This window comes from Schistocerca serialis, chromosome 10 (genome assembly GCF_023864345.2).
Source record: "Schistocerca serialis cubense isolate TAMUIC-IGC-003099 chromosome 10, iqSchSeri2.2, whole genome shotgun sequence".
NCBI classification, from domain to species: Eukaryota; Metazoa; Arthropoda; class Insecta; order Orthoptera; family Acrididae; genus Schistocerca; species Schistocerca serialis.
This window is the reverse complement of record NC_064647.1, coordinates 54,626,573-54,914,930: the sequence shown is the minus strand read 5'-3', so window position 1 is coordinate 54,914,930 and position 288,358 is coordinate 54,626,573. Positions and strand designations below refer to the sequence as shown.

The window sequence follows — 288,358 nt, the reverse complement described above, 5'->3', positions numbered from 1 at the left end:
TAATTTGATGTTAGAAATGTGATGAAGCCCACGATATTGTTTTCCCTTGATCGTCTCAATCAGTACAGCATTTTCATGAACAATCCGCCTCACTCTGAATGGTCCACTATACACAGTAAAGAATTTGCTAGTTAGGAATCTAAGTTTACATGAAAATTAAATGTGTGCAGAGAATATACAAGCTGGGAGAAATGGGCAGCCCCAGTGTTAGAAACTTAGGTGCTAGTGGCCTCTTTCCCTAACACCAGATTTCGAACAACCATACACAGCACTTCATTATAACTGTCACCACGACAATGACATCAGATGGCATCTAATTTAAAAACTTCGATCACATTACTGATGTGACCTGTAACAGCAGTCTAAACGTACCCCATGCCATACAGATCACAATGTTTACTTTTTACATTACGTGTTAAGTACCTGCAATAGTCAAATCACACTAATTAAACTGGACTCATCGGCATTATTACATAACATTTTAGCAACTGTTTTGTTTTGAGGAAACAGTCGTTTTACTTTACTGTCCCAAATAAAAATTTGCAAATTTTTGCTCTGAGAGACCAGTCTAACAGATGCCATTTCTGGTGCTTTATTCTCTGATCAGAAGTATGGTATTTGCATTTCTACATATCAGTAGAGTATGTTTGTTACATAGACAATTTTCAGTGCCAGCTGCATGTGTTTTAAGGCAAGATGCTAAGGGTTGATATATTGGATTAGTTTCTCCTATCCTTCAATCCATTATGACAAGAATGAAATGCCAGGATTCCATGCTCTCCTGTCATTCTGATAGTTTCTGCCGTTCCTATCGTCGACACTATCTGACCTATGCGCCGCGCAGGATTAGCCGAGCGGTCTAGGCGCTGCAGTCATGGACTGTGCGGCTGATCCCGGCGAAGGTTCGAGTCCTCCCTCGGGCATGGGTGTGTGTGTTTGTCCTTAGGATAATTTAGGTTAAGTAGTGTGTAAGCTTAGGGACTGACGACCTTAGCAGTTAAGTCCCATAAGATTTCACACACATTTGAACATTCTGACCTATGAGTCGTGTCTCCGTTCACGATATTGCTCTCATTACCCAATTCTTGTAACAAGTGCTGAAATGACGCAGAATCATCTAAGCCTCTGCCTGCTATTACTATATCTCTGCGCAATTTCACTGGCAACTTCGCTCTACAGATCCTAATGAGCTCCCCAGGTTCGTATGTCACATCCAAATACCTATTTCGTCTCAGGATTTCCTGATAGCACGACACTGGATCTCTTGTACCACCTTCGTTACCATTTCGCATCATCAGTATGCTTTGCGTAACCTGCTTACTTTGCGACCAGAATTCATTTACATAGCTACTACAGTCTTTAATGACTCCCTGCATTTTCGCTTTAGCCTCGTCCCTCAAATGGTTACGCACAAACTTCATTTTGAGGAGCGGTCCCCACGATGAAGGTAATGAATCTTGAAATTGAGACAGCCTTGGACTATACCCAGTTGGGTTCGCCACCTGTTTTATCCGACACAACCGTTCTTCTGACTCTGTGAATTCGTCTTCCTCTTTCTGCCTATTTTCGTTTTTTGAATTTATCTCACTCTCCCTCCGCAGTCTACCTGGTGGTGTTTCACCTTCGCTTCTGCACGCTAATTGCAACTGTGCTAGTTCTTCCCTATGTTTCGTATTTGTTTCTAATTGTGCCTCTTTAAACTGTAATAGTGATCGTATCTCCTCCTGGTCGGCATAAACCTCTCGCTGCGTACTGTCAGAGCCTGTTTCGCCTCTTATACTGATCTTTTATACATCTGCACTAATCGTATTCATTCTGACCACTACCTCCGCAACTTCATCCCTGTGTTTATTTAGCGCCACTTCCTGCCGTGTGACTAGAGCTTCCACGCTGTCTAATGCCCCTTGTTTATCTGCAAGTAAGTCCTCCACTATTTCTTTGATTCGCTCATCCGGCAACACGTTCCTACGTTCTGTAATATCGCTCTCTATTCCACTTATTCGTACCTCCAAATTATTGGCTTTTTCTTTCACAGCATCCTGTACTTGCTTCGACGCACCCAGATTCTTCTCCCCCTCATCTAACCGATTATTAACTGCGGGCAGATGCTCATCGATAACTGAATGTAGCTTCCTCATTGCCTCTTTATCTCCCTTATCCAATGCCTCCATACTTTCCTTACTACCTTTATCCATCGCTTCCCATCTTTCCTTAAACTCCCTATGTCTCTCCTTAGCCTCCCTATCTCTCTCCTTAGCCTCCCTATCCATCTTCTGTAAAAACTGCAGTATCACATTGTAATTTGCTACTTTCGACGCACTCACCTCGTTCGCCTGAGAAACCGTAGCCTCGCTAAGGGTAGCTGCACTTTCACTGCATACCTGACCTAGTCCCGGCTCGCCTGCATCGTCGGGAAAAGCCCCCGATTGTGAACAAAGCCCTCCGCATAAAGGATCACCCAGCTGCGGTCCACTGAACAATACAGCCCCTTCCGAGTGTTTGTCTTTCTCGCTCATTAACCCATGGTCAACAGCTACTTCCTGCTGCACTGCTACGTTCACGCCAGAATCGCTATTCTCCATGGTGACTACACTTTTCGACTGCGACCTAGTTACTACGGACATTACGCAAAAAAAATTATACAACGATCTTCCAGCCTCGGACGATATAGCAATTAATTACATAAAAAAAATAAAAGATCCTCACCAATCCAGAAAGAAATTGCAAACAGAATAAATTTTCCTTCTTAGCGCTATCACAATACATTCCATCAAAATAAAAAAAATCTTAACAGCAAACCCTAACAGCAAAATATCCTGGCAAAAAAATATCCTGGCAAAAAATATCCTGACAAAGGAATCCTGGCAGGGTCGAAATTATGAGAGGCACCCACATGCCTTGCTCATACTGTGGCATCAAGCAGTCAGGCCTGCAAGATGAGTGGTCTGCCAAGCGAGTGGATTCATTCTTATTTATCGAGTAACATGAACTCTAGTACTCACACTTAAGTTACAAGTTATCCTCCTATATGATTAATACGCAACGGAAACACGCATCTGCCTATCAGTGATTTACAGAACTCTGACTGTACACTACGCACTGGCAATACCACATTTTCTTTTTGTCTCTTATTTAACGGCTTTTGTCAACACGTGGCCACCGCACTGAGTATGAATGGCGCACACATTATAAATTCGGGACATTATGACAACATACAATTCGAAGGAAAAGTCCGCCAATCTTTTTCTTTTCGCTATCTTATTTATTCCGACAAATTCTCTAACCTAAACACACAAATTCTATAACCTAAAACAATAACACATGAGAAATTCCGCCCAGTGGGCATGGCTTTACGATGGTGAATCTCTATATTATGGTCTCGTAATTACTTTTAACGCTACAGTGCACTTTCTGGATAGGATGGTGGATCTTTTATTATATCTCACGCTTCGACTCTCACAATCATCATCATGAAACTTTCCTCCAGACCGAGCGGTACCGAAGGAACAAGCATAACCCACTAATCTTTTGAAACTACCTTGCTACTCTCCCATGCAAACCACACATACCCAAATTACATGACATACATCACACTGCAATAAGAAATATAAAACACTAAATAGTCACAACACTATCACTTTCAGCTTTCCCACTTCAATTAATATTTATCCCAGTTTCACATGACACTGCCCCACTTTGTAATTCTACTTTCCTACTATGAACTCTGGAGATATTTGCACGTCTTCCTGTGCAATGCAAGCCAAGTGGCGTTGCTGGATAGACGGCCGACTCACCTTGCTTCTCTCTCAGAGTTTGCATCAAGCGTCACACGGAATCATATCACGCAAAGTAATATTAAGAACATCACACACGCGAGTCCTCAAGTGATACCATGGACGAGTACTTCTCTTTATCCTTTGTCTCATACACAGATTGAGACTCACACAGTACTCGCCACGTGGAAGTACTCGTCTCTAATTTCAAGTCTTGCACACGCCATTTCTTAAATATTTCAACTTATGGTACACACGCTATTTCTTAAATATTTCAACTTATTGTACACACGCTAGTAATTCAGCTTAACTTAAGCACACGGAAGTATTTCAACTTATTGCTACACGTGGTTTCATTGTGACCGTTGGTCACTTCCGAAGATTCCTACAATCCCATTAATAGTACCTGCCTGACATTTAATTCTCCCCACAAAAGTTCCTGAAATAGAGACATTAATAGTTCAAACTACTCTTAAATATTCCACATGCATACCATGTCTCCACTCTTTCGTCATTACAGAGCACAACTAAAACAGGTCTTAACAGCACAAGATCCAGCGGCAGAGTGCTGAAATATGGCCGTTCTCGAGGTGCTCTCGCACCTCTGTCGAAGTGGGGGGAGCACCTTTCTACCGCATTGGTCAGCCACATTTCAGGCGCTCAAAGCTCAGGCAAATTTCATCTCTTTGGTCCCACCAAAGGTGGCCAAAGGATCGACTCAAAGATGATCATATATTCACATTCACTATCTGTGGTTAGCAGACGACCATACATTCATTCATTTCACAGATCTCACCAAACTGGATGTAGGGATTTACTTTGTGGGAGTGCACATGTAATCAATTAAATAAATAAATTGTCATTCTTTCCCACACTGGTATCCGGCTTCACTGTATTAATTGAAATTGAGTTATTTTACAAAAAAAAAATGTGTTGTTCTGACAAAAATAATGAAGTATATTGTACCTATTTTCAATGTCGGGCGGTACTGTACCCTTTCATAATAAATTGGTAGATATTTTCACTGCTCATCTTTACCCATTTTTCACCATTTTTTGTGTCCACCAAGGATCTTCCTTAGAGTTACTCTTTCCTTCTTCTCTATCTCATCCATTAGACCTTTGTTCTTGAGGGGGAGTGTTTCTGCTGCATACTGAAATTCTGTTCTCCTCACTGTGTTGTAGTGTAATAAGTTTGCATTTGGTGATAGGCTTTTTTTGTTGTACAGATTCTGTGTAAAAATGTGTGCCCTCCCAAGTTTAGCTAATCGAAGTTTGATAGCTTCTTTTTCTATGCCAGTGTCCATTATTGTTTCTCCCAAATATTTAAAGTGTATGACCCTTTCGATACATGCAATAATCGTGTGCAATTCTTTGATTTCCTAATATTTGTTAGACACGAATTTAGTTTTTTCTTGTGGTATCTGTAAATCAAATTTAGCTGCATGCTTTGCTAAGGTTTCTGTTTGTTTAATTGCATCTGCTATATTTGAGGATAGGAGAGCAATATTACCTGCAAAAGCTAGTGCATCTATCGTAAGGCCTTTAACTGATCGTCCAGAAGAAATTCCTTTTACTGTTCGGTGTTCCTATATTATATTTTTTCTTTAATCCTTTGATTTGAGTTTTTCAGTTTCTTTCATTAGAACAAGAGCAGAAAGTGCAGGCTCCCCAGAATCCGAAATGCCTGCTTGTGACTTGAGGTCGAGAGATTTTACTCCCTGGGGTAATTTGTTTTCTTTTCCACTCATAATCCATAAAATGTGTGAGGTTGGAGTGCTGGAGCTTTCCGAAGATTGCTCGAGATACAACTAGAGTGTTAGCCCAGAGGGCTTGTGTTTGGTCCGCGAGAGCTACTTTATTTCGCTCAAGTACTCTGGCAAGCCAGTGAGGACCCCCCTCCCCCGCTATCCGCCACCTGTGGATGCGCCACAATCGAAGTAGCACCTCTCCGCGTGTTACGACAGCGTAACAGGTTAATGGTATACATATAATTTTCAATCATAATTTAAATCGCCTCGTATGATGAACAGCAGATGAGGAACAGTGATTGAAAATTGAGGCGCCAGTACTGAAAGGTTGAGAAACGCATCAGTACGTATTTATTTGCGTTCAGATGGATGTTATGGTGACGGAATGTTAATTTAAGCAGGGTGTCCAAACGAGTACCCATTTTCATAAATGCACGACTCAGTGCGCCTTCTGGCCTAGTTATGACTCGTCTGGAATGTCTCGCTGATAGTTTCCACGTAAACATGCAAACCGCTTCTGTAATACAAGGCCCACAAAGTCCCGTTTATACACTTCTTTTCCAAAGTCTGTGTCGTCTTTCTTCCGCAACTAATAAATGGTTTCCATTTTTTATTTCAGAAAACCCCAGAAGTCTGAGAAAAATGAAACGTCCAGTTTGAAGAAAACTTCGTCGTCACAAACGGATGTACTGGTAAGTATTACTTACACACCTTCAAATGTTTTATTTGTTGTACATTTCCATTTGGAATGCGCGAAGTAGTCCAAGAATAGCGCGTATGGTAGAATGTTACACAATAGTTTTCATCATTTGTCTTCATTCTGAGAATGATAGTAATCCTGATAATCGGTGTCAGTTGATAACAGTAGTCTCCAGAACACTGTAATATCCTTATTTGGTAATGTTGGTTGGAATACACTCTAAGAAATTATGAAGCTGGCAAGGATCAAATACAGGAGTGAAAGGTTATTTGCAATTTGTACAGAAACGAAACAGCAGGAATAAGAGTCGAAGAACGTGAAAGGGAAGGGACTGAGCGAGGGTTGTTGCCTATCTGTGATGTTATTCAACCTATAAATTTATCCAGCTGTGAAGGAAACCAAGGAGCAATTTCCCGAGCGGAAAAGTAATAGCTTCGAGATTTGATGACACTGTAATTCTGTCAGAGACAGAAAGGGACTTGGGAGGGCAGCTGAACGGAATACATATTGTTTTGAAAAGCGGTTAAAGATGACACTCAACAGTCGTAAAATAAGTATAATGAAAAGTAGTGAAATTACGTCAGGTGAATTAGATTAGGAAATGAGACACTAATTGTAATAGATAAGTTTTGCAACAAAATAACTGAAGATAACCGATGTAGAGAGAGTATAAAATACCGACTGAGAATAGCGACAATAGTATTTCTGAAAAAAGAGAAATTTGTTAACATGGAATATAAATTTGAGTGTTATAAAACCTTTTCTGAAGGTCTCTACATGAAGTGTAGCCTTCTACAGATGTGAAACATGGAATAAAACAGTTCCGGCAGGAAAGGAACTGAAGCTTCTGAAATGTGGTTGTATTGCGGAATGGTGAAGGTTAAATGGGGAGATCGAATAGGTAATGAGGTACTGAACAGAACTGGGGAGACAAGAAATTCGTGCCACAACTTGACAGAAAGAAGGGATCGGTTGATAGGACATGTTTTGACACGTCAGCGGATCACCAGTTTAGTGGTAAAGAAGAATGTGGGCGGCAAAAATCGTAAGACCATGAGACGAATACAGTAAGAAGATTCAGAAGGTTGTAGGCTTATTCGGAGATGAAGAGGCTTGCACGGGATGGAGTTGTATGCAGAGCTGCGTCACACCTGTCTTCGGACTGGGGATCACAACAACATTATCGTAATCCAGTTAACATATCATGTCTGTTTACATTGCTTACGATACTTGAGACACGTTACTGCGCTAATGTAGATTTTATAGTGACCTGAACCAAATTACTATCAACTGAAACCAGTCATCTGGGCTATCATAATATTGATATGAATAATATCAATTAAAATTGTTATTAGTTACGTCTGGGCGTTATTGCACCGCGCGAGGTTGCAACAAAAGGGATTAAAATTTTTTTTACCTTTGTTTGTGGCAATATTATTTTCGTTATCTCAGACTGTGGTCTTTTCCTACCCTCATTGCAGTTGGCTGCTTCTTTCAGATCATCTTACGACGGCGTGCTAAAAAGTAATGCCTCCGAATTTTTTATCTGAAAATTCTTAAAGCTTTTTACACAAAACAAACGTTATTAACATTATACATCTTTACTCCTCATTTCTACGTATTTCCGCCCCTCTGCCTCTAGGAGGATCCGAATTGTAACGTGTAACATGGCGACGTGTAACGTAACTACATCAGTACGTGAGACGCTTTGTGCTGTAATCGAGTTCAGAGTTCGTCCCCACATGGTGCATCCTCTCCTTCGGGAAGAGAGTGCCAGACCACGCACCAGCGCCGCAACGTCTGCGACTATCCGATGCCTTGGGTTCCTGTGATCGATCATCCTCCATACACACAGTTCAAAAAAAGTTTTGCATCACCTCGGTTCCGAGAGTTCCGGACCCTGTACAGAAAAATGGAACAGAGATCAACATAAACATCATTTCCGCCCTTTTTATTGCTCATGAAAACCACACATTGAATGTTGTACCACCATACACCTTCAGAGGTGGTGGTCCAGACTGCTGGACACACCGGTACCTCTAATACCCAGTAGCACGTCCTCTTGCATTGATGTATGTCTGTATTCGTCGTGGCATACTATCCACAAGTTCATCAAGGCACTGTTGGTTCAGATTGTCCCACTCCTCAATGGCGATTCGGCGTAGATCCCTCGGAGTGGTTGGCAGGTCACGTCGTCCATAAACAGCCCTTTTCAATCTATTCCAGGCATGTTCGAGGGGGTTCATGTCTGGAGAACAGCCTGGACACTCTAGTTGAACGATGTCGTTATCCTGAAAGAAGTCATTCGCAAGATCTGCACGATGCGGGCGCGAATTGTCGTCCATGACGACGAATGCCTCGCCAATATGCTGCTGATATGGTTGCACTACCGGTCGTAAGATGGTATTCACGTATCATATAGCCATTACGACGCCTTCCATGACCCCCAGCGGCGTACGTTGGCCTCACATAATGCCATCCGAAAACAGCTGGGAAGCTCCACCTTGCTGCACTCGCTGGACAGTGTGCGTTCAGCCTGACCGGGTTGCTTCCAAACACGTCTCCGACGATTGTCGGGTTCAAGGCATATTCGACGCTGGTGAAGAGAATATGATGCCAATCCCGAGCGGTCATTCGGCACGTTGTTGGGCCAATCTGCACCGCGCTGCGTGGTCTCTTGGTTGCAAAGATGGACCTCGCCTTGGAGTGAGGTTTGAGTCGTAACACGACGACCTGTGGCTGCACGAAAAGCATTATTCAACATGGTGGCGTTGCTGTCAGGGTTCCTCCGAGCCATAATCCGTAGGTAGTGGTCATCCACTGCAGTAGTAGCCCTTGGGCGGCCTGAGCGAGGCATGTCATCGACAGTTCCTGTCTCTCTGTATCTCCTTCATGTCCGGACAACATCGCTTTGGTTCACTCCGATACGCCTGGACATTTCCCTTATTGAGAGCCCTTCTTGGCACAAAGTCACAATGCGGACACGATCGATCCGCAATATTGACCGTGTAGGCATGGTTCAACACCACGAGTCGTGTATCTCCTTCCTGGAGGAATGACTGGAACTGATCGGCTGTCGGACCCCCTCCGTCTAATAGGTGCTCATGCATGGTTGTTTACATCTTTGGGCGGGTTTAGTGACATCTCTCAACAGTCCAAAGTGCTGTGTCTGTGATAGAATATCCACAGTCAACGTCTGTCTTCAGGAGTTCTGGGAACTGGGGTGATGCAAAACTTTTTTTGATGTGTGTAGTACCTGCTTGTCCTATCCGATTTTCCTCTGTTCCCAAAACTTAAAACACCTTTGAGGACTTCTGTTTGATAGTGACGAAACCTTGCAAGCAGAGATGAGGGTATGGCTCCGTCAACAAAGTCAAACACTCTACAGTGACGGTGTCAACAAACAGGTCTCTCGTTGGGAGAAATTTGTTCGTCGCCAGGATGACGTAGACATGGAGAATAAAGATGTAGAATGTTAACAGAATTTGTTTTATTTGAAAACCTTTAGCCCCATAAATATACTCTGGGTTAATGAATATGACGCCGTCCTGAGAGACTGTCTCCACTCTTTTCCAACTTTATAAGTGTAGGCCCGACGTGGTTTCAATTCAGAGAAATAGTATCTGAGGCAATTGAGAGAATTATGCTGAATAAATTAATAAAAGTCGGTACTGATAGCCCATGGTACACAAAACAGCTCAGAATAGTGCTACAGAAGCAACGAAAAAGCGATGCCAAATTGAAAAGAACACAAAATCTCCAAGATTGCCAATGTTTTACTGAAGCCCGAAACAAAGAGCGGACATCAATGCGAGATGCTTTTAATCGCCTCCACAACGAAAGTGTTTCTCGAAATGTGAGAGAAAATCCAAAGAGATTCTGGTCGTGTGTAAAGTAGACGAGCAGCAAGACACAATCGATACCTTCACCGAGTGATGCCAACATTAATATTACCGATGACAGCACCACTAAATCCTAGTTATTAAACAGTTCTCAGATATTCCTTTACCAAAATAACGAAGTAAATATTGTAGAATTCGAATCGAGAGCAACTGCCAACATGAGTAACTTAGAAGTGGTTATCCTCAGTGTATCGAAACAGCTTAAAGCACTCAATAAAGACAAGTCTTCCGTTTCCTTTTAGGGTATGCTGATACAATAGCCACATACATAGCAATCACATACAACAGTTCGCTCGACGAAAGATCCGGATCAAAAGACTGGTAAGTTGCACAGGTCACTCCAGAAAGAAAATAGGAGTAATTGCTGAAACACAGACTCATATCACTAACGTAGATTTGCAGTGGGATTTGGGAAAATATACTCTGTTCGGATATTATTAATGACCTCAAATGTAACGGGCAGCACCGATTCAGTAAATATTGTTCTTGCAAAACACAGCTGGCTCTTTATGCGCGCTAAGCAGTGAGTGTTATCATCAGGAGATCTCAGATTAACTCCATATTTGTAGATCTGCAGAAGGCTTTTGACATCATTCATCACAAGCAACTTTTAATGAAGTTGCGTGGCTTTGGAGTATCCCTACGGTTGAGCGACTGGATTCGAGATTTAATCTCAGAAAGGCCACAGTAAGTAGTAATCCACGGAAAATCATCAAGTAGAACAGAAGTGATATCCGGCGTTCCGCTAGGAAGCCTTATAGCTCTTTTCTGTTCCTAACCCGCTTGAACGATTTGGGAGACAATCTGCGCAACCCTCTCAGTTTGTTCACATATGACGCTGTCATTTACCGTCCACTAGAGCCATCAGAAGGTCAAACCCAGTTGCAAAATGGCTTAGACGCGGTATCTTCATGGTGCGAAATAAGGAAAAAGTAGCAAAGGAATCCTTTAAATTTCGGTTACACGATAAATCAAACAAATTCAAAGGAAGTAAATACGACTAAATATCTAGGAATAATGACGAACAAGTTAAATTTGAACGATCATATAGGTAATTCTGTGCAGAAGACAAACCAAGGACTACGTTTTATTGGCATAACGCTTGGAAGAGGTAACAGTTCTAGTAAAGAGACTGTCTATACAACCTTTGTTCATCTTCTGCTACAGTATTTTTGTCCTGTTTGGGATCCTTACCAGATGAGATTGACTGAGGACATCGAAAAAGTTCAGAGAATTGCAATCGTTTTGTATTATTGCGAAATAGAGGAGAGGGCGTCACGTACATGATACTCGGATTATTTAAAATTTCAAACGAAACAGTTGTCTGCTCTAATAATTCTGTGTTTCATTCCACGACGCGTTTCGGGAGTTTACACTTTCATCTTCAGGTGAAACAATGTTGTTGTTATTGTCGTGATGGTCTTCAGTCCACAGACTGGTTTAATGCAGCTTGTCATGCTACTCTATCTACGAGTAACTACTGCAACATACGTCCTTCTGAATCTACTTACTGCATTCATTACTTGGTCTCACATACGTTTATCCCCCCCCCCTCCCCCAACCACGCTTCCCTCCAGTACTGAATTGGTGGTCCCTTGATGTCTCAGAACGTGTCCTACTAACCGATCCCTTTTTCTGGTCAAGTTCTGCCATAAATTTCTCTTCTCCCCAGTTCTATTCAGTACCTCCCCATTAGTTACGTGATGTACCCACGCAATCTTCAGCATTCTTCTGTAGCACCACATTTGAAAAGCTTCTATTCTCTTCTTGCCTAAACTGTTTATCGGCGAGGTTTCACTTCCATACATGGCTACACTCCATACTAATACTGTCAGGACAGACTTCTTGAAACTTGAATCTATACTCGATGTTAACAAATTTATTTTCTTCAGAAACGCTTTTCTTGTCACTGACAATGTACATTCTGTATTCGCTCAACTTCGGCCATCGTTATTTTTCTGCCCAAATAGCAAAAGTCGTCTACTACTCTTAAGTGTTTCGTTTCCGAATCTAATTCCCTCAGCATCACCTGATTTAATTCGACTGAATTCTATTATGCTCTCCTGTCGAAGTGGCCGTGCGGTTCTAGGCGCTGCAGTCTGGAACCACAAGACCGCTACGGTCGCAGGTTCGAATCCTGCCTCGGTCATGGATGTGTGTGATGTTCTTAGGTTAGTTAGGTTTAACTAGTTCCAAGTTCTAGGGGACTAATGACCTCAGAAGTTGAGCTCCATAGTGTTCAGAGCCATTTGAACCATTTCTATTATGCTCGTTATGCATTTGTTGATGTGTTCATCTTATATCCACCTTTCAGGACGCTGTCCATGCCGTTCAACTGCTCTTGCGACTTCTTTGCTGTCTCTGACAGAATTCCAATATCATCGCAAACCTCAAAGTTATTTGTTCTCCCTGAGCTTCAATTCCTACTCCAAATTTTTCTTTGGTTTCCTCTACTGCTTGTTCAATGTACGGATTGAATAACATCGAGGACAGGCTACAACCATGTCTCACTCCCTTCTCAATCATTGCTCGCTTTTTAAGCCCCTCGACTCATATAAGTGCCATCTGATTTATGTACAAGTTGTAAATAGCCTTTCGCTCCCTGTATTTTACCCCTGCTACCTTCAGAATTTTAAAGGGAGTGTTTCAATCAACATCGTCAAAAGCTTACTCTAAGTCCACAAATGCTGCCTTTAGTTGTCCTATCTTCTGCACTGTCAGTAATGGCTCGCGTGCGCCCACATTTCTTGGTAATCCAAAATGATCAGTTTCGATCTGATGTCAACTATTTATTTAGTATTCTGTTAGATAACATGAGTATCCTCGATTTAAAAGTATCAGACACCCATGTACAAAAGAGTTTGAAACATATGATTTCTTTATAGATGAGTTAAGGGGGGTTAGGACTTCAAACTGGCCTACCTGGAGCAGGAGAGGCACACAGGACATTTTAATTTCCACTGTCTATACTTTTACAAAGATATTGTCAGAATGACCAGGAAGGATTCAGGATTCACCCTCATAGCAGTGGAAGTTCGAAAACATAACAAAATATTTTTTTTGCATGTGAAGTTCCATCGTTTTTTCACTTTCTATTGGCTGCACTTGTTGCTGTAGATACAATTTTCTTCATAAGTAAGAGAGATTTTTCGATGAATTTTGCACAGCTAGAAAACCATACTTACAGGTGTATGACACTCTAGAATTTATTTAATTTATGAAAAAATGAATGATCTGTTACATTTCAAACGTCATGTTTAGAAAAAAACTCAAATTTTATAGTTTCTTATCTCAAGTTTTATCACAGTTTTTAATAGATCTGGAAAATTCTAGAGAGTTTTGCTTTAAAGAGTTTGTGTTTAATAAACATACCAGGTTCGAGAGTAGTAAGATATTTGTTTTGGGTGTTACATGTACCTAAGTACAGATATTTGAATTTTGCGGAAAATGGCCGTTCAAGTTTCTGCTTGTATTTGGCATTCGTTTAGAACTGTCCAGCACCATAAGCTGGTTCTTTTTCATTTTCTAAATCAGTTTTCTTCCTTTTCACATTCCTGTGATGCACTCTTCTTGATTATATCACCACCAAAAGTGGTTTATCTGCTTTCACTTCACGACACAAAGCTTTGATGCAATTCACTGTCGGCTTAATTCTCATTTTCTCTAAAACATATTTCCCACTTTGCTCACCATCATTACAACATGAAACTGCATCATAAACACCAATAGTAAGTCCATTTCTTCCCACAAAAATGGTTTTTGGCAATATTTCCCATACAAATTAGTTAAAACTTTCATTTGGGTTTCGGGCGCCGCCATGAAGTTTTCATTTGCAAGGTCCCTGGCTTCCATGACAGCAGTTGGTAGAGAATTCCTCGTATGACAGAAGAATGATGTCCAGAGGGGTATGGCGCTGCGTCTTGGTACACGTAAGACCAAATAACGTTCTTTTCTAATCTTTCAAATACATATGTTTTATACATCGATCTATTCAGGTAGATGTGCGCTACAAAATAGGCACATTTTTGAAAAATGGATTTTTTAAACATTTTGACGTCCTACCCCCCTTTATGCGTTTAATATTTTACTATAATGATGTAGCACCTTTATGACTGGACGCGCTAAACCTTATTTGTGTTCTTTTTATTAGTATCGAATCATCCCCTGGATGAGTATAGTCTAGGTAATTTGTGCTCCATTTTAAGGAAAGCTAGTTTTTCACACATAACAATGTTTATGATGTATCTCCTGAACTGTGCGTCGTACAGTGATCTTATTTTGCATGTAATTCAGTGGTGTATGTGGATACTACTTGCGAAATTGATTGCGAGTAGAGTTGATAGTAAATAAGTAATAAATTATAACGTCACGTCTTATGTTGAAGTTTTATTAAATGAGCAGCGAAAATTTAGTGAGACAAAAAAGTTTTTAGATTGTACGTAAAGTTCTCTCATTGTCAGATACTGATTTGTGTGATTTCCACACGGCGAGGTGCGCTGCTTCAAGACACAAACACGGCTTCTAACTTCAATACTTGGCGTATTATGTTAACCCTGCAATGCAAGATTATAACTCTTAATCAGTAGGCTAAGTAACGTTTTAAAATTTTGAAGCCGATCAATAATACAAATATGAAATATTGATAAACAAATGTCCGTCAGAAGGGTAGCCTGCAAAAGGGATTGGATGAACGGTTTAGCTGATTGGTAATATGGACAAGTGGCATGTAATAGCGAGAGCACAAGACTTAACACCTTAGTCTACTGTTTCTTATCGATTATCTTGCTTCAATATCTCGATCTGTTTCGTGTTTTCATAACATAACTTCCTTGTAAGTTAGAAGAACACAGATGGCAATTTGTGGGGCACTTAAAATACGCTGGAGTCACACACAAGTTAAAAGTTGGATACAGTATAAAACACACAGAACAAGAGACACTTAAAAAAAGCACTGTAAACAACGGAGCACACATGAACAATAAAAACCGCTGGTAGGGACCTGCTAAGGGATGGGACGCCTGAGAGGAGGGGAGGAAGGTGCAAGGGGGCTGGAGGGGGTTAGAGGAAGAGGAAAAAGGGGTTGGGGGCGCACAAAGCGGCAGGAGATGGGTGGGGTGGGATAGGAAATGCGAAGGCCAGGCAGAAGGGAGCACAGAGACACAGAATGGAGCTTGGGAAAGGGAGGTGGGTGTACGAGGGAGGAAAGACGCTCAGGGTAAAGGAAGGAAGGAGGGACGGAGGCCTGGGGAGTAGGTGGGGGGAAGGTGGGGTTAGAGTTGGTAGGAGGGGTGGAGATGAGGGTGAAGCTCATCATATGGGAGGTATAGGTGCTGGAAATTGCACTGGGAAAGAAAGTGGAGGTGAGGAGATGGAGAGGGGATGGGAAACAACGGTAAAGGCACGTAAACAAGCACAGGGTGTGGAGGAGAGAAGACACCAGGGGCTGTGGGGGATCGAGTCTGTGGACGATGTACAGGGTGCGGATGTGTTCAAGGAAATGAATGAGATGGGGAAGGGGATGAGGTCATAGAAGGGATAGAAAGCGGGTATGCGGAAGGTGAGGTGGGCTGTGTGGCATGCTAGGCTATGGAGGGCTTTGTAGAATCTGGGAGGGAGTGTAAATCCAAGTGACACTGTCGTAAAAAAGGATGGCGAGGATCAAGGATTTGTAGGTGTGGAGGATGGTGGAAGGATGCAGTCCCCATGTCCGCTCAGATAGTAGTTTCAGGAGGCAGAGTCTGTTATGGGCTTTGCATTGGATTGTAAGGAGATGGGGAGTCAAAGTGAGGTTATGGTCGAGGGTGAGGCCAAGGTATTTCAGGATAGGAGTGAGGTGGATAAGATGAACATAAATGGTGAGGTAAAAATCGCAGAGCCGGAAGGAGTGGTTGGTATGACCTATCATGATTGCCTGGCTCTTGGAAGGGTTGATACGAAGGAGCCACTGGTTGCACCAGGTGGTCAACTGGTTGAGGTGGGGGAAGGGTACGATGGGACTGTTGAAGGGTAGGATAAAGGACCAGGAAGGCGGTGTCATCAGCAAATTGGAGGAAGTGAACAGGCGGGGGAGGTTTGGGCATATCGGCAGTGTACAGGAGATAGAGGAGAGGGGAAAGGATGGCGCCTTGGGGCACGCCGGCATTGGGATAGAAGGTATGCAAGTTGGTAGGAGGGATGATGGGAGAGGAAGGAAGCAATGCAACAGATGATGTGGAGGGCATAGGTCTGGAGTTTGAAGAGGAGCCCAGGATGCTAGACATGTTTGTAGGCATTCTGGAGGTCGAGTGAAACAAAGGTATCAGAGCGACAGGAGTTTAGTTGGAAACAAAGATGAGCTGGTGGTCGGCTGAGAAGGAAGACCAGCAGCTGCACTCGGTCTAACCAAACCGCAACTGTGTGGCCTACATCATTTATGGGTCGTTAATTTAGCTCCCAATAATATAGTTACTTTTGGTATATGTTGTATAAACGTTGTGTGTTTCATACAATTTCATACAATTTCGCAAACGTGCCATCGGCCAGAGAGTTTAACCAAAGGGTCACTAGTGTTTAATTTAGGGCGTGTAATGCGACACGTGTGGCTCAACTGCTGAACGAGTTTGAGCCAAGACATTTCGATGAAGAGGAACTGCATGTGAGCCCGAACATCTTTGGGTTGTTAGCTCGCACTCTTCGAACACAGCATCACCATTGGGGAACAAACATTGTACCACGGGATGGACCTGATAGTCAAAATGGTCGCATGATCCTCGACACTAACGCAGCCTTGCAGAGCGTCCATAGTGCCCGTGGAATAGCACGATACGGCTGCCCAGATCTTCACCGAACCCCCGCCATGTTTCACTCTTGGGACGTAAACTGGGCCAGAAGTTGGCAACAGTGTGAAAAAAGACTCATCCTACCAAATTACTTTCATCAGTTGCTCCATAGTCCAGGTTAGATGCCCGCAGCAACACGTTTTCCTGTTAAGCACAATTGCAGCACTTATGGGGGTATTAGAATTCCACCTCGCATTGCAGTTTGGAGCTGTGGAGCTCCGTTCATGTCTCTTTTGCTGCTGACAGAGTTTGCGAGTGACACTCAGCCCTGCAGCGAGTCTTCCTCTTATTTTTCATCACAATCCTCTTGGATGAGCATCCATAACGATTGCCCAAGACATACTTTTATCTGTGTTGTGTCTTAGCAGATGCGTTTCAGCTTTCCACATAGACCGTAAAAATCTTGAATACGGCGACTCTTGGAACACAGAACAAACACTTTGCCTAACTTGGTTACATGAACACCCGCTATACGAGCAACAACAATTTTCCCACTCTCGAATTTACTTATCTCTGACGTAATGCACTGCCAACTACACAGAACACCGTTCTGCCCGTGACTTGGCACTTGTAATGTGTTGAGGACATTACACAGGTTCCATCCGTAGCCAAATACAACAGTGCAAACTCCAGGCTTGGCTAGCACGTGAATTTTGTTCCAGCATACATTTCTCCTGTGTTTCCATATTTTTGTCCACACCCTGTGCAAATTCAAGCAAAGTTTTAACAGCATGCGGTAGCTATAGTCATGTAGTCGTACTACAGGTAACCTGAGAGCAAGAAGTAGCGAAAGTCTGACTTGGTGATTTTTTCCTTGATAATGACTTAGGTGCTATCGATATCGAAGTATTCCTACGTAATTTATAAGGAAACATTCCAAGTAAGAAATGACAAAAAATACTTCTAAATATAACAAGCTGATAGAATTTGATTACGATAGATGTTAATTATAAAAAAAAAACGATCCCAATACTTGTCTTTTCTGCATCAAATCTGCAAATGCGAATTATCCAAAATGCAATTTTATAAAAAAAAATCAAATTTTCGTGACTAGGTTACTTATAACTGCAAGCAAAGTCTTTAAAGCATCATGTTGTCTTAATACAGCTGAGGTGTTAATAACAGAGATGAAAAATGTGACTCGGTAGATCACTTGCACTAAAATGAGAGGAGCACTATGTTGAACTTTATTAGTAAATATGTGACAGAACAGCGTGGTAGCACAGTGCGGTTTTGCGCCCACAGGTGCGTCCCGGAACCAGTGGGGGACAGCCGGTGCCGCGGTCGCGCGTCAAGGAGGCGCTGCTGAGGACTGCCGAGCAGGTGTCCGCGTCTCGTGCCAGTGTGGGCACCCTGAGGACGCTGCTGATGCCCCGCCACCACCAGCGCCAGCACCAGCACCAGCACCAGGCCAGGCCGCAGCACCAGCCACACTGCAAGTGAGTACGGCTCTCGCCACACTGTCCTCTCATTTAACGATTTAAAGTTATCCATCCTTTTCCACGCAGCTTCGCTCTATGCACGTTTGACACATACATTATACACATCTCCTCTGTCCTTTCTCTCTTTCTCCACCTCTTTCTCTCCTCCACCTCTCTCTGCACTTTATACTCCCCCCCCCCCACCCCCACCCTCTCACTTATCCACCTCCTCCCCACCATATCTCTGCTCACTCGTGCCAATCCGCACTTTTAGTCCCTGCAAAAAAGATGGATTAAACAGGGTGATACTGCTCCCACAACATGGCTGTGGTGCACAGCAGCTTTACATATCAGGGGCTTGAAAATAATATTTTCCCTCTAACTTTAGCCTGTCCTTCGTGTCAGGTCAATAAGGCAGGGCAATATTGCACCAACAGAACACACTTGTCGTGTAGGGCTGCCTACATGTTGGGCCCAGGGAAATGGTTTGTTGCACCTGAGATACTGGCTTGCCTGCACAGCAGCACAGCGCAGAGCAGGCTATACAGCACAGGATGAAGAAAACGCGTTTCTGCCCAGATTTATGCTCCTATTGGAAGTACGAGATTATAAACTCGCAGTGCTGATGCCCCTGAACTCTGCCATTTGTGTGTCTGATTTGGCTGAAATTCATTTGAGGGCTTAGGAGGAGATCTGAGACACACATATATACAGTGTTATACATACAGAGTGAAGAAAATTGCCGCTCTTGGAGATCAGCATGCGATTCTTCATCCAGATTCAAGACAAACGTTTATGTACAAGTAGCAAAATCTGATTGATTCCATTTTCGGAACACTTGTGAAAACGGGGAGCTCCCAACATCGTCACATTGCACAGTGCGTCGAATGTATAGAGGAACATTTCTCACCTCACACTACCATTCCAGATGTTGTAGCCCACTGAGTAGACTCCTGGGATGTCAAACTCACGTCCACATTGTGCTACGGTTCAAATCCTCACCAAGTTGCTTTTTCACTTTTTAGACGTCTATTCCATAGTTCTCGTCATTTGTAAACAGGACATCATTTTGTCACATGATAATTGTGTCTCACTTGAGAATGGTATCCATTAACCTGCGTACATGTGTCTACTAAGCATCCACTGCACAACTGTGTCTGGTGCTGTCAGAATCATGTAGGGAGGCTACCTGATGGGGTTCACAAACAATGCATACCTTGATAAGCTTTTAGTGCTCAGTGCATACGATAACCAAGCTGCTGTTCTGCTCATGTGTATGGTGCACTGTACCCCCAACAGTGCCATGCTAATATGATTTTTTTTTTTGTCACCCGGAGCAATCCCTCCGGGAAACTGGTAATCTGCATCCGTAAGTAATGGAAGGAGGTTGTCCAAGAACTAGACACACTCCACAAACAGAGGGCGCAATTCTTGAAACCATTCACCAATCACCTTGGTGAAATTCCCTTGATATCGCTAGGACGTTTCAGATGTCTCAGTCTGGTTGTTCAAGTGTTACACGATGAAGAACTGCATCCACTTCATTACATATTAACTCAACATCAGCAGCCAGAAAAACGCATTGGACGAATAGAGTTACATGCACGACTTTTGGACCAAGTGGAAGATAAAGAACATTTTATAAATAATGTGTTATGGACTGACAACTCTAGCCTCACTCATGAAGGTATTTTCAACCTCAAAACAGCCATCATTGGTCTGAACAACACCCAGGTGTTTACCTGTGAACATGGATTTTCGGTATGCTTTGGCATAAACCTGTGGGCTAGAATCGTGGGAGGAGTGCTTTTGGCCGTTATCTAACGAATCCTCGAACAAGCTCAAGGCAAATAGCCCGCCAACGTGGTGTAAACCAAAGTATGATTATGTGCATCCTGCACGACAACCGCTACTATCTCTATCACCTGCAATGCCATGGAGGCCACTTTCAACGTCTGTTGCGACACGGAAGCGATGCAGCTCTGTACTACGCTACGGGATGATTTGTCGTCGTTGCACGCACACCGTCCATTTCTGGAGACATGTTCGTAGGACCTTTTTTCCCCCATTTTCCGTCAGAAATCCGTCCCTGCAGTTTGTCGGTTTTATTAATGTTAACCCTGTGTATATGACTATCGACTTGCCCTGGCTTCGCAGGGGTAGCACTGTCTACGGCCTAAAGACTCATCTGCAGTATCAGTAATTTTGTTTTTGGACTGCCGTGCCGAGTTGCGATTAAAATTTGGAGAACAATGTTAGGTAACTGAATATCGTCACTTTAGTATAACTTAAACCATTTAAGCAGCACACATCACTTTGCAGTGCTAGTCCAGTGGGTTGACCAGCCTCAGAGTCTGTCCAGAATACAGTGGGCAGTAGAGGCGCAGTTGGCAGGCCGTGTGTGGGGGTTTGGGCAGGCGTTGTAGGGGAAATGCTGTTCTATGCTGAAAAATATTAAGTGGGACGCTTCCATGCCCACACTTTCATGGTGACCATTCTAAAACATCTTTCACCTCTTTCACCTCTGCTTTGGTTAGCATCAAAAATGCAGCGATTTATTTTCATCTGGCTTATTAACCATTTATAACTTTCAGAAAAGTGTCATCATCGATGAATTTTGAGTAAAACCTAACATTTCTCTAGTTGCCATATTAAAACTTGCTCCTTTTGCCAAAACGCAGCGGAGTTTAGACAGTCGCACCTCCCAAACGTATTGTGCAGACACAATTGCGAGAGAATTCTGAAACACTGGTTTATTAAGTTTATCACGTGAGGCACTGAGGGAAAATAAGATCAGTAGCTAATGAAAAAGCACATCCCTGGTACGAAAAAAAAAAAAAAAAACCAAATGATGTCTTCACTTATGTTGTTCCAAAACCAATAGCATTTCTCGTTTCACCGGCTATCGATGGCTCTTAAAAATCACGTTCTCTCGTCGAAGAAGCCTGTGGTCAGTCGAATAACACGGCAGATAATGAAGTTTTGCATAATGGTGATATGGAAAATACTCTCCTCTTTGCGTGGTATCATTCGCCAAAATCTCATTTTGATATCGGAAATATGAGGCATATTTCACTGTGGGTTTACCGCCGGCGCAACGTCATCACAAGTGAGTATGCTGCGTCAGATCAATTTTCTCGTGATTGGTGACAAATAGACCCATCTTCGCAACCGGTCCCTTCTTCTAGTCAAGTTGTGCCACAAACTCCTCTTCTCCCCAGTCCTATTCAGTACCTCCTCATTAGTTACGTGATCTACCCATCTAATCTTCAGCATTCTTCTGTAGCACCACATTTCGAAAGCTTCTGTTCTCTTCTTGTCCAACCTATTTATCGTCCATGTTTCACTTCCATACATGACTACACTCCATACAAATACTTTCAGAAACGACTTCCTGACACTTAAATCTATACTCGAAGTTAACAAATTTCTCTTCTTCAGTAACGCTTTCCTTGCCATTGCCTGTCTATATTTTATATCCTCTCTACTTCGACCATCATCAGTTATTTTGCTCCCCAAATAGCAAAACTCCTTTACTACTTTAAGTGCTTCATTTCCTAATCTAATTCCCTGAGCATCACCCGACTTAATTCGACTACATTCCATTATCCTCGTTTTGCTTTTGTTGATGTTCATTTTATATCCTCCATTCAAGATACTGTCCATTCCATTCATCTGCTCTTCCAGGTCCTTTGCTGTCTCTGACAGAATTACGAACCTCAAAGTTTTTATTTTTTTTCCGTGGATTTTAATACATACTCCGAATTTTTCTTTTGTTTTCTTTACTGCTTGCTGAATATGCCGACTGAATAACATCGGGGAGAGGCTACAAACCTGTCTCACTCACTTCCCACCCACTGGTTCCCTTTCATGTCCCTCGAGTCTTATAACTGCCATTTAGTTTCTGTACAGATTGTAAATAGCCTTTCGCTCCCTGTATTTTACCCCTGCCACCTTCAGAATTTGAAAGAGAGTTGACGTTTACACAAATCTTAAAAAGCAGCGGACCTATTACACTGCCCCCAGGCACACCTGAAGTTACGCTTGTTTCTGTTGAAGTCACCCCGTTCAGGACAACATACTGCTCCCCGCGACCATTAACGAAATGATGGACACATTACTGTGAACCTGACACATCAAGCTATAAGTAAAGCAAAAATGAAATATTTGTGCGTAATACGTCCTGTAAAATCGTTTGAGAGCGATTGCAGGGCGTGCGCCTTCGATTCTGTCATCGCTGACCCGCCGAAAGGTGGCAAAAACTTGTCGTCCTCCCCTTCCGAACAAACGAATGAACTCGCCCAGAACTCCGGACGAAAACTTGTCACTGCGCATCGGCCACCGTACCTGCGCAGACTCTACCAGTGGGAACCAGCCGCCAAAGCGCACCGCCTTCTCCACTCGTTTGTGGAAGGCAGAGATCGGAAATGTCGGAATACTCACCGACGGGTCCCACGACGTCCTCTCCGAACTCGCTGTCTCTGTACGCTCGGAGAGTCGACTCGGCGGGGCCTGCCGCTGCTCGTGTAGCTGAAAACTCGCCACTGGCGTCTGTTGTCGGGTACAAGTGGACTACACCAGCGTAGGCAGGAAAGGGAGTACACGAGTTGGCAAGGTGTCCACTGCGCGCGTAAGCACCCGACCGAACCTCGTACGGTGTTATGCGTTACTTTGTTGCGCGAGAACAAAGCACCCTTTGCTGACAGTGTCGTCCAACTTACATAACTGGAGTCGGCTTTTTGGCTAGTGAGGTTGATGTGTGTCTCGCTGCTTCTCAGTTCGAGGCTGGACTCATCACTGAAGACAGTTCTGCTCCAGTCAGTAAGATTCCAGGCCGAAGACGTCTCTGAAGGCGGCCCGGGCACCGGTGCTAGTTGCTGTTCGTAGCAGATCCCCTTCGTGGCACACTTACGCCGCAGCGGTATGTCGACGATATACTACGCCCCAATCTGTTGCCCTTCGTGGCAAGCCATCCTGGGCTTACGTTTCAGCAAGATATATGTCGAGAGTTGCTACTGCTCGTCTTCGTGCTTGTCAAACCCTACCGTGGTCAGCACGGTCGTCGGATCTTTCTCCAATTCAGAACGTTTGGAGCATTATGGGTGAGGCCCTGCAGCCAGCTCGGGATTTTAACGATCTAACGCTCCAATTGGACAGATTATGGCACAGAATCCATCAGGAGGACGTCCGACGATTCTGTCAATCAATGCCAAGCCAAATAACTGCTTCCGTAAGGGCCAGAGATGGGTAAAAGCGTTATTGACTTGCTCAATTTGTGAAACTCGTTCTCTTGAATAAATCATACAGTATTTTCTGAGACTTTAGTTTACTTGTCTCTAGATGTCCATCACATCTGCCGATCTCCATTCCATTCGGATAATTACTTCCTGATGCGTCGTCATATTTTCTTAGAGTGTAGCGAAATACGAACAAACATCTGGTGCAAATCTCAATAGAACAAAGTCCGGAATATTCATCATTGCCCCTGGAATAGGTCCACAAACTCAAGGACAAGTACGTGAGCTTGCAAGCATGAAATGTTAAGGCATTTGATTTAAAAGCAGTTACAACACACTGTCGCTGCGTTATTACCGGGACCACTTAACATATGCTGATCAGGCAGAACATTTTGACCACTTACCCAATAGCCAGTATGCCCACTTTTGGCACGGATAACAGCGGCGACGTGTCATGCCGTGGAAGCAGTCTGCCCTTAGTAGGTCGCTACAGCAAGTTGGCACCACGTCTGCACACGCAAGTCACCTAAATCGCCTAAATTCTGAGGTAGGATGCGATGAGATCTGACGCCACGTTCAATCACCAGTGTTTGGTCGAGTTTAGATCTGGCGAGCGGGTGAGGGGAGGGGGAGGCACCACACTCGCCACTGTGTTTCTCAAACCACTCCATCACACGCCCGGCCAGGTGCCATGACGCATTATCCTGCTGAAAATTGTCACTGCCGTCGAGAAACGTGATCGTCATGAAGGGGTGTACGTGGTCTGCAACCAGTGTACGATGCTCCTTGCCCGTCATGGCGCCTTGTACGACCTCCAATGGACCCATGGAGCCGGACGGAGTGGCCGTGCGGTTCTAGGCGCTACAGTCTGGAACCGAGCGACCGCTACGGTCGCAGGTTCGAATCCTGCCTCGGGCATGGATGTGTGTGATGTCCTTAGGTTAGTTAGGTTTAATTAGTTCTAAGTTCTAGGCGACTGATAACCTCAGAAGTTAAGTCGCATAGTGCGCAGAGCCATTTGGACCCATGGATGCCCACGTGAATGTTCCCCAGAGCATAATGGAGCCGCCCCCAGTTTGTCTCCATCCCGCATTACAGCTGTCAAGGAGCTATTCCCCGGGAAGACGACGAATTCGCGCTCTCCCACCGGCATGGTGATGAAGGTGTCGGGGTTCATCAGACCCTGCAGCGCTCTGCCACTGCGCCAACGTCCAGTGGCGACGGTCACGTGCCCATTTCAGTCGTAGTTGCCGGTGTGGTGTTAACATTGGCACGTGTGTGCGTCGACGACTGTGGAGGCCCAGCGTTAGCAGTGTTCGGCGCTCTGTGTGTTCAGACGCACTTGTAATGTGCCCAGCATTAAAGCCTCGTGTTATTTCCGCCACAGTTGGCTGCCTGTCCTGTTTCACCAGTCTGCCCAGCCTACGACGTGTGATATCCGTAACGAGGGGTGGCCACCCAGCCCCACGACGCCTTGGCGTCGTTTCACCTCGTGTTGAGGACACTCACCACAGCACTCGTCGAACTGCCGACAAGTCGTGTAGTTTCCGAATTGCTCGTGCCGCGCCTCCGGGCCATCAAAATCTGCCCTTGGTCAAACTCAGACAGATCGCGCGCATTCCCCATTCTACACTCGCAAAGCACACTTGCTGATACGTCCACCGTGCGTATGTCTGACTAGCCATGTGCCGATGCTTTTGCCTGGACGGACTTATTATATCAATAGTAGGTCGGCGGTGATAATCCTCTGGCTGGTGAGTGTACGTATCTGTCTGCAGGATCATTATGTAAGGAAACTGGATGAACTGCAGAGAGTAGCTGTAGCAAATGTATACATCACTTCCAAAGTCAATTATGTAGCACAAGTTCTGCCATTAACCACAACTACGGCTAAAAGTACACGTCCAGGACACTTTGTGAGCCGAGATCACATCGTTAAAGTGAAGTATGACACTTTGATGCTCCCTACGAAATATGGTGGCTTGAAGGAGACAGGGTACTTATAAGTGGTGAAAAACGAATTTTTTATGACTTTATTAAATTCTATAGTCTTTCCTGATTACATTGAGATATACACTATAGGGTTTTAAATGAAAAATTATCTATACAGGGTGAGTCACCTAACATTACCGCTGGATATATTTCGTATACCACAACAAATACTGACGAATCGATTCCACAGACCGAACGTGAGGAGAGGGGCTAGTGTAATTGGTTAATACATACCATAAAAAAATGCACGGAAGTATGTTTTTTAATTCAAACCTACGTTTTTTAAAATGGAACCCCGTTAGTTTTGTTAGCACATCTGAACATATAAACAAATACGTAATCAGTGCCGTTTGTTGCATTGTAAAATGTTAATTACATCCTGAGATATTGTAACCTAAAGTTGACGCTTGAATACCACTCCTCCGCTGTTCGATCGTGTGTATCGGAGAGCACCGAATCACGTAGGGATCCAAAGGGAACGGTGATGGACCTTAGGAACAGAAGAGACTGGAACAGCACATTACGTCCACATGCTAACACCTATTTATTGGTCTTTTTCACTGACGCCAAGTCTAAACTGCACATAATGTGCTTTTCATTGTATATCCAATATATATTATTGGTAACATATTTATCCATTGCAAACTTAATTCACAATAGTGGTACACTAAGAGACTAAAGTAAACGAATAAAATATAGTCATATAAAATAGTCCGCTAGACACTAAAGTTGGAACACTAAACTCGTATGCAGCGTGCACTGAATGAAACTATCCACAATGAATAACTGCGACACCAGGGTGAGCTTTATACAGCCGCGGCATCGTAATGTCTCAGAAATGGCTCTGAACACTGTGGGACTTGACATCTGAGGTCGTCAGTCCCCTAGAACTTAGAACTACCTAAACCTAACGGACCTAAGCACATCACACACATCCATGCCCGAGGCAGGATTCGAACCTGCGACCGTAGCAGTCGCGCGGTTCCGCACCGAAGCGTTTAGAACCGCGTAGTGTCTCGAAGCGTCAAGGTGACGCGAGGCGGAGGGTTCCAGCTGCTTCTGCTGCAGTCCTTTTGATGTCGCCGCAGCCGCAGCGCTGGTTCACGGGCGCCAGACTTTACCCGAAGGTTCCCGCACGGCGACAAATTCCAAGTATGCCCACAGCACCGTAACACTGTCATGGTTCACACCACTCATTTTCAGTTAGCCTGCTTACTACCGTAATAGTTATTTGTTTTAACTCATTACTGAATGTAGGACTGAAGACCACAACAACAACAACGAATGTATTTTAAACGGTAACTATCGTCAAACAAGGAAAATAAAAAAATTCCAACATAATTTTGTGATTTTACAAAGCATAATATAAGTAATAATTTTCTTAAATTATTATGGGGCTCCGTCCCCCCAAACGAATTTTTGGGTGGGCTCGTGCCCCCTCAGGGCCCATGGAGTGGCGCCTGTGACTGTCGCAGTCGACACACTGTCGAATGCACGAAAAACTGTAAAGATAAGTACAAATTTTTTTTTAACCTGGACGATAATGTAAAATATAGAAGAAAAGAGTTTACAGGGTGTCCTCTAAATGGGTTTTCACTGTTTATCTGAGGAGCTATTAATGATAACCTGAGCCAGTTGTGATTATATGGTGCTCACATGGCTGATGCGTGCATCCATTCATTTGTTTGTCTTTTATTTATTTTCAGCTGTCAGCAGCTACACGTAAATAACAAGATTTCTGGAAACTTGCCCTTGCAGCAAAGAAAGTGTATTTTAAGGTGTTATTGGAAATATGGAAGCCTGAAAGAAATGCAGGGCGTTTGATAGACAACCATTCTTGGAAATTACCAAGTGCAGAGGCCATGGCGGACAGACCTTGATACTACACTACCGCCACGTGTAGCAGTAGCGAAATTACGCAACGAATTTGAGAGGGTAAGAAGTATGCGTGATCTGAAGATCAGAGCGTGTGGCAGGAAGCAGTCAGCAGCGGACGAAAGAGGGGTGGACATGTGCTACAATCTTTCACAAGATCCCCATAGGAGTCCATATCACCAGCTACACGTACGGTCGCAGGTTCGAATCCTGCCTCGGGCATGGATGTGTGTGTGATGTCCTTAGGTTAGTTAGGTTTAACTAGTTCTAAGTTCTAGGGGACTAATGACCTCAGCAGTTGAGTCCCATAGTGCTCAGAGCCATTTGAATTTGAACCAGCTACACGTGAATCATGAGTAAACAAATAAAGTGTTCACCGCATTTTAAAGCAAGCCAAATGGAAAGCCTACGGTCCCAAGTTGCCTGATACGATGACTGACGATGCGGATGGGCGTCCCAAATTTTGTGAATGGATTTGCGATAATGAATAGTTGACTGATGTCTTTGTGCGACATTTCAGTTGAATGGGACCATCCGTCGTTCTAACTGTGTGTACCAGGCAAAAGATACCCCCCCCCCCCCCCCCCCACCGAATCCCACTCCGCCACTGATTGTAGTACTATTCTGATGAAACGTTTGTTTCACAAACCATACGAACAAACATACTCTGCTCGACTGCAACAGCAGTAGTGGCCTGCTGGAAGTACCTACAGTTACTTTTGCACAGCGTATTTCAGCCTTTTGAATAATAGGGTCTCTAACAGCTACAAGTAGAAAATTTAAGGAAGATAGGTAATATTTTCGATGAGAGCCGTCGAAACAAAAGTCCTGGCGGCGGCATACAAGTAACCGCGCGTTGCCGCGCACGTAGTCTTTCGTAAATAAAATGCGTTCATAGGTGACACGATGCAACTATGACGTCTCAGATGTTACCAAAAATAAATTTCGTAGTTTTCTTAACCACTTTCTCGTTGGAGGTTCCCGTGCTAGATCCAAACAGATCGCAAATTCTTCAGTGACGGCATGTTTCATTACACGTACGAAACAGTTTCACACCTCTTACGGAATTTTATTTTTTTATCCTGGAATAGTTTCACGTTTTCATCATAAAACATGTATCAAATGCATCTATAAACTGTGAACATGTTCATATATGTTTTTAGTGCAAACGTATTTTTTCGCATGTCGAAGCAAAGAAGAAATACTTTTTTGAAAATTTCATATAACGCTCGTTTTTACTTTTTTTTGTAGCGACGGGCAGGTATTGTCTTTCGGAAAATACTTCTTCATACTCCAGAGTAAAAATAGAAATGTATAATTATTTTTCGGAATTTTTATTAAGATTTGAAATTGTAAGTAACTGAGAAAGAAAAATGATCTTGGTCTTTCTAATTTCTTGACGGCCGCTTTAGTGTCTTCAATTCCAGAGCATCACGGAATTTCATCTCATTATCTGCAACCAACAATATCGAATCGTTGTGATATAAATTCAAGTAATGAACCACACATCATGAGCTACACCGTTGTGAAACAATCTTTTTTTTTTCATTTCAGTAATATTCGTAATGTGTTTACTAAAGTGTACTTCCATGGCTGAAAAGTGGAACATCACTTGAAGAGGTATGAAACTACGGTAAAAAAATGAACGGGATCTCTAGCCGCTTTTATTTCTTATTTTAATGTTTCAAGGAAAAACATTTGAAAGAGGAGACATCACACTCACTTCAAATACCTGATTTTATTTGTTAAGTTAAGATAGGCAAATGTACTTAATAAGTATTTGTAACAAGGCTGTTTTATGTTCAACAACATTTTGCTAAAGATTTTCTACATGCTGTGAATTTAATCTATCCGTCCATCACGACTGGTCTTCTGTTGGTATTTTTCAGAGAAAACATATTGTATTGCTTGTCTCAGTCACCATCAAAAAAAGGGAACGTACAAGGAAAAAAAAAATCTCGTAAGCGGAATAGAATGGCTGTATTTGACAATTCTGGGAACATCTGGTGCTACGTTATTGATGTGTCGACAGAAGTGCCGACACAGTGTTATTTTGAGGGGGCCGATAGGCACGCGTAATCTCACTGAGGCTAGATAGAGGTCTGAAACAGGATACGTAATAAGTGGTAACAAGAAAAGTACGTAGCTGTTTTAATACTTAACTTTTAATCGTCCTTGTTGTATACATCGTTCTTGATGAGACATTTCATACGATAACTATCAACTATGTAAGGCTAATGGCGCCTTGCTAGGTCGTAGCCATGGACTTAGCTGAAGGCTATTCTAACTGTCTCTCGGCAAATGAGAGAAAGGCTTCGTCCGTGTAGTCTCTAGCAACGTCGTCCGTACAAGTGGGGTCGAGTGCTAGTCCGTATCTCGAGACCTGCCTTGTGGTGGCGCTCGGTCTGCGATCACACAGTGGCGACACCCAGGTCCGACATGTACTAAATGGACCGCTGCCGATTTAAGCTACCACCTAGCAAGTGTGGTGTCTGGCGGTGACACCACAGTTATTGACGTTATTTGTGTTCGACTACTGGCGGAGACTTTGTAGATACTAATTCTTTCTTGCAAGTCATCCTTTAATTCAAGATGACATTGAACCGCACGAGGTTAGGTCAGATGTACTGCCATCTGCCTGCGACGCTTAGCAACAGTTCTTGAATTGTAAGATGCATTATCCCTCGCCTTAATTCCGCCATCCATAAGCGACGACAAGCAACAAGGGCATAGTTGAGTAGCTTGCCGTTGGGAGCAGCACACGCTACTATTTGTTGACATTTAATATTTTTTAACTCCTCGGTAAATGTTCGAAATAGCAGCCATCTCCTTAGAAATTTTGAATACTTACTTTTAGTTTGATAAGAGATTTTATTGTGATCATACGCGTTTTCGAAATATATGTGACAGTATGTTCTATACTCAGGAATATTTTTCTGGAGTTTTGTTATACAGGGTGTTACAAAAAGGTACGGCCAAACTTTCAGGAAACATTCCTCACACACAAAGAAAGAAAATATGTTATGTGGACATGTGTCCGGAAACGCTTACTTTCCATGTTAGAGCTTGTTTTATTACTTCTCTTCAAATCACATTAATCATGGAATGGAAACACACAGCAACAGAACGTACCAACGTGACTTCAAACACTTTGTTACAGGAAATGTTCAAAATGTCCTCCGTTAGTGAGGATACATGCATCCACCCTCCGTCGCATGGAATCCCTGATGCGCTGATGCAGCCCTGGAGAATGGCGTATTGTATCACAGCCGTCCACAATACGAGCACGAAGAGTCTCTACATTTGGTACGGAGGTTGCATAGACAAGAGCCCCCATAAATGAAAGTCAAGAGGGTTGACGTCAGGAGAGCGTGGAGGCCATGGAATTGGTCCGCCACTACCAATCCATCGGTCACCGAACCTGTTGTTGAGAAGCGTACGAACACTTCGACTGAAATGTGCAGGAGCTCCATCGTGCATGAACCACATGTTGTGTCGCACTTGTAAAGGCACATGTTCTAGCAGCACAGGTAGAGTATCCCGTATGAAATCATGATAACGTGCTCCATTGAGCGTATGTGGACGAAACTAAAATGAGCTCTAACATCTTTTCTTTATTTGTGTGTGAGGAATGTTTCTTGAAAGTTTGGCCGTACCTTTTTGTAACACCCTGTATATTGTAGGCAATACAAGCTGTGCAATGGTGTACTGATTAGTTCCATTACAAAAATTTTTGGAGGCTCAGATCTCATCCAAATGATTTGAGCCAGATTTGTTGGTATGTAACGGAAAATGTTGGTTACGTCTGGGTGTTTAGGTGCAATTGCTGCTATGTGACAGTGAATACTTCGAGTAAGTCTCTGTGTTTATTTGATTGTTTGCAGTCAATTGCTTAATTATACGTTTGTGTCCAAAATTAAAGCAACAAAGCGCTATTTCCTTGTCCTGTGTCTAATTCACGATATAATCATACAAACTGTCAACCTGACGTCTGTACGATCGCTTTCTGCATGGAAGATGGCATTGCAGTCAGCGGACAACCATACCAAAAATGACGCCAGGACACCTATGAAACGAGGTATGTGGTAGCCCCACATCCACAATCGCTGCGTACGCAGTCACAAACGGTGCAGTACGAAATAGAGAAGATGCCTACAAGACTCTGTGGTGTAAGGCGGGAGAAAGAAAGGAAGCGGGACTGTCGCAAACTGATGTGACTGATGGCTTAGCGTGAATCGATCTGTTGTTTCTCGGACGTGGAGAGAGTGTATAGAGACATAAACTTTATCCTGAAGAGCAGGACAGGGTCGAACAAGTGTGACTTCAGGACAGTTATTTAGCTGTAGGGGCACGTCCACTGGACGTGCTGTATCGAGGCAAACGGTGTGCAGGAGGCATCGGCAGAGTGGCCTTTACTGTTGGAGACTGCTGTATGTCTACCTGTGGCGCGTCTTCACTGACGGTAATGTCTAGAGTGGAGTCATCAACATGCCGCCTGGGCAGTCCAACAGTGGGCCAATGTTGTTCTCACGGATGAGACTCGGTTTGGTCTGGAGAGTGATGTCGGTGGATCCGCACCTGGAAGGAACATGGAACTCAGTTTAGGGGCCCAAACATTGTGGAAAGAGACCAATGTCGAAGAGGGGCCCTAATGGTGTGGTAAAGGATTGTGTTTGCCACTCGAACCCCTCTCCAGGAAATTGTGTGGGTGAATTGGCAAGGTTTAATTGCTGTCAGGTATCGTGATGAGATCTTGGGCCCTCATCTGCGGTTGTTGCGGGGTGCTGTGGGCCCAGACTTCGTACTGATAGACGATAATGCTCGATCTCATAGAGCACGGGCGGTTGATGTTTTCTTGGAAAGAGAAGATATTGCACCTATGATGTGGCCTGCTCGCTCTCGTAGTTGGAATCCCATAGAGCATGTCGGGGATGCATTAGGGAGACGGTTTGCGTCACGTCTTCATCCACCAACCACTCTCAAAGACTGCGAGCAGCTCTGCACGAGGAATGGGCGTTACTGTCTCAATAGGAGACTGATGACATCACTCACGGCATGCCCCGTCGTTGTCAGGCCTGTTTTGCTGCCAGAGGTGGTCACACCCAGTACTGAGCACAATAACCAGTTCTCGAAATGTGTGTGCAAGTCCGTTAAGTTGGAAAAAACGAACAACGTTTTTGTCTACCGTCATGCATAGTGCAGTTTTTTACATTCTGCATTCTTTGCATTGTTTCTACACTACTGGCCATTGAAATTGCTACACCACGAAGAAGACGTACGACAGACGCGAAATGTAACCTACTGGAAGAAGATGCTGTGATACGCAAATGATTAGCTTTTCAGAGGATTCGCACAAGGTGGGCGCCGGTGGCGACACCTACAACGTGCTGACATGAGGAAAGTTTCCAACCGATTTCTCACACACAAACAGCAGTTGACCGGCGTTGCCTGGTGAAACGTTGTTGTGATGCCTCGTGTAAGGAGGAGAAATGCGTACCAACACGTTTCCGACTTTGATAAAGGTCGGATTGTAGCCTATCGCGATTGCGATTTATCGTATCGCGACGTTGCTGCTCGCATTGGTCGAGGTCCAATGACTGTTAGCAGAATATGGAATCGGTGGGTTCAGGAGGGTAATACGGAACGCCGTGCTGGATCCCAACGGCCTCGTATCACTAGCAGTCGAGATGACAGGCATCTTATCCGCCTGGCTGTAACGGATAGTGCAGCCACGTCTCGATCCCTGGGTCAACAGATGGGGACGTTTGCAAGACAACAACCATCTGCAAGAACAGTTCGACGACGTTTGCAGCAGCATGGACTATCAGCTCGGACACCATGGCTGCGGTTACCCTTGACGCTGCATCACAGACGGGAGCGCCTGCGATGGTGTACTCTACGACGAACCTGGGTGCACGAATGGCAAAACCTCAAAACGTCGCATCCGTGTTCGGCGACATCGCGGTAAACGCACATTGTTGTTGTTGTGGTCTTCAGTCCTCAGACTGGTTTGAGGCAGCTCTCCATGCTACTCTATCCTGTGCAAGCTCCTTCATCTCCCAGTACCTACTGCAGTCTACATCCTTCTGAATCTGCTTAGTGTATCCATCTCTTGGTCTCCCTCTACGATTTTTACCCTCCACGCTGCCCTCCAATACTAAATTGGTGATTCCTTGATGCCTCAGAACATGTCCTACCAACCGATCCTTTCTTCTAGTCAAGTTGTGCCACAAACTTCTCTTCTCCCCCCAATCCTATTCAATATTTCCTCATTAGTTACGCGATCTACCCACCTAATCTTCAACATTCTTCTGTAGCACATTTCAAAAGCTTCTATTCTGTTCTTGTCCAAACTATTTATTGTCCATGTTTCACTTCCATACATGGCTACACTCTATACAAATAGTTTCAGAAACGACTTCCTGACACTTAAATCTATATTCGATGTTAACAAATTTCTCTTCTTCAGAAACGCATTCCTTGCCATTGCCAGTCTACATTTTATATCCTCTCTACTTCGACCATCATCAGTTATTTTGCTCCCGAAATAGCAAAACTCCTTTACTACTTTAAGTGTCTCATTTCCTAATCTAATTCCCTCAGCATCACCCGACTTAATTCGACTACATTCCATTATCCTCGTTTTGCTTTTGTTGATGTTCATCTTATATCCTCCTTTCAAGACACTGTCCATTCCGTTCAACTGCTCTTCCAAGTCCTTTGCCGTCTCTGACAGAATTACAATGTCATCGGCGAACCTCAAAGTTTTTATTTCTTCTCCCTGGACTTTAATACCTACACCAAATTTTTCTTTTGTTTCCTTTACTGCTTGCTCAATATACAGATTTAATAACATCGGGGAGAGGCTACAACCTGGTCTCACTCCCTTCCCAACCACTGCTTCCCTTTCATGCCCCTCGACTCTTATAACTGCCATCTGGTTTCTGTACAAATTGTAAATAGCCTTTCGCTCCCTGAATTTTACCCCTGCCACCTTTAAAATTTGAAAGAGAGTATTCCAGTCAACATTGTCAAAAGCTTTCTCTAAGTCTACAAATGCTAGAAATGTAGGTTTGCCTTTCCGTAATCTTTCTTCTAAGATAAGTCGTAGGGTCAGTATTGCCTCACGTGTTCCAACATTTCTACGGAATCTAAACTGATCTTCCCCAAGGTCGGCTTCTACAAGTTTTTCCATTCGTCTGTAAAGAATTCGCGTTAGTATTTTGCAGCTGTGACTTATTAAACTGATATTTCGGTAATTTTCACATCTGTCAACACCTGCTTTCTTTCGGATTGGAATTATTATATTCTTCTTGAAGTCTGAGGGTATTTTGCCTGTCTCATACATCTTGCTCACCAGATGGTAGAGATTTGTCAGGCCTGGCTCTCCCAAGGCCGTCAGTAGTTCCAATGGAATGTTGTCTACTCCCAGGGCCTTGTTTCGACTCAGGTCTTTCAGTGCTCTGTCAAAAACTTCACCCAGTATAGTATCTCCCATTTCATCTTCATCTACATCCTCTTCCATTTCCATAATATTGTCCTCAAGTACATCGCCCTTGTATAAACCCTCTATATACTCCTTCCACCTTTCTGCCCTCCCTTCTTTGCTTAGAACTGGGTTGCCATCTGAGCTCTTGATATTCATACAAGTGGCTCTCTTTTCTCCAAAGGTCTCTTTAATTTTCCTGTAGGCAGTATCTATCTTACCCCTAGTGAGATAAGCCTCTATATCCTTACATTTGTCCTCCAGCCATGCCTGCTTAGCCATTTTGCACTTCCTGTCGATCTCATTTTTGAGACGTTTGTAATCCTTTTTGCCTCCTTCATTTACTGCATTTTTATATTTTCTCCTTTCATCAATTAAATTCAATATCTCTTCTGTTACCCAAGGATTTCTACTAGCCCTCGTCTTTTTACCTACTTGTTCCTCTGCTGCCTTCACTACTTCATCCCTCAGAGCTACCCATTCTTCTTCTACTGTATTTCTTTGTCCCATTCCTGTCAATTGTTCCCTTATGCTCTCCCTGAAACTCTGTACAACCTCTGGTTTAGTCAGTTTATCCAGGTCCCATCTCCTTAAATTCCCACCTTTTTGCGGTTTCTTCAGTTTTAATCTACCGTTCATAACCAGTAGATTGTGGTCAGAGTCCACATCTGCCCCTGGAAACGTCTTACAATTTAAAACCTAGTTCCTAAATCTCTGTCTTACCATTATATAATCTATCTGATACCTTTTAGTATCTCCAGGATTCTTCCATGTATACAACCTTCCTTCATCGGCATACTGGCCTATCACCCGGCGTGATGGTATGAGGTGCCATTGGCTACACGTCTCGATCACCTCTTGTTCGCATTGACGGCTCTTTGAACAGTGGACGTTACATTTCAGATGCGTTACGACCTGTCTCTCTACCCTTCATTCGATCCCTGCTAAAACCTACATTTCAACAGGATAATGCACGACGGCATGTTGCAGGTCCTGTACGGGCCTTTCTGGATAGAGAAAATGTTCGACTGCTGCCCTGGCCAGCACATTCTCCAGATCTCTCACCAATTGAAAACGTCTGGTCAATGGTGGCCGAGCAACTGGCTCGTCACGATACGCCAGTCACTACTCTTGATGAACTGTGGTATCGTGTTGAAGCTGCATGGGCAGCTGTACCTGTTCACTCCATCCGAGTTCTGTTTGACTCAATGCCGAGGCGTATCAAGGCCGTTATTACGGCCAGAGGTGGTTGCTCAGGGTACTGGTTTCTCAGGATCTATGCACCCAAATTGCGTGAAAATGTAATCACATGTCAGTTGTAGTATAATATATTTGTCCAATGAATACCCGTTCATCATCTGCATTTCTACTTGGTGTAGCAATTTTAATGGTCCGTAGTGTACCTCACTAACACTTGTTCATACAGTTTTTGTGGCAAAATAAACGCAACCTTGCAAAATTTCCATTTGTTGCTTTAATGTTGGGCACCATTGTACAATCATTTGTTTTTGTCATGGAGGTATTATGAGGGGAGGTGTCACTACAGACTTAATTCTCGAGCACGCGCGCTTGGGTGTAAAGTACCCCACGTTCACTTTTATGGTAGTGGCAACCCTGCTGTACGTGTTGAATTTCAGGCAAGCAAAAATCAAAAAGTTAGGTCTTCAAATTTTAGATTTAAAAAAGGCGTGGTAAAAAAAAGAAATAAACAAATCTGGGATATTATTATTCACAACGCATGAACTGTGAAAGAAGCCTGAAATAGTAATGGACTACACCGTGACAAAAGGGGGTGATGAGAATGCGGATCAGTTACGTAATGAATACAGTTTCTCGCTCATAACGAGATGAAGACCAGTGCGGTTCTTTTACTCTTTCATGAACGTAGCAGGAATCAAGGCACAGATTTTGTATTTCATAGATCCAAAAAATCCACACTTTGCGAGAAGAATTTGTTTGAAACATTTGGCAATGGCTCTGACGAAGTTGCATCTAACCGAAATATCCAAAATAGTGTGTCTATTTGGCGACATTTCGGTATTCGTCATGCATTATCGAGAACCCTTGAAAAAGAAAGACGTAATTAATCTTACTTGTCAAGGATCAGCAAACAAGAGAGGTTGGAGGTGTGTAACTTATGGCCGAGCAAAAGAGGCATCGATTGCCGTTATATGTAATATAAGCTAATACATTATGAATGAAACACATACATTACTTCTGTAATATTCTACAATATTTATTATTTATACAGGGTGTTTCAAAAATGACCGGTATATTTGAAACGCCAATAAAAACTAAACGAGCAGCGATAGAAATACACCGTTTGTTGCAATATGCTTGGGACAACAGTACATTTTCAGGCAGACAAACTTTCGAAATTACAGTAGTTACAATTTTCAACAACAGATGGCGCTGCAAGTGATGTGAAAGATATAGAAGACAACGCAGTCTGTGGGTGCGCCATTCTGTACGTCGTCTTTCTGCTGTAGGCGTGTGCTGTTCACAACGTGCAAGTGTGCTGTAGACAACATGGTTTATTCCTTAGAACAGAGGATTTTTCTGGTGTTGGAATTCCACCGCCTAGAACACAGTGTTGTTGCAACAAGACGAAGTTTTCAACGGAGGTTTAATGTAACCAAAGGACCGAAAAGCGATACAATAAAGGATCTGTTTGAAAAATTTCAACAGACTGGGAATGTGACGGATGAACGTGCTGTAAAGGTAGGGCGGACGCGTACGGCAACCACAGAGGGCAATGCACAGCTAGTGCAGCAGGTGATCCAACAGTGGCCTCGGGTTTCCGTTCGCCGTGTTGCAGCTGCGGTCCAAATGACGCCAACGTCCACATATCGTCTCATGCGCCAGAGTTTACACCTCTATCCATACAAAATTCAAATGCGGCAACCCCTCAGCGCCGCTACCATTGCTGCACGAGAGACATTCGCTAACGATTTAGTGCACAGGATTGATGACGGCGATATGCATGTGGGCAGCATTTGGTTTACTGACGAAGCTTATTTTTACCTGGACGGCTTCGTCAATAAACAGAACTGGCGCATATGGGGAACCGAAAAGCCCCATGTTGCAGTCCCATCGTCCCTGCATCCTCAAAAAGTACTGGTCTGGGCCGCCATTTCTTCCAAAGGAATCGTTGGCCCATTTTTCAGATCCGAAACGATTACTGCATCACGCTATCTGGACATTCTTCGTGAATTTGTGGCGGTACAAACTGCCTTAGACGACACTGCGAACACCTCGTGGTTTATGCAAGATGGTGCCCGGCCACATCGCACGGCCGACGTCTTTAATTTCCTGAATGAATATTTCGATGATCGTGTGATTGCTTTGGGCTATCCGAAACATACAGGAGGCGGCGTGGATTGGCCTCCCTATTCGCCAGACATGAACCCCTGTGACTTCTTTCTGTGGGGACACTTGAAAGACCAGGTGTACCGCCAGAATCCAGAAACAATTGAACAGCTGAAGCAGTACATCTCATCTGCATGTGAAGCCATTCCGCCAGACACGTTGTCAAAGGTTTCGGGTAATTTCATTCAGAGACTACGCCATATTATTGCTACGCATGGTGGATATGTGGAAAATATCGTACTATAGAGTTTCCCAGACCGCAGCGCCATCTGTTGTTGAAAATTGTAACTACTGTAATTTCGAAAGTTTGTCTGCCTGAAAATGTACTGTTGTCCCAAGCATATTGCAACAAACGGTGTATTTCTATCGCTGCTCGTTTAGTTTTTATTGCCGTTTCAAATATACCGGTCATTTTTGAAACACCCTGTATTACACCAGTGTTGTGTGTGTTTCATTGAAAATGTGCAAAATATTCTTCCAAGAACCGATGGAACAGGCAATCAATGCAAAATGCAAATAGTTTGCTTGTAAGAAACATGTGACAATGGCATACATTTGCAACAGCTGTGAGCAACAACTGTAACGGCTAAGTCCTGTATTCAACCTCTGTTCATACTCGTGACACCTAAGGTGTAGGGAGCGTGTACTAAACTGGAAAATAAAGTAAGTAAACTTTAAGTGAAAGACTTTTATTAACTTTTCATGACATACCGGTATTTAAATTTTACCCTAAATAATGCAAATAATAGATCAGATTCACGAAAAATAAGGAATTAAATGATCATTGATAGTATTCACAAAATAAATACCATTTTTCCAAAGTTTAAAATCGCATTGCGTAAATTATATTCTGGAGTATAAAATAATCCGTGCGCCAGCTCGACTAATGAAATGTGGGGCGTCTGTAATTGCTTCTTGTTCGTAATTTGTTTCGTGTCGACGCAACAGTTGTTTTATTTAAATAGTAACTGTTACAGTTCTTTAGAGAATATGACACCGTCAGGGGGGCAATATCGGACATTTTTCTGGTCTTAATAGGCATATTTGATTAAGTAGTACGACGCATTTGGTCTCGTAAATGTAACTTTCCTTTTGTTACGTGTTCGAATGACCAAGAGGAGAAGTACATGATGTGAAAAGGCTGCTTTCGTAACCCAGCGTCTCCCTTAATAGGACTGACTATACTAATTTACCGTCTACGTCCTCTTGACGAAAATGCTGGCAACATATTTTGCTACACCTGAACGGTTTACAATACTCCTTTCTCACAGTGTTCAATCAGTGCGTTCTTCGAGTTGTACTCATAGGAAATCTAAAGGGAAATTACAAAAATGAATCCACTACAAAAAAAGTAACCAGCGCAATTCAAGTTCATGTATATAAAAGAGAATAGCGCTTGAACTAATCCGCTTACTAACGAAATGTGATTCCTGTACACTTTTGGCTAAGATCAGAACAAGTAGTACACCTGTAAATAATGCAAGCTGACACTTTTTTATCAAAACACTTCCACCAGAGGCTACTGTTGGGGGCTATTAACATGGCGGACGTCTGCTTCAAGCGAGGCCCACTGGAAGACAGACCGCGGCGCCAACTCACATGGAGTAACACTGCTGGTCTCACGAGCTGCACCGACCGTCTCCAAAAGGAAGCGCTTTACTACACACATCAAAAAAAGTTTTGGATCACCCCGGTTACCAGAACTCCTGAACATATACGTTTACTGTGGATACTGTATCACATATACAGTCCATTTGACTGTTCAGAGATGTCCCTAAACCCGCCCAAAGATGTAAACAACCATGCATGAGCAGCGCCTATTAGACGGAGGGGTTCCGACAGCCGATCAGTTCCAGTCATTCCACCAGGACGGAGGTGCACGGCTCGTGTTGTCTGTAGTTCAACCGTGCGTAGACGGTCAATACCACGATTCGATCGCGTCCGCATTGTTACTTTGTGCCAGGAACGGCTCTCAACAAGGCAAATGTCCAGGCGTCTCGGAGTGAACCAAAGCGATGTTGTCCGGACATGGGGAATATACAGAGAGACAGGAACTGTCGATGACATGACTCGCTCAGACCGCCCAGGGGCTACTGCTGCCGTGGATGACCGCTACCTACGGACTATGGCTCGAAGGAACCCTGACAACAATGCCACCATGTTGAATAATGCTTTTCGTGCAGCCACAGGAAGTCGTGTACGAGTCAAACTGTGCGCAGTAGGCTGCATGATATGCAACTTCACTCCCGATGTCCATGGCCAGGTCCATCTTTGCAACAACGACACCATTCAGCGCGGTACAGACGGGCCCAACAGCATGCCGAATGGACCTCTCAGGATTGCCATCACGTTCTCTTCACCGATGAGTGTCGCATTTGCCTTCAACCAGACAATCGTCGGAGACGTGTTTGGAGGCAACCCGGTCAGACTGAACGCCTTAGACACACTGTCCAGCGAGTGCAGCAAGATGGAGGTTCCCTGCTGTTTTGGGGTGCCATTATGTGGGGCCGACGTACGCCGCTGGTAGTCATGGAAGGCGCCGTAACGGCTGTACGATACGTGAATGCCATCCTCTGGCCGGTAGTGCAACCATATCGGCAGCATATTGGAGAGGCATTCGCTATCATGGAGACAATTCGCTCCCCATCGTGCACACCTTGTGAATGACTTCCTTTAGGATAACGACATCAAAATGGCTCTGAGCACTATGGGACTTAACTGCTGTGGTCATCAGTCCACTAGGACTTAGAACTACTTAAACCTAACTAACCTAAGGACATCACACACATCCATGCCCGAGGCAGGATTCGAACCTGCGACCGTAGCAGTCGCGCGGTACCGGACTGGAGCGCCTACAGCTCCTCGGCCACAGCGGCCTTCTTGACTCCCGTAGTGTTCCGATATTGTCTGCTTTCCCGTTGGCTGAAGGCCTTCCCCACTAAAAATACATCATCCTTACGTTCTACAAACATGATTTGACTCATCATGACCATTTCCGGGACTAAACCAATATGTTGCAATAGTATTTAATAAACAAATGTTATAAATCTTTTGTCACACTCAGATCATTCACAATAATTTGTTCAGAATAAATAAGCAAGTATCCTTGCAGAAGTGCGCTCACGTCGTCATTTACGACGACGAAATGTAGTAAAATATTATTTACAGTTATTATGCCTTCTTGACAGAAGCGTCTTTTGGTTCTTTCTTCACTTGTGGCTTCCGCTAACACATATGATTGATCAGTTTTATGTTATCACAGTTTTTAAGAGCCCTTGCAATGAACATTTAAATAATGTTACTGGAAAATAGTAAACTGTTCGATACATAAGTACACAAGTATGACAATATGCGAGGTATTCATACCATGTTCATTAGCTGCGTAAGTGTGGAGAAAACAATGTTCTGACAAACACTTGCGTAACGAAAATGTTTTTTTAAAAATTCCATACGTCAGTTTATAAAATAAATAGAGATAAGTGGCTTTCAGGGCGGTAGCTGTTGTGTAGTGTTGCCATATGAGATATCGCATGTTGAAATCGCATGAAGCGTTTGTTGTCGTTGTCTTCAGTCCAGAGACTGGTTTGATGGAGCTCTCCATGCTACTCTGTCCTGTATAAGCCTCTTCACCTCCGAATAACTACTGCTATCTACATCCTACTGAATCTGCTTAGTGTATTCACCTCTTGGTCTCAGTCTATAATTTTTACCCTTCCCGCTGCCCTCCAATTCTAAACTGGTGATCCCTTGATGCCTCAGAACTTGTCCTATCAAGTGATCCCTTTTTTTAGTCAAGTTGTGCCACAAATTCCTCTTCTCCCCAGTTCTGTTCAGTAAGTCCTCATTAGTTACGTGATCTACCCACGTAATCGTCAGCATTTTTCTGTAGCACCACATTTCGAAAGCTTCCAAACCACACCAAATTTATCTTCTTTTCTTGCCATTGCCAGCCTACATTTTATATCCTCTTTACTTCGACCATCGTCTGTTATTTTGCTCCTCAAATAGCAAAACTCATCTACTACTTTAAGTGTCTGATTTCCTAATCAAACTCCCTCAGCATCACCCTATTTAATTCGACTACATTTCATTATCCTCGTATTGCCTTTGCTGATTTTCATCTTATATCCTCCTTTCAAGACACTATCCATTCCTTTCAACTGCTCTTCCAAGTCCTCTGCTGTCTCTGACAGATTTACGATGTAACCGGCAAACCTCTAAGTTTTTATTTCTTCTCCCTGGGCTTCTATTCCCACTCCAAATTTTTCTTTTGTTTCATTTAGTACTCGTTCAGTATACAGATTGAATAACATCAGGGGTAGGCTACAACTCAGTCTCACTCCCTTCTCAACAACTGCTTCCACTACCCCTCCCCCTATCTTGCCCTTCGACTCTTATAACTGCCATCTGGTTTCCGAACAAATTGTAAATGACCTTTCGCTTCCTGTATTTTACGCCTGCCACCTTTGCAGTTTGCAGGAGAGTATTCCAGTCAACATTGTCAAAAGCTTTCTGTAAGTCCACAAATGCTATAAATTTAGGTTTGCCTTTCCTTGACCTATCTTGTAAGGGAAGTCGTAGGGTCAGTATTGCCTCCCGTGTTCCTACGTTTCTCCGGAATCCAAACCGATCTTCCCCGAGGTTTATTTTTTCGTTAAAAGAATTGCGAATACAGTTCAGGTTTTTCGTGTTATACTGTAGCATTATTAAGTTTTTTATTAGTTAAAAAGGAAACAAAATAAGCTTGATTTAAAAACATAACGCTGTATAAGATATACAGTGTAAAGATGCGGTCCTTGCAATAACTGCAAATGATCTATTAGTACATGACTCGTCCATAACATCTGTTGTTGACAGTCAAAAAGCACTTAATTGAAATATTTTTTTAAGGAACTCAACAGAGAGACGAGCCCCTTAATCTTCATTATTTTGCATAAGTTCTTTTTCCATAGTTTCAAATTGTTGACAGAAACACGGATGTCACATTTATAGCATTGTATTTTCATAGTTAATGTTTCTCTGCTAGTAGTTTCGTCATTAGGTGCTAGTACCTTTACTTGAAAAATCTCATCTACTTCTTTACGGTAACTCTTGTTTTGTTGCCCGAATTTTTCTGTCATTATTAGGCTCATTACTCCCCTAGAAATCAACTCTGCAGGATGTAAGATAGAGAGCTCGTACAGCATCAGGCTTCAACTTGCGTTTCGGCGTGTAACGTTAGTAGTACGCAGATGAGCTATTCGTCCACCTGGGGCTGGCGCTGAGGGCAGCTGAAGCTGCCTGATGGGGTGGGTGTGAGTGGGCGGGACGAGGGCGTCACACGGGCGCAGGTACAGTCGAGGAGCCCGCAGTGCCGGAATTGAAGAAAATCTCAAAGCTGGGTGTTTGGGCGGATGTTAGTCGCACGGCGTCTGTACACGAGTGCTCCAAGACATGGCGGAACGTGAGACAAGCTGAAAGGCGGCTAAGTTACAATTCTTTGAGAGTCTATAGCAATTTACAGTCCAGTATTAATGCAAATCAGAATACATCAGCGAACTCAGAAAAATGGGGTGCATCCAATGACGCAACAATATTTTAATGTATTTCAAACTACAGAAGTTGAGCACTGAAACACTTAAGTCGAAACAAGGCCCCGACAGTAGACAAAATTCCATTAGAAGTACTGATAGCCTGGGGACACAACTTCACCACCTGATGAGCAAAATGTTTGAGACAGTTGAAATACCCTCAGAGTTCAAGAAAAATATAATAATTCCAATCCCAGAGAACGCAGGTGTTGACAGGTGTGAAAATTACCGAACTATCAGTTCAATAAGTCACTGCTGCAAAATACTAACGCGAATTCTTTACAGACGAATGGAAAAACTGGTAGAAGCCGACCTCTGCGAAGATCAGTTTGGATTCCGTAGCAATGTTGGAACACGCGATGCAATACTTACCCTGCGACTTATCTTAGAAGATAGAGTAAGGAAAGGCAAACCTACTTTTCTAGCATTTGTAGACTTAGAGAAAGCTTTTGAATATCTTGACTCAAATACTCTCTTTCAAATTCTGAACGTCACAGGGATAAAAAACAAGGAGCGAGAGGCTATTTACAACTGCTACAGAAACCAGACGGAGGTTGTAAGAGTCGAGGCACATGAAAGGGAAGCAGTGGTTGGGAAGTGAGTGAGTCAGTGTTGTAGCCTATCCCCAGTGTCATTCAATCTGTATACTGAGCAGACAGTAATGGAAACAAAAGAAAAATTCTGAGTAGGAATTAAAAGGCCGGCCGGTGTGGCCGAGCGGTTCTAGGCGCTTCAGTCTGGAACCGCGTGACCGCTACGGTCGCAGGATCGAATCCTGCCTTGGGCATGGATGTGTGTGATGTCCTTAGGTTAGTTAGGTTTAAGTAGTTCTAAGTTCTAGGGGACTAATGACCTGAGAAGTTGAGTCCCATAGTGCTCGGAGCCATTTGAACCATTTTAATTAAAATCCATCCAGAAGAAATAAAAACTTTGAGGTTGCCGATAGATTGTAATTCTGTCAGAGACGGCAAAGGACTTGCAAGAGCAGTTCAGCGCAGTGGACAGTGTCTTGAAAGGAGGATATAAGGTGAACATCAAGAAAAGCAAAACGAGGATAATGGAATATACTCGAATGAAATCGGGCGATGCTGAGTGAATTACATTAGGAAATGAGACACTTAAAGTAGTGAATGAGTTTTGCTATTTGGGGAGCAAAATAACTGATGATGGTCGAAGTAGAGAGGATACAGAATGTAGACTGGCAATGGCAAGAATAGCGTTTCTGGAGAAGAGAAATTTGTTATCATCGAGTGTCGATTTAAGTGTCAGGTAGTCGTTTCTGAAAGTATTTGTATGGAGTGTAGCCATGTATGGAAGTGAAACATGGACGATAAATACACTCCTGGAAATGGAAAAAAGAACACATTGACACCGGTGTGTCAGACCCACCATACTTGCTCCGGACATTGCGAGAGGGTTGTACAAGCAATGATCACACGCACGGCACAGCGGACACACCAGGAACCGCGGTGTTGGCCGTCGAATGGCGCTAGCTGCGCAGCATTTGTGCACCGCCGCCGTCAGTGTCAGCCAGTTTGCCGTGGCATACGGAGCTCCATCGCAGTCTTTAACACTGGTAGCATGCCGCGACAGCGTGGACGTGAACCGTATGTGCAGTTGACGGACTTTGAGCGAGGGCGTATAGTGGGCATGCGGGAGGCCGGGTGGACGTACCGCCGAATTGCTCAACACGTGGGGCGTGAGGTCTCCACAGTACATCGATGTTGTCGCCAGTGGTCGGCGGAAGGTGCACGTGCCCGTCGACCTGGGACCGGACCGCAGCGACACACGGATGCACGCCAAGACCGTAGGATCCTACGCAGTGCCGTAGGGGACCGCACCGTCACTTCCCAGCAAATCAGGGACACTGTTGCTCCTGGGGTATCGGCGAGGACCATTCGCAACCGTCTCCATGAAGCTGGGCTACGGTCCCGCACACCGTTAGGCCGTCTTCCGCTCACGCCCCAACATCGTGCAGCCCGCCTCCAGTGGTGTCGCGACAGGCGTGAATGGAGGGACGAATGGAGACGTGTCGTCTTCAGCGATGAGAGTCGCTTCTGCCTTGGTGCCAATGATGGTCGTATGCGTGTTTGGCGCCGTGCAGGTGAGTGCCACAATCAGGACTGCATATGACCGAGGCACACAGGGCCAACACCCGGCATCATGGTGTGGGGAGCGATCTCCTACACTGGCCGTACACCACTGGTGATCGTCGAGGGGACACTGAATAGTGCACGGTACATCCAAACCGTCATCGAACCCATCGTTCTACCATTCCTAGACCGGCAAGGGAACTTGCTGTTCCAACAGGACAATGCACGTCCGCATGTATCCCGTGCCACCCAACGTGCTCTAGAAGGTGTAAGTCAACTACCCTGGCCAGCAAGATCTCCGGATCTGTCCCCCATTGAGCATGTTTGGGACTGGATGAAGCGTCGTCTCACGCGGTCTGCACGTCCAGAACGAACGCTGGTCCAACTGAGGCGCCAGGTGGAAATGGCATGCAAGCCGTTCCACAGGACTACATCCAGCAACTCTACGATCGTCTCCATGGGAGAATAGCAGCCTGCATTGCTGCGAAAGGTGGATATACACTGTACTAGTGCCAACATTGTGCATGCTCTGTTGCCTGTGTCTATGTGCCTGTGGTTCTGTCAGTGTGATCATGTGATGTATCTGACCCCAGGAATGTGTCAATAAAGTTTCCCCTTCCTGGGACAATGAATTCACGGTGTTCTTATTTCAATTTCCAGGAGTGTAGTTTGGACAAGAACAGAATAGAAGCTTTTGAAATGTGGTGCTACAGAAGAATGTTGAAGATTAGGTGGGTAGATCGCGTAACTAATGAGGAGGTATTGAATAGGATTGGGGGGAGAAGAGGAGTTTGTGGCACAACTTGACTAGAAGAAGGAGGCATCAAGGAATCACCAATTTAGTATTGGAGGGCATCATGGAGGGTAAAAATCGTAGAGGGAGACCAAGAGATGAATACACGAAACAGATTCAGAAGGATGTAGGCTGCAGTAGGTACTGGGGGCTGAAGATGCTTGCACAGGATAGAGTAGCGTGTAGAGCTGCATCAAACCAGTCTCTGGACTTAAGACCACAAAAACAACGCAGATACATTAGTAATACTACACTATAACGCGAAAGATGTTTTAAAAACACATTTGTGCACGTTGTGTGTATTCATCCTACTCGAGGCTGTATTCAACTCGTCTGATGAACAACGATCCTAGAATTCCGCTTCTGCGGGACAGAATCCGGTGGAGTGCATGTGCCTTCTATGAAAAGTCGGAACAATCCTGAAATTGGCTCATCACGGAAGTGGGCCGCCAACCACAGCACAGGCCGACAACACGGTGGCCGGAGCTGCTGCAAGAATAATTTTCTCCGCAACACCCGAGGAGGACTCAGCTCCACATCACCAGAGGTCGGTCGTCCTGCGAGAATAACTTCTCCGCAGCAGCTGGAGGACAAGCATCTCCACGTTACCTGAGGTCAGACCAGCAAGTCAGGTAATTGTAACACGACACCCAGAGGTTCACCAGGAATAACATTTTAGAATTGAACGTGCACACATGCGAAGTGAGCGCTCGACTGATAAGCGACCAACGCAGTGCATTCATTATGGACGCACCAAGCAGGTTTTTAGTGGAATACTCGTATCTTAAGTATCAAATATTGAAGAAAATATTGCCTGCGACAAAGGAATGAAACTGATGTGTATTTGGAAAGGCAGTGTCATGGAGAATTTCACCATCTATGTGAAGAATTGAAATGTCAGCGACTGCTATTCAAGGAGTGTGTCCGAATGGTACCTACAATGCTTGATTATATCGTGTATGTTTCAGGGGTGGGAGCAGGATTCTTTTCCGTTGGAGGGGAGGGGGGAATTGTAGAATTGCTAAAATACGATGGTTGTCCAAAAAGTAAGTTATGATCAGGTTGCGAAATGGATAAAACAGTGAAAACCCGATGAAGCTTTGCACAGATGCGTCTCTAGTATGACCGTCGATCGCATCAAGACACTTCTTTCAGTTGTGAGCGCCCTGTGAGCGAGTAAAGGTGCCTACAACAACGATGTCTCCCGCCAAGTAGGAGGGCCAGCTGACAGGCTTCGCCTTAATGAATGCAGCCCACCTAACACAGCTGCCATGCACTTCCTTCTTCACGGCAATTCTCAGCCGCACTCTGCAGGGGCAGTGAAGACGCTAATGCAGCCTTTTCGATGGGAAGTGTTGGATCACTCACAACACAGCCCTAATTGGCTCGTCCTGAGTATCATCTGTGTTCACATGTAACACTGGATACGAAGACAGCACTTGGGTGCAGGCTACGCACTATAGAGCTGTGTAGAGAATTGTTGGAAAACACAGGCGGCTGCCTTCTATAACGATGGTGTTGGAAATTTTGTGTAACGCTCTGACAAATGTCTAAGTAGGAGCGGCGACTATGTAGACAAGTATCTGGGAAGTGTAGCTAACTCTTGGAAATAAAATGTTTGTGATTTCCACTGTGGTTTCCATTTACTGACCCATCGGAATTTACTTTCTGGACAACTCTCATATAATAATCAGAACTTTAGTAATATATTCACAAACATTATAATGACTTTAATGCACAAACAATGAGGGAATGGCACTTGGAAGAGAAGGCGGCGTGGCTTCTTAGACATTTCATCGTGTACCTCATCAGTTTTTACACTGATGCAAAGAAAATCGCAACACCAATGAAAGTTGGTAGGTGTGGTTCTACATCTGAAACGTGATCTGTATTCAGATTTCGCACCAGTCGTGTAAGAGTGGAAATCCCAATGGGGGAGTAATCCGGAATCTTCTGCCAATGAAAAGATCACAATAACACTCTTCAGAGTTACAGGCCACATCTGCGGATACACATTGTATGTCTTTAACGTAGTGGTTTCCGTGCCTTCTGTATGCTTATACTGTTGATCAGTGTTGATTGCTCCGCCTTTAGGAGCAGCACCAGTAACGCCGCTGTGAGGATGCAAATCAGATTCACTTTAAATACACGCTGTGACGGTCGTGAGCGTTAGTTGCCTTTGAGATTGGGCGTGGTGAGTTGATGTTACTCAAGAATGCCATTAAGGCGACATAGACGCCATTACCTATACTTCAGTGAGTTTCGACGAGGTCGTTTAACAGGGCTACGAGGAGTTGGATGTTCCTTCTGCGATATTGCACCAAGACTTGGCAGGAATGTAGCCACTCTGTACATGACTGCTGGCAGCAGTGGTCGCGACAATGTAAGGTCGCACGAAGACTGGGCTCCAGGTGCCCACGGGGGTCTACCGACGTGGAAGAGCATCGAGTTCGGCGTATGGTTCTTATGCATTGTACTGTATCTGCTGCAGATCTCTGAGCAGCAGAGGGCACCACACTCACACGACGAACTGTTACAAATCGGATGCTTCAAGGAACCCTGTAGCCACTGACTCAAAACCATCGCCGTTTGCGACTTAAGTGGTGTCAAGCAAGAGCTCCTTGAGGTCAGAATTGGAAGTCTGTTTGTTTTCTGATGAAAGCTGCTTCTGCCTCGGTGCATGTTATGGCCGTATGTTGATTATAGGGAGGGCAGTTGAGGGCCTGCAACCAGCCTGTCCGAGTGCTAGGCACACTGGACCTACATCTGGTGATGTATGGGATGAGATTTCGCGTGACAGCAGGAGTACTCTCTTGGTTATCCGACGCACCTGACTGCAAATGTGCTCTTCACTGTGGTGATTCGACTCGTTGCGCTGTCATTCATGAACAGCATTCCAGCGGGTGTTTTCCAGGAGGATAACGCTCATCCACATACCGCTGTTGTGTCCCAACCTCCGTTACAGAGTGCCCCCATGTTGCCTTGGCCTGTTCAGTCACCTGATCTGTCTCCTATCCAGCTCATATGGGACATCGTCGGACAACAACTGTAGCGTCATCCACAAGCGCCACTGGAAATTGGAAATTTGTTGTAAGTAAGTTCCTGTGGGACCAAACTGCTGAGGTCCCTAGGTTTAAACACTACTTAATCTAACTTAAACTAACTTACGCTAAGACAACACACACACCCATGGCCCAGGGAGGACTCGAACCTCCGGCGGGGGTAGCCGCGCGAACCGTGGCATGACGCCACAGCAATGCAAACCAGCATAACCACCCCTATATTGACCGGCTAAGTGCAACAGGCAAGGAACTCAATGCCACAAACTGACATCTGGCACCTGTGCAACACAATGAACACACGTTTCCGTGTTTCCATTCAACATTCTGGCGGTTACATCGGTTATTAATATTCCAGTATTTCACATTTGCAATGGCTCATCTCGCGCTTACACTAATCTGTGATCTTGCAATGTTAGTCACTTGAACATGTTACCTAGACAAATGTTTTCCTAAATTACATTACTCTACATTAACTATTTTTTGGTGTTCCGATCTTTTACTGGTCCGGGTATTTCTATATCTTTGTGAATATACATCAGGCCACTGCATGTAAGCTGTCTTCTGCCATTGTACGTCTTCAAATGCCGCAGCGTTGGAAACGAACGTTCTGGTGCTGCTGTAGTTAACAGCAGTTTATGGAAAATTTCAGCGCCTTATCGAGTGCAGGGAAAAATAATTTCACTACACATATTTAAAGGTATAACAAAATCGATGGGCACTAAGTGAAGATCTTCTGTTTACGGTAATTTCTTGTCCACATCTTCAGTTCATTGAGGAAAGTCTCTGGGGCTTCATCAACATCATTAGGCCACTGATTTGCCATAGCATTAACTTCTCATCTGATGCTCGCAATATGTTTTCTTTAACAAAATCTGTATGTTTTTTAGGATTCCATTATAATTTAAAAACTTGCTCTCGCACTGGCTGATGAAATTGCCTATGAAACGAGGAAATATTGAAGGCCTAAAGTGCTCTTCAGAACTCTCGAAGTCAAGGGCATTGTTCTCGTCTCCCCGTGGGTCAGCCACACTTTGTTTACTGGTTGGAAATGTGATCTAAAATCTTCACTTTCCTTAACTACATTCTCATACAGATCAGCACGTATCTTAAGAGCCACCTGTTTTGGTTATAGTAAACTGGCTAAACTACGTCACAGGCTACAAACCTAGCTGCAGCCATTGACACCGAGACTGTCGATTTCTGCTTTGCTACTAAAAATGCTTGAAGTTTCTGTATTTGGGAATTCTTGTATTTCGGGCAAACATTTAGTGACATTTGGAACAGTTCAACAAACAAGGAAATTGCTTCTAGCGTGTCTCCCCACCAAGTCTCACAGAATTTCATAGCCCTTGTTCTTCTTATTTTGGAATGAACCTGTAATACTTTGCCCTTCTCATTTTTAACTCTTAATGGAAGCTCTGAAGAATATGATCATCTTGTTTATCTTGCCTAAGGATTTCTTGATTGCAGAAACAGTATATGAATGGTTAAGAGCACAGGCGCCGACTCCATGGGCCATGAGGGGGCCCGAGCCCACCCAAAAATTCGTTTGGGGAGGGGGGGGGCATAGCCCTCCCAATAATTTAAGAAAATTGTTAGTTATATTATGCTTTGTAAAATCACAAAATTATGTTGGAATTTATTTTCCTTGTTTTACGATAGTTACCTTTGAAATACATTCAGTAGTGGGTTAAAACCAATAATTAGCAGGTTAACTGAAAACGAGCGGTGTGAATGATGACTTTGTTACGGTGACTTTGTTACGGTGCTGAGGGCACACTCGGAACTTGTCCCGGTGCTCGAACCTTCGGGTGAAGCCTGGGCGCCGGCGGGCCAGCGCTGCGGCCGCGGCGACTTCACAAGGACTGCAGCAGAGGCGCCTGCAACCCTCCGCCTAGCGTCGCCTTGACGCTTCGAGACACTACGACGCCTCGCCTGTACAAAGCCCACCCCGCTGTCGCAGTCATTCAGTGTGGACAGTTTCGTTCAGTGCACGCTGCAGACGTGTTTAGTGTCCCGACTTTAGTGTCTAGCGGACTGTTTTATATGGCTATATTTTATTCCTTTACTTTAGTCTCTTAGTGTATGGAGAATTAAGTTTGCAATGGATAAAATTGTTACCATATCGGCGCGCTTGGAAATTGATGATACTGCCAGTCAACCTCCAACAGTTATTGTGTCGTCAGTTGCTTCGCTGCCTTCAGGCCAGAACCGTTCACATTCGAAACTTGAACAATCCGATAAGGGAAGATCATTTCAGAAGTCTTGGTTGATCAAATATACATGGCTAGAATATGAATACGTTTACACATAAAGGTGTTCTGAAACTAAATTCTATCACTAACCAAAGTGTGGCCTCCCAATTGAATGAACTGTTAGATAGTGGTATGAAAGAAAGACCGTTTAGCTCTTGAGAGCTCTATGAGCTTTAGCCAAGGACTTAATAAACGCCGTAAGGGAATCCAACAAAAGGATGGGACTTTTCAGAAGCATACGCTGTGGGAGCGCCAACAACCAATCTGGTCTACGACCCCTTGCCGAGCTTCTAGTAGCTTGAGAATATTGAAAAACTTTAAAGAACTTCTAGACTTTTTTGAAACATTTTCTGCAATGCCCTCATCTAAGTGTTGCTGATGTGGAAAAAATATACGTGGGCTTGATCTGTATATAGAATGGAAGGTGTGATAGTTTTGAACACTTTTCGGAATTGTGTTTAAAAGAAAAACCTTCACAAGTTGATGATCCTTCACTTCCTCGGAATCAAAGTGTGGTGTCACCGCCAGACACCACACTTGCTAGGTGGTAGCTTTAAATCGGCCGTGGTCCATTAGTACATGTCGGACCCGCGTGTCGCCACTGTGTGATCGCAGACCGAGCGCCACCACAAGGCAGGTCTCGAGATACGGACTAGCACTCGCCCCAGTTGTACGGACGACTTTGCTAGCGACTACACTGACGAAGCCTCGCTCCTTTGCCGAGCAGATAGTTAGAATAGCCTTCAGCTAAGTCAATGGCTACGACCTAGCAAGGCGCCATTAGTAACATTGCATGTATCTAAAGAGTCTCACTTGTATCGCCACAATCTTCAGATGTACCAAAAGGATGGATTAAAGTTAAGTATTCCAGAAGCTATGTACTTTTCTTTATAGCATTCATAACGTATCCTGTTTCAGACCTCACGCACCCTGCTTTAGCTCAGCACGTGCCTTTCGGCTTCCTCTCATTGTGTCTAGGCTGTCTTGTCTAGACACAACACAAAGTACACCAAAGAAGTATGAAAACAATGAAGCCAGCTTGCCACACACTTTCGAAACCCCAAAGGAATGCTACAAAGCTATTTATATTGAAGTTTGTGAATCGGTGCAATCTTGCATTACTGAGCGCTTTGCTTCGACTGGACTCACACAGGTCATTGCAGTTGAACAAGAGTGCTTGCTTTTAGTAAACAGAGGTGAAACAAATTTGGAAAAATCAACTGAGTTTTTCAAAAATGACCTAGACATTGACAGACTGCGCTTACAGTTGAATATGTTTGCCGATATCGGTAATAAAGAAACAACTAGTCTTAAAAAACATGCGTGATGTAAGAAAGTACACTGCACAAGAGCCTGCAGTTGGAGAAATGTTATGTGAGATAGTGAATTGCATTAAGCTTCTCCAAGTAGTTCCAATCACGACATCAACAGCAGAACAGTCATTTAGCGCCCGTAAACGTCTGAAGTCATATCTCCCACAGGGAGACGAGAACAACGCCCTTGACTTCGAGAGTTCTGAAGAGCACTTTAGGCCTTCAATTTTTCCTCGTTTCATAGGCAATTTCATCAGCCAGTGCGAGAGCAAGTTTTTAAATTATAATGGAATCCTAAAAAACATATAGATTTTGTTAAAGAAAACATATTGCGAGCATCAGATGAGAAGTTAATGCTATGGCAAATCAGTGGCCTAATGATGTTGATGAAGCCCCAGAGACTTTCCTCAATGAACTGAAGATGTGGACAAGAAATTACCGTAAACAGAAGATGAGGTTTGCTGATGATATTGTTCTGTTTGCAAACATTATAGAAGAACTTCAAATATTGGTTACTGAATTTGATTTTAATCCACTCTGAAGTTGGTCTAAAAATGAATTGTGATAAAACCAACATGATGAATAAATGGACACTGGAGGGAAATATATCTACAGTAAGTACACAGCTGCAAATGGTCACAGAATGTGTCTATCCGGGTCTGTAAATATGAAATGAGACCTAATAGCAGAAAAAAAAGAAATGATTGTATGGTGTTGTTGGCCGGGGGCCCAGCCAGGGAAGATCGGCTGCCGGGTTGCAAGTCATATTTCAAGTGATGCCACATCGGGCAACTTGCGCATCGACAATGGTGAAATGATGGTGAGGACAACACATACCCAGTCCACGAGCGGAGAAAATTTCCGACCCGGTCGGGAATCGAACCTGGACCCAGCCCATGGTAGGCAAACACATTACCATTCAGCTAAGCAAGTGGACTGAAACTAAAATTATTTTAATGTATTAAATAGGATGGCAAGCTTATGGAAGATAATCTTCAGTTTTGAAGTCTAAGATGTAGGCTGAGCTGAAGAAATCAGTTTTTGACCAATGTATACTGCCAGTATGACTTGTGGCTGTGAGACATGAACATTAAATAAATTCTTTGTTAGAATACTAATAGTAACCCCAAGAGGAATGGAAATATCAATGCTGCACTTAACAAAGAAATACAGAAATAAAACTGTTGATATCAACAAAGGTCAGTGATGTAGTGGAAAGAGTGAAAAACTTGAAATGTCAGTGGGCTGGTCATCTCACTTGAAGAAATAATTGCGGGTGGTCAAAACAAGTACTGGATTGGAGCCCAATTTACCAGAATGGACCAAGGGCCAATAGAAATGGAAGAATCTGCAGGGAATCTATATTGCATGCTGACTCAAAGAGGTCACATTACCAAGTGATTGAAATGGCTGCTGTTGCTGCTATTGCTGAACATATAATATATTAACTGTTAGAAAGTTCTTAATTCATGGCTGTTGCAGAATGTACGGTATTTCAAACCACTATGATAATACCAATCGTTTTCAGAAGAACTGATCTTTTTAACTATTTTTTATGAGCTGAAACTTTATTCATGTCATTGGCATAAACAATTCTTGTGTCTAGGTCTTATGTATGTTGTGTGTTGACCCTCCATGAGAACAACTAATGTAATAAGAAAAGTTGATATATATTACTCCTACATACTTATAGACAAATAAATAAAACTTAGCAAATTTTTAGGTGAAGCTGTCCATCTTTTCTCGAGGGCTGCTGTTATTAATAAACATCCGTGAATGTGGCAAGAAAATAATCTCAGGAATACAGCAACAAAGTGACACAGTAGATGCAGCAACAGTAGCGTATAATTATCTAGTGGTGGAGTGACGAAATGATTGTTGCAATTGTGTATATGTTAACTTTTGAATTTGTCAGGTGAAACCCAGTTCTGTTTGTTGCATCGTATAGTTGGGACAGTAGGAGTTGTCAGTGTGAAAAGGCCGCGTGTGTACAAAAGTGAATTGGGTGAACTGAACAAATATCAGTATAGCCTGGGTGTTTTAGAACTGTCCCTCACACATATTTTAAATGGAAAAATAAGCATTCTCAAGACTCGCTGGCTATAAAATTCCCGAAGGAACTGTGATAAATAATATTCTAAGTCATCGTGATAAAATTCAAGATGATGAGCAAGGTTTTAGTTCTAAAGAACAATGGTCTGTGTTTCTTTGGAGTTTCGTAAAGCATGATCACATTTTTCTGCCCTTAACATTACTTTGTGTGTTACTATGAGATTAGTACTAAAATTTAATGACTATGCCACATTTATTTTTCAGTTATAAGTTTCAGAACAATTAAAAGTCGCCCTAGAATCATAAACATTTCACAATTATCAGAAAACAGTTTTTTTTTAAATTTTATGATCTGTTAGAATGAAAGCTAATAAACAACAAAAATTTCACTATTATAGCTCAGTGTCTGTGATGTGAATGGAAAACCAATGTTTTAATTTTATTGCTTTCAGAAATAGTTAAGTTTAAAGTAAAAAACGAGTGAACTTCACCCCATTTGATGGTATGTGACTGTACTGCCCCGAGCTCACTCCCTCGGGCTGGGTTGGCCGCTTGGTTTGCACCACGTGCAGAATGCCTGCTGTAGGTGTGCCTATACTAGCTGCATCTGACCGCTGGCTAACTGATATGCACTTCCCAGCACCTGTGCTCCATGGGGCAGCTTTGGAACAGCCTAAGTTTAGTGTGTTGTCTTCAGAGTAATTAATATCTGAAGGTGCTCATGTCTAATGAGTGAAACTGATGATGCACTGAGCCATAGTGTTGCGTGATGTACAGTCTGACTCCAGCTTACAGCAGGTGCTCGTTGTCTGGCAGATACTACCAGGGTGAGCCACCGGCGAATGCCGCCATCTTCGACGTGAGGAGCCAGAAGGACGAGGAGCAGGCAGAGTTGCGCCACTCCAGGCTCCAGCTCCAGAGGCTGCCTGCACTCACCATCCGCAGGCAGCTCCAGGTAACTCCAGCAACCTATTGGTTTGTAATATCGTGCTTTCATTTGTATATAGGGCATTCAAATTAAAACGAGTTACATAGATAAAAGTAGGTTAACTGTTTATTGTTTGAAAACTATCACTGTAAGTGTTAATACATTTATTCCACGGTAAACAGGACAGTCACTGCCATCGTGGAAAAAAGTCTGCAGTTGCCTACAGAACTCTGATTGTGCCCAGGCATGATTGTACCTCTTGATCTGAAGCAAATCTTTCTTTAGGGCTACAAAAATATGGAAATCACATAGGGAGAGATTGGGACTGTGTGGAGGATATATAAGGACTTCACAGTGAAACATCTGCTGCGTGGCACCGCCCAAATGTTGTGAAGATTGTTTCAAATGTGCTGCAGAAGTTTTGCTGGGAAGCTCGTACACATCCTCCGTGCAGTCCAAATCTCTCCCCGTGTGATTCCACATTTTTGGAGCCCACTTGGAAGAACTTCCACAGCTGTCAATTTTCTTCTGGTGAAGAGCTACACACCCGGGTTCAGTATGGTTCCATTGGCAACTGCAAACATTTTTCCACAAAGTCAGTGACCATCTTGTCTCACGGTGGGGTAAATGTGTCAACAATTGTGATGATTACTTTTGAAATAGTAAACAGTTGCTTGTTTTCTTTCCATCTGTCTCATTTTCATTTAACTGACAATTATATCATGTGTTCAAAAAGTGTGCTGTGCAAGGGTCGTCATAAAATTTTAATTTTCTTCTTCTTAATGTGTCAATGACAACCATTTGGATGGAGTTTAGGTGAATTGTAGCACTTCAGGTAGGTGCTCTGTGTTGGGCTTGCTGATGCAAGGTCCTCTTGTGTCACAATGCCTGAGAAGGTGGTATAAATGGAACAGTGAAGGAAATGACTCATTATCTGCTTGGCACCAGATACACAGTACACATCTCAGTTATCATGCGTTCCCCTTTTTGACATGCCAGTTTTACTTTGACAAATGTCCCCAGGGAGGCAGTTAAGTGACCCTCCCCTCATGTCATCTGAGGCATGCTGTTTCTGTGAGTATCTCCTCTTTTGGCGGCATCCAATCACATTTAGCTCTGTCCTGACAGCGTTGGAGTCCCTCTTCAGTCTCTGACTTCATTAGGGGAGTGTTACGTGGGAGAAAGCTTTTCCTGCAGGCTGTCCATCTAGGGTAAACCTGTGAAGTGGGTGTCTATCATCAGTGTTGACTTTGTTCCTTTTTTATTTGGCTGTTGCTATATGTATGGTGTTGGGTGATGCTATTCTGGCCAGATCTTGAATCTTCTTGCTTGGAGTTGATACCAAGCATCCTGTCATCTGCCAATAAATCTGGTGAGAGGCAATGTCAACCTGTTTCAAGTGACAAGATGGGCACCACACAGGGCAAGCATATTCCCTGCCAAGAAACACAGTGCTGACCCTGGTGACTGAAGCATATGCGGGCTTGCTCCCCAACTTGCACCCTTGAGTGACGTATTGTTTTACGTTGTGACTTTTATTCTGACACTGTCCCATTACTCCTTGAATGCCTGACTCCTATTAAGGATAACTTCAAGGTTTTTAGGGGTAGAGCTGCAATTGAGAGGAGTTCTCAGCCATCACACTTTTAACTTGTAGCTGATATGTTTGTAGTGGAGGTGAAAAGCACTGACTGCTATCTTGCTAGGATTTTGCTTCAGGGTGCTGACTTCATAGTAGACTCCTGGATCCTCAAGAGCAGATGATTCCTTCAAATGTCTTTTGGCTGGTGAAGAGGACCAAATCACTTAATTAATGGACTGGAAGCCTTTTTACTTGGTTGGTCAGTGTTGTACAAGTTAAATGCCACGGGAGCAAGAACGCTACCTTGGGGAGGATTGGTTTTTGTCTTTTGCCACCGACTTTTGGTGTTTTGAAAGCTAATTAGACTCTTCTGTTGCTGAGCAGCTCTGTAGTGATCTTCATAAAGCCATAATCTTTTGCAGTGTTGTACATCTTTGGGAGAAATCTCCTGATGTTTATTGCAGTGTAGGCGACTATCTTCGAGAACATTTTCATTATCACCTCAAAAAAATGAAGCTGTGACCATGAAATTCAGTGTATTGTGTTAATTCTGCTCCACATATTCACCCTTCAATGCGACACATTTTGCTCTGCAGTGGATACCTTGCTGGAGATCTTGGTTGTAGAAGCCTACATTTTGTATGCTTATATTACATTCCACTTTGAATATCCTGGAAGTCATCAACCTGGAAATGCCTGCCACACAACAGCTTCTTCATCTGAGGTACAAGGAGAAAGTCACTGGGTGCCATGTCAAGAAAATATGTGGTGTGACCTAAACTATGGCAGCCCAAAAGAGCAGCATATGTGACTGCATCCTATGCAGAATGAGCTGTGATGCTGTCGTGGAGCAGAAACACCTCTGGACAGTTTCCTGTGATGTTTTGTTTTGACAGGCTTCATCTGGTGATTTTGGTAGTATGGTATGCTCCTGTGGTGGTTTGCTCTTTATGAGCACAATCTGTTTCTAACACACAATGGCAGTCCCACAAAATGGTCAGCATCATGTTCGCTGATGATAGTCGGGTCACTGCCTTTTCAGTGGTATGCTCCTGTGGTGGTTTGCCCTTTATGCGCATAATCTGTTACCAACACAAAATGGTAATCCCACAAAATGGTCACCATCATCTTCCCTGATGATGGTTGGATCACTGCCTTTTCAGGGATGGTGAATCTGCATGTCCACACTGATTGCTGCGTTCCTTTGTCTCACAGTCCTAGTGATATATGAAGATGGTTTGATAAGTCTGGTAAATTTCTATGCAAGAATGGAACATTTTTGTTGTGTCTTCATTGTTGGTGAGGTTGATTATTCCAAGGATTGTAAAATACCATACACACTTCATTGTTGACAGCCATCTGAATTGGTCAGTGTGTCAACTGCGATTGGAAGTGGAGGAAACTGAGTCTCGTGCTCTTATTAAAAATTTTCATTTGAAGGGTTGAACTGCTGCACAAATCAAAACAGAATTGGGTTAAGCTGATGTGGACACTGCACCATCATTGAAGACCATTTACTTTCGGATTAATGAATTTAAACATGCTTGGACGAGCATCAAGGACAAAATGTGCTTCAGCTCTCCAATTGAGGTCATCACAAAGGCAGAATCCATGGTGTGGTAATGCAAGATCACCAAATAAAAATTCATGACACTGCTGAGGCTGTAGGCATATCAACTGAGTGAGTGCATAAAATCGTGCATGGAGAATTGGCTGTGAAGAAGCTGTGTGCAAGGTGGGTGCCATGATTGCTCACAGTTGACCAAAAGTGCATCAGGCACAGCATTTCAACACTTTTCTGGCGATGTTTATTCACAATTTGCAATACTTTTTTCACTGATTTGTGACTTATGACGAAACTAGAGTCAAAAAATATTTACCATGACCTAGCTTATCCAGAAATCAAAACTACCAGAAAATTGCTTGTTGATAAAATAGTCTGGCCTGATTTGCAGCATTGTTGTCACAAAAGGGCAAAATGCTGTTGAAGCTTGGCAAGCAACAAAAATATCCTGCCACGTACCTGTTCTTTTTTCCTCTTTCTCTGCCCCTTCAGGACATTTTGCCCATATCCAGTTGGATACTGTAGGACCTCTCGCTGCTTCTCAGGATTTCTGTTACATCATAATGATTATCAACAGGTTTTCACGGTGGCCTGAAGCTATCCTGGTCATGGAACATTTCTGATTGTTCTATTGCTTGGGCTTTGATCATGCAGCATCCCTCACACTATTACTGCAGACGGGAACAAATAATCTGAAAGCCAAGTATCTGCAGATATATTGTGTTTGTGCAGGTATGGCCATATCTGTATTAGAAGCTACCATCCTGCAACTAACGGATTGGTAGCGCACCTACACCGCACTTTAAAGGCGGCCCTGGCTCTTCACTCTGAATAATGATCTGAGGCCCTCCCCATGGTTTTGCTTGGCCCGTGTGCAATGTTAAAGGAAAATATCAGCTGTTACCCCACCCAACTTGTTTGTGGTGAAACTCTGAAAGTTCTGGGTGATTTCTTTTGTCCTTCCCCCTACCTGGTATGCAACTTGGGGACTTTGCATTTTTCTTACACAAATTGCAGTCATATAGGAACACATTTGTGCCTCTGGACCCTGTGTGTTAAGATTCAAAACCTGTCTTTTGTTCATTGTGTTCCTGCTCTTTTGTCTGGGTTACTGATTTTAAAAAAGCCTATGTTTCTGTGAGTAGAGATAACACTATTCAATGACCAAGAAGGGTTTGGAACTGACAATCATTAAGCAAACTTACTTATGCAGCTTCCATAGTAAAATTTTTTATGAGCTATCAAAACCTTTTGAAACCATCAGGCAAGAGACAGGGGGATAGAGTGTCTCCATTGCTATGCAATTGCATTTTGAAGGAAGTAGTATGAGAATGGAGAAAGAGAATAGAAGAAGGGGGCATGAATAAAGTGAAACATGTAAGAAAAAGAGAGAACCTCGAAATTGATTGCTTAGCTGTTGCTAATGATTTAGAAATCTTAGCAGAGAGCCTACAAGATGAAAAGAAATGGATAAACATTCTCCAAGAGGCAGCAGTAAAAACTGGATTGCAAATTTTGTTTTAAAATACCATTTATATGACCAATACTAAAGGTGCATCAAAACATATGGAATCAGAATATGGAAAATAAACAAAGTTGCAAAATTTAAATACTTGGGAGAAATAATCTAGCTAAATTCTCAGAAGAAAACAGTTAATGTAAATGGTGCCAGAGGAACGGAAACTGCATTCCACCTAACAAAGAAGACATACAGCAAAAAATCCTAACCAATTAATACCAAACTGAGGCATAACAATGTAGTCATTGAAAACAGGCACCTTTATGCCTCAGAGTGCCTCAACATAAACATAGTGAAACAGTTAGATAATTTGGGGAAGAAAGAAAGTTGAGTTTGGAAGTTCAGAAGCAATAAGGAGTTGTTTGGAAAAACTGAATATAATGACAATACGAGGTTCTATCCAAAATTTTTGGGACTGGTGATGCCATATGTTGAAAACCTTACTTTTGGACTAATGGTCACCATCACCCTCGAAGTAGTTCCCATCCACAAGTACACACTGGTCCCAGAAGTTCTGCCACTGGTCAAACGTTTTCTGGAAGTCCTGCTCTTTGAGGGTGTTTACCACCACCACCACCACCAGAGATACTTGTTGAATCCTCTCTAGAGTGTTGAACCGACGGCCTTTCAACTTGAGTTTCTGTTTTGGGAATAGTGTAAAGTCGCAAGATGCCAAATCTGGCGAGTATGATTGATGGGGTACAACCGCCATGTTGTGTTTTGCCAAAAAGGTCCTAGTGAGCAAGGATGTGTGGCAGTGTGCATTGTCGTGATGCAGCAGCCAGTTCCTTTGACACCAAAGTTCGGGCCGTCTTCGCCACATGTTTTCATGGAGCCATTGCAAAACATCACAGCAGTATGCGGAATTCACTGTTTGGTTGTGTGGGATGAATTCTTTGCATAGTTCCCTTGGTATCAAAGAAAATGATGATCGTGCTCTTCACTTTGTTCTTCAGCTGTCTCGCTTTTTTGGGTCTTGGAGAGCCACTTAAACACACACATATGGCTCATGCTCTGTCCCCCAAACACTTGTCGAATCATTGCATGGGTCTCTGTAGCACTTTTCCTGAGGTTCACACAGAATTTGATACACATGCGCTGTTCTGTTTGTGGATCCATCATAAAATTGCCACACACCAAAAAATAGAGTATTACGGAAATCACTGTGAACACGCAACACTTCCTCCCAGCTGAATGCCACTCCGCACACTGATTCATCAGATATGCAGCTCTTGACACCTAGTGGTGCAAAGATCTACTACTCCTACTTTCCAGATGGCAGTACCAGTCCTGAAAATTTTGGATTCCACCTCGTATTATGAATCCAGAGGAGATGTCGAGTCACAGACAGGCACAGCTAAACATGTTAGCTTTTGGCCAAATGCCTTCTTCTAAACTAGACAACATTAACACAAGCACAGCTCGCACACACATGACCACTGTCCCTGGCCACTGAGGCCATTCTCTCTGATATCAAATCCTCATTCATTGTGAACACTGACTCATTTTTTCAGACAAGCAGATGTGAAGTTTTAGTAGATAAAATGATAAGCAAACATCATCACTATTGGTCTGCTTTCAGCTGACAGTTTGGATAGTGACTGATAGTGAGAAATGAATCAACAGTGTAGCACTAGCTTTTTGCATTTATTAAATAACTTCTTTGCAAAACACTATTGTATATTAGGAATACGACATTAAAGGTGGCACTATTTTAAACAGATTGATCCTGTATTTGGATGGACGTAGACTTAGATCTTCATGTAGCCATCCTGATTCAAATTTTTCATCCTTTTCTTGAATTACTTGAAGCAGATATTATTCCTATTATAGGGCTATGGCTGACTGCACGCCCCATCCTTATCAAACTACACATGTAAACAAGGGCACCCATGTGATAGTTTGTAGGGGGTGGGGGAGGAGCAGGGCCTAGACCTAAGGGTCTTGTGACAGCCAGAGCGAGAGCACCAGCAGCAGCGAGTACTGTTTGTATAAAGCGTTTATTTTGCATTTTGTTTACGACCTTCCACTAAGGAAGGGATTCTATTTGTGTTTATCTGCTCTGCATAGTAACTAACAGTTCTTGATAAAACTTTACGTAGTTTTCGTGTTAGATTTCTTAGTGTTTTCTTGATCGTTTAGAACAGAAAGCGCCCTAAAACCGTCTTTTGTTTGTTTCGTGGCCGTTAGCCACTAGTCACTTGAATCAGCAGTTGTCTTGTGACAGCCAGAGCGAGAGCACCAGCAGCAGCGAGTACTGTTTGTATAAAGCGTTTATTTTGCATTTTGTTTACGACCTTCCACTAAGGAAGGGATTCTATTTGTGTTTATCTGCTCTGCATAGTAACTAACAGTTCTTGATAAAACTTTACGTAGTTTTCGTGTTAGATTTCTTAGTGTTTTCTTGATCGTTTAGAACAGAAAGCGCCCTAAAACCGTCTTTTGTTTGTTTTGCGGCCGTTAGCCACTAGTCACTTGAATCAGCAGTTGTCTTGTGACAGCCAGAGCGAGAGCACCAGCAGCAGCGAGTACTGTTTGTATAAAGCGTTTTTGTACTTATTTGCTGCGCTTAGCTTTTAAATAGTTTTTCTGGGAAAACCTAGCGTAGTTTTCGCGTCTCGTATTTCAGTGAGTGTTTCTTGATTATCATAGTAGCTCATCAGAAGATTATCTTGGGAATTTGTCACCGTATAGAGTAGGGTAAACATAGTCATGTGTAGGGACTGTGGTTGTTGTGAGCGGACGCAAGGAGAATTGGCCACTCTTCGGGGGCAGGTGGAGGCTTTGTCTGTTAGGCTCATCGAGCTCGAGGCGCAGGCATCGGCTCGTAGTGGCGTTGGGGCAACTGTGGTGAGACCTATGCCTACTTCGGTGGCCTTGGAATCACATGGAACCCCTGATGTCGCTGCGTCTTCCGGCAGTGAGCATCTTACCGGTCAGCCATCACTCCAGGGTGAATGGCGGACAGTGGTGGGCTCGCGCGTGCCTGGCCGAAAGGCGAAGGTGGGATCTGGCCGCGTGGCAGCTGCCTTACCCCTTTCCAACAGGTACGGGGTGCTTCCTAGTGGTGATGACATCGTTTCCGAGCCACCACAGGATGCCTCGCCTGTTGGGCCAGTGGCCGATTCTCCGGCAAGGTCCCGACAGTCACAGAGGGCGGGCCTATTAGTTATAGGGAGCTCCAACGTTAGGCGGGTTATGGAGCCCCTCAGGAAAATAGCGGGTAGGTCGGGGAAGAATGCCAGTGTGCACTCGGTGTGCTTGCCGGGGGGTCTCGTCCGTAATGTGGAGGAGGCCCTTCCAGCAGCTATTGAACGCACTGGGTGTGACCGGCTGCAGATAGTAGCACATGTCGGAACGAATGATGCCTGCCGCTTGGGTTCTGAGGCCATCCTTGGTTCCTTCCAGCGGCTGGCTGATTTGGTGAAGACAACCAGCATCGCACGCGGAGTGCAAGCTGAGCTTAATATCTGCAGCATAGTGCCCAGAGTCGATCGCGGTCCTCTGGTTTGGAGCCGTGTGGAGGGTCTAAACCAGAGGCTCAGACGACTCTGCGACTATAATGGTTGCAAATTCATCGACCTCCGTTATTGGGTGGAGAACTGTAGGGTCCCCCTAGACAGGTCAGGCGTGCACTACACACCGGAAGCAGCTACTAGGGTAGCAGAGTACGTGTGGCGTGCACACGGGGGATTTTTAGGTTAGAGGGACCCCCCCTTGGGCGAAACGATAAAATACCTGACGGCTTACCAGAGAGGACATTATCATCGTTGATAAAGAACGTCCGTCCTCAGAGACCAAAAACAGGAAAAGTTAACGTAATATTGGTAAACTGCAGGAGTATCCAGGGCAAGGTTCCTGAATTAGTATCTCTTATTGAAGGAAATAGTGCGCATATAGTATTAGGAATGGAAAGTTGGTTAAAACCGGAAGTGAACAGTAACGAAATCCTAGACACAGAATGGAATATATACCGCAAGGATAGGATAAACGCCAATGGTGGAGGAGTATTTATAGCAGTAAAGAATTCAATAATATCCAGTGAAGTTATTAGCGAATGCGAATGTGAAATAATCTGGGTTAAGTTAAGTATCAAAGGTGGGTCAGATATGATAGTCGGATGCTTCTATAGACCACCTGCATCAGCAACCGTAGTAGTTGAGCGCCTCAGAGAGAACCTGCAGAACGTCGTGAAGAAGTTTCCTGATCATACTATTGTAATAGGGGGAGACTTCAATCTACCAGGTATAGAATGGGATAGTCACACAATCAGAACTGGAGCCAGGGACAGAGACTCTTGTGACATTATCCTGACTGCCTTGTCCGAGAATTACTTCGAGCAGATAGTTAGAGAACCAACTCGTGAAGCTAACGTTTTAGACCTCATAGCAACAAATAGACCGGAACTTTTCGACTCCGTGAATGTAGAAGAGGGTATCAGTGATCATAAGTCAGTGGTTGCATCAATGACTACAAGTGTAATAAGAAATGCCAAGAAAGGAAGGAAAATATATTTTCTTAACAAGAGTGATAGGGCACAAATCGCAGAATATCTGAGTGACCGCCATCAAACGTTCATTTCTGAGGAAGAGGATGTGGAACAAAAATGGAAAAAATTCAGAAACATCGTCCAGTACGCCTTAGATAAGTTCGTACCGACTAAGGTCCAAAGCGAGGGGAAAGATACACCGTGGTATAACAATCATGTACGAAAGGTACTACGGAAACAAAGAAAGCTTCATCATAGGTTTAAGAGTAGTCGAATCATAGCTGATAAGGAAAAGCTGAACGAAGCGAAAAAGAGCGTAAAGAGAGCAATGAGAGAAGCATTCAACGAATTCGAACATAAAACATTGGCAAACAATCTAAACAAGAACCCTAAAAAGTTTTGGTCATATGTAAAATCGGTAAGCGGATCTAAATCCCCTATTCAGTCACTCGTTGACCACGATGGCACCGAAACAGAGGACGTCCAAAGAAAGGCAGAAATACTGAATTCAGTGTTCCGAAACTGTTTCACTGCGGAAAATCGTAACACGGTCCCTGACTTCAGCCGTCACACGGACGCCAAAATGGAAAATATTGAAATAAACGATATCGGAATTGAAAAACAACTGCTATCACTTAGTAGCGGAAAAGCATCTGGACCAGACGAGATACCCTTAAGATTCTACAGTGATTATGCTAAAGAACTTGCCCCCTTTCTATCAGCAATTTATCGTAGATCGCTGGAAGAACGTAAAGTACCTAGCGACTGGAAGAAAGCGCAGGTCGTTCCCATTTTCAAGAAGGGTCATAAATCAGATGCGAATAATTATAGGCCTATTTCGCTTACGTCAATCTGTTGTAGAATAATGGAACATGTTTTGTGTTCTCGTATTATGACGTTCTTAGATAATACAAATCTCCTTCATCATAACCAACATGGATTCCGCAAACAGAGATCATGTGAAACTCAGCTCGCCCTATTTGCCCAAGAAATTCACAGTGCCGTAGACACTGGCGAGCAGATTGATGCCGTATTCCTGGACTTCAGGAAGGCATTTGATACGGTTCCGCACTTACGTTTAGTGAAAAAAATACGAGCTTACGGAATATCGGACCAGGTTTGTGATTGGATTCAGGATTTCTTAGAAGAAAGAACACAACATGTCATTATTAACGGTTCAAAATCTGCAGATGTAGAGGTAATTTCGGGAGTACCGCAGGGAAGCGTGATAGGGCCTTTATTGTTTACAATATACATAAATGACTTAGTTGACAACATCGGTAGCTCCGTGAGGCTATTTGCAGATGACACGGTTGTCTACAAGAAAGTAGCAACATCAGAAGACTCGTACGTACTCCAGGAGGACCTGCAGAGGATTAATGCATGGTGCGACAGCTGGCAGCTTTCCCTAAACGTAGATAAATGTAATATAATGCGCATACAGAGGGGCAGAAATCCATTCCAGTACGATTATGCCATAGGTGGTAAATCATTGGAAGCGGTAACGACCGTAAAATACTTAGGAGTTACTATCCGGAGTGATCTGAAGTGGAATGATCACATAAAACAAATAGTGGGAAAAGCAGGCGCCAGGTTGAGATTCATAGGAAGAATTCTAAGAAAATGTGACTCATCGACGAAAGAAGTAGCTTACAAAACGCTTGTTCGTCCGATTCTTGAGTATTGCTCATCAGTATGGGACCCTTACCAGGTTGGATTAATAAAAGAGATAGACATGATCCAGCGAAAAGCAGCGCGATTCGTCATGGGGACGTTTAGTCAGCGCGAGAGCGTTACGGAGATGCTGAACAAGCTCCAGTGGCGGACACTTCAAGAAAGGCGTTACGCAATACGGAGAGGTTTATTATCGAAATTACGAGAGAGCACATTCCAGGAAGAGATGGGCAACATATTACTACCGCCCACATATATCTCGCGTAATGATCACAACGAAAAGATCCGAGAAATTAGAGCAAATACGGAGACTTACAAGCAGTCGTTCTTCCCACGCACAATTCGTGAATGGAACAGGGAAGGGGGGATCAGATAGTGGTACAATAAGTACCCTCCGCCACACACCGTAAGGTGGCTCGCGGAGTATAGATGTAGATGTAGATGTAGATGGGTATGAAGTATTTTTAATAGTTTGGAAGATGGATGGCGTCTTATAAGTAGCCATAAAAAAGTTCCAGTTGTGACCCTGAAGAAACCTACATAATACTGACTTTTAAATCATTTCCTTGAAATAAAAGCAGCTGGGCCGTGCAGCCCCACTTGCCCCTAGGCATGGCCACCCTTGCCTGTAAATACATAAATTTTTGTATATATGAGTAATCTACTTCATTCTCAATTTGGACTGCCATGACATGGCCAATGCCTGTACAGAAGTGGACTGAAAGTGAATGTAACTACAACTATGTAAATTGAAAGTAGAGGGGGAGAAAGGAGAGGAAAGGGGAGGGAAAGAATTATTGATATGAGCTGCATCAGGACTTTATGTGGAATCAGTGGCAATAAGTAAATATCTGTGTTGGACGAGGACTCGAACCCAGAGTCTTCTGCTTACTAGGCAGTCATGTTAACTACTGCACTGTGGTGGCCTGGTGTAATGTTAAGCTTTCTCTGTATAGCTTCAGTGTTTTCGTGGACTCACTTGTTGAAGAATGCTGGTTCTGCTTTCTTGCAGCGCTGATGTCTTCTGCTAGCACCGGACGCTTCTCCGAAGATTTCACTGCTAGGAAGGGGAAATTTTCACTCTCTCGCTCTCTCTCTTCTTATTTAAGAAATACGCTACTCGTGGAATACCAGTCAATGCACCAGAACATATTTATTTCCACTTTGTACAAAAAACAACTAAACTTTATGACTTAAGCCCACACATTACCGGGCACCCAACATCAGTTAATTACACTTTTTTGAACACAATTAATACATAATCTTTTATCGTGGCTGACTATCCACGTCCAGTCCATGTACTCTCAACAGCAGTTCAACATCTAATAAACAGTCACTATCTCGAGTCACTCCATTTGTTTTTCAACAATACAAAGCTACATTACTCTTTGCAGCCGGCCACGGAGCTTCTGGGCCATTTGTTTATTCTTGGCAGGTCGCACTGAACACTTGCCAGTGCCGACGAATTATCTCCCTTCCAGTTTCGCCTGCACAAACAATAAATGGGTGCAGTATCCCATGCTCATTCTTATGCCCTGCTTTAAAATAACGCGTGTTCAAAATGGCTGGAACACAAGTGTCTCCAGACTTTCGTAAAATTCTGGGGGCACTACAGCACCTCCCAGATGCAGTGTTTATAGCAAATGTGCAGACTGTCTCAGCATGCTCCATGGCTGACCCAGGCCCCCATCTACTGCTACCCATTCACTGTCCCCTTTGATGCCACTTATGCTTGCTAATTTTAGATTTCCATTGGAGGTCAAACGTAAATGTGCATCTGCACTGGAGATTGTGGATTCATTACCCTTAGAAGTGAATCATTTGTATGAATGCATGGTATCCTTTCAGAAATGCCTGAAACAACAGGCATAATGCATTCGTACAAAACTATTACTGTTCTATTACTACTACTACTACTACTACTACTACTGCTACTGCTACTGCTACTGCTGCTGCTGTTGCTGCTGCTACTACTACTGTAATACATCCCACATCAGAAAAAGTGTTTCCCCTGTGGTGTTTCGGCTGCCCTGGGTTTGCCACTGTCAGGGTGGATTGTGCTGCAGGTGCAGTGGGGCCCCACAGTGTCACTGCCACAGCCAGGAGAGTCTCCGCCACCGGGCCCGCCCCCTGGACACAACGTGCGCCTCTTCGAGGTGCGACACGGTGACGCGCGGGCCGCCGCCGCTGCGTCTGCCCGCACTGCAGCCACTGCCCCCACCCTCGGGCCGACCTCTGCAGTGCAGAAGCAGGCAGAGGCTCGCAGCTCCCAACAGCTGCCATCTCCGACAGTGAGTACTGGCCGCTGCGAAAGGTCCTTTGTCGCTCCGTTTAAAGTACTGAAGTTGTGTCAGAGATTTCTGTGCTAACTGGATGGAGAGCTCTGGTGTTGGAACATAGATCTTCTCATCTGTGCAGGTTTCCCTCACCTTTGTGTAGCCGAGCGTGAAGTTCCGGTAGGTCTGTTTGTGGATTGTTTACTTTGTTTCCACATACAGTGATGACCCAAACATTGTGACCACCTTTTTAATAGCATGCAGGTCCACCTATGGAATGCAGTACAATATCAGTTTTGTGTAGCACAGATTCAAAACGTCCTTGATAGTTATCTGGAAGTATGTGGAACCAGATATCTGTCACTGGCTGCGACATCTGTCCTGCTTCACACAGCAAGCGAGCCTCCTGTCTCCTCAAGGAAGGAAAATTTGGGTTTAACATCCCATTGAAAATTAGTCATTAGTCATTAGAAATAGAGGACATTAGAAATAGAGGACAAGCTCAGTGGTTATTGAGGATGGTGAGGTCACTCGGACATGCTCTTTCACGGGAAGCTTCCTTGCATATGCCTGGAATAATTTAGGGACACAACAGAAAACCTCCATGGTCAGACGTAGATTTCAGCCATCATCCTATTGAACTGGAGTCCAGTGTGTTAACCTCCATGTCACCTTGCTCGGTTACCTACTTCCTCGTTCTGTGATGAGATGTTGACTTCCAACACCTTGTCACCTTGTTGCATGGTCCTCCAACTGCTTTCCGTATATGCTCAGAACAATAACATGTTAACAGCCGACCAGCTTCACTGTATTCGAGATGCTTATAAGGGGGAACACAAAAAAAAAAATTCAAATTGTTTGCAAAACAGCCTTATCCTCTTCAAAATACTCTGCATTACAACTAATACATTTGTCCCACCAGTGATTCCACCATTTGAAATATTTTTGTAGTCATCTTTAGAAATGTCTGACAGCTCCTCTCTCGTTTTTTTCTTGACTTTTTCAAAGTTGTCAAATCAGTGTACTTTCATGTCCCTTTTCATGCATGGAAATAAGAAAAAGTTCCATGGAGCCAGGTCAGGCAAGTAAGGTGTGCAGGGCAGTGGAACCATGCCATTTTTAGCGGAAACTGTCTAACAGATATGGCTGTGTGTGCAGGTGCATTCACGTGGTGGAAGAACCAGTCTTCTGTCTGTCACAAACTGGATCTTGACGATAACCCACCAATTAAATTAGATTAGATTAGTACTTGTTTCATAGATCATGAATAAGACACTTTGTAATGATGTGGAACATATCAGCTTAATTAAAGGTGTCTATACAAGATATTACATTACACAAAATATTGCAGGACTTTTTTTTGTGGGGGTTGGGGAAATTACCCACTTACAATATCCAAAAATTCATCTAATGAGTAGAAGGAGTTGCCATTAATTTCCTTTTAAATGCTATATGGCTATCTCTCAGACTCTTAATGCTATTAGGTAAGTGACCAAAGACATTTGTGGCAGCATAATTTATCCCTTTTTTAGCCAAAGTTAGATTTAACCTTGAGCAGTGAAGATCATCCTTTCTCCTAGTGTTGTAGCCATGTACACTGCTATTACTTTTGAATTCATTTGGATTGTTAATAACAAATTTCATAAGTGAGTATATATATTGTGAGGCTACAGTGAAGATCTCTAGCTCTTGATCTTGGATGAGCTCCAGCAATTATTCTGATTACACACTTTTGTGCAATGAACACTCTTTTACTCAATGATGAGTTACCTCAGAATATGATGCCATACGAAAGCAGAGAATGAAAATAGGTGTGGTAAGCTAATTTACTAAGATGTATATTGCCAAAATTTGCTATGACCCTAATCTCTGACAGTTGATGAATTTCCTGTCAATGGCCTGTGAGCACAAGCTCTCGAATGTTTTCAATATTTTCATCAATTTGTGCAGTCGATAGACATCCAGAATGAGGTTTGTCGTCAATCGACATGTCACCATTTTTAAATCGAGCAGACCACTCGTACACTTGAGTTTTTCTGGCAGTGCCATCTTGGTAAACTGTTCTCACCACTAAAACAATTTCAGTAACATTTTTACGAGTAGAAAACAAAAATTTCACAGCTGCACTTTGTTCACTTAAATTTACCATCATAAAAAACAAAACAAGAACAAACCAGTGCTAATGAAAACAGAACAAGCGGCACCCAACTGGTAATGAGTTGCACTGTACACACCTAGCGGCAGAAGTGCCTACTGCACAAGCTCCACCCACAGCAATGTTATTCTGGTCTTTTTTGGGTACCCCCTCATATTCCTAGGAGATAAACCATAACAATCTGCCTTTTGTCAAAGTTTCTAATATCAGTAGATTTCCCCATTAGTGGCCTGTGTCACAGGTAGAATGATTTCCCATTCGTCTTGGCTCCACTTTTATACATTCTTTACTGTGTCATATGCTTGCAATGCCACCAGAGAGCATTCAGTGTTGTGGTGAGCAGTGGTCATAATGTTTTTGGCTCATCAGTGTATAAACCTTATGTCTGAAGTAGGGAACTATTATATGAGCACAAGATTTTGATACTTCATCAATAGACATTCACATATCCAGAATAATTTCTTCCTTCATACAGCCTATAATATTTTAAACACTCTTATGGGTCTATTCCTGGAAATGATAACAGTAAATTTAGTGTTCCAGAAATGTTTTATATGCTTTGTGTCTTTTACTGCATATATTCTGCAGGAAATGGATAACCATTTGCAGTACTATTCTCGATATCTATTATCTCGCACCTTGTATTTGTTTCTCTGCTGGGAAAATACACCACATACAGGATGGTCAGAAATAGTCTGAAAATCTTGTAAGGCTGTTGCAGGGTAGGTTGTGATGAGAAATAACTGTTAGATAAATCGTGCCATTTCCTAGTTAATTAGCATTGAAGGTAATTCTGTGGTGCATCATTTTCACTTCCGTGGTCAGCTTTTAATGGTCACTTCTCTTGCATTGAAACTTCCTGGCAGATTAAAACTGAATGATGGACTGAGACTCGAGCTCTGGACCATTGTCTTTCACGAGCAAGTGCTCTACTGACTGAGCTACCCTAACACAACTTGCGACCTATCCTCACACTCTTACTTCTGCCAGTACATTGTCTCCTACCTTCCAAACTTTATAGAAATTCTCTTGTGAAACTTGCAAGACTAGCGCTCCTGAAAGAAAGGATATTGTGGAGACATGCCTTAGCCATAGCCTGGGGGGTGTTCTCAGAATGAATCAGGCACATGTCGTAAAAATATCATCAAAGGTACCTCAGAATTTGCAAGAAAACATAATAATTTAGGGGGAAAGAAAAACATAACAGCTGGAAAGGATACACCTGCTTTGTTACAGCCTGACTAGCTGGTACCAGTTCTATGCTGTGTACCATACTACAAAATGACTAGTGTGCCCTTGATTGATATTTTATCCAGTGAGCTCATTATTGATACACCCTATACTTAAGTGCAGTTCACTATATACAATTTCACATCTGACAGTTGATATGCATGAGCTGCTGAAGTATGTCCAGTATGAAGATCATAAGGTGCAAGTAGTTGATCAGTATTCTGTGTGTTGCAGCCGCCACTCAAGCCAGTGGACGTGTCACCCCTGCGAAAACTGCCCCCAGAGCAGTCCCCAGTACAAGTGTCACCTCGCCCTCCAGTGCCACACCCACCACCCCTACAATCGCCGTCCCCATCGCGGAGGGGCAGCCCACCCCGGCAGCGGACATCTGCCGCAAAGCCGACCTCCCGGGGCAGACCTGGCCGGCACGCTGCTTCCAAGACGCCGAGAGGTCACCCGCTGGCCATAACACGTAAGCTGTTAACAGCTGTGCACTTTGCATGCTGCCTTGTACCTGTACCTACTTGGAAAAGTAGCTCACAGTTGGAATGGAATGGAGGAGTGGTTTCATTAACTGCACTGATGGAAGTGGAAAGTATTATGCTGAGCAGCACAGTTTCATATTGGTCAAATATTGTGTAGAAGCTCATCACATAGTGGGAATTAAATGATAAAACTTTCGTTCCATTCAAACTTACGTCTGTCATCAAGACCATGGACACACTCTTTTTATTCAAATAAAAATGAAAAAGTCACAATCTAAATCACATTTATTTTTGCATTGTTGGAGGTAACCAGTTTTGGATATATAATAAACATAATTTGAGCAAGATTACAGACTGCAGTAGCACCGTAAGTTCCAGCTGAGTTGGTGATTGGCATCTTATGATATTACCTGTCAGTTCCAGGCAAGGGCTCCTCATGCTGTCTGAAATATTGTCTGATGATTATTTGTTTGTAATTTCTGCTACCTGCCACTTTTATTTTTATTTGTTTTATGTTTAATCTAACATAATACAATGAGTTTCGAACATGTTCTGTTCATCATCAAGCATTTGTACATACATACATACATACATACATACAGAGAAATGTTACTTAAAAATAAATTTTCTTAAACCAAATTAACCCAGAACATTTTGTCCACTGTCTGTTACTGTATTGGCTGGTGTGATATTTGGGAGGGAGGGTGGTCAATGGATGGCCTGAAATCAATGTCAGTCATATCTTCTGCTGGTTTTTCTTGTTGTTGGTTATGTGATGTCACACCAGCCACTACAGTAACAAAAAGTTCTAGGTTAATTTAGTTTAAGACATTCATTTTTAAGTAACATTTCTCAATATATATGTATGTATAAATGCCTGACGATGAACAGAATGTGTTCAAAATGCATTGTATTATGTTAGATTAAACATAGAACAAATAAAAATAAAAGTGAATGGTAGCAGAAATTACAAATAAGTAATTATCCCACACAGTCACAGTTCACAAACATACCCACTATGGTCAAAAATAATTGTCAGATGGTAGTTATTATAGCTTCAACTGGTTACCTTCAGTACAACAAAAATAAATCGCAATTTGCACTGTTACTGTTTTTTTAACCCTTTTGTGGTTAAAATTTCTTTTATTTACATTTGAAGAATAAAAGGTCAGAATATTTCTTCTATTATAGTCAACTTCATAATGTTACATTAGAAATAGTACTGTGATTGAAAATAAAGTCCAATATTTTGATTTTTGAACCATGTTACAAACTTCAGTTAAACAGTAGCAGAACATTATACAGCGTATACTTACCTCTTGATTATTAAGCATACAATGGGGAGGCAATAACCATTTCAGTGCAAATACAAAGCCTAAAAGGTCTTGCATCTAGGATTTCCTCCATGCATTCCACCAAATTATGTGATTTTTCATTTCAGTCTACAATATTTCTTATTACATAAATCCATTACTAAAAAATTTTAAGCTGACTGATTTTGAAAATGATTGAGGTGGATCACAGGTGTCTCAAAAACTTAATTAAGGTCCATATTTTCATTTGAACCTAGGATTTTCAAAGTTAAATTATTTGTAGAGTAGTCTATCAGGGTGGAAAATGTAGGAAAAAAAGTATGAAAAGTCAGTACAAAAACACATTTATTCTCATGGCTATTGAATACATGAAATGTCGCACACAAATTTTTGACATAACATTTCAAGATGGCTTTGACATATCATATACCACTGCTTTCTACATTCTAAGAAGTTTGTTGGAGTCTATATGTATCACTAAATACAAATTGTGTACAAACCAGTAGAGTTATTGAAAATTTTAGAAATTTTTGAAAATAATGACTATGATGGATAAGAAAATGCAATAATAGTGTTATTATACCAATAATGGAAATTTATGGATTGTAAAATATGTAAAATAAAGGAAAGGCAACCACTCACTTATAGAGGATTAGTGTGTGGTGCATCATCTTCACTTCCATGGTCAGCTTTTAATGGACAGAAACAGTTAACACTAGGTTTAAATACTAACAAAGAGATAGAGGGGCTGGCCAGTACTTACCTCAGCTCAGTAGAGCCGATAGATTCACAAAACAGAACAGAAAATTTACATTCCTAGCTTTCGGAACTTTGTTCCTTCATCAGAGAGGAGAGAGGGGAAAAAAGGGAAGAAGGGAAAGTGGATTCAGTTACTTACAACCCAGGTTATGAAGCAACAGGGAAAGGTAAACAGGGAGGGTAGCAAGGATGGAGGCATGGTTGTCAGAGGGAAGCCAAAGATATTCTACTGTTAAGTACTGTGCCAGCTTCAAACCAAAGAGAATGCATACAGAAGTAAAGAGGTATATAGTATAAAGATAAACACAACTATGTAGGATGAAAAGATGCATGAATGGCTAAAGAGGAGAGGGAAAAAGGAGAAGACTGAAGAGTAAATGGGAGTGAGGTTGGTTAACATAGGTTCAGTCCAGGGGGATGGCGGGGTGAAAGGATGTGTTGGAGTGCAAGTTCTCATCTCCGAAGTTCCGAGGGACTGGTGTTGGGTGGGAGAAGCCAAATGGCACGTACATTGTAGCAGGTTCCTAGGTCCCTAGAATTATGCTGGAGGGCATGCTCCGCTACTGGGTATCGGGCATCTCCTAGGCGGACAGTTCGTCTGTGTCCGTTCATGCGCTCAGCCAGTTTAGTTGTCGTCATACCAATGTAAAAGGCTGTGCAGTGCAGGCATGTCAGCTGATAAATGACATGTGTTGTTTCACATGTGGCCCTGCCTTGAATTGTGTACATTTTACCAGTAGCGGGACTGGAGTAGGTGGTTGTGGAGGGATGCAAGGGTCAGGTTTTGCAGCGGGGCCGGCTACAGGGTTAGGAACCGCTGGGTAGAGAAGGTGGTCTGGGAATACTGTAGGGTTTAACAAGGATGTTAGGGAGGTTAGGGGGGCGATGAAAGGCAACTCTGGGTGGTGTGGGGAGAATTTTGTCAAGGGATGATCTCATTTCAGGGGTTGACTTGAGAAAGTCATATCCCTGGCGGAGTAATTTGTTGATGTATTTGAGGGCAGGATAATATTGGGTGACAAGGGGGATGCTTCTGTGTGGTCTGGGGGTAGGAACATTGTTGTTGGACGGGGAGGAATGTATTGCTCAGGAGATCTGTTTGTGGACAAGGTCTGCAGGATAGTTGAGGGAGAGGAAAGCACTGGTCAGGTTATTGGTGTAATTGTTGAGGGATTCGTCACTGGAGCAGATATGTTTGCCACGAATATCTAGGCTGTAGGAAAGGGAGAGTTTGATGGGGAATGGATGGCAGCTATCAAAGTGAAGGTACTGTTGTTTGTTTGTGGGTTTGATGTGGACAGAGGTGTGGATGTGAGCTTCAACAAGATGAAGGTCAACATCCAGAAAGGTGGCTTGGGTTTTGGAGAAGGACCATGTGAAATTCAGATTCGAAAAGGAGTTGAAGTTATGGAGGAAATTAAGGAGTGTTTCTTCACCATGAGTCCAGACCACAAAGATGTCATCTATAAACCTATACCATGCCAGGGGAAACAGCTGTTGGGTCTTCAGGAAAACCTCCTCCATGCGGCCCATGAAGAGGTTGGCATAGGATGGAGCCATCCTGGTTCCCATGGCCGTTCCCCTGATTTGTTTGTAGGTCTGGCCTTCAAAAGTCAAGTAATTATGGGTGAGGATGAAGTTGGCAAGTGTGATAAGGAACGAGGTTTTTGGAACACTACCTCTCCCAACGCCCACCCGAAGATCTTGTGAGTAACTGAATCCACTTTCCCTTCTTCCCTTTTTTCCCCTCTCTCCACCCTGATGAAGGAACAAAGTTCTGAAAGCTAGGAATGTAAATTTTCTGTTCTGTTTGGTGAATCTATCGGCTGTACTGAGCTGAGGTAACTACTGGCCAGCCCCTCTATCTCTTTCTTAGTATTTGTTTCACATATTAATATGAGATTTTCCATTAATCATTTAACACTAGGTTTCAAGCTCTTGTTCTTTTTTCTTTTGCTCCTCATAATGTAAAAAGAGCAAGAGCTCAAAAGTTAGTGTCAGCTGTTTTCTTACATATTTCTGTGCACCATGCACCAGTCCTCTGTAAAAAACACAATCAGTTACTTCAGACATTCTTAGAATAGAGAAGATAGTGTTTTGATCTGATTTTCATGAAGAAGATTCACTGTGCCAAGTGCAAACATGTGCTACCCCATCTGATTGTTCATATATCCACCCCATGATCTGTAGTATTTTTCTACAATTTCTGAAATCTTCTTTCTAGATGGGAGCATTGGACAAATATGGGATATAGACTTTCCAATGCTCAAAACCGCATATTACTTCAGTGGGAAAAATGTGTCCTTCAACCACAAAAGGGTTAATATGAAATATGATTGTTGAAGTTCCAACAGAATGCCAAAAAAATGTACTCTGTTATTCATGTGACTTGGAAATAAACTGCCTCTGAATGTCATCTTGAGGAATTTCTTGCTGTATCTGAGACACTTGCTGTGTTAGTTCATGAAAGTTGCTGGGTGGAGTGTGGTACAGAAGTATGTTACCTCCTATTGCATCACAGGTATTCTCTCTGGGTGACAAACCAGAGGACCAGGCAGGCCAGTCAAGAATCTGTACACTCATAAAGGCATCTGTGGTGTGAACTGCAGCATAAGGTCTTACATTATCCTGCTGAAGTATGAAGTAAGCTATTTGATACTGTAGCAGACAGAAATGCACTACAGTGCAGTGCAAGTTTTGTGGTTTTAGCATGTAATTTTGTAACACTGGCAAAGTGTTTCCACGCCAGCTGCCGAAGATGCTGTATTCTATGAAAAACTGTTTTATATCCTGGGCATCTGCATCTGTTGAAAGGTATGGCGTTACGAAGAGTTCTGTTAACAACTGGTAAAATTGTTGTTTATTGGAACAGAGTTGGTGCCATGGCCTAAAGCTGCATCATCTGGTGCAACCTACATGGTAAACAGCAATGTACAGTGTCACCACTATGTTAATATTAAAATTAATAAAGGAATGTCTAAAATATACACACAACATTAAGAGGTTGTAGGCGTAACCATTGCTCCTAGTCAAAATGTACTGTTCACTGAATATTGTCAATACTATGGTGAATGAAGGGTAATGAAGACATATTCCATTCAGTAATGACGATTTGCTGATAGGTGAAACTTGCAAAAATTTGCCTGCATCTAATTAAAAAAAATATATATTTTGTAGTGATAGGACACTAAAAATACTTTTTAAAAAGGCCTAGACTGACTATCGAAATTGTCACTGCTAACATAATTAGTCATGGCACTATGCAAATTATTGAGTGGAACATATCAGATGGCTGTGTCTTATCGGTGCAACAGCAGGGCAACCTAGTGTTGGACAAAGTAAAAATGGCCCACATGAACGACTGAGAGAGATTAGCTCGCTGGCTAATGGATGCTATCAAAGTGGACAGTGTTACATTGTATACTCATGACTAGGAGCGCTGGGTTGCTACCTTTACAAGGGAGACTAATACAGAATTTTATTATGTACTAATACCTAATTGTATAAAGAATCAAAATTAGCCAGAATGCAGTGCTTTAATTCTAATTGGTTATTCAATGTGAATTTTCTTTCTTTATATCTAAAAATTTCTGCCTCCACTAATACCTTCAAAATATGACTTTTTTCTTTTCTTTAAAACATTTTAAAGGGCTTGTCATGCTATGTTCCTCTTCTATATGTAAGTGTGCTGTTAATGCAGACTGGGGATAATTTCAGTTAAGGTGTTTGTGAAATCTTATTTGAAATGATGTACCAGTTTGCACCATATATTTCGTAGGGCAATCATTTCATGTAATGCTGTATACATATGCTTTATTTATTTATCACTGCTTTTTCTGTGTGCCAGAGTTTTCTAGCGAGATCCAAAAAAAGTAAACTACTCTGGAATAATGTTTTCTGGTCTCATATATCTACCTATTTTTTCAGATGTTGCATCCAGGTATGATATTCTACAAAAAATAGTGTCCTTTTGTCTGCTTAGCTGGTCTAAGCATTATAAAATCTCCCTCTGATCCACTTTGGGAAAGATTTTTCTTTTTTAATATGCTTCTATTAACTGCATTAATAAATTCTGGATTGTAACCGTTTTGATAGGTTATATACTTTATGACCAGATATTCAGCCATTTGAGCTTCCCTAGTAAGGGACACTTTGTATATACAATTTAATACGGTTCACAATGCAGTGGATTTATATTTCATTGGGTGACATAACTGACTGTGTATAACAAGATCTGTCATGATTGGCTTTTAGTAAATATCCAAGACAATATTTTCATTTTTTACAATCACAATTCAAGGCAATATTTTCATTTTTACCAAAAATGGTAAAGTGACATTCTCAGCACACTGCATAGTACATTGTATCTTTTGGTTCAAACTATTTAGATCCACAGAAACTGTTGACTTCCACTGTTATTACCATCATATAATATGAGAACCTAATCAGCATATTTATTGTTACTGTTGGGGTCTTCAGTCCAGAGTCTGGTTTGATGCAGCTCTCCATACTACTCGATCCTGTGCAAGCTTCTTTGTCTCTGAGTAACTACCACCACCTACATCCTTCTGAATCTGCTTAGTGTATTCATCTCTTGGTCTCCCTCTGCAATTTTTACCCTCCAAGCTTCCCTCCAATACTAAACTGGCAATCCCTTGATGCCTCAGAATGTGTCCTACCAACAGATCCCTTCTTCTAGTCAAGCTGTGCCACAAATTCCTCTTCTCCCCAATTCTACTCAGTACCTCCTCATTAGAAACATGATATACCCATCTAATCTTCAGCAGTCTTCTGTAGCACCACATTTCGAAAGCTTCTGTTCTCTTCTTGTCTAAACTGTTTGTCGTCTATGTTTCACTTCCATTCACAGCTACATGCCATACAAATACTTTCAGAAACGACTTCCTGACACTTAAATCTATACTCAATGTCAACAAATTTCTCTTCTTCAGAAACGCTTTCCTTGCCAATGCCAGTCTCCATTTTATATCCTCTCTACTTCGACCATCATTGGTTATTTTGCTCCCCAAATAGAAAAACTCATTTACTGCTTTCAGTCTGTCATTTCCTAATCTAATAGCCTCAGAATCATCTGATTTAATTTGACTACATTCCATTATCCTCATTTTGCTCTTGTTGATGTTCACCTTTCAAGACACTCTCCAATCCATTCAACTGCTATTCCAGATCCTTTGCTGTCTCTAATAGAATTACAGTTTCTTTGGCAAACCTCAAAGTTTTTATTTCTTCTCCAGCATATCTATTCCATAAAATTAATCTTGTAGCATGTTGTGGGTCTTTTGGTCATAGATTCTTGCTCAAAGTTCATCAGAAAAATATTTGCCATGCAATAGGTAAGTGGCGGGCCCTAGGCTAAGCCCACTTGCTGTGAGTAGAAATCACCCCTTAATTTAAAATAATTACAAGATAAGGCCGTCATTTCCTTCACCTCCATAGAGGGTCTCTCCGAAAAGGTATACAGATTCTCTGCGGTAATACTTTGCAGTTTTGTACATTTCAATGTTTCATTGAAACAGGAGCAGCAACCTTGTTAGTGTTTCATGAAGAAGTTATTAACAATCTGTCACAGTTGTGGTACATATGTTTGGTGACTAGTTTCGAATCAGCTTGTTCATTCTGAAGCCTGGCCTACTGTGGCTGCTCTGAAAGCCCTGACTCATGAAAAACTCAGTGGGTGACACTGAAAAACTCTCAAACAGCGAACTTACAATGCAGATGTGTCCCCATATGTCTACCATATGTTTGGTCTGTTAGTGTTTCATGAAGAAGTTATTAACAATCTGTCACAGTTGTGGTACATATGTTTGGTGACTAGTTTCGAATCAGCTTGTTCATTCTGAAGCCTGGCCTACTGTGGCTGCTCTGAAAGCCCTGACTCATGAAAAACTCAGTGGGTGACACTGAAAAACTCTCAAACAGCGAACTTACAATGCAGATGTGTCCCCATATGTCTACCATATGTTTGGTCTGCTGAAGGAGGCGTTAGGAGGGGGATGTTTGGATGATCACACTGTGGTTGAACACTACATGTGCAATTGATAACTGAGACAGCCAATTTTTTACTTCCGTCAAGGGATCAGAAAGCTTCCTGTGTGATGGAGAAAACATATTTCTGTTGATGTTTGGAAAAATAAGGCACTTGATTTGTGTAGGTTTTATGATATTCTTATTTATATTTCAATAACTTGTGTTGGTTACTGTAGCAAAGCAAAGATGAAGAGATTTAGATAAAGTAGCATGAAAGACTGTGTGAAACCAGTTATATGACTAAAGGCCACGGTAACAACATGTCTGAAACAGTCCAACATTGGAATTGTGGTTAATGCAGTTTCTTCAGTGCGGCATCCACCCCTCGGCGGTTCCCGAGGGGCAGCCAGGTCGGTGGTTGCAGCCACATCTGACACCAGTGGTCGAATTCGGATCACCAGTCGATCTCCGAGAGGCCGTCTGACCGCACGCCGTGGATCTCCGACTCGCAAATCGCCACCCAGAGGGGGTGTCGGCGCCCCCACAGCTCGCAGATCTGTTCCCGGCACGTCTGCACCACCCCCGGGTCACGATGCTATTCCAGTTGCCTCTGCAGCAACACGCCGAGCTCCTGCCAGGGTAGACGTTACGGTGACGTCACTGCCTTCCTCGGTGCCAGGGGGTCTGACCCACAGTAACCCACCCGATGTGCTGTTCCGAGAACTGTCAGCTGCAGCGGAAGCACGTCGTGTCACCAGTATACCTGCTACAGGTGCAGTATCGGATAAAACAGTCTCTCTTACTTTCACCAAACTACAATAATGCAATTAATAATGGTTAGAAAACCTTATCAACTGCTACTATGATCTGGTTTGCATTCATTTTTCTCAATGTTTTGGGAAGGAATAAGTGGAACTTTTTGTAATTTAAATTTGAATATTCATAATGAGTGAAATGTAAGGAATAACTGTTTTTATGTTACCAAGATAAACATGTATGAGCAAAATCACAGTTTACTCCTTGTTTACTTAAACCATGATAAAATAAACTTACATTATATGAAATAAATCATTCTTTAATTAAACAGTAATAAAATATTCTTTTCATTGTATCGCTATGTTGCCGCATAAAAGCACTACTCCACCGTAATGACTCATTTGAAGGACTAAACAGTGCAGCTGCAACATACTCCTGCTTTTCTTCTAACTTTCCACAATTATATTTGCTAATTTCATCCAACAACTGACAGGAGGTGCATAACACCACCACATTACATGACTATGTTCAACTACCCGCTACAGCTCATGCCCAAAATTTACATCAAAGATATTGCAAAACAAAGTTAGCCAATTAGTTTCAGTGTTAGCATTTGGAGAGAACAGAAATTTGCTCATATCATATGTCCTATTTGCCATTTCCAAATGTTTCAATAATCAATACTAATTATAATAAAAATTGCAAATGCAATTTGAACATAAAAATTTAAAAAAATATTATAAAATATGTACAGTAATTTTGAAGTAATATGATTTGGGTGTAAACACTATCTATATATGCATTTTATACTAATACATATGTGAATGTGATATAAATGTCATTTAAGTTTTAATAAGTCTGTGTAGGGGTCATGTTGTTTACTAGTGTGGTGTGTTGTGTTCTTCAGTGTGAAATGAGAGTGTTGCATTAACCTTTGCCATTAGAATCTCAATGCATATATCTCTGCTAGCTCTGTTTGTTTGTTTATCTATCTATCTATGTATCTGTGTATCTATCTATTTTATCTATTTATGTGATGGAGCGAGTGAAGGCTACACATTCCTGGACTAATTCAGTGTGCAGTTTACAGAATGCTCATTAGAAAATTAATAAACAAAAGAATTAAATAATTAATAAAACCTGAAAGTAGAGTGGTATGCATGTTCCAGTCAACTACATGGAATCTGTGCAGTAAAGTGGATCAGTATGGAGGATCGATGTGTCTATGAGGAATGGTACAACACAGCTTACAGGGCCAGAAATGAGTGTCATGCCTTCTTGACAATAATCAGTTTCAAATCTGAGGGGAATTGTTGCTATTGGTGAACAAAGACTGATGTGTCAGTTTCGAAGCAAACACTGTGGAATGAACTGCACTTAATGGAAGTTTGAAGCAGGGTATCTCCCAATTCCTGATAGTACCACCTAAAGCTGCACATTTTCAATGGACCAGAAAACATGGAAACTAGATGGTAGCTGACTGGAGTCTTCTAGTGCAGTCTGCTGAATCACAGTTTAGCCTCTTTTCATATGAGGATAAGTCAATTATTATCTGCAATTTAGTTATATTTTTGTTTATTTTGGTAGTACTGTCATTTTATGTTGATGACGCATGCTTTGTTTATTTGTTGTTATATCTTTGCAATAAAATCTGCTAGGTTAATTTTGTTATCACTGTCAGGCTGTTAATCATGGCTGCTCCACTGTTTGTATGCACCAAAGGAGAGCAACATTCAGTGATTCGTTTTCTGTGGTTGGAAGGAGTGTCAGAGGCCGAAATTCATTGAAGACTTTCGGTACAGTACGGGAACAGTGTTTTGCCACAATGGAATGGCTACGAATGGATTGAAAAATTCCGAGATGGTCACACAAGTGTTGTGCTGGGTGGAAGAGCTGGATGACCATTTACTGCCACAAATGAAGAAACCATTGAGCGTTCACGTGAAATGATTCTCTTGGACAGACAACTAACTGTTGATGAAATGGCACACCATCTGCAAATTAGTCATCGTTCTGCCTACATTTGGATTGCTATGGTAACAAAGGGGATCATTGCTGGTGACAAAACATGGATCCACAGGTAGACTTTGTCCCACAGTCCAGCCACAGAGGACCATTCTCCTTGTAACTCAGTACCATCTGGGACTGGAGCAACTGAATTACAGGGTTTAGATTACCTCTCGCAGTGCCCTGAACTGAGAAATGTCCTGCCCACTATCCTTCCCACCCCTCCTACAGTGATATTCAACTGTCCACCAAACCTATACAGTGTACTCATCCATCCATACACAACCCCTTCCTTTACCTCATGGCTCATACCCCTGTAATAGACCTAGATGCAAGACCTGTCCCATACATCCTCCTACCACCACCTACTCCACTCCGGTCACTAACATCACCTATCCCATCAAAGGCAGGGCCACCTGCGAAACCAGTCATGTGATTTACAAGCTAAGCTGCAACCACTGTGCTGCATTCTATGTAGTCAAGACAACCAACAAGCTGTCTGTCCGCATGAATGGCCACCGACAAACTGTGGTGAACTGTGGCGAAAAAACAACTGGACCACCCTGTTGCTGAACACACTGCCAAACATGATACCCCTCATCTCAGTGACTCCTTCACAGCATGTGCCATATGGATCCTTCCTACCAACACCAACTTTTCTGAATTGTACAGGTGGGAACTTTCCCTGAAATACATCCAAACATGATATCCCTCATCTCAATGACTCCTTCACAGCCTGTGCCATATGGATCCTTCCTACCAACACCAACTTTTCTGAATTGCACAGGTGGTAGCTTTCCCTGCAATACATCCTACATTCCCGTAACCCTCCTGGCCTCAACATTCGTTAGTCACTGTCCTCACCCATCCAGCCTCCTCCCTGTTCCCATTCCAGCACTACACAGCCGTCATTTCACCGCCACACCCTGTCTTTTAATTTCCTTTATTTTTATTTCTCTCCTTTCTGCTACTTACCCCCTCCCCTCTCTGCACCCTCTGTCCTGCCCTCCGTCTAAACAGCAGCGCTTCACTTTCCGCCACTCCCACCATACTATCCCTCCCCCTCCCCGCCCCAGCCTCCTTCTTACCCTCACCCAGTCGTCACTCGCATCATGCACTGGTGCAGCTGCTCGCAGTGTAGTTTCAGCTCTCTGAGACTGCAGATGTGTGTGTGTGTATGTGTGTGTCTATTGCTGACAAAGGCCTTAACGGCCAAAAGCTATAATTGTGTGAATCTTTTTGTTGTGCCTATCGTGTCTCAGCATCTCCGCTATATGGAATTTGAATGGCATCGTAAACTTCACTTATTGATGAAAGGGTTCCATTAGACCTCGTTCTATTGTAACACGTATAATCTGAAGTATACTAATGAAATTGATTAAGATAGATTCCTACGGACTGCACAGAGGAGGCACATTTAAGAGTCGACTGTTGGATGTCTGTTAACGTTTCACAAATTCCTTCTCCAGATAAAGAAATGTACACACATATTATACACACACAATCCAATACATGTGGTTACTGTATCTCAGGGCACTATGGCCACATCGGTGCGAGCATTGATTTTGGCTGTGATGGGTAGTGGGGGGGGGGGGGGGGTAGGATGAGGAGGGATAGCAGGGTGAGGGGGGGGGGATGCTATAGTGCTGCCTCTGGGAGAGTGTGGGTTCAGGATAGAGGGCTGCCAGATGGCTAGGTTCTGAGGGGAACAGGGGTGGGAGATAGGAGAGAAGCAGACAAAATGGGAAAGGACTATGCAGGTGCACTGGGGGGGATAGAAGGCATGTGTGAGCCTGAAGGGTGGGTAGGAAAAAGAATGGAGGCAGTTTGAAGCAAGGGACTAGAGCAGGTTGAGGCAAGGACGTTATGGGAATGAGAGATCCAAGGGAAGATCAGAAAGAAATGCACAATAATTTAATTACCAACAAGTTTAATAGCTAGCAAAAAAAAAATCTCAACTGAACATACATCTCTTACCTGCTTTTCTACATAGTTACCAACATTTTTAAAGCATTTCTCCCATCACGGTACCAGTTTCAGTATGCCCTGTTTGTAGAAGTCTGGTTGGAGCATAGCCATCTGTGAACTGCTGATTTGACTTCTGCATCTGTTGCAAAGTGTTGGGCAGCCAGGAATATCTTCATGGAACCAAACAAATGAAAATACAATGGTGCGAGGTCTGGACTCAATGATAGATGTTGGAGTGTGCTTGCTGGTAATAGCTCCCTTGAAAGCAGAAATAATTTTGATTTAAACAATATTCCACTGTACTGGAATGTTGTCAGCAATCAGATGGTCTGGCAATGGGGTCACCTTTATCCCCCTTACTAGCAGAAATGTTCATGGACAGGTAGGAGACTAATTTTCTGAAGAGAGAACCACTCGCAAAACATGTTGGGTATTGGTACAGATGCGTAGATGACATTCTTTGTATGTGGAAAGGTTCCAACGTACAACTCCATAAATTTGTGGAAAATATGAAGCAGTGGCACACTAACATAAAGATCAGCATGAAGTTGGGGGGAGGGGGGGGGGGGGCAGCATAAATTGCCTGGACATTAGCATAAAGATAGAAGACAGAAACCATAAATTTAAAATTTACCAAAAATATTTCTTGACTGATACTTTCCTCACGGCTTCCTCCCAGCATCCTACAACCTACAAACATGCAGCATTCCATCACATGATCCACAGTCTCCTTTCTATCCCTATGTCCCAAGAGGACTTTGACTGGGAACTTAACACAATAAAAACAGTAATCATAAATAATGAATTTGACCCCAACACCATTGATAAAATTTTAGGTAAAATTGAAGAAGCAAGCCAGGTCGCTACTGTCCCCGATGAAAAACACAAACAGGAAAAGATTACCTTTTGTAGGTAAAACATCAAATAGAATAAGTAACATCTTGAAGGCAAAGGGTTTCTCTTTGTTTTTCTATGTCCCTCCAACAATAGGTAGTTTTGTGTTCAATGCAAAAGACAAACAACCAAGTACCACAAAAAGTGGGGTTTATAAAATCACATGCTGTGTGTGTCAGTCTTGTTACATTGGACAGACGGGGAGGTCAATCTGTACCAGGCTTAAAGAACACCACAGAAGCTGGAGACTGAAGAAGTCTTATTAAGCCTTTTCAAAACATTGCCTGAACAATAACCACAAATGTACAATAGATGTACAAGTCCTACTCACAGAGGAAAAGAGGGCCAAACTCAACCAATTAGAAATTTTAGAAATAAAAAAAAAAACTGATGTGTATATCCCCACGCCTGCTATTAAACAAACAAACTCAATTCAGTTATTCACCTCTTTTAGATGAGATCACAACTGCAGGATAGAAGCAAAACTTTGGGCCCCAGTCTATCGTAGTTAAAAAGCTCTTGGCTAATACATAACTTTAGTCCAGTCATTGTAGTGTAATTGGTGAATGTGTAGTAATGTATGTAATTTGTTAAAAAATGGTCATCAAGGTATTGATCAATACCTTAAGAAGTTGAGATGATTACCTTTGCCTTGTCATCATGTTTATCTGTGCATTATCATCTTTTGGACTCAATAATGTACTTGAACCCCCCCATGAACCATGGACCTTGCCGTTGGTGGGTAGGCTTGCGTGCCTCAGCGATACAGATAGCCGTACCGTAGGTGCAACCACAACGGAGGGGTATCTGTTGAGAGGCCAGACAAACGTGTGGTTCCTGAAGAGGGGCAGCAGCCTTTTCAGTAGTTGCAAGGGCAACAGTCTGGATGAGTGACTGATCTGGCCTTGTAACAATAACCAAAACGGCCTTGCTGTGCTGGTACTGCGAACGGCTGAAAGCAAGGGGAAACTACAGCCGTAATTTTTCCTGAGGGCATGCAGCTTTACTGTATGATTACATGATGATGGCGTCCTCTTGGGTAAAATATTCCGGAGGTAAAATAGTCCCCCATTCGGATCTCCGGGCGGGGACTACTCAAGAGGATGTCGTTATCAGGAGAAAGAAAACTGGCGTTCTACGGATCGGAGCGTGGAATGTCAGATCCCTTAATCGGGCAGGTAGGTTAGAAAATTTAAAAAGGGAAATGGATAGGTTGAAGTTAGATATAGTGGGAATTAGTGAAGTTCGGTGGCAGGAGGAACAAGACTTCTGGTCAGGTGACTACAGGGTTATAAACACAAAATCAAATAGGGGTAATGCAGGAGTAGGTTTAATAATGAATAGGAAAATAGGAATGCAGGTAAGCTACTACAAACAGCATAGTGAACGCATTATTGTGGCCAAGATAGATACGAAGCCCACACCTACTACAGTAGTACAAGTTTATATGCCAACTAGCTCTGCAGATGACGAAGAAATTGAAGAAATGTATGATGAAATAAAAGAAATTATCCAGATTGTGAAGGGAGACGAAAATTTAATAGTCATGGGTGACTGGAATTCGAGTGTAGGAAAAGGGAGAGAAGGAAACATAGTAGGTGAATATGGATTGGGGGACAGAAATGAAAGAGGAAGCCGCCTGGTAGAATTTTGCACAGAGCACAACATAATCATAACTAACACTTGGTTTAAGAATCATGAAAGAAGGTTGTATACCTGGAAGAACCCTGGAGATACTAAAAGGTATCAGATAGATTATATAATGGTAAGACAGAGATTTAGGAACCAGGTTTTAAATTGTAAGACATTTCCAGGGGCAGATGTGGACTCTGACCACAATCTATTGGTTATGACCTGTAGATTAAAACTGAAGAAACTGCAAAAAGGTGGGAATTTAAGGAGATGGGACCTGGATAAACTAAAAGAACCAGAGGTTGTACAGAGATTCAGGGAGAGCGTAAGGGAGCAATTGACAGGAATGGGGGAAATAAATACAGTAGAAGAAGAATGGGTAGCTTTGAGGGATGAAGTAGTGAAGGCAGCAGAGGATCAAGTAGGTAAAAAGACGAGGGCTAGTAGAAATCCTTGGGTAACAGAAGAAATATTGAATTTAATTGATGAAAGGAGAAAATATAAAAATGCAGTAAGTGAAACAGGCAAAAAGGAATACAAACGTCTCAAAAATGAGATCGACAGGAAGTGCAAAATGGCTAAGCAGGGATGGCTAGAGGACAAATGTAAGGATGTAGAGGCCTATCTCACTAGGGGTAAGATAGATACCGCCTACAGGAAAATTAAAGAGACCTTTGGAGATAAGAGAACGACTTGTATGAATATCAAGAGCTCAGATGGAAACCCAGTTCTAAGCAAAGAAGGGAAAGCAGAAAGGTGGAAGGGGTATATAGAGGGTCTATACAAGGGCGATGTACTTGAGGACAATATTATGGAAATGGAAGAGGATGTAGATGAAGATGAAATGGGAGATACGATACTGCGTGAAGAGTTTGACAGAGCACTGAAAGACCTGAGTCGAAACAAGGCCCCCGGAGTAGACAATATTCCATTGGAACTACTGACGGCCGTGGGAGAGCCAGTCCTGACAAAACTCTACCATCTTGTGAGCAAGATGTATGAAACAGGCGAAATACCCTCAGACTTCAAGAAGAATATAATAATTCCAATCCCAAAGAAAGCAGGTGTTGACAGATGTGAAAATTACCGAACTATCAGCTTAATAAGTCACAGCTGCAAAATACTAACACGAATTCTTTACAGACGGATGGAAAAACTAGTAGAAGCCAACCTCGGGGAAGATCAGTTTGGATTCCGTAGAAACACTGGAACACGTGAGGCAATACTGACCTTACGACTTATCTTAGAAGAAAGATTAAGGAAAGGCAAACCTACGTTTCTAGCATTTGTAGACTTAGAGAAAGCTTTTGACAATGTTGACTGGAATACTCTCTTTCAAACTCTAAAGGTGGCAGGGGTAAAATACAGGGAGCGAAAGGCTATTTACAATTTGTACAGAAACCAGATGGCAGTTATAAGAGTCGAGGGACATGAAAGGGAAGCAGTGGTTGGGAAGGGAGTAAGACAGGGTTGTAGCCTCTCCCCGATGTTGTTCAATCTGTATATTGAGCAAGCAGTAAAGGAAACAAAAGAAAAATTCGGAGTAGGTATTAAAATTCATGGAGAAGAAATAAAAACTTTGAGGTTCGCCGATGACATTGTAATTCTGTCAGAGACAGCAAAGGACTTGGAAGAGCAGTTGAATGGAATGGACAGTGTCTTGAAAGGAGGATATAAGATGAACATCAACAAAAGCAAAACAAGGATAATGGAATGTAGTCTAATTAAGTCGGGTGATGCTGAGGGAATTAGATTAGGAAATGAGGCACTTAAAGTAGTAAAGGAGTTTTGCTATTTGGGGAGCAAATTAACTGATGATGGTCGAAGTAGAGAGGATATAAAATGTAGGCTGGCAATGGCAAGGAAAGCGTTTCTGAAGAAGAGAAATTTGTTAACATCCAGTATTGATTTAAGTGTCAGGAAGTCATTTCTGAAAGTATTCGTATGGAGTGTAGCCATGTATGGAAGTGAAACATGGACGATAAATAGTTTGGACAAGAAGAGAATAGAAGCTTTCGAAATGTGGTGCTACAGAAGAATGCTGAAGATTAGATGGGTAGACCACATAACTAATGAGGAAGTATTGAATAGGATTGGGGAGAAGAGAAGTTTGTGGCACAACTTGACCAGAAGGAGGGATCGGTTGGTAGGACATGTTCTGAGGCATCAAGGGATCACCAATTTAGTATTGGAGGGCAGCGTGGAGGGTAAAAATCGTAGAGGGAGACCAAGAGATGAATACACTAAGCAGATTCAGAAGGATGTAGGTTGCAGTAGGTACTGGGAGATGAAGAAGCTTGCACAGGATAGAGTAGCATGGAGAGCTGCATCAAACCAGTCTCAGGACTGAAGACCACAACAACAACAACAAATGTACTTGAAAATGGGCTTATAACCTGCAACCTAAGTTGTGCAATAACACTAATAATAAATTGTGAAACAAGGCTAAAAACAGTGTTTGTTTAGTTAATTTACAATGTTTCGCCAATAACCCACAGCTGATTCAATTAAAATTATTATTGTTATTTCTTTCTTTTCTCAGACGTTATGTCTGGTCAAAAATGGAAAGTAACACGGACCTTGATCAAGCATGACTTCCTTTTAACTGTACGGTATATGTTATATTGCATTTAGGAACTTTCGGGTAATTGAACATGTACCAATAATTACGGATTTCTGTAGTTGTATATATAAGTTTGGATGTAGCTGTATTGCATTCATGTACTGGTGGATATTGTGTGGAATGACTCCTGTAGTTGATAGTATATTTGGTATAATGTCAACTTTATCCTGATGCCACATGTCCTTGACTTTCTCAGCCAGTTGGATGTATTTTTCAATTTTTTCTCCTGATTTCTTTTGTATATTTGTTGTATTGGGTATGGATATTTTGATTAGTTGTGTTAATTTCTTCTTTTTATTGGTGAGTATGATATCAGGTTTGTTATGTGGTGTTGTTTTATCTGTTATAATGGTTCTGTTCCAGTATAATTTGTATTCATCGTTCTCCAGTACATTTTGTGGTGCATACTTATATGTGGGAGCGTGTTGTTTTATAAGTTTATGTTGTAAGGCAAGCTGTTGATGTATTATTTTTGCTACATTGTCATGTCTTCTGGGGTATTCTGTATTTGCTAGTATTGTACATCCACTTGTGATGTGATCTACTGTTTCTATTTGTTGTTTGCAAAGTCTGCATTTATCTGTTGTGGTATTGGGATCTTTATTAATATGCTTGCTGTAATATCTGGTGTTTATTGTTTGATCCTGTATTGCAATCATGAATCCTTCCATCTCACTGTATATATTGCCTTTTCTTAGCCATGTGTTGGATGCGTCTTGATCGATGTGTGGCTGTGTTAGATGATACGGGTGCTTGCCATGTAGTGTTTTCTTTTTCCAATTTCCTTTCTTCATATCTGCTGATGTTATGTGATCTAAAGGGTTGTAGAACTGGTTATGAAATTGCAGTGGTGTAGCCGATGTATTTATATGAGTGATTGCTTTGTGTATTTTGCTAGTTTCTGCTCGTTCTAGAAAGAATTTTCTTAAATTGTCTACCTGTCCATAATGTAGTTTTTTTATGTCGATAAATCCCCTTCCTTCTTCCTTTCTGCTTAATGTAAATCTTTCAGTTGCTGAATGTATGTGATGTATTCTATATTTGTGGCATTGTGATCGTGTAAGTGTATTGAGTGCTTCTAGGTCTGTGTTACTCCATTTCACTACTCCAAATGAGTAGGTCAATATTGGTATAGCATAATTATTTATAGCTTTTGTCTTGTTTCTTGCTGTCAATTCTGTTTTCAGTATTTTTGTTAGTCTTTGTCTATATTTTTCTTTTAGTTCTTCTTTAATATTTGTATTATCTATTCCTATTTTTTGTCTGTATCCTAGATATTTATAGGCATCTGTTTTTTCCATCGCTTCTATGCAGTTGCTGTGGTTATCCAATATGTAATCTTCTTGTTTAGTGTGTTTTCCCTTGACTATGCTATTTTTCTTACATTTGTCTGTTCCAAAAGCCATATTTATATCATTGCTGAATGCTTCTGTTATCTTTAGTAATTGGTTGAGTTGTTGATTTGTTGCTGCCAGTAGTTTTAGATCATCCATGTATAGCAGATGTGTGATTTTGTGTGGGTATGTTCCAGTAATATTGTATCCATAATTTGTATTATTTAGCATGTTGGATAGTGGGTTCAGAGCAAGGCAGAACCAGAAAGGACTTAATGAGTCTCCTTGGTATATTCCACGCTTAATCTGTATTGGCTGTGATGTGATATTATTTGAATTTGTTTGGATATTAAGTGTGGTTTTCCAATTTTTCATTACTATGTTTAGGAACTGTATCAATTTAGGATCTGCTTTGTATATTTCCAATATTTGTAGTAACCATGAGTGGGGTACACTATCAAAAGCTTTTTGGTAATCCATGTATGCATAGTGTAGTGACCTTTGTTTAGTTTTAGCTTGATATGTCACCTCTGCATCTATTATCAGTTGCTCTTTACATCCTTGTGCTCCTTTGCAACAGCATTTATAATTTTGTTCTGTGTTGTATGTGTCATTAATTTCTGTGTAATGACTGAAGTTAATATTTTGTATATTGTTGGTAGGCATGTTATGGGGCGATATTTAGCTGGGTTTTCTGTGTCTGCTTGATCTTTAGGTTTCAGATAAGTTATTCCATGTGTAAGTGTATCAGGGAATGTGTATGGGTCTGCAATGTAATTGTTAAATAATTTAATATAATAGAAGGAAACATTCCACGTGGGAAAAATTATATATAAAAACAAAGATGAGGTGACTTACCGAACGAAAGCGCTGGCAGGTCGATAGACACACAAACAAACACAAACATACACACAAAATTCAAGCTTTCGCAACAAACTGTTGCCTCATCAGGAAAGAGGGAAGGAGAGGGGAAGACGAAAGGAAGTGGGTTTTAAGGGAGAGGGTAAGGAGTCATTCCAATCCCGGGAGCGGAAAGACTTACCTTAGGGGGAAAAAAGGACAGGTAAACACTCGCACACACGCACATATCCATCCACACATACAGACACAAGCAGACATATTTAAAGACAAAGAGTTTGGGCAGAGATGTCAGTCGAGGCAGAAGTGTAGAGGCAAAGAAGTTGTTGAAAGACAGGTGAGGTATGAGTGGCGGAGATTGAGGCCTGGCGGATGACGAGAAGAGAGGATATACTGAAGGGCAAGTTCCCATCTCCGGAGTTCGGATAGGTTGGTGTTGGTGCGAAGTATCCAATAACCCGGACGGTGTAACACTGTGCCAAGATGTGCTGGCTGTGCACCAAGGCATGTTTAGCCACAGGGTGATCCTCATTACCAACAAACACTGTCTGCCTGTGTCCATTCATGTGAATGGACAGTTTGTTGCTGGTCATTCCCACATAGAATGCATCACAGTGTAGGCAGGTCAGTTGGTAAATCATGTGGGTGCTTTCACACGTGGCTCTGCCTTTGATTGTGTACACCTTCCGGGTTACAGGACTGGAGTAGGTGGTGGTGGGAGGGTGCATGGGACAGGTTTTGCATCGGGGGTGGTTACAAAGATAGGAGCCAGAGGGTAGGGAAGGTGGTTTGGGGATTTCATAGGGATGAACTAACAGGTTACGAAGGTTAGGTGGACGGCAGAAAGACACTCTTGGCGGAGTGGGGAGGATTTCATGAAGGATGGATCTCATTTCAGGGCAGGATTTGAGGAAGTCGTATCCCTGCTGGAGAGCCACACTCAGAGTCTGGTCCAGTCCCGGAAAGTATCCTGTCACAAGTGGGGCACTTTTGTGGTTCTTCTGTGGGGGATTCTGGGTTTGAGGGGACGAGGAAGTGGCTCTGGTTATTTGCTTCTGTACCAGGTCGGGAGGGTAGTTGCGGGATGCAAAAGCTGTTTTCAGGTTGTTGGTGTAATGATTCAGGGATTCCGGACTGGAGCAGATTCGTTTGCCACGAAGACCTAGGCTGTAGGGAAGGGACCGTTTGATGTGGAATGGGTGGCAGCTGTCATAATGGAGGTACTGTTGCTTGTTGGTGGGTTTGATGTGGACGGACGTGTGAAGTTGGCCATTGGACAGGTGGAGGTCAACGTCAAGGAAAGTGGCATGGGATTTGGAGTAGGACCAGGTGAATCTGATGGAACCAAAGGAGTTGAGGTTGGAGAGGAAATTCTGGAGTTCTTCTTCACTGTGAGTCCAGATCATGAAGATGTCATCAATAAATCTGCACCAAACTTTGGGTTGGCAGACTTGGGTAACCAAGAAGGCTTCCTCTAAGCGACCCGGCGTACGAGGGGGCCATCCTGGTACCCATGGCTGTTCCCTTTAATTGTTGGTATGTCTGGCCTTCAAAAGTGAAGAAGTTGTGGGTCAGGATGAAGCTGGCTAAAAATATATGGGGAGAGATAAAGGTGAACCGGAAAGTAACTTCTGGAATGAAAAAAGACGAAAAGGTGTTGGTTACAGCTGGGCTATGTTGGACTTGGGTTGGTAGACAACGATGTGCATAAAGGTTAGGTGGTTGTGTTGCCGCCAATATATTTTATATATATTTTTATTTTTGTTTTCATTTTCATTTCACCTCATGTTACACTTTCCACCTTCTAATACCATGTCACCCTCACAACACCCCCACAACGACCCCATTAAGTTTTATTTACATTCCCTCCGCAAACGTGCCTTCGCCCTAGCCAGGTTACGCTCCCATATTCTATTTTCTCAGGCTTGTCTGACATTTGGCATCACCCCCAAAGGCCTCACACTTAAAGTTCCCATCTCTGGCTGCAACCCTTCCTTCCATCAGTCCCTATACCAGTTCCAAACTGAACAATCCATTGCCCTCACCCACCTAATCCTTCACCTACACATCAACTCAGCCAATGAACACACCCGTCAACTCCTATCCTTAATAAAAGTCCTTAATCTTTCCTCTCCCACATCCACACCGGCTGTTCAGAGCATCCTCCTACAGGCCAACCATAAATTAGAACAGCATGCCACCCTCCACCTCAAAAAACTATCCAATCTCCTGGTTTCCCACCTCCGGAAAGGCAACTCACTCACCCTTCACAACCTTTCCAGCAAACCTCAACCTCCTCTCATTGCACACAAACCCAGTCTCTCCCATCTACTCAATCTCCCACTTCCAGCTCCACTCCCTCCAAAACATCAAAATTCCGATCAACACAATCTGGAACCACAACACCCTAATTCAGTAGTTAACCTTTCCTCCAAACCTCTCTCCCAATCCGAAACCTCTGTCCTATCCAAAGGCCTCACCTTCAGCCCCACTCCCAGATTCAACCAAACAGCCTTCGTCAAAGATTTACTGTCCTACACTCGTACTCTCTGCTGGAAGTATCACTTTGCCATGAAGAAAAATGATCCTAATCCTACTCCTAATGATCCAACTCCTCAAGACACCATCCAAATTGAACCCTGCCTGGAACAGTTCCGTCCTCCGTCACAGCGGGACCCACCTCCTCTTCCTCAAAATCACCCTCTCCAAACCTTCCAGGAATTTCTGACTTCCAGCCTTGCATCTCAATCCTTCTTAAAAAACCTTAATCCTACACCCAACATCACCACTGCTGAAGCCCAGGCTATCCGTGATCTGGAGGCTGACCGATCCATCGTCATTCTTCCGGCGGACAAGGGTTCCACGACCGTGGTACTTGATCGTTGGGAGTATGTGGCTGAGGGACTGCGTCAGCTTTCAGACAACACCACATACAAAGTTTGCCAAGGTAACCCCATTCCCGATGTCCAGGCGGAGCTTCAAGGAATCCTCAGAACCTTAGGCCCCCTGCAAAACCTTTCACCTGACTCCATCAACCTCCTGACCCCACCGACACCCCGCACCCCTACCTTCTACCTTCTTCCTAAAATCCACAAACCCAATCATCCCAGCCGCCCCATTGTAGCTGGTTACCAAGCCCCCACAGAACGTATCTCTGCCTACGTAGATCAACACCTTCAACCCATTACATACCGTCTCCCATCCTTCATCAAAGACACCAACCACTTCCTTGAACGACTGGAATCCTTACCCAATCTGTTACCCCCGGAAACCATCCTTGTAACCATTGATGCCACGTCCTTATACACAAATATTCCGCATGTCCAGGGCCTCGCTGCGATGGAGCATTTCCTTTCACGCCGATCACCTGCCACCCTACCTAAAACCTCTTTCCTCATTACCTTAGCCAGCTTCATCCTGACCCACAACTTCTTCACTTTTGAAGGCCAGACATACCAACAATTAAAGGGAACAGCCATGGGTACCAGGATGGCCCCCTCGTACGCCGGGTCGCTTAGAGGAAGCCTTCTTGGTTACCCAAGTCTGCCAACCCAAAGTTTGGTGCAGATTTATTGATGACATCTTCATGATCTGGACTCACAGTGAAGAAGAACTCCAGAATTTCCTCTCCAACCTCAACTCCTTTGGTTCCATCAGATTCACCTGGTCCTACTCCAAATCCCATGCCACTTTCCTTGACGTTGACCTCCACCTGTCCAATGGCCAACTTCACACGTCCGTCCACATCAAACCCACCAACAAGCAACAGTACCTCCATTATGACAGCTGCCACCCATTCCACATCAAACGGTCCCTTCCCTACAGCCTAGGTCTTCGTGGCAAACGAATCTGCTCCAGTCCGGAATCCCTGAATCATTACACCAACAACCTGAAAACAGCTTTCGCATCCCGCAACTACCCTCCCGACCTGGTACAGAAGCAAATAACCAGAGCCACTTCCTCGTCCCCACAAACCCAGAATCCCCCACAGAAGAACCACAAAAGTGCCCCACTTGTGACAGGATACTTTCCGGGACTGGACCAGACTCTGAGTGTGGCTCTCCAGCAGGGATACGACTTCCTCAAATCCTGCCCTGAAATGAGATCCATCCTTCATGAAATCCTCCCCACTCCGCCAAGAGTGTCTTTCTGCCGTCCACCTAACCTTCGTAACCTGTTAGTTCATCCCTATGAAATCCCCAAACCACCTTCCCTACCCTCTGGCTCCTATCCTTGTAACTGCCCCCGATGCAAAACCTGTCCCATGCACCCTCCCACAACCACCTACTCGAGTCCTGTAACCCGGAAGGTGTACACGATCAAAGGCAGAGCCACGTGTGAAAGCACCCACATGATTTACCAACTGACCTGCCTACACTGTGATGCATTCTATGTGGGAATGACCAGCAACAAACTGTCCATTCGCATGAATGGACACAGGCAGACAGTGTTTGTTGGTAATGAGGATCACCCTGTGGCTAAACATGCCTTGGTGCACAGCCAGCACATCTTGGCACAGTGTTACACCGTCCGGGTTATCTGGATACTTCCCACCAACACCAACCTATCCGAACTCCGGAGATGGGAACTTGCCCTTCAGTATATCCTCTCTTCTCGTCATCCGCCAGGCCTCAATCTCCGCTAATTTCAAGTTGCCGCCACTCATACCTCACCTGTCTTTCAACAACTTCTTTGCCTCTACACTTCTGCCTCGACTGACATCTCTGCCCAAACTCTTTGTCTTTAAATATGTCTGCTTGTGTCTGTATGTGTGGATGGATATGTGCGTGTGTGCGAGTGTATACCTGTCCTTTTTTCCCCCTAAGGTAAGTCTTTCCGCTCCCGGGATTGGAATGACTCCTTACCCTCTCCCTTAAAACCCACTTCCTTTCGTCTTCCCCTCTCCTTCCCTCTTTCCTGATGAAGCAACAGTTTGTTGCGAAAGCTTGAATTTTGTGTGTATGTTTGTGTTTGTTTGTGTGTCTATCGACCTGCCAGCGCTTTCGTTCGGTAAGTCACCTCATCTTTGTTTTTATATGTTAAATAATTTAGGTAGATGTGAATGTGTTGAGGTGAATTTCTTTAGCCAGAAATTTGCTATTTTATCTTTTCCAGGGGCTTTCCAATTGTGAGTAGAATTAAGTGCTTGGGTGACTTCATGTTGCAAAATTATCACTTCAGGCATTTGTGGTATCATCTTGTATGAGTCTGTTTCTGCTTGTACGCACTGTGCATGCCCGTTATGTTGTACCGGGTTTGACCATATGTTGCTCCAGAAGTGTTCCGTGTCTGTTATGTTTGGTGAATTGTCTATTTTAATGTGTGTGTTAGCTATTGTCTGGTAAAATTTCTTTTGGTTTGTGTTGATTGTTTGGTTTTGTTTCCTTCTATTTTCACTTTTGGCCAATGCTTGTAATTTCTGCTTCTTTTTATCTAATTGCTCTATCACTTCTTGTTGTGAGATTTTACCTAACCTTTTTCTTTTTTTTCTTACATTTCATTTCTTATAAATTGTGTTAGCTGTCCGATGTCTTTTCTCAGTTTTTCTATTCTGATCTGTAGCCTGTGTTGCCATGCTGGTTTTGTGGGTTTCTTCTGTGTGTTGGTTGGTTCTGATCTCTGCCTAATGTGTATATTTAGTGTAGTGAGTGCTCCTATATAAACCAGTAGTTGTAACTCTTCCATAGTTGTGTTTTCATTTATTTTGTTGTGTATGATTGTGTTGATAGTTTTTATTGTTGTTTCGACTTGTGGGTTATTTGGCGGTCTATGCAAGAATGGTCTAATATCTGTATTTGTGTCTTTGTATTCTATATATGTCAGCTGAAATTTTTCTTCTATATCTAACATGTGTGTCACTTCATGTTCTATTTGTGCTTGTTCTGGTTGCTGTCTTAAGATTTCGTTTTCCTCTGACTGTTTAATTGATGCGTTTTGTTCTTTGTTTGTTTGCTCTGGGATGTTTGAGTCCATTACTGTATTTTCTTCTTCTTCTGATTGCACATTGTTTTGTTCCAGTATTTGTTGTACTTGTTGTTTGATGTTTTCTAATTCTGACTGGGGTATCCTGTTATTTTTTATTATTACACGGATCTGATCAGCTAGTCGTTGTTCTGTTAAAAATTTTAATTCTGTGTATCTGGTAATAAATGTTGTGTATACTTGGGATCTGTATCCAGTTTTGTTGGTTCCTAAGTTTGTTGCTTGGTAATAACAAAACATGAGGTGTCGGTTAACTTCATCTGACCATCTCATCCTCTGTCTTTGTTTTCGTTCTAGAGTGGTTGCAGGAAGCATATCCTGCAAAACACCTCTATTTGGATTTAAATCATTTTCCAGTTGGCTAGCAGTGTTGTTACCATTGTGGACGGGCATAGGGTTGAAGCGTCGTCCCCAACCATGACGGCGCTTGTCCGAGGCTTCTTTAGTTCTGTCCTGAACCAACTAATCACACTAAAAGGGGGGTTAGCCCTATTAGTGGTTTGTTCTTTTCGTCGCCTTTTACGACTGGCAGAACATACCAGAGGCCTATTCTTTTCCCGGGCCTCCACGGGAATTATTATTATTATTATTATTATTATTACTATCATTATTACTGTTATTACAATTATCACTATTAATGGCAGCAGCTCGAGTAGTTAAAGTACACCCAGTATTAACTTATTTAGTTCATAGTCAGTATAGTTTCCTTACACTGCCACTTCAGACACTTAAATTGTTTTAATATTAATTATTGTAGTAAAATTGTTATGTCATAGGTAACTATGATGTAATAGATACTGTGTATGTGAAACCTGGGTTGATGTAAGAGGGGTCTGATAGCCATAATCAGTTCAGGTAAAATAAATTAAGAAAATAAAAATATGTCATGATATTTGTAACTACTTGCACACAATATTCAGAGACTTTTGGATACCACATTAGAAGTAGATTTGAAAGATTTCTGTGGAACATGTATTGTTTGTTTATAAAATAAGTTTTATTGTTATATTTGATATTCCCTCAATAAGAGAAGTGCTGTTTTCAATTTTGTTTATAACAAGGCGTGCAGCAGAATTTTCTACGTGCTCAGTCCATCTATGGTAACACATATGTCCTGTTACAAATTATATGTCATCCTCATTAATGTGCCCAGAAGAAATTACTGCTAATGGACTGACTCTTTAGAATAGAAAAGTCTGTGGTAGAAAGGATATGAGGAAAGTTTTGCGGGGGGGTCTTGATGGAGATAACACAGTCTGTGAGCTCTCACATTTTCTCAGCACGATTAATTAATGATGCAGTTTCAGGTGTACAGTCGAGCTGTTGACTCCATTTTATGCACAGTATTTTGAATATTGACCTAGGTGTCTTCTTATGTCTGGTTGCATTGCAGGGAGTCACTGTGGATAACAACACAGCTTGTAGAACCTCAGAGAGATGACTAGGTTGGTCATTGAAATATTGTGCATGAAAAGTTCAGGGGTTTCCAACCCATATCCCATGATCTGCATGCAGCCCAAAGCAAGTATCAATGCTGCCCGACAAGTGAGCATCTATCACATGGTTGGTAAAATAGAATTCGGACAATGTAAAGTTAAGAAGAATTGAGACATAATCCTAAAGACAGGATGTGATGCAAGCATTCAAAAATCAAATTGAGAATTAAGATTAAAAGAAAATAAAAAAAGAAAACTCTGTATCTCTGTTGGACTTTTAAAATTCTACCTGTCCAAAGACAAATATCCCTTGCTGCACAGTCATGTGTTATACATATCATTTTTGTTTGGAAGAAAGTATGTTTGTGAACAACTGTTTTCATCAGTAAAGCACACACACAAAGAGTAAAAATAGAACCAATATCTCAGATCAACAGCTTGAGAACATTATGAGAATTGCAACCACTTTAATCAAACCTGATATTAATACATTAGTCTCCCAAATTGAAAGTCAAACATCACTTTAAGTCTATTATTTGTAATTAGTTATATATAAATTATTAATGAACTCTCATATATAAAATGTAAAAGCAATTCCATCTTGATTTTTTAGAATAAAGAATCACAAATTAATAAATTCTAAACCTCTGACTACTATTTTATGTGTGACACAAAAATACTCATCTTCTTCCAATGGGGCCCAGATACTCTAAAAGGTTGGACACCCCTGACTTAGCTGTTCATCCACAATGAAAGCATGCCATTTGCTCACAGTCTGCTTATTTTCACTTTTAGGTCTCATAAGAAATGAATAAATATTTTTGTGCCAGTGCATTATGTGATAACAACAGAGCTCCTCTTTCACACTTCACAGGGGCTGACAATTCTGCAGACGAACCACTGGGTGCAGAGCACGAAGCGAGCCCCTTTGCAGATGCATCCGTGACAGACAGGGAGAGACTGGGTCTTATGGACAAACTGGACTCAGAAGTACATGCCGACACAGAGGCAGACTTGTGGGCCGTCGCTCAGCGGATCCGCAGGCAGCAGGAGGTGACCGACATAGAGCACAGGGTGCTGGACCTGTGAGTACACTGAACACTCCTCCAGAGATGAGTACATGAGATGTATTACTTCATTTGTACAACAATATTGTGAGGAGGATAGATTGCTATTCACTATAAAGATGACATGCTGAGTTGCAGACAGGCACAATAGGAAGACTGTTATACTCTGAGCTTTCAGCCAATGCCTCCTCCAGAAAACAAAACACCACACATGCCCACACATCCCTCACACACACCCACACATGACGGCTGTCTCCAACTGTTACAGCCAGCATGCAACTGCCGTGTTGAGTGTTGAGTGAAAGCAGCAATCTGAAGTGGGGCAATGATGAGGGATAGCAGGATGTGGGTGGGGGTGCTGGGCAGGGGGGGAGAAAAACACTGTCCGGTGGAGTGTGCAGGGACTAGACAGCGGCAGGACAAGGCTGCCAGGAGCAGCATTGGGAGGCTGTGGGTGTTGGAAAGGGGGTGGGGGGGATTGGCAATCCTCCCACCATCCCAACAGTCAGCTACAAATTATCATCCCTTCATCACTCAATACCTTACGGGATTGGAACAACTGAACCGAGCCACGTTCTTCCTCGGAGCTTTGGTTACCTATCATCATGCCCTCAAATAAGGGATATCCTACCCAAGATACCTACCATCCCTCCTAAAACGGTGTTTCATTACCCATCAACCTCACAACATCCTAATCCATCCCTATGCAATCCAGTCCCAAGCCATTGCCACAGGGATGATATAGGTGTGGAAGATCCAGGTGTAAGATCTGCCAAATCCACCCACCCAGCAGTTCCTATTCCAACCTGGTCGCAGGTTTATCCTACCCCATCAGAGATCAGGCCACCTGTGAAACCAGCCATGCCATGTACCAACTCTGCTGCAATAATTTCATAGCTTTTTATATTGTTGACTACCAGACATCATCTGTCCACCAGGATGAATGCCCCCCCCTCCCCCCAAACTGTGGTGAAGAGCAAAATAGAGCACCCTGTGGCACTACATGCAGCTCCCCATAATGTGCTTCATTTAATGGTTGCACTAGAACTCGAGTCATGTGGATCCTCCCCCCACCATTAGCTTTTCTGAACTATGCAGACTGCAGTTATCCTTGCAACACATCCTACACTCCTGAAATTATCCCAACCTCAACTTATGCTAACGTACAACTCCCACACTCTGCACCCATCAGTTTCTGCCCCCTCTGTCCAATCAACTCCTCCTAATACATGTTCCTTAACGCTCATTGTACACCACTCTTAGCCATCACACCTATCAGTCTTCTTCTCTGCTCTTCTCCTTTTCTGCTCTCTGTTCCCTCCCTCCCTCCTCCATAGTCTCCCAATGGCACTGCTGGCACGCCATTGCCGTGTCGTGTCATTGTATAGTCCCTGCATGCTCTGCCAGACAGTGCTGGCTTCTCTCCTCTGACCCATACCCTGTTATCCTTCCCACTTCCCAGCCCCACTCTGGATTGCAACTTTTGTTCAACACGACCATTGCATTCTGGCCATATTGGCTGGAGAGTGGTCATGTGTGAGTACGTTGTGCTTGCTTATGTGAATTTACTGAAGGTGGCCTTGACCAAAAGCTGTAATGTGGAACAGTCTTTTCATTGTGCCTGTCTGCAACTCAACATGTCACTTTTATGGTAAGTAGCAATCTATCCTTTTCATTATACTGTTGGTATTCCAGTCTGTTCTTTCCATTTGTGTCATTTGTTCTCTAAGTGAAAAGCTAGAAAACCAACTACGAGAAAGTAATGGTAAAATTATGCCCATCGGTGCTCGTCTTGAGTCCAATTGGTTATTGTTTAGTGGTTTTTCTGATGTGTTACAAGCACAAGTTGCTAGCATTGTTAAAGATTCAACTCCCAATGTTGGGGGGAAAGGATGAATCTTTGACAGTACTAGCTATTCATACTTGTGAAATGCTGAACAACTTCTAAATGATCATTGCCCAAGTTCCCAAGATGAAAACCAACAAGAAGAGGTCATGAAAGCCTCAAAAATTTTATGTTGGAGATAACTTACTAATCTGAGAATTTTTGTAGATAATAAATATGTCAAATTATTAGAAGTGTGCTCAAAATGTGTGAAAAAGCCACTCGGAATCACTGATTTACTTTTCATAAGTCAGTTCTGTACAGAAGCACCACTAAAAACATTACATGCTAAAAATTATAAAAATAATAGTTGCTATTCTTGCTGCTCACCATATAGCAGAGATTCTGAGTCACAGATAGGCACAACAAGCTGCATTTGCTTGAGTGTCTGTGTGTATGTTTCCGACAAAGGCCTAGCTGGGTGAAAGTTCACTTTCTGATAGTCTTTTTGTTGTGTCTATTTGTGACTCAACATTTCCATTATATGATAAGTAGCAACTGTCCCTTTCATAATATTATTACACTCCATCCTGAGTTTTCCATTGTTTAAAATTGCAATAAAAGTGAGTACTGTTTATTAATGTAAGGGGCAATGAAAAAGAAATGAGCTGAAGGCATAATTACAGAAACCAGTGTCTGTATGTTAGAAGTATTGACCCTGGCTGTTGAGACACTTGTCCCACTGTGACACAAGATGGTGAAAGGTTGTTTGTCTCATAAAATTCCCGGGGCTGCAATTTTAACCAGTTCCTCATGTACAGCTGGACGTCATCCAAGGTGAATCGTTTGCCCCTCAGAGTGTTTTCAAGGTGACAAAAAATGGCCCCCTTTTGATTCATTTCCTGCAGCATGGGACAACAGTGTATGCCGAGCGTTACTTCCAAATGATGACTACCCTTCACCAAGCGATCAAATCAAAAGACTAGGCAATCTCACCCGTGGGGTCATTCTGCTCCACGACAATGCAAAGCCTCATGCAGCCAACACAGTCACGACACTCCTACAGAAATTCAAATGGGAGGTTCTCGGCCACCCTCCATACAGTCTGGACCTCTCTCCCTTTGGTTACGCCATTTTTGGTCCCCTTAAAAAGGCTCTGAGGGGCAAACGATTAACCTCGGACGACAACGTCCAGCTGTACATGCAGAACTGGTTAACACTGCAGCCCCGGGAATTTTATGAGACAGCCATTTACCATCTTGTGTCATGGTGGGACAAGTGACTCAACAGCCAGGGTCAATACTTCTAATATACAAGTACTGGTTTCTGTAATTGTGCCTCTGGCTCATTTCTTTTTGAATGCCCCTTTTACAAACACCACTGACACGTGTTTTATGATTATGTGTGATATGATTATAAAAGAACCAGATTACACTGTATTGTTGACCACCACTGGAAGGTTGGCATACAAGAGCAGCAGTTGCTAATCTGCAATAATCATTCAGTCTTGTCTTGTTCACTTCTTTATTTCCAGAGGTATGGTCTATGTATTCTACAACATGGGTAGGTCATCTAAAACTGCAACTGTTCTTTGTTATTCATAGTTTTTTTTTGCTGAAGTCTTTCTGGGTGTGTAATATCTTTTTTTTCCTTCTGCAATTTAGTATTGGTGCCAGGGTGGTAGCAGGACTCTTAAACAAGGACAGAAAGCTGGAGACAGAGAAATGGAGAAAACATTGTGGGCAACAGGTGTGTATTAAATGTAGTAGCTGATCTGGCATGTGTCATATGACTAATGTAATTCCTTAAGCACCAAATGATTTAATTTCCGCTAACCTAGTTTTACTTTTATTGCTGTCGATCTTGTAACATTTTTTAAAGACACTGGTCAGCTGCTCTTCGATCTCCTTTGCTTTCTCCGATAGAATTACAGTGTTACTGGCAAACCACAAAGCTTTAATTTTCTTCCCCTTGAATCTTAATTCTCTTTCCAGCTTTCTCCTTAGTTTCCATTACTGCTTGCTCAATATACATTCATGTACTCATTTATTTATTCCTCCATCTTTAAGCATTGCATGCAGTTGATGTCATCATGAGTAGTGTACCTGAGATTTTATAAAATATGATTGAAATGTTAAGAAACGTGCTTACATACACTATGGTACTACGCATAATAAAAGAACATACATGATGAAACACCATAATGTGATACATAAAGAGTTGTCCACATGGTTAATTGTTAAATGTGGACCTAAACATTATGAAGTTATTTCCTAAGTTTTACGTCATGAAAGAATAGAAGGCATACACAGAAATTTCCCAATGTGGTTAATAATAAAATATGAGGTGAACTTATTTAGTTACTTGCTTATTCATTATGCACATAAGGCAAAATACCAGAGGGGACAGACAAGCGGAGAAAGAAGGTACAAACAAACACTGCTATAATTATTTAGTAAATCAGGTCTACTTTTGAAGAGTTTTCAGCTTTCCCTTTCAGCCAGTTATGGGTCTTATTTTTAAAGATATTAAGAGAGGCAGATGTGGCTGCCCAGTTAATGTGTTGAAAAGCTTTATACCTACATGCCTTGTGCTTTTTTTTTTTTTTTTTTAATGTTGAGTTGTAGATATGTCTCACTTTAGTGCTTGACAAGTATTATGGTTATGAACAGAATGCCCAAGGGTGTAACTTTGTGTACAAAAAGGCACCTGTATATAAAAACAGATGAGACAGTCATTATTTGGAATTCTTTGAAATAAGGCCTATGTGACATGTCACTTTTGGTAAACCTGGAGATGCTCCTGATGGCTTCTGGTTCCAAATAAAAATTTTCTTGGTACCTGGAGAATTACCTGACAAAAGACTGCCACACTGTAGATGGCAATGAAAGGAGCATAGTAAGAGCTAATCAGCAGTTTTTCAGAAAAGTGTGTTGTGTTCTTCACTGAAATGTGTGTGACATTGGTGGGCCAGACTTTTATACTAAAACAGTACATCAATTTGTATACTAAAATGAGGGTGACACAGTGACTAGTTTCACAACAAGTGGGAGACAGGGGCTATCTGAGGCAGATGCCACGAGCAGAGCTTAGTGATGATTCCAGTCAATTGCATTTTAGAGCAGTTACACTCAATAACACAGCAAAGTGGTGCACTTTTATAACAGCTGATCTCATTTTACAGTCTTCCCTGCCAAATGAGGTGGATGAAGTTGGCGAGCACAGGGTGCTCGGTGAAGGCATAAGCATGGAAGAGACAGAAATTCGGACACCCATCAACTATGATGACTACTTGGATCAGGTAAACTCTGTTACTTATGTTCTGCTCCAGCAGTACAAATAAGCCACTACCACATAGTACTTGAAATTGGAACTAACCATGTTGTTACAGCAGTTTAGTGAGCAGCATCTGATCCTAGCCATCAGGTTTATCTTTGTGAACATTTCCACTGTAATGTTACAGCATGTTCACAATTGTGTGATGACTAACCTGAATGAGCATCATTTCAGACGTGAACTGTAGGGGTATTGTGTGACAGTTGTTGATCTTGCAGAAGCCTTTTTAAGAATCTTAGAATTCTTGCACTAACTTCCCTTTGCACTTACCCCTTAATGGGTTTTGTTGCTGGTGATTTAGAGACACAATATGAGACACACAAATAAATTTCATGTAGTCTTTGCCTACTTGCCAGGGATTGAGAAGGGAATTTCATACCCTGGTGTGGAGGTATTCAACAAGCTCTCATCTGGTATAGGCAAAAGATTAGGAATCCCTACTAGCTCAAATGAAAATTAAAAACTTATCTCATTAGCCACTTTTTTGACAAATTATCTGAAGATCTAAATTCAGAAATTGAAAAGTTAACTGCATGGCAAGTAGCAGTGTTCAGTATAAAGCTGTATGAGAAATAATACATTATACCCCACAAGCTACCTAATGGTGCGTGGCGGAGGGTGCTTCTGGTACCACTAACTGATCCTCCCTTCCCTGCTCCACTTGCACATTGCACGTAGGAAGAACGGTTGTCGGCAAGCCTCCGTATTAGCTCTGATTTCTCAGATTTTATCGGTATGGTCATTTTGCGAGACGTATCCGGGAGGAAGTAATATGTTGTCTGCCTCTTCCCAGAAAGTACTCTCTCGAAATTTCAATGCTAAGCCTCTCTGTGATGCGCAGTGCCTCTCTCGTAATGCCCACCACTGGCGTTTGTTGAACTTCTCTGTAACACTCTCAGACCAGCTAAATGATGCCTTGATGAAACATGCCACTTTCCGTTGGATCTTCTCTCTCTCTCTTCTATCAGTCCATTCTGGTAAGGATCCCAGGTTGACGAGTAATACTCAAGAATGATTACCATTGGTTGGACAAGTTCCTTGTAAGTTACTTCTTTTGTGGATAGCTACATTTCCTTAAGATTCTTCCCATGAAATTCAGTCTGAGATCTGCTTTTCCTGCTAGTAGTTTTATGCGGTCATTCCACTTTAGGTTGCTCTATATAGTTACTCCTAGATATTTTATGGTAGATACGGTTTCCAGCAGTTTGTCATCAATAGTGTTGTCATACAGTAGAGCATTTTTTCCCTATGTACACACAGTGTGTTACATTTATTTACATTCAGGGCCAACTGCCAGAGCCTGCACCACTCGTCAATCCCCTCCAGGTCATTTTGCAAACTGGCACTGTCTTCTGGGATTGCTATTTTTTATGGACAAACTCATCATCTATGAACAATCTTAAAGAGCATCCAACACTTTCTACTAGATCATTTATACAAACTGTAAACAGTAACGGTCCTGCCACCCTTCCTGAGGGTGTTCCATGAATTACCTTTCATCTGTTGATTTTGTACCGTTAAGAGTAGATTAGATTAGATTAGATTAATACTTGTTCCATAGATCATGAATATGACACTTCGTAATGATGTGGAATGTGTCAGGTTAATAAAAGATATCTGTACAAGATATTACATTACACAAAATATTGCATGACACTCATGTTTAAGTTGTTTTTTTTTCCCCTTAATTTATATCTAAAAATTCAGCCAATGAGTAGAAGGAGTTGTCATCTAGAAATTCTTTTAATTTATTTTTAAATGTTAGTTGGCTATCTGTCAGGCTTTTGATACTGTTTGGTAGGTGACCAAAGACTTTTGTGGCAGCATAATTTACCCCTTTCTGTGCCAAAGTCAGATTTAACCCTGCATAGTGAAGATCATCCTTTCTCTTGGTGTTATAGCTATGCACACTGCTATTACTTTTGAACTGGGTTGGATTATTAACAACAAATTTCATAAGTGAATATATATTCTGTGAGGTTACTGTGAGGATCCCTAGATCCTTAAATAGATGTCTGCAGGATGACCGTGGGTGGGCTCCAGCAATTATTCTGATTACACGTTTTTGAGCAATGAATACTTTGCTACTCAACGATGAATTACCCCAGAATATGATGCCATATGAAAGCAGTGAATGAAAGTAGGCATAGTAAGCTAATTTACTGAGATTCTTATCACCAAAATTTGCAATAACTCTAATAGCATACGTAGCTGAACTCAGACATTTCAGCAGACCATCAATGTGTTGCTTCCAGTTTAACCTCTCATCGATGGACACACCTAAAATTTTTGAAAATTCTACCTTAGCTACAGACTTCTGTTCAAAGTCTATATTTATTAATGGAGCTGTGCCATTTACTGTAGGGAACTGTATTTACTGTGTTTTATCAAAATTTAAAGAGAGACCGTTTGCTGTGAACCACTTAATAATTTTGTAAAAAACATCATTTACAATTACATCACTTAGTTCTTGGTTTTTGAATGTTGTTACTATACTTGTATCATCAGCAAAAAGAACTAACTTTGCATCTTCATCAATGTGGAATGGTAAGTCATTGTTGAGTTCTGTTTGCAAGGAAGTCTTGAATCCTACCACAAATCTTCTCCAATACTTGATAAGCTCATATTTTTTTCACTAGCCGACAGTGCCGGATGGTTCCGACGCCTTCCTGAAGTCAAGGAACATGGCATCAACCCGAACGCCATTGTCTTACAGTGCTATGGATCTCATGGAGGAACAGAGCAAGCTGAGCTTTGCAAGCATGCAGAATCCATGTTGATTTTTATAGATGAAATTTTGATACTCCAAAAATGTCATAATACATGAGGGTAAAACATGTTCCATAGTTCTAGAACAGGTTCATATCAACGATATGTCTATAATTATGTGCATCTGTCCTACAAACTTTCTTGAAACTGGGAATGACTTGCACTTTTTTCCAATCATGAGGTACCTGTAATTGCTCCAGAAATCTACAATGAACAGCTGTTAGAAGGGAAGCAAGTTCTTTCACATGCTCTCTGTAGAATTCCATAGGTGTCTCATCTGGTCCTGACACCTTTCCTCTACTGAGTGAGTGATCAGTTACCTCAATATCTGCTGCTGAAACATTAACATGGTGATTGAAAGGAGTGACTGTGTTCTTATCTCCCACAGTGAAACAATTTTGGAAGACCAACTTTAGTTTTTTGGCCTTCTTTCTGTTGTCTTCCATTTTGGTGCCAGTATGGTCACTGAGTAACTGAACAGATGATTTTAAACTGCTTACAGCAGTATTCACACGATGATTGAAAGTAAGTACCATGTTATGATCTTCCATGGTGAAACAATTTCGGAAGACCAACCTCAGTATTTTGGCCTTCTCTCTGTTATCTTCCATTTTGGCGCCAGTATGGTCACTGAGTAACTGAACAGATGATTTCAAACTGGTTACTGATTTCACTTAAGGCCAAAACCTCTTAGGATTTTTACTCAGGTCAGCTGACAAAATTTTACTTTTGAAGTCACTGAATGCTTCTCTTATTGCTCTCCTTATGCTCATTTTCACTTTTTTCAGCTTTAATTTGTGAGCTAGGTTTTGACTTGTCTTAAATATGTGCTGAAGCTCTCTTTGTTTACATAGCAGTTTTCTAAGATGGCTATTAAACCATGGTGGGCTTATAGAAGCTACACATAGGAATCGGTATTTACAGATCGAAGAGATATATTTTCTTTGAAAACTACCATTGTAATCAAGTAAATGTGTAGCCACTAATAGCTGATGAACAGCAGCTTTTTAATAGAACTGAGGATGCAGCAGCTTTTCCCAAAGCAGAGGATTACTCAATGACACGGCACTAAGCAGTATAGTATACAGATTAAGTTCCTGTGGTGTCTGTAGGTTTTCCTTCTTGATGGGATCTGTGGAACTTGATAAATAATGAATTGTGTTTTATGATTAAGGGTAGTGCTGCAGAGGCACAAAGAATATCAAAGCAGTTTTTTTTTGTGACAATGCTTAAGTCCAGACAGAAAGTTATGATAAAGATAAGCATTTCAAAAATAGATGTAGGCTGACTGATGATCATTAGGGCATTAACTGACTTCCAAGTGTAGAAGCCTGCCTGTACAATGTGATTCAGAGTTGTCACTATACACTTATAGTTGTTGTAGAGGGAACTCAGATTTGGTAATAAACCCATGTCCAGAAGAATGTCATTTGGAAGATATATGACTTTGAAAGAGTGTCAAAAGATATGCTGTACATGCATCAACAAATACATACCAGTATGAGGTACAACATGTGCTTGAAGTGGTGACCACAGGTTTTGCTGTACAAAGTGTGCCTGTGAACAATGTTCACATACACACAGTCCAAAAGTCCTGAAGTTCCCTGAATGGCCTCTGCTGCAGGCAAGAAGATCGTCCTGTGACTCCACAGGAGTCTTTTAAATAATAGTCTTCTTGTAGCCCTTCAGGTAAAACTCCAGAGGTGTTGAACAGGGCAATCATGATTACCAACAAATTGGACCATCGTGATGTATCGACATTTCTCCGAAAGTTTGGTGAAGGTGCTGATGGGCATTGCATGAAAAGTGGACTGGTACACCATTGTGCTGGAATACCATCTGATATCATCTGATGGATATGCAATGCCACACCAGCATGTCTTGCATGGAGACCAAGTAGCTGTGACCCATTAAATAGGGTTGCTGAATACGTGGGCCAGTCATACAAACATGGATAATCCCAGCCCACACATCAGTACCAAAACTATGTTGAAATCTATGGGCATGTGCAGCATGAAGGTTTTCCTCATGCCAAATGTGGTTGTTATGACAGTTAAGCAGACCTTCAGTTGTGAAATTTGTTTCATCTGTGAAAAGAATGATTTAAGAAAAGTAGAGAATGTCACAACAATGTAGGAACTGTGCACAGTAATCTGCACAAGGCGGCGTCTGAATGGTGTCATAATCCATGGAAATGGCCAGTAGGAATAGTGTTCGGCTACGACAGCTTTGTCTCACTGTAGAAGGTAGGTGTGTGCCTTTAGCACAAGGGTGCCAGTACAATAGTTTGTTTGCAAGGAGGGGGGGGGGGGGGGGGGCGTGGCGAGACTGGAGGTGTGGAGTATTTGTATATTTGTAATATTTTGGAAGATGACCGGCAACTTGTAAGTAGCCATAAAAAAAATTATGACCGAGCTAAAAACCTAAGTAATGCTGTTTTTTAAGTCATTTTCTTGAAAAGAAACACACCTGATTACACTACATCTTTTCCTTTGCCTGAGAGATTGGGGGAGAGAGGGCACAGCTTGCCATCATCCACAGGCTTGGGTACCCTTGCATTGGCATTTGATACATCTACATCTCTACCCTACTAATGACTGTGAGGCACATGGCAGAGGTAAAAGGTTACATCGTGACAGTTATTAGAGGTTCTTCCCATTCCATTTGGGTATGGAGTGCAAGAAAAATGATTACTTAAACACCTCTGTGCACACTGTGATTAGTATAATATCACCTTTGTGATCCCTATGGGAGCAACATGCAGTGTGAGCCAAAAATGACTTTAAAAATGTGGAATGATATAGAAATCCATTGAGATAACTTACAGAATTGGTAGATGCATCATTTTGTAACAAACAACCTAAAGTTCTTTTTTATGTAGTGCATCAGTACCCCCTCCTGCCACCAGGAGCGCCAGCACAGTCAAAATGGGTGCTTTCGCTGACATGGAGTGTGCTTGCTGTGTGTTTTGGTTTCATGAAACCATCTCTGCAGCAACTGTTCGGCATAAATTCCACACCAGAACCTCCAAGCATGTCTACAATGTACTCTTGGTAAAAAACTTTGTTGAGACAGGTTGTTCATTGCAGCATGATAAATCACCAGGTCACCCAGATTTTGAGATTATGTCGAACAGGTTAGGGAGAACTTTGTCTGCAATCCACAAAAATCAAGCATTTCACAAAAGACTGTTTGGTGAAAACTGAGTAGATGCTTACACAAAAACCATATGGAGTCACAATGGCAAAATACATTAGTGATGCAGGTAAGGTTGCTCATGGGGAATTCTATGCAGAAATTTTACATCGCATAGAGGATGACGAGACATGAACACAATAATCTTCAGTGATGAGTCAACATTTCATGTTAGTGGCACTGTGAAAACCCATGACTGCAGAATATGAGTCAACAAAAATCCACATGCTGACATGGAAAATATTCATGACAGCCCCAACATTAATGTGTTTTGTTTTGTTTGCAAATTGAAGGTGTGTTCCCTTTTTTCTTCACAGAGAAAATTGTCACTGGTATTGTATACCTGGATATGCTTGAAAACTTTTGAATTCCAAAGATTGATAGGTCAATGAAGGGGACTGAGATGGGATGGTTTACTACCAACAAGATGGTGCACCACCTCATTCCCTCACAGAAGTTAAAAGTTTCCTTGATAATCACTTCCCAAGTGATGGATTGGGCATGGAGAGCCAATTGCATGGCCACCTCACTCTTCAGATTTGACACCATTGGATTTCTTTCTTTGGGGTTTTATTAGAGATCATCTGTAAGTTTTCCACTGCTAAACAACATAGCCAACCTGAAAAATTGAATGTACACTACCATTGCACAAGTTATTCCCACTTTTCTGTAACAAGTGTGGGAAGAAATTGATTACTGGTGGGGTGTTTGCCACATTACAAATGGTAGTCACATCAAACCAGAATACCACTTGACACCTTTATGCAAAACTTCAGATTGTTTGCTATAAAACGACACATCTACCAATTCTGTAAGTCATCTCAGTAAATTTCTGTATCATTCTGAAACTGTAAAGTCATTTTTGACTCACCCTGTATAGGGAGTTCAAATAAAGTCCTAGATTCATCACTTAATTTTGGTAGTTGACACTTGTGAGTAGACTTTTATTGAGTAGTTCATGTCTGTTTTCTAGTGTGTGTGAGTTCATATTGTTCAGCATCTCCATGATGCTGAAGTTCACTCATGGATCAAGCAAACATGTGACAATTTCTGCTACCCTTCTTTGCTATGTTCAGTATCCCCCATTATTCTGACTGCACTTCCCTAGCATACTATCAATGAAGTGAAGTCAGACACCTTCGTTACCTTTTGACTGAGCCTGTAGTTTAATTTCATATCCTTACAAACTGTTACACCCAGGCCGATTTCAGCTGTGACTCATTGGTATTGTAGTCATACAATACTACTTTTTTTCATTTTATGATTTGCATATTTTTTCATTTTTGAACATTTAAAGTAAGTTGTCAGTCTTTGCACTCCTTTGAAATTTTATCAAGATCTGACTAAATATTTCTGCTGCTTTTTTCAGACAGTATGCCATTTTAGATAAATGCATCATCTGCATAAGGTCTGAGAATGTTATTAATATCTTTTGCCAGGTCATTAATATACAACATAAATATGTCTCATCCTCCCTACCAATAAATCCCCAACACAGTCACAAATTTTACTTTATACCCTGTACAATCATACTTTTGATAACAATTATAGATGTGATAATGAGTCAGAAGATTTTTACAAGCATCTACCTGAGTGCCTTGATCCATTGTTTTCAGAATGTCATGTGAGAGGTGTGAGTTGGTTTTCACTGGTCAATGTTTTCAGAACCCATGCTGGTTGGTATAGAGGAGGCCAAGCTCTTTGCAACACCTCACTGTGTTAGAGCTCAGAATATGTTCTAAGATTCTACAACAAATGGATGTTAAGGATATTGGATGGTAATTTTGTGGATTACTTCTGCTACCATTCTTATTGATGGATGTGTCCTGGGCTTTCTTCCAACTACTGGTCATAGTTTTTTGTTCAAGGGATTTAACATTTATTGTAGTTAAAAGAGGTGCTGACTCAGACAGTCTCATACTCATACATTATATCTGATTTTCTCCATATAAGTGTAGATTTTTCTAGATTCCTGGATGTCATTGAAGTAGATCACAGTACTGAGACAATTTGCCATCTTGGCCAACAGATGAAAGGCCACCTTAACCTTGTATGGATTCTGGCATTTAATGTTTCCCACACAGAAGACTAGCTATAGACTTCTCAGTACTTCTTTCATTTTGTGTCGCTAGTCTGATGTTCTTGGCTCAGAGAGTTTCCGTAATATGATCTACCAGATGTGACCAAAATGTTGTATACTCATTAGCTGCTTTTATGTCATCTCATTGTCTTTGTAGAGCTGTACCATGGAAAGCAAGGAGAGGATGTTGGTTGGTGGCTGGTAACCTTGTTCTATAACACAAACTGCACGCCATTAATAACTGGGTTCCTTATTCATAAACAAAGAGCTACTGAACTTAAGTTTCCATGTGCTGTGGTACAATCTCTCTTCTGTATAGTCCATGTAGTCTCAATGCTGTTGAAGCAGAAGTCCACTATGTTCACTATGAGGTTGCTATGTGCTGCTTGTCTCTGTACTAGAGGCTAAGTCTGCGATTAAGTCTTGGTGACTCGCTGGAAGTCTATGGCATATGGACTTGAACTAACTGACATAACAGGCGAACTAACTGACTGAGCTGGCCCTCCGATCTGTGGTGGCAATCCTAAATACTAGCGGCTGAAAGGGCACTGGCGGTGTGTTTCCAGTGAGGCTTTTCATTGGCCTCTATCAATACTCTTGTAACCTCTACGCCACAAGGCGTGGTGGTGCCAGCATAGGCCAGCACAAAAAGGTAAGGGAATTTTTTAATTTTGTGGGCTTTATACATCCAATTTTCAAAAACATTTTTTATCTTGTTGATAAACATGGTCCTGATGTATTTTTGCATTTTCAACTGTTTTGAATATTTAATTTAGTGTTGTCTGTAAAAAAAATTGTACGTGTTTTTGAGTACTCAGTGAATTTCTGCTTTCAAAAGCATGGATCAAAGAATTTGCATTAAATTTTGCTCGAAAAGTGGAATAGTACAGCCCCCATTTATAATGTTGACTGCAGCTTTTGGTGAATCTACTGTGAGTAAACCAAGAGTTTATGGGTGGTAGAAACATTTCAAAGGTGGTCGAAAAATGTTGAAGACGATGACCACCCTGGATGCCCAATTACTGGTGACACTGTGAAGAAGTAAAGAAAATCATTCAGGAAAATTGCCAGATCACCATTAGAAAGGTCGTTGATTCTGTTGGCATAGCCTATGGCTTATGCCAAGCAATTTTTTCAGATGTTTGATGTACCAGCAAATTTTTTTGTAAAATTGTTGGATTTCAACCAAAAACTATGTCGCATAGAAATTGCTCAGAAATTGCTGAGTGAAGTTTGCAATGATCCAGAACTTCTAAAGAAGGTTGTAAGAGGTGATGAAACATCAGTTTATGAGTATGACATTGAAACAGGGGCCCAGTTGTCCCAGTGGAAACTGCCTGAAGACCTAAGACTGAAAAAACTTCAACAAGCTCAATCACATGTGGAGGTTCTTCTTACTGTTTTCTTAGATTACAATGAGATATTGCATCATGAGTTCCTGCCTTATGGGCTTATGGTCAATAAGGGATACTACCTAGGAGTAACGTGCTGTTTGTGTGAAGCAATCCAAAGAAAATGACCGGAATTGTGGTAGAGCACTTGTGGAAATTGCATCATGATAATGTTCTTGATCACACCTCAATGCTTGTGATGTTTTGGGAAAAATTTGACAGACATGACCCCTTGAAACTTCTCTCCATTCCCAAGGCTGACGAGAACCAGGAAAGGATATTATTTTGCCACCACTGATGAGATAAAAGCAGAATCACTGTAGGAGCTGACACCATAATGGAAAGTGAGTTCCAGAAGTACTTACAAGATTGGAAAAAATGCTTGCACAAGTGTATTATATCTGAAGGGGATTCCTTTAAAGGGGACAAAGGTGATGTTGATGAATAAATAAAGATTCCTTAAGAAAAACAAAAATTCTCATTACTTTTTGATCACACCTCACGAGAATTTGTTTATCCTGAATATAATCTCATGGCGTACCAGCTGATTTTAGAGACAGTCAGCATCAGACTCTACACAGGACCTGTGAAGCAAAGCAGAGCAAAGCAAGCAAGAGAATGGTGCACCTGGATGCCTGCAAACGATAAATCTGTCTGGGTGGCCTTATGGTACACAGCATGTGCTGGAGACCTGTCTTTCTTCTATCAAGGTAGTATGTCCAAAAACATTTCACATATACACTCCTGGAAATGGAAAAAAGAACCCATTGACACCGGTGTGTCAGACCCACCATACTTGCTCCGGACACTGCGAGAGGGCTGTACAAGCAATGATCACACGCACGGCACAGCGGACACATCAGGAACTGCGGTGTTGGCCGTCGAATGGCGCTAGCTGCGCAGCATTTGTGCACCGCCGCCGTCAGTGTCAGCCAGTTTGCCGTGGCATACGGAGCTCCATCACAGTCTTTAACACTGGTAGCATACCGCGACAGCGTGGACGTGAACCGTATGTGCAGTTGACGGACTTTGAGCGAGGGCATATAGTGGGCATGCGGGAGGCCGGGTGGACGTACCGCCGAATTGCTCAACACGTGGGGCGTGAGGTCTCCACAGTACATCGATGTTGTCGCCAGTGGTCAGCGGAAGGTGCACGTGCCCGTCGACCTGGGACCGGACCGCAGCAACGCACGGATGCACGCCAAGACCGTAGGATCCTACGCAGTGCCGTAGGGGACCGCACCGCCACTTCCCAGCAAATTAGGGACACTGTTGCTCCTGGGGTATCGGCGAGGACCATTCGCAACCGTCTCCATGAAGCTGGGCTACGGTCCCGCACACCGTTAGGCCGTCTTCCGCTCACGCCCCAACATTGTGCAGCCCGCCTTCAGTGGTGTCGCGACAGGCGTGAATGGAGGGGCGAATGGAGACGTGTCGTCTTCAGCGATGAGAGTCGCTTCTGCCTTGGTGCCAATGATGGTCGTATGCGTGTTTGGCGCCGTGCAGGTGAGCGCCACAGTCAGGACTGCATACGACCAAGGCACACAGGGCCAACACCCGGCATCATGGTGTGGGGAGCGATCTCCTACACTGGCCGTACACCACTGGTGATCATCGAGGGGACACTGAATAGTGCACGGTACATCCAAACCGTCATCGAACCCATCGTTCTACCATTCCTAGACCGGCAAGGGAACTTGCTGTTCCAACAGGACAATGCACGTCCGCATGTATCCCGTGCCACCCAACATGCTCTAGAAGGTGTAAATCAACTACCCTGGCCAGCAAGATCTCCGGATCTGTCCCCCATTGAGCATGTCTGGGACTGGATGAAGCGTCGTCTCACGCGGTCTGCACGTCCAGCACGAACGCTGGTCCAACTGAGGCGCCAGGTGGAAATGGCATGGCAAGCCGTTCCACAGGACTACATCCAGCATCTCTACGATCGTCTCCATGGGAGAATAGCAGCCTGCATTGCTGCGAAAGGTGGATATACACTGTACTAGTGCCGACATTGTGCATGCTCTGTTGCCTGTGTCTATGTGCCTGTGGTTCTGTCAGTGTGATCATGTGATGTATCTGACCCCAGGAATGTGTCAATAAAGTTTCCCCTTCCTGGGACAATGAATTCACGGTGTTCTTATTTCAATTTCCAGGAGTGTATTCCCATAAATGGATTTGAGATGAGCCAATAACTCCATCAGTTTTCTTCAACATGGAAACACAATATTAATGGATCATCATTGTATCTTCAGAACTCTGTCACTTCTAAAACTGCAGCATTAAGCATTTCCTCTACAAAATCTTTCACAAAGGAATCTCCCATAGGGTATGAAAATGTACTATTCTTGACAGCACTGCCAATCTGTTGAAAAGACAGGCAATCAAATACAATCTAAGTGCAGATAGAACACGCTAAACTTGCTGGAGTCCAGTGACAAAGAATCAACTACAGGTACTTTTGTAAACAATCAAATGGAATCAAAGCTAACAAATATATAAGAACTTACAACACTCTAATGGAATCTGCTGTTTTATGCATGATGTTCAGATTTTTCCAAAAAAGTGCTCAACAATTTTGCTAAATATTTGGCCACCCAGTAAATAGGTGTAGATGTGTTGGTCTGAAAGGCAAAGCTTTTAGAACCAGCTGCCAACAAACTTCTGATTTTCCTATTCATGTGGGTGGAACTGTTGTACCTTTCTTCATGACAATTTTGTTCACTTAATTTGGCTTTCAAATCCTTTATCTCTTATATTTGTTTCTTCCCATTTGCCTCAATCCAACAAGGCTATTGCATGATATTGTGCATCGTTGGAAGGCTGTATAATCTGAGAGGCACAGAGGCAGCTTTGCTTTGATTATGGGTCATGGAACCTTTGTTGATCTTCCATGAATCATCAAGCTGTTTCTTACGTGGTGACCATCATGAATTGGATGTTTTCAAATAGGTGTTATGCACCACTTGAATAGTTAGGGTGGAGGAGCTGTCACCTTGCTACATAATGCCATTTCAGTAGAGATGAAGCAGTGAATGCTAAAGCACTGTTTCTTTGCAAGTGACACAAGTGTTCTTATTGGTATATCTGTTTGGTATGTCTGTCATGGCAGATCAGTGGCTTCTTCATGTCATTTCAGCCTTGAGTGCCAACATACTGACATCAGCATCTGTAAAATTGTCAGTTGGAGAACAACAGGAATTATAGTAAAGAGGAAGCCATGTGGTCCAACTGAGACCATAACAAAATCCATATTCTGTTCAACCAAATTAAAAAAATTTACTATACCCATGTGTAATGTCAACAATCTGTAAAATGCATATATTTGCCAGACAATTTTTGCCTCACATTTTGTAAAAACTCATTTTGTATAACTTAATTCATAATTGTTAATTCCTGCAGCCATATCATCTGGTATGAAATACCTCATGATTGGTGGCAAACATGTTAATAATTTTGAACACCCATGATTATCTGTACCTTCTCCTGGTTCCCATCTGTTACCGTAGTGAAGGATTTTTTTAAATCATTGAACAACTAGAAATTCCTAGTAAACAGAAAAAAGCATCCCACTCTTAATGGAGAGAAATCTTCAGACATAAAAGAACTTTGGGAATACCCAAAGGAGTGATACAGAACCATTATTTTTCATTATATAAACCACAAAAAGGGCAATGTCTGAACTTCTGTGAGATTTTTTTTAGATAGGGTTCCTCTTTTGTAGAGAAGTGGCAGCACTAGAAAACTGTAGTGAAATGCATGAAGGCCTCTTGAGGATTGACAGTTGACCCTCTACATAAAAAAATGACATACTGCACGTAAGTAGATGGAGAGATCTATTATTGTGTGATTACAGGTTTGTAGACAAATTATTGGAAGCATTTACTGCTGTTAAATACCAGAGGGTAAGCAAATGGACTGATTTAAGGTGGAACGACCACATAAAACTACTTGCAGGTAAGGCAGATGCCAGACTGAGATTCATTGAAAGAATCCTTATAAAGTGTAGTCCATCCATGGAGGAGGTAGGTTACAGACCCATGATTCGACCAATACTTAAATAATGCTCATCAGTCTGCAACACTTACCATACAGGATTGATAACCGAATTAGAAAAATGTCCAAAGAAGACCATCTTGTTTCATCACAGATTCATTTAGCAACTGCAAACATCAGGAAGATGCTCGGCCAACTCCAGTGGCACACACTGCAAGAGAGTTGTTGCAAATGATGGTGTGGTTTACTGTTAAAATTCCTTTAGTGTACAGCCCTAGATGAGTCAGCCATTATGTGGTTTGTATAAAAAGTATCAGAAAAGTTTCAGAAAAATTAATTTCTTTGAGATATTGCTGCAATGCCTCAAAATTCTTCAGAGCCCTCGAGTGTTGACACCCATTCGGCAGTAACTTTCCCACGAATCAAAGGCTTCCTGTTTGGCAGATATTGGTAGGTCCTTAAGAGAACATGTGTGAGCTTCTTTGATGGCACTGAGGGTCCCATGGTGGATTTCACTTTTGGGAATAAGAAATAGTCTGCTCGAGCTAAGCTGGGACTGTAATGGGGTTGGGGAATCTTCCTGATGCCATTTATCATCAGGTAGTTGGTGACCGTGGAGCAGGTGTAGCTGGGTGCGTTGTAGTGATGCGATTTACAGTTTCCTTCAGTGGCTTGCCTGGTGGCTGGCTGGTGTACACTGTCATCTTATCAAAGCAATTGTATCTGTGACGTGCGCGCACTTAACAGACAGTCTGAACTCAGCACTTGACGCACACATTTTATGTTGTTGTCAGTTCTTGACATCAACAGCCATCAAATAGGGGGCTCATCTTTCACACTGTCTTGGCCATCTTTGAATAGCTTGTGTCATTTAAAGACTGGCGTTTGTGACATGCTTTCATCCTCGAATCATGTCCAATGTCTTTGTACTAGATTTCTCCAGTCTGACAAAAAAATTTGATTGCATAACACTGTTCAGTCGTTTCCTGCATTTTATGCTGGCACTGAGTTACTCAACAGGGTTCCACTACAAAGACAATCTTGCCTGAACGAATGCTTGCAGATGTCTTGCACTTGGTGCACATTGGAGGTAACATTCCCCACCATCAAGCATGTGTGGTGCGAGTGTGCTGTGACATATGAGTGCATCAGGAAAAAATTGTTGTCAATGCTTTTTACTCAGACTCTGTGTATCTCACAAAAAAGACCAAGAAGGTAAGATTAGAGAGATTCAGTTTCACTCGGAGGCTTACCAGCAATCATTCTTTCCGCAGAACATTCGGGAGTGGAACAGGAAATAGGAAAGTGACAGTGATACAAAAAGTACTCTCCACCATACACCACAAAATGGCCAGCATGTGTGCGTGCATGCGCACGCGCGCGCGCGCACACACACACACACACACACACACACACACACACACACACACACACACACACACACACACATACACGTTAGTCTTGCTGCAGGTTTTCTACTTTCAGCAGTTGTTAAATTTATGGTCCAGTTGTGCCACTAAAGTTATTAGTATGTATTTTTATTTGAAATTTGAGTAAAAACAGTGTTCATTGTAATATAAAGTCATTCCATACAAGTCAGAGAGAGAGCACAGAGTAGCACCATTTCTAGTGATACACAGAGTAGTATTTCTAATCTCTTGTGCAGAAACCAGCAGATAGTGAGGTGATGAACAATGGAAGTGAGGATGGAGGCAGTGTCGATGGTGGCTCACTTGACTATGAAGATGACTTTGAAGATGAGGAGGGAGAAGCAAATCACCAAGAAACTCCTCCTGTGCTTGGTGATGCAGCAGAAAAGGAACCAGAAGAGCAGAAATCCACTTCTATCCCAGAGATCCAGGTGGATGGCAAGCTGCTGAAGGATGACAAGCTGAGACAAGGAACTCCTGAGGTGGTGAGTTTTGAATTTTACAGTTTTCAGAACATACTAGCATCATACAGTGTTTAGTACAGATCACAAATTCATCTCCATGTCCAAGAGCGTTATCAGCTTGATTTGAAATAATGTGCAAAACTGTGACATTAGCACTATACGAGATATAAAAGAGGTTTGTCTTTACCTTCAAGTTAAAAATGAAACAAATAGATCAAGGCTAAAAGCAAAGAAAACAACAAGAGGAAAAGAAACTACAATTTTTGACACAGATGCAGTTTATTTAAATTCTGCTACTGTAATTTTGATCTTAAAGCCATGTTTAAGTGGTTAGACGGGAAGGTGCACCAGCATATGGACAAGTTTACCAGAAAACTGTACTGAGTCTGGTTTGCACATAGAAACCTCTCTCATTGTGTTGACATGCAGACAGTTCTGTTTTATGGAAATAACATTCTGGGGCAAGATAGCTAAGGTATAAGAAAGTGTTTATTCTACAGAGTTGTGCAATGAAAATATCATGTAAAGCCAATAACTGAATTTTTTGTAGGAGATTCTTTAGAATACTTTGGATTCTTACAGTTATGAGCTAGTACAAATTTTTCTACTGGTACAGTAAGAGCAAATTAGGTTTCACTAATTGAAATACTAGAACTGAAAGAAATTGCCCTGTAGACTTTTGTCTGACTTTGTGGGACTCAGAATGGAGTTTTATATTTTGATGCAAAAGTTTTCAACAGGTTTCCTGCAAACACCAGCTGGTAAATTGGAAATACATAACTATTTAAAACCAAAGCAAAATTGTACCTAATTAGCCACTTTGTACCTAATTTATTAAAATGATTAGGCTCAGTGATATTATGATTAACACTAACATTCATTTTAAATAGATTTTTAACTTTTGAGCAATACAGGCAGTTGGTAGTGTACTGTGACATCAGTTACGTTAGAGAAATCTACGAATCAGTAAGTAGAAAGAACGGTTAAGCAGTGTAGGAGGAAGAGAAGTTGCTGTTTTTAAAATAAATAATTTTCCACTAATATATGCAGTACCCTTGTGTTGAACAAATTTTGAAAGAAGTATCTAGAATTAATTCCCACAGCATCATTATGAACTGGTTTGCACTAGTCACAATTAGCTATCTCTGACTGTTGGTGTATAAGTACATCCAGTGCACTCCCTCGGAGGCTTTCCTTTGTGACAGCTTCAATGTGTAAATGAATGAATGAGCAGCAACTATATGAGAAAGCTTATTGTACCATGGAAGAATTCACAGATCTCTGCGTACACATATTTGCTTGTCATAAACATTCTAGGTCCACAAAATGTCACATCACTCTACAGGTTCTAATTTTGTAGAATAATCATTGTATGAATCCCATGAAGTGCTCTGGAATTTTTGGATGGGCAGTGTCTATGGAAATTATGTTTGCTGTTTGCACTGTGGTTGTTAACTCTAAAGTTCTTCCTTAATTTATTTTTCTATCCTTAGGCAGTAAATGTACTGATTGGTAAGTTTAAAAATACAAAGTTCATTCAGGAGCCTGAACAAGATGTTCAGACATCAACTTTATATAATATTTTTACTGCACACTTCTGTAGAATAAATACCTTTTTGACCACAGCTGCATTGCTACAGAAATTAAGCCATAGGGCAGTATCCAAAGTCTGCTAACAGTCCCACTGTGGCTCATGATGCTGAGAGAGATTTCTGTGTGTAAAGCAGGCACAAATGAACTTTTTGGTGAACTTATCCACTTGCTGGTGCTGCCTGAGTTTATTACTGACCTGGATGCCAAGGTATTTCACACATGGAGTCCCACCCAGTGTGTGCCCATTGTTCTGTACCTCTGAAACCGTGTGGTTATAATTAAGTGCAGCTAGTCACAGAGGTCCAGTGGTGGCTGTAATTATGATATGGTAGCACTACTTGATAGATATGCAAATGTGTTAATGTAGAGCTGATTTATGCTGGAAAAGAATTAGTTTGAATTGTGGCCACCAGTTGTAAATCTAGTGCTTACTCAGTTTGTTTGACATTATGACATCCACGCTGTCATTTGACAAGCCATAGCATAAGTGAACAGTATGGCTATCGGGAAGAGAGACTGCGCGCTGTTAGTGAAACTGTTTTACGTGTTCAGTAGGAATTACAGTGCTGCACTGAGAGTGTGTTGCTGATTGAAAGGTCAGAGGAGAGGCCTGATGTCACTAAATGGTTTAAAGACGATGATAATGAAATTAGAAAACACATGTGAGCTTGGTGTGGCACCTGGAAGAGGAAGGTGTCCTATCCCAGTGGAAGTTATTGATGAATTTGCTGTTGTTGTAACTGACCATGCAGCACATGTGTTGGGTAATGCTAGCGGTTGTGCAGTATCACTAGAATTGTCTATCCCATGGTCAACACCGTGGAAACTTTTGTGGGTTATTTTACACTGGTACTCATATGAGATCCAGATTGTGCTGCAACTGAGATCTTGAGACCCGTAGCAGCATTCTGGATGTGCTCTATAGTTTCTGGGATGGATCAAAGTTGATAACATGTGGCAAGGCAGTACTCTATAGAGTGATGCATACTTTACTCTAAAGAGAGTAGTGAATACACAGTAGTAGAGAGTAGTGAATACAAAGAAGTGCCAAATTTTATAGTTAATTACCTCAATTTTTACCACAGTTTTTAATAGATTTGGAAAATTCTAGAGTTTCATACACCTTTAAGTATGGTTTGTATGCTATGCAAAATTCATCAAAGAATCTCTCTTACTTATGAAGAAAAGTGTACCTATAGCAACAAATGCTGCCATTATTAAGAGAAAAAAATGATGAAATTTCAGATGTGAAAAAAATTACTTTGTTATGTTTTGGAACTTCCACTGCTATGAGTGTGAATTCTGAATCCTTCCTGGTCATGCTGACATAGTTTTATGAATTTATTTGTAAAAGTATACACAGTGAAAATTGAAATGTCCTGTGGTGCCTCTCCTGCTCAAAGTCAGCCTGTTTGATGTCCTACCCCCCTTAAAAAACAAAATCACTATTATGATATTAGTCAGCATGTAAGTGTCAATAAATCAGGTTAAAAGAAATTTGTAAAAGAGATGATGGGGAAATAAAAGAAACATGTGTTGACATTCAATCCAAAATTAGAATTAACTGTAAGATTTGAGAAAGGGGAAACTGCTGTAAAACTAAGTGCCGATTACATAGGGAGAGATAAATTCCTACTTACCATACAGAAGATATGTTAACTTGGAGACAGGCACAATTAAAAGACACTTACATAAAGCTTTTGGACACAGCAGAGAAAAACATACCGTTCATACACACAAGCAGCACATGTGACGCATACATGACCGCCAACTCCGGCAGCTCGGGCCAGATTGCAACTGTCGTGTGGGATACTAGCAGCAATTAGGAGGATAAAGAGAAGGGGAAGGGATAGTAGTGTATGGATGGGCAGAGAGAGGAATGCTGTCAGGCAGAGTGTGCAGGGACTAGAAAGCCAATAGGCACAGAGTCAGAAGGTTGTGGGGAAGGGAGGTGGGGTCACTTATGCTGCTTTCTATTGTAGAGCAAAGGTGTAGAAACTTCAAGTAGAAATCGTCACTGTGATCTGATAATGCACCGAGGCCCATCACTACTTAAAGAAAAAGTAAAAGGAATTATTGTTTCAAAAACAGTGTGGCCGGAAGCAATTTTCTTTCTCAATGAAATTTCGGATATGTGTCGTCAAGTGTGTCCTTACAATATAAGCTGCTGGTGACATTCAGGAATCGACCAGCCACCACACGCCACCTAGCCCGGAGCCTGCCACTCGCCCGCCCTCGCGTGTACTGCCGTCACCCACGCGTACGCCACTCTCGCCCGAGCGGTTCGGCACAGTCAGGATCCGCAGCAGGCGCACGGGCGGAGTGACCACTGTCCACCTCCCTCTCCACCTCCCAATCCCTACTCCTGTGTCATCTCCAGAGCGCAGCCAGCCCAGGCCTGACCACCGTGTCGTCACGCCAGAGAGGTCCCCGTCGCCTCGGAGCGTTGGGTACGGCGCTGGCGAGAGAGTTGCCACACCGCCGCCCAGTCCGGAGCATGTGAGGGAGCGTGTCACAATGTACAAGTGGCGATGTGAGTATGTCTCTTTCTATTTCTGAACCGTAGCCTTAAGAGGCCATTCTGCTCTAGTAATATTAAATATTTTCGCTGGTATAAATGTAATGTAGGTAAACTTAAGAATGCCCAGTTTCTGTAATCACAAAGGAAATGAATAACTTAAATCTATGATAAGTCATTAAATAAAAGTGCTAATACAGAATATGTTATAAGTCAAAGCATTGTTACATAACTAAATTTGTCTCACATCCTTGGCGAATGGTGAAGCCTTCGGTCAGAAGACTGGTTTAATGCAGCTCTCCATGCTGTCCTTGACGTCTCAAGATGTGTCCCATCAACTAGTCCCTCTTTTTTGTCAAATGGTGCCATAAACCTCTTTTCTGTCCAACTCAATTCAATACCTTTTCTTTAGTTACACAATCTAGCCATCTAATCATCATCAACATTCTTCTGTAGCATCACAGTTAAAAAGTTTCTATTCCCTTTTTGTTTGTGTTGTTTTTCATATGTGTTTCGCCTTCATCAGGCATGGCTCATGGTTTCTATACTGGGGAAGGCTGTAACATTTATCAGTTGGAACCAATATGGGCCTCAGGCTACACTACACATTGGTCTGTCACCACAACATAGATTTCGAGGGGGGGAATATCACACTATAGCCAAAATTTTACATATTGTATCTTCTTTTTGTTTTACTGCGTGACACTAAAAGTTAACACCAAGATAAAATCTATAGGTAGCTTATTTATCTGCTGACTTGACATTTCTGAACACTTTACCACAACAAATCGTACTAGAAGACATGTTTTTAAGTGATATTTAAAGCTGCATATGTTAGCTGCACTGTATGCTTAATGTTTTTGGTATTTTGAATTCTAGACCTGAGATTTTTAATGTTTTGTGCCTGTTCAGTGTGCAGCTTTTGTGAGTTCATGTGACAAGACAGTGACATGTCCACACATTATGGACTTTGTGCTATGGTTGTGGTTTTTGGCTGAATAAATAAACACTGAATTGGGATCAAATCAAGCTGTGAGATAGAAAACAATCTTTGTCGGCCCTTATTTTGTAGCATGTTCACACAATGGAATGAACTCTTTCCTGAGAAAGAGAGCTTTTATTCATACATAACATCTAATATTACAGAACATACTTTGATTAAATTAATGAGAAAGTCCCAATATAGCTTACTTTTCATGTAAGGTTACACTCTAGAGATATATTTTCAGTAAAGGCTTTTTAAGATGTTAATTTGTATTAGATGTGAACATATCTTTTTTTCAGAAATTGTTTGTTGGTATTTCCAGTCCTCAGTGTATGTTCTCTTTACTTCTGGTGTTTGCACTGACTCTTTTGCTCAAATAATGAAACTCATATACTGATTTTTGAGTGTCATTTCCTAATCTGTTTCCCTTTGCATCAACTGACTTATATCAACTACATGTCCATTACCCTAATTTTGCATTTATTGATATTCATTTTGTATGCGCTCTACTCTCTCTGTGAGAAATGCAATGTGATCAGCAAACCTTAATTTCTTTTAATTCATAATCTTGTACTGTTTTCAAAGATATGGGGGATAGGCTACAACCCAGTCTCACTCCTGTCTCAATTACTACTTCCTTTTCAAGTCCTTCAAATCATGTAATCCCAGTACCTGTGAAGACAGTCTTTAATGGAGTAGAAAGATTTCAGCTACTTAAAAGCCATTAATTCACTCTTAAAATCAACTATATTAACCACAAGACATTTAACTGCCCAGAAGAGATGTTGAATACATGTGTAGCTGCATATGTGGGCCTTTTCTAAAAATAATTAAATGCTTGAAATTCTTGTAGATACATTTTGTACTTTTAAACATTGGAAAATCCAGGATGTAATGTGACAATATTATGAAAAGGGAAGCTGCTACTCACCATACAGTGGCGATGCAGAGTCCCAGATAGGCACAACAAAAAGACTGTCCCAGTATAAGCTTTTGTCCAAAAAGGCCTTTGTCGAAAATAGATGACAGACACACACACTTATATTGTGATAGTCTTTTTGTTGTGCCTATTTATGACTCAGCATCTCTGCTATATGGTGAGTAGCAGCTTTCCCTTTAATTTTGTCCTTTTTGAGAAAAGAGAAATACTGGTAATTATGGAAAGCATTCATGACTATACATTGTGAAACAGGAATTTTTTGTGGGCTATCGAAGGCCTACAATAGTGTGAACCACTGTTAGCTGCTCTGTAAACTGGGAAAATATGAGATTAAGGACCCTGAATTAGAATGGTTTATGTCAGGGATAGCCAACCTATTCAGTGAGTGGGCCAAATTTTTGAGGGGGAATTTCCCCACTGGCTGCATGACTAATTTTTGTTTTGTGAACCAAAATGAGCAACAAATATTAATTCATTTATTAAAGAAAATAAAACAAATCTGAGGTAAGAATATTTATTATCCGATTTAATTAAATACAATATTAGTGGGGTATCTGGCTTTGTTTGACTGAACTGAGTGAGTCAATATTGATGTCAACTGAAATTGTTGCTTCATGCAGAGTTTCCCAAATGAACAACAGTATTTTGTGTTCTCATTTGTGATTTTATGTAATTCATCCAACTAAAAAGCTGTTCACACTTTTAAGTGTTTCCAAATACTGAATTTTTTTAAACCTTATTTTGTAAAGTGCTGGATATTTCTTCCTATTAGCCATTGGCCAAAAGCTTTAAGTGCGAAAATCTTTTGTTGTGCCTATCTGCATCTCAGCATCTCCACTATATGGTGAGTAGCAACTTTCCTTATCATAATATTGTTACTTCCATCATGGATTTTCCATTGTTTGATTAAATTTCCCTTTTAACTGTGCATCATATTGCATTTCGCAGCATTCCATTTGTAAATGTCTCGGTAGTGAACTCATGTCCATGGAGAATAGCATAGCAAATACAGAAAAAAGCAGATGATGTTTCTCAAAATCTTGAAATTGGTTTTCGAATTCATATTTCAAATCAGATATCGAGCATTTAATTGCTGCTGCCAATGTGACAATCAATTACTTTGACAAAGTAGGAAAAGTGTGAAATTTTTTGTTTGTAGCTGTTGTTCCCATTTGGAATGCATAAATAAGTTCAAGCATGACATTAATTAGCTAATCTTTCCCTTGTAGTTGAGTATTAACATCATTTAGGTGGCTAGTTATATTGACCAAGAATGCAAAGTAGGAAAGCCATTATTTATCCTCAAACTCCATGAGTCTCTTTGACTTGCTTTCAAAGAGTGATTGTATTTCTTGCTTCAAATCAAACATTCTTTTCAACATTTGGTCACAGGTTAGCCATCTTACTTCTGTATATATTGTTATGCTCTGACTTCAAAGACTTCATAAATTCTTGGAACTGATGGTGATTCAGTCCTTTTGACGTAATGAAGTTCACTCTTTTGACAACTACCTATATGACATGGTACATTTTGAGGGAGACTTGGCACATAAATTCTCTCGATGGATAATGCAGTGAAAGTTTAGTATTGATGTATGACAATTTTGCATGCCTCATTTTTATTTATCTAAATCTCCATGCTTTCCAGCCATTTCTAGAGCACCATCCATTGTTAGCCCTGATATGTTGTTAAGTTCTAACAAAAAGCAACTTAATGTCAATATAACTGCTTTCAACAAATCTTGTGACTTTGTGGTAGCCTTAAGTGGATACAATGCCGCTAATTCTTCTGGTTTGTTAAAATGGGCATCAAAAACCTCTGACATAAATTGCCACTTGTGTGGTATCCACCATATCTGTGCATTCAGCCGAAGCTAGAGAATAAAATGTTAACTCAGATGCATGATTTTTTGTTTTCAATTTCTCTGCCAATGCCATCTACATGTCTAGTAATAGTTTGATGACACAGGCTTAGTTTTGAAAAATCCTTTTTTTTTCTGGACACACAATTTCAGTGACGGTCTCTAAGCATACCTTAATCATTTTGCCATGTTAAAATAGCTTTGATTCTACATTTCAAGTAGATAACATTATTAGTTGCTGTAAATAAGAGAGAAAGACTAGGAGAGGACATTGAAAGGGTGCAAAAAAGGGCAGCTCGTTTTGTATTTTCACATAGTAGGGGAGAGAGTGTGGCAGATATGATACGCGAATTGGGATGGAAGTCATTACAGCAAAGACGTTTTTCGTCACGGCGAGATCTATTTACGAAATTTCAGTCACCAACTTTCTCTTCCAAATGCGAAAATATTTTGTTGAGCCCAACCTACATAGGTAGGAATGATCATCAAAATAAAATAAGAGAAATCAGAGCTCGAACAGAAAGGTCTAGGTGTTCGTTTTTCCCGCGCGCTGTTCGGGAGTGGAATGGTAGAGAGATAGTATGATTGTGGTTCGACGAACCCTCTGCCAAGCACTTAAATGTGAATTGCAGAGTAGTCATGTAGATGTAGATGTAGATAGTCCCTTTACTACCTTTGACAATTGCTGATGTCAATTGGTGTCCCTACCAAATTGAATACATGAAATACAGACATCAAAAAAGTTTTGCATCACCCTGGTTCCGAGAACTCCTGAAGACATTGACTGTGGATATTGTATCACAGACACAGTCCCTTTGACTGTTGAGAGATGTCACTAAAACTGCCAAAAGATGTAAACAACCATGCATGAGCTCCGCCTATTAGACGGAGGGGGTCCGACAACCGATCAGTTCCAGTCATTCCACCAGGGAGGAGGTACACGGCTCAGGTTGTCTGTAGTTCAACCATGCCTAGACAGTCAGTACCGCAGGTTGATCATGTCTGCATTTTTACTTTGTGCCAGGAAGGGATCTGAACAAGGGAAGTGTCTAGGCATCTTGGAATCAACCAAAATGATGCTGTTTGGACATGGAGGAGATACAGAGAGACAGGAACTGTTGATGACACGCCTTGCTCAGGCCACCCAAGGGCTACTACTGCAGTGGATGACGGCTACCCATGGACTATGGCTAAGAGGAACCCTGACAGCAACACCACCATGTTGAATCATGCTTTTCATGCAGCTGCAGGATGTCATATTATGACTCAAACTATGTGCAATAGGCTGCGTGTTGTGCAACTTCACTCCCAACATCCACGGCAAGGTCCATCTTCGCAACCATGACACCATGCAGTGCAGTACAGATGCACCCAACAACATGCCTAATGGACTGCTCAGAATTGGCATCAACCAGACAATCGTCAGAGATGTGTTTGGTGGCAGCCCAGTCAGGCTGAACGTCTTAGCCACGAGTGAAGCAAGTGAAGCAAGGTGGAGGTTCTCTACTGTTTTGGAGTGGCATTATGTGGAACTGACGTACAGGAAGGAGCTGTAATGACTGAACGATATGTGAATGCCATCCTCTGACCAACAGTACAACCATACTGGCAGCATATTGGCGAGGCATTCATCTTCTTGGAAGACAATTTGTGCCCCCATCATGCTCATCTTCTGAACCACTTCCTTCAGGATAATGACATCGCTCGACTTGAGTGACCAGCAAGTTCTCTATACATGAACCCTATCGAACATGTCTGGGATAGATTGAAAAGGGCTGTTTATGGATGACGTGACCCATCAACCACTCTGAGGGATCTACACTGAATCGCCGTTGAGGAGTGGAACATTCTGGACTAACAGTTTCTTGATGAACTTGAGGATAGTATGCTACAATGAATCAGTGCAAGAAGACGTGCTACTGGGTATTAGAGGTAGAGGTGTAGACAGAAATTTGGATCACCAGCACTGAAGGTCTCATGATGGTACAACATGCAATGTGTGGTTTTCATGAGCAATAGAAAAGGCGGAAATGATGTTTATGTAGACCTGTATTCCAATTTTCTGTACAGGTTCCCGAACTCACGGAACCGAAGTGATGCAAAACTTTTTTTGATGTGTGTAAATGCCAGCCTACTGAAATTAAAGACAGGCACCACAGCTTAATTGTAAAAAAGATATAAGCTGGCTCATCTGATGTGATGATAGGTCAGTTGCAATCGAATGTGCACTTCGTATGCATGTGAAGGGCTGTAACTTTACATCCAATAGTGTTGTGAGTTTGTCGCAAAATTAAATATGGAATTATCGGCTATGCCTGGCACTTGCACATCACAAGAAATGTATCTGCTTGCTCAGTCCATACTACAGCTAATTGTTGCCTGGTCAAGGCAAACTGTATTTTCTTCAAGATGGAGTGGCAACTTTTCAAAATAAATCCAACACAGTTATTTTTTTCCAGCAGGAATATAGATGAAAATCTAACAATATTTGAATCAATGATCTACCTATTGTAATTGGATATGATGTGAAATATGGTTGATGGAATGCTGTTTTGGGGGTTTTAACTGCAATAAAAGTTAAATTTTTCATTTGTGTGAAACAGCTCCACGGGCCAAAAATTGGTGCCCCAGGGGCCACATGTGGCCTGCGGGCTGAGGGTTTGCCACCCCTGGTTTAGATACTATCAAACCAATAATGGTTATTATATCAGAGAGGAATTTATGTTTCAGAATGGAAAACCATTCCCCAAGTTTCAGTCTTAGGTCCTATACTGTTTTTGTTTTTCCTAAATGACATACAGCTTAATATTGAGTGCCACTGAGTTTTGTTTTCAGATGACACATTTTTAATCACTGAAATTAACAGTACTGGTCCAGTTCCTCAAACTATCATAAATACTTTAGAGAAATTAGGTATGTCGTTTAACTTAAGTGGGTTAAAATTAAAAATGGAAAAAACTCCATTAATGCAGTTTAAACAAAACAAGAAGAGTTAAATGATGTTCAAAACAATCACAACAACCAGGATTTGCAGGAAGCCAGCTGCCTGAAATTCCTAGGAATGCATGAGGACAAAGTATTTCATGATGGCACTGTTGTATAAAACATTCTTAGATTTCTTGCCTTGTCAGTTCAGGGTAAAACCTTGAGCTTTCAACAATTTCCTCCATCATCTTCATCAGGAGCAACTGATCCTGATAAAAATTCATCATGGGTCTCACATATAGGATACTTAGCAAATAAATTAAATAGCTCAGTATTTGTGATGGTTATATTATACTCTGAAGCACCAAAGAAACTGGTATAGGCATACACATTCAAATACAGAGATATGTGAACAGGCAGAATATGGTGCTGTGATAAGACAAGACAGCAAGTGTGTAGTGCAGTTGTTACATCAGTTACTGCAGGTTATGAAGACTTACGTGAGTTTCAACATGGAGTTATAATCGGCACATGAGCAGTGGGACACAGCATCTCCGAGATAGGTGTGAAGTGGGGATTTCCCCATATAACCATTTCAAGAGTGTGCCATGAATATCAGGAATCTGGTAAAACATCAAATCTCTGACATCAATGCGGTTGGAAAAAGATCCTGCAAGAATGGGACCAGTGATGACTGAAGAGGATGATTCAGTATGACAGAAGTGCAACCCTTCTGCAGATTGCTGTAGATTTCAATGCTGGGCCATCAGAAAGTGTCATTGTGCGAATTATTCAATGTAACATCATCGATGCGGACTTTCACAGCCAAAGGCCCACTTGTGTACCCTTGATGATACCTGTACCTGTCAACACCAATATTGGACTGTCAATGACTGGAAACATGTTGCCTGGGTGGATGAATCTCATTTCAAAGTGTATCGAGCAGATGGACGTGTACAGGTATGGAGACAACCGCATAAATTCATGAACTCTGCATGTCAGAGGAGACTGTTCAAGCTGGCAGAGGCACTTTAATGGTGTGAGCTGTGTGCAGTTGATGTGATATGGGACGCCTGATATGTCTAGATATGACTCTGAAAGATGACACATACGTAAGCATCATGTCTGATCACCTACACCCATTCATGTCCATTGTGAATTCCAACAAACTTGGGTAATTCCAGCAGGACAATGTGACACACCACACATCTGGAATTGCTACAGAGTGGTTCCAGGAACACTCTTATGAGTTTAAACACTTCCACTGGCCACCAAACCCCCCAGACATGAACATTATTGAGGATATCTGGGATGCCATGCAATGTGCTGTTCAGAAGAGATCTCCACCCCCTTGTATTCTTATGGATTTATGGACAGTCCTTCAGGATTCATTGTGTCAGTTCCCTCCAACACTACCTCAGACATTAGTCGAGTCCATGCCATGTCATTTGGTGGCACTTCTGTGTGCTTGCTGGCTCTAGTTGATATTAGCAGGTGTACCAGTTTCTTTGGCTCTTCGGTGTCTTATGCTACCAGCATGGAATAAGGCAAGGATTGTTTCACAGCTACTTCAAATCAGTAATAAGGTACAGAATTGGGGTAACTCAAATTAAATGTCTTGAATGTCAAAACCAAAGAAAAGCATGTCACCCACTCCTAAAAAAAATCTGAGTATATTAAATGTTCCTTCACTCTGCATATATGCACTGATTATATTTGTACACAGTAACTTTGATTTATTTGTAGTGAATCAATTTAAGATGATTACAACAGCAGGAATAAAATAATTATATGCTGTCCACCCAACATGAAAACTTTATGCTAAAACTCCGCAGAATGTGGGTGTGAAAATTTACAACAAAGTAAAAGGAAAATAATTGCTCAATATTAACTTAGAAACATTATAAAAAATCTTATATGACTAATTGGTGCAGAAATGTTTGTGTTCCATTGAAGAGTTCATGAAGGACAATCTGAAAATTTGGTCAGGAGAGAACACATACTTAGGATGTTATAGTTTGTTGTTAAAAAAAGGTCAATTTGTATCAATTATGTAGTTGATGTAGTATATCATGTTAACGATATTTTAAGAAAAACTGTAAAAATATTTGTGTTTTGTTGAGTCTCATGTACATTAATTCAGTGACTTAAAATTGTATGTTATGAGACAATAAAGCTATGTTTTATTCTCTTCTGTTCTACATTGGGGGTAAGAAATGAATTGGGTCTGGTAGAATTTTGCACAGAGCATAAATTAATCATAGCTAACACTTGGTTCAAGAATCATGAAAGGAGGTTGTATACATGGAAGAACCCTGGAGATACTAAAAGCTATCAGATAGATTATATAATGGTAAGACAGAGATTTAGGAACTAGGTTTTAAATTGTATGACATTTCCAGGGGCAGATGTGGACTCTGACCACAATCTATTGGTTATGAACTGTAGATTAAAAATGAAGAAACTGCAAAAAGGTGGGAATTTAAGGAGATGGGACCTGGATAAACTGACTAAACCAGAGGTTGTAGAGAGTTTCCTGGGTAGCTCTGAGGGATGAAGTAGTGAAGGCAGCAGAGGATCAAGTAGGTAAAAAGACGAGGACTAGTAGAAATTCTTGGGTAACAGAAGAAATATTGAATTTAATTGATGAAAGGGGAAAATATAAAAATGCAGTAAATGAAGCAGGCAAAAAGGAATACAAACGTCTCAAAAATGAGATCGACAGGAAGTGCAAAACTGCATAGTGGGGATGGCTAGAGGACAAATGTAAGGATTTAGAGGCTTATCTCACTAGGGTTAAGATAGATTCTGCCTACAGGAAAATTAAAGAGACCTTTGGAGAAAAGAGAACCACTTGTATGAATATCAAGATCTCAGATGGAAACCCAGTTCTAAGCAAAGAGGGGAAAGCAGAAAGGTGGAAGGAGTATATTGAGGGTCTATACAAGGGCGATCTACTTGAGGACAATATTATGGAAATGGAAGATGATGTAGATGAAGAAGAAATGGGAGATAGGATACTGCGTGAAGAGTTTGACAGAGCGCTGAAAGACCTGAGTTGAAACAAGGCCCCGGGAGTAGACAACATTACATTAGAGCTACTGATGGCCTTGGGAGAGCCAGTCATGACAAAACTCTACCATCTGGTGAGCAAGATGTATGAGACAGGTGAAATACCCTCAGACTTCAAGAAGAATATAATAATTCCAATGCCAAAGAAAGCAGGTGTTGACAGATGTGAAAATTACTGAACTATCAGTTTAATAAGTCACAGCTGCAAAATACTAACGTGAATTCTTTATAGACAAATGGAAAAACTGGTAGAAGTCAACGTCGGGGAAGATCAGTTTGGATTCTGTATAAATGTTGGAACACGGGAGGCAATACTGACCTTACGCCTTATATTAGAAGAAAGATTAAGGAAAGGCAAATGCACGTTTATAGCATTTGTAGACTTAGAGAAAGCTTTTGACAATGTTGACTGGAATACTCTCTTTCAAATTCTGAAGGTGGCAGGGGTAAAATACAGGGAGCGAAAGGCTACCAATTTGTGCAGAAAGCAGATGGCAGTTGTAAGAGTCGAGGGACATGAAAGGGAAGCAGTGGTTTGGAAGGGAGTGAGACAGGGTTGTAGCCTATCCCTGATGCTATTCAATCTGTATATTGAGCAAGCAGTAAAGGAAACAAAAGAAAAATTTGGAGTAGGTATTAAAATCCATGGAGGTGAAATAAAAACTTTGAGGTTCGCCGATGACATTGTAATTCTGTCAGAGACAGCAAAGGACTTGGAAGAGCAGTTGAACAGAATGGACAGTGTCTTGAAAGGAGGATATAAGATGAACATCAACAAAAGCAAAACGAGGATCATGGAATGTAGTCAAATTAAGACGGGTGATGCTGAGGGAATTAGATTAGGAAATGAGACACTTAAAGTAGTAAATGAGTTATGCTATTTGGGGAGCAAAATAACTGATAATGGTCGAAGTAGAGAGGATATGAAATGTAGACTGGCAATGGCAAGGATAGCGTTTCTGAAGAAAAGAAATTTGTTAACATTGAGTATAGATTTAAGTGTCAGGAAGTTGTTTCTAAAAGTATTTGTATGGAGTGTAGCCATGTATGGAAGTGAAATATGCACGATTGATAGTTTGGAGAAGAAAGAATAGAAGCTTTCAAAATGTGGTGCTACAGAAGAATGCTGAAGATTAGATGGGTAGATCACGTAACTAATGAGGATAGGGGAGAAGAGGAGTTTGTGGCACAACTTGACAAGAAGAAGGGACTGGTTGGTAGGGCATGTTCTGAGGCATCAAGGGATCACAAATTTAGCATTGGAGGGCAGTGTGGAGGGTAAAAATTGTATAGGGAGACCAAGAGATGAATACATTAAGCAGATTCAGAAGGATGTAGGTTGCAGTAAGTACTGGGAGATGAAGAAGCTTTCACAGGATAGAGTAGCATGGAGAGCTGCATCAAACCAGTCTCAGGACTGAAGACCACAACAACAACAACAACAACAACAACAACAACTGTTCTACATTTGTAAAGTAGCAAATGGTTTGAAGAACTGCTGTGATGTTATTCTAGCACTAGCACCCTGTGTAATTCATTGTGCTCTGAAAATTATATCCCTATAAGTTAAATTTCATACCTTGTTAATGAATGAAAAAGTACAAACTAAACTACTGTAGTTTTTAACTAAGTAGTTGTAATTAACAATACTACAACTGTAAGTGAACTAAATTGCTAAATTAAGTCTGGGGAATTCATTTTCATAAATGAGATTGCTATGTAAATGTAATGTCAAAAGCTGAGTGCTATCTATTTCCTAAATTTGTTTGTTTTATGGGTTACATGCCTGTGTAAAATGGAAGGTGGATGCTTTAAAATCATGAAGGGGTAGTTCAGCCATCTATCTGGAAAGGATTTCCACTACACACTGTGGCATGTTTTCTTTGTGAGGTGTGACAGTTGTGTCTTAGGGTGACTGGCTCAAGTAGGTGACTTTGGTGGGTCGGAGTATAGTGTATGACACAATCTGTGTTGTTATAATAGAGGGAAACATTCCACGTAGGAAAAATATATCTAAAAACAAAGATGATGTGACTTACCAAATGAAAGTGCTGGCAGGTCGACAGACACACAAACAAACACAAACATACACACAAAATCCAAGCTCTCGCAACAAACTGTTGCCTCATCAGGAAAGAGGGAAGGAGAGGGAAAGACGAAAGGATGTGGGTTTTAAGGGAGAGGGTAAGGAGTCATTCCAATCCCGGGAGCGGAAAGACTAACCTTAGGCGGAAAAAAGGACGGGTATACACTCGCACACACACACATATCCATCCACACATATACAGACACAAGCAGACATATTTAAAGACCAAACCCACATCCTTTCGTCTTTCCCTCTCCTTCCCTCTTTCCTGATGAGGCAACAGTTTGTTGCGAAAGCTTGAATTTTGTGTGTATGTTTGTGTTTGTTTGTGTGTCTGTCGACCTGCCAGCACTTTCATTTGGTAAGTCACATCATCTTTGTTTTTAGATATACAATATGTGTTGTGATTGACAATGCAAGAGATGGGAGATGATGAAACCTCACATTGTCACACAGACTACTCCTCTTGAATATCACCAAAGCGATCATCATCTGTAATGTCTGCATCTGATAGACAGATGACACTCCATGCACGGTACAGTTTGGAGCAATTCAGAAATTAGTATGGGACATTGGGACGAATTCTGTTGATAGGAAATGCTCACAATCATCTTGCCTACCCTTAGCAGCCAAATACTAATGGTGAAAATTTTTTTGCAACCTGGATTTGAACGGGCTCTCTTCTAGTCAAGTACAGCCTCAGGCATGATTGAAAGTATTTATTGTACAGAAGCATGTAATAAGGATAATATGTGATGCCAGTCCAGAACCTGTTGTAGAAAGCATACTAACAATTCATTTACTCCCTTATGAAAATTGTTGTCAGTTCAAAAGCAACAGTAACATTCATAAATACCAGAAGGAGAAATGACATACACCATCCATCACCCAGCCTTAGTTTGGCACAGAAAGGAGTGAGGTATTCAGCTACAAAAATCGTTGACCATATACCCAGTGATGCAAGGAATTTAATAGATAATAAGATTAACTTCAAATAAAAACTGAAATTTGCACCAGAAACTGCCATCCATCTGTTTCAGCACGGATTGAGGCACCGCCAGCACCAGCGCTCACACCCCCGGAGTCCCCACCCCCTGAGCCACGCAGCGCTTTCAGCTTCACTCCGGAGGGCCCCTCCCCACGCTCCAGCCCTCCCCTGCCGAATTCTGCCAGTGCCAGAGAGGCTGCGACTGAGACTCGTACTGAACCGCTCCGTGTGGATGCCGGGCAGCAGACTTCGGAAGAGGCACGTGCCGCGGTGGAGGCTCGGATCGTGCAGGGCCGCCTCAGCTGTGCAGTGGAGTCGTACCTCACCTCTTCGAGCAGCCTGACCTACAGCTCCTCCCTCAGTTCCAATCTGGTGAGCTGGCACACTTCTATCGGAAACTTGTGGATATTGGTTGGGTCACTCACTGACCATTAAGATTGAGAGAGCTGAGGAGCTCACATGATGGCCTAAACTATTTATTATGAGTAAAAGTTTGCAATATTCCAACATGTTAAGAAATGTAAATTTCCTGGATTGGATGGTCTTCTTATAAAATTATTTCAGTGTATGTATGAAAAGTGCATGGCAGAAATGACAGCTTTGTGGAGCATCATGTGAGAAAGTGGTACGTGGTCAAAAAGTTTTGTCGAAACACTGCTGATTCCAAACCCCAGAAAATCGAGTACCAAAGAATATACAGAATAGAGAACACTAAGTATAATCTGCTGTACAACCAAAAATACGTTGAGAGTATTGAATCTTAGGTTGGTACATATAATGGAAAAGAATACAGGGAAGGGACAATCTGGTTTCAGGAAAGGCAGAGATACGAGACATGCTATTGGACTAATAAGAGTAATTGGTGGAAGTTGTATAGAAAGAGGACAAGAAATGAGTTTGTGTTTCACAGTTCTAGAAATGGCCTCTTACTGAGTGAAGTGGGATAATATGATGGCAATCATATAACAGAAGAAGGTGAACTGGAAGGAAAGGAGACTAATTAACACATTGGAGACCAGGCCAAAGGATAGCTTGGGCTGCAACTTTGCATTAAAATGACCACACCCGAGTACTGTTCAGGTAGTGATTTTCATATGAAAACAATGTTCATACATCTTATGACTTCCCCCTTGACTGGTGCTGCCTTCTATAGTCAGTTTATAGGATTATTTTGAAAGAAACACAAGCAAATGTAACAGCTGCTGTTGTGAATGGCTGAGCCAGTGAGACTGCATTGACATAATTTCACGTGTGTACTCATTAGCTTTCACAGTTAGCTGTAATTCTGCAAAAATATGTCTCATTTGTTGAGTGAGCAAAGATTTTGCAAACTCTAGAGGAAGAAATTTGCTCAATAACTCACCTTGCACATTTTTCTTTGAAGGATAATTGTACTATCTGTCATCATTACTTGAAATTTAGTAATCAATCAAAGAAGTGAAGTAAATATGAGAAATAAATCTTGAACCTTTGCCCTTTTTAGTATGTGTTACTCTTGAAGACATATCAATTACATATTGGCCAGTAATGCTTTAAATAATGAGATAAATGCCTAGTTTCCTAGGCCCAATATCTAATAGAGTTATACACATTGCAGAGAGCAACCATGAAGCAAAGAAATGGTAAGACAGACTGGTTTGAAACCAGAGGAGGCATAAGAGTGGGTTATTGCCTTTAACAAACTCTGTTTACATCATATATTGGAAGCTTGAAAATGAAGACACTAGAAGTAGAATACAAAGGGGTAAGCATAGCAGCCGGGAAGATCAGCTCAGTTGGATTTGCTAATGTCATGGTCCTGCTTGCAGATTAAACACTATCTCTTCAGAGAACACTATCCTGACTTGAAGAAGTACTGCAGGAGTACAGAATAAAATCCATATAAGTGCAAGTAGGACTCATGCACCAAGTGTTCCATACAAACTTAATTAACCATACAGATAGTTCATCCATCCTGAGAACTGAGAACTTTGACAACTTTTGCCTGTTATTGATATTAACACTAGCAAGATATGAAAATATGTGACATAAATGACCATATCTTTTGAATGCATTGATGTAGAAGCTAAAATTTCTTACATCACCAAGGGACCATAGACTTCTGTACATAACATAAATTTCAAGTTGATACAGACACTCATACCTGAGAAAAATGATTCTTAGCATGTGGAGAGGCAGACAGTTGGATAATGCAACAAAAAAATATTTTTTTCGTGTGATACTAACATTTTTTGGATTTTTTTTTCTTTGGCTGTACCATGAAACCTTGCTTCATGCCAAACATCATCATTCTAGGTCAACAGGTTAGCATTTTGATGAATGAGTTTGCGAGTATCAAAGTGTGTGACATAAATGCCTGTATCTTTTGATTGTATTGATGGAGAAACTTAAATTTTTTACAATGCCATGGGACTGCAGTAAGTAGACCTTAGTATGTGACATAAATTCTAACATGATACATCTACCTGTTTCTGAGAAAAGGGGTTCTTATAGAGTCATGCAGACATATAGACAATCGGACAACAATAACTGAATCTAATGTAATGAGAGTACATTACAAATTGCAGCAAATTAGGGTTGGAGCTAATTAAAAAAGTTGATTAATTTTTTTCTGTACAACTGTGAAGGTGGACATTGGACAAGAGAGGAAGAGACAGAAGTGAAGCATTAGAGGTCTAAGTTTGGAGGAAAATGGAGAAAATAAACTGGGTGGATAAAGCAAAGAACAGTGAAGCACTTCTGAATACGTCATTAATTTACAACAAAATTACAATAAGATGTTTACTGATTTCTATTCACATAGTTTCACAAAGCATTTGTTGTTCTTCACATAAGTATGGTACTCTTCTAATGTGTAGAAAGGATGTTTTACTAAAAATTTCTTAAGCTGATGTTTCAGTTTAATTGTAGGAAGAGCCATGACTGCACTAGGCAGTGCATTAGCTAATTTTATACCTGTGTGCTGAGGCCCCTTTTCGTAAAGTGCTGTTCTGTGAATGCCAATGTAAAATATTTCTTTATTTCTAGTATTGTACAGGTGGAAATCTGAATAAGTGTTTGGGTGCAGTCTTTTCGCAAGCAATATGGCTTCGAGAATGTATGTGTTTATAACAATTAACACCTCTGTATTTGGAAACAAGTTGCGACAAGATTCCCTATATTTTGCTCCACAGATTATTCTCACACCCCTTTTTTGAAAAATGAGTAGCTTATCTAGATTAGCTTTGGTTGTTTCCCCCCCAAATTTCAATACTGTAGTTCAAGTGAGAGGAGAAAAGAGCATGGTATGCATTCTTTAGGACTACAGTATATTTACAGAACTTGCTAGTAGTACTGATTGCAAATATATTTTTCGACAACTTAGTTGCTAGGGAGTCAATATGTGCGTCCCATTTCAGGTTGCTTTGGATTGTTATGGCAAGGAATTTTACACTAGACTCTTTCTTTACCAATTCGTTACCAATGTATAATTTAATTTCATTATTCAAACTACTTTTGTTGAACTCCATCAAACATGTTTTACTGGTGCTTACATTTAAGTGGCTTTCATTAAAAAACTGAACAATTTCTTTTGGCACATTATTACACTCGGCCTCTAGTTCATTACACGATTACTTTTTACGCACAATGGACGTGTCATCGGCATACAGAACAATTTTGTAATTTATAGTACAGTATTTAATATTATTTACATAGATCCAGAACAGAAGGGGGCCCAACACCGAGCCCTGGGGCACGCCATATTTTATGCAAGTGATCTCTGATTTGTAGACACCATTTTCCATTTTAAGCAGAACAAACTGTTTTCTATTGCTCATATAACACTTTATTAGGTCATAAGCAGCGCCTCTAATGCCCATGTTTCATAGCTTGTCTAATAGGATGTCAACATTCACACAATCAAAGGCTTTTTCCAGGTCTAGGTATACATCTGGCACACGTTCCTTGTTTTCGATACCCCGTAACACCTCTTCAATTAGCTCAGCAGCTGCAATGCTAGTTGATTTACCTTTTAGGAATCCATATTGATTTTCAAACATCAGGTTGTGTTTGTTAAGAAAGTTTATAATCCTGTTGTATATAATTTTCTCAACTGTTTTGGAAAAGACAGGAAGGATTGAGACTGGTCTGAAGTTTTCTATTTTCTGTGTATAGACTGAAGCATGAAAATTTGTGCTGAGGTCAGGGACTGGACCCAGGTCTTCTGCTTACTAGGCAGGGGTGCTAGCCACTGAGCCACCTCGGCACAGCGGTGCACACAACTGCACAGATTACCCTGGAACGCCTCCCTCCACGATCCAAATTCTCACTGCCACCCCAGTCTACCTTAAATTCCCCCTTACAAACAAACAGGATTGCCGAGTCTCTCCACGTTCTGGAATGGCACCTCAGCGACAATTGTAAATGGGGATCCAACCCAAAATCCAGGTGCAGGTGCCCCCACAAATGAAATGACACAATTTTAGAGACTTTTCTGATACCTTAAAAATCATATTTGTATGAGACTAGTAAAGTCTCTGAAATTGTATCATTTCATTTGTATAAGTACCTGCTCCTCGGTTTCAGGCTGGATCCACAATTACTTTTGGCACCAGAGTGCTACTTCAGGACGTGGAGTGTCTCAGAAATTGTGTTCGTGTGCGAGGGGGAACTTAAGGCAGACTGGGATGGCATTGAGAATTTGGATTGAGGGGGAGGTGTTTTGATGACCAATATGGGTAGATTATTCTATAATGCCTCAACACTCTGTCAGAGTTCATCAGTTGTAGTGGCTGGTCAGAGGTGGCATGCCAACCTCTTGCCAATCTATAACAGATGGTCTCAGTGGGTGAGAGAGCTGAAGAACGTACCATTGAGAGCTTGTCAAACATCCTCTGTACTGAGGCAGGTGAGAACAGCACATGCAACATAAAGCCTCACTTTACTTTGTTGAAAAATTATGTCACAGAGAGCTCAAAATTAAAGCACAACCATTGGCCTAAACACAGCACGAATGTGTAGTGTTCAAATTATTGGCTATGAGAACTCCAGGTGATTCTGTTGTTCCATGGATCAAACAAACCTGTGATCAATCGTGCTTCCCTACCCTGTATAAGTTCAATATCCCCTGTTAGTCCTATTTGGTATGGGTCCCACACACTTCAGCAAATTTCCAAAATGGGTCACACTAGTGATTTGTAAGCAATATCTGTTGTATACTGATTGCACTTCCCCAGTATTCTGCCAAACAACTGAAGTCTGCCACCTTTTTACTTGTAACTGAACCTATGCGATCATTCCTTTTCATATCCTTACGAAGTGTTACACAGTTCTTCAGCGTCGAACACTCGTTCGTAAGTTGATCGTATTTTCTCTTGCCGTTTCATTAGCAGTTCTATTAATTATTGTGACTTCAACTGCGATGAAACAAATTTACAGTACTACCGACCTTGGCCTGTTTGCAATCATATAGATCATGTTGTTTCATATGTGAACACGTTCAACTCATTGTGCTTCCAAACACCAATCAAGTCCAAAAATTAGGTATTATATAAGCTTTCATTGCAGCACTAACAGTTTCATGTTTTACATGCTGTTAGTTTTTTTGTGCAGATTCCTGACAACAAATGATTTTTAATGTATTATGTAAAGGTAAGTATACTTGTTTTGACTCAGGTGGCTCTAGAGGAAACATTTTTTGTGAAAATTTGTTGTTAATTATACAAATTTTAATTACTTTGTTTAATAGTCCAGAAACCAGTTATAATATACTCTAATGTGTATAAAAAGTTGTAATGTTATTGTACATTATTTTGTTAAATAAGTTGTATTAAAGTATCAAACAATGGAAAATCCAGGATGGAATGTAACAATACGAGAGAAGGAAAGTTGCTACTCACCATATAGCGGAGATGCTGAGCCGCGATAGGCACAACAAAAAGATTCACACAATTATAGCTTTCAGCCATTAAGGCCTTTGTCAACAGTAGACACGCACACACACACACACACACACACACACACACACACACACACTCAATCAAGCGCAACTTGCACACACATCTGCAGTCTCAGAGAGCTGAAACTACACCGCAAGCAGCAGCACCAGTGCATGACGGGGTAAGGAGGAGGCTGTGGCAGGGAGGGGGAGGGATAGTATGGTGGGAGTGGCGGACAATGAAGTGTTGCAGTTTAGAAGGTAGGAGAAAAGGTGTGGAGGGGGAGGGGGTAAGTAGCAGAAAGGAGAGAAATAACAATAAAAATAAAAGAAATTAAAAGACAGGGTGTGGCGGTGAAATGACAGCTGTGTAGTGCTGGAATGGGAACAGGGAGGAGGCTGGATGGGTGAGGACAGGGACTAACGAATGTTGAGGCCAGGAGGGTTACGGGAACGTAGGATATATTGCAGGGAAAGTTCCCAGCTGCGCAGTTCAGAAAAGCTGGTGTTGGTGGGAAGGATCCATGTGGCATAGGCTGTGAAGCAGTAATTGAGATGAGGGATACCACGTTTGGCAGCGTGTTCAGCTACAGGGTGGTGCACGTGTTTTTTGGCCACAGTTTGTCGGTGGCCGTTCATGCGGACAGACAGCTTGTTGGTTATCTTGACTACATAGAATGCAGCACAGCGGTTGCAGCTTAGCTTGTAGATCACATGACTGGTTTCACAGGTAGCCCTGCCTTTGATGGGATAGGTGATGTTAGTGACCAGACTGGAGTAGGTGGTGGTAGGAAGATGTATGGGACAGGTCTTGCATCTAGATCTATTACAGGGGTATCAGCTATGAGGTAAGGGGTTGGGAACAGGGGTTGTGTATGGATGGATGAGTGTATTGTGTAGGCTCGATGGACACACAATACCACCGTGGGAGGGGTGGGAAGGATGGTGGGTAGGACATTTATCATTTCAGGGCACAATGAGAGGTGATTGAGAGGTACTCGAAAGCCAATTTCTGCAGTGCTATGACAATTGTGAGTGGCAAAATCATCAAAATATATTAGTTCAGTTTCAAATTTTGAATTATTACTTATCTTCCATGTTCTTGGAATAATTTTCCACTGGGCTATGTAACTATCAAAAATTTTTAAATGAGCATGTACAGGTACACTTTTAGTGTGGAAGCATCAATTAATGCTAAAAAATTATGCAGATGTTTTATAAACCTCATAAATTCATTGCTGAAAAATATCCTCATTGGTGAATTTCAACACCACCTACTGTGCAGTCCTTGTGGTGTTTTTGAAGTTCCATGCCAATCTTGTTGTGATGTAAAGGCAGTTGCTGGCGAACTGCAACTCTAGCTGCCTCAAACAAATAATAATACAACACAAAACAAATATTTGTACTATCACATAATATATATGTATGAAAATAAGCACTGGTCTATTATTTAAAAGACATAATTTTTAACATAAAATTAACTACCAACATCTTTACTCACTTGTTGATGAGGGTACAGAAAACTTTGCAACTCTGACTCTTAAGGACAAAAAAAATCTCTAATTTAATTCCGCAAAAATTCTGTACCCTCATCATACTCAGAAACAAAAGACACATAAGTCACCCCTGAGTAGGATATTTTATGTTCATCATTAAAGTGGTAGCTTGTGTTCTACATTGGTGCAACTGTTATACGATGCCCAGTTTCATCACATTAAAAATGTAAATGTCATGTGACTAGGGTCTCCCACTGGGTAGACCATTTGCCTGGTTCAAGTCTTTCGATTTGACGCCACTTTGGCGACTTGCTTGTTGAGGGGGATTAAATAATTATGATTAGGACAACACAACACCCAGTCTCTGAATGGAGAAAATCTCCGACCCAGCTGGGAATTGAACATTTTTTTTTTTTTTAAACGTATATACACTTTTATTTACAAAATAACAAATTTCATTTTACAAATACAGTTTGCATTTTACTTGTAAAGACGAGACAATCCATTCTTTACTTTTATTTTTCTGTTACTGTCCAGGTAATTATATCATTTGGTGCTTTTTTTTAAAAATATTTTTCAAAAGTCTGTCAGTCTGAGTTCGTTAGTGGTTTCTTGTACTGTTTATTGTTGCAGTTCAGCTTTTTCTGAGACTTTGTACACTACATTTGTACATGTGGCAGAAGGAATGTGGAATAGACATTGATTGTATGATCTAGTTATTTACACAGAATAATTAATAAATAAAAGTTATTTTATGGAAATTTTGCTTATTACTAGTTGTTTTATTATTATTATTGTTATTATTTTTATACATATTTTGAGTTGTGGATGTGCTCTATTCATTTTAAGATAATGTTGAATTATTACTATCTTCTTATTAATTCTTGTGTTAGAAAACAAAGGGGAGGCATTTTACGTTAGGTCTTGAAAACGAAACCTTAATGGGATATGCACTATACTTGAAATCAGTTTGACGGAAATATTAACAAGTGTATCAATTGTCAGCTGTTGTTTGATGAGTAAATTGGTATCCACAGGGGAAACACTCATGAAAAACTATCTTAACATATTAAACAATCCATGACAAAAGAAAGGGACATTACCATTTTAGCGAATTATTAAACCTATTTTTTTTTTCAGATTGAGCAAAGAGCAATACACTAGGAAGCATTATACAATGCGATTGTAGAGCTAGTTTAATACAGGTAGTGCGGGAGAGTAAGACTAAAAGGAGGAAACTATTCGTGGTGGAAGAGAGACATATATAAGCATGTGAATCACTAGTTTGTTGTACTGATAGAACTGTAATAGTTTTGTGGTACTCACAGTTGCGTGCACCTAACGATTGCACATGATGGAGGGGGGGGGGGGGGGGGGCGGAGGGGGAACAACACTCGGAGCTATGGTTATGTTGACACGATATTGGAAACTTTTACGTGTTAAATCACTTTTCACTGTCACATTTTTTTTTTTAAAAAACACTTTAGCACTTTAACACACATATCACTGTTGGTGCTTTTGGGGTGTGGGAGAGCATCTGCGACTGCGACAAGCGCATGGGGGGGGGGGGGGGAGGGGGTTGTGTGGCAGTGGGCAGCGGTGGCGGTGGCAGCGACGGTGGCGGCGGCGACGGCAATGGTGGTGGCGGACACGTCACGTGATGGCAGACAGGGCGTCCCTGAAGGCGGTGGTCAGTGGGATCTCCAGGAAGTTGTGGGAGGTCTCGCAGTATTTGGCATGTTGTTTTGCCTTCTTGTGCTCTTCCCACAAGTCCGTGAGGAACTGCATGCTGTCTGACTGCTTTTTGGTAATGACTGCGTGTGCAGTCATGGCGAGTATCCACATCGTGGCCGTTCGTTTTGGCCTAGGGAACGGTTTCATATCAGGGACGGTGAGAGCTGTGACTTGGATGTTTCTTGCGTCACTTCTGTTTATGTGGGCTAGTATTTTCTTGCTTGTCTCCCATATGTTGCTGGTTGCCCTGTATAGGAATCGGTGTTCTACAGTGTCCTTTTCGTTGCAGGTTTCACAGGTGGGTGATTCTTTCATATGGATTAGTGCCAGCCGGGTTTCACGGGTGGGTGATTTTTTCATATGGATTAGTGCCAGCCACTCGTTGGTCGGTACGGTGTCGTGCACTACTTTGAACCACGTGGACCTGGTGTGCTCCAGTATTGCTTGTTCTGAGATGTTTTTCCAGACGACTGGCGAGTCATGCTCTGGAGATTTTATCTCGATTTTTGTTCTGTGTGTTTGCCCTCTTAGTGCGCCGTAGATGTTTTTCGCCGTCCTTAGTTGCGGGTTTGTTATGATGGGCAGTGCGCAGCTCTTATTGAGGATCAGTTGCCTGATGTGTTGCATCTTAAATGGTATGTGACTGGTGTCTACTGGTGCTTCTTCCGACCGTGGCCTGTAGATGTTTATTAGGCAGGCCGTGATGCTGTCTTTGTTTTTGCCCTCCATTTGGATTGCTCTGTGGAGCAGCAGCACAGCACACTTTGTCCTGACGTCCACCAGCCCCAGCCCTCCTTCCTCCTTCTTCAGTGAGCACATCACCAGCGATACTTTGAATATTTCCCGCCTCCACAGCAGGTAGTAGACGGCTCCTTGTATCGCTCGAGCGATTTCTGTTGGTGCACTCAATATCTGTGCCACGTACCAGGCTTTCGACAGGATCGTTGTGTTGATCAATTCTGCTTTTTGTCCTAATGTTAGATGTCTACTCGAGTGAGTCCTGGTGAGCCCTCGTATTGTATGTAGGGTCGTTCGCCAGTTTTGTGTCTCCATCTTTAGTGGGCATTATTGAATCTGTATCCCTAGTGTTTTGTGGGTCTCAGTTTCTCGATACCACTCCCTGTTGTTGGTCAGACTTCTGTTGCCAATGGGGAGCAGCACAGTTTTTCTGGGACTGACCCTTGCTCCCGATGCGTTTTGAAATGTTTTGATTATCGGTTCTATTTAGTCTATCTCCTGCTCGTTGTTGACAAAGATTCCCACATCGTCGGCATAGGCCATGCATGTGACCTTCTGTTGCCCAATTTGGTAACCGTGCAGGCTTGCAGCCAGTTTACGTAGCAGTGGATCAAGCGCTGCCGCGAAGAGGGCCATGGGCAACGGGCAGCCTTGTCCTACTGACTTCCCTAGTTGTATTCTTTTTGCTGTCCATCCAGTTGCAGTTGTTATCGATGTGGCGTTCGTTAGAATGTTTCTTATAATTTTGGTGAATTTTTGTCCAAGACTGAGTTTTGTTAACGCTTGCAGGAGATATCGGTGGCTGATCCTGTCGAAAGCCTTGTGGAAGTCAACAGAAATTATTGCTGCGGTCATTCTGCTGGAGGCGGCATGCACAATCACGTCTGTGTATGCGGAGGCGGCGTTGAATATGCTCCTGCCGAGCACTGCACACGTTTGCCATGGGCTGATCGCCTTCATTAACGCAGTCTTGATGTTATTTGCGAGGCATTTTGCAGCAATCTTGTGATCTGCATTCAGCAAGGTTATGGGCCTGAACTCCTTGATGTGTTTCGCTGCCTGTGTTTTTGGGAGACCGGTACTGTTGTCCCATTTAGGATTTCGTTCACCATTTCTGTCAGATGTCTTCCTACTAGGTCCCAGAGCTGGCTGTAGAATTCCTTGGGGATGCCATCGGCTCCTGGTGTTCTGCTGTTTGCGCTGTATTTGAGGATGGCTCTCACCTCATCCTCCGTCACGTTTTTGGTCAGTAGCGCCCGATCTTGATCGGTCAAGAGCCGACGTGTCTCCAGCAGGAAGTCTGCCGTTTCGGCATCGTCCATCTCTTCGCTTCTGAAGAGCTTTTCGAAGTGGTTTTCCACATGGTCCACAATTTCCCGCTTTGAGGACAGCTTGTTTTCGTCCTTATCGAGGAGTTCGGAGATAACCTTGCTGTTTGCCCTTTGCCTTTCCCTGACTAAGTGGTGCAGTGTGGCGGGCTCATCCTCGATGACGCCATGCGTTTGACTGTGAGCGATGACACCTTCCATTCGCTGCCGTTTCATGTTGAGCAGACGTGCTTTTAATCTTCTCACGCGCGTCAGGAACTGTAGGTCGTCAGCAGGGGCGTTAAGTGCGTCCATAAGACAGAGTGCATAGAAGTCTGCTGTGCTTTTCTTCCAGTATGCTTTTTCCACACTGTATCTGATCAGTGCTCTTCTGATCGCTGGCTTGGCAAGTTCTGTCCACCACTCTATAGTGGAGTTGTATGTGTGACGTCTTTCTGAGCATTTCCCTACTGTCTCGGAGATTTCTGACCGTAGTTTCTCATCTTTGAGGTGTTTTATGTTTAGTTTCCATCTCGCCTTTTGTCCAGCGGTCTTTCTTCTCAGCAGGTGGATTTTGGTTTCATATGCGCAGCGATCAGAGAAAATCGCTGGGTAGACCTCTACGTGTGATACAGAGGCAGCCAACTCTCTGCTCACGTACACCCTGTCTATTCTGCTTTTCCCCCTGTTGTAGTGAAAAGTGAACTCTGTATTCTCTTTGTTGAGCAGACGCCACGAGTCGTCAAGTTTTAGACGCCTTATGAGCTCTTGCAGCTCCATGCATAGATTTGGTACCGGGATCTGATCTTCTGGTGCAGCTATGCAGTTAAAATCTCCTCCTAGCACAATGTTGGTGTCATTCTGCGGGAGGAGTTCGCAAATGCGTTCGTTGAAATATTGTCCTCTTGCCCTATTCTTTTCTGAGCCCGACGGTGCGTATATGTTTATGAACACCTTTCCTGATATTTCTAATGCGATCCCGCTTCCATCTACCATCAGTTTTGGCTCCCCTGTCTCTATTTCTTCTCTTATCATAATCGCTGTCCCTCGTCGGGTTTCGGGGTCTATGTTACTGATAACTTTGTATCCGGGTACCTCTTCTATTTGTGTCGTTACCACCTCCTGCAGGAGAACTACGTCTGCGGTTCTATGCTGCAAGAATTCTGATAGGGCGTCTAATTTAACTGAAGAGCTCATTCTATTGACATTGCATGAGATGATCGTGTGCGTTGTTTTACTGTGCATTTATAACGAGGGTCGTCGGGCGCTTTGCTGGGGCGGGTCGGGTGTGTGCTGTGGCCGGTCAGGCCGTAGGACGACGTCCTCGGGTTTGCTGGTGTGCGTTACGGTTTTTGCGGGTGGTGCGTCTGATGATTCTCCATCAGATGTCTCCATCCGTTCTGCGTTATTGTGGCTCCTCCTGGTGCCTTTCCTTTTCGGTTTTGTCGGCTTTTGCCACTCTGTGTTGGTGTCCTTCCTCTCTTCGTCTGACTCTTTGAGTATGCGTGAGCTGACATTTCTCTCCAGTGCTATCTGCGCTGGCCACGGCCGGGGCCGGGATGGCGGCAGGGGGTGGGGCAGCTGGTGGGCCCTCCGTGGCGGCGGCTCCCTGTGCCCTCCAATCATCACGAAAGATGGCTCGTGTTTCTTTAACACCAGCGTCACAGCCCTGACGCTTGAATCGACCTTGTATCTGTGTCCCGCTCCCCAAAATTCGCGGTTCACCGACAGAACTTCTCCATACAGTCTGATACATTGTGCAACTTCCTCATCTGGCACTTCGAAAGGCAGATTGTAGACCTTCAAGTGCCTCACACCGTAACCAGCGTACGAGATTTTTATGTCACTCACACCATTGTCCCTGTGCGTGAATTTCCATATGCCACTGTGGGTGGTGACCAAGGTTTCACATCATACGAGCGTTTTTAACTTAATGAAAAGACTGTTTACTGTGAAGTCCAGCATCAGTCCTTCAAGTTCATCGTCCTTTATCCTCAGTTCACTAAACATCCATTTCTCAATTTCAAAGGACGTTGGCCTAACGAATTCTCGGTCAAATTGCAATTGCAGCGTCGTATTAGATCGGTTGTAAGTAGTCAGTTTGACTCACCAAATCGTTGAAACTCATGTGCCCTTAGAATTGACATTCTGTCATGCTGACCACTCAGCTGCTAGGGGTGGACTTTATCACATTGCCTGCGATAGCATATTCATACCTGTGATGAAACAACGTGCATTACTTTGGACTGGAGTTTGACTAGTTTGCCTGTACCTAGTCTAATATAATCATACTGCATCACAGCATTACCAAAAATTAAATATTTTTATAAAATTAATTCAGCAGATGGTTTAATTGCCAAATACCCAAAAAATATTCCCACATGCTGAGAATAAAGTGGACCTCGCTAGATCAGTAATAAAAACTTCTTATATTAAACTTAGATGCAAAATTAATTAGTGCTGGGTTTTTATTTCATAATAAACAAACACACACCTCTTACAATATTTCATTTATATTTGGCAGATGCAAGGCATAGTTGCAAATATCTTCACAGCCACCAACTTTGACTCAAATATCAATTTGGACAAACACATACTGAGCTGAAGACAAACCAATCTGAACTGAACTGGCCTACACAGTCACAGCTGTGTTAACTTTGATAACTTTTGAGGGTGAATTTAAGCTTCCTTCTGTGTTATTATTTATGATATAATTAAATTTGTGTAATGCAAGTAATTTCACAACTGATTTATTATTCTGTATCACTTGTTATTTTTAACTAAGATAATCACAATCATAATATTCATTAACATTTCATTTTACTGTGGAAACTACAGACAGATCTACATCCATCTTTCATTTCTTGTAATTCAGCAATGTTTTACTTACTAAAGGATTTAACATTTGCACACACTTTTATTATTATATTTATTTTTTACAATGAACAAAATTTTTGTGAAACTATCATCTTTTTAAGACAATTTTAAGATTTAGATGATGTGAACAATGCATTGCTCCATACATGCATATTGCTGATTGACATTATTATTTTACAAAATTACTATATAGAAGCTGTAAATGAAAGAAATAGAATTGAAAATTAATCAAAATTGGGAAATATCTATGCAAAACCAAATGACAATGCAAAGACTAAAGAGATAAGTTATGAATATGAAATACCTGTATATATCAGGTTGTACAGTAGTTTTGTGTGCCATGTTCTCAAATACAGTACAATAAGAGCCTCAATTTTAATGGTGATTGATTGATGATGATGATGAAGTCCCGTACTCCATAACAGAGCGTAGGGGACGATGCAGGAGACCCGCACTGCCATACTAGGCAAGGTCCTAGTGCAGGTGTTTTGCCATTGCCTTCCTCCGACCACAATGGGGATGAATGATGATGATGAAGATGTCGCAATAACACCCAGTCATCTCGAGGCAGGTGAAAATCCCTGACCCCTCCGGGAATCAAACCCGGACCCCGTGCTCAGGAAGCAAAAACACTACCGTGAGACCACGAGCTGTGCACGGTGATCGATTATGTAGAAAAAATGGCTTTAGAGCATACCTTTAAAATATACATAATAAAATTTGGGTTTTCCATATTGTTAATGTTATATTTCAAATTTTCTGTTACCTTCTGGACAGCCCTCATACTACTTGACACTCACAGTTTACAGTTGCACAGCTAAGTTAGTTCCCACTGTGGCCAAATATAGTATTTGATTATGCTTTCACCAAGACTAAGAAAAGTATGGTGGAATGTGCATTAACAACCTTTGTGATACTCTCACTTCCCTTCCCAGTCAGAGTAGTGACTGTAGGTCTGTACGTTCCTTACTCCTGTAGCACCTACAGCTCATGTGGTTTCCTCTCCAGCAGGTGCAGAGCCAGGACTCACTGTCGTGGGGAGAAGTGCGGCCGCAACGTGATGCCTCGTCCTCTGCTGACACGGTGAGTCTGGCAGCCGCTGCTTTCTCTCCATCTGAGGATAGACTCTCTTTCAGGGAACTTTCACTCTCACCTTGGATGAGCAAAACTATTGTAGATATAGTGAGCTCGTGAAACAAGTCTTGTACAGCTAACCGAACTATGAAGCAGCCCAAGTGAAGGTTGGATTGGAAAAACGCACCCATCTACAGGAAGAGTATCGGAAGTGATAAAATGTTGTACGAGTGTGGAGAGGAGCATGTTTGGAAGAGATTGATCCAGTTACATGTAAACTACTGTAAGTGCAAAATAGTGTTATAGATCAGGACAATCATAAAAAAGTCAGCAGGCTACCACATTGTTGATGAGAAAGAATACTACACTACTGGCCATTAAAATTGCTACACCACAGAGATGATGTGCTACAGACACAAAATTTAACCGACAGGAAGAATATTCTGTGATATACATATGATTAGCTTTTCAGAGCATTCACACAAGGTCGGCACCGGTGGCGACACCTACAATGTGCTGATATGAGGAAAGATCCCAAACGATTTATGATACACAAACAGCAGTTGACCAGCGTTGCCTGGTGAAACGTTGTCGTGATGCCTCATGTAAGGAGGAGAAATGCATACCATCACATTTCCGACTTTGACAAAGGTCGGATTGTAGCCTATCGCGATTGCGGTTTATCGTATGCGACATTGCTGCTCACGTTGGTCAAGATCCAATGAATATGGAATCGGTGGGTTCAGGAAGGTAATACGGAACACCGTGCTGGATCCCAATGGCCTCGTATCAGTAGCAGTCGAGATGACAGGCATCTTATCTGCATGGCTGTAACGGATCGTGCAGCCACGTCTCGATCCCTGACTCCACAGATGGGGACGTTTGCAAGACAACAACCATCTGCACGAACAGTTAGACGATGTTTGCAGCAGCATGGACTATCAGCTCGGAGACCATGGCTGTGGTTACCCTTGAGGCTGCATCACAGACATGAGCACCTGCGATGGTGTACTCAACGATGAACCTGGGTGCACGAATGGCAAAACGTCATTTTTTCGGATGAATCCAGGTTCTATTTACAGCATCATGATGGTCGCACCCGTGTTTGGCGGCAGAGCAACTGGCTCGTCACAATAAGCCAGTCACTACTCTTCATGAACTGTGGTATCGTGTTGAAGCTGCATGGGCAGCTGTACCTGTACACGCCATCCAAGCTCTGTTTGACTCAATGCCCAGGCGTATCAAGGCCATTATTATGGCCAGAAGTGCTTGTTCTGGGTACCGATTTCTCAGGATCTGCGCACCCAAATTGCATGAAAATGTAATCACATGTCAGTTCTAGTATAATATATTTGTCCAATGAATACCCTTTTATTATCTGCATTTCCTCTTGGTGTAGCAATTTTAATGGCCAGTAGTGTATAATTGTAAAACTTGTACCATGTCATAGTGAGAGGTAGTAATTATGATAGCAGAACCATTCAGATTTTTACACTAAAATAGGATGAATCAGTGGCTTGTTTCATTTGGGTATCAGTACAGATTTTGTGGAAACTGTATCAAACAGTTCCTCAAAATCTGTAAATCCCAGAAAAACTGTTAATTCATATTCGCTGTTCTGTTCCATAACTTGGACATTTTTAATGACTTGCAAATTTTCCCTTTTGCTGTTTCACTTAATTTTTAATTTGCTGTGAGTTCCATTAATCCCAGTAACATAAGAGTTGCTAGGATATGGGAAATGACTTAGTATTCTTATACTACTTACAAGCAAGAATTTTTCGTAAAATTTTCTATAATGGATACAGTAGCGTTGCAGTGTTTCCCTTTCTTTGTGTGTGTGTGTGTGTGTATGTGTGTGTGTGTGTGTGTGTGTGTGTCAACTTGACTGTAACACCATGAGTAGGTAAAACAGCGTGTCAGATCTGTCAGAGTGACATGGTCTAAGTTAGCTTTGACTATTCTTCTTCCAATACAGCCATGTTTCTGTTTTGTTATATTGGTGTGGCTAATCTGTACCACAGCTGGGCACGATCTTATTCCTCTTGACTTTGTCTCCAGGTAGGATGATGCTGTAAGAGTGCATCTCACTACTTCCAGCTACTGAATGCTTAACACATGTTAAAAACTAATCTTCTGTATTGTTTCAACTATGTATGTGAGTTGTGTAGACAGATCAAAATATCAGTAACTCATAAATTCAAATACATCAATCAATATATCTGACCACATTGCACTTGGGTTAAGATCTAAGACTTAAAATCTTCATTTGTCTTGAATGTGTACATTGTAGAATATCCGATTTCTCTGAAGTGTTCTTGACACCTTCAAGGGGCGTCACCAAGCCATAAATGTCCACATTCAGCAAGTGCTACCACACTCACCATACTTTGCCTTGCCCCTGCAATGTTACATCACTGCATATGCACCGTGTGGACAGATCACAGATCAGGGCAAACACAGTGTATTTTTCCCACTACATAAAATGTTTATAAGAGACATAATCATCTTTTGGCAACATGAGTATTCTCAGTGGAACATTACTCATTCTCACAAATAATGCATGTTACACTACAGTTTACAATGTGGTAGGTAGGTTCATGGTATTACTCAAATCAATTAATGTCAGATTAGGTTCTGGTTGTGGCCTTTCGTCACAAGTTTGGTTTGATGCAACTCTCCATGCTACTCTGTCCTGTGAAAGCCTCTTCATCTCTGCATAACTAATGCAACATACATCAATGCGAAGTTCTTTATTACAGTCAAGCCTTTGTATGTCTTTATAAATTTTTACTTCCCTCTCCCATTGCCAAAAAAATTTATGATTCCTTGATTCTCAGGATGTAATCTATCATTCAATCCCTTCTTTTAGTCAAATTGTGCCATAAATTTCTTGTCACTCCGGTTTAAAGTTGTGCCATAAATTTCTTGTCTTCCTGGTTTGATTCAGTATCTCCTCATTTGTTATGTGATCTTCAGCATTCTTCTGTAGCACCAAATTTCAAAAGCTTCTGTCCTCTTCTCGTCTCAATTGCCTATCATACATGTTTCTCTTTGTTACAAAGTTATGCTCTAAATACCTTCAGAAAAAACTGCTAACACTTAAATTTTGTATTATATGTAAACAGATTTTGCATTTTCAGAAATGCTGTTCTTGTTACTACCAATCTGCAATTTATGTCTTTCCTACTTTGGGCATCATCAGTTTCTTTCCTGCCCAAAGAAGCAAAACTCATCTTCCACTTTTAGTGTCTCATTTCCTGATATAATTCCCTCCACACTGCCTGATTTAATTTGACTACACTCCATTAGCTATGTTTTACTGTTATGATTTTCATCTTTCAACCTCTTTTCAAGACACTACCCATTGCATTCAACTGCACCTCCAAGTCCTTAGACACCTCTGACGAAATTACGATTTCATTGGCAACCTTGGAGTTTTTATTTATTGAGTTTTTATTTCTTCTCCCTCAACTTTAATTATCTCCTAGCTTTCTCTCACAGCTTGTTCAATTCACAGATTGAATAACTTAAGAACAGGCTACAACCCTGTCTCATTCCCTTCTCAACTATGGCTTATCTTTCATGTGCTTTGACTCTTATAACTGCAGTCTGATTTCTGTACAAGTTGTAAGTAACCTTTTTGTCCCATTATTTTATCTCCATTACATCTCTCAAAGCTACCCATTCATCACCTGTGGCATTCCTTTCCCCTGTTTCAGCCCAGTGTTGCTGAAAGCTCCCTTTAAAACTTTGTACAACTTCTGTTTCCCTCGATTTATCCATGCCCTATCTCCTTAACTTCCTACCTTTTTGCAGCTTCTTCAGTTCTGGTCTGCAATTCATAACCAATAAATTATGGTCAGAGTCCAAATCTTCCCCTAGAAATGCCTCACAGTTTAAAATCTCATTTCAGAATTTCTTCCATACCATTATATAATATGTCTGAAACCTATCAGTATGCCCAGGTCGTTTCCATTGTTACAAAATTCTTTTGTGATTCTTAACCCTTTGTACTCTGTAATGCAGACACATGGCATCTCCATGCACTCTTATTTAAATCACTGTCACCCGGGCAGTCAGCACGCCACAGAGAACTGCACAAATCTCTTGGTGGAAACAATGAGGCCACTGACCAATGGTTAAGGTATATATTAAAATAGAAAATATGCCTTTGTCCAAACATATGTACTTAACCATTACAATACAAATCTTTTCACTGTGTGATATTTTGTGAAACTCTTCAGGGTGGACTGCTCCCATCACCATTTCTCTCGAATTGTTTACAAATGAATCACTGCCATCATCATCTCTTCCTCAGAAAGGACTGTGTGTGAAGAACTAGACATTTCATGCCCACTATCTTGAATGTAACAGTTGCAGCCTTTTTATCAACACACCTGCTACAGTTCATGTTTGCAGCTTATGGATGCTCAGTGCTGGGATTATCAGCAGTCACATCTGCTACAGTTTGATAATGAGTTAACAAAGTCTTTCCTAGATGGCAGTACTATGAAGCATTCATGCCTAGTATAGTCTGATTCGAGAGTGGAGTATGTGAGAGCTACAAAAAGTTGTGTCGAATAAGGCTCAACATTGGAGTGAAAACCAAAATTTGCAATGTCAAGTGCCATTCACTGTTGGGAGAGGAGAGGGTTAAACCTAGTGTTATCAATCATTACGTTGCACTCTATGCAAAATTCTAGCAGGTGGCTTCCTCTCTCATTCCTCCCCCACTGCGTGCTCTCCTACTATTAATCCGTTTTCTCTTTTTCCTACGTTCAATTCCACTCTCACAACACAAATGAATTTTAATTTCCTTTAACTGTCTAAATAATTTCCTTTATCTCATCATACATTTTTTTAAAATTCTTAATCTGCAGAGCTAATTGACATATAAACTTGTACTATTGTAGGGGGGGGGGGACTCATGTCTGTCTTGGCTACGATAATCCATTTACAATGCTGTTCATAGTAGCTTATCCAGATTGTTATTTTCTTGTGCATTATTAGGCCTACTCCTGCATTATCCGTCCTTGAGTTTGTGTTGATAATCCTATACTAACATAACCAGAAGTCCTGTTCATCCTGCCACAATGTTTCACTAATTCCCATAGTATCTAACTTCAGTTCCATTTCCCTTTTTAGATTCTGTCATCTACCTACCAGATTAAAGAATTTAACATTCCTCAATCTAACCTTTAGAATGCCAGTCTTGTTTTTTCTGATGACATCATCCTTCTGAGTAGTTCTTACCTGGAGATCCAAATGGGGAACCGTTTTACCTCCATGATATTTTACACAAGAGGATGCCATCATCACTATGCCACACAGCAGAGCTACATGCCCTCAGGGTGAAAAAAGTAATGACTGTAGTTTCCCCTTGCTTCCAGCCATTTGCAGTACCAGCACAGGCAAGCCCATGTTGGCTAATGTTACAAGGCAAAATCAACCAATCATCCAGACTGTTGCTTCTGCAACTACTGAAAAGGCTGTTTCCTCTCTTTAGGAAGCACACATTAGTCTGATCTCTCCACAGATACACCTTTGTTGTGGTTGCACCTGCTGCATGGCTGTCTGATTCATGGAGGCACATATGCCACCCCACTTCAGCAAGGCCCATGGTTCATGGTGGGGCAACATCATAACACATAAAAATAAATAAAGTACTTAAATATGACAAGTTCCTGTGTAAGTGTAGAGTTTGTGTTATTATTACGTAAGTTCAGGTGTGACCTCATGTTGTGGCTATGATATCCACATCTAGTTTTGAAAAGAGAGTACTTTTTATTAATGACACATATGAGGGAGAAGATATAGTAAGATGTCATTGTAAAAACCTGTAATTTCCAACAGGTTACTGGAATAGTGTCTCGTACTGAATGCATATAACTCTTGTCTGAGTGCCAAATATTTTTTTGCCATGGATTGATTATGACCAAAAGGTGATGCTGTTAGACAACAGTGCATGGAAATATCCCATTTAAGCAGCTCTGGTGGCATTCTTATGTGTAGATGATGCAATTATGCACAAGAAATATTCTGCAGAATGAAATCTTTTTGCCAGATCTAGGATATGGTAGGACCAATGCAATTTGTTATCAGTTTGGATGCCTAAGGACTTAGCACAGTCCACTTGCTGTATTCCCTTTTTTTTTTTTTTTTTTTTTTTTTGTCCATTAAATTTTATATTTATGTCCTCATGTTTTTTCCGTGTCACACCAAAATGATACATAATGAGTGCTTTATTTTTGACATTCCAGGAGAACCCATTACAGCTAAATCATTTGAGGATGTTATTAAATATGCTGTTTGTTGATGTTTCCTAGCTGCTTCACCACTAGGAAAGATGTATCACCTGCAGAGGGGATGAACTTGCTCACTAGAGTGGGAGGTCATTTATAATACAAGAAACAGGAAGGGCTCCAGCACTGAATGCTGTAACCTTGTGGCACTCCAGTGTTGACTGTGTTCCTCTTAAAACTCTCTTTGATCCAGAATAATTTCTCAGCTGATACAGACAAAAGCCTCAGAAACTTCACATAGGATTCTGATTGATGCCAGTCTACTGTTACAGTATTGGTGAAGGTGCAACGAGTATTGTCTGTTTATAGCCCGTGCCAGAAACGAAACTGACATTGACTGAGAATGCCATGGCTGTTCAAGTGATAAATGGTTCATCTGAAAAGCTCCTTGAAAAGTGGTTTCACACAAGCATATTTTAATCTCAGTGGGACAGTATGTTGTGCAGGGATTCACTTAATACATAAGATGGGGCTGCACTAGTACACCCATAGTAAAAAAAAAAAAAAAAAAAAAAAAGGACACCTTGATGTCCAGAGATATATTTGTATTCACTGGACATGGACATTAATATGTTCAGCAGAAATGATTAACATTTGAACCCTGTCAGCCCTTGGGTTCAAGGTCAACATCGATATTGCAGTGCAACACCACCAACAGTAAAATGTGGCTGTGGCTCTTATTGTCACTACAAACTGAAGGTAATGGATCAGTGTGACTTGAGCAAATATGCAGGATGCCTCAGAGATGTATGCTTTAGATCAGTGAGTTCGAAAGATGGTGCATTATTGGCATGAGAGAATGTGATGCATCCATCCGGGAAAATGCTGCTTTTGTGGACAAAGTGTTTCAGCAGTGCAACGGGTATGTACAGAATGGTTCACTAAAGGCTGTAGATCCTGATAACATGGATCAGGATACACCACCCAGGCCACCCCCCAGAAAGTCTGACGCCTCATCCGAATGGCATTGTAGGACAGATCTGTGTCCTCCTCAGCTCTGATGCAAAAGTGTAACACATTGTACACTATCGGGGGTGACAGTCTGTCACTATTTATCGTGGCACGGGTTACGTATGTGTCATCCACTTCTCCACCTACCTTTGACAAATGTGCAGAAACATGCTAGATGGCAATGGTGTAAGGAACGATGCATCACTGGGGAGAAGAATGGCAGCAGATAGTGTTTTCAGACGAATCCAGGTTCTGTTTTTTTAATGATGGCTGTCTTTCATTTCAACACAGACAGGGGAAACAGCATTTGCACAAGGCACAAGGCATACAGTGCCAACTCAAGATCTTAAGGTGTGCCAACTCAAGATCTTATGGTGTGGGGTGCTATTGGGTACAGCGACAAATCACAGTTGGTGAATGTCTAGGGTGTTGTGACCAGTGTGATGTAAGTGAATGACATCCTGCAATCCATAGCCATATCATTTTTGCACAATATTCCAGGTGCCATTTTTCAGAAAGACAGTGTATGACCACATGTTGCTGCATGAACACATGCCTTCTTGGTGTCACAGAAGGCCAGTCTTTTGTCCTGGCCACCAAATCACTGGACTTGTTGCCCATGAAAAAGGTGTGGAGTATGGTGAAACAACAGGTGCAGTGGTGTGACCCAGTGACAACCACCACAGATGAACTTTGGAACAAGGTGAATGCAGTGTGGATTGCTATACCACAGGACACCATTTGCACCTTATACACATTGTGCATGGAACAAGTTGTCAGTGTCTGTGGTGGACCCTGTGCCTACTGGGCAACAGGACACATGCTGGACTGTGGTGACTGAAATGTTAATCATTTCTGCAGATCATACTTATGTACATGTTCTGTGAATATGATAGGCCTGTCTCCAGTAATTCAAGGTGTTCTTTTTTCTGAACAATTTTCATCTCTTTGACTGTCTTCTTGATCTCACTAAAAGTGATGGGAGTTACGTGCATCTGATGGACTTTGGTGCTGCTAGATTTGTGCAAAGGGCTACTGCAGCACTCACTGAGCCTTTCTGGCCAGTTTCCTCAGTAACTGTTGGGTGATCAAAAAGTCAGTATAAATTTGAAAACTGAATAAATCATGGAATAATGTAGATAGAGAGGTACAAATTTACACACATGCTTGGAATGACATGGGGTTTTATTAGAACCAAAAAAAGTACAAACGTTCAAAAAATGTTCGACAGATGGCACTTCATCTAATCAAAGCAAAGCAAAGATGATGTTCTTTACAGGAAATGCTCAATATGTCCACCATCATTCCTCAACAATAGCTGTAGTCGACAAGTAATGTTGTGAACAGCACTGTGAAGCATGTCCAGAGTTACGGTGAGGCATTGGTGTCGGATTTTGTCTTTCAGCATTCCTAGAGATGTTGGTTGATCACGATGCACTTGCGACTTCAGGTGACTCCAAAACCAATAATCGCATGGACTGAGGTCTGGGCACCTGGGAGGCCAAGCATGATGAAAGTGGTGGCTGAGCACGCGATCATCACCAAACGACGCACGCAAGAGATCTTTCACGCGTCTGGCAGTACTTTTTTTTTTTTGGTTCTAATAAAACCCCATGTCATTCCAAGCATGTGTGTCAATTGTTACCTCTCTATCTACATTATTCCGTGGTTTATTAAGTTTTCAAATTTATACTGACTTTTTGATCACCCGGTATATTGAAGATATTAGCAACTTCCTCCTTGTTTTTTATTATATTTTCACCCTGATTTATTTCTGAATCAGACATGCACTCTACTTTTTTCCCAGACTCCCTTTTTATAACTTGACATTTTTTTCTCTTTGTTGCTGGAGTCATCAGTTTCAGATGTGATACACATAATTTTTAATTTTTAATGGGATAATCATATATCCTTAGTAATTCCCATAAACTTATCTTTGTTCTATAGGAAATTCTGATCCTCTCGGTAATCCAGTGTTTCCTTTTAGTAGTGTGAGGACTGTTTCTTATTTTTTCTTTTCTTTAGACATGCAGCTTCAAACACTGACTCAAACTCATTAGAGAACAGGTTAAATTTGTCATAAGCATCCCTTGTCATGTATATAGGACTGCAGATGATCTACTACAAGTCAACATGGAAGGTTTCTGGGGTGTCATTGTTCACTGACATGGAAGATTTAAATGAATCTTTAGCTGTATCAGACAGCTGATGCATTTTCTGTAAGCAGCTGGCTGTCACGAACTCACAGTTCATTGAGGATTTGGCTTGCAATCATACAGCTTCTCCAGCCTCTGTCAATGAATATATATTGGCAATTGGGCTCTCCAGCTACTTTTTACATTAGTAGGAAAGTTAACTACTGTAGTTAGGTTAAGTGATTCCATCACATGATCTAGCTCTAGCTAATATTTTCAGTCAATAAATTTATATTAAAATCACCTGTGATAGTTAAATCCTTTGTTTTAAAAAATATTTGGTTCAAATGTTGTTGCATCTGGTTAAGAACACGCAGTTTTCCCTTCAGGAGTCTATAAACTGACAGCAGTATGACTGACACATTATTTGCAGCAATTTAAGTTCCACAGAATGCAAAGAGTTTTAACATAAATTCTGCAGTAACTTGCTGCTTATGTGTGTCTATCAATTTGATACATTTCAGTTCCAGTCATTACTTGGAGTTCTGTGAGATATAATACTTAGGTTGTGTGACATCTGGGTCAAGGTTAAAAGCTCCACTTTGCTTCTGTTGATAGAACACATACAGATTTTGTTATTGGCATTTCTTGTTGCATGTACTTTGCTAGCTAATCCCTAAGTAACCTGAACTGTTTTTAACGCCTTTAGTAGGTACACTGCTGCAGCAACTGTTTAACAGGTTATTACTTCTTACATTTGCTCCACTTAAACACTGACCAAAGCCTGTACTTCACTATTTTTGGGATAATACCATAAGAAATCATCACTCAGAATAGTTGCTCTTCTTATCATAGAGTACTTAGTTCAAGACATTTCCAAAGGCTGGGTAGTCTTTGTAAAAGGCAGGCTATCACACTTTGTACCAGGTACACTATCCACCCTTGTTATTTGGATTCTCATCTGTGAACTCTCTGTGACTGGTAATCTCAGGGTAAGCATCACTGTCCCTAGATTGTGGTGTACTGAGTTCTGATTCCCAGTCAGGGCCGAGATTTTCTTCACTCGGGAGCTGGGTTGTTCTATCATCCAAATCATTTCATTTAATCTTCATCACAAGCATGCACAAGTCACCAAGTTGGATCAAATAGAAAGACTTGCACCAAATGGCTGAGCAATCCCACCCACCTAATAATGCCATACAATAATTTTTCCCCCTTCAGTGAAATGGTTACATTGGAGGTGTTCCATTGCTCTAACAAAATCTCACATTTAGCATGGAGCTGTGTAGCTTCACTGATATTAGATTTTACTCTTGATTCTCCAGGTAACACGTACTTCTTGTCCATAAGAGGTATGATGTACATAGCATCACACTGCTCATTTGAGATCTTATTTATTACTTATCTTTGTTATTGTAATGTTTTCTCCTAGTGGGTTTAGGTGAAAACTGCATAGTGTGGAATTTTTTTTTGAAATTGATTACTGTATTTTCAACCAGTAACTGCACTTCATATTTCTTTTTTCATACGGGACCATTCTTTCAAGTCATGACAATGTGGTGCAGAAGAGATGAAGCCATTTGTTCTTTTCAGTTCATTCTTCTTCTAAGTAAGATTACAAGATCCCACCCCAAAATCCTTTCATTACACCAGGAAGGGAAAGGTATTTGTTATGTAATGCTGAGATCTTATCTCAACTGACTGATGTAGCTGTATTGAATTTTGTGCCTGACTTTATTATGCAAGTGTAAATGGTTTTACTCTGAAATTCGATGACCATACTTTCCCCTTGGCTGTATGCATACAGTTCAGCTTTACTTTTACTAACTGTATAGCCACCTTGTTCTTTGGCTCATTGAATTCTAATTTTTCTTATGCTGTTTGTGTTAACATTAATGATTCTGCTTTACAGAGAGAACTGTGACAGGTTTATAGGTTAGTATGTCTTGTCTCTCTCCTTTCTTGTGAAGAAAAATAACTTTGGTGTTTCAGTTTTTGGTACTTGTCTTGCTCAAGAGCGAGCAGCACTTTTGGTGGGGGCAGTGGCCTTTCCCGGAAGAACCCTGCCACCGGCCTACAGGGGCACCCAAAATCAATTACCCCTTACCTGTCTAGCGGCGTAGATCAGCGTGCTCCCAGTGTCAGTCAGTTAACTTTGTATACTCACTGATATACTTCGGTATCCAGAAGTGATGGATAATCGCCCAGCATTGCAAGAAAATATGCAGAATACGAAGAAGAGGAGGTATTTGCGGAGTAACGAGTGTTCGATTCTCTCTAATATTATTACAACGTGTGTTAAAGAGGTACCCAAAAAGAACTGTTGGCTAATATTACCAGTCCAAATCAAACAGCTGCAACTTTATGCAACAGTCAGCCTCACCACAATAGGACACATAAGGAAGGAATGCGAAAATAAGCTGTGTCATTTGCTGGAATGCCACGAAAGAGAACTAATAATTTTGGGAGGAAAGCCATCGTAATAGACAGTTTCACAATCACGTAAAACCTTTGATGCTTGTGGAACAGCAGCATTTGAATGTATTCTGTCACTAAATCTGTATTTCGGTTACTACTCACCTGATTCTATGACATATTGCTTAAAACATGTGCGCATTAGCTGCTCTAAACACTGCTGAGATTTCCTTTGAAATATGTACATCGATTCTGGAATCTAAGTAAGAGGTTTGACATACGAGGTGCGTTCACACATTAACTTTTATTTTTTGGTAAGAACTTTGTTTGTTAATCTACAGCAATGTTGTCCTCTTCAAAATATTCCCCGTTACATACTATACACTTATGCAAGTGCTTTTTCCAATTCCCGAAACACTTTAGGAACTGTTTCCTCGGGATATCATGTTCATTATAATTATCCGGGCTGTTATGCCGTGGTCGGTTGATGAATTCTGTGTCGATTCCCAACGTTTCATCTCCGACTGCGGGAGACATCTTCAAGGGGGTCCGTAGCTCAATGGAAGGTCCAACACACCCACTGGCTCGCTACTGACCGAAGATGTCTCCTGCAGTCGGAGACGAAATGTTGGGAATCGACACAGAATTCATCAACCGACCACGGCATAGCAGCCCGGATAATTACAATGGACATGATATTTCCGGCCATGAAAGTCTACATTTTCCTCGGGATAGTTTATAGGTCTCTTAACTGTACATTTTTAATGTCATCCATGCTTGTATAATCGCTGTCCTTTAAGGCCTACTTTGAAATGTTTATACCACTTGTATGCCCTTGGTTTATTCATAACAGACTCACCAAAAAAATTTCTAAAATTTTCACACACTTTATTCCATTCTTATAAAGAAATTTAATACCGATTCTCTAATCTATATATATATATATATATTTTTTTTTTTTACCGAACAATTAATCGTTGATGCTACCAAAACACATGTAACAGCTGCCAAAAAATAAATACCCAATATGCATAACAGTGTACACATACTTTTCAGACATGTTCATAAAGATAGTGACAAAAAGTAGTGCAAATCGGGCTAATACAACAAACAAAATTATAAATTCCTGGTACTTTTTAAATAATCTTCATGTTGTAAGAAGTGTTAAGTTTCAATGCAGCCCTTCAAAGGAAACTTCTACCTTTTAGTAGAAACACAAAGAACAATCCTTGAATTCTACAGACTGCTTGCATTATATGGGGTTCTTTTTACAAATAGCAATAGCAATTCACATGAACAGGCATTCGGTTGTATGTTTGTAGTAGAGTCCTGACTTCTGTTCTTATGTTAATATTATTTACTCTATAATGTTGTGTTTTGGAAGAAGCTATCGTCTTTTGTTCTCCTTATGTTCTTAATGCATTTGTCTAAAAATAAATGCAACCGGGACATATCTGTACACGGCGTCACCACAGATTTAAAGCACGTGCTGCGGCATGGCCGGTACTACGCTGTGAAACAGCCTGTAGAAGCGCCTTGTGACGTAGCTGGGCTGACAGAGTGGGGACTTGCTCGCTCGCTCTTCAGTTTACCGACAGACTATTTTTATGAGAACTTGACTAAGTTTTAAGTGGAGAAACTCTGACATCTAATTGATTATTAGGAAGCCTTTTGTTCCAATCAAATGTACTTTTCTAACACAGACAACTGATTTGATTCAAGCACTAGAGCAACCAGTCATTTACATGTGCATTATTCATTTGTTTTGAAATTCCACCATGTGCAGATGCATTTCCTTTCTCAGTGGCATTGTGGATTTCATCTCACATTACTTACACAATGTCTTATTCTTCATCTCCTGGGATTCATAAATATGGAACTTGTTTTTAGTTGTTGTGGTCTTTGCCTAAAGACTGGTTTGATGATGATCTCCATGCTGATCTATTCAGTGAAAATCTCTACATCTCAGTGTAAGTACCACAAACTTGTCACATTATTAGACCTACCTGTCATGGTGTAAAACTTTGGTATGTGTGCAGTTTCACTTAATCTCAATCTGAAATTGCTGTTGTAAGATCTATTCTTAAAGTGAATTGCTAGAAACTTGTTTTAAAATTTCAAAATTGGAAGTTCAATTAGTGAAGTTCACCTTTCTTTAATAATGTCCTTGAGATCCTATTGGTGATGACCAAGTCTGTATGTAGTATGTATGTAGTTAGTGGTAATGATCAGAAGTTGCTTCACAGAGTCAACTAAGGAACTCATAGAAGTGTTACTGTAGCAATAAAAATTTTTCACCTGAACCATAATACACACATTTTTAATATACATTTCTTATAACTATAAAATATATTTCTCAGTCTGAATTGACAAACAGATCAGAAGTTGCTTCACAAGCAGTTAAGTAAAGAAGTCACAGAAATGTTACTAGTCACAAAAATGATTCAACTGAACTGAAACACACACATTTTAATGTATCAAACAACAGAAAACCCAGGATGGTATATGTCAGTATTATGAAAAGGATAGTTGCAGCTCACTATATAACGGAGATAGGCCAGCCCTGACCTCAGCAGCCAGAGACTGTGGCTCTGTGTGTGTGTGTGTGTGTGTGTGTGTGTGTGTGTGTGTGTGTGTGTGTGTGTGTATTTCCGATGAGAGCCTTGTTGGCCAAAAGCTTACTTTCCGTCAGTTTCTTTGTTGTGCCCATCTGCAACTCAGCATATCTGCTGTATGGCGAGTGACAACTGCCCTTTTAATAATACTGTCATTTTTATATATATTGCTCATAATTATAAAATATGTTCTCTCAGCCTAATGAAATGAATGGAGAGCTAGTGCAAATGGGTCCAGAGGCTAGACTAAAATGCGAACTAGCTGGACTGAAGCAATACTAAACAAGGGCTAAGAGCAGGCAGACTGAAATAGCATGAGTGCTCCACAATATTTTGCAATTTTGGTTCAATAATAGTATTTTATAAATTCTCTGGTTTAGAATTTTTGTCATTTGCTGGTAATCAAGACTAATATCAAGTTTTGTTTCGTATGAGCAGCAGCTAATGAAGTATGCAGTAATAATTTATACCTATTCAGTTGGAACCCCAGGTTTATGATGATGGGATCCATCTTGTATGATGAAATTCAGTTATTGAAAATTTAATATATCTTAATTAGAGACCCTTGCTGACCAATATGGGTGTCACTAGATTCATAAAAATCAAGTGATCCAAAGCCTATCAACATATCCCAAAAATTTGTAGTAGTCTGGCTATAAGTCGCACTGAAAGTTTGGACTATGTGAAATCTTTAATTAACAGTATCTTCTGAACTAATTAAGTTTCAGGTTAATATAAACACACACAGCTCAAAAAAAATTTAGAGCACCTGTAAATATGTTGATTTTGATCCGATGACAGCATATAGTACCTGAGGGAAGTATTAATAGTATACTGATAATGGTTTCAAGGTTGTCTGCCAGCAGATAGCATAGTGGCATAGCTAGCAGAGCACCGTCAGTGTCTACCATTTAAGAGGGAATACTTACTGCCGGAATGCTCAGTGTCATGCAAACTTGTGAAGCAAGCAGGTAACCGTGCCATGGAGATACACTCGTACGAGTCGAGTCGAGGCCACGAAAGGGAAGCAGTGGTTGAGAAGGGAGTGAGACAGGGTTGTAACCTATCCCCAATGTTATTCAATCTGTATAATGAGTGAGCAGTAAAGGAAACAAAAGAAACATTTGTAGTAGGAATTAAAGGGATCAAGACAGACAATTATAATGACTAGTGACAATGATCACAAACTTGTACACTGGTTTATGCCATTTTCAGACTAATCCAAATTGTTTATGTCTACACTGCACTCCAGTACTATGCTATACTGCCGACAAATACTGTCATAAAATACTGCCTAACACTCAACTTTATATTTAGTGTTAGCAAATTTCTCTTTGGCAGTAATACAAATTCTTGCTATTATCATTCTGCATTTTATATGCTCTTTATTTCAGCTCAAAATTATATACTGTAATATGATTTTACCACAGTTATCCTCAGAATCACATTTAAAATCTTAACATACTGTTACTTGTTGGATCTCATGTACTGCATGCTCAGTGTACACACTGAATAACATAGGAGATATGCTAAATCCTGTTTCACTCCCTTCACATCCACTGGTCCCCTTCCAAGCCGCTCTTTTTATTTATTTAGTTATTTCATGTTCATGGATCCAGATACCAAGTAAATCACAAGGACATGGGATGTGTCAAATTGTACATATTTCAGATGGTGCTGCTGTGGTCTTCAGTCCAAAGAGTAGTTTGATGCAACTCTCCATGGTACTCTATCCTGTGCAAGCCTCTTCATCTAATAATAACAATAGTAGTGGTAGTAGTAGTAATTGACAAGATATAGTGTAGCAAGGCTTTAAATGTGTTTCAGAGAATGGCTGTGGCCAAAATGCCTTAAGGTGTACAATTAAAAAAAATAGCAATCAAGATGGACAACTACATTGAATTCACATAAGAAGAGAACAGAAGTTTTTGAAATGTTGTGCTACACAAGAGTGCTGAAAATTAGACGAGTAGATAAATTAAATGATGAAGTTGTAGTGAACTGAACTGAGGAAAAAAGAAGTTTATGGCACATCATGAGGCTTTAAGGAATTGTCAATTTTGTAATGGAGGGGTGTGTGGAGCTAAAAATTGTAGAGGGAGATCTAGTCTCGAGTACAGTAAGTAATTTGAAGTCGATGTAGGTTACTGTAGGATGAAAACACTTGCACAGGATAGATTAGCATGCACAGCTGTGTCAAAACAGTCTTAACAAACAACAACAGCAGCAAGAAGAACAATGGTGCCTGTTGCTAATTTGCTTACTTCTGCTCTGCCAACAGCAGCTGAGTCAGGGGGAGGTGCTGCCAGGAGCCGTGCAGGAGCCGGCGTGGTTGTGCAGCAGCCTCAGTGAGGGAGAGGTGCCTGGCCAGCACTGCTGTAGCAGGGTCCCCTCCAGCAGCCAACAGGTAATTCTGAAGGAGTTGTAACTCTGTGCAGTGTATAATCCACTTGTGTTTATGGCAATATTATGAAAAGGATGAGTCACAGATAGGCATGACAAAAAGACTGTCAAACAAGTAAACTTTCAGGCAAAAAAGACTTCATCAGATTTAGACAACACACATACACACATACAGTCTCACAAATGCAGATTGCATAAATGTGACTGCAGTCTCTGGCTGCCAAAGCCAGATTGCGAGCAGCAGTGCACGATGGGAGAAGCGATCAGGGTGGTGGGGGTAAGGAGGAGGGAGGGGAAGGGGGGGCAAGGTAGGAGTGGGGGATAATGAAGTGCCACTTGTGGGAGCATACAGGGATGAGGTGGAGAGAGGGTAGGGCAGCTAGGTGCTCTCAAGAGATTAGACAGCGGGTGGGGGGCAGCGGAAGAGGAGAGAAGTAAAAAGACTGTCGGTGTGTTGGCGGAATAGAGAGCTGTGTAGTGCTTGAGTGGGAACAGATAAAGGGATATGTGGGTATGGAAAATGACCAACAAATGTCACGGCCAGAATTATTACAAGACTGCAGGATATACTGCAGGCAGAGTTTCCACCTGTGGATTTCACAAAGGCCGGTGTCGGTAGGATGGATCCAGATGTCATAGGTTGTGAAGCAGTCACTGAAATGAAGAATGTCATGTTGGGCAGCATGCTCGGGAACTGGGTGGACTGATTGTTTCTTGGCCCCAGTTTGTCAGTGACCATTCATGTGGACAGACAGTTTGTTGGTTGTCTTGCACACATAGAATGCAGCACAGTGTTTGCAGCTTAGCTTGTAGATTGTATGACTGGTTTCATAGGTAGCCCTTCCTCTGATGGGATAGGTGATGCTATTGACTGGACTGGAGTAGGTGGTGGTCGGAGGATGTATGGGACAGGTCTTCCATCTAGGTCTCTTACACAGATATGAGCCATGAGCAGGGATTCGACAGCGATGGACGAGGAGGATATTGTGTAGGTTCAGTTGGAGGATATTGTGCAGGTTCAGTTGGTGGTGGAATACGTCTGTGAGAGGGGTGGGGAAGATAGTGGTATGACATTCCTCTTCAGGCATGACGAGAGGTAGTCAAAACCCTGGTGAAGAATGTGATTCACCTTTATTTGAAAACCTAAATCTAACATGCATTTCAAGCGTGAGATTCTCATCTTCACAAGAAGAAACCCACAACATTTTGAGGGCAACTGCTTCTTGCATCAGTAGAACACTAGACATAGGGCAAGTTATTTGTTACCTACCCACAGATTAAAACTATACAAAAAAACTCCGCTCCGTATTGACGCGAAATTTTTAAATAAAATATGGAATGGGAAGTGTGATCCATATCTAAAAAATACTGATGGAGACCTTGAAAAATACTTGAAAAGTAAATGCTGTTATTGTGTTGAAGATTTCTTGAATAATAACCATGTAATATAGTATCTATCTAAAAATGTAACACCATATGTATTATAACAATAGATTATTTTTTTTTAGTGATAACATTGTAAAGTAATATCTATCTGAAGAAGCAACAACAAATACATTGTAACTCTTCAGGCTTTCCCGGCGATCTAATGACATCTTGGGTTGTCGGGTGTTCTGCCGGATATCAGCGTCGTACTTGCACGATATTTCGGTCACGTAGCTCGAGACCTTCATCAGGTGCGACCTGAGACTGCTCCTCGAGTGGACCTGGTCCAGTATTTATGCCTATGGCCTTCCCCCTCCACCAACGGCTGCAGGCGCTTCCTCTGTGGTCCGCGCCCATTCCCTGTGACCTGCTGGAGCGTTGCTGCTCCGTTTTCCGTCCGCTGCGGTTCTAGGTGTTCCCTCTGTGGTCCGCGCTCACCAAACCCGCTCCTGGGGGTTTCATCTACGGTCTGGGGTACCAGGCGTTTCCCCTGCAGTCCGCGCCCGCTCACCACGACCTGTTGGAGCGTTGCCGCTCCGTTTTTCGTCCGCTGCGGCTCTGGATGTTCCCTCTGCGGTCCGCGCCCACCAGTCCCAGTTCTGGGTGTTCCATCTTCGGTCTGATGATCCTGGCAGTCCGTCAGGGGCTCGTTTACCATCTCCATGTCTCTGGTTCTTCTGTTTGTGTAGTGTTGCAGCTGGCCCCGTTGCTCCTTTAACAATTCCAGAGCCAGTTTTCTCCAAGAATGGATACACGGACAGACAAATTGAGAGGGCACTCCGACCAGCCACTATACCACAGGTTCCTGAAGAAGACCAAGATGAAGCAAAGAAGGTGGCATATCTGCCCTATGCTGGCTCTATTTCTGCCAGAATCAGTAGGATCCTGCGTAAACACAATATCAAGTGTGTTTTCTGTCCATCCAACAAGATCGGGGGACTGCTGGGGAGTGTCAAAGACGACCTGGGGTTACGAAAACCAGGGATTTACAATATACCTTGTCAATGTGGCATGTCCTACATTGGCCAGACGACAAGAACTGTGGAGATCAGGTGCAAAGAACATCAGAGGCACACTAGATTAAGACAGGTGACTAAGTCAGCCATTGCTGAACACTGTCTGGAACTAGGTCATACCATGAAGTATTAGGATACCAAGATTCTAGCACAAACACCCAGATTTTGGGACAGTGTTATAAGAGAATCGATTGAGATTAAAATGGCTGATGATCTTGTGAATCGTGACACAGGGTACCAGCTAAGCAGAGCCTGGGATCCGGCTCTGGAATTGTTAAAGGAGCAACGGGGCCAGCTGCAACACTACACAAACAGAAGAACCAGAGACATGGAGATGGTAAACGAGCCCCTGACGGACTGCCAGGAGCACCAGACCGAAGATGGAACACCCAGAACTGGGACTGGTGGGCGCGGACTGCAGAGGGAACATCCAGAGCCGCAGCGGACGAAAAACGGAGCGGCAACGCTCCAACAGGTCGTGGTGAGCGGGCGCGGACCGCAGGGGGAACGCCTGGTACCCCAGACCGTAGATGAAACCCCCAGGAGCGGGTTTGGTGGGCGCGGACCGCAGAGGGAACACCTAGAACCGCAGCGGACGGAAAACGGAGCAGCAACGCTCCAGCAGGTCACAGGGAATGGGCGCGGACCACAGAGGAAGCGCCTGCAGCCGTTGGTGGAGGGGGAAGGCCATAGGCATAAATACTGGACCAGGTCCACTCGAGGAGCAGTCTCTGGTCGCACCTGATGAAGGTCTCGATCTACGTGACCGAAATATCATGCAAGTACGACGCTGATATCCGGCAGAACACCCGACAACCCAAGATGTCAACAAATACATTGTAACCTTAGATTGAGTTTACTAGTCCGTATGTAGTTTTAGAATTTACGAATCACCTATCTCACAATCTTTGATTGTAGGAGGCATGCTATGTGATAACAAAAATTTTGATTTTGGTTTTGAACACTGTAGATACATTCATTAATCGATGCCTCACAAAGTATGCTGAAAAAGATAATAGTTCCCCTTAAGCCACCAGAATGCGGAATGTTTCCTGTTTTTACATCAGTATGTTGATTTCATTTGTGAAGTGGCAGTTAGTATAAAGGGGTAAGAAGGTTGAAGTTTTCTGTATGAAACACAACAGCTATTGACGAGTAAGACCTTGCACTGCTGGTAAATCATTTTTCAGAACAGCAGTAATAGCAGTGCTACAATGTGAGGATATTCCCGACAGAAACAGCTGTGAAGAAGTCTCATGTCAAAAAATGGACTGAACAAGATGATCAAGAAATGTGAAGAAACAAGTGCATTAGATGGTGCATTGAGGAGAGGGAGGTGGCCCATTCCCATGGCTACAGCCATGGCTGAAGTTGCTACTGCTATAGCTGACCATGCAGTACATGCCTCAAATTCTGCAGCCAGTGCTCAAGCCGTGTCACAGGCATTATCTCTCCTTTGGTCAACAGTTCAAAAAATTTTGCAGCTCATTTTACAGTGGTATCTGTACAAGATTCAGAATGTGTTCCAAATGAAGCCCCAAGATAGGCTAAACCTCCATGACTTTGCCCTTCATTTTTTACAAACATAGAAATGATTGACACATGGCCAGGAAATATTCTTTGGATGGCTGTGGCACATTTTACTCTGCACAGTGCCGTGAACATGCAGAACTGTTGCATATGGGGTTCAACTCTGCCACATATTTTGCAGGAACATCAACTGCAGTCAACTTACGTGACTGTGTGGTACGGGTTCACAAGCTCCTTCATTCTCAATGCAGTTTTCTTTCAGGAGATGACACCTTATGGACCTCGTCACGTAGCAAGCGGGAATAATTTTACTTTCCCTCTTGTTTTGCTATCTGCCTCCTTAAAATTAATTTTTTCATTTTTGAACTAATTAACATTAACATACTTGAGTATAATCTGTATTTTCATAAAAGAGAAAGGTTGGCCCTCAGTTTTAAAGAATATAACACCAGATATAATTTTGTGCTTAGTTTTGTGTATGTAATTGATTTTCTAATTTATTTTGACTCTAGGTGAACTCAGTAATTGTTTCATAACTTAAAATTCTATTGTTGACGTATAAACAAATATAAATTTTGTACTAATTATGAACATTTGGGGAAACAACTAATAGTAATCTTTAAGTAGTTATTTGGTTCTATTCATAAACATGTTAGCAAAGTCAGCCCTTAATTAATTCCAAAGTAATTAACAGTTTTGTCAAAAGTATTGCTTGTGTAACGATATTTGTTAATTTCATGATTTAAACAAATAATTCGACTTGACCCTCGTAGTAGAAGAAACTGTTAAACAGACAGAATTTTTTGATGTATTCAGTTAGCTTAAGGAGTTAAGTTTTAATTGTAATCTCTTCAAATTTTAACTTTGAACAATGTGTAGTTTCAGTACCTATTATTGAGATGTATAAGGGACCAATTTTTGGTCACGAGACAGTCGGTCTGCGGCCGAGTTTCAGACAAGAAACCTGTGTTGGTTAGAACAGCAACAATGCTTCAACTTAACAGTGAAATAAGTTTTACACCAATAGGCTGTGTGTTAAAGCAATGACAGTGTCTGTACCATACACACCTGATTATTCTGAAAGAACTGAGAATTATGTGGTTATGCTTTTACTGCTCATTGATGTTCAACAGGAAACTATTGTAGCAATGTCTGGATGTTCACCTGATAACTATTAATGAGGCTTATGGGAAGTTATAGCAATAGTGCACTGGCCAAATAATTGTGTATTATTGGTGTGTGTGAAAAGTGATAGTAAAGGACTGTAAAACGTGACTCTGCATCTGTTGGCTACATCATTTAAAGTAGACACTAGTTGCACTTCCACAACCCATTTTTCAGCCAGTGTAGCAGTGCAGCATGTCGACACTGAGTACAATCAATGAAGAAACAAAAGAAGGCAAACTACTACAGCCTGTTAGGTATACAGTGACACCTTCACATTATAAGGACCTCCTTGTGCTACACATGATTCCTGCTTTGCAAGAACACAACCATGTCCACACCACTATTTCTATGCAAGATGGGGCAACACCAGATGTTGCTCGTCAGGTGAAAGATTTGCTTCGAGAACCCTTTGGTAATGACTGCATCATCTCTAGGAAATTTTAAGATGTTTTCCTTCATTCTTCCAGATCCCCCAACATAGTAAATACTTGTGACTTCTGGTTGTGGGGTATCTGAAAGATTGCGTCTATCAGGGATGCACTCTTACACTTCTCTATCTGAAGGACAGTATACAACAACAATGCTCTGACAATGCCGGGTATGCTGTGAGCATCTTTCGACCATACCGTGTTATGGATGCAAGTTGTTGCTGAGCCAGGAGATTATATTGAAGACATTTTGTGACTTGTGACCATATTCTAATAAACATGCCAGAACCACCATTATCATGTGTATGATCATTCCTCTCCTTTTTGTGGACCAACTTCCCATTCTGACTGTTTAATGCACCATATTTTCACCTACTGGCAGAATGTGGAATTATTACATACTCTGTGAGCAAACCAGTTAATCAACATACCTACAATGTTTCAGCATCCTGTGATGTATACGGTCGACACTCCAACACTCAGAAAACTGTCAGTTTAATTATAACTCTGTCATTTTAATTATAACCACCTGATACAACCATATCCTACCTGCTCCTTTCTTATTGCTGTTGGAAATGTTCTTGCCTTACCAAACAGAATACATTACTTACCTCCTTTATTGTAGTCTATATTTTACTTCTGTATTACTCAATCCACTTGCAACAGTATATGCCCCTAGATATATAAACATGTCTACCTGATGTGACTTCTGAAGATGTCTACCTGACTCAAAACAGCTCCTTCATTGATGTGCACTTCATATCTAGGGTCGCTATTCATTAGCAGATATTTGGTTTTGTTACACCAATTTGTAGTCCACATGTGTCGTATTCCTGATATACATGTTGTGACGTAAACTCAGGATCATATTCATCTTCTGGCCTGATCATTAGCAAGACTTAATGAAAACACCTGTACATTGTTAACAACGATTTCCATTTCTGCACAGCTGCTCGTCCATCTTTGGAAAGCAGTATCAACTGAAACTTGGTCTCAGTGCTTTCATTACACTAATAGATTCTGCAGTGTTACCATTTTTTCTATCTCTAGTGAATGCCCTGTACGCTGAACTCTCATTTTCTGACAGTCTTTTTGTTGTGCCCATGTGCGACTCAGTATCTCTGCTATATGGTGAGTAGCAACTATCCGTTTATTAACACTGTTAGATTCCATCCTGGAATTTTCACTGTAATAGATTTGACCCTTTTTTAATCTGTACCTTATACCTCTATAAATTTCAGTAATAATCTTCAGAAGATGGTCATTCATACCTATCTCTTTCAGAGCTTTGCACAGTTTTGTTCTAGGAACTTTGTTGTAAGCTCTTGCTTAATCTATGAAGGCAATGTGTAACTCTTTCCTTACTACTGTAAATTTCTCCATTAGCTGTGTCCAGGGGTGTTGATACACACAGTCATATGATATCTGAGTTGATCTGCAATGTAATGTTTATTGGAGCCGTAGCCAACATACATTGTAGAGATTGAGTCAAATCTGTATCACAAGCATGGAAAAGTATGTCTGTCTAATAACTAATGTTTAGCAAATTATAATTCTGAAAAGCAATATTCTGGGATTATACAATATTAAATTACAAATTTGCTTACATCATCTATGCTGTATATATAGTTTTAGAATTTATTTCTCTCACTTTCAGGGACATATTTTGTGGTTTGTGTAAGCTACATCCCATTTTGTATGCAGCCTTACATTGCAGTTAGTGATACTTTGTAGTGCACATAAAATCATTTGTGCTACAGAAACAGTTTTCTATCAAAAATGTTTTGAGGATTTTTTTTTGAAAATCTTTCTCAAATTTGAAGTAAATTTTTCTTCAGTTTTCGGTCCTGTATAGAATGACCTTGATATGAATTGTATGGTGCTGTGTCTGGTCCATGGAACAAGCTCTGTTTTGTTGTGTCATGTCTCAATACCTTGAGTACTGGGAACATATTTGAATGTAGTGTTGTGTAGGAATTTATGTAGATATAAGCTTCATACCGTTAATTCTTAAGTGCTTCGAATACTGGCCTACATGATTCTTCCATTTAAATTTGGCTAGCATACTTATTTACTCATTTATGCACTTTAAATGCTCTATTAATATGTGTTTTGGATGAACTTTTCCACAAAAGTACGCCACAACTTAATGTAGAATTAATTTTTGCACTAAGCTACTTTCATAGCATTTGTCTCTTTTTACATAGCTGAGTTTCTTCAGCACATACAGGTTTGAGCTGTTTTTTTTTCCACTTATGTGTGTTACATGCTTATCTCAGTTTACATTTTAATCAAGCATTATGCAAGGCAGTTTCTGTATGTGGAGTTTCTCCAACTCATTCGTCTATGCAAATGTTGCTATCTTTACTTTGTTGATGTTTGATCCAGTATTCAAGAAATGGTTTAGGACTGTTTGCTATGAAAATTTATTTCTGCAAACCTTTGAATAGAAATATTTACTTTCAAGTTGGCTTTCATTCCCAAATTTTTCTATATTCTTATCTTTGAATAGTAGAGTTGCATCACATGCATAAGTACTTATATTGCTATAATTAACAGTGTTTGGGTTGTGATATCTGTCAAACATATAGGTCTTAACAACAAACAGAAACTTTATGCACTGTTTGTTTATTATTATTATTTTTAACCTCCAGTGACAAACTAAGGACATGTTACCTGCTGCACTTCAATATGGCCAGCATCAGGATTGCCACCACACTATTTCTTATACACTCCTGGAAATGGAAAAAAGAACACATTGACACCGGTGTGTCAGACCCACCATACTTGCTCCGGACACTGCGAGAGGGCTGTACAAGCAATGATCACACGCACGGCACAGCGGACACACCAGGAACCGCGGTGTTGGCCGTCGAATGGCGCTAGCTGCGCAGCATTTGTGCACCGCCGCCGTCAGTGTCAGCCAGTTTGCCGTGGCATACGGAGCTCCATCGCAGTCTTTAACACTGGTAGCATGCCGCGACAGCGTGGACGTGAACCGTATGTGCAGTTGACGGACTTTGAGCGAGGGCGTATAGTGGGCATGCGGGAGGCCGGGTGGACGTATCGCCGAATTGCTCAACACGTGGGGCGTGAGGTCTCCACAGTACATCGATGTTGTCGCCAGTGGTCGGCGGAAGGTGCACGTGCCCGTCGACCTGGGACCGGACCGCAGCGACGCACGGATGCACGCCAAGACCGTAGGATCCTACGCAGTGCCGTAGGGGACCGCACCGCCACTTCCCAGCAAATTAAGGACACTGTTGCTCCTGGGGTATCGGCGAGGACCATTCGCAACCGTCTCCATGAAGCTGGGCTACGGTCCCGCACACCGTTAGGCTGTCTTCCGCTCACGCCCCAACATCGTGCAGCCCGCCTCCAGTGGTGTCGCGACAGGCGTGAATGGAGGGACGAATGGAGACGTGTCGTCTTCAGCGATGAGAGTCGCTTCTGCCTTGGTGCCAATGATGGTCGTATGCGTGTTTGGCGCCGTGCAGGTGAGCGCCACAATCAGGACTGCATACGACCGAGGCACACAGGGCCAACACCCGGCATCATGGTGTGGGGAGCGATCTCCTACACTGGCCGTACACCACTGGTGATCGTCGAGGGGACACTGAATAGTGCGCGGTACATCCAAACCGTCATCGAACCCATCGTTCTACCATTCCTAGACCGGCAAGGGAACTTGCTGTTCCAACAGGACAATGCACGTCCGCATGTATCCCGTGCCACCCAACGTGCTCTAGAAGGTGTAAGTCAACTACTCTGGCCAGCAAGATCTCCGGATCTGTCCCCCATTGAGCATGTTTGGGACTGGATGAAGCGTCGCCTCACGTGGTCTGCATGTCCCGCACGAACGCTGGTCCAACTGAGGCGCCAGGTGGAAATGGCATGGCAAGCCGTTCCACAGGACTACATCCAGCATCTCTACGATCGTCTCCATGGGAGAATAGCAGCCTGCATTGCTGCGAAAGGTGGATATACACTGTACTAGTGCCGACATTGTGCATGCTCTGTTGCCTGTGTCTATGTGCCTGTGGTCTGTCAGTGTGATCATGTGATGTATCTGACCCCAGGAATGTGTCAATAAAGTTTCCCCTTCCTGGGACAATGAATTCACAGTGTTCTTATTTCAATTTCCAGGAGTGTAAATGAAAATATCCAGTGTCATCTGAAGTTAGCAGACCCCACCACTGCGTGTTGCTTCCACCCCTGTGCTAGCAACCACCATAACTGGCACAATCTACAGCTGAGACAGCTTGTTTTCATATGACTTGTGCTGTCATTTGTATGGAGACAACTGAGTCTATGTAATTAAAAAGTATGTTTTGAACCAAATTATCACTTACACAATTTCAAATGACAATGGAGGTGAATTTAAAGCAAGTTTTAGTCTATATAAACAGAATTTGAGAAGTCCCACAGATTTCCAGTTCTGTTCATGTACAAATCATGTTTATTGTGTGAACTGGATTGTCATGGGGATGGAAGTGTTGAAATCATACTAAAACAAGAGTCACTATAAAATTTCAAAATAAAAATTACACAGAATATGAACCATGGACCTTGCCGCTGGTGGAGAGGCTTGCGTGCCTCAACGATACAGATAACCATACCGTAGGTGCAACCACAATGGAGGCCAGACAAACGTGTGGTTCCTGAAGAGGGGCAGCAGCCTTTTCAGTAGTTGCAGGGGCAACAGTCTAGATGACTGACTGATCTGGCCTTGTAACAGTAACCAAAACGGCCTTGCTGTTGTGGTACTGTGAATGGCTGAAAGCAAGGGGAAACTACAGCCATAATTTTTCCCGAGGGCATGCAGCTTTACTGTATGGTTAAATGATGATGGCATCCTCATGGGTAAAATATTCCGGAATTAAAATAGTCCCCCATTCAGATCTCCGGGCAGGGACTACTCAGGAGGACGTCGTTATCAGGAGAAAGAAAACTGGCATTCTACGGATCGGAGCGTGGAATGTCAGATCCCTTAATCGGGCAGGTAGGTTAGAAAATTTAAAAATTGAAATGGATAGGTTAAAGTTAGATGTAGTGGGAATTAGTGAAGTTTGGTGGCAGGAGGAACAAGACTTCTGGTCAGGTGAATACAGGATTATAAATACAAAATCAAATAGGGGTAATGCAGGCGTAGGTTTAATAATGAATAAAAAAAATAGGAGTGCGGGCAAGCTACTACAAACAGCATAGTGAACGTATTATAGTGGCCAAGATAAACACGAAGCCCATGCCTACTACAGTAGTAAAAGTTTATATGCCAACTAGCGCTGCAGATGACGAAGAAATTGATGAAATGTATGATGAGATAAAATAAATTATTCAGGTAGTGAAGGGAGACGAAAATTTAATAGTCATGGGTGACTGGAATTCGACAGTAGGAAAAGAGAGAGAAGGAAATATAGTAGGTGAATATGGATTGGGGGACAGAAATGAAAGAGGAAGCTGTCTGGTAGAATTTTGCACAGAGCATAACTTAATCATTGCTAACACTTGGTTCAAGAATCATAAAAGAAGGTTGTATACATGGAAGAATCTTGGTGATACTAAAAGGTATCAGATAGATTATATAATGGTAAGACAGAGATTTAGGAACCAGGTTTTAAATTGTAGGTCATTTCCAGTGGCAGATGTGCACTCTGACCACAATCTATTGGTTATGAACTGTAGATTAAAACTGAAGAAATTGCAAAAAAGTGGGAATTTAAGGAGATGGGACCTGGATAAACTGACTAAAACAGAGGTTGTACAGAGTGTCAGGGAGAGCATAAGGGAGCAATTGACAGGAATGGGGGAAAGAAATACAGTAGAAGAAGAATGGGTAGCTCTGAGGGATGAAGTAGTGAAGGCAGCAGAGGATCAAGTAGGTAAAAATACCAGGGCTAGTAAAAATCCTTGGGTAACAGAAGAAATATTGAATTTAATTGATGAAAGGAGAAAATATAAAAATGCAGTAAATGAAGCAGGCAAAAAGGAATATAAACGTTTCAAAAATGAGATCGACAGGAAGTGCAAAATGGCTAAGCAGGCATGGCTAGAGGACAAATGTAAGGATGTAGAGGCTTATCTCACTAGGGGTAAGATAGATACAGCCTACAGGAAAATTAAAGAGACCTTTGGAGAAAAGAGAGTCACTTGTATGAATGTCAAGAGCTCAGACGGAAACTCAGTTCTAAGCAAATAGAGGACAGCAGAAAGGTGGAAGGAGTATATAGAGGGTCTATACAAGGGTGATGTACTTGAGGACAATATTATGGAAATGGAAGACGATGTAGATGAAGATGAAATGGGAGATACGATACTGCGTGAAGAGTTTGACAGAGCACTGAAAGACCTGAGTCGAAACAAGGCCCCGGGAGTAGACAACATTCCATTAGAACTACTGACGGCCTTGGGAGAGCTAGTCCTGACAAAACTCAACCATCTGGTGAGCAAGATGTACGAGACAGGCGAAATACCCTCAGACTTCAAGAACAATATAAGAATTCCAATCCCAAAGAAAGCAGGTGTTGACAGATGTGAAAATTACTGAACTGTCAGTTTAATAAGTCACAGCCGCAAAATACTAACATGAATTATTTACAGACGAATGGAAAAACTGGTAGAATCCGACCTCGGGGAAGATCAGTTTGGATTCCGTAGAAATGTTGGAACACGTGAGACAATACTGACCATACGATTTACCTTAGAAGGAAGATTAAGGAAAGGAAAACCTATGTTTCTAGCATTTGTAGACTTAGAGAAAGCTTTTGACAATATTGACTGGAATACTCTCTTTCAAATTCTGAAGGTGGCAGGGGTAAAATACAGGGAGCGAAAGGCTATTTACAATTTGTACAGAAACCAGATGGCAGTTATAAGAGTCGAGGGGAGTGAGACCGGGTTGTAGCATCTCCCCGATGTTATTCAATCTGTATATTGAGCAAGCAGTAAAGGAAACAAAAGAAAAATTTGGAGTAGGTATTAAATTCCAGGGAGGAGAAATAAAAACTTTGAGGTTCGCTGATGACATTGTAATTCTTTCAGAGACAGCAAAGGACTTGGAAGAGCAGTTGAATGGAATGGACAGTGTTTGAAAGGAGTATATGAGATGAACATGAACAAAAGCAAAACGAGGATAATGGAATGTAGTTGAATTAAGTGGGATGATGCTGAGGGAATTAGATTAGGAAATGAGACACTTAAAGTAGTAAAGGAGTTTTGCTATTTGGGGAGCAAAATAACTGATGATGGTCGAAGTAGAGAGGATATATAATGTAGACTGGCAATGGCAAGGAAAGCATGTCTGAAGAAGAGAAATTTGTTAACATCGAGTATAGATTTAAGTGTCAGGAAGTAGTTTCTGAATGTATTTGTATGGAGTGTAGCCATGTATGGAAGTGAAACATGGATGATAAATAGTTTGGACCAGAAGAGAATAGAAGCTTTCGAAATGTGGTGCTACAGAAGAATGTTGAAGATTAGGTGGGTAGTAACCAATGAGGAGGTGTTGAATAGGATTGGGGAGAAGAGAAGTTTGTGGCACAACTTGACTAGAAGAAGGGATCGGTTGGTAGGACATGTCCTGAGGCATCAAGGGATCACAAATTTAGCATTGGAGGGCAGTGTGGAGGGTAAAAGTCGTAGAGGGAGACCAAGAGATTAATACACTAATCAGATTCAGAAGGATGTAGGTTGTAGTTGGTACTGGGAGATGAAGAAGCTTGCACAGGATAGATTAGCATGGAAAGCTGCATCAAACCAGTCTCAGGACTGAAGACCACAACAACAACAACAATGGTTGATATGCACATCAAATGATTCCATTTATTTAATAGGGCATAAGTCTGGAATCTGATATTTTGGAGGAAAAGTATCTTGAAAGTAATAGATGCATTTTATTGGTGTTTTGATTATTATAGTGCTAATTGAAACATTACATTTAGGTGAAATAAGTTACCTGTAATCAGATTTTTGATCTCATACTTCAACTGAGACACCCAGTTCATGAAATCCATCCTCCATGAAACCTACTATGTCACTGTCAATGAGAGCTGTTTCCTTACTTTCAGTAGGTGGCAGTAATCTTCTAAAAAGGAAATGAAAAGTGAAAACCTGCATTATATGATTACAACTAACAAAGTAAGTGTAAGTAATCAGACTGAAACAAAGAAGATGGACAATTTCAAGCAACTTGGTATTCTGTTCAGAAGTATCTGTTATGTTACAACAGAAGTATCTTTTACCACATGAAACTTTAGGTTATTATGAACAAATAGGCTTCTTTCTGAACCTCTCAGTTAGTATACAGTGCTTGTTTGAAATGATCAGAGTGAGTGGAGAATTCAACAGAATTATATTACATATATATGGTAGTATTTACATCTGACCTAGAATAACATGAAGAGGCAATGATCCCACATGAATCGAGTTTTATCCGCGTATTATACAAGTCCTGCCGTTGGCTTGTCACTGGATCCAGTTTACTGGTGAGTTAAATATTCTCCACAAGAACAATATCTAACTGACACTATTGTCTGCAGTCTGTGACTCTCTTTCTTACCCACACGCAAACTATTTACCACTCAATCCCAAACAGCATTTTGAACAGCACTGTGTTGTGAAATGTTGTCACAGAAAACGAGCTGCTGTGTATTGCAACAGTGACAGTTGGTCAGTGTTTGTCAACTAATATTCACAAGAAAAAAGATGGGAGTTGAATTTTGTTAAATTTTTGTTATACTTCTCCTGGAAACTGTAGGCTATGTTGCAGAATACGTTAAATTTTTAAACACCACCAAGTGTTACAAATGATCAGCCATTTGACTGCACTACCAAAGCTTGGAGTAGTGACTGCAGAAAAATTCTGTTCCAGTATTGGGAATCGCACTTCAGCCTCCTGGGTGAAAGCCAGGTTTCCTAACCACTTTCTGCTAAATTTTTTTATACTATCAATAGCAGTCCACTGAAGAATCTATCTATAATAAGTAAAACATGCTTTCTGTTTTATCCCGTATAATATTATTTTATACCTTTCTGCTGCATTATACTTTATTCAAATTATGGAATCAATATTTTTGTTCCAGTCTCAGTTCCATACCCTGCATTCAGAAACAGTAAAAACTATGCATATTTACATTTTAATTGGTATGGAAGGGAAGCAATCCAGAAAGGTTCTCTCCAGTCTGTATTCTACAAAAAGTCTTAAAGTCTTCAGTTCTGTCCTCATTTATTACTGTTATATGTTCACTACAGGTGGATACTCTGTGGGTTTCCAATCTCAGTGTGGCTATAAAAATGTTATAAATAGCGGTGATTGCTGGTTTCCGCAACTCTTGTACAAATTATATTTGAGAGAGATTGAGCATATGAAATAGAAATGGATTTAAGTATAGTGCTCATAGGATTATGCTTTTGAAAATATTAATTTAGAAATTGCGTTTTAAGTCACTACCCCGCATACTGAATTCATTGAATTTCAATTTCTATGGTGCAAGTTTCAAAATGCTTATTACTGCAAAACATGAGAACAACAGTGCTTTTGTATTTGATGCTTATCTACAGTATTTTCATAGACGGTGATGGGGAGATGAAGCAGCAGTCATTTGACAAAAGATAATATGCAGTGACATGCCTTAGACGTACTTTAAATGCAACAAAGAGAAGTGCGTACTTGTGGTATGTGTACCCTGTTACTATTATTAATAATATTGTTTCATTTGATTCTTTAAAGAGCTCTAGAACCAATATGTAGCTTTAGTCTTTCTGTTTTTATTATCTTCTCATAACTTCTTTGTTCTGTGACTATGGGTCTATTGACATTCTATTATCAAAGCATTTTTTAGTTTCAGATTTCTGTCCATTGTTGACATGAACTTGTTTGAGTCAGTCTTCTGCCAGAATTGTGTCCTTGTAGTTTCCAGAGAGTCAACAGCTATTTCTTTGAGATACTTCTGGATGTTGAGTAGCCTTAATGGTTTATGCAGAATGTTTTCTTGGTTAATTGACAGTTTTGATATATGTTCAAGAGTTTTCAAGCATATTTGCCATACAGTGAAAGAAGCCTTTGGTCATGGAATACAGTTGTCTCAAACGTTTGCACATTCAATTACCATCTTCGCTCTGAATATTTTCCTCTGTACCTGTTATTCCATTTTCTCACTGACAATAGCATTTATGGTTAACAATGATGTCTCAGTTGCATAAAGTGCCTGTGGGAAAATTAATGTTTTCTGGTGACGTAGTTTGGCTTTGGTGGAAAAGGAGGGTGGAGGGGGGGGGGGGGGGGGAGGGAGGGAGGTGATTTGTCGGAAGGGATCAAACAATGAGATCATCAGTCTCATTGGATTAGGAAAGGATTGGGAAGGAAGTTGGCCATGCCCTTTCAAAGGAACCATCGTTCCATTTTACTGAAGCGATTCAGGGAAATCACAGAAAACCTAAATCAGGATGATCTTCTTGTGGTGCAGTTCTTCTTGTTATGCCTGTGCTTGCTATGAAAATGGAATGAGATTCCACCTTATGCAAGACACTTTTTTTCCTGTTTTGTTTCACCCATACATGTTTCAGCACTTCTATGCTATCTTCAGTAGGTTTTTCAAAAAAAGTTAAAAATAGAAATTAAACCGTCTGAACAAGGCACAAAAGTGCTGAAACACATATTGGTGAAACAAAATAGGAAAAAAGGTGTCTTGGGTGAAACAAAATAGGAAAAAAGGTGTCTTGCATAAGGCGGAATCTCATCCCACTACATCAGGATTGCCGGACAGGGGATTGAACCGTCATCCTCCCGAATGCGCCACCATGCTCGGTAGGTGGAAAAGGATTTCCTATTATAAATATTCATTACAACTGTGTAGGCTTTGTGCACTTTTTGTATATGAGTTTTCATTGCTCACCTTGTCATTGCCAATGTTCCTGACAGTTTCACCTTAATGCTTGAAGTGTCAAACATCAGAGCCATTACCACAATGAGGCTACATGTTTGGAGTCCATGTACTGTTTTGTATCACAAGAGATTTGCGGGTCAGCTCTGTCAGCAATCTCATGAAACTTCTCAAGTATCACCTTGACTTTTGTCTGTTTTTATTGGAAAAGATTTGCTGATTTTTGCCCACGATTTTGTACATTTGCAGAACATTCTTTATTAATAATCTTATGTATGTAAAGATGTCATATGAAACAATGTGTCTACATTTGTGAATTTGATTTTGTCCTCTGTCTTATGCAGCCAAAGGCTGTGCCAGGCAGATTCGTAGCAACTTCAACTGCTGCTGTTGATGGGAAAGAAAATGGAGGTGAGTCATTTTTTCAGTACTAAGAAATGTGGCAATATAGCTTGTTTGCTATTAGATTAAACTATATTGGACCAACACTAAACATTTATACATGTTGTGTGGGTGGCATGTATATCTACATCTACATCTACATCTACATCTACATGATTACTCTGCAATTCACATTTAAGTGCTTGGCAGAGGGTTCATCGAACCACAATCATACTATCTCTCTACCATTCCACTCCCGAACAGCGCGCGGGAAAAACAAACACCTAAACCTTTCTGTTTGAGCTCTGATTTCTCTTATTTTATTTTGATGATCATTCCTACCTATGTAGGTTGGGCTCAATAAAATATTTTCGCATTCGGAAGAGAAAATTGGTGACTGAAATTTCGTAAATAGATCTCGCCAGAACGAAAAATGTCTTTGCTTTAATGACTTCCATCCCAACTAGAGTATCATATCTGCCACACTCTCTCCCCTATTACGTGATAATACAAAATGAGCTGCCCTTTTTTGCACCCTTTCGATGCCCTCCGTCAATCCCACCTGGTAAGGATACCACACCGCGCAGCAATATTCTAACAGAGGATGAACGAGTGTAGTGTAAGCTGTCTCTTTAGTGGACTTGTTGCATCTTCTAAGTGTCCTGTCAATGAAATGCAACCTTTGGCTCACCTTCCCCACAATATTATCTATGTGGTCTTTCCAACTGAAGTTGTTCGTAATTTTAACACCCAAGCACTTAGTTGAATTGACAGCCTTGAGAATTGTACTATTTATCGAGTAATCGAATTCCAACGGATTTCTTTTGGAACTGATGTGGATCACCTCACACTTTTCGTTATTTACCATCAGCTGCCACCTGCCACACCATACAGCAATCTTTTCTAAATCGCTTTGCAACTGATACTGGTCTTCGGATGACCTTACTAGGCGGTAAATTATAGCATCATCTGCGAACAACCTAAGAGAACTGCTCAGATTGTCACCCAGGTCATTTATATGTATCAGGAACAGCAGAGGTCCCAGGACGCTTCCCTGGGGAACACCTGATATCACTTCAGTTTTACTCGATGATTTGCCGTCTATTACTACGAACTGCGACCTTCCTGACAGGAAATCACGAATCCAGTTGCACAACTAAGACGATACCCCATAGGCCTGCAGCTTGATTAGTAGTCACTTGTGAGGAACGGTGTCAAAAGCTTTCCGGAAATCTAGAAATACGGAATCAACTTGAGATCCCCTGTCTATAGCGGCCATTACTTCGTGCGAAAAAAGAGCTAGCTGCGTTGCACAAGAACGATGTTTTCTGAAACCATGCTGATTACGTATCAATAGATCGTTCCCTTCGAGGTGATTCATAATGTTTGAATACAGTATATGCTCCAAAACCGTACTGCAAACCAACGTCAATGATATAGGTCTGTAGTTCAATGGATTACTCCTACTACCCTTCTTAAACACTGGTGTGACCTGCGCAATTTTCCAATCTGTAGGTACAGATCTATCGGTGAGCGAGCGGTTGTATATGATTGCTATGTAGGGAGCTACTGCATCAGTGTAATCTGAAAGGAACATGATCGGTATACAATCTGGAACTGAAGACTTGCCCGTATCAAGCGATTTGAGTTGCTTCGCAACCCTTGAGGTATCTACTTCTAAGAAACTCATGCTAGCAGCTGTTCATGTTTCAAATTCTGGAATATTCCATTCGTCTTCCCTGGTGAAGGAATTTCGGAAAACTGCATTCAATAACTCCGCTTTAGTGGCACAGTTGTCGGTAACAGTACCATCGGCACTGCGCAGCGAAGGTATTGACTGCGTCTTGCCGCTTGTGTACTTTACATACCACCAGAATTTCTTCAGATTTTCTACCAAATTTTGAGACAATGTTTCATTGTGGAACCTATTAAAGGCATCTCGCATTGAAGTCCGTGCCAAATTTCGCGCGTCTGTAAATTTTAGCCAATCTTCGGGATTTCGCGTTCTTCTGAACTTTGCATGCTTTTTCCGTTGCCTCTGCAACAGCGTTCGGACCTGTTTTGTGTACCATGGGGGATCAGTTCCATCTCTTACCAATTTACGAGGTATGAATCTCTCAATTGCTGTTGCTACTATATCCTTGAATTTGAGCCACATCTCGTATACATTTGCATAGTCAGTTCGGAAGGTATGGAGATTGTCTCTTAGGAAGGCTTCTAGTGACACTTTATCCACTTTTTTAAATAAAATTATTTTGCATTTGTTTCTGGTGGATTTGGAAGAAACGGTATTGAGCATAGCTACAACGACCTTGTGATCAGTCATGATGCTCTCTATTAGCTCTGGATTGTTTGTGGCTAAGAGGTCAAGTGTGTTTTCGCAACCATTTACAATTCGCGTGGGTTCATGGACTAACTGCTCGAAATAATTTTCAGAGAAAGCATTTAGGACAATCTCGGAAGATGTTTTCTGCCTACCACCAGTTTTGAACAAGTATTTTTGCCAACATATCGAGGGATGTTTGAAGTCCCCACCAACTATAACAGTATGAGTAGGGTATTTATTTGTTACGAGACTCAAATTTTCCCTGAACTGTTCAGCAACTATATCATCAGAGTCTGGGGGTCAGTAGAAGGAGCCAATTATTAACTTAGTTTGGCTGTTAAGTATAACCTCCACCCATACCAATTCGCACGGTGTATCTACTTTGACTTCACTACAAGTTAAACCACTACTGACAGACACAAACACTCCACCACCAATTCTGCCTAATCTATCTTTCCTGAACACCAGACTTTGTAAAAATTTCTGCAGAACTTATTTCAGGCTTTAGCCAGCTTTTTGTACCTATAACGATTTCAGCTTCTGTGCTTTCTATTAGCGCTTGAAGCTCAGGGACTTTCCCAGCACAACTACAACAATTTACAACTACAATTCCGACTGGTCCTTGATCCAAGCACGTCCTGTATTTGCCATGTACCCTTTGAGATTGCAGCCCACCCCGTACTTTCCTGAGGCCTTCCAACCTAAAAAACCGCCCAGTCCGCACCACACAGCCTCCGCTACCCGTGTAGCTGCCAGCTGAGTGTAGTGAACTCCTGACCTATTCAGTGGAACCCGAAACCCCACCACCCTATGGCGCAAGTCAAGGAATCTGCTCCCAACTACTAATAAGCCCACCCTCTGCGATTGCCCAGACCTTGAAGGCTGAGAATCATCCTCTGAAACAGGGCAGGCAACTGCATCTGGCTCAGGCAGAGACAGTACCTGAAACCTGTTTGTCAGACGCACCGGGGAGGCTTTCTGATCAGCCTCGGGGGACGTCTTTTCTGCCTGCCATGCCTTGCAATGACCTCCCAATCAACCACAGGTGAGGGCTCAGCCCCACTGCGGGCAGCAACCGGGGCAACCACAGCGGCAGACCGATCTGGGGACAGACGGGACGAGGTTGACATCCCCGTGATACCCATGTCGGCTCCCCATAGTGGTGCCCATTAGCAACAGCCTCAAGCTGCGCGACCGAAGTCAGCACTGCCTGCAGCTGTGAGCGAAGGGATGCCAACTCAGCCCTCATCCGAACACAGCAATCACAGTCCCTGTCCATCCTAATCGATGTTGAACAACAGTTACTGAAACACGAGTCCATGCCTAGATAACGCGAGGGAAACACGCAAAGAATGTAGGAACCAACCTGTACAAATGCCTAATGACTGCGCTACAATCTGCCTGAATTTACGATCACAGTAACTAAAACTCGAAATTACACCTCCTATACGAAACTCACACGCAACTTAAGTAAGAATATATGAAGTAAACACAGAAAAGAAGCTATATATGTATACATGTAATTGTAGCATAGACAGCACAGGATTTGGAAGATCAATTGAATGAAAAGGACGATGACTTGAAAATAGTTTATAAGATGAACATAAATAATAGTGAAACTAGGATGGTGAAAATAATCAAATTAAGTGAAATGACACTGAATGAATTATTTTTGGAAATGCGGCACTAAAAGTAGTGGATGAGTTTTGTTACTTGGGCAACAGAATAACTGGTAACAGCAGAACTAAACAGGATATAAAAGGTAAATGACCAATACCAAGGAAACTTTCACGAAAAAGGAAAATTTGTTAATGCTGAATATAAACTCAGGTGTTAGGAAGTCTTTCCAGAAAGTATTTGAAGAGGTACTGAATTGAATGAGGGAGAAAAGATTTTTATAGTACAACTTAATCAAAGGATGGCCTTTGTTATAAAAAAAAAAAAAAAAAAAAAAAAAAAAAAAACACTAAGCCATCAAAGATTAGTCAGTTTGGTAAAGGAGGGAAGTATAGTATGCAGAAATTATAGAGGGAGACCAAAGCTTGAATACAGTAATCAGTTTCAAATGAATATAGTTTGCAATAGTTATGCAGAGATGAAGAAGCTAGCAATGGATAGATTAGCATGGAGAGCTGGTTCAAGCCAGGTTTTGGACTCTCTTAACTACAACAACACACCAGATGAGAGGTAGGTTTCTAAGGAATTATTATTATACATGAAGAAAAATATTTTCATTCACTTTAAAAACGCAACTAACACTAGGTCCAGATTTAGTGCCCTAAAGCACTCCAATTTCTCAGTGAGGTTGAATATGACAGCCAAATGTAGTTATTTTGCGCAAAATGTCGTATGTAAGACTTTTTATTATTCTCTGAGATAAGCGGTATAGGATTTTTGTTCCTGTATAGAATGGAATACTGGTTATGAGGCTGTGAGAGGCTGCCCCCCCCCTCCCCCCTCCCCCCCCCCCCCCCCCATCCTCCTCCCTTCCGCTCCAATCAATGAGTTCTTGTTCCAAAACATGAATACATAGTTCACAGATAAAAAATTCTGCTGGAATGAACAGATTGTTGTAGGGACACAGTTGTATTTTGAATGTTCAGGAATGTAATAAAGTAACTGGAAGCAGTCTTGTACACATCAGAAACCTGTACTTTGAGAATCTGCAACACATAGGTGCATTTTTAACTCCAGGCAATACACGTTATACTTAATCTTCATTATTTTAATATATGTTGACTTACAATTTCATAATCTCCAGGTCTTTCACATATTTCATGACTTCCATTCAAGAGTCCACTAAAATGTTCCCGTATTATTCATTTGCATCATTTTCCTCAATATTTGTGGCATGTACGTAAATAATGAATCAAGTACCAAAGAATGATTATTTGAGTTATTGGTGAAATTCTGCTGTAAACGCCAAGGCCAATTACGCATATTTGATACAAGCACCAGAACAGCAGGGAAAGTATTTTATAGCTGTTGTAAGATGACACTCATGCCTAACACTGATGTTGATGTTCAAATAATGAGTCGTGCACCAATTCTCTGTTCTCTGTGAGAGTCTTGATGTTCAAATAATGAGTCATGAACCAATTCTCTGTTCTCTGTGAGAGTCTTGGCATGCACTTGTGTGAACTGCTTACAATTGAAGTAGCTCTGTGGTTCATTTGCAACAATAGGATGTTGCTGAAGTAATTATTACAAATATATAATATACAACATTGTAAAATGGAAAGGAAAACTGAACCAAAATGGAGAGATGAAGGTAGTGCTGAAAATCAAGGAAAGACATTACTCAATGAAGGAAAGGAAATTCTTGAAAAGCCAATATTGTGCTTCCAGTGAAGTAGGCTCCCAAGTACCAGTAGGGCTTGACTGTGTGCATGGGATGTGCTTGGTTGTGTGTATGAATGGTGTATGTTTTAATTTTTCTGATGAAGTCTGTGGTTGAAAGCTTTGTCTAAGTGTTTTTAATTGTGCCTGTGTGCGTCTTAATGTGTCATCTTTACAGTAAGTAGCAATCTATCTTTTCGTACATTGTTGACAGTCTTTAAAGACAAATTCTCTAAACTAAAATTTCATCATTTGTTCAAGTTACACATATTCTACAGGCATTCTTCTTAAAGCCAAACTGAGGTGTGATCCCAGTAATAAAGACAATAAACTCCAGCTAGAATTCCATCACCAAAAAGCAAAGAGAGCTATGGATTCTGTGAAATCTGATGCAATTAGGAGTCAGGGGCCTAACTCAGAAGTGTGTAGAGCTGCAAGAGATTTACAAAAAGCGATTTCACTTCCTTCATTAAGGCACAGTGAAAAGTTTTATTTACTGCAGCTCTCAGATCACAACTTTCACATTCATGTTGGTGATAATCAAATCTGTCACATTTCTCTGGCATGAGGTCATATGTGGCAGGTGTGAAAATGAAATTGCAGCCTACATGCACAAAGCCTTTACAACATGACTTTCTTGTGAAAAGAAATTGATGATGTGGACTGACAACTTCTGTGGACAGAAAAAAAATGATGTTTCTTTGGGTTTACCTAACAGCAAAGTGTTATTTTATGGAAACAGAACACATGCTTTGGTGAAAGGACACACTTTTATATCTTCCAGTCACAGTATTGCTCACATTGAGAAATGAAAGAGGCTAACTGTATGTGAAGTTCCAAAAGATTTAGTTTATATCACTGCAGCACAACACCATTCATAGTGACTGTTAAGCAAGAAACAGATTTTTATGACAACGTCAGCTGCTGAAAAACATATGAATTTCACCACTGCGCATATTTCAAAATCATAGTGGATCAGACTGGCTGCTGAATGGATAGGGGGTACTGCAGGTTCAATCAGCTCTTAATGCAATTGAACAGTTAGAGGCACATGAACTCTTTCGATCTCCAATAGGTGCAGCTGGAAACATGACACTGTGAATCTAGGTTGTCTGAAGATAAGAGAAGGAACTTAGCTAAAATGACTCCATACGTGAAAGAGAGAATAAGTGGTTTTACAAGAACCTTGTGAAATGAGATAAAATGAGCACCGTGGTAGTTTTACCATTATTTATGTTAAACCATTGCATACAGAACGTTTAATTTTTTTCAAATTTTGTACCATTTTGTTCTTAAATGTACTAATGTAAAATAAAAACACATATACAACAAGAAACCTATATCATTTTTGTGTAGCAATCCTCAACTTTTATACTGCTTTTGTGTAAGTGCTATACACATTTTGTGGAATACCACTCAATCAGTTTTTTGGAATTTGTCCCTTTTTTATTTGTATGCTACACTGATTGTCCAATCAGACTCATTTATTCATTGCTGTACCACAAATTATTCACTCATCATCCTCTGCAGCTTTCTACACATTACTCCACAACAATACTTCTTAATAATAGCGTTTGGAACCCTACCAATATACATCTTTTTAATAACATTATGTATGATAACAACTTGGCATCATTATAGTTAAGTAAATTGCAGTTCAGGTCACATGCATACATGTATGAAAGCACGGTGTCTGTTCTTGCAGACATGTCTGAAAGAACAGACACTGTGTGGAATCTGCAGCTGTGAAACATATTATGTAAATTGAAGGAGGGGAGAGGGCGGAAAAGAATGTAATTGATTTGCCTCGATGGACAATGGATCCACCACATTCAGTGTGGATGCACATTTAAGTCTGATCTCCTATGGAAATCTCAAAGTAGCGAATCATGGAGTACACGGACAGGGACTACGAATAGCTGATGCTAGGTGGGAATGTGAGTCGGCTGACAGGCTGGTTACAGGAATTGAGGATAGGTCACCAGGAGAGTTCCCACCTGTCCAGTTCAGAAAAGCTGGTGGTAGTGGGATGAATCCAGGCTGTGAAGCAGTCACTCAAGACAAGGACACCATGTTGTGCAGTATGCTCGGCAACTGGGCGGATCAACTGTCTCTCAGCCACAGTTTGGCGGTGGAAATTAATGCAGACAGATAGCTTGTTTGTGGTCATGTTCATGTAGAATACTGCATAGTAGCTGCATAGACCACATGGTTGCTTTTGCAAGGTGGTCCTGTGTCTTATGGGATAGGAAATGCATGTGACTTGACTAAACTAGGTGTTAGTGCAAGTATATAGGGTTACAGGTCTTGCATTTAGGTCCAGTTTAAGATATGAGCCATGGGACAAGGGGTTGGGAGTATGAGGGGAATCGGGATGGACAAGGATATTGCATAGGTTGGGTGGCTGATTTGGGTGGAGGGGTGGGGGTGGGGGGGCCACTCCTTTGTAGGGCACATCATGTGACTGGGGAGAGACACACAGGAAATCTGCTTCTGGACAGGGCACGGAGGGTAATTTTGGTCTGCTGCAGCCTCAGTGAGCCCCTCGGCATATTTGGAGACTGATGCTGCAACCGTGGGTAGCTATGCTGTATGGGTATACTGACATGAACAATGATAAATGTAAACTACAAATACTCATGACAAGGTTCTAGGTTTTCCTTTCCATAAGACACTGGTAATCTCTCTATATTGTACTCATTTATTGTTAGTTCAGCTTCAGATTACGGAACTGCACCTAACACACAGAGATAGATAGATAGATAGGTAGATAGATAGATAGATAGAGAGAGAGAGAGAGAGAGAGAGAGAGAGAGAGAGAGTTCTGTTTTTCAACATTCAACATTTGAGAACATTTTAAGTAACATTTTCATACGAAAACAACTATTTTAGTATTTTCACTTTTATAGTTTTTTTTAAATGAACTATAAAAATTACTAATTTTTATTTTTACAATTCATACTCCGACTAAGGTCCCCACCATGATGTATCCCTTACAATTAAAAGTGTCTTGAAATATTAATCAAATATGAAAACTGACAACTGATGTTACAAGTCATAGCCTAGCACTACAGTTTGTTCAGAAAAACGTTAAAAAACAGTATTTTTCACAAAAGATGTCATTTATATACTGAATGTCAAAACAGTTTTCCGAGTACGACATTTTTATGTATTATTTGCAGTCATCTATGACTGCTAAAATAGTTAAAATATTTTTTAGTTTTAATTTTCTGACATGGTCACAATTATCTGTTGAACTTCTTAAATGAACATTTTCAGAGAGTCGAAACTAGTTAACTGTAAAGATAATTCCGATTTTGTTGAAAATAAAAAAAGTTTCAACTGAAATCATTTTTTGTGTATACCATAGGCTGTCAGGAACTTTTTATATAGGTGAACTTTATTCAGTTACAGACCACACTTTCAATATAAAACATAAATGAACTAATACAAAACCAATTTTATAATCAAGCTTTCTATTCATTAACAATACACAGTTTTGATTCCATAAATTAATTAATGCATTTTTCATATAATCATATAACATGTGATTTGTGTAATTATAATGTGAATTTAGAAGCTAATTTTTATCAACAACATAAATTGACTTTATATAATTAACAGTTTGACTACAACAAGGGCTTCGCAATTGATGAATGCATGTTGTTGTTCACCCAGTCTTTGTTGTCTTGTCTTATGGTTGCTGAAAGGTAAATGAAGCTCTTACAAGAAGTGTTCAACCTTTTGTTCCAGGGACTCTGAAGGACCTGAGTGAAGGGGAAGTTAGCGAGGGCCTGGTTCCTGCAGTCCTCCCGCACAGTATGCCTGATGACACGGACAGCACAAGTGTGAGCGACACGTCATGACAGAGGCCGCTTCTGTTTCCCTTCACATTCTCAGTGATTTACTCCAATGTCATTGCCTGTACCATAGCACCTGTTGTTCCTAATTCAGTACTGAAAATGGCGACAGATGAAAATATATACAATACAGTGGTACAGAGCTTACTGTTTTGTTACAGTCGAGGAAAACTAGAGGTTTTTATTTTATTTTATTATTTTTTTCTTACATAATGTAATGATGACCAAACTGAGAAATGGAGGAAGCACATTATTTTCAAGAGTGTCTGTTAGTAAGATGACATATAAAACTGAATATGCTACGTAAGTTGAATACATAGTTGTCATGGTGAAAGAAATTGTAACCTAATTGAGTCCTCTTTGGTGCAACAGTGACTGTGGTAATACAATACATCAAAATAATGTTGACATCATATCAGGGTTTTAACATAGTTCAGATAACATATGTGAGAACACAATAACAGTCAGAGATAAGGACCCAGCAACTGAAAGAATAAACATCATTAATTACTGCTAGTTAAGGAGATCACTACCAAATGAAAGAAGGAAAATGAATGAGTAATGACTCAAACTCCTTACATACTACTATCAGTTTTGTTGTTTCATCAACACCTTTCTATTCCCTTCAACAAATTTGTGAAATAAGAACTTACACCTAACCTGTAGTTAAGTACTCAAATTTTTGTAGTTTCATTTTATTTTTGAACTGTTTCCTAAGATTATGGTGAACTGATTGTTTGGCCTTAGAATTTAATTTAACTTAGTATGATAAGAATACTAAAATCTTAGAAAATATTAGAAGGAACTTTCATAAATACCAATGATGAAATGTCAACATTCCTTTTTTTATTAATTGTAACAAATAATTTATTGCAGTGAATTTTTTTGTCCCAATTTTTGTAAATCAATAAGAAACATAAGGCAAAGTACAATAAAATGAGTTACCTGTGATGGGATAACTATGGCATCAAAGTCATTTTGTTTTTATTATATGGTGACCGTACTTATTTTGAAGCTGTGCATTTTCAATTCTGTTGAGATAACCAACTGTAAAATTGCACTTACCGTGTCTGTGTTGCATGTGTTGTTATGAATAGCAGGACTGAGCACAATGAATCATGAGTCAGATGTGAGTAGTCAATCACATTGCTTGTTCATAGTTTCCTATGCTTCCTAATTCAAGTTATCTTTTCCCCTTACCCAGCCTCATATCGTTGTTGTTGTTGTTGTTGTCCTCAGTCCTGAGACTGGTTTGATGCAGCTCTCCATGCTACTCTATCCTGTGCAAGCTTCTTCATCTCCAAGTACTTACTGCAACCTACATCCTTCTGAATCTGCTTAGTGTATTCATCTCTTGGTCTCCCTCTACGATTTTTACCCTTCACGCTGCTTTCCAGTGCTAAATTTGTGATGCCTTGATGCCTCACAACATGTCCTACCAACTGGTCCCTTCTTCTTGTCAAGTTGTGCCACAAACTCCTCTTCTCCCCAATTCTATTCAATACCTCCTCATTAGTTATGTGATCTACCCATCTAATCTTCAGCATTCTTCTGTAGCACCACATTTCAAAAGCTTCTATTCTCTTCTTGTCCAAACTATTTATCGTCCATGTTTCACTTCCATACATGGCTACACTCCATACAAATACTTTCAGAAACGACTTCCTGACACTTAAATCTCTACTCGATGTTAACAAATTTCTCTTCTTCAGAAACGCTTTCCTTGCCATTGCTAGTCTACATTTTATATCCTCTCTACTTTGACCATCATCAGTTATTTTGCGCCCCAAATAGCAAAACTCCTTTACTACTTTAAGTGTCTCATTTCCTAATCTAATTCCCACAGCATCACCCAACTTAATTCAACTACATTCCATTATCCTCGTTTTGCTTTTGTTGATGTTTATCTTATATCCTCCTTTCAAGACACTGTCCATTCCGTTCAACTGCTCTTCCAAGTCCTTTGCTGTCTCTGACAGAATTACAATGTCATCGGCGAACCTCAAAGTTTTTATTTCTTCTCCATGGACTTCAATACCTACTCCAAATTTTTCTTTTGTTTCCTTTACTGCTTGCTCAATATACAGATTGAATAACATCGGGGAAAGGCTACAACCCTGTCTCACTCCCTTCCCAACCACTGCTTCCCTTTCATGCCCCTCGACTCTTATAACTACCATCTGTTTTCTGTACAAATTGTAAATAGCCTTTCGCTCCCTGTATTTTACCCCTGCCACCCTTAGAATATGAAAGAGAGTATTCCAGTCAACATTGTCAAAAGCTTTCTCTAAGTCTACAAAAGCTAGAAACATAGGTTTGCCTTTCCTTAATCTTTCTTCTAAGATAAGTCGCAAGGTCAGTATTGCCTCACGTGTTCCAGTGTTTCTACGGAATCCAAACTGATCTTCCCCGAGGTTGGCTTCTACTAGTTTTTCCATTCGTTTGTAAAGAATTCGTGTTAGTATTTTGCAGCTGTGACTTATTAAACTGATATTTCGGTAATTTTCACATCTGTCAACACCTGCTTTCTTTGGGATTGGAATTATTATATTCTTCTTGAAGTCTGAGGGTGTTTCGCCTGTCTCATACAACTTGCTCACCAGATGGTAGAGTTTTGTCAGGACTGGCTCTTCCAAGGCCGTCAGTAGTTCCAATGGAATGTTGTCTACTCCTGGGGCCCTGTTTTGACTCAGGTCTTTCAGTGCTCTGTCAAACTCTTCATGCAGTATCGTATCTCCCATTTCATCTTCATCTAATCCTTTTCCATTTCCATAATATTGTCCTCAAGTACATCACCCTTGTATAGACCCTCTATATACTCCTTCCACCTTTCTGCTTTCCCTTCTTTGCTTAGAACTGGGTTCCCATCTGAGTTCTTGATATTCATACAAGTGGCTCTCTTTTCTCGAAAGGTCTCTTTAATTTTCCTGTAGGCAGTATCTATCTTACCCCTAGTGACATAAGCCTCTACATCTTTACATTTGTCCTCTAGCCATTCCTGCTTAGCCATTTTGCACTTCCTGTCGATCTCATTTTTGAGACGTTTGTATTCACTTTTGCCTGCTTCATTTACTGCATTTTTAAAATTTCTGCTTTCATCAATTAAATTCAATATTTCTTCTGTTACCCAAGGATTTCTACTAGCCCTCGTCTTTTTATCTAGTTGATCCTGTGCTGCCTTCACTACTTCATCCCTCAAAGCTACCCATTCTTCTTCTACTGTATTTCTTTGCCCCATTCTTGTCAATTGTTCCCTTATGCTCTTCCTGAAACTCTGTACAACCTCTGGTTTAGTCAGTTTATCCAGGTCCCATCTCCTTAAATTCCCACCTTTTTGCAGTTTCTTCAGTTTTAATCTACAGGTCATAACCAATAGATTGTGGTCAGAGTCTACATCTGCCCCTGGAAATGTCTTACAATTTAAAACCTCGTTCCTAAATCTCTGTCTTACCATTATATAATCTATCTGATACCTTCTAGTATCTCCAGGATTCTTCCATGTATACAACCTTCTTTTATGATTCTTGAACCAAGTGTTAGCAATAATTAAGTTATGCTCTGTGCAAAATTCTACCAGACGGTTTCCTCTTTCATTTCTTAGCCCGAGTCTATATTCACCTACTATGTTTCCTTCTCTCCCTTTTCCTATTCTCGAATTCCAGTCACCCATGACTATTAAATTTTCATCTCCCTTCACTACCTGAATAATTTATTTTATCTCATCATACATTTCATCAATTTCTTCATCATCTGCAGAGCTAGTTGGCATATAAACTCCTACTACTGTAGCAGGCATGGTTTTCGTGTCTATCTTGGCCATAATAATGCATTCACTATGCTGTTGGTAGTAGCTTACCCACACTCCTATTTTTTTATTCATTATTAAACCTACTCCTGCATTACCCCTATTTGATTTTGCATTTATAACCCTGTATTCACCTGACCAGAAGTCTTGTTCCTCCTGCCACCAAAATTCACTAATTCCCACTATATCTAACTTTAACCTATCCATTTCTCTTTTTAAATTTTCTAACCTACCTGCCCGATTAAGGGATCTGACATTCCACGCTCCGATCCGTAGAATGCCAGTTTTCTTTCTCCTGATATCGACGTCCTCCTGAGTAGTCCCCGCTCGGAGATCCGAATGGGGGACTATTTTACCTCTGGAATATATTACCCAAGAGGACGTCATCATCATTTAACCATACAGTCAAGCTGCATGCCCTGTGGAAAAATTACGGCTGTAGTTTCCCCTTGCTTTCAGCCTTTCGCAGTACCAGCACAGCAAGGCCGTTTTGGTTAGTGCTACAAGGCCAGATCAGTCAATCATCCAGACTGTTGCCCTTGCAACTACTGAAAAGGCTGCTGCCCCTCTTCAGGAACCACACGTTTGTCTGGCCTCTCAACAGATACCCCTCCGTTGTGGTTGCACCTACGGTACGGCCATCCGTATCGCTGAGGCACGAAAGCCTCCCCACCAACAGCAAGGTTCATTGTTCATGGGGGTAGGCCTCATATCACCCACAGCAATTTAAGCTGTTCTGTTCGGTCCCAACCTAACCGTAACCTCAGAAATTGTTACATCTTAAAAAATAAACAGCCAAATATTTGTAACAACCACAGTTAGGAGACTAAGAGGTTATCACTGTCTGCTGTATACTGTTATCATCCAGCTGAGTACTAACAATGATAACGAATCTCCCGCAGCACCAGCACGCATGCTGCAGAAACTGTAAGTGCATTCAGCCAGTCTAGCTAGTTGTTGTTGTTGTGGTCTTCAGTCCTGAGACTGGTTTGATGCAGCTCTCCATGCTACTCTATCCTGTGCAAGCTTTTTCATCTCCCAGTACCTACTGCAACCTACATCCTTCTGAATCTGCTTAGTGTATTCATCTCTTGGTCTCCCTCTACGATTTTTACCCACCACGCTGCCCTCCAATACTAAATTGGTGATCCCTTGATGCCTCAGAACATGTCCTACCAACCGATCCCTTCTTCTGGTCAAGCTGTGCCACAAACTTCTCTTCTCCCCAATCCTATTCAATACTTCCTCATTAGTTATGTGATCTACCCATCTAATCTTCAGCATTCTTCTGTAGCACCACATTTTGAAAGCTTCTATTCTCTTCTTGTCCAAACTATTTATCGTCCATGTTTCACTTCCATACATGGCTACACTCCATACGAATACTTTCAGAAATGACTTCCTGACACTTAAATCAATACTGGATGTTAACAAATTTCTCTTTTTCAGAAACGCTTTCCTTGCCATTGCCAACCTACATTTTATATCCTCTCTACTTCGACCATCATCAGTTATTTTGCTCCCCAAATAGCAAAACTCCTTTACTACTTTAAGTGCCTCATTTCCTAATCTAATTCCCTCAGCATCACCCGACTTAATTAGACTACATTCCATTATCCTTGTTTTGCTTTTGTTGATGTTCATCTTATATCCTCCTTTCAAGACACTGTCCATTCCATTCAACTGCTCTTCCAAGTCCTTTGCTGTCTCTGACAGAATTACAATGTCATCGGCGAACCTCAAAGTTTTTATTTCTTCTCCATGAATTTTAATACCTACTCCGAATTTTTCTTTTGTTTCCTTTACTGCTTGCTCAATATACAGATTGAACAACGTCGGGGAGAGGCTACAACCCTGTCTTACTCCCTTCCCAACCACTGCTTCCCTTTCATGTCCCTCGACTCCTATAACTGCCATCTGGTTTCTGTACAAATTGTAAATAGCCTTTCGCTCCCTGTATTTTACCCCTGCCACCTTTAGAATTTGAAAGAGAGTATTCCAGTCAACATTGTCAAAAGCTTTCTCTAAGTCTACAAATGCTAGAAACGTAGGTTTGCCTTTCCTTAATCTTTCTTCTAAGATAAGTCGTAAGGTCAGTATTGCCTCACGTGTTCCAGTGTTTTTACGGAATCCAAACTGATCTTCCCCGAGGTTGGCTTCTACTAGTTTTTCCATTCATCTGTAAAGAATTCGTGTTAGTATTTTGCAGCTGTGACTTATTAAGCTGATAGTTCGGTAATTTTCACATCTGTCAACACCCGCTTTCTTTGGGATTGGAATTATTATATTCTTCTTGAAGTCTGAGGGTATTTCGCCTGTTTCATACATCTTGCTCACCAGATGGTAGAGTTTTGTCAGGACTGACTCTCCCAGGGCCGTCAGTAGTTCCAATGGAATATTGTCTACTCCTGGGGCCTTGTTTCGACTCAGGTCTTTCAGTGCTCTGTCAAACTCTTCACGCAGTATCATATCTCCCATTTCATCTTCATCTACATTCTCTTCCATTTCCATAATATTGTCCTCAAGTACATCGCCCTTGTATAGACCCTCTATATACTCCTTCCACCTTTCTGCTTTCCCTTCTTTGCTTAGAACTGGGTTTCCATCTGAGCTCTTGATATTCATACAAGTCGTTCTCTTATCTCCAAAGGTCTCTTTAATTTTCCTGTAGGCGGTATCTATCTTACCCCTTGTGAGATAGGCCTCTACACCCTTACATTTGTCCTCTAGCCATCCCTGCTTAGCCATTTTGCACTTCCTGTCGATCTCATTTTTGAGACGTTTGTATTCCTTTTTGCCTGTTTCACTTACTGCATTTTTATATTTTCTCCTTTCATCAATTAAATTCAATATTTCTTCTGTTACCCAAGGATTTCTACTAGCCCTCGTCTTTTTACCTACTTGATCCTCTGCTGCCTTCACTATTTCATCCCTCAGAGCTACCCATTCTTCTTCTACTGTATTTATTTCCCCCATTCCTGTCAATTGCTCCCTTATGCTCTCCCTGAATCTCTGTACAACCTCTGGTTCTTTTAGTTTATCCAGGTCCCATCTCCTTAAATTCCCACCTTTTTGCAGTTTCTTCAGTTTTAATCTACAGGTCATAACCAATAGATTGTGGTCAGAGTCCACATCTGCCCCTGGAAATGTCTTACAATTTAAAACCTGGTTCCTAAATCTCTGTCTTACCATTATATAATCTATCTGATACCTTTTAGTATCTCCAGGGTTCTTCCATGTATACAACCTTCTTTCATGATTCTTAAACCAAGTGTTAGTTATGATTATGTTGTGCTCTGTGCAAAATTCGACCAGGCGGCTTCCTCTTTCATTTCTGTCCCCCAATCCATATTCACCTACTATGTTTCCTTCTCTCCCTTTTCCTACACTCGAATTCCAGTCGCCCATGACTATTAAATTTTTGTCTCCCTTCACAATCTGAATAATTTCTTTTATTTCATCATACATTTCTTCAATTTCATCATCATCTGCAGAGCTAGTTGGCATATAAACTTGTACTACTGTAGTAGGCGTGGGCTTCGTATCTATCTTGGCCACAATAATGCGTTCACTCTGCTGTTTGTAGTAGCTTACCCGCATTCCTATTTTCCTATTCATTATTAAACCTACTCCTGCATTACCCCTATTTGATTTTGTGTTTATAACCCTGTAGTCACCTGACCAGAAGTCTTGTTCCTCCTGCCACCGAACTTCACTAATTCCCACTATATCTAACTTCAACCTATCCATTTCCCTTTTTAAATTTTCTAACCTACCTGCCCGATTAAGGGATCTGACATTCCACGCTCCGATCCGTAGAACGCCAGTTTTCTTTCTCCTGATAACGACATCCTCTTGAGTAGTCCCTGCCCGGAGATCCGAATGGGGGACTATTTTACCTCCGGAATATTTTACCCAAGAGGACGCCATCATCATGTAATCATACAGTAAAGCTGCATGCCCTCGGGAGAAATTACGGCTGTAGTTTCCCCTTGCTTTCAGTCTAGCTAATGAAGGGAATATCCTACCTGGGAAGATATGCAAGCTACACTAACTTCTGTATTTTCTTGTAGTTCAACTTTGGCATGCTAGAGAACATAATTCCACACTTAAATTGGATCCCCTTCCACTGCAACCACTTTTACAATTTTTAAAAGATATCTTAGCCATTTATTTGTAAAATTTGTAATTTGCAATTTAGAAATATGTCTAGACTAAACCCTATTAAAACCAAAGAGTTGTATAGCAGAAATTATAAATAAAATACCCTTGCAGGGTGTATACATGGACAAGGAAAAAAAATTCCCGGATTTTTCCCAGATTTCCTGGTTAAAAATACACTTTCTCCTGGATGAAAACACACTTTTTCCGTGTTATTAAGTGACAGTATATTTTCCCTCGGAACTGTAAAACTTATAAATCCTTTGAATGGTTATGTTTTTATACACGGACGTAGAATTTCCTGGCACTTTATAAAACGAAATTCAGGGAAGAAAACTACTTTTGGAAAGATTTTTGATGTGCAGCAACATAAACGCTGCATATTTTCATGTTACGAAAGTATAGATTCGAATTCCACCAAACACCACATGTTACTTTCCGAACCATTGTAATCAAAATTGCGATGCACTTTTGCAAGCCAGTCATAGCTCCTGTCACGTGATCCCGCCAGGCGATGATAGCAGATATTCAGACCACAGGACACGTGATGTAGTCAGCTAATAGCAACATCACTATTATGCAGTGCAGATACACAAACAGGAAAAGTCACTGTTTTGAATTAATATCCATAGTTTTGCTGCAAGAAAAGCAAAGTTTTCACATATAATATTGGTCTCTAAGGTTAATAAGCTGCAAGAGAAGCTAAGCTTTCACATATAATGTTGATATTTTTTGTGCGTGTTCCACTTTAATATGTATCACACAGATGTGCCAGTAAAATTTTTTTGCCAAGTCCAGTGACTTGTCCTCAAAGTTTTCCACAATAAATTAGCTACCACAGAGGAGAGAGAACTTCCCGTAGCACTACATCAATTTGCTCATAATAACGACATGAATTTCTGATCTTCTGGGCTCGAAATACTTATAAAATGAGTCGTCATCAAACGTTCTGTGATTTAAGAAATTCATTGTACATTCTTGCACATAGTTCAACTTGCGTAAAAGGAAATATACTTTGAAAGTAACGCTTTTCAAACCACCAGTCGCAATATTTTCCCGCGACCTGTTAGAAATAGTTTCGTTTCAGTAGTCGTCAGAGAGCGCCAGATAACAGGCGCTACCACGCTTTGGCAGCTGCTATGATGCAGGAAGCCAGTATGTTCCTACGTGTAAAACATTAAAAGATCTTATATTATGTCATAAAAGAAACAAGACATCAGAGGATACTCCAAGAGCATCAAAATGTTGTGAACCATACTAAAATGGCAAATTTAAAGTGCATAATTAAAGAGCACATTCGTATGTCCAGATTCCCAATGAAGTAGGCCTCGACCCGATTTTAAGCTTTTCAGTGTGGGTTTTGGGATGTAAATTTTCCTGGAGTACCAGTACTGTATTAACTCATTTTTCTTTATTATGGTATAATGCTATATGTGCTAGAACATGAAAACATGCACTTGAAATGCAGTGAGCAGTTGAAATTTGCCAATAGTGTGGAACTAAACACTTCGTTTCAAACACATTGGCTGCCTCAGGGTAAAAGATTAATAAAAACCAAATTTCTTTAGCAAACCGACAAAAATAACTTCATTGTTCTACAAGGCGATTAATGTATGGCGGACAGAAAAGTGGAAATAAAATAAAATCTGAAACTAATAACATATATTAGCCTTCCGTAATGATGTGAACGTATTTTAATTCACTTTATAGCTCCCGGCCACAGAAATCTGTTTTATTTTCATTTGATGTAAGAACAGTAAACGAAGAGAAAACAGCAAAACCAGTAAATATAAACACGGGTCACGTGGAGACTACACACTTCCCCACTATAACTCAGACGGCTCTGCACATCAGCCTCCCTGAGATCTACGATATTTCCGAACCAGGGCAATACTAAGGTAGTGAAGGTAGTTGCGTCACCTCCCCCCCCCCCCCCCCTTCCTCCTCCATCCAGCGTTTGAGATAAGACATCAAAAATTTTAAAAAATTGAATATTTGAATTTTTGAAAATATGTTCATTTTGTGGCACACATCTTTCTGAAGAATCTGATACATAAAACATATATGTTTGGGGAAATTTAAGACATGTTATTTGGTCTTAAGTGTGTCAGAGTGCAGTGCCACCCCTCTTCACACAACATTCTTCTATCGAACATCACAGTATTTTGCTCTGTGGAATTGAAACGCATATATTTTGTGCTGGATGCCATCAAACTGCATTCATGACAGTGGAAATTAAAATGTCCTGTGGTGTCTCTCCTGCTCCCAGTCACCTGGTTTGACAACCTGCCCCTCTTTTTTTTTTTTTTTTTTTTTTTTTAAAAAAACCGCGCTATTAACACTGGATGGGATTATTTGTAATCAGGAGAACAAGAACTCTTCAGAAAATTTGCACTCTTTATTGCCTGTTAGCTATTAACTTTCTGTTTTGGGTGACATAAAATTAAATATAGAATACATAAAACCAGTAAAGACAAGAGACAAGCAATACAGTACACATTTCTTCAATCCTTAGCTCCTAGCATTGTTTTCTCTGTAATCTTGCTACACCTTTACATGGCGTGCTTTCCTTTCTGTGACAGAATCGATTACCTCATCAAAGTTCACCAAATATTTTGCTACATGAAAAATAGAAATATCGTTGTCTAATACTGTGTAAGCTGTTAATACAAATAGTACCCAAGACTGGTGTGGTATCTCAATCTGATTATGTCTATTTTGTCACTGTCTGCTAGATAAAACAAAATAGGCCTTTCTAACACTGCAGAAATTGTAACACACACCAAATAAATGTGACTGTTTTGGCAAAAATGATCATTTTTATAACATGACAGAATATAATTCACGAAGACCAACATAAAATGCCTATTAGGCCTACTACAAGCAAAAAGGTTTATGTTAGAAAAAAGTTTCACATTTCATTCATATGCTCCAGTTTCTCGAGCATGAGATCGGAAAGTAGTAGTAGTAGTAGTAATAGATTTTTATAAAAATTTGGAATCGTCATATTCTTCCCTAATTTGTGTGATGTCCCCGTTTCTTCTCCTTCCTCATTCTAACAAACAATTTTGTCATGTCTAATACTGGAACTATTGCTGCCTTTGTCAAAACTTATTCGCTGGTTAACCCCACTAACCCTGCCAGAAACACGGATTTAAATTTATCCCTGATTATTCTCCGGTTAGGTGTTGTTATGTTCGTACAAACCATTTTCCGCACTACTTCCAGAATAGAACTTAAGCGCCTGCTAGATGGGGACTGTACAACTGGCCCTTACTAGTGTTGCAATCTGGTCAAAATTTTTCTGACAGAATTTCATTTTCCTGGATACACCGAGAAATAATATGTGCCCAGAAAATATTAGATACAGGCTCCCAGGTAGATGCCATTTTCCTTGACTTCCGGAAGGTGTTCGATACAGTTCCGCACTGTCGCCTGATAAACAAATTAAGAGCCTACGGAATATCAGACCAGCTGTGTGGCTGGATTGAAGAATTTTTAGCAAACAGAACACAGCATGTTGTTCTCAATGGAGAGACGTCTACAGACCTTAAAGTAACCTCTGGTGTGCCACAGGGGAGTGTTATGGGACCATTGCTTTTCACAATATACATAAATGACCTAGTATATAGTGTTGGAAGTTCCATGTAGCTTTTCGTGGATGATGCTGTAGTATACAGAGAAGTTGCAGTATTAGAAAATTGCAGCGAAGTACAGGAAGACCTGCAGCGGATAGGCACTTGGTGCAGGGAGTGGCAACTGACCCTTAACCTAGACAAATGTAATGTATTGCAAATACATAGAAAGAAGGATCCTTTATTGTATGATTATATGATAGCAGAACAAACACTGGTAGCAGTTACTTCTGAAAAATATCTGGGAGTATGCGTGTGGAACGATTTGAAGTGGAATGATCATATAAAATTAATTGTTGGTAAGGCGGGTGCCAGGTTGAGATTCATTGGGAGAGTCCTTAGAAAATGTAGTCCATCAACAAAGGAGGTGGCTTACAAAACACTCATTCCACCTATACTTGAGTATTGCTCATCAGTGTGGGATCCGTACCAGGTCGGGTTGACAGAGGAGAAAGAGAAGATCCAAAGAAGAGCGGCACGTTTTGTCACAGGGTTATTTGGTAAGTGTGATAGCGTTATGGAAATGTTTAGCAAACTCAAGTGGCAGACTCTGCAAGAGAGGCGCTCTGCATTGCGGTGTAGCTTGTTGCCCAGGTTTCGAGAGGGTGCGTTTCTCGATGAGGTATCGAATATATTGCTTCCCCCTACTTATACCTCCTGAGGAGATCACGAATGTAAAATTAGAGAGATTCGAGCACGCACGGAGGCTATCCGGCAGTTGTTCTTCCTGTGAACCATACTTGACTGGAACAGGAAAGGGAGGTAATGGCAATGGCATATATAGTGCCCTCCGCCACACACCGCTGGTTGGCCTGCGGAGTATAAATGTAGAACGTAGAATCTTACCTGTTACTCCTGTTAGTCGTTTACTTCCACTCTGTAGTCTGAATCTATGTATTTCCCTAGTATTTATAACGCTGATCATTTGCAAACCAAAACAACAACATAATAAGAAGCAATTGGCATTCACTCGTTCGGCTTTACTCTGCTCACTTTTTCCTGCAGGAAAGTCTGTTTCTAGATACTACGAGCATTCCCCTGACAGAGACATTACGTACTCTATGCACGCATTCAAAAATCAACTTATGATTCTTTTTTTTCCAAACTACTTAATCTAACTTATGCTACGGACATAGGCGCTTTGTGTTTGTGAACAATGTTTTTCTCCTCAAGAATATGAATTTATCCCCCCTCCCCAATAGATCCGGACCTGCTGCGCATGCGAGAATCTGGCAGCTTGGGCGCGGCAGTAAAATTTTTCCCCGTTGCATCTAGCTGCTTACTGCCAACAGCCAACAGCCACATTTCTGTAGCCAGAAACGGGATAAGGTACTACTCATATGCCACTCAACTGCGCATGTGCATGAGCCCGCTCGTAACTGCTAAAACAAATCTAATGTAAACAGCCTTGACGTCACACTCATCGGAGGCAATTTGTTGTTATGAAGCATTGCATGGTCTTCCTAAAGCCTTTGACACATTTTGTTGTTGGCAAACACTTGTATGAGCACCATGTTTTGTTGTTGTATATGGCACATTTCCTTTGCAATTTATGTTTTATTTTTGTTTTTTTTCTCGTTCATGTTTTATTGTTGCAGTATTATTCTCCAGTAGCAGGTTACAGTAATATTCTTTGTTAGGATATTGATTCTTACCAGTCAAAATTACAAAAATTTAACTGAAAACTAAAATAATGAAAAATTCCTTGATTTCTGAAAAATTCCCAGTGTTTTTCCCGATTTTCTCCCGGATGAAAAAATTCCGGTGTTTTTCCCAGATCTCCTGGTTGTCCCGGGTCGTATACACCCTGCTCTGGCTGCAAGGTCAGTTTTATAACTTTTTTTATTCCATGATCTATATTGAGACTCCAAATCTCATCTTCAGATGAGCTGGTTAAGTTGCCTGTGGGCCACTGATCTTACCTACATCTATATGTCAATGATTATTATGCAATTTGGTACGACGTGCATGGCACCGGATTCATCAAATCACCTCTACGCTATTTCTCTACTGTTAAAACTTCCTGAGCTCCTCATAGGGCGGCTAATGATTTGGTATTCCAAGAGGTATTTCCATTTGTCAGGTTGACACAAAGATTCGCTTTTTACAACTATATATTTATTGCTTCGAGTAGCACAGGTTTCACATACAAAATCTGTTACAAAACCAGCCTTCTCACAGCTGATTCACTACTTCTTATATATCATCTCAGTAATTAAAGGTGACATCATCTATTATTACAGACTGAAAATTTGAGGATTACTATGAAAAACATGTTGACATCCACAGACTGATATCAGAATATCAAGCACAAATTTTCTCCTAGCATGCTGGAACAGTAATTTTGCTTGGTTCTTAGTTTTGTAGGGCAAAAATTTGCAAAATATGTTCAAACGTAATGTGTTTCATAAGATCACTGATCGTGAAAGTTATCAGTTGTTTTAAGCAAGAGCAGAGCAGAGATGTTTTTGCACTTGATGAAACTGAAATGAAATTAATGACAAAATATAGTTTCCTGCCATTATTGAGAATTTGTACCACTCATAGCTTCTTCAACTGTTGTAGGTGCATCATTAAATGTTGGGCTGCATATATTTCATAGCCAGAGTATTTTTTAGGTTTAGGTACATGAAAATATTTGGTCTTCATCCTCTAAATCATCATCTTCATAGAATGTATCTCTGCATTCATTGTCATCTTCCTCTTCTTCATTTTCTGCTTCTTTTCAAAATTAGTAGTTCTTAATTTGATGGCATTAATGAAGAGAATATACTCACTTGACGATCCCCTTTTATGTCATTTTTATTATTCTCAAGAAATAAATCTCTACTAATCTGTATCTTCTTATTCATAGGATTCATTAGTTGATAACCCTTTGCATCTTCACAATAGCTTACAAAAATCAATTTCTTAGACTTTGGGTCCTCTTTTCCTCTCAGTTGTTACAGGAGCTGTACCATAGCCTCACACCCAAAAACTTTTAAGTTGCTTCTTCCCTCTTCACATTTTGTAGGGAACTATATTTGATGATGATGATGATGATGATTTGGGTTGAGGGGGTGCTTGACATCACGGTCATCAGTGCCTGGATGAAAAGTCGGCATGCAAATCTCATGGGTGGGGATGAAGGCTGTCCCCACATGCAGAGCAGTTTACAAAGCCTGCTGCCCTTCCCATCCAATATAGGGATGAGGCCTGACAGTTCACAAAATTTTACCACCTGTGTAACACTGGTATCGGTACCTGCAAGGATAGTGGGCAGACCTCCAGCAAGACTGAGGGCTGCCCTAATAGCAGTATACAGGACACACATAGCCACAATATGCTGAACTGAAAGCAGCACACCACAAACTTCACAGAGCGGTGGATCCTCCTGCCAGAGTAGGAAGCTGTGTGTTAAAGAGCTATGCCTGATGCACAGCCGGGTAAGCAGAATCTCCTTCCGGTGGCGAGGCTGACACGAAGTCTGCCAAGCCTTTGTGCTCGATATGAGTGACCACAGTTTGTTGTCTGTCACCTGCAACCATTCAGTCTCCCACTGACGCATGATGCATCTTTCAGAAAATGAGATGATGGCGTGCAACGAGATGGGACACTGATGAATAGCACTATCCCAACATGCTTCCTCGGTGGCTTTCTCGGCCATGTCATTGCCCTGTATCCCAATGTGGCCAGGTATCCAGCAAAAGATCATTTCCTTGCCATGGTGTTGGAGCCACTGTAAGGAGTCATGGACGAGTTGAATGAGCGGGTCTACTGGATACAAGTGGTGAAGTGCTTGCAGTACACAGAGTCGGAACAGACAAGATACCTTGTACGGTGATGTCTATGAATCCTCTCCAGTGCCATCATAATGCCATATAACTCTGCATCATAATTTGTAAATTGTTCTGGAAGACACACTTTAAAAACCTTGTCAGGGAAAACAGCAGAACAACCGAGAGAATTCTCCTGCTGGATTCCATCTGTATAAAGAATAATAAAACTGTGGTACATACTTAAAACAGATGAAAACAAAGTTGTAAAAACAAAACCTGGAGTCCAAGTTTTCTTGTACTGTGTCAAGCTTAAAATCACTTTGGCCCTCTGAAGATGCCAAGACGGCAATGCATTCCATCCGTGTCTGTGTATTTTGATGCCTGAGAGATCCAGATCCTTGAGACAGCCTTTAGCACACATACCAAATTGCAGGGTTGCATGGGGCCGATTCTTGATCAGCCGTTCAAAGGTGGGTTGGACCACTGAACTAAATGTCAAGCTTTTTTTTTTATACCTCTTTGATAAGTGATCGATTGATCAAATATGCAGCTGTCGACACTGCCTGTGGCCAAAAACACATTTAAATAACCCAATATGAGTTAAAATCAAACAATGGTAAATCCAGGATGGAATGTGACAATATTATGGAAAGGATAGTTGCTACTCACCATATAGTGGAGATTCTGAGTCACAGGCAGGCACAAGAAAAAGACTAAAAGACTGTCAGAAAGTGTGTGATGTCTATTTGCAATGAAGGCCAACAGCCGACTTTATGACAGTATTTTTGTTGTGGCTGCGTGTGAATCAGCATCTCTGCTATATGGTGAGTACCAATATACATCTTGGGTTTTCAATAATAGTCCTGTTTGCTTTACCTGCAACTTCATTCTGGGACAGACTGCATCTGATGGTGGTTTGGTGTATAATTCCTGCTTCCTTCAAACATTTCTTTAAGTTTGGATCAGTTATCTTCTGTCCCATTATCAGATCTAATAATTTTAATCTTCTTTGTAGTTTCTCTTTCTATCATATTGCAAAACTAATTAATAAACATGGTTAGATCTTGAATAGTCATCTATAAAGATAAGAAAATCATCGTTTCCTCCTACACACTCACACTCCATCGGCTCATAAACATTAACTGCAAGACATCTGTGCTTCTGCATTTACTAGGCTTAAAGAGTTATCTAGTCTTTCCCTTGCATACATATTTACAGATATCCTTGCTTTTACTGAAATCTGCCATCCCTTTCACCATATCCTTTAATAATAACATGCCTCTTCTTTTTAGGTGCCCAAGCTTTTTACATCATAAGAAAGCTTTTGGAGAATACTTAGAATGGTTTACATCTTCATCTACATTTTAAGAAGTATCTAACATGAAAATTTGCATTTCATTTGTTGCCATAGCTATAATTTCCCCATATTGGTTAACTAATTTTACTCAACTTATATCTAAGGTTACTCTGTTGCACTTCTTGACTATCTTACTTACAGATAACAGGTTAGTTGCAACATCTTTTACTTTCTTGTTCCCCGTTTACAGTTATCTTAAGATAAACTTTCCTAGCAAGCTCACACTGTAACTTGGAACCATCCACTGTGGATATACCTATATGTATTTTATTACCATCACCATAAAGAGCTGTTTTGTCTCCAATAATATGCATCAATGCTCCAGAATCTTATTTCTGGTTCTCTGTTACTCATTTCTCCAAGAGAGTAACAAATGGAGAGTGACACATCTTGATTGTCTGGTCTGCTCTCTGGACTATTTGCATCATACCTTTTTTTCCTTCTTCTTTTTTGGTAGCATTGGGGTGTAATGTGACCCGTCTTCTGACAGTTTTAGCACTTGACTGGTTTCTTCTTAGAATAAAGTGCTGTAGCCACTTCCTTCTCGAGAGTAAGGCACACTGTCATACTTTTGACATCCTACAGGATCTTAACTTTTACACTGTTTCCCATAATTGGTATGCCTGAGCTTCCTAACCCCATTATGATGGGTGCACATCTTTCTGGCAGTTCTGATAGCAATAATGTGCCTACCCATTCATTGACAATCTCGGACCCAATGTTTTTAAGTCTTCAGTGTGGATTTATCTCATTTACATACTCATCCATGTTCTTGCAGTTATCCAGTCGAGTGGTTGTAAGTTCACAGATTAAACAGACTTTTCTTGTAAGGCAACCATCTTCAAATGTCCTCCGTAATGGGTCCCAAAATTCTGCCATCACCCTTTCTCTGTGTGTATACAGTTTAACAGATCAATCAATAATGTCAACTTTGAGATTTCTCTCCACTCTTTTTAGCAGATCAATCAATAATGTCAACTTTGAGCTTGCTCTAGAGTTCTTATATGCATTATTTTGCTTAGTGAACATAAGTGTACCAGTCGCTATGTCTCATGTATTGCCCAAATGTAAGTATGCTTTCACAGCAGATTTCCACGTAACATAGTTCTCGCAACCTACAAGCCGATCTATTTCTGGTATTTGTGCTGCACTCATTTTCACTGTTATTTTTACTGGTAGTAAAGGCAGTATTAAATTACAACCAGCTGGTCTTGATAGCTTTCACTAAATACAGATACTTTCGGGATTATTCCGACGATTCTTTCCTTCTATATTTCAGAGAATGCACTCGCTTCATGCTGGGCCCATATCCTGTTGGAACTAGTGCAAAAAAATAAGTACAAGTACATCTGCATCCACACAGATGCTCCACGAGCCAGCGTACAGTGTGGGCGGAGGATATCCTGTACCGGTACTAGTCACTTCCTTTCCTTTTCCACTGGCAAGTGAAGTTGGGAAAAAGGACTGCCTATATGCCTTCGTACGTGCCCTGGTGCCTCGTGTCTTGTCTCCGTGGTCCTTACGAGAAGTGTATGTTGGTGGCAGTGAGAGTTGTTTGGCTGTCAGCTTCAGACGCCAGTTCTCTAAATTTTCTCAATAGTAGTTCTCAAATAGAATGTGACCTTCCCTCCAGGGATTCCCATCCGAGTTCCTGAAGCTTCTTTGAAATGCTTGCATTTTGTTCAAACCTACTGGTAACAACTCTAGCATCCCGTATCTGAAATGCTTTGATGTCTTCCTTCAACCCAACCTGGTATGATCCCAAACTCTTGAGCAGTACTCAAGAATAGCTCACACCAGCATCCTATATGCGGTCTACTTTACAGGTAAACCACCCCTTCCTAAAATTCTCCCGACAAACCGAAGTCAACCATTCACCCTCCTTACCAAAGTTCTCACGTGCTTGTTCCATTTCATATCAATTTGGAACATTATGCCCAGATATTTAAATGAGTCAACTGTTTCAAGCAGGACACTAGCAATACTGTATCTGAGCACTGCAGGTTTGTTCTTCCTGCTCATCTGCATTAACTTACATTTTGCCACATTTAGAGCTTGCTGTCATTCATCAAGTCAACTGGAAATTTTGACATTCATCAAGTCAACTGGGAATTTTGTCTAAGTCATCTTGCATCTTCCTACAGTCACTCAGCTTTGACACCTTACCATACACCACAGCATCATCAGCAAACAACCACAGATTGCTGCCCTCCTTGTCCACCAAATCGTGTGTGTGTAGAGAACAAGACAGGTCCTATCACACTTCCCTGGGGCACCTGTGGTGATAATCTTGTCTCCGATAACACTCACTGTTGAGGACAACATGTTGGGTTATATCACTTAAGAAGTCTCTGAGCCACTCATTTATCTGTGAACTTATTCCATATGCTCGTATCTTTGTTAACAGCTGGCAATGGGGCACCGTGTCAAACACTTTCCAGATTCTGACTATCAAAATGTAGAATAAGGCGAGCTATATTTTGACATCCATAATTACACAGAATGTCGAATTACAGTATGTTGTCAAGGTGATGTCACAGAATATACAAAACACATCGTGGAGATCTATTGCACTTCATGAAGTACACTTTGCTGCACACACATGTGCAAATAAAATATGTTTACATATCCCCAACAAATATCTTGTTATTCTTCTGATCTCAACATCTCTCATCACTACTGATCCAGTTTTTCATATTGACTGAGGATCACAGCTAAAAATGCACGAGCATGGAATCTGCTTTACGAACAGCCTGGAGTTGTTCCAAGAGGCACAGGCTTCTTCACAGTCCTGGAGTCTCCAACGGCTGTCCATAGTGTGTATGGTGACGAACGGAACTGTGTTTTATAGTATGTGTAACCAGAAACAAGTTGTTTGTAAATCAGAAAACATTGTATAACAGGGACGAGCCAAATGGAGCAGTGCAGCTGTTAATAAACTGACCTCATATTGGGGGCCACCGTGATTTTGGTTTTCCTACATCACTAGCACAAATTCTGAGATCATTCATTAATCAAGACTACAGTCCTCACAGGAGCCAGTCCTATATAAAGCATATTATGTATGCTGTGCATTGCATATTTTGAACTACTGATTTGTAGTATACTACCCTGACAATTCCTATATCATTTTCAGATGATCCGTGGAAGAATAAAGATAACAACAACACCAAGTTTCAGAACCACTAAAGGCCGAATCCAGTACTGACCTCAACAGTGATGGGTACAGTTTTTCAGTCATTAATTCTAGGAATTTTCTACACATAATATGTACTGAACAAAATGGCATTTTGTACAGAAACCAGCATGGATCCTAAAAGCACCAGCCACGTGAAACAAAGCCTGTGGTCTTCACACACAGTATTTCAAGCATAATGAATTGATATAATTTGACTGGTCCAGTGCTACTCAACTTCTGAAAAGCATTTTATTTGCTATCACACTGACATGTGCTAAAGAAAATGTGTGGGGAATGGGATGCCTAAAGAGGCATACAGTTGATTTGAAAAATTTTTTGTAAGCAAAATGCAGTACGTTATCGTAGAAGGATAGTCACCAACCCAGACACTGAGGTAACCTTTTTTTGTGTGCCCCAGCGATGTGTAATATGACCATTACTGTTTTACTAATTTTATACACCAATAAGTTAGTAGATTCTAGTTGTCACAATCTCAGACTTTGTGCAACTGATGCAATTCTCTATGAAACAGTTTTACCCATTTATGCATGAGCAGTGCACAAATAGAAGATGGGATGTGAAAGTGCTTTAGAACAGAGAGTGGTGTGCACAGAGCAGTTCTCTTTCCCCATTACTTTTCATCACACTCCTTTCCATAAAAATGTAAAATATCAAGGAAGGAAAAGCAGATGACATCACCTTTTAGGGTGAAACCCAACACGAAGGTCTTATTACATCATCCCACCTATAGCAAAATAATAACTGAACAGTGCTGTTAATTAAAGAAAATATTTCAGCATATCACATAAAAACAGATAAACTACATAGAATTTTTAAATATTTACTTCACATTGATTGGCTTCATGTCACATGAGTTAATTTCCCCCTTGCTGACTGGGGACTAGAAGAGGTCCACACTGACCTTGAAGGTCCACACTGACCTTGAAGGTCAACTAAACACTCAACTGAAACAGTGTTACAACTCAAATTGTTTTCTTTGACAGCAAACAGTTTCTGATATTTTCTAAACAGTGAAGTATCAAACAGAGTTGATCAGTTTTATATCTCATCTGACTGAATAGGGTGAACTCTGACAATGCCCCGCATGTCAACATTGCTAGTAACCACATAACTTGATCTGTAATTTACTATATGACCCTGCACTTTGTGCAAGCGCATAAATTTCCAACAGTGGAACTACACACGTGCATTTTTGCATGCGTAATTTCCTGGAAATGGAAGCTGTGCGTAAGGCCCATTGCTACCTGCCTCCGGTGGGAATCTTTACGAAAAAAGCAGATGACAGGCAGCTGGGGACCATGTGTGTTTGATTATGTAGTGTGCTGAAGTTATGCTATGAAGTGATTTATGTGCAATAATGTCTCTTGACTCCTAAGGAAGCATGCTTAAGTTTATAGATGATTACAGACAGAGAAAAAACTTGCCTGGAATACTGCTTCTAAAAAAAAAAAAAAAAAAAAAAAAAAAAAAAAAAAAATTTCAAGATCTGTTGCCCAGAGCCTCATATATTATATAAAAAGCCCTCAATTATATTTGCGTAGAGAATAAGATAGTGTAAGTTTTGAAGTAGGAAATCAGAGAAGCATAAGCTAGAAATTTATGAAAAGTTTATATGAAAACTGTGGATGAATATTCATGCTATGGCGAAGCAAAAACACAACAACTGAGCAGCCCAACATCTAAACAGAAGAAGTGATGAGGTATGTGTAACTCCCCAACAAACTACAAAAAATAGAAATGAAGCACAATGATAATGCAAAAAGTATGAAACTGAAAAACACAACCTTTGTTCCAGTGGATTCTGCTGTCTATGAAACTACCTTGTAGAATTTGGGGATGTTAATCTACATATCATGTTTTGTTATTAAATACAAATGATGAATTGAAATTTAATTAACTTTCACATAATGACTAAGAACTTCCCTTAAGTATTTCTCAGTTTCAGAAATAATAACTTTTATTTTTATTTATATATTTATTCATCTTCCGTTGGCCCAGTATATAAGGGAACTGCATGGCTATGGAATGTGTCATAATTGTACATGAGAACAGTACTTTTAGATGCTAACAGGTAAAATTTTAATATCCATATAGGAACAAAATATGCTCATAATTACAAGCTTAGGCATTTCCTACAGAGGACAGGAATATAAAACAATCAAATAATTAATTACAATTATTCTACATTACAAGTTACAAATTTGATAGGATTGAAATGCTTTATTTTGAAATGAAGAATAAGTAATTTAAACAATTACATATAGATCGCCAGTTACTAGCTAACAAAATTTTATTGCCAGCCTTATCATTGCAATTTCCCAAGTAGGAAATCTAAAATCTCATCATGTCTTCCTCCCGAAATTTGTGGACCATATGGTATCATCACAATAAATGCAACACAACCATCCTAGTAAAGAAGGTGATTCATAACAGACTGCTTGCACAATGAGGCAATGTGTGGACACAGTATTGCCCATGCATTCGTTCTACAAATTTTTGTGCATACCCTTTTATTCTGATGTACCTGGAACTGCGCATGACAAAAGAGGCATCATGTGGAAACCTTAGTAGGCACCATGTTGTTTCTGGTATTTGTTGTATCTTTCCTATGTTACTGGTCAAAGCTGAGGACTGCATCAAACAGTCCTGAATTAAACAATGGAAAATCCAGAATGGAATATAACAATATTACGAAAAGGAAAGTTGCCACTCACCATATAGTGGAGATAGGCGATGTTTGTGATTGGACTGGGGTAGGTGGTGGTGGGAGGATGTACGGGATAGGTGTTGCATCCAGGTCTAGACCCATACCTATCCCATCAAAGGCAGGGCTACCTGCGAAACAAGTCACGTGATCTACAAACTCAGCTGCAACCACTGTGTTTTGAATTTTATGTGCGCATGACAACCAACAAGCTGTCTGTTCCCATGAATGGCCACTGACAAACTGGTCAAGAAACAAATGAACCACCCTGCCCAACATGAATCCTTCATTTCAATGACTGCTTCACAGCCTGTGCCATCTGATCCTTCCCACCAACACCAGCTTTTCTGAATTTTGCAGGTGGGACTTTCCCTGCGATGTATTGTATGTTCCTGTAGCCCTCCTGGCCTCAACCTTCATTAGTCTCTGTTATCACCCATCCAGCCCCTTCCCGGTTCCCATTCCAGCACCACGCAGACTTCATTGCACTATTGCCCCAGTCGTTTTACTTCTCCCTTTTCCACTACATATAACCACTTTAAATTTCAGAATCATGGAAATCTTAAAGTTTCATTTGACCATTTGTGGGGATTTGATGCAGAGACTTTCTCTAAATCTTTTATGTGGTCTAAACAATGAAACATTTTCAGCTTCCTCTCCATGCCAACTGTCTTGTCTGTCTTCCCTTTAACCTGTGAAGAGATAAGAATGCTTTATATGCCATCTAGCACTATGTAAATGATGCTGTATCTACTAGGACACAGATTGGAGTTGTGCATCTTATGAAGAATGAAAGTTGATATTCATATAAATCCTTACTTCTGGGGCATTCCATTATCAAGGACAGGACAGTTGCACTATGTTTTTCAACAGTCAAAAGCTGATATAACAAAAAGTATGCATAGAAATAAACTAAAGATTGATAGGGTGTCACACAAATAGTTGTTTTACTTCTCCTTTAAATCTGAATATCAGAAGTTTACAAACTGAGCTGTTAATCATCTTTAAAACTTTGTCTTGGGTGGGACAGCAAATGGACATAGGGCTGAATACCCACCAACATTTTACATGAAATCTGTTAATTATGCACTTATTTTCCTTTGAAAATATTGAATTCACACATTTGCCTACATGACATAATATCAATAAATATATTATTAATACTTACTTGTAATAATTGCACTCGAATACAGTCATGGGTGGGACTTGCGTGAGGTAGAACCTGTTTTTTAATTTTAAATTAATTTTATTACATCAATCATCTTTGAATCAGCAGGTAACATCTATTTAGATGGAATTTGCTGTTTTAATAACCTTGTAGAAAAGTTTTGTTGCCTATAAATAACATAAATTTCAGTATGGTATTACTTTAAAGCCCTGAGTACTTAATTATTTCACTTGAAAAATGTGCCGCATACAAAAATATGCTGTTGACTTCTCGCCCACCTCCAAAAACGTCTAAATTGCCTGAAAACTCATAATATGTGTCCCTGGCATGTTTGACACCTGGATTCAGGAGAATAGCAAGAAGTTGTTGAAACTTTATGCAGGATACATCGTTCTTATCAACTCTGAATACCTTTGCTGAATCCCCTACAGATTCCATACACAGAATCCCCTACAGATTCCATACACATAATCTGTATTTCTCCACTATCTTTAATACTTCTCTGTGCAATTGGAGTGTACGTGTATTTAGTGGATTTCTTTCTTTTAGTTTGGAGCTCCACTAAAATAAATGTTCCCGGCATGATTTTTTCCACAGTTGGTTCTGAATCTGTAACTTCTTGGGGATAGTGTGTTAATATCTTGTCCCCATCCTCATAACTCATCTCAGAATGTGTGTAGATGAGAGGATAGATGTAAGGTGAAAGTTGAAAAACTTGCACTTTTTATAGATCAGATTTTAGAAAACTTCTAGCACATATTAGGTAACAGGTGTTGCAGCCATTGATGTGAATATCTTTTATCTTTTTAACAGATTTCCAGCATCCATACAGGTCTCTGTTTTCATCAATATGATCTCTTGTCAGAAGAAGAAAGGTTATTCCATAAACAACTGATCTGGCACAGTCTAAAAGCTCCTGTGCATTGCTGATGATGACTTTTCTTTGCTTTATTCCAAACAGTCCTTTTCATCACAGCTCCGATGCCATCCACTGCACCTTTCGCACATGATGTTGCAAAGAAAAACCACTGTCCAGTTACCCCAAAGCCTTGCATCATGTAGCAGAGGTTAGAAATGGTGAATTTGTTCTTAAATTGACCTGTGCAACCACCAGAAAAAATTCTAATTGATGTCTGGTTTGGAAGTTCTTGTTTCAGTTTAGTTATTACCATCTACAAACAAGCATAAAACTGAGTACTGGTCATGGCACAGTTAATTGCTCGCAACTGTTTTCAACCACGCACAAACAGTGACAACTGTAATCTGTGTATGATCTCAGTGGGCACTTTGTATTTCATCTGGTGTCACTGCTAGACAGTTTTCTGCAAAATCTATTTGTAGTATTGCTTCATTATCACTAACTGATGCCTCCACAGCCTTGAAAGATCCAGACTGCATCCTTTTAGCAAAGAAGTGCTCTTTGAATTTTTGTCAGTTGAGACTGGAGTTCAGAGATGGCTTCATCAAGACTTCCACTAGCAGTAATCTGCTCATGTTTGGTCTATTGTCTTCAAGATGTTCTTTTGCATAAATCAAACTTTCCCTCAATTAATGTGTGCAAATTATGATCCACTTCTTGCATTCACTTGTAATGCATACTTTACTTTCTGCGTCACAACCAACCAGATTCATAAGGTCAGTGTGAGCACCAGGGAAACTGCCTATTTTTCAGAGAAAGACCTCAATGACAAAGTTGAAGTCAGCATGACATTTGCACACAGATACTCAATTTAAGTGTAGCAAATCAAAGGCATGTCTACTATATAAGAACCTGAACTTTTCTGTTGTTGCCACAAAATAGATTAGGTAAAACTAATAAATTGTCTAAGAATGCGTCAATCAAGCCTGACAAATTATTTAAAGAAAATGCACTTAACTTCTTGTTAACTAATCCATTCTATTCATTAGAAGAATTTTTAGAAATGCCCAATATCCACTTAAATATGTAAAAATTTACTTTGTAAAATTAATAATGCTGAATGACCAATAAAGAATCTGAATCTGAATCTGTGAGGCATTTCAGAAGTTAGAGGAAAATTTTTAAGCCACAAGTCTTTTCTCTCTCTTTTTTTCTTCTTTTCTTTTAAACTGCACTTATACTGTACAGAAAAATACTATATTGTACATGTAATTGCTTCACCAGATTAATTATCTCACACTACTTGAAATGTAACATGGTTTCCATGTGCCACTCCTACAGTTTTGTAAACCTTTTGCTATTTTTTCTTTATTGTTATTTGAATACCTTTACAATAAAGGTAGGCTGGCAGCGGTCTATCTATGCTGCTCTTTGGCCACTGTTAACACATATAGGAAACAGAAAGACAGAAAAACAAACAAACATCGTGGAAAAAAATGGGAGACACACATATTAAAAATAAATGAAGCCGTTCACAAGTGCACTTATTGGATAAAAATGTACACCACTGCACACAACAGGAAAGAACGAGTTTACACTCGTGAACGGAGGAGCACAAATGAAGAGACACGGATTCACTGACACGAAGAAGATGGTGCAAGAAGATGCACTGTTCACGCACAAAGCCGGGGACCTGCCAAAGGGAAGAGGTGCAGGTAGGAGGGAGAGGGGGAGGGTGTTGATGCCAGTGGGAGAGGAGAAGGAAGGGGGAGGGGAGAGGGTAGAGGGGGTTGTGGAAGCCTGGGGGGGGGGGAGGGGAAGGAGGGAGGAAGAGAGGAGGGAGAGAAGGGAAAGAGGCTGCCCTGGAGGAAAAACACAGGGAGAGGAAGGGGAGGATCAAAGTTGGTAGGAGGGGTAGATGGAGGGGATGAGGGCATCATCATCAGGGTGGGGGAGTTGGCAAAAGCCACCTTGGGCGAGGGTATGGAGAGTGGAGAGATAGAGTGTGGGTGGGATGTGGGAGTACAGGTGCGGCAGTGGAGGAGGGTGGGAAAGGATGGGAGAGACAAGCAGGTGAGGGGGATGAAGTTTGTGGGAGGTGTAAAGGATCCGGATACGTTCTAGGAAAAGGAGGAGATGTGGCACTGGAATTAAGTCATACAGGATCCACATGGGGGAGGGGAGGCGAATGCGATAGGCAAGTTGGAGCGCATGGCGTTCCAGGATTTGAAGGGATTTGTAGAAGGTAGGAGGGGCAGCGATCCAGGCAGTATGGGCATAACAGAGGATAGGGCGGATGAGGGATTTATAGGTGTGGAGGACGGTGGAGGTGTCCAGACCCCATGTCCGGCCAGAAACGAGCTCAAGGAGGCGGAGTCAGGAGCATGCCTTGGCTTGGATCATCCAGAGATGGGGGGCCCAGGAGAGGTGACAGTCAAGGGTGATGCCTAGGTACTTGAGGGTGGGGCTCATGATGATAGGACGGCCATAGATAGTGACATAAAAATCAAGGAGGTGGAAGGAAGGGGTGGTTTTGCCTACAATAATCGCCTGGGTATTGGAAGGATTGACCTTGAGCAGCCACTGGTTACACCGAGTGGTGAATTGGTCAAGATGGGATTGGCGAAGGTGCTGGGAGTGTTGCAGGGTGGGGGCGACGGCAAGGAAGGTGGTGTCATCGGTGTACTGGAGAAGGTGGACGGGGGGTGAAGGCGGCGACATGTCTGCCATGTGAAGGAGGTAGAGAAGAGGGGAGAGGATGGAACCTTGGGGCACACCGGCAGAAGGGTAGAAGGTGTAGGAATCCGTGTTATGGATGGTGACATAGGAAGGATGGTGGGAAAGAAAGGAGGTAATCAGATGGACTTAGTTAATAGGAAGGGCAAAGGTTTGGAGCTTGAAGAGGAGACCAGAATGCCATACATGGTCGTAGGCACGTTCAAGGTCGAGGGAGAGGAAGATGGTGGAGTGACGGGAGTTGAGTTGTTCGGAGAGGAGATGAGTGAGGTGAAGGAGAAGGTCATCGGCAGAGGAGGATGGCTGAAAGCCACGTTGGCTACCGGGAAGGAGGCAGTGCTGGTGGAGATGCTGGTGGATGTGTCGGGTGAGGATGGATTCCAGGACCTTGCTGAAGACTGAGGTAAGGCTGATGGGAAGATAGGAGGAGACAGCAGATGGCAATTTGTCGGGTTTGAGGAACATCAGGATCCAGGAGGTTATCCACAGATCGGGGTAGAAGCCGGTGGACAAGACCACATTATATAGTCTGGCCCAGGTGGAGAGGAAGGAGGCGGGCACTTCTTGGAGGTGACGATAGGTAACACGGTCATGACCGGGAGCGGTGTTGTGTTTCGTGCGGAGTGTAGATATGATATCTTGAGTAGTGATCAGGGCATTGAGTTTGGTGTGTGTAATGTTGTCCAGGTACCGGAAGCCAGGAGCGAGTGGAGGGGCAGAAGTGTCAGTTCAGTCATGGACATCAGGGAAGAGGGAGTAATCGAACTGGGGATCATCAAGGATGGTAAAGATATCAGAGAGGTAAGAAGCAAAATGTTGGCCTTACTAAGGTTATCAGGAAAGGGGTGGCCATCAAGAAGGAGAGGGTAGTGGGGGGGGGGGGGGGGGGGGTTAGACCCGGTAAGGCGGCAGAAGACTGACCAGTACACCTTTTGCTCTGCGATTGTTTTCTGGACGAAATATGAATAACCTGATCTCTTTCTGCTGAGTTGCCGCTACAACTCGGTGCAGCTTAGCACCCCTTTGAAATATTTACTCTCACTAACGAAAATGATGTGCAAACGAACACTGCGAGTTGCAGTTCAAATTGACTCCCCTCCCATAGTACCAAAGTGCTTGTGCATGGTCTAACCCTGCTGACGCATCAAGCTGCCATCAGCTGGCGATGCCCAACAACAGACTTATAGGTATACGGCCCGTCGTGTGGGAGAAAAAGGGGTTGATTTTATTTCATAATTAGAAAAGTGATAGGAAAATGCAGGAAGTAACAATCCTCATCCTTTGGTGATTCAATTAGTTTGTTGACAAAACACGCGTGTCTCTAAACTACAGTAAAATATTATTTCATACCCATCATTGTATGAAGTAATGTATGCTATGATATTTGCTAACATACGATGTGTTATGATCGGAAATTTATTCGTACATAGGAATTTTTGAAGGGCAATATCACTTTAAAGTGAATGGACTCACTTGGCATTGTAAAAACCTACCTCATCCAAAAATTATGCATGCGAGCAATTTGTGTGGTGGTCGGGGGGGAGATGGATGGAAACAATAGCAGTGGGAGGTATAAGAGAGAGTAGATACTGATTGTCAGTGAGAGACTGCTGCAGTAAATGAGAAAGAAAGAGATGGATGGAAATAGAAGCAGTGGGAATAAAAGAGAGGTGACAGCGCTTTTTGGACTGAAATTTTAAACAAGTGGATATAGGGGGATAAAGAAGTTGACCCTGCCAGAATTCTTGAGTTATAGTAGAGAAGTACCAGTGGGAAAGAAAAAGAAGATAGTGTAAGTGAGAGAGGAGACAGAAGCAGTTGGATATACCGTAAATCAGTGTGAGAGAAAGTTGACAGTGGGAGTGAGAGGAAGATGCTGAGTGTGAATGCTTCACTGGAGAAACTGAAGAAGAGGATTAAAGCTGTTCTGTGCTAAACACTTGTGAATATTTTCATATGACAAAATTTTTGGTGAGGGAGGCATAATCAGGACTGAGGCAACTGGCTCCCCACTTTTCTGTCAGCATATTTTAAAGAGGGACATATTTGCCTTTGTGGTGCTCCAACGGGAGCATTTTTCTGCTGGTGATATTTTCCACTATATTTGTCCCATACATTGCTTGTGTGACGTAGAAAAATTGTGTTTTTTTCATATTTCACTTGGAATGTGACAGTGCTGTGCCTTTCGTTGTAATTTTTGAGCTGAGTGTGGATGGAAACTTGATAGGCTTCTTTCTGAATTAAGAGTTGCAGCAGGAAGAAGAATGTGGGTGATGAAAGTCAGCAGAGCAATCTTGCAGCCATCAAGAGAAGCTCGGTTGTTTGCAATAAGTACAATTTTCACCCATTTAAGGTAATTTAGAAGATCTAAGGTTCACAAAAATGTACAGGATGACAATTATTGAACTATATCGAAAAAAACGTAAATCAGTTACAAACTACAGCATGTACACTCTTTATTCAGCATATAAACATCACTACAGATATTCAGAACTAGGTTATGACATGTTCGATATGCCTGCCATCATTGGGGATAATGTGGCGCCGACGAATTGCGAAATGCAAAAATCGAGGTCCATGCCAGTGGCCTCTGGGTAACCCAGAGCCAGAATATGGTCCCCAAAGTGCTCCTGCAGAATATCTTCTGCTTCAATGGGGTTGAGCTCTGTCCTACATGAACCACATCTGGCTGAAATCAGAGTCACTTTGGATACTGGGGACGAAATCATCTTCCAAGACCTTCACCAACTGTTTGGTAGTTACCATGCCATCAAGGAATATTGCACCAATTATTCTGGACATTGTACACCACACAGCCACACCTTGAGGGTAAAGAGACTTCTTGATCACGAAACACGGATTCTCAGTTCCAAAAAGCTGCCAATTTTGCTTATTGATGAACCCATCCAATTGAAAGTGGGATCATTGGTAAACCAAACCATACAGTGCATACTAATTCCCAACATGCCCCATGACCAACTGTACAGTTTGAATGTCCTTAAACAAACTGTTCAGAAGTTAAGATGATTTTATTTCATATAGTTCAATAATTGTCACCTTGCTTATGTACTAGAAGTGGTAGTTTTATTTATCTGTAGACCTCTTTTCACAGGAATATTGGACATGTATTGGTAATACAATTTAAGAACAACAAAAATAAAATAATTCACATATACCAACTATTACAGGTTTGCAGGTTTAGAATGACAAGGTTGGGACTGGCAGTCGGCTCTGGCCTTATTGTGGGAACTGACTTGTCATTTCCTTGAAATAATTTAGAGAAAGCACAGGAAATCTGAATCAGGATGGCTGGATGAAAATTAGAGACTCGACCTTCCCAGATACGAGGCAACTCTGTTTAAAATAGTGCTGCCTCATTTGGTGTATCGCTACGTACTGTAATTATTTGGTATAAATGATGGTATAACGGCGTGACTGACCTCAGAAAGTAAGACATATGTTACAAAAATCATTATAATGGATTCCTGAGTCAATTTTGGAATCCATGCATTTCGTTAAAGGTGTGTAAAATTTTGGGTATTTTCTTACCAAGCTCTTGTACAGTGATTTTACTTTTGCACATAGGGGAAATTCTTCTGGCATCTTTTATAGCCACGGTGTTGTATCTCTTCTATATTGAACATGTTGCTTATAGTTTCAAAGTTATGAACTTTTTTTCTGAGTGTTGCCTAATGAAAAGGATCAAACTTTACTTTCTTTCATTTGCAGCTGTAACCCTCTATACGTACAGCTGCGATACATTACAGTCGTCTTTATCATTTCTGTGATGCAATATCTTTTGTTTATCATTCAGAAATGACGTCTGGGGTAGCAACTTCACTATTGCTCAAGAAAGTAGCTCACATACTGTAGTATAGAGTTCATAAGACTTAAACTAATAACATGTCTTTAATTAACGGTCTCAATACAAATTATTGTCTCTCAGTAATTATTCTTAGACATGAAAAGGTTATGCTCAAGATATTGCAAATTTTATATTTGGTAAAAGTAAAAGCTAAAATATTTTTATTCATTTTTGTTTTTCATTTGGGGTCTTTTAGCATTTGTTACAACAAATTTTGTAATTTTAAAAATCAGCCTATAGCAGGTGTCATACACTTAAATGATACATTATACTTGGTGTACAATACTCTTTTACAGTTCTACACCTACACTCTGCAAACCACCATGAGGGGTACATGGTGGATTGTATGTCACATTTTACCATTTATTAGGGTTTCTTCCTGTTCCATTCATATACAGAGTGCAGGAAGAATGCATGTTTGAATGCCTCTGTCTGTAATTACTTTGATCTTATGTTCACAACCCTTATGTGAGCAATATGTAGGGGGTTGTAGTATATTAAAGCTGGTTCTTGAAATGTTGTCCATAGACTTTCTCAGGATAGTTAACAGCTATTTTCAAGAGTCTTCCAGTTCAGTTCCTTCAGTATCTCTGTGACACTGTCACATGGTTTAAACAGACCCATGACCATTCATTTTTCTCCAGAGTTATTCAGTAACGATAAAAGACTAATGCTGCACTGCTCATTAATTTCAGACTCCCAGTTATTAACGCACTATCAGCTGATGTCAGCACCATAACTTCCCATTTGCTAACCTGAAAAACTGAATCACCATTCCGCTATAACAACTGAGATGCTGAGTTCAGAATGATAAAGTGTAATAAGTATTATACATTGCATAGCTTTGGGATTAAGTTGTTCCACAAAAGGAAAAAAAAAAGAAGGAAAAAATATAGTTTGAAAGTGTCATATGACACATTGTAGTTATATTTTTTTCATAATTTGTTTCACTGTAAGAGAAAGAGAGGCACAAACAAAAACGAAGAGGAACAGATAGCTGTAAAAATAAATGAGACTTTGATAACTAGTGCACGTAATGTTACAAACCTCTTAAACAAGTACTTCATTTCTGTTACTGACAGCTTGGGGTTATCAGGTTCAGTGAACAGTGCAATGGAGTATCTGGGACCAGTCTTTAACGATAATTTCAGTAAAATGGAAGTGACACTCACGTCTTCCAAAGAAGTAGCATCCATCATAAAATCTTTGCAATCTAAGTATTCTAGTGGGTATGATAACATATCAACGAAGTTAATCAAAGAGTGCTCATGTGAGTTGAGTTCTATCTTATTTGTGTACTCAGTCTCTTATCACTGGAACATTTCCTGACTGACTAAAATATGCTGAAGTTAGGCCTCTTTACAAGTAGGGGATAAAGAGACACCATCAATCCCCTTAAGCATCTGACTGCATATATTGCCCAAGTCACAGTTTGGGTTTCTTAAGGGTTCTGATAGAGAGAAAGCTATTTACTCACACGATAAGAATGTATGTAATTCATTACATAACAAATTAGAGGCTAATGGCATTTTCTGTGACCTGTCAAAAGCCTTTGACTGTGTGAACCGTAGCAACTATAAGTAAATTAGAATATTATGATGTCAGTGGCAATGATGCGAATCTTATCTAACTAACAGGAAACAAAGTGTGTCGCTAGTACCTATGCAGTAAGCAGTCAGTCTTCATTTGACTGAGAATTAATTACCTGTTGTGTTCCTCTAGGTTCCATCTTAGGTTTGTTGCTTTTTCTTGTATACAGTAATGACCTCTCATTTGTTACATTTCCAGAAGCTAAATTTCTTTTGTTTGCAGATAATACAAACATCGCAATAAGTGGCAAGTAAAGTACAGATTTAGAAATGTCTGCTAATCAAATTTTCACTGACATTAATAAATGGTTTAAAGCTAATTCACTGACTTTAAACTTTGAAAAGATCCACTTCTGGTATGTGTATAACATATCAAGATATGCAGATTGAAGATATTGACAGTGTTAAATTTTGGGGATCACAACTTGATAGTAAATTTAGTTGGGGAGTGCATACCACAGAATTCTTTAAGCACCTAAACAAATCTGCATTTCTTGTGAGAATGATGTCGAATGGAGGAAGTATAAATACAAAAAAATTTGCATAATTTACTTACTTTCATTCTATTATGTCATATGGTGTCATATACTGAGGTAACTCATCAAACTGAGCAAAATTTCTTAGTGTGCAAAAGCGTAAGAATCATTTGTGTTGAAAATTCAAGAACATCATGTACAAACGTGTTGAAGGAACATTTTTATTCTAGCCATTGCTTCTCAGTATATTTATTCCTTAATGAAATTTGTTGCAAGCAATATACAAAGTATCTCTGTCTCCAATCAATAGCTCAATACATAGTATAAATACTAGGAATAAGAACAATTTACATAAAGACCTAAAATCACTTGCCTTGGTCCAGTAAGGGGTCCAATATTCAGGAAGACACATTTTCAATAAATTGCCAGCAACCATTAAAAACTTGGTTTCAGATGAAACATAGTTTAAGCAGAATTTTTTGTAGTCAATTCCTTCTAGTTTAGAGATGAGTATCTTAACGGGGACTGTTAGACCTGCTCAAGTGTTTTGACAGCACTTCGCCATAACAGTCCAGATTAGGAATTTTGTGTATGCTAAATTTATTAAAAGTGCATAACTATGTTTCATTCTGACAGTGGATTAATTCTGTAAATATTACCAGTTTCAGGCTAATGAGTATTATTTCCAAACGTTTTATGCTTTTTATGTTATACTTTCTGACATGTTCCACACCCACGAGAGTGATCTAATTGTTGGGTCTATGGAACAGAAACTGAATCTAATCTAATTTAATCTAACGGGGCCATCGGGATTTGATCATCGATCAATGGAAACGTGTTTTCGGATGAATCACATTTTGCCTGTATTAGGTCGATAGTCATCTCCACAACCTCTGTCATCGAGATGAACAGCGGCTCGGAATATGTACCGCGCGACGTCATCTTTCAGCAGTATAATTGCCAAAACCGTGCTACAGTGATCTGAGGAGCATTATAGCGAACTCACGTTGATGTCTCGGAGACCAGATTCGCCTGAAATAAATCCTATGGAACCTGTCGGTGTCACTATCGGGCACCTTCACCACGTACGTAAATCAGAGGACCGTTGTTTACGTGAATTACATGACCTGTGCTTAGACATCTAAGGCCACGTATCTCCTCCAACCGAACAACAAACCGTCGCATCCCTGGTACGCAGAAACAGTGATGTATTTCGTTCCAAAGACGGACAAACAGGCTATTAAGCAGGTGGTCGTAATGTTTCGGCTCATCAGTGTAGAGACGGGCATTAGGGATCATGATGTTATCGTAGCGACGATGGTTCCTAAAGTTAACGAAAATGTCGAGAACGCTAGGAGAGAATATTCTGTAGAAAAAGCGGATAAGCCGTTCTTAGCACCTCACATTTAGCTCCAATATGACTGGCGTAGAGCAATTATGGGCAAACTTTAAACAGATTGTAAATCGCGCTCCAGAGACGTGTATACGGATGAACTGGATTAAGAATGAAAGGGACCCTCTGTAGCTTCATAATCAAAATCGGAAAAAGCTGAGGAAAGAGATATTGTTGCATTTCCGGTGAAAAAAAAAACAAAAAAAAAAACACTCAAATGATGACAGGCAAAAATTAGTGGGAATTCGTGCGTCATCGCTCCTCGCGAGCACGCAGAAGTACCGAAACACGACGTGGCATGGTCTCGACTAATGTTTGAAATAGTGCTGGAGGGAATTGACACCATGAATCCTGCAGGGCTGTCCATAAATCCGTAGGAGTACGAGGGGGTGGAGATCTCTTCTGAACGGCACATTGCAAGGCATACCAAATATGCTATCTAATGTTTATGTCTGGGGAGTCTGGTGGCCAGCGGAAGTATTTAAACTCAGAAGAGTGTTTCTGGAGCCACTCTGTAGAAATTCTGGACGTATGGGGTGTGGTATTGTCGTGATATAATTACCCAAGTCCATCGGAATGCACAATGGATATGAATGGATGCAGGTGATCAGACAGGCTGCTCGCGTACGTGTCACCTGCTACAGTCGTGTATCTAGACGAATCGTGGGTCCTATATCACTCCAACTGCAAACGCCCCACACTATTACGGAGCCTGCACCAGCTTCAACAGTCCCCTGTGACATGTAGGGTTCATGTCTCAATACCTGGACACGCCCATTCGCTCGATACAATTTGAAACCAGACTCGTCCGACCAACCAACTAGTTTCCAGTCATCAACAGGCCAATTTCGATGTTGACGGGCCTAGGCGAGAAGTAAAGCTTTGTGTCGTGCAGTTATTGGGGTACACGAGTGGGCCTTCGGCTCCGAAAGCGCATATTTATGATGTACCATTGAATGGTTCGCACGCTGACACTTTTTGATGGCCCAGCATTGAAATCTGCAGCAGTTTGCGGAAGGGTTGCACTTCTGTCACGTTGAAGGATTCTCCTCTGTCGTCGTTGGTCACGTTCTAGCAGGATATTATTCCGGCCTCAGGGATGTCGGAGATTTTATGTTTTACCTAATTCCCGATATTCACGCTACACTCGCGAAATAGTCGTGAGGGAAAATCCCCACTTCATCGCTACCTCGGAAATGCTGTGGCCCATCGGTCGTGCGCCGACCATAGCACCACGTTCAAACTCCTTTAAATCTTGATAACCTGCCATTGTAGCAGCAGTAAGTGATCTAACAACTGTGCCAGACACTTGTCTTATATAGGCGTCGTAGAAAGCAGCGCCGTATTCTACCTGTTTATTTACCTCTGTATTTGAATATGCATGCGTATAACAGTTTCTTTGGCGCTTCAGTGCATATAGCGACTCTCTGGTCCAGCGTGCGGACCTCGTGATCTAGTAGCTAGCGTTGCTGCCCCTGGATCACGCGGTCCCGGGTTCGATTCCTGGCTAGGAGGTTTTTTTTCTGCCCTGGGACTGGGTGTTTGAGTTGTCCTCATCATTTCATCATCATCATCATTCGTGACAGTGGCTACATTTGACTGTGTAGAAAACTGGAGTGTCAAAAACAATTGGGTCTTTGTACGGGCGCTGATGATCGCGCAGTTGAGCACTCTACAAACAAAACATCATCATCATCTCGCCGAGCGTAAAGTCTCAAGCGACTGGGAATAAGCGCAGTTGACTTCTATGTTTGAGAAAAGCAAAAGATGGGCCATCTTTATTACAGACCAATATCCTTAAAATCGGTCCCCTGCAGAAATGTCGAACACATCCTGCGTTGGGATGTAGTAAATTTACTTGAGGCAGTAAAGCTTCTAATTTAAATCCTTCATTTGTATAGACGTATTGTCTGCAGTTGCTTTAGAATTATTGTGGGTATTTTCGTACTGTCGTTGCAACAACAAAAATACGTATTTTTTTTCAGCAGACGCGTTTCGCCTTATTGAGGTAAAGCATCACGAGTGGTCTGTAATTAAGTTATTTACATTTTGATTTGGTTTTGCTTAGAGCAGGGAAGGCGAATGCTCGACTTCGTTTTATTACGAGAATCTTAGGAAGATGTGGTTCGTCCATAAAGTAGACGGTGTTTAGAATGCTAGTGCGGCCCATTATTGAGTACTGCTTAAGTTTTTGGGATCCCTACGACCTCGGATAATGGAGCAGATCAGTGGCGGGCTCTCAGATTTGTTACCGTTAGGTTCGAGTGGCATGCAAGCATTATGGAGATGCTTCGTGAACTCAAACGGGAATCCCTGGAGGGAAGATGACGCTCTTTTCGTAAGGCACTGTTTCCGAGATTTAGAAAACCGGCATTTGAAGCCGACTGCAGAACCTGTCTGCTGCCGCCACTCTACAATTTGCGAAAGGACCAAGAAGAAATTATGGCAGGTACAGAGGCTTCTAGACAGTCGTTTTCTCCTTGCTCTACTTGCGAGTGAACAGGAAAGGAAATTTCCAGAATGAGATTTTCACTCTGCAGCGGAGTGTGCGCTGATATGAAACTTCCTGGCAGATTAAAACTGTGTGCAGGACCAAGACTCGAACTCAGGACCTTTGCCTTTCACGGGCAAGTGCTCTACCAACTGAGCTACCCAAACACGACTCACGCCCCGTCCTCACAGCTTTACTTCTGCCAGTACCTCGTCCCCTACCTTCCAAACTTTACAGAGGCCCTCCTGGAAACATCCCCTAGGCTGTGGCTAAGCCTTGTCTCCGCAATATCTTTTCCTTCAGGAGTGCTAGTTCTGCTAGGTTTGCAGGAGAGCTTCTGTAAAGTTTGGAAGGTAGGAGACGAGATAGTGACAGAAGTAAAGCTGTGAGAACGGGGCGTGAGTCGTGCTTGGGTAGCTCAGTTGGTAGAGCACTTGCCCGCGAAAGGCAAAGGTCGTGAGTTCGAGTCTTGGTCCGCCACACAGTTTTAATCTTCCAGGAAGTTTCAGGAAAGGAAATGCCTAGTGGTGTTCATAGTGCCCTCCGCCGTACGCCGTTTGTTTGACTGATGGATATGCTGAACGACGTGGAGTGGAAGATACTTGAAGGCAGCCGCCACCTATCAGGTGAGCCTGCTTGCAAATTTTCAGCAACAGCATTTACATCTGCGTCCCAGGAAGAATGGTCAGTATTCAGGGATGTGACAGCAACGCTTATTCAAAACGAAAAAGTATTATTCAGTAGATTGTCGGGTTTACCCACGTACAACAGTTAGTAAACATTACACCGTGTGTTCTAAAAATTATCAAATGAAAAATACGAAATTTTCGCCATACGCGTGTTGGTGGGAGATTGATAGGTGCAGAAAGTCGCCGTGTGCTGGTACCGGGACTAAGCTGCAACATTTTAACAATGTGTTCCTGTTCCTGTGCAGGCTGTTCAAGAACACATTTAGAGAAAAAATGGAACTTGGAATAATATCTGTTGGAATAATATCTGGTAAAATCTTTACGACCAGTTGTTCGACACGTTGCCGACAGTGTTCTTAGACAGCCACAGCAACACTACCTCCGCAGAAGCTGTAAACTTTCTTAACATCCGCATATTCTACATTAGTGGACATGTACGGCATTTTATCCAGAACGTGTACAAACACAGTAAACCAATATAATCGTAGGCTTGCGCGGCCATTGTCTCAATCAATAATATTTTTCTGGGTTTGTGACCGCAGTGTCAATATGTAAAGGGGCGTTTACACTGAGTTCGCAACATTGTTCACAACATTGTTGGCAACATTGTTCGTGGCTAGTAATGGACTACCGATGTTGGCAACATGTTGGTAACACAAAATCAGTGTTCCGCGGCTGTGTCGGTAGAGATCAAAGGAACATTGTTCGTGGCCTGCTACCACTAAATTCGGCTACGCAGCGTTACTGTTCGTTTGCTCTGAGTGAGTGTTTTGGTATTTGGTTTGCTGGAGTGTAGTGGTGCGTTTATTTTATGTCCCTTCAGTTTTATTTGAAATATAGTGGTCACGAGACAAAATTTGCCAGCTGATGTCGCTCTATGAGGCAGAAGAGCGCCTGTGGAGTGTACGTTGCGCAGGTTACAAAAATACTAAAATCAAACATGATTCGTTACAAAAAGTTGCTGCGGCGCTTTGCACCAGCAGCAGTGACGTGGACAAAAAAAGTGAATCTCTCTTGTCTCAGTACCGACGAGAGAAACGAAAAATACAGGAAAGTAAAAAATGTGGATGTGGTACTGACACACTTTACGAAACGAAGTGGTTTGGATTTAAATATTGACGTTTCCGGGATGATATGGAAGTATTTGAGATACGGCTGGTTTTGATAGGTGTCTCCTGATGCCAGAAAACGAAGAGTAACAGCAAGTCTTTAGTTCACAGGGATTGCCTTTCTGAAATTTGTGACTTTCTTTGAAACAAATGGTCCTATAATATTCAACAAAATTTCAAAATCTGACGGCAACATCCTAGTGAAGTTGCGAAAGCCAGAACCGTCTTCCAAATTCAGCTCACAAAGCACGTCTGTCCCGCCACGTCTTCTACAGTATGTTTTGGTCCACCGACGACGATTACATCGTTTCCTTCGTCTGTTTATTTCGCTAAGTATTATTAATGCAGCACCAAATGTGATTAACTCTTCCTCTTCACTTGACATAGCGTATGTTTTGATGTGAATACACAAAGTAACCTATCAGTTCACGGCAGCAGACCATGCGAATACGTAGAAATGTTGCTCGCTAGCGTAAACGGGAATGCGAACAACGAACAATGTTGCCAACATGTTGAGGGAACAAGTTGCACATAATTTTACGAACATAAAGATGTTCTGAGCTCAATGTAAACGTGCCTCAACACTACCGACGTTTCAGTCACTGTTGCAACTGACCTCCTTCAGGTTGTTTTGATTCTGGTGAAGCTCCCCTACTGGCGAAAGAGCCTCTTACTTTCAGGAGGATGATTAGAAAAGCAATAGAAACTGCCAAGAGACCCGCCAACGTAAACAGAGAAGACGTGTGTCGACCTCTGACGGCTGGGCTGGCAGCAATAACAGCGTTACGGTAGGACAGCTCACGTGAAGCAGTACACAGAGGCGCGGGGCAGACCGCAGCGGCCGCAGTTACATAGAATACTGGCGCGCCTCAGCCGGCGCTGGAAGGCAGGGAAACGACGACACGTCACAACTGCCGCCTGGCTTTCCATTCGCCGATTTACACCAATCACAAGCGGTAGTGCAAACACCAATCAAAACGTCAGGTTTCCACCAATGAAAAGAAATCAGTACATGGTAACAGTTATATATACACTCCTGGAAATGGAAAAAAGAACACATTGACACCGGTGTGTCAGACCCACCATACTTGCTCCGGACACTGCGAGAGGGCTGTACAAGCAATGATCACACGCACGGCACAGCGGACACACCAGGAACCGCGGTGTTGGCCGTCGAATGGCGCTAGCTGCGCAGCATTTGTGCACCGCCGCCGTCAGTGTCAGCCAGTTTGCCGTGGCATACGGAGCTCCATCGCAGTCTTTAACACTGGTAGCATGCCGCGACAGCGTGGACGTGAACCGTATGTGCAGTTGACGGACTTTGAGCGAGGGCGTATAGTGGGCATGCGGGAGGCCGGGTGGACGTACCGCCGAATTGCTCAACACGTGGGGCGTGAGGTCTCCACAGTACATCGATGTTGTCGCCAGTGGTCGGCGGAAGGTGCACGTGCCCGTCGACCTGGGACCGGACCGAAGCGACGCACGGATGCACGCCAAGACCGTAGGATCCTACACAGTGCCGTAGGGGACCGCACCGCCACTTCCCAGCAAATTAGGGACACTGTTGCTCCTGGGGTATCGGCGAGGACCATTCGCAACCGTCTCCATGAAGCTGGGCTACGGTCCCGCACACCGTTAGGCCGTCTTTCGCTCACGCCCCAACATCGTGCAGCCCGCGTCCAGTGGTGTCGCGACAGGCGTGAATGGAGGGACGAATGGAGACGTGTCGTCTTCAGCGATGAGAGTCGCTTCTGCCTTGGTGCCAATGATGGTCGTATGCGTGTTTGGCGCCGTGCAGGTGAGCGCCACAATCAGGACTGCATACGACCGAGGCACACAGGGCCAACACCCGGCATCATGGTGTGGGGAGCGATCTCCTACACTGGCCGTACACCACTGGTGATCGTCGAGGGGACACTGAATAGTGTACGGTACATCCAAACCGTCATCGAACCCATCGTTCTACCATTCCTAGACCGGCAAGGGAACTTGCTGTTCCAACAGGACAATGCACGTCCGCATGTATCCCGTGCCACCCAACGTGCTCTAGAAGGTGTAAGTCAACTACCCTGGCCAGCAAGATCTCCGGATCTGTCCCCCATTGAGCATGTTTGGGACTGGATGAAGCGTCGTCTCACGCGGTCTGCACGTCCAGCACGAACGCTGGTCCAACTGAGGCGCCAGGTGGAAATGGCATGGCAAGCCGTTCCACAGGACTACATCCAGCATCTCTACGATCGTCTCCATGGGAGAATAGCAGCCTGCATTGCTGCGAAAGGTGGATATACACTGTACTAGTGCCGACATTGTGCATGTTCTGTTGCCTGTGTCTATGTGCCTGTGGTTCTGTCAGTGTGATCATGTGATGTATCTGACCCCAGGAATGTGTCAATAAAGTTTCCCCTTCCTGGGACAATGAATTCACGGTGTTCTTATTTCAATTTCCAGGAGTGTATGTGGTAACGCAGAGGACGGAATTAATGAAAACACCAATAAAGAACTTCTAACATCCTTCTCCTTCATCCTTAACGGATTATCAGAATTAGTTAACAGCGACGTCTGCAGGTATATAAGAAACAAAATTTTCCCACTCAGCAGTAAACAAAAACACGCTGAAGAAGGTCACTTCCAATAGTGACCGAAACGTCAGTAGTTTTACATATTGACAATGCATTCACAAACCCAGAAAGATTTTATTGAAAGTAAAGCAATGTTTCTCTCTGAAACACTCGCAGTCTCTCGCACTTTTTCGGCCGCAAGACACCACGAACAACTGTGCGTTCAGCAAGCTAGTTTACTGACAGAAAGACGTCGCGAGCAAAGAGGTTGAAAGCAACTGTGGTGTCACCGCCAGACTCCACACTTGCTAGGTGGTAGCCTTCAAATCGGCCGCGGTCCGTTAGTATACGTCGGACCCGCGTGTCGCCACTATCAGTGATTGCAGACCGAGCGCCGCCACACGGCAGGTCTAGAGAGACTTCCTAGCACTCGCCCCAGTTGTACAGCCGACTTTGCTAGCGATGGTTCACTGACAAAATACGCTCTCATTTGCCGAGACGATAGTTGGCATAGCCTTCAGCTACGTCATTTGCTACAACCTAGCAAGGTGCCATTAACAGTTACTATTGATGCTGTAAAACATGTACCGTCAAGAGCGATGTTCACTATTTATGGATTAAAGTTAAGTATTCCTCAGCTACGTCCTTTTTAGCTAGTCTCATTTCCTTGACCTGTTCCAGACCTCACGCCAGCCTGCGTGACCTAAAACGCGTGCCTTTCGGCTTCCTCTCATAGTGGGTTGGCTCTCTTGCCAATCCACAACAACAACGATGCAGGTTCAGCTAGAATAAAACATCAGAGAGGTTGTGTGGGTAAGACATACTAGTCCAAAAACAAACGTATAAGGAGTGTTCAAATGAAAAGGTAAGAAACGTCGTAATAACGAAACCAGTTGAAATTTGCTCATCTTGTTTGGGATAAGTTAGTGAGAATTTCGGTCCCGTGGTCTAGGGGTAGCGTCTTAGATCCATAATCAAAACGTCTTCGGTCCCGGGTTCGATCCCCGCCACTGCCTAAATTTTGATAAATAATCAGCATTGGCGGCCGAAGACTTCCGGCATAAGAAGTCAGCCTCATTCTGCCAACGGCCTTGTCAAAGAGGGCGGAGGAGCGGATAGAGGTTCAGGGCACTCTCTTGTCCTAGGGGTGGGAAATTGCCCCTAAAGGCGGAAGAATCAGCAATGATCAACGACATGAGAATGCAGAAGGCAAGGGAAACCACTGCATTAAAGACACGTAACGTGTATCCACAGGACATGTGGCCTGTATTTGAAGAAGTGTCATGATGATCTCTCCATTGGCAAAAGATTCCGGAATAGTCCCCCATTCGAATCTCCGGGAGGGGACTGCCAAGGGGGAGGTTACCATGAGAAAAAGATTGAATAATCAACGAAAGGATAACGTTCTACGAGTCGGGGCGTGGAATGTCAGAAGCTTGAACGTGGTAGGGAAACTAGAAAATCTGAAAAGGTAAATGCAAAGGCTCAATCTAGATATAGTAGGGGTCAGTGAAGTGAAGTGGAAGGAAGACAAGGATTTCTGGTCAGATGAGTATCAGGTAATATCAACAGCAGCAGAAAATGGTATAACAGGTGTAGGATTCGTTATGAATAGGAAGGTAGGGCAGAGGGTGTGTTACTGTGAACAGTTCAGTGACCGGGTTGTTCTAATCAGAATCGACAGCAGACCAACACAGACAACGATAGTTCAGGTATACATGCCGACGTCGCAAGCTGAAGATGAACAGATAGAGAAAGTGTATGAGGATATTCAAAGGGTAATGCAGTATGTAAAGGAGGACGAAAATCTAATAGTCATGGGCGACTGGAATGCAGTTGTAGGGGAAGGAGTAGAAGAAAAGGTTACAAGAGAATATGGGCTTGGGACAGGGAATGAAAGAGGAGAAAGACTAATTGAGTTCTGTAACAAGTTTCAGCTAGTTCAAGAATCACAAGAGGAGGAGGTATACTTGGAAAAGGCCGGGAGATACGGGAAGATTTCAATTAGATTACATCATGGTCAGACAGAGATTCCGAAATCAGATACTGGATTGTAAGGCGTACCCAGGAGCAGATATAGACTCAGATCACAATATAGTAGTGATGAAGAGTAGGCTGAAGTTCAAGACATTAGTCAGGAAGAATCAATACTCAAAGAAGTGGGATACGGAAGTAGTAAGGAATGACGAGATACGTTTGAAGTTCTCTAACGCTATAGATACAGCAATAAGGAATAGCGCAGTAGGTAGTACAGTTGAAGAGGAATGGACATCTCTAAAAAGGGCCATCACAGAAGTTGGGAAGGAAAACTTAGGTACAAAGAAGGTAGCTGCGAAGAAACCATGGGTAACAGAAGAAATACTTCAGTTGATTGATGAAAGGAGGAAGTACAAACATGTTCTGGGAAAATCAGGAATACAGAAATACAAGTCGCTGAGGAATGAAATAAATAGGAAGTGCAGGGAAGCTAAGACGAAATGGCTGCAGGAAAAAGTGAAGACATCGAAAAAGATATGATTGTCGGAAGGACAGACTCAGCATACAGGAAAGTCAAAACAACCTTTGGTGACATTAAAAGCGACGGTGGTAACATTAAGAGTGCAACGCGAATTCCAGTGTTAAATGCAGAGGAGAGAGCAGATAGGTGGAAAGAATACATTGAAAGCCTCTATGAGGGTGAAGATTTTTCTGATGTGATAGAAGAAGAAACAGGAGTCGATTTAGAAGAGATAGGGGATCCAGTATTAGGATCGGAATTTAAAAGAGCTTTGGAGGACTTACGGTCAAATAAGGCAGAAGGGATAGATAACATTCCATCAGAATTTCTAAAATCATTGGGGGAAGTGGCAACAAAACGACTATTCACGTTGGTGTGTAGAATATATGAGTCTGGCGATATACCATCTGACTTTCGTAAAAGCATCATCCACACAATTCCGAAGACGGCAAGAGCTGACAAGTGCGAGAATTATCGCACAATCAGCTTAACAGCTCATGCATCGAAGCTGCTTACAAAAATAATATACAGAAGAATGGAAAAAGAAAATTGAGCATGCGCTAGGTGACGATCAGTTTGGCTTTAGGAAAAGTAAAGGGACGAGAGAGGCAATTCTGACGTTACGGCTAATAATGGAAGCAAGGCTAAAGAAAAATCAAGACACTTTCATAGGATTTGTCGACCTGGAAAAAGCGTTCGACAATATAAAATGGTGCAAGCTGTTCGAGATTCTGAAAAAAGTGGGGGTAAGCTATAGGGAGAGACGGGTCATATACAATATGTACAACAACCAAGAGGGAATAATAAGAGCGGACGATCAAGAACGAAGTGCTCGTATTAAGAAGGGTGTAAGACAAGGCTGCAGCCTTTCGCCCCTACTCTTCAATCTGTACATCGAGGAAGCAATGTTGGAAATAAAAGAAAGATTCAGGAGTGGAATTAAAATACAAGGTGAAAGGATATCAATGATACGATTCGCTGATGACATTGCTATCCTGAGTGAAAGTGAAGAAGAATTAAATGATCTGCTGAACGGAATGAACAGTCTATGAGTACACAGTATCGGAGAAAGACGAAGGTAATGAGAAGTAGTGGAAATGAGAACAGCGAGAAACTTAACATCAGGATTGATGTTCACGAAGTCAATGAAGTTAAGGAATTCTGCTACCTAGGCAGTAAAATAACCAATGACGGACGGAGCAAGGAGGACATCAAAAGCAGACTCGCTATGACAAAAAAGGCATTTCTGGCCAAGAGAAGTCTACTAATATCAAATACCGGCCTTAATTTGAGGAAGAAATTTCTGAGGATGTACGTCTGGAGTACAGCATTGTATGGTAGTGAAACGTGGACTGTGGGAAAACCGGAACAGAAGAGAATCGAAGCACTTGAGATGTGGTGCTATAGACGAATGTTGAAAATTAGGTGGACTGATAAGGTAGGGAATGAGGAGGTTCTACGCAGAATCGGAGAGGAAAGGAATATGTGGAAAACACTGATAAGGAGAAGGGACAGGATGATAGGACATCTGCAAAGACATGAGGGAATGGCTTCCATGGCACTAGAGGGCAAAAACTATAGAGGAAGACAGATATTGGAATACGTCAAGCAAATAATTGAGGACGTAGGTTGCAAGTGCTACTCTGAGATGAAGAGATTAGCACAGGAAAGGAATTCGTGGCGGGCCGCATCAAACCAGTCAGTAGACTGAAGACCAAAAAAAAAAGTGAGACATCTAGGGATGTGAATGTAGTGCCGTCACCTCCCCTCCGCCCTCAGCAGGCAAGGTGACGCTAACCCTCCGATGTTCAATCCTCATCGAATTCCTCGAGTCCGGAAAAACCATTAACAGTGGCGTGTACTGTGAGACATTCGGTTGCCTACGTAAGTCCATCGAGAGCAAACGGCCTCGGCTTTTCACGGTGGGAATGACTCTGCTCCAAGATAACGCGCGTCTGTAGGTCTCCAAAGTCACAAGTGCGATGGCCAGGTTGAAGTGACGCTAGCTTGAGCAGCTTCCCTACAGCCTGAACGTGTCGCCCTGAGACTTCCAAGTCTTTGGTACGTGAAAACAAACATCTCAGAGGGAAGTGCCTCAACTCGGACCACGTTCTGAAGTGCACAGTGCAGGACTGGCTCCAACTACAGCCACAGGAATACTGGGAACACCGAATCCTTCGGCTCTTGTAACAGTGAGCAAGTACTGCTTATTAATTAATAACTTGAGGAACAATAATTACGACGGATGTTTGCTGTCGCCGCACAAGAGGGGCAACAATAGTGAGTTCGCTCTGGAGCGTGTGTTTCGGCTAATTTAAGGACACCAAGCACATTCCAGACAGTTAGGCCAATGATTTTTCGTATACACAAAAAAATCTGTAACATAAAATGTTCAATTATTAGATGGTATTTTCTTCTAGCCTTGAAGTTCTTCACTTCCTCATTCTTTTCTGTTTTCCGTCTTACTAAAGAAACAGGGATTACACATAGTTTACAGAACAAGAAACATATTCCAGTCACATTTACAGACAACAGTCAAACCTGATAAATACCAAGGAGCACGTATACACACCAACTACAAACTACAGTGCCAAGAATGTAAATCAGTATATCTGGGGATGACAAGCAGAAACTTCAAAATAGTTATAAAGAACATATAAGAAGTTGGAAATATGAAAATAGTGATACTACCTTCGCTGAACACCTGATAAAACATGCACATGAACTATCCAACATGGAATGTGACACGACAGTTATCAGAGTGAATAATCAAAACAAAAAGCTCCTTACATTGCAAGAAAACTTTCATATACAAAGAGCCATTGCAGTGGAAAAGAAGGTACTCAACGACTAAATCCATCTAAGCAATAACTCTGTGATCATGCTAGCCACAAAACAATAACAAACCGAACCCACCCTCCCCTCCGCGCACACACACACACACACACACACACACACACACACACACACACACGCACACGCACACACATATTTATTTAAATGTATTGAAAAAATTACAAACAGCAAAATACACACACACACACACAAATATCCATAAAAAAAGAAACTCTCCCTCTCTGGAAAGAATTACACAATTACACACAGGAAATACACACACACATACACACAACAAATGAAAAATATCAAACCATACTACAAACAGAAGACAGACAAAAACACAACAGTTGGCAACACTACACACGAAATACAGACGTGTCGATCACGAAATGGAAAGCGCAAGTGATATATGCGATGTGAGAAATGTGAAAGAACGTCAGAAATCGACTAGTTGCAGTATGGAAACTAACGAATACATCTCTAGGACCACACACAAGAGTTAACATCGCTAGAAATCGTAAATAATACGGAACGATAAGTTCACATGACGAACTGTGCTACAAAAGTTGATTTTAACCTAAAAAACAAGAGAAAGGCACGACAAAATGTAACATAGCATATTATATGTACCACATAATATGTCTATCGTATGTATAAAAGGAAACATGTATTACAGGCTTCCCAAATAAATGGAGCGAAACGCATATGGCAATAAACAGTGCCTTCAATTAGTTGCACAGACGGTACCTACCTCCACGTCTTTACCTCCTCTTCTTTGAAGACGGCGTTACGGCTTGCGCCGCTGCAATTTCTTTCTTCTCTGAAGTATTACAGGTACTGGTGGCACAGATAGATAGATCAGGTGAAATAAAGAACTAATAAGCGACTTCGGCTTATCACTATATGAGTTAATGTATTTCACATTATTAGCGAACTAAGGAGAGATTTACGTCCTCTCTCTACCACGGACGCGAAAAAGACAGACAGTACAAGATGTATGACATATTCGACAGGAGTTTTTATAAAACGTAAGGAAATTAATGGTCTCCATTTTTTCCCGCTGTGTCCACAGGCTTGATTGCTATGAGCATACCGCATTTTAATCTTTGCCGTAAACTACTAAGGCGAATTAATGAATAAAAAATAACAGAGAAAAGTTAAACTTACACCCGTGTACGTAAACCAGCATAGGCCGCAATACAAAGTTGTGCTCTCTGGTGATAACTTTCAATAAAGATTTCAGTTGTACCGACAGTGTTGTTTCGTACCTTTTCTGTTGAACACCCCTCATACATTAAGCGCGATTTATCAGAGGAACCATTCCGAATAGGCCACTTGACGATATGAAGCGTTTAGTTTCAAATGCACATTCCTGTCATATCCCTGAATACTGACCATACCACGCGGGACGCCCTGTATACGCCGCGTAACATTGCACACTGCAGTGGTTCCCAGTCCGTGGACCACAGCTCGCTTGTGGCTTGCTGACACTGTGGTACTGGGCCTTGGGTGCTGGTCGAGAGTCGCAAGACAAGATAAAAATTATCGGGAGATTCAAGGGTTTCACTCGCCAGGCGTCAGAGTCAGAGAGCACAGAATCAAATAAGAGCTGAAACGCCCTGTCACTACCCTATTACACTCACAAGGGAATGGTCCATCCTGTCATGTCGAAGCCTACCCTACACAAAGAACGAATACACCAATAGAAGCTACTAAGATGTGCTGGCAGTTTTGTTCTTACGTTTAAAATTACCGACATCATGTGCCCGTAGGCGGCTGGAAGTGTGCATCCCTACCGACTGCATTACAGGGTTGGCATATGGCATTGACTGGCTGCACATGGCGTAAACACACGGCATGTCGCAATCCGATCGTAATTTGTCTTGTTGGTAGTTTCTCTTACGAATATCTTTCATTCTATGTTCTTTGGCTGCTGCTGTCGCCACGGCAGTGGCCACGTGACCCGCACTGGCGCTAGGGCAGGTACTGCTGCTGTCTTGCCACTGGGGACAGCCTGGGGAACCGTCGCATCATCCGTGTGTTCTTCTTTCATTCATTAATACTGTTTTACTGAAGCGCAACGGGCGTCAAAAAGGCACCACTTACCGAGCTGCCACTATCCCGTGTGCTGGGGTGGTGGGTCGGCCAATGGCCTGGCTACAGTGGTAACACCAGTTCGCATCATATCACCGAAAATAAGGGCTGTCAGGCTTGGCCCGCAGTTGGACGGCTGACCATGCGATCTGCCGAGCGCTACTGGCAAGTGGGGTGCACTTAGCCCTCGTGAGGCCAATGGAGGAGCTACTTGACGGAGAAGTAGTGGCTTCGGTATCGTAAACTAGCTGTGGCCGGGAGACTGCTGTGCTGACAACGTGCCCCTCCATATCTGTACCCGATGAAGCCTGTGGGTTGAAGATGACATGGCGGTCGGTCGGTAACGTTGGGTCTTTATTGCCTGTTCGGGTGGAGCTTAGTTTTGGGATGGTGATTCATAGCGTCATGACCTCGACCTGCCCTTAACTGCTACCCAATGTAATGTGGGACATACACAGTAATTTCCCCACCACTCTGTACACGAATAGAACAGTAAACGCAATCGCTAATGCTGGTGCAGTGTACCCTCTATCATGCAGAATACTAGCTGTTCGCAATCTTTTTAGCACCTATTTTGTAAGAAATGCTTTGAGGCGCAGTAACTAAATACACAAGTAAAAGATATAAACGCACACACACACACACACACACACACACACACCACACATACGTATGCGTGTGTTCCAGGAAAGACTTAATTAGGAAAACATACTGTACAAGAAGAAAATTTTTATATTTTCTTATAAAGTAAACATTTTCATTATGTTAAATTAGATGTCAGAACAAGATGGAAACTCAAAATCGAATTGGCAGTGTTAAAAAGAAGTAAATTGGATTTCTGACTATGTCACTGGCGAGAAAATGAATGTCTGGATTAAAACTCGTTAATTTTAGACTCAAATTATTATCTTCATTTAATCTATCCACAGAACATCGTTGGCGTAAAGAGTTTCTTGAAAAGCTCGCCAAGCGTCTCAGTGAACATTAATTCAACAGTATTACCACGTGGATGAGCGAAGTGTTGTAGTGGCGACCGCCTCGCATTCCAGAGGTCCAAGTTAAGTTCCCCGGGCCGGCTATCTGTTTTCTGCAGTCGCCCGGAGATACGCCAGGACGGTTCTGTGAAAGAGTCACGGCCGCTCCCTTTCCCTCCAGTAGTAATAAATCCGATCAAAGCTCGATCATAATCTAAGCCGCGGATGGGACGTGAAGCACCAACTGTCCCTCCTTCCTTCTTGCGTCTGGATATTAAACGAGCAAAACTCAAGAGAATCGTTCTTGTGAACAACTGTGTCCGAGAAACTACCAACACGAGAAATTACGATCGGATTGTGACATGTTGTGTGTTTATGCTACGTGCAGTCAGCCAACGCCGCGCGCCGACCCTGTAACGCAGTCAGTAGTGCTTCTTACAATGGAAAAAATGTCTTATTATGAATTACTACCAGGTCCGGGTAAAGACAACAGATGAACAATACAGGCACGTTCCCGGGTAAAAAAAACACTTACTTCGGAAACGGGGACTTTTGGTATAATTTCTCGGAACTCTGACAAGAGCTGCCTCGTTAGTAAGACTGAGTAGCAATTGTTTCTGCTGCGTCTCAGTTGTGACAGGTTATGTCACTAGTTCGACTGACGTGTGTTCCTAACTTCACGCGTTTCGGTTAGAATTTTAAAGTGTTCTTAGGAAAGTACATCGTAGTAGGAAAGACAGAGTTAACGAAATACGGGAACAGCGTTCACCACCTCAAATGATTTTCGGTGGTGGAAGTTGGTAAGCATGGAACGGCTGACTTCTCAGGCGTCTTCGTACACACTAAATGCAAGGGCTACTTCCGTCTCTCGTGCAACTGTCCTACCTATTGCTCCCCCCCTCAATCCCACAGACACACTGCCTGGAGACATACCGATAGCCAGCGAACAGCGAACATTATGAAGTCCCTCACAGAGGGCATTTCCTTACTGACGTTGCTCCGCAACATGTATTACTTCGTTTGCAAAATTACGTGTACAACGCACATATGCATTTGATGCATATATACAACACTAGACTAGGGTGTCTATTTCATTTTCATTGAAAAATGGGACATTTAAAATAAATTAGAGAAAAACTTGGGACGATGAAGAAAAAAAAAACGGGACATAAATATTGTATTGACTAAACTTAATACACAAACAAGTTTACCATTACAATGTGCACTCACAAGGGGAGGCCGCCAATTGTGAAATTCAGATTCGATTCATACTGCGCATAATAAAAGCTCATGGCCAGAGGTGTAATGTGGCAAAGCACCAAGATGCACTTCTCAGCCGTTGTCGAGAAAATCGACAGTTAAAAGAAACCGTTGCCGTGAAATACTCTCTACGATTAACAATTTTCTACAGCGTTGTGGTGCAGCGGTAAGCGCTCGGGTTCGTAATCCGGTGGTCGCCGGATCGAATCTCGCGCCATGCAACCTTTTTTTTAAGTATTTGTTTTTTGTAATTCAAATATATATATATTTGAATTACAAAAAACTAATAATAAAAAAAATTGCATGTCACGAGATTCGATCCGGCGATCTTCGGATTACAAACCCGGGCGCTTACCGCTGCGCCACGACGCTGTAGAAAATTATTAATCGTAGATAGTATTCCACCGCAACGATTTCTTTTAACTGTCGATTTTCTCGACAGCGGCTGAGAAGTGCATCTTGGTGCTTTGCCACATTACACCTCTGGCCATGAGCTTTTATTATGCGCAGTATGAATCGAATCTGAATTTCACAATTGGCGGCCTCCCCTTGTCAGATGATCCCAAATCACTTTTTACAGTTATTCTGCCACACTATAACCGTAATTTTTACTTTTATGTACTTTATCAAGAAGTGCATTTTCTGTAAGCGTAGGCTTCCGCGGCCGTTGTCTTCTTCAATAAAATTCTTCAGGATATCAGACCGCATCGTCATAATTTTAAATTGCGCCAACGTTTCGGCCAGCGTTGCAGCTAGCCTTCATCAGGGCCTTACGTTAACTGCTAAATGAACACACTTGGATTCCTTAAATAGCTGCACGAGAAAACCGTGTCGTTACTTGATTGGCTGTACTAGGAGGAGGAGGAGGGGTGAAAGGTATGCTTTATTGGTGTTTCCTTTATTATCTGTTATTGGCTGGAATAGCTGTTTTCTATTGGTCTTTATATTAATCCACCCGTAGAGGACGGGTACAAGCTTCCGAGGTCTTGGCTGCCTGCAATAGCAGGGCTACGGAGCGGCGGCAGTGCCGTGGCGGCCCATGCGGACACGCGGAGAGCCACAGTAGTGGTCGCGAGCACGCAAAGCAATGGCACGCCGCAGCTGGCTTCTGGACAGCATGGAAACAGTGTGACGTCACAGCCATCACCTGTTCGCTATTCGTCCGTCTCCTCCAATGGGGTGGATTAATATAAAGACCAATAGAAAACAGCTATTCCAGCCAATAACAGATAATAAAGGAAACACCAATAAAGCATACCTTTCACCCCTCCTCCTCCTCCTAGTACAGCCAATCAAGTAACGACACGGTTTTCTCGTGCAGCTATTTAAGGAATCCAAGTGTGTTCATTTAGCAGTTAACGTAAGGCCCTGATGAAGGCTAGCTGCAACGCTGGCCGAAACGTTGGCGCAATTTAAAATTATGACGATGCGGTCTGATATCCTGAAGAATTTTATTGAAGAAGTGCATTTTCGTTTGAAATTGTATCATAAAAGTCAGTACGCGATACACCATTAAAATGTGTTTTGACAATGAGCAAAGCCCTCACTGTTTCAACTTTCATTCTGGTGTTTTCATCTGACCACAAAGAGTTCACTAACGGAAACACACGTTCCACAGCAGCATTTGACCCAAGAATTGCCAGACAAAACTCTACCAGATGAATCATGTTTCTCATGTTAATGTTTTTACTTTTGAAATAAGCAAATATTTTACACCACGTTGCACTAACACTTTCTTTGTCTCCTTCTTCGCTTTTTATGAAGTTCTGTGCACATGAAAATTCATGGAACAGTTCGTCTTCATCAACAGGAAAATTTGGTACAATACTTTTAACAAAAACACAACAGTCCTGAATATCCTTCCACTTTAGCTGCTCCTTTTCAGTACTAACCCAGTCAAATGCTTTAAAAGTTGTGAGAAATGGTAAACACCATTCTTCAATATACTCAACGCAAGAGTCATAGAAGATGTCAGCATAAATATGAAACTGTTCTACAGTAATTTCACCCTCATCTTCCAACTTTCTTAGAGTCTCATGTACAAAGGATGAGAGAAATCTTTCAGATTTTCTACATTGTAATTTGCCCAATGATTTGTTTATTTCTTGATAAGCTTTCACTATTGTGATTTCTTGTTTCTCAATACATTTAATTGTTGTGGAGAAAGGTTTTAGCTGGCTGACAAGAAAATGTAGAAGAACAATAGACACAGGGTTATCAAAGGATTGTTTAAGGATGACAGGACACTTATCAATGGAAATGAAATATGATTTCAAAGCAGGAAATATGTCTACAATTCTTTCCAATGCTGGTAGCAGAGATAGCCACCTTGTCTTGCTGTGCCCAAGTACAGTTTTGTATTCAGTTTCAGTAAACTTACAGAATGACTTCAGAGATTCAACCCTTACTGTATATATGTGGAAATGCTGGTAGATTTTGTTTACAATTAATTGTCAGTCGATGGGTAGGCAATCTGAGCCAGTTTGTAAGGAATTGTGCACCACATGTGCTGGACAGCCAACACCTACTATATTATTCACTGTGTTCTGTTGCAGTTTATAGAACAAATTGTTTTTTTCCTTTCCTCTGCTTACCACCAAAATTGGTGTTAGTGTTGTCTGCAGAAACTGCAATCACCTTTCCCTCAAGATCTTATTTCTTTAAAACCTCCAGCACATAATTCTGAAGTAAATCTGAACTTTCTCCAGCTAAATTAACCAATTCGAGCACTTTCACCGTGACGCCATTTTCAGGGTGAAAATACCTGATAAGGAGAGAAACCAATTCAGATGATTCGATGTATCGGTCATTACAGAAATGAATCGAGCACTTTTCAGTCCATTTAAAACTTGCTGAGCTGCATACGGTGCAATAACATTTGAAATGATTGCATTACATTTTGTGTGTCCACATGTGAATTTAGGATTGAAAAGTTTTTTAAAAACTGCTGTAGTACAGTCCATTGACTTAAAGCTATGGTTATGCATTGCACTGTGGTATGCAAACGTAGCTTCTTGTGCTGCCAACTGCCTATGCAATTCTGTTACTGATTTTAAGTTTACATAGTAGTCACTCGCGCATTTATTTGCTCTTTTCGTTTGATAACTCATGTGATGTTTCTCCGTCTTAATGTGATTCACAACGTCAGACCTTCCACCATCACCAATAGCAAATTTTGATCTGCACAACGCACATTCTACAGTTTCTCCACTACCAGCGATAAAAGGAAACTCGCTTTTTATATTGCTGTTAAAATTACACTTTCGTTTTGACATAATGAAACAGTCATTGCACAGTGCAAAACATTAACAGTGTGGAGACGAAAGCCAGAGAGCAAGTATCAGTGGTGTAGAGTGTCTCTGGACCGAAAGGACGGATTCAGTGGGTCGATTGTTATTCGTTGTTATTCGTAACATTTAGTGCGTTTAAAATTACTTGCGATTTTTGACAGTTCGGTACATGTTTGGGGTATGCTGAAAGTCATCAGACGCTTCCTAGCGTAAATAATTGCGCAGTTAATAGCAAGTCAAACAACCAGTAGCGTATAATATTCTAGCCAAGCGGAATCATAAAAAAATGGGACATTTGAGCGTCCCCCCAAAAAAAACTTTCGGGACAGCGGGACATTTTGGTAAAAAACGGGACTGTCCCGGGCAAAACGGGACGAATGGACACCCAACACTAGACACCTGTCAAATTTTACGGAATACGACACTTTCTTTATGTAATAAAATCCAGGTTACTGCTATAGTCAGTGGCGGATTTAAAAATTTTGCGCCCCTAGGCACACGATATTATATGCGCCGCCCCCAGAAAAACATGTTTTAAACAATAACTACTACCCGATCGTTTCACAAGTGCTGTTTTGGGTGGGACCGCTGTGAGCTGTTTGCGTACTCGGCTAGTCGTTGTTCTGCAGGACGCGTCAGCGGTCTAGTCGCGCTCAATCAAAATCGTAATATGGTTCCTGAACTATATTTGGTGTACAGTAGCGGATAAAACAAATTTAAACCTGCATTGTTTTAACACATTCTTCTGTTGAAAGACAATAGAAGCGAACACAAGCAAAATAACTTTTCTTTTATGGCCTAAAAATCCAGCACAGAATTTAGGAGACAACCGATTTTCGTTATACACTAATTCACTTTTAATATGTTCTTTTACACTAAACCGTTGAAAATGAAAACAAAAAAGCTGTGTTACGATCTAAAAATTGAAGCCAACGTGTCATACATTAGAAGTTAATAGTACTTTTACAGAGATGCGTTCAAAACTAAAATTAAACTGTCGTTTTACATTCTAATAACTTGAATGTGTAGCAGATAAAAAAAAACCATGTTCGGTATTAATATGTGAATCTATAGTAAAGCGTAAGAACAGAAAATGAAATAGACATTTCGGTGCTCGAACTAATAACTAAATACAGACGAACGAAGACAAAGCTCGATTTGCTATTACATAATTTTACAGACTAGTGTGGAAAAATCAAATTTGTTTAATAATCAAACAGTTAAAGCGTAAAGCATTAGGGTCTGTGCAGCTAGGTGCTTAATAATAGGTGTACCTTTAATTTATGCAAGGGCTGAACAGTTTTGTACAGCAGCTACTGCTCTCACCATAGCTCTTTCTTACGATATTAGCAAAGCTTTTACATATGTATCGACAGAACTGAACTAACTTATTTATTAACACTTTTTCACCTGAGCGTACTCTCGGATACCGTATATTTCCGCGATAACTATACACATCAGTTGTAATATGCTACACTATCAGTAAGGCTTGACTGTACAGCACCGAGCGGCCTGGGCCATTCCGGTGTTGTTTAGTATTGTCGGGCGCCCTCGGTCACGTCTGCACGTAAACGATGTTTAGTTCCGCGTTCTGTCATCGGCAATTGTAAAATAAACAAGTAATACGTAGTTGATAAATCCAATGAGTGCGCTCCAAGTTATAATAAAAATCACATTATAATCTTAAATTTTTGAAACTAATATGAATAAATAAACAAACTCACCAGTCAGCAAAGTTTGCATCTGGCTTTGACGGCAAAAAACTCGCTGATCATATCTTCATAGTTCAGACGGTTGTCAGTTAGGAGATCGGCTTTGATGTGAAGAATGGACAAGGTGTTCAATCTCTCCTCGGCAACGCAGAACGTACAGTAGATACGATTTCAGTCTTTTAAGAGCCGAAAACGTGCGTTCTGATGAACAATTTGTAAGTGCCATACATATAAATATTCTAAGAACAGCGTCAACATTCGGAAACATGGACTGTAATCTCTCTTTTCGTAAAAATTTGCTCATTTCGCCTGGTATATCACTAATCTCAGAAGGTTTCAAAAGTTCCGCGAAGTGTATACATTCACTAGGGAACGAAGGCTCTAAATCTGTGTCATATGAAACTTGGAGTTTTGCTGCATGTCCAGCAATATCGTCAGGTGAACTGTTCTTAAGTTTACTGAAAACTGTGAAGGAGTTCAAGAGTCTTCTATAGCTTTCCTTTCCTCCACAGTAATTCGGTGTACAAGTTGTCGAGTACTGGGAGATATGTTTCGACTCTAAATTTTTCCCTTCCAGTCAGAAAAACTTCTTGTGAGTCCGCTTCTTCATCATCGTGAAGTTTGCGTTTTAGTGATCTTTTATAGGTGCATTCGTAGTCTATATAAGTCACAATCTCCGTGGATTTATTTTCACAATAGTCGAACATGCCACGAATAAATGCAATAAATCCTACAAGTGTTTCATATAATTCATGCACTACTTTTTTTGTTTCAATATTTACGCTTTGCAATTTTAGATTTACACTATTAAATCTCTGAAGTATGTCCTTCCAAACTGTCATAGTGAATACTGTTTCTAGTCTGCTGAGCTGATTCAATGAAGTTGAAGCCTCATTTCGCACAAGTAATTTTTCAAACGTATTATTATCAATATGTGTGAGGGTATTGTAACACCCAATTTTCATACAGAATTACATATGCTTCCTCTCTTTCTCACCAACGTGTCTTTGTTAAACTTTTTACCACCTTGCTTCCTGGCTTCATGAAAGAAAGAAGTTTATCCCAGCGCTGTGTAGAAGCAGAGAGAAATTTATAAAGGTTTTGCACTACACTGAAAAATGAACATGCTTCCCGACAACTGCTTGGAGCACTATTGCTCACTAAATTCAAAGAAAGTTCTGCACAAGGCACATACTTCGCTTTCGGATTTCGCTCTTTAAGGCGTGCCTGCAAATCAGTGTAGGCTCCTGACATGTTGCTTGCGTTGTCGTATGACTGGCCTCTACAGTCAGTAATATCAGTGGAATTTATAGACAGGACTTTTAGTACGGTCTCAGCTAAGTTGCCCTGGGTTTCGTAAAAACAGAAGGAAATGTTCAACAGGTTCACCATTCTCGTTCACATACCTTAATATGAAAGAATATGTGAAATGTCTGGAGTAGAATCTACTATTATAGATACATATTTGGCCTGTTTGATTTCACTTATGATAATTCTTTTTATTCGTTCAGAAAGAAGCCCGATTATTTCATCACAGCTTGCTCTATATCTGTTTAACATACATCGATTCACAGACAGTAACGCACTGTTTTATGTTTATCCTGAAACTGTAGGGAAGAAAGGTTCAAATGAAGTAGTTTCTTTCCTGCATCATTATGTTACTTCGTTTCTGGATCCTGAGGTTAAAAATTTGTAAATCTTCTGCGACTCATGTGGTGGTCAAAAAACAACATCCTTTTCATGTTCGTCCATTATCTTGTCCATCATGCAAAGCGATTTGAATCAATTCGTGTAATATTCCCGGTAAGAGGACATTCGTAACTGGAAAGTGACAAAGAGATGAGCCTCATCAACCGTAAAACAAAAGCTGAGCTCCCAAAGGACTGGACAGACATAAACATTTGAACTTCCGTGCAAGTACTGATTTTTTCCCTTCTTATTCAGCTGTTGTGTGTGTTATATGGAATTCAGTATCAGTTATTGTTACAGCATTCATCCCTCAGATACTGGACGAGCTTGAACAATAAACTAAAGTTCAACAACATATAATCAACGTATGTTGTATTCTAATATGGTGCTACTTTCGGTGTATTGAGTAAGACGTCCGGCAGTTACAAATCCTTTTTCATGTTTGCGGGTGAAGGTATCTGTACATCGATGTGTCACCACATGAGGACATCTTAAACAGTAAATACTCAATCCAGGGTCAGTAGGTTGGGCTGGTGTGATGGAACCAACACATAAACAGACTCCTCAAAAATTTTGAAAGATGAAGCTGATTCACAGCTAACTGCTGTACGCTTCCAGGACGATGGGGAATAATATGTCTATACATTTACATGTTTTATTTGTGTGTGTGTATTTGCTTGTGACTCCAGTAATGATGATGATGACGACGATGATGATGATGATGATGATGATGCACCAAACTCACAACTGACCTGCACCTCTGATATGCATGTCTAGGTAAGGATGTGCCTGATGATCTCAAGGTAATGATATCAGGATGGCATAATACATACATTGATGTTGCTTTAGGTAAGATCAAAACAATTCAGTATTTACACATGTAATATAAATATCCAGTATTAAAAATATCCAGTAGTGACGTTTCTCGTTATTTTTTTCTACAGAGAAGCATTTGAACCATCGGCTGGAGGACGTAGGATGCAATCACCACGGTGTGCTCCGACATCACTGTTAACACCTGCATGACCGCCACTACCCGGTCTGGTCCAGCTTGTCTCCCACAGCCTGCAAAGTCCACTGCACGGTCGCCACAACATCTGTCATCATGACAGCACGTGGACCCTATCCGCTGGCGTCCTGGTCCATTCCTTGCTGTACAGACTTCAACCTCCACTGCCGATAGTTGTTGTGATATTCCGGCTAGCTGCAAACCTCTGTCACATTCTACTAATAATGCAGGAATACACCAGGTTAGTAGCTTGCCATCTTTTAATTACACAGTCATGGCAGTTGCATTTGAATACTTGATATCATTTGCCCATATAAATAGTTGTACTGCTGGGTACAGAGATACTATACATATTCTAAACTCTCGTCTATTCATTCAGGAAAGTGAGTTTTCCAAAATGGCTGGCAATCTACAATGTCCCACCATTAAGTGTGGCACACTGTTATGCTGTGAACTGATGCACACAACAAAACAACTTTTCCCGTATGCAGGAAAGAGGGTCCATTAAGGCACTGAGCCGAGTACTTCACATTGATGTCCAGTCTCTTGTTTTTGATCCATTAAATGAAGTGTCCAGCTATATGCAGCTTCCATAAGACATTGCTAAAAAGAAGCCCCTTACTAATGTCGAAAATCTTGATGAGATTTGTTTTGCATGATCAATTCTGGCAAGTGAGAGAAATTATTGAGTCATTCATGTACATAATAATGTTTGTGTATGTTGTATAACTTTGATGGTACTGATTTCGCCATTTAACTTCAGGATATACCCAAAATTGAGAGACAGAATACCAGTGTAATAATTTATGTCACAAAGTAGTTTCTTGGACCCCTTCATTCATCTAATTTTGGGAGCTTGCGTAAGGTCGGATGTGAATTTGCTTTTGTCCTCAGAGGGAGAAAATCGACATTACACTGTAGGTTGCCCTTCAAAGAAACTGGGACATGTTGATATGTCCATAGAGGAAAATAAATTCTCCAAATTTAGGAACACTCACTATCAAAAGGGGTTTCCCTTCGTTATGTATGCTAACTTTGAGTGACTCCTTGCTCCTGTCACATCCAGCTTCTGGTGCCTTGTGATAGTAAACAAGTTCTTTGTGGGGATGGGATAGATGTTCTCCTGTACTCCGACTATTTATCAACGTTAATGTATTTGTTCCTAAATTGTGTGTGTGTGTGTGTGTGTGTGTGTGTGTGTGTGTGTGTGTGTGTGTGTGTGAGGGGGAGAGAGAGAGAGAGAGAGAGAGAGAGAGAGAGAGAGAGAGGGCGGGGGGAGTTTACTGCTTAAAATGTGTGCTGTAATGAAATGTACACTAGTGTGTCTGAGTTTATAGAACAACATGTGTGTGCCTTAATGCAATGCATCTGTACATTTCTACATTAGTCTTTCATCTGCTGCCAGCTGCCAGAGTCTTTAGTTTTTAGTGTAATCTAATTGTTATGTTAATTCAGTCTATTTTGGAGAAGGGGTCTGTCAAACAATATTGCAAATTTCTCCATTGCATCAAATGACACTGGGATTGTAAATGTTTTCCACTCTGTGTCAAATGACATTGCAATAACTGAATTATAATTATTTCTGTTATGCCAATGTCTGCTTTCATCGACAACATACTGCAGGGGGACTATCTTTCTACACAAAAAGCATTCATTATTATTACTGAAGCAAAGCAATTGTGTATATGAATCTCTGTTTTATCATTAATGAAGCAAGCAAAGACTGCATAAAATGAACTGAATAAATGATGAAGAAGTTTGTTGCCTTAAAGCCTTGTTATTATTTACAAGAGCCCAAATCACAATTTTGTCAATGTGATGTAGTATATGAAGTGTGTGACAGTCTTTCATTTTTTTTTTTAGAAAAAATGGGTAGTGTTATTTAGAAGCTGCTGTTTACAGATGAGAGTAACAGTGTTCATAGACTGATCACTTGGGGTTTTAGATATTGATACCCACTTGTAGGTTTCTGGGAACAGGCAGTGCATGCCCACTACTGTTTTGTAAGCATAGAAGCTATGTCTAAATTTACTTCACTTGTGCTTGAAGGAGAACATAGGCTATGCATCTGGTTGTAGTTGTGTGCCGAATAAAAATATATCCCCATATATCCTGATGTTAGCTGAAAACAAAGTAAAATTAGTACAAACTCATTAATAACACAGTGAATCTGTTGTACATTCGTTTATTTGTCATCTAACTTAAAAGCATTTCCAGATTTACTGAAGCAAACGTAACACTATTTTGTCCATTTCCACACTTTGCTTGAACTGCTGGACAGCTGAGCAATATCATCCATCCACATAGCCTTCTTGGAGCATATGGATAGACATGTTAATGAGTTTGTAGGTTTGAAACAATGTCACCACATACTAATAAGTAATGTCAGGATCATTACAGTGAATTCCATGGAAAAAGTATGTTACCCTTATGACATACTTCACATTTCACATCCCTCAGAGGTTTCAGTGATGCTATATTTGCTGAGAACGTCATTATTACTCACCCACAATTTTTGTAAAAGCAGTGAAGGCAATATCCTTAACTACGAACTGCCTGCATTCATTGAAAAAGACTTGAGTATCTACAATGATGTGCCATCGTTAACTGCTTCGAATGTTGCACAACATATGTTTACCTATACTGCTTGCACAATTCCTGTGAGTGGTGAATAGTTAGTCACCCAGTCATGCAGAAGTTCCTGCTGGGGAACAAATTTAACTGTATTGTTCTGTTTTTAACAATGTATAACGATAAATGGTGCCAGCCCCTTAACTGTCCCCAGAGTGAACATATATCTTTCTCCTTTAATGTCCTCATAGTAAGAAGGGCGAAACCTTACATACATATCACATGTTAGATTGTAGATATAAATTGTGATAAGGATAATATACTGAATCCAAGTTGACTTTAGCATTAGTTAAACTATAGCTGTCAAATACGCTTGAATCGTTTACTGTGTTGCCATTTCTTTTGGTTTGAAATGCTAGTATAATGAATCTTGATATTCCTAATTGTATTGACATTTTAACAGCCTATGTGTGCTTCGATTCTATCGGTAAAACAGGGTAGTCAAAGTGCTCCCATCAACGGAAAGTTAATGGCAGATGAATACCAGGATTCAAATGGTTCAAATGGCTCTGAGCACTATGGGACTCAACTGCTGTGGTCATCAGTCCCCTAGAACTTAGAACTACTTAAACCTAACTAACCTAAGGACATCACACACACCCATGCCCGAAGCAGGATTCGAACCTGCGACCGTAGCAGCAGCGCGGCTCCGGACTGGAGCACCTAGAACCGCACAGCCACCGCGGCCGGCAATACCAGGATTCAAAACCTTTAAAAATTCAAATGTTCCCGATCTATTACACTGATATGGGACATCTTCCATCATATTTTATCTACGATAATCTCATCCAAATTACCACATCCTCATTGAATATATGAGTTACAATCCATTGCATTTTTTACCAAGACAAATTCCAGCTTCAAACTCATAATTACATGCTTCATGCCCTTGAAGTATCTCATCAACTTGTTTGAGACGTATACATGCATTTAACTGACCACTATTTTGCTGCTCTACCCTTCAGTTCATCTTTGAAACTTCCTGCGTTTTCACAACCATTCCAATCTAACGTTTTAAGAGTTAATGCTTAAGCATTAAAGTTACAATCACATTACATGTGTGGCCAATATTGACCCTCTTCTGTTCATATCTTATTCCCTGAAACACAAATGTTAAAGCATCACATGTAACATTCTATCAAACTGTAGCTTTATCAACACTTCTCCGAAATTCCCCGTTGAAATATAGGGAGCTATTACTATTTTTATCTGGCACATAAAAATCATCAGAATTACGCTAAACCTGAATGCTTTACGCTAAACCTGAATGCTTGAGAAAACTAGTATTGATCCTATTGAGCAATTGTGGATGAAGTGTATTGCTTTTTCCATTGTCCTTATTTCTGAGCTAAGCGAATTCGGCTGTTTGCCTGTAGCACAGGCCCTTTTGAGACCATTTAAAAATCTGATTTTAATGTCAATATCAAATGTGCCAGGTTTTATTTCCCTAGCTTCACCATCCTTAAGATGTAGCTTATGGTTTGCCTTTGTGATATTGGGAAGACTGTTCTATGTCTCCACTTCAATCAGTATGATACTGCAGTGCCCTCTGCTTAAATCAATTGGTGGAAAAAAATTTGCACATTGTACTGAAAACTCAGAATGCACAGTATCCCTCCCGCCAGAGATTCGAGTCCTCCCTCAGGCATGGGTGTGTTTGTTGTTCTTAGCATAAGTTAGTTTGAGTAGTGTGTAAGTCTAGGAACTTTTGAATTTTTGTACAATATCACATTTAAATCTCAGCTAATGAATGGACAGGTAATGCTGACCATTATAGATCATTCTGCTTTACAAATGTCAGGCGAGCTTGATGCACAGGTGAACGTACAATTGTGTATCACTGTTTTGGTAGCTTCGAAAAATATAGAACACAAGGTTGCTGGTAAGGTAGCAGCGTAATTCTGCTGGCGGATGCAGGTCATCTTGTCATCAAACAAATCAAAATAGTAGACACTATTCATGGGTTTTCTAACATATCCCACCCTGTGAGTTCTAGGTCCCCCTGCTACATCAAAAGTCACAATCCTCAATCCATTTGCTTTTCATATAGTCTTAGACAATGTGACCCATATAAACACTTTACGAAACCTTGGAATATCGAATATTTGGGCAGATTTAAACAGATTAGTATTTGTAAGTGGTCAGTTGGGTAGTGTAGCCAGGAGATTTTGTTATTACAAACAGCCAAAACCCTTTTCTAAGTTGTTTTAAATACAATTCTTTCCCAACAGCGGAAGATCCCATCATCCAAGTATGCTCTTTCACCTCATCAAGCTGTGCCTGGATACTTTTAGCATTTTTCAGTGTTCAGGCGATGACTGTCACATCTCTAACTAATGAGCCAGTTGCTGAAAGATATGCCAGTGTAAGAAAAGGAATAATTTCACATATGGCCTTATGTATCGGTAGAACCTTAGGCATTTTAATTCATTCTTCTTCTTCTTCCTCTTCTTCTTCTTCTCCTTCCCCCTTTGCTCTTCAATGCACTTTTTGTTGCTTACACCACTGAATGGAAACAATTTTTTAAACACCGTTGAGTTGTCTTTTTATTCTTTAGTGTATGACGAACAATGCTCGTAACTTATTGGAAATTTACTTCCAAACCCTATTTAAGCTTGGTGCTCATCGTTTAATAAGCTACAAATGCTGTAATGCGTAAATATGTCTCTTCTCGCACGTATTGTCTTTGCTTTATCAGCCAATATTTGATCCACTGCCTGAGATTCTGCCAAACACTGATTTGTAGGACGTGCAATGTCATACTTCTTCCACGCCTCATCCGACAGATTAGTTCTCTCATTACCATTTGCTAACTGTTTTTGAAGCGTCGTTCCAGGTCCATAGTATTTGTATGTTGGGATGTGTAATTCGATCGGTAGTTTATCTGTAATACTGTAAAAAAGGGCAGCTCGTTTTGTATTACCACGTAATAGAGAAGAGAGTGTGACAGATATGATACGCGAGTTGGGATGGAAGTCATTGAAGCAAAGACGTTTTTCGTCGCGGCGAGATCTATTTACGAAATTTCAGTCACCAACTTTCTCTTCCGAACGCGAAAATATTTTGTTGAGCCCAACCTACATAGGAATGATCATCAAAATAAAATAAGAGAAATCAGAGCTCGAACAGAAAGGTTTAGGTGTTCGTTTCTCCCGCGCGCTGTTCGGGAGTGGAATGGTAAAGAGATAGTATGATTGTGGTTCGATGAACCCTCTGCCAAGCACTTAAATGCGAATTGCAGAGTAGTCATGTAGATGTAGATGTAGATGTACTGCCACCTCTGATGCACTTCCTACCACTAATGTTACGCTACAGCATGGTTTGATGTTTGCATCCCCTGTTGGACAGGGTGTTTCTGTTAGAGAGTACAAAAACGTAACTAAACGTAGAGAATGCTCCACTGAACAATTTTAGATAGGGAACCTGCAGTAGGATAAGTCAGGTTAAGGCGATATGGAAGTAAAGTTGTCTACCGCTTTGACTAGCATTACTGGTTCCCAGCTTATTTGTAACTCACATGTGTACAAGTTTACACATACTGTGCTGTTTCTTTGCATGGTTCTTTATTTCCTGGAAGAAAACTAAGAGAACGAGCCTGATCACTAAGAAATATTTCCTGGTCCCTTGATTGGAAGGGGAGGTCCTTTCCTTTGGCCTACGAGTTGATTATTTCCTATTTCTAAAATCACTTGTGTATGAGACATCAGTGAATACGGAGATAGAATTAGTTGTCAGAATTGTAGCTGCCTGTGATGTGATTCGAAACACACCAAGGATATATCTCAATGTTCGTCAGAATCTTGTTCGCCGGTATTATGCTTGCATTGAGGCTGATGGCCGTCAGTTTCAGCACGTTTTAAGAGATGCAGTGCAAATGGTTCGTTCATTGTGTCACTGATGGTATTTGCAGTTGACTGTAACTAATGTAAATAAAAAAGTACACAGCACTAATATTGTATTCCTATTATCTCCTTTAGCTGACTTCTCTGACCCAAGCTTCCCTACCTCAAATTGATCAGTGGAGCATCCACTATATCCTGTTAAGCTTTTGCTCGCTCTTGCGGAAACACACTATATAGCAAATCACAGGCATCTACTCAACTATCGTCTATTGATGGCAAACCAACCTATTTAACCAAAGATCTAATCCTGGATGTGTTATGAAACTCTCTACAAGAAACACATCTGGTTCAGAGCTTTTCTCCACTTCTTCTGTGACAAAAAGCCAGCACTTTCTTCGCCGTTTCCATCTTTTAAGACATATATTCTTGCGTTTGTTTTCTGTAGTTTGAAAATGGTAAATATCTCTGTTGGTCAGTTCGATATATGTCATTTCTTTTACTCTGAAATGCACACCAAATTATCTACATTAAATGACTGACACTACGGATCTGCCATTTTATTAGGATTGTGTACAGTATTTACGATGTCATTATTATGATGTCTAGCCATCTGTGTGATATTCAGAGATTAAACTGCTTGAAAATTTTGTTTTTTATCATCCTATTCAAACATTCCAAGGTATCAGATTTCAAGTAGGAGGACGCAGTGTATTAGTGTATTCTAAACCGCTATATTACCACTTTCAAATGCCAATAGTAAATTTCACTTCCATGGCCAGTTTGAAGGTTTTCAGGCAACCGCCTTAGTTGGCCAAAAAATGTGCAAGGTGCATCCTCCTTTATGTTTTCACAGGTAATACCCAGGAAAAATTGGAATATATATGAATAACCATTAAGATGTACTTGAATCCTCTTTCACTCTTAAATACTGCCACAAGTCATCCAGCCCATGTACGGTAACATGCCTATAAGAGAACGTTTTGTTTGCTGGTTTGTGTAGTTCTCGAACTGCTCTCTACATTACTGTTCAATGATTTGTCTTTCCCTAAATTATGAAATGACTGATATGGTTTCATTCATAAGAGCTTTATTCTCAGCGGTGGCTAATGCTGTGGGCAGTCATACCTGCCCTATTATTTCAGTGGGAGCGTCATAATATATGTACTCCAGAGACTGATGTTCTTCTTTTTGTGCTGAATGTCAGTACCTTTACCACATAACACATGTTTCATAATGTTTGGGTGTTTCCTACTGTTATGACCTTTTGTTCGTCTATTTGTTTGTCATATGCAGTATTTCACTACAAATTTTTAGATATTTGGGTACATGGTTGCCAGGTTTTGAAGGTTTTAAGAGTATTAGATACATTAGAGCAAGCGTTCTTTCAGATTCCTTACCCTCAACACGTAGAGCATGCTTGGCTAAACTTATAGGCTGTGGACCATAAGTATATGGTTCTTCCCTACTAACCAAATATGTAGACTGCCCCCAAGACAGCTAAAGCAATCAGCAATAATATATTATATTTCTTCTTCTTCTTTACCCTCATCTGACTTAGGAAGTGTGTGTGAAAGTGATTATAGATACAGCTGGATTAAACTTTTCTCTAAAAGACTGAACTCATTCTGAGAGTCCCACCTTAGAAATCGTGGTTTCTGTCGAACCCCTTTCTGTGCAACAGTGACTTTACCTTTCGTCAACATGCTGTTGCATACTCAATTGATTTCTACGTAATACGCAACTTATATGGTGTCTGTAGACTCATTTTCCCCATATTTCTAAAATTAGTTCATTGTCATCAATCTTTATATTTAATATAACGATTAACTTCAGTAGGGTTCTAACATTTACTTGTCCCCTTAATATCTTCAGGTTAGTTTTTTTCAAATCTTGTAATGTTTATTCAGTTAACATGGTCCTTCCAGTTCGCACATTAATTATCTTCAACATGTTCTTGTTGTGAGCTAATTAACCATCACAGACTTAATGTCGACCATTTTAGTCGAACTTCTGCTGATGCTTTTTTCCCAGTTTCCTCGCTATGATACGATACATTGCTTAAATCTGTGCACTACACATGGACAAATGTTCTGTGTATTCATACCCCTCGTCTCAGACTGAACATGTGACATATGTGTGAATATAATCACAATGTACTGTATACTGATATACTCAACTCCTTCATTCTATATGTAGGAAAATTACTGAAAGTTTCGGTTTTATTGTCTGTCGTTCATTTACCTGTTTCCTCTGTTATCTCTATAAATTAATTGTACATCACAGAATTTCCTACATGTACTTGATAAATGTGTTTTGAATTCATATTGTCTTGTTCGAACGCAACAATAAGGTTTACATTATCCCTTACCAACTGCTTAGGAACCATAGAATATAAAAGATGTCAGCTCCAATACTTAAGTATTTGAACCAGGTTTTCCACTGCAACATCATCAAATATAAGCACTGTGTTTGCCTTCAATCTTTCTGGCTGTAGGATATTGCCTCTTTTGCTGAATGTTGTGTGTGTTACACCATCTATACAAGGCAAATCTACTGTAATAGCTGGTGTTTAGGCTACAATAGCGTTATCGAAAATATGTACACATATTCTAAGTAGATAATATCTGGATGTGTTAGCAATGAATGATAACATTCATCTTGCCACAGTTAGGTGGATCTACAATTATCGCTCATATATTATCAGGGAGTAGTGTTCCATTCATCCTCTTCTTCCAGTCTTCGGTGGCACTGCAGGATGAGTCAGTTACTGTGAGGCCCTGAGTAGCTGTGAAACAAGACTTTAACCCTAAGTATAACATTACATACAGTGTCACTGTCAGTCACTAAACGCTCAGTCTTCAATGTCTCTCCTCTGCTGACAGACCTAAGTGTGATGATGTAAGCTAAATAACCTATATAGTCCCCTGAGTCCTAACTTACATTTTGTGAATGCAGGATTTATACTGGTTATCAATGTAGTGTTCTGTGGCAAAATAACACTAAAACAGGAAATTTAAGAAACAAAATGTAATTCACCAAATTTTTAGGACATATCCAAACTGTTTAGTATTGTTGTTCGAAGATAACTGAAGTCTTTGAAAAATCAATGTCCAGTGCCAAAAAACTGGGAAAACAGTTCCCCTGGAATTTTTAATACAGGTCATTGCCGAATGTAGACCCAGTGATACATCGAAAAATATACCACTAGGGTGTTGTCATAAAACAAATAATAATTATTCGATAGATTTGAGTGTATTAACATGTTAAAACACTCTCTAAACACGTTGTAGACATAAATTAGTAAAAAGAAACGTACTTATATGTTTATTTTATTACTTGAAACCATGTTGACTCACAGATAAACAGTTTTCTTCAATAACATGTTAATACATTCTCTAAACACGTTGTAGACATAAATTAGTAAAAAGAAACGTACTTATATATTTATTTTATTACTTGAAACCATGTTGACTCACAGATAAACAGTTTTCTTTAATCACATATTGTCACTTGCTGGAACATTCAGAGAGAAAAACAACTGATTTATATAAAGCACATGGTGTATGCTACAATCGAGGACAGCGAGTTTCAGTCTACTCCATGAGATGAAAAAGGGAAAAATGAATGTAGCATTTATGCTACGGTAGCATGCAGTTGGACAGTGGTCTGAGAACGTATATTTTGGCCATTATTAAGTGTTCTGTTCCGACATTTTTCATTGTAATTAAAATACATATGGAATGCGATCTAGTGGCGAAACTGTGCCACAGTCAGTACCGCCTTCTCATGTGACATTGATTTGAGCAGTTCTTGTGATCCAGTCGAGGAAGTATGTTACCCTTGAGTAGCCATCAGGTAGAGGTACTTCACACTTCTCATAGTAAAAGCTGGCAATGCCGATCTGCTTGTAGCCATCTTTGGACTTGAGGACAAGGGGTCCGCCATGGTCGCCCTATAATTTAGGCAATTATTAGCTTACAAATATCTAGGAGACTTCTGCTGCTAATATTAAAAATTTATGAACGATATTGCACCTTGAACTATATAAAGGATGCACCAGGGGAATGGAGGCCTCTCCAAAATCTGTTTGCTTACAAGTAAGCTGATGAACGGCACAAACATGACCGTACTAGGAACAGACTGGATAATTATGTGACAGGCTTATAACTGGTCCCCAACAAATAACTTCCCTTCCTAGGAAAATCAGTATTGCTGGAATCCAAGTATTCTGATAGGAAAAGTGAACTAGAAGTGTTATGAATGACATACAGCTTCGAATTAGTGATCACCTTCCCTACAAGTATAGCTCAAAACAGTAGCACTCTAATAGATAATGTATTTGTACGGCAAAAGGATGTAAAACTAACACATACTTTACCTGTTATAAATGGATTTTCGGACCGTGATGCACAACTAATTAACTTACAAAAGATAGTAGGGTGCACAGTTCAGAAAACATTAAGTAAAAGTGTAAGATTGGTCAACATGCTATCTATTAAACACTTCAGAGAAAGCTTAAGAAAGATTAATTGGAGAGATGAACATATTGAGCCAAATGCTAATGATAAATACAACATACTACTTGATAAATTTATATCCCTTTTTGGACACTGTTACCCCAAAAATTACTAAATGTAATACCAAACAGGTTTCTAAGAAAACTTGGATTACTGCCGGTATTAAAGTGCCTTCAGGAAGATAAAGAAAACTGTATGAGAGCAAGAGTTAGTAAAGATCCAGTAGTAATTTTACACTATAAAAATTACTGTAACATACTGCGAAAAGATGTCAGAAAATCAAAAGTTGTGTATACTAGAGATGAAATCCCGCAACTGGGGCAAAAAAATCAAATCAGTATGGATTGTTGTTAAAAGAGAGACAGGAAAAGCAACCACAGGGGTAGGTACTATTATTATTAAAGAGAATGAGACCATCTTACCGAACAGTACACAAGTAGCTAACTATTTAACAATCATTTCTTAAGTGCAGGTATAAAAATTGGTGAGAATAGTTCAAAAGAAAAAGCCAACAAGTACATGGAAGATTCAGTTTTGGGAAATCCTTGTCAGATCAATTTTCATCTAACAATATCTTTAGAAATAAGGAAAATGATTAAATCTTTGAATAGTAAATGTTCTGTTGAAGTAGATGACATCTCTAACGAGATATTAAAACAATTTAGAGCAGTTGCAGCTGATGTTCTGAGTCATATCTGTAATGCATCACTAACTCAAAGTATTTTCCGACTGGTTAAAACATGCCACTGTCAAGCATTTTTACAAAAAGCAGACACCATAGATGACAATAATTACCGACCAGTATCCTTACTTTCAGCATTTTCAAAAATCGTCGAAAAAGTAATGTACTCAAGAGTGATTAGCCATCTCAACAGTAACGGGACACTTAGCAAATCACAGTCTGGATTTCAAAAATGCTGTTCTACCGAAAAAGCAATATACAGGTTCACTGCGAACATAATAGACCCTTTAAATAGTGAAATGTCACCAGTAGGAATTTTCTGTGACTTATACACAATATTCGACTATTGGAACAATGACATTATGTTACAGAAATTACAATTCTATGGAATAGACGGAACAGCATATGAATGGTCTAATCCACATCTGCACAAAAGGAAGCAAAAGGTTTCTTTATATGGTTTAAGCGATTTAAGGACGTTTCATACTTCATCGAACTGGGGTGAAACGACATTAGGTGTTCCACAGGGCTTGATCATGCGTCTTTTTCTTTTCTTGATATATGCAAATGACCTCCCTTCTTATCTGAATGAGAAGCTAAACTGACACTGTTTGCTGATGATAAAGGCATCATTATTAATCCAGTGAAAGAAACTCCATTATAAAATGATAGAAATAATGTCTTTAGAATGTTATTGATTGGTTTCCTGCGAATGAGCTTGCTCTGAACTTTGAAAAAAAAAAAAAAACACAGTACATCCAATTTTCTACTCCAAGGAGTACAGTTCCTTCAATAAATATAACACATGAACAGAAGTCAGTAGCCAGGGTAGGACATACTAAGTTTTTGGGTGTGCATATAGCTGAGAATCTTAATAGGAAAATACATATTTTGGATCCCCTAAAGTGACTAGATTTGGCAACTTTTGCAATCAGAATAATTGCTGATTTTGAGGATACCAGCAAGCTAACATACTTTCCATACTTTCACTTCCTGATGTCATATGAAATTATATTTTGAGGTAACTCAACACTTTTGCAATCAGAATAATTGCTGATTTTAAGGATACCAGCAAGCTAACATACTTTGCATACTCTCACTTCCTGATGTCATACGAAATTATATTTTGAGGTAACTCAACACTTAGGCAAAAAATATTCACTTCTGTAAAGAAAGTGGTTAGAATAATGTATAGGGGTCATAGTCGCACGTCTTGTAGGCATCTGTTTAAAAGGTTAGGAATTCTTACGACAGCCTCACATTACATTTACTCAGCAATGAAATCTGTCCTCAAAAACATGGACCAGTTTAAAAACAACAGTAACATTCTTGATTACAATACCAGAAGAAAGAAAGAGTTACGCTATCATCTACTTAACCTATCTTTGCCACAGAAAGGGGTAAGATATGCTCCTGTAAAACTTTTCGATAAATTACCAGATGACATAAAATACCTGACAGGCAGCAATAATAGTTTCAAAAATAAATTGAGATCATATCTCCTTGACAACTCCTTCTATACTATAGATGAATACTTCAATAGTAGTAAATAAAGTATTATTTTAGATTATTCCCTTTTGAGAGAGAGATTGAACTTGAGTAGTCAGGATTTCTTCTTCTTTCTTTGTTCTCCCCAAATTCTCTTCATACGTTCAGCGTGTTCCCTCGTACATTCTTCCGACCATCTTTTTCCCGTTCTGTTCTCCATGTGTTCTTGTTTAAGTGTGTGTTTCTTCATGATGTTTCTAAACTGTTCTCTATTGTTTATGTTGCCTCTTGTGATTCACGGCTCTTTTATGTCTTCTTTGGTTTCGGTGATCCACTCTTTCTTGTTTTTGCTTTTGTTTACTATCTCAAAGATTTGCCTTGTAAGCTCAGTTTTATTCATCCTGCTGATATGTCCATAAAATTCCTTCTCTTTCTAATGGTGTCTGTTATTGTTTCTATGTCTTTGTAAATCTCTCTAGTTCCATGATGTTTTGAACGAAATTCCATCGACCCGCTTGAAGTCACGGAAGCCTATATGGGTTAATACACAAGAACATCAACCTGACATCAAGGAGCAATGGCGGCACTTTTGGAATGTCCATGGAATTAATAAACAAGGTATCCAAGATCCTACTCTGGAATTACCGGGCTTTAACCTGAAGAGATGTACCTGGACTAAATTAAACTGTATCAGAATGCGCCATGCAAGATGCAATGCATATAAGTACAAGTGGGGCCTATGCAACTCACCAGCCTCTGACTGTGGAGCACCAGAACAGAACGTCCGCCATATTATTGAGGAATGCCCCTTAAGAAGATACCCCGGACCTGTCCCTGAGGTTATACCGGTATATGTGAAACTCTCTGCTCTGGATTGGCTGTGCAATCTAGGTATTGAGCTTTAAATATGAATGAGTTTCTAGTCAGGCTTGACAAGCGTTTAACGTGTAGTTATTTTGTCTTGAGTGTTTGTAATTTATCCTTTTGTGCTATTGCTTGTTTTTTTTACACATGTACTATTTACACATTGTTTTGATTTATACATTTCGTTTACATATTGTTGTACTTATATAAAATATTGTCGCTGTATTGCCATACGCAAAATAAAACTAGCAGATTTAGGTATAGCAAACATGTACACACCTGTATACACATCTAACTTCTCCTCTTCACCATGAATTCATGTTTCAATAGATACTTGGTAATAGCATCAAAGAGTGGTTTAACATCCCTTCACCATAGACTGAGTCTTTCATGACAACCTGCAGTGCATTGTACAGACCATACAGCTTGGATGCTTTAAAGATAGATCTTGAGAACTTAACTTGATTGTATCACCCCGAAACATGTCGATGATGGATACACCATTGCTGCCGATGATACTGATGTCTCAAGTGAATGGAGTGTACTCGGTTTTCATGCCATCCTCAATGTATTCGAGCTTGCTGCACAGCTGGTCCCACTCTGTTTAATTAAAGTGCACCTTTGTAACCTGATAGACATTCTCTGTTTCCACTACAGTCAGGAGCTAAACCAACATTAACACAATTCATTCCATTGACAAACAAATGATAAGCACTCTGTAATGACTTAGCTATGACGTGTGGTGTAGTCGTTGAATGTAATGCAGTACGGAAAAGATTCCTGTCCTGCTCTGATCAATGAGGTGCTGCATCAGAGAGTGTGTCTGCATGGTGACATGATAGTGCCTGTAATGGATGCAGTAGAAACTAATATTCTGGAAACAGTTCTCCATGCTGCCTTAATTTCTAATCCATGTTGGAGTCTACATCAGGGAGATTGTCCTCACACTAATTTGATTTCTGCTTCTGCTGCTGTTCAGATGTACTTGATTTCCACTGCAACGTGTTCAGAGCTGCATCAAGATGTGTGTTTGCGTGTTAGCTTGATATCTCCTGTTCCTCCTCAAATCTATCAGCTAACACATCATTCATGTGGAGAAATAAAAGAATACCGTGGAAAACAAATACATACACATAAATGTATAACGAATAATAAAACAATGGAAATTGTGGGTAGGAACATCAATAACGTAGGAAAAGACAGATTGCTACTTACTGTAAAGAAGACACATTAAGCTGAAGACAGGCACAATTAGAAGACAGTTACATGAAGGTTTTGGTCACAGTTTCCATCCACAAAAGGGAAATACACACCATCCACATACACAAGCAAGCACACCTCATGCGCCAACTCGAGCACCTCGGGCCACAGCGTGACTGGCGTTTGGTGTGGTATTCAAGCAGTAGTGATTTAATAAAAGACTAACGTGAAAATCTCTCCTGTTAGGGCAAGTGCTCTGTAGTTTGACAGTCTCCCATTATTTCAAATTTGTGTAAGTGAATTTCCTCACCATTTGAACTAATGGTACAATAGTTAGCGTGGAGGAGTAAATCGTAGAAAATATAATGTCAGAGGGGGTGTGGAAGGTTGTTGGAGAATAGCACAAGAGAACTTGTGTTGGGGAAGTGAGCTGCCATAGGACAGAGGGGCCTTTCGCTTCCCACTGTTAGTTTAAGATATAAAAAAAAATGTAAATGCCATGTTGCTAGGGCCTCCCGTCGGGTAGACCGTTCACCGGGTGCAAGTCTTTCGAGTTGACGCCACTTGGGCGACTTGCGCGTCGATGGGGATGAAATGATGGAGATAAGGACAACATAATACCCAGTCCCTGAGCGGAGAAAATCTCCGACCCAGCCGGGAATCGAGCCCGGGCCGTTAGGTATGACATTCCGTCGTGCTGACCTCTCAGCTACCAGGGGCGGACAATTTAAGATAGATGTGATGAGATCGAAACATAGAGGTAGGAGAAGCAGTACACAGTGATCTTAGACCTCTGAAGAGCCAGTATGCTTGAATTCCATACTATTTTAAATAGCTCGATAGGACTGAGCTAGATTGTGATTTATAGAGCCAGTGCCAGTATTTCAACTCTTGGATTATGCCGTCATAGAGCTGCACCAATATGTCCCCAGGTTCCATTTTCGATCGCCATCTTGTATTCTGACGTCATAGAGCCTGTCCAACTATTCCTAGTCTTGGCTTCCAACGTCACAGAGCCAGTATTCCAGGTCAGCCATCGTGCATCGTCATCTTCGATTATGATGTCATAGACCTAGAGGAAACATCTGACGTGATTATACTTCCCGTAAAACTGTAGAGCAACGATACTTGAGCGAGGTTCTCACCTGGGATATGAATCGCTTAGTGCATGGTGTTCTCGTTGTTGATTTATATTTTCACTGTACTTATATGGTTGTTACAAACTGTAATCCAGTAACACCATCAACACTTGAGAGTTGAACATTGGAGTATTTGTACTGAATTCTGATCCTGCCTTACTCTACCCTACAACAAACACATCTACACACACGTCGGTAATGACATGTCCCGTAAAGGAAGACTCTAGTATAAACAATTTTAGTGCATAAGAAACAGATATCGATCGAAATGGTAGACATCCTGTTAGGATCATACATTCATGTATGATCCAGACTAGACAAAAGCGTGCCTGTATGACGCGAAATTCATTTCTTTCGTAACATTTTCATCGGTTTAAAGACATAGTTGGGTAATTTGGCTTGGATGTGTGCTGGGTGAGCGAAGAATGTGTTGTTCTGTGTTCTTGCTTCCCTCGTCGATGATGTTGGTCAATTCTGCAATCGTGGTAAATGCGAGGTAGCGTTATTTGTGTGCAGCTGTGAGCAGTGACGATTTAATATGTAGTCATTCTCAATAACGTCTCAATGAATGTTTGCTGTTTTCAACCTAAAATTATTTCGAAATGTTACTCATTGATTTCACCATCACATTCACGTGAAAATTCTGTGTTGTCAAAATTTTCATCACGCCGACGCACACCTACATCGAGAATCGTAGAGGTGAGGCCTGCGCTGTCGCCCCGACATAGGCTGCTGGCGGAGACCGCACTAGCAACGTCCGGTGTAGGCGGGTAAGGAGGGGTAAGCACAGGTGCGTCGTATCATACGGCCGTGATGTATTTGTAGAGGCGAGTAACTCTCTCTCTCCTGCCCTGCTAGCATGACAAAGCCGTTACACGGGCTGTGCTCGCAGACTCGAAGCCCGGTCTCCTCCAGTTGATGCCACAGCACGGCGCCAGTCAGAGAAATAAGTCAGGGCGGCGGGAGACTGTCACCCTCCCGGTGCCTCAGCGTACAGCCTGGACTTTACCTCAGAGGGTGGCGGCACAGAGATGTGAGGGGCTTATGTTACTGTCGTCCATTCCATGCAAAAGTTGCTGGTCAATTTTGCAAGCCTAGTACCTCAACCTCCCTTTTACTTCGTACTCAGAATCACTGAGCTCCAAGGCTCCTGCCCTGCTGGGTCAGCGCTTTCGCACTGCCACTGCCTTCGCCACTGCGCCACCGGCTCGTGGCCATGCACCATGTGCTGTCTGTGGAATCTTCTCTGGCTGGGTGTGCACTGCTTATGTCCCATGGGCGTTGGTGTCATGGGGCATCGTCACAACGAATGCCTTCTGAGTAATAAATGAATGAGTTTTCACTGTTTCTCTGGCGTACCATCCAGAATCTAACAAGCACCCATTCACCACTCTACTGCAACTTGTGATTTTCTGGCAGCCTGACCACGTTATACCTGGTTCCACTGTCCACCGTAGAGGCATTCAACATAGTCGTTCAAATACAAATCTTCCTCTTTCACCTTCATCAGTCCCCATCTTACAGACTGACCAACAGTCCAGCCTCCTGGCACAGAGCGACTCACATGCCAGGTGTTTACATACTGAAACAATGCCACAGCGACTCGACAATGCCCCCACTGCCAAGAAGTGTGCGTGGCGTACTCAGTGTTCTAAAATATCAGACTCGCTGGCTATCGTGTCTTAACAAAGATTATGAATCTAGAAAGAACGCTACTATTACGTATTGTGGAACACTTTCTGCAGAGTTGTTGATGGGAGCCGGACGGAGTCGCCGAGCGGTTCTAGGCGCTTCAGTCTGGAACCGCGCGACCGCTACGGTCGCAGGTTCGAATCCTGCCTCGGGCATGGATGTGGGTGACGTCCTTAGGTTTAAGTAGTTCTAAGTTCTAGGGGACTGATGACCTCAGAAGTTAAGTCCCATAGTGCTCAGAGCCATTTGTTGATGGGAGGGAGAGGGGATAGCCGGGGGCTCATGAACCTGCTTGAATGTGTAACTGGTCGCTGGCTGTCAGTCAGGGTCATCACTGGCGGACATGGAGGCCACGTTGTTGCCTTCACTGCTGCTGCTGAGAAATTCTGCTACCTGAGGCTCTCCACATACGAATATAACGGAGACAATTCAGCATTGCTGCAGACGCTAACAATGAAATGCGCAACATCACAGCACCACGATGAAGTGCCTGTAATGACTAATATCCAAGAAAGTGGTACTGAGGTTGTGAGTAATGCAGTGGGAAAATGACTGTGTTCTTTCTTAACTGTACTGTATGATGGAAAAATAATACTTGTGTGAGAATAAGCCTAGGAAGTGTTCACTGCAGTAAATCTGCACTTAATCCATTCACCTATTCTCTGGAAATAAAACGATTGTTTTACTATATGTTTGTATTCCTCAAGCTGGTGCACCTGCAACTTTCATCTGTTACTGAATCGAAATCGTACATTCAATAATTAATAACGTATATTAGTTTCACAGTGTCTCACTATCGGTGTTTCCACCACCACACAAACTGCTTGCCTGTGCTGCCATCAACAAACCCATCAATCAGATGTTCTGGAAAAGAGATGCAAGAAACGGTTTCATTTCCATCTAGTTTCATTCACATTGATATCTGATGAGACTAACTAATTAATAACAGAAAATCATAGGAGATTAGGTGTCGGTCTTAGCTATATAAGAAAATAGTCGATAGTTTATCAAAGTACTGGGTGATCAAAAAGTCAGTATAAATTAGAAAATCTGAGTAAATCACGGAATAATGTAGATAGAAAGGTACAAATTGACACACATGCGTGGAATGACATGGGGTTTTATTACAACAACAAAAAAACAAAAAAAACAAAAACAAAAAAACAAAAAAAATGTTCAAAAAATGTCCGACAGATGGCGCTTCATCTGATCAGAATAACAATAATTAGCATAACAAAGTAAGAGAAAGCAATGATGATGTTCTTTACAAGAAATGCTCAATATGTCCACCGTCATTCCTCGACAATAGCTGTAGTCGAGGAATAATGTTGTCAACAGCACTGTAAAGCACGTCCGGAGTTATGGTGAGGCATTGGCGTCGGATGTCTTTCAGCATCCCTAGAGATGTCGGTCGATCACGATACACTTGCGACTTCAGGTAACCCCAAAGCCAATAATCGCACGGACTGAGGTCCGGGGACCTGGGAGGCCAAGCATGACGAAAGTGGCAGCTGAGCACACGATCATCACCAAACGACGCGCATCTGTTGACATTTTGTGAACTTTGTTTTTTTTTCGTTCTAATAAAACCCCATGTCATTCCAAGCATGTGTGTCAATTTTTACCTCTCTATCTACATTATTCCGTGGTTTATTAAGTTTTCAAATTTATACTGACTTTTTGATCATCCGGTATACCAGTAGTCAGCATGACTTAGCTATGACAAGCAAATTCTGTTAATTCGACCGAATAAATTGTGACAATATTAATCACTTACAAATTAGCATTGTAAAAAATCGTTTATGAAATGTCACAGAATAATATGTTAATAAGTTGTAGTGGTTGTAGTGGTCGACCACACTTTTTACTCACACTGCAAATGCCTCTGTTTTCGTTTCCGGCACACAGCGTACTTTCAAGAATGAATCCTGGTTCATACTTCTGCTCGCATACTGCATTGGGAATAACCGTCACCTCATTATACTGAAGAGTCTCAGAATGGTCCTCAACTGTAAAAAAAAAAAAAAAAAAAATCAGTCGTGTCGTATTCGTGTCTACGAATGTAAGCATGCAGTTATTGCGTCCTTCAGTACCAACACAAAATAAATAACTAATATCAGTTCCAAGGTACTCTCAGTATGAGGATCTCTGAGTTGCTAAAAAACTAAACTCCTCCCGGACAGGCCATGAAGGCCCAACGCCACCGACCGGCCGCCGTGTCATCATCAGTCCCCAGGCGTCACTGTATGCGGATATGGAGAGGCATGTGGTCAGCACACCGCTCTCCCGACCGTATGTCAGTTTCCGAGACCGGAGACGTTACTTTTCAATGAAGTAGCTCCTCAGTTTCGCCTCACTAGGGCTGAGTGCATTCCGCTTGCCCACAGCGCTCGGCAGACCGGATAGTCACCCATCCAAGTGGTAGTACAGCCCGACAGCGCGTAACTTCGATAATCTGACGGGAACCGGTGTTACCACCGCGGCAAGGACACAATAATAACTTTTACAATAATTTTTGAACGTTCTTGGAATGTTTACCAAATTCAATTTGCACACCTTGTTTTATTATGGCAGAGACTGAATCAGTTTGCGTGCCACACATTTTTGTGAACATCGTTACATAGTGACTATTCATTGATGCACGGACGCCACAGGAAAACTACTACGCTTTATTATCATGTATATAATGGAGGGAGCTGGCACCCCGTCTGCACACACAAATCTCCTAATTCCTGTAAATTCTGGGAAGGGACTATGAGCTCTTCATCACGTTCAGTCACATCCCAGATGTGTTCGATTGGGTTCAGATGCGACGAGTGGGGGAACCAGCACATCAATTGCAACTCGCCACTGGGTTCCTCGAACCACTCCATCACAATCCTCGCCTTGTTGCATGGCGCATTATCTTGCTGAAAACTGGCACTGCTGTCGGGAAACATGGTCGTCTTGAAGTGTTGTACATGGTCTGCAACCAGTGTGCGACACTCCTTGGCTGTCAAGGTGCCCTGCACGAGCTCCGCTGGACCCATGAGTGCCAACGTGAATGTCCTCCAGAGCATAATGGAGCCAGCTTGTCTCCATCCCACAATACAGGTGTCAAGGAGCTGTTCAACAGGAAGACAACGGATTCGCGCCCTCCCATCGGCATGACGCAGAAGGTATCAGGACTCATCAGGCCAAGCGACGCTCTACCACTACGTCAACGTCCAGTGACGATGGTCACATGTCCATTTCAGTCGTAGTTGCCAATGTCGTGGTGTTAACATTGACACATGCCTGGCTCGACAGCTGTGGAGGCCCTTCGTTTGGTGCACTGTGTGTTCATACACATTTTTATTCTGACCAGCACTGAAGTCTGATGTTAGTGCCACCGTAAGCCTGTCCTGCATTACCAGTCTGCCCGACCTACGACATCCGACATCTATAACGAGGGGTGGCCGCCCACCCCCAAGATGTCTGGACCTGGTTTTACCTTGGTTTCGCCACAGGGTGAAGACACCACAGCATTCCTCGAGCACCTAAAAGTCCTGCAGTTTCCGAGGTGCTCGTGCTGAACGTCTGAGCGTCTTCATCAAAGCGCTGCGTTGCAGCCAGTTCTTTGTATTGGGAAACAAATGGAAGTCGCTTGGTGCAAGATCGGTCCTGTAGAGCGGATGAGGGAAAATTTCCCACTTGAATGAATTAAGGAGTTCTTTAGTGAGGCTTGCAATGTGAGGTTGGGAATTGTCTTGCAAAAACAAAATTTTGCACGTCAGCTTTCCTCAGCGTTTGTTTTGAACTGCTCATGTAAGGCAGTGCAAAGTTTGACAGTACCAGGCAGAATTTATGGTTGCTCCGCTTTCGCGAAAATCAATAAGAAGCACATATTGCCTATCACAAAACACTGCCGCCATCAACTTCCTTGCTGACAAGGTCTGCAAACATTTTCTTGGTTTTTGGGGGGACCTTGTATGTCCCCACTCCATGGACTGTAATTTTGTCTCGCTATTAACGTGTTTCACCCACGTCTCGTCACCGGTTACGATACGATCCAGTAATGAATCACCATGTTTGTGGCAGGCCTCCAGAAATGTAAACGTTGCCCCCTTTCGCTGTTTCCACCACCACACAAACTGCTTGCCTGTGCTGCCATCAACAAACCCATCAATCAGATGTTCTGGAAAAGAGATGCAAGAAACGGTTTCATTTCCATCTAGTTTCATTCACATTGATATCTGATGACACTAACTAACTAACTAACTCTGTAAGAATTTTCGGCACCCACCGTGCACAAAATTTGTGTGAGCCGTGCGTGGCTCGTGTTCATGCCGTTTATTGCTTGTCGTTGCAGTTATGGCATCTCCTTTCTTTTTCGATTTACTGGAATCACTAAGTTGCTGGCTTGCCTGGTTGATCCTGTCAAAGGCACGATCAAAATCCACCGATACGAACGCCGCTCGCATGCGAAACGCTTCCGTCAGGGAAATTATGTCACGGTATTCGCCTAGGATAGAATGGATGTTGCTCCGAACCCCTAGACAAGCCTGGTCTGGCGGTATTGTCTTGGATATTACAGTCTTGAGCCTTGCCACCAGCATTCGCACAAAGATCTTATAGTCAGTATTGAACATTGTGAGCGGTCTAAATTGATGGGCGCTGACACCCGCTGTCGATTTCGGTATTGGTATGAGCAGTCCCGCCATGAACTGAGACGGAACGTCCGTGACAGGGCTCCATAACTCATCATACATCAGCACCAACTGGGACATCATTAAATCTGCAAATTCGCGATGAAATTCGAGTGTCAACCCATCTGGCCCAGGGTATTTATGCACAACACCCTTCGTGAGTGCCCTCCGTATGTCATCTTCCGTTAGGGGTTACAATGGCGCCTCTGCATCCGCATCACCCACCTCCGTTTGCATCTGTCGCAAAATTTCTCCTCCTATCCGATTGTCCGTCGCCGTCCCAGTGAAAAGGAGGCGGTAATGCTCCAGAAACCCAGCAGCAATGTCCTGTTGTGACGTCAAGGGCCGACCATCGTCATCGTGGAGCACTGTGATCAAGGATATCAAGGATAGGCGATTACGCGCGTGTCCCTTGGACACATGATGCATGCTAATACGTTCTCCATCGACATTTTCCAAGCACCGAGCACGGATGGAAAGTCCCTCCAGTCGATGTCTAGTGATCGATAAAATGCACACCTGAATGCGATGGAGTTCTGTTTGTTGCTCGGGCGATGGGGCCCTGGAGGACAGGTCGCAGAGCACCATGTAGTAATAATCAAGTGTATCTCGGAGCCATTTCGCTTTTTCCTTGCCATACGTTATGAGAGCTCTTCGTATCGCCGGTTTTGCACATTGCAGCCACGATGAAAGAATCGTATGGTGCACCGGCAGACGGCGAGTGCATGTCTGCCATGTTTCTTCGATCCGCTGGCGACATTCGAGATCCACCAATAAGAATGAATTAAGTTTCCATGAACTACAACTCCGCCAGACCCGCTGCCGTGGGAGGGTTAACGTGCATAAATACGCAAGGTGATCCGTAAAAGCTGTGGGCCAACGTTCAGCAGCCAACACGTGATCCCTTAATCTGTCAGAAACATAAATCCGATCCAGCCTGCTCGCCGAGTGGCTACTAAAATACGTGTAACCCTCTCGCTGCCCATGGATGTTTTCCCACGTGTACATTAGTGCCATGTCCCTGCAGATCGTGTTCAATGCGTGGCAGGAGCTGAAATTAGGAGTTTGATCCTCTGGTGTGAGAACGCAGTTAAAATCCCCCCCCCCCCCCTACCAAGATGTGGTCATACCTCCCATGGAATAGGGGGGCAATCTCCTCCGAGTAGAATCGTGCACGCGCCTGTCGATTGTCAGATCCGGAGGGTGCATAGATGTTGACGATACAAATGCCGTTCACGGTCATAGGCAAACCCCGAGCCGAAGGGAGGTAATCGAGGTCACACATCGGAATCCCTTCCCGGACTAATATCGCTGTGCCACGTCCTCCATCTGGAGTCGGCGCTAGATAAGTGTTGTAACCACGCACGTCGGGAAAAGCAGCACTGCAGGTTTCCAGCACCAGCAGAATATCAACGTCTGTGGCGTAAATCATGTCCCGGAGAAGTTGCATCTTTGCAAACGAACGTGCGGTGTTAATGTTCACTGTGCCCACCTTATATGCTTGGTCCGTTGTCGCTGTGATGGTCGAGTCATGTCATTGAGAACTCCAAGGGCGTTAGTCCACTACTTGTGCTCAGAGGGGTGCCCGCCAACGGGCTGCCCTCCGTCGTTTTTGCTCTGTGGTGTGCATCCTGTAAGTGAGTTGTCATCATTTGGGGGTAACAATTCGTGTATGTCTTCGACTGGTTTCGCCCAGTCGCAGTGGTCATCAATTCCACAAACGTCCGCTGATGTATTTCGATGTGGCTGCCGGGACACTGGTGTCCCTGACCCCTCCGTCGGAAGTGCTGCGTCAGTCGGTGTCAATGAAGAGGGACCATCTGAAAGGCAGGACATCCGGTCGCCATCTGAGGGAATCCTGTCAGCGTCCTCTAAAGGCACGTGCTCCGTGTCAGACAGTTCTTCGGTTAGGATAACTTCCATGTCCCCTAGGCGTGGCGTGTCGCCCGAACTGTGGCGACGCTCTTTGCGTGCCCTGCCCTCTGCTGCCATAGGCGACGCCTCACCGTGTTCGTCGATCGTTCGTTGGTCCGCTGCTGATGCCTCTACTTCCACGCCGCATGCTACATGTGAGTGTTCGGAAGGTTCCTCCCTCATCTGACGTGCCGTGGGTCTAGGGGCATTCTCAGAGTCACCCCCATGCTCCCGTAACTCGGTCTGCTCTTGCATCAACACGTCCTTGTCACGCTCCGAACTTGGCAACGCCTCCCGGCGGACCACCGACACGTCCGCCATCGGCAGTTGCGTGGGAACTTCTCGCTGTGACACTTCTCTATGTAGCAGTTCCACAACGCAGCGTTGTATGCACTCCGAGCGGATATGTCCTTCTCCACCATAGCCAGAACATGTGCGTGGCTGACCATCGTAAATCACAACAGCTCGACATCCTCCATTGTATAAATAAGAAGGGATATGTTTGTTAAGGACGATCCGCACCTGTCGGACGCCGTTTAGCACAGGATAGGTGCTAAAACTTGCCCAGCGTTCAGGCGTATGACTAAGTACCATTCCATATGGTCGCAGCGATTCAGTAAAGATCGACTCTGGCACCTCAAACGGCAATTCAAAGATCCGAATGACACTCACATCCAAGCCGGAAGGAGCTGCTGTTACATCGCTGATATGGCCATCAGAGTGTCGAAATTTAAATCCTCTTTGAGCAGCGGTGAGAGTTTTTTCACACGCAGCTTCATCGGTCATGTTGATGTACATTGTACTGATTACAATGGACAGATGTATTCCAATTATGTTTGCAGCAGGTAAACGAACTTCTTCCCTCAAAAAACGCTCTATTTCGAAAGCTTTGGGTCTGGCATATTCGTTGTCGAACGTAAACTGGAGCGTAGTCTTTCTGAAATTGTGAGCCATGGCGATCGAGTCAGACAACAACACACACGAGTACCGGCGGTGTAAACACTGCCTCGTCCAAGCGCGCCCGTGGCCGGGACAACACGTCCGTGCCGCGCCACCTACAGCAGACTGTTTCCATCTGAGCTTACCCAAGCACGACTCATCCCCCGTCCTCACAGCTTTACTTCTGCCAGTACCTCGTCCCCTACCTTCCAAACTTTACAGAAGCTCTTCTGCGAACCTTGCAGAACTAGCACTCCTGAAAGAAAGGATATTGCGGAGACATGGCTTAGCCACAGCCTGGGGAATGTTTCCAGAATGAGATTTTTACTCTGCAGCGGAGTGTGCGCTGATATGAAACTTACTGTCAGATTAAAACTGGTTGCTGGACCGAGATTCGAGTTCGAGTCTCGGTCGGCACACAGTTTTAATATGCCAGGAAGTTTTAGAACAGATTATATTTTGGACACCACTGAACCAAAGATGTTGCCTAAGTAGCAGAATCGACGTAAGTAGGGGCACGCAGAGAGCAGCAGCAGCTGCCATTGCGCTCTGTCACAGGTAGGATGTAAGTCTTAAAGCTAGTAGCTACCTGGCAGAATTTAATTGTTGGTCTACTGACGCAGAAAAATACAGTTTTTATAAAATAAAGTGATGAATGGCTATAAGATAATCAAGAATGGAAGTGATACTGATCGTTGACACTGTTGATCACTGTCCGTGGCAATCAGATAAGAGCACTGATTTGATACTGTAACTCCAAGTAAAAGCAACTGGAATAAATTTGTAAGGTAATAAAATTTTGTATATTTAGTTGTAAGTACGCAGCAACGCCATGTGGATTTAGCTGAATTTTACAATACTGACCCTTAAATGTAGGAACCAGGTATTTTCCATCAGGTTTAATGTATAGGTTGATTAGGTGTACCCAATTTGTAATATTTGGTGTATTTTGGAATCCTGATACAGAGAAGTTAAATTTTGTAATTTTTTTCCCAAACGATGTCAGAATTTTTTTCATGTAACAATACAATTGTTTTTAATTACGACACTAAGTGAGAATTATAGAACAGTTGAGAATTTCACTGATTATGAAGTTAATGTAAAATGCTTCATATCAGCTTTTGTGAAGCAGAAACTATTTTGAATACAGTTTTCAAGCTGAAGCGTTTGGTCTTAGGATTTCCCCTTATCAGTATCTCATCCTCTTCCATGTCACGTTTATTTGAACCCAATGACTGTTTCTTTAAAGAACTCATTTTCAGTCACCCAATGACTGTTTCTTTAAAGAACTCATTTTCAGTCAGAGTCAGAGATATAATAATGTGCCAGAATGAGAAAAGTGTTAATGTTTGTAACAGCTTCAATGCATTGCACATCGCTGAGCCAATATTAAGTATTTTTACCAAACATTTGCAAGGTTATTCATTTATCAACCAATCTACCGATATGAATTGTATGAAGGTATTTTACAGCTGGCATTGCACTTCACTGTGCATAGATTAAATATTTTCTATGCCTACAGTGGGGAGGACAGAATACCAAGGATACATCTGTTGCGACTCGAGACCTAAGGAAAATATATTTCATTGTTTATTTGCACTGGGAATTTTGCCAGTTTTTTGTACAGGGCCATAGAACTCAGTGCTCACCAGACTGAGTGAATTTCAGAGATATTGATTTCATTATAGGCATCGCATACTGGTATTCCAGATTAAGTTGTTTACTTTTTTTGGATTACAGTAAAACTAGTTAAGCACACCATCTGCTCAACGACTCATCACACAGTAAATTTGTATGACACAAACATTATGCATTGCATGTTCATTGGCAACCAAAACCACAAATCCTTTTAAAAGAACGTTACAAGATTAAGCGGTAACTGGAAGGATGTCATATTAATATAAATAAGCATGCTGACAAGTCAAGACACGTCTGAGGAACTAGAGGACAATTATGATAACATTGAAGCTACAGATAAAGAAAAACGAAGCGACTGCATAATCGTAATGCAGTGGCAGGAGAGGGAAAAGAATGGGGAGTGGTTGGAAGATTTTTATTCGATAATAGAACGACAGAGGTGTTGGCTGGTTGTTTCTGTGTCTTGTGAATGGAAACACGTTCTTTGGACATCACAGAAGATGAAGATATACATGTATATCTAGGCTCAGCTAAGGAAAGGTACATAAATGATTGTGTCATAATGGAGGATAGGTACAAAAACTGTGTAAAGAAATGTTGGAGTAGACATAGGTTGGACTACAGCTTGGTGAAGGAAGACTTGCAAATAAGGTTCAAAAGAGTAAGAAGGGAAACCAAGAGACAAATTTGAACTAGAAATACAAAAGTAAGAAGACAAATATGCTGAGTGGGAATGCACAGTTTCGTCAAAATGGGATAGAAGGTCCAATGAAGAGAATGTGAACGAGAAATGGAAGATGGTGGCCCAAAAGCTTAAGGTAGCTCCTGGAGAAGTTGGACAGCTGAGAGAGTGTGGAGAATAATGTTAAGAATGGGTAGCAATGACAGTGCTGGACGAGATGGAACAGAGAAGAAAATGGAAGATAATATTAACTGAAGAAGGGAAAAGAATGGACACAAATCTGAATAATGAATTAAGAAGAGAAACAGAACAGCCAAGGAAGACATGAATGAAAGTGAGATGTAAAGAAATGCTGCAACTAGAATAGGAAGGAAAATATGGAACAATGTATGGATTAGTTGCTGACATAGTCTCCGAAGCAAAGTAAAGCAGAACAAGTATGGATGTAGAAAGAAGAGATGGTAAATGGTATACAAACTGGATTAAGTGCTGGAAAGGTGACAAGGATATGTAGAGTACCTATATGAGACTGATTGAAAACCAAACGATACTGAATTAGACGTGGAGATGAGAGTTGTAGAAGAGGACAATGAATGCTGAATCTAGGAAGGAGATGTAGAAAGGTCTTTGGGAGACATGAAGAATCATAAAGGAAGTAGAACTGATGGATTACCAGCAGAGTTAACTTGGCAATGTAGTAAGACATCTGAATCAGGTGAATGGCTAGTTGTCTCTCTCTTGGCGATAATGGTACTGACTGAGAAGAAACACATTGCCAGGAAATGTGGGGATTTTAGAATCATGATTTCTCATGCAGAAAAAGTTCTACTGAGATTGATAAATAGAAGACTTTGTGGGAGACTGGAAAAAATAGTTGCATAGGAGCAGCATGAATTTAGAAGAGGGACGCTACTGAACTGTTGAGAATTATACATGCAAAATTCACTGAAGGTTGGAAAGAAGTTTATACTATTTTCATTGAGTTCAAGAAATCCTTTACAGAGTATGGCGGTATAAATTAATGGACATTCTAAGGAAAAATGAAGTCAGCTGGAGGGATTAATGGCTGATTAAGAATTTATATATAACACAGAAAATATGAGTACACATTGGGATGAGGTAACAGAGGAAAACATAGTTGGAAGGGGAGAGTGGCACAGCTGTTGTTCCTCTCCAATATTGTTTAACATATATATTTGGAGCATGTTATTCAGAAATGTTTGAAACGAAAAAAGATGACTGCAAGTTGGTGGTAGAAGGATAAATTGTATTCAGTCTGCGGATGATGTGGTGTTATTGGCAGAGATCGACAGAACTATGACTGGAATGTTATAAGAATTAAATAAGAACCATGAGGAATTCAGAATAAGAATTAATAAGAAAAATATAAAATGCATGATGATAATTGCCAGAACCTACTTTTCTGTTCATTTTACAGTAATATCCTTTGCAACAACAATGTTGGGACAGGAAGACGTTGGTGCTTTCAAATATCTGGAAGAAGGCATAATTACAGAAGACATAAGATGCAATAAGGATGGGGAAACATGTATAGCAGTTGCCAAGGAGACAGTTGATAAGAAGAAGAAGCTTTTAACTGAGGAAGGGACTAGCAAAGTGTTTTATGTGGAGATTGGCCTTATAGGGAGCTGAGACATGGACACTGAGGAATGAGGATGTAACAAGATTAGAAGCATTTGAAATGTTAATTTGAAGGAAGATGGAAGAGAAAAAATGGGTAGAAGAAAGTGAGAAATGAGGATGTGTTGAGAAGAGGGGGGTGGGGAGAGGAGAGAGAAATTTTGAAGTAATCAGAAAGAGAAAACACAAGTGTCTGGGACACCGGAGAACAAAATATTGTTTACTGATGGATACTGTGGAACAAATGGTGGATGGAAGAAGAAGAAGAGCTCACACAAGATATCGGAAAGTGCATAGTATAAGGATAGAAAATAATTATGAGAAAATGAAGAGGATAGCAAATGACATGACTACTGTCAGTAGGACAGAACACTGACGATGATGAATCTAGATCCTTTGCTATGCTATCTGTCAGACAGAAGCAAGCAGATACTAAACTCTGGTGGCTTCAATATAGATTTTCTAAAGCATTCTGGGATGCTGAGTGACTTATGTGTAGCTATAAGCAAGAAATAACTGTTACACAATAACAAATCCTCTCTCTGATCATGATACACACTTAGTTAGTCTAAATAAGAGAATGTCTTACTGTTATAACTCAGTGGAAATTAGTTACAATAATTAATGACTACAGGACAAATGTTTTTTAGAATAGTTTACAAGAAATTTCCCATGATGAAATTTATGATGGAATAATTGTTAACATAAAATTTAATCCATTCCATTATGAAGTAGATACCTGAATATAGGAAATTACCCATGATGAAATTTGTGATAAAATAATAGTTAACATAAAATTTAATCTTGTTCCTGATAAAATAAATACCTGAAAACAGCTGTCCAAATAATCTAATCAGAAAGGATATGAAACAGCCATATAAAAAAGTATCTTATGAAAGGAAACAGTAAATGTACTCATCTGTTGCCAAGAACAGTAGTTGTGCAAAAAATACTCAAACTTACTAAGAAAAGAAATTAAAAAGTCACAGAACATGTACATAATGCCAGAAATCAGTAACCGTGACAACAGACTGAATGCTACATGTAATGCAGTGAAATGAGAGATAGGACAATCAGCCATATTCAGGGTAACGTCACTCTTGAACCGAATGGAAGGGCTGTAATTGATGAGTCACAGGTAACAAATATCTTTAATAATCATGTCTTAAATATAGTTGAAAAAATAGAGAAAAACAGTTGAAGAGTAAAATCACAGCAGTTTGTTGAAAAATAAATCATCATATGAATGTACACCAGCTTCTCCTTCCAAGATTAATGAAATTATATAATGTCTCAAAAATTAAATCTCATCTGATCTTGATGGTGTTTCCAATACAGTACTGAAGATTTGTTCAACTATAATAAGTCTTGCCTTATCTGAAATCTATATGGATCAAAAACTCAAGGCATTTTTCCAGAGAGACTGAAATATGATATTGTTAAACCCTTCTTTAAGAAAGGTGACAGGAAAGATGTCGATACCTATCACCCTGTTTCGCTGCTGACAGCATTTCCCAAATTTTTTGAGAAGGCGATGTATTTTGTAATAGTGCCTCACCTGAGTAACAATAATATCTCCAACAAAGTTGATCGACTCGCAACACTATTTACATGTTCATTCAAATTTTCCAAATTCCACAAACATTAAATAAGACATTTGACTGTTAATCACAATATTCTCCTAGACAAACTAAAGTTTTATGGGACTGATGGTACAGCCAACAAGTGGATAATCTCATATCACACCAAACGAATGCAGAAACTGGTATTTCGTAATTTAAGCAATATTGTCAGGGGACATTATTCTGACAGGTGGGAAATCACATTTGGGATTCCCCAAGGATCAGTCTTTGGTCCCCTGTTGTCCATCATGTATGAAAATATTCTTCCATCTAATATACAAGCAAAATTAATTCCTTTTGCAGTTGACAATAGTATTATAATCAACCCAAACATACAGCAGCAGAAGAAATGGTAAACGATGCTCTTAAATGTAGCATTGACTGGTTTTCTGTGAATGGTCTATGCTTCAAGGACACAGTATATTCAGCTGTTCACGTCTAGGGGTAGAATATTAATGATGTGTAATACATGATGAGGAAATAATAAATAGCATGGAAAATTAAAAATACTTTGGTGTCCAATTGATGAGG

The 288,358-nt window shown here is 41.4% G+C and overlaps 1 protein-coding gene across 1 annotated transcript; it reads left to right on the top strand.

Moving 5' to 3' along the window:
• Nucleotides 1-73,162: 73,162 nt before the first annotated feature.
• Nucleotides 73,163-198,410, top strand: LOC126424949 (putative uncharacterized protein DDB_G0290521). Its single transcript, XM_050087808.1, has 12 exons — nt 73,163-73,350; nt 81,785-82,195; nt 101,788-101,998; nt 105,470-105,554; nt 106,990-107,106; nt 122,239-122,487; nt 126,241-126,592; nt 139,488-139,807; nt 154,513-154,587; nt 171,281-171,406; nt 188,193-188,259; nt 197,648-198,410. Exons 3-12 carry the CDS (start codon nt 101,883-101,885, stop codon nt 197,758-197,760), a joined length of 1,620 nt encoding a protein of 539 aa, XP_049943765.1. The 5' UTR covers nt 73,163-73,350; nt 81,785-82,195; nt 101,788-101,882; the 3' UTR covers nt 197,761-198,410.
• Nucleotides 198,411-288,358: the final 89,948 nt, after the last annotated feature.

What these genes read in the sequence shown, in the direction of transcription:
- LOC126424949 (XM_050087808.1), top strand. Translation starts at nt 101,883, where the DNA reads ATGGACAAACTGGACTCAGAAGTACATGCCGACACAGAGGCAGACTTG. An exon ending in ATGATGACTACTTGGATCAG is followed by an intron (nt 107,107 to 122,238) that starts GTAAACTCTGTT and finishes TCTCTTGTGCAG; the next exon opens with AAACCAGCAGATAGTGAGGT. An exon ending in CCTCCCTCAGTTCCAATCTG is followed by an intron (nt 139,808 to 154,512) that starts GTGAGCTGGCAC and finishes TTTCCTCTCCAG; the next exon opens with CAGGTGCAGAGCCAGGACTC.